The sequence below is a fragment of the Oryctolagus cuniculus genome, chromosome 5 (genome assembly GCF_964237555.1).
Source record: "Oryctolagus cuniculus chromosome 5, mOryCun1.1, whole genome shotgun sequence".
NCBI classification, from domain to species: domain Eukaryota; kingdom Metazoa; phylum Chordata; class Mammalia; order Lagomorpha; family Leporidae; genus Oryctolagus; species Oryctolagus cuniculus.
The window spans coordinates 8,147,956-8,427,343 of NC_091436.1; the positions used below are offsets into that span (position 1 = coordinate 8,147,956).

General features: G+C 54.1%; 8 protein-coding genes and 2 non-coding genes across 16 annotated transcripts; 5 read left to right on the top strand and 5 right to left on the bottom strand.

Annotated features, from left to right (window-relative positions):
* Positions 1-47,022: 47,022 nt before the first annotated feature.
* Positions 47,023-72,429, bottom strand: MAS1 (MAS1 proto-oncogene, G protein-coupled receptor). The gene is made up of 4 exons (XM_051854189.2): positions 72,066-72,429; positions 62,421-62,603; positions 53,957-57,182; positions 47,023-47,555 (listed from the first exon to the last, which is right to left on the bottom strand). Exon 3 carries the CDS (start codon positions 57,144-57,146, stop codon positions 56,169-56,171), a length of 978 nt encoding a protein of 325 aa, XP_051710149.1. The 5' UTR covers positions 57,147-57,182; positions 62,421-62,603; positions 72,066-72,429; the 3' UTR covers positions 47,023-47,555; positions 53,957-56,168.
* A 17,630-nt stretch (positions 72,430-90,059) lies between these two features.
* Positions 90,060-107,454, bottom strand: PNLDC1 (PARN like ribonuclease domain containing exonuclease 1). Of its 2 annotated transcripts, none has more exons than XM_008263748.3 (19): positions 107,300-107,454; positions 106,946-107,003; positions 106,697-106,770; positions 103,205-103,244; positions 102,615-102,738; positions 102,392-102,480; positions 101,002-101,102; positions 98,695-98,771; positions 98,416-98,544; positions 97,863-97,932; positions 97,419-97,504; positions 96,197-96,252; positions 94,187-94,251; positions 93,802-93,855; positions 93,650-93,692; positions 92,504-92,603; positions 91,391-91,566; positions 91,197-91,295; positions 90,060-90,283 (listed from the first exon to the last, which is right to left on the bottom strand). In XM_008263748.3, the coding sequence occupies exons 1-19, from the start codon at positions 107,373-107,375 to the stop codon at positions 90,220-90,222; spliced, it is 1,581 nt and encodes a 526-aa protein (XP_008261970.1). In that variant the 5' UTR covers positions 107,376-107,454; the 3' UTR covers positions 90,060-90,219. The 2 variants fall into 2 exon arrangements, with proteins under 2 accessions (XP_008261970.1, XP_002715010.1); XM_002714964.5 differs by having other exon boundaries at positions 98,401-98,544.
* Positions 107,455-108,908: 1,454 nt separating this feature from the next.
* On the bottom strand, positions 108,909-114,744 carry MRPL18 (mitochondrial ribosomal protein L18). Of its 3 annotated transcripts, none has more exons than XM_017345472.3 (4): positions 114,537-114,744; positions 114,175-114,361; positions 109,826-109,908; positions 108,909-109,307 (listed from the first exon to the last, which is right to left on the bottom strand). In XM_017345472.3, exons 1-4 carry the CDS (start codon positions 114,586-114,588, stop codon positions 109,240-109,242), a joined length of 390 nt encoding a protein of 129 aa, XP_017200961.1. In that variant the 5' UTR covers positions 114,589-114,744; the 3' UTR covers positions 108,909-109,239. The 3 variants fall into 3 exon arrangements, with proteins under 3 accessions (XP_017200961.1, XP_051710162.1, XP_002715030.1); XM_051854202.2 differs by having other exon boundaries at positions 109,677-109,908; positions 114,441-114,735; XM_002714984.5 differs by having other exon boundaries at positions 109,677-109,908; positions 114,537-114,721.
* A 754-nt stretch (positions 114,745-115,498) lies between these two features.
* TCP1 (t-complex 1) lies at positions 115,499-122,654 on the top strand. Its single transcript, NM_001163114.1, is given in 12 exon segments — positions 115,499-115,682; positions 116,151-116,236; positions 116,384-116,512; positions 117,145-117,242; positions 117,930-118,040; positions 118,378-118,559; positions 119,063-119,189; positions 120,645-120,820; positions 121,120-121,243; positions 121,523-121,715; positions 121,858-122,021; positions 122,347-122,654. Coding segments are annotated over 12 exon segments (1,671 nt in total). The 5' UTR covers positions 115,499-115,618; the 3' UTR covers positions 122,564-122,654.
* Positions 117,703-117,841, top strand: LOC127493361 (small nucleolar RNA SNORA29). The gene has a single exon (XR_007923416.1). It is a non-coding gene; the product is annotated as a small nucleolar RNA SNORA29 (small nucleolar RNA).
* Positions 121,295-121,428, top strand: LOC127493352 (small nucleolar RNA SNORA20). Its single transcript, XR_007923408.1, has one exon. It is a non-coding gene; the product is annotated as a small nucleolar RNA SNORA20 (small nucleolar RNA).
* On the bottom strand, positions 122,557-133,445 carry ACAT2 (acetyl-CoA acetyltransferase 2). Its single transcript, XM_002714983.5, has 9 exons — positions 133,288-133,445; positions 132,613-132,747; positions 129,081-129,262; positions 127,953-128,070; positions 125,254-125,397; positions 124,407-124,529; positions 123,805-123,959; positions 123,302-123,412; positions 122,557-122,922 (listed from the first exon to the last, which is right to left on the bottom strand). The coding sequence occupies exons 1-9, from the start codon at positions 133,340-133,342 to the stop codon at positions 122,752-122,754; spliced, it is 1,194 nt and encodes a 397-aa protein (XP_002715029.1). The 5' UTR covers positions 133,343-133,445; the 3' UTR covers positions 122,557-122,751.
* A 4,363-nt stretch (positions 133,446-137,808) lies between these two features.
* WTAP (WT1 associated protein) lies at positions 137,809-177,427 on the bottom strand. Of its 4 annotated transcripts, none has more exons than XM_051854197.2 (8): positions 177,262-177,427; positions 166,732-166,769; positions 163,062-163,117; positions 157,989-158,047; positions 156,265-156,392; positions 146,957-147,135; positions 140,822-140,976; positions 137,809-139,024 (listed from the first exon to the last, which is right to left on the bottom strand). In XM_051854197.2, exons 2-8 carry the CDS (start codon positions 166,759-166,761, stop codon positions 138,441-138,443), a joined length of 1,191 nt encoding a protein of 396 aa, XP_051710157.1. In that variant the 5' UTR covers positions 166,762-166,769; positions 177,262-177,427; the 3' UTR covers positions 137,809-138,440. The 4 variants fall into 4 exon arrangements, with proteins under 4 accessions (XP_051710157.1, XP_051710156.1, XP_069929411.1 ...); XM_051854196.2 differs by lacking the exon at positions 177,262-177,427 and adding an exon at positions 177,049-177,185; XM_070073310.1 differs by lacking the exon at positions 177,262-177,427 and adding an exon at positions 176,257-176,665.
* Positions 177,428-193,202: 15,775 nt separating this feature from the next.
* Positions 193,203-206,937, top strand: SOD2 (superoxide dismutase 2). The gene is made up of 5 exons (XM_051854201.2): positions 193,203-193,360; positions 193,853-194,055; positions 198,478-198,594; positions 201,524-201,703; positions 204,125-206,937. Exons 1-5 carry the CDS (start codon positions 193,338-193,340, stop codon positions 204,268-204,270), a joined length of 669 nt encoding a protein of 222 aa, XP_051710161.2. The 5' UTR covers positions 193,203-193,337; the 3' UTR covers positions 204,271-206,937.
* A 1,744-nt stretch (positions 206,938-208,681) lies between these two features.
* On the top strand, positions 208,682-213,440 carry LOC138843188 (UL16-binding protein 1-like). Its single transcript, XM_070073313.1, has 4 exons — positions 208,682-208,977; positions 211,404-211,661; positions 212,051-212,326; positions 213,168-213,440. The coding sequence occupies exons 1-4, from the start codon at positions 208,890-208,892 to the stop codon at positions 213,290-213,292; spliced, it is 747 nt and encodes a 248-aa protein (XP_069929414.1). The 5' UTR covers positions 208,682-208,889; the 3' UTR covers positions 213,293-213,440.
* The last annotated feature ends 65,948 nt before the right edge of the window (positions 213,441-279,388 follow it).

The window sequence follows — 279,388 nt, forward strand, 5'->3', positions numbered from 1 at the left end:
GCTGTGTTGCCCAAGGGTCACACAGACCGAGAGAGGAAGGGGTGCCAGCGCCTCAGGAGCACTCGGATGTCCCCTGTGGGCTTGTGTTTTGCAACTCCGTCACAGCTGCTGTAGGCCAAGGTCATCAGTGGATTCGAAGCCCAGCAGGTGAAAAGTGATTGTGAACCACGTGTGTGCTGTGTCCCAGTGTCGGTCACAAAGCGCCGTCCTCGCGGTGGAAAGAGTGCCTTCGGTACCCCCGGAGATGAAATCCTGCTAGAGGATAAGAATTAGAGTGTGGTCGTGACTCAGGTGCGGATGTAAAAGGAGCGTGTGTCAAGACATTCGTTAAACGGAGGGCCAGTGACATGTTGCAGCTGGTTCACAGACAGCTCCAGAGAGACCCCAAAACGCAAGCCTATAGCCTCGGATACCCAAAAAGTCTATGGAAAACTGGAATTAAAAGATGTTTATTTTGGTGCGAAACATTTTGTTTAATCCGTGCATAGTTTTTTCATAATACACATTTTCCTGTGGACTTTTTGATGACCCCAGGCAGGCAGGAAAGCAGAAATGAAATTGTGCATTGGATGGAAGACTACTTGGTATCCGTAGGTCAGAAATCAACTGCAGACCCAGTGGACACTGGACACAACTTGCATTTATTTTTTTTTTTTTAAGACTATTTTGAAAGAGTTACAGTAACAGAGAGAGATCCTCCATCTGCTGCCTCACTCCCCAGGCGGCCGGCCGCAATGCCCAGGCCGAAGCCAGAAGCCTCATGAAGGGCTCCCATGTGAGTGGCAGGGGCCCAAACGCTTGGGCCGTTTTCCACTGCTTTTCCCGGGCCATTAGCAGGGAGCAGGGTCCGAAGTGGAACAGTTGGGACTCAAACCGGTGCCCATGTGGAATGCGGGAGTCACGGGTGCCAGCTTTACCTGCCATGCCACAACACCAGCCCCACAGCTTGCATTTCTAAAGACAAAAATCAGATACCGCAATCAGCGTTTTACAGTTTACAGAGTTGCGAAATACCTCCAAGACCACAGAAAGCACTCAGCCCCTGGAGTCAATGCTGTGGTCCCCTGTTCTCTGTGGTTTCATTTTCTGGGGTGCATGTATTGGATGTTGTGTGTCTCCCCAGAAGCTAATGAGTAATGAGGCTTGGTACTCAGTGTGGTGGTGGGAGAGCCCTTAGGAGCATGCACTTGGCAGGGTGATGGGAACCTGGTCTCTGGCTTCCGTTTGGTGGTGTGACCACCTGCGCCCACCCTTGCTGTCTACCGTGCAGCGGCGAACCCAGGGGAGACCCCCCACAAGAGCTGGTACTGCACTGTTTGGACTTCTAGCTTCCAAAATTGGGAGCTAAATAAAACTTTTCTTTATAAATTAGCCTGCTTCCAGTATTTTGTGATAGGAATGCAAAACTGACCAATGTGTGTGGTTTCAGTTCCCTGCAGGCCACTTCAGGCCAGAAAATTAAATGGAAAAATTCAGAAATAATAATCAGGGGCCAGAGTTGTGGTATAGTGGGTTAATTCGATGCCTGTGACACCAGCATCCCATATGGGCATTGGTTCGAGTCCCAGCTGCTCAACTTTCGATCCAGCTCCCTGCTAAGGTGCCTGGGAAGGCAGCAGAAGACGGCCGAGGTGCTTGGGCCCTGCCACCCGAGTGGAAGACCCAGATAGAATTCCAGGTTCAACCTGGCCTAGCCCTGGCCATTGCAGCCATTTGGAGTGTGAACCAGCGGATAGAAGAACTCCATGTCTCTCTCCCTCTCTCTCTCTCTCTTTCTAACTCTGCCTGTCAAATAAAGTAATAAATCTTTTTAAAAATAATTAGTAACTTTCAAATAACTAAAAATAATATTTTGTTGTAATTTTTCTATTATTGTTGTTGGTAACCCCTTGCTGTGCCTAATGTATGAATTAAGTAATGTAATCTTTTTTAAAGGTTTATTTATTTGAAAGAGTTACACAGGGAGAGAAGGGAAGGAGAGGCAGAGAGAGAGGTCTTTCATCTGCTGGTTCACTCCCAAATTGGCCACAACGGCCGGAGCTGAGCCGATCCGGGAGCCAGGAGCTTCCTCCAGGTCTCCTACATGGGGGCAGGGAGCCAAGGATTTGGGCCATCTTCTACTGCTTTCCCAGGCCACAGCAGAGAGCTGGGTCGGAAGTGGAGCAGCCAGGACTCGAACCGGCGCCCATATGGGATGTTGGCACTGCAGGCGGCAGCTTCACCCGCCTCGCCACAGCGCCGGCCCCGGTAGTATCATCCTAATATGCACATACGGGAGACAACGGCATTCATGGTCTGTGCTAGCTGCGGCCCAGGCATTCACGGGAGATCTAAGTTCATCAGTAATATTTTTGATCCACTTCAATGTCATTCACAGTTTTTCCCTACCATGCACAATATCATTTATGTGGCGTTCTTTTTAAAGTTATTTTATTTAAGAGGCAGAGAGAGATGCAGATAAAGGACATCTTCTGTCTGCTGGCTCATTCTGCAAATGTCCAGATGGCTGGGGCTGGGCCAGGCAAAAGCCAGGGACCAGGAACTCCATCTGTGCCTCCCAGGTGGGGGACAGGGACCCAACCGTGTGAACAGCCCTGCTGCCTCCCAGGGTGGGCATATTCAGGAAGGAGTGGAGCCGGGACTCGAACCCAGGCCTCTGACATGGCATGTGGGCATGCCAAGTATCCACCGCACTTGCAGGGCTTATGCCAGAAGTTAAACTTAAATCTAACCAGGTTAGAACAACCCAACTGAGCTGACGTTTGTGGCACAGTGGGCTAAGCTGCTGCGTGCAGCACTGGCCTCCCCATGACGGTGGGTTGGAGTTCTGGCTGCTTCATTTCCAATCCAAATCCCTGCTAATGCACCTGGGAAAGCCGCGAAAGATGGCTCAAGTGCTTGGGCCCCTGCGTCCACATGGGAGACCTGGGTGGAGTTCCTGGCTCCTGGCTTCAGCCTGGCCCAGCCCTGACCATTCCAGTAATTTGAGAAGTGAACCAGTGGATGGAAGGGATATTTTCTCTCTCTCTCTCTCTCTCTGCCTTTTAAATAATTATTTTTTTAAAAAAGCATTCTATAAGAAAACTGGACTAGACAATTTTAAAATGTCAGTGCTCCCGAAAAGACCCCCCCCCCCAAAAGATGCAAGTGATGTCCGGATCAGGGCAGCAAACGATAACCGGCAGGTTCAGGTGGTCAAGGCAGCTCTTTAAAAAAAAAAAAAAAAAAAAAAAAAAGATTTATTTATTTATTTGAAAGGCAGAGTTACAGAGAAGCAGAGAGAGAGAGGGGTTTTCCATCCGCTGGTTCACTCCCCACATGGCTGCAATGGCTGGAGCTGCACCGATCCAAAGCCAGGAGCCAGGAGTCTCTTCCAGGGTCTCCCATGAGGGTGCAGGGGCCCAAGCCTTCGGCCATCTTCTGCTGCTTTCCCAGGCCGTGGCAGAGAAGGCAGCTCTTTTTATAAATAAAGTTTTATTAGAACAAAGCCACACTCATTTGTTTAAGGATTTCTGTGGCAAAGTTGAATAGCTGCCATGGAGACCATAAAGTCCAGAAAGCCTAAAGAGTTTTACCTTCTGGGCCGCTACAGAAAAGCTTGCCAACCAGCTGGTCTCAGATGTGATTCCTAGTCCGGCGGATTGGGCCTCCGTGAGAAATGCCAGTTCAGCGGCCCCAGTCCGACCTAGCGAACCAGAATCTCTGCAGCCAGGCCCCAGGAAACCGTCTTCGGGTGCGCTGCAGGAACCGCTTGGACACGTCGAAGTCTGAGGCCCACTGTCATAAATTAGAGGAGACCCAGAGGCGTGACAACAAAATGCAATGCATGATCCTTAGCTGGAGCCTGGATTCCAAAAAAGGAAGGTCCAGAAACATCTGGAGATGACTGGAAAAAATTAATATAAATTGTTTATTAGAAACGCTACGGTAAAATGGTGCAGGGCATAGTTCCTCTGTATTTCATTTAACTTCTGCAGCAACCCTTTGAGGACACAAAGACCCAGAAATATTAGCCCAAGATCCCTGTTATGGATTGAGCCGTGTCCCCTCCAAAGATTTGTTGAAGTCCTAAAGCCCCGTATGTCAGAATGTGACTGATTTGGAAATAGGATTAGGATGAGATCATCCTGGAATAGAGCGGGCTCCTGACCCAACAGGAGTGGCGTACTTACAGGAAGTGGGGGAGAGACGCCAACGCGCACAAGGAGAACCAGCCCTGTGAGAAGGGCGGAGTGGTCCATCTGCAAGCCTGGGATGGCACGGGTTGTCAGAAACACCAGGACCTGCAAGGAAGGTGTGCAACAGGTTCTCAGCCTAGCGCCTTCAGAGGGAGCATGGCCACTGGACATCTTGACTTTGGACGTCTGGCTTCCAGAACGATGAGACAGTACATGTAGACCGTTTCACGCCACCCTGTGGTGGCTTCTTAGGGGCGCCTTGGAACACAAGCATACACACAACCATCAGGGCAGATGCAAGGCTCGGAACCCAGGCCCTTGGTGTCTGGAGCAATAGCAGAAGCAGCTAAGCCAGCGGCTGACCCCTTTGGAACACAAACCACGAGCCATCAAACTGACGGTATGCAGATCCCTCTTGGAAACCCAGGCAGGCGCTTTTCAAAAAATTCCTGAAACTTTTTGGAACAGCCAGGGAAGAGCATGATCCTACCGGCAGAGTCTCAACACGCGTTCTCATTCCTCTGGGGCGTTCCTTAATTCCTGAGATGACACATAAAACACACTGCCAAAAGCGTCACGTAGTAGATAACGCTGGACCCATGTTCGATTTCGTGGGCCAGAAAATGACAGTGTGATTAGGTGGGAGAACGTCCTTGGTCTCAGGGGACACACGCCAGAGGAGAGGTGTCAGGATGTCGGCAACTTGCAGCTGACTCAGGGAAAATGGATCCATCGGTTGATGCCTCAGTAGATAACGGAGGTTTGAAATATTAACAGTTGCAATCAATATGAACAGTTGTAGATGAAGAGTATATCGGTGCTCTTATACTTTTTTTTTTTTCAACTTTTCTGTAGGTCTGAAGCTTTTCAAAGTGAGAAGTTGTGAAAGAGATGGCATCATGGAAGCTGCTGGTGCAGGGAGCAGCGCGTACAGCGTCGTGGGTAAGAAACACAGAAGCTGCGCTGCCTGGGCTAGGCCTGCCGCCTGAGTGACAGTCACTGGGGAGCAGAGAGAAGAACACTCGTGACCAACACGTCTGCTTAACGCTGAGCCTAGACAGTGTCATCCTTCCTTCCAGGAGCTCAGTTCAGGAGACGGTCGGTGTGCACGCACGTTTGGAAAAGTTTCCTTGTGCTCAGCCCCAGAGCGCCGTAAGTGGCCATCTCGGAAGCCTCAATGGAGCTGGACATGAAATGGGGGCCGTAGCAGCTCACAACGTAATGCACCTGCAAGGTTCGTTCTGTGCTAGGAGCCATTTATTAGGCCACTTCCTCTTCATAGCAATCCTATAAGACGATAATTTTATTATCCTCCTATAAAAGGTGAGAAATTCAGACATTAAACAAATACCTTGCCCAAGGCCGTGCAGTTAGCGACAGAGCTGAGCTTGGACGTGGACCAAGCCCGGGCTTCTAACTCACAAACCGCCTCCTCCTCCTCAGTGTGAGACGGCAGCACGAGGAAGAGACGGTCGCCAGGACGTGCGGGGAAATCCACCTCGAAGCTGCTTCCCCGTGTCAGGCATGCGGGGACCAAACACAGCAGAAAGCCTCTGTCCTCCTCCCAGGACATCCAGTGCCCACTGGCCCCCAGCTGGCTGGGAGCAGAACCCAGGCCCTGTGACGGCCAGAGCTACGCGCCCCAGCCGGAGAGCACACTGGGGCAGGCACCCTGCCCGTCATTGCTGGTGTGATCCTTGCTTCTTCCCAGCCTCTCTGGCAGCCAGAGCAGGGGTACATGACCCAGTCCTGAGAACGGAATGTGGTGAGCTATCTCTAGGAACATCTGCAAGATGTTTTTCCCTCCAACAGAAAGAGGCATATAGGAGGAGGTCCTCTCTCTCTCTCTCTCTCTCTCTCTCTCTGGTTTTTTTGTTGCACACAGCAATGTCTGTATAAGGCACTTGCAACTGCTGTAGCCCCTTAAACTCTGAGGGAATGCACGGCCAGTGCAGCTGGAGCAAGACAGAAAACATCAGAGACCTCTATGCCACGCCAGGCTTCACCCAAGCCCCATGTCTGATCTTTGTCTTTGTGACAGGCAAACACCATCATGGAGCCACGTGTCAGCTCTTAGTGTACTGCCCCTCATGCGGAACACATCCTTCGGGGTATGCCTTGGATAAACAAAGGCATTCCTTCAAGTGGTTCTCCTTTAAGGTGTGCATGCCACGACGCTTCCTCCATACAGGATACTGCAGAGCAACCGCTCAGGTGCTCAGTACCTGCTCCCCGGCCTGCCTGCTGGGGCTGCCCCAGTGCATCTGCAGGCCAGCTCCAGCCCGGTCAAACCAGAGTATCTCTACTCGCTGATGGATCCAACCAGAGCTTCTCCAGTGACAGCTGAACCCATTCCAAACTGCACCTTCCTTGGGTCCTCTCCTTAGCCTGAGGGCACCGTATAGTTTCCTTACATTCTATAGTCACACGCTTATACTAAGTCCCAATTTTTTGTATAAAAACTCCCTTCTGGGGCCAGCATGCTGGGACACTTGCAACACCGTCATCCCATATCAGAGCACCAGTTCAAGTGCTGGCTGGTCTGCTTCCAGTCCAGCTTCCTGCTAATGCAGCCGGGAAGGCAATAGATGACCGGGTACTCGGGTCCCTGTTACCTAGAAGGGACAGCAGGAGTTCCTGGCTCCTGGCCCACCCCTGGCCATTTCAACCATCTGGGAAGTGAGCCAGCAGATGGAAGATCTCTCTCTCTCTCTCTCTCTCTCTCTCTCTCTCTCTCTCTCCTTTCTCTCTATCACTGTTCCTTTCAAATACATAAAAATAAAATTTCCTTGGTATGTGAGATAACGCATATGTCAATTCATTCAATTAACCATTCCACAATGCAAACCTATTTCAAAATGTTATATATGACAAATTTATACCACTTTTAGAAGATTTATTTTTATTTGAAAGGCACAGTGACAGAGAGGCAGAGAAAGAGAGAGAGAGAAGTCTTCTATCTGCTGGTTCACACCCCAAATGGCTACAACTCCTGAGCCCATCTGGAGCCAGGAGCCAGGAGCTTCCTCTGGGTCTCCCACATGGGTACAGGGGCCCAAGGACCTGGGCCATCTTCTACTGCTTTCCCAGGCCACAGCAGAGATCTGGGTCAGAAGTGGAGCAGCTAGGACTTGAACTAATGCCCATATGGGATGCCGGCACTGTAGGCGGCAGCTTTACCCACTTTGCCACAGGGCTGGCATAGTGGGTAAATTTATACCATTTTTATTCACTAGTTTCATGAATAAGTCAATGCCCCCCTATTTCCATCTCCAGATTGGACACACACTGCTCTCTACACATTTTGCTGGGTTTTGTATTATAGTCAAAAGCATACCTCCTGGCCCAATGCAACACTTGACAGAAGATTGGCTGGGATGGGCTAAAGAGATGGCATCAAGGATGACCAGCATCTCTAGACTGGAAAATCAGTTTTGCCGGTAAAAAAAAGAGGGAGAGGAGGAAAAGAAAGGAATTTGGAGAGGAGGGTGCTAGGTGTCTTCCTATGCAATAGGGAGGCGTGTCTGGGGGTGGTGTCCAGTAGGCTACTGGAAACATAAACCAGCCATGGGCAAGACGGGAAGGCACCTGCAAAGACCAGACAGTAAAAGGGCGGACAAGAGGAGTGGCTGGACGGAGCAAGACGAGCGCAGTCGCCCGGCAGAGGGCGGAAGAGAAAGAGGCTCCGGGTGAAGCAGTGACCGGCAGGCACCTGACTGAGGTACGACCCCCACGTCCAGTGGTTACAGTGACCCTCCTTGGGCTTCTGCAGCTCGGAGCGTCAGAGCAGCCCAGTGGGCATGGCCGGCTCTGCTCCCCAACTTCCCCCGCTGGAAGACTCAAAGGCTGCAGAATCATCTGCAGCCTCTTTAATTCTTTGGTTTTTTTTTTTTTTCAAATATTTATTTATTTGAAAGGCAAAGTTGGGGAGGGGAGAGGGAGAGGGAGAGGGAGAGGGAGAGGGAGAGGGAGAGGGAGAGGGAGAGGGAGAGGGAGAGGGAGAGGGAGAGGGAGAGGGAGAGGGAGAGGGAGAGGTCTTCCATTCTCTGGTTCACTCCCCAAATGACCAGAATGGCCTGATCTGGACAGGCCGGACAGGCCGGAACGAGGAACCTGGAACTTCCTCCAGGTCTCTCGTGTGGGTGCGGGGCCCATGCACTTGAGCCATCTTTTGCTGCCTTCCCAGGTGCATGAGCAGGGAGCTGCATTGGAAGTGGAGCAGCCGGTACTCAGACCAGCACTGGTACAGGATGCCAGCATTGCAGCCGGCAGCTTAACCCACGACGCCGCATCACTGGCCCCTGGAGGCTCTCTTGCTCCTGCTCTGATGGTGGCACAGGCTGTCAGCAGAGACCCTCCCTGCAACACCTCAGTGCACCTGCACGTGCAGCCTGGGCTCCTTCAAGCATGGCGCTGGGCCCCAGGTGAAGCTGAAAGAGAGGAGAGTAAGAGGCGGAAGCTGCATCCCAGAGGTCGAGGGCCACTGGTTTTTGCCTTCCACTTTGACCAGTGCAGTCGCCAGCTCTTGCCCAGATTTGAGAAAGGGAACCCAGACCCTGGCTGTCAATGGGGGAGTGCCACTCCCATGGCAAGAAGGCCGTGAAATGGGATAAGCATCAAGGCTGTCTTGGGGAAATAGAATTTGCAACACTTGGGGAGCACGATATTTATGGGGAAGAGAAAGTGAGGCAGAAAATGCACAGAGGCTCAGAGCAAGAACCCAAGGGCGTTCGCAGGAGCCAAGGGGGAGAGCAAGCTTCCATGAGTTCCTCCCAGTGGGAGGCCATGGGAAGAGCCAGTGGCCCTGCGGTGGGAGCGGCACCAGCAATGCTTTTAGGTTGGTGGCTTACCAGAAAAGTCCTCAGGTTAATTGGAAACATGGCTGACGTTCTCCAGTGCAGGGCAAGACAGCCTCGCATATGTGAGGAGATGCAAGACAGACAGGGTGGCCGGCACTGGGGCGCAGTGGCCGCCGGCCTGGCCGGCATCCCATATCTGTGCAGGTTCAAGTCCTAGTTGCTCCGTTTCCAACGCAACTTCCTGCTAATGCACCTGGGAAGGCAGCGGATGATGATCCAAGTAGCCAAAACCCTGCTACCCGTGTGGGAGACTGCAGTACAGCGTCTGGCTCCCAGCTTCAGCATGGCCCAGTCCTGGCGTTGTGAACAGCTGGGGCATGAACCAGTGGATGGAAGATCTCTTTGTGTCTGTCCTTCCTCCTCCTCTCTCTTTGCTGCTTTGCCTTTCCAAAAAATAGATGAGTGCCCACTCTGCAAAACTCACGATCAAAGACAGCAAAGGGCATCCAACAAACACTCGCTGAACTGTTTTCCCACTGATCCTGTGCTGGCAACCAGGAATGCAAAGACAAGAGGCTCAGCCCCTGCTTGGCGGGGAATCGCAGGTTTAAGAGGGACAAGAGCAACCGACTTACAACGCGTGGTGTTAAGTGGGTAATTACCCACAGAGGACTGAGCGAGAGAAAATCCTCCCACGTCCAGCTCAGCCAGCAGGAATCTGAGCAGCTTATTCTCAAAGGGAGGGGCCTTCAGGGGGAAAGGGAATTTGGTTAGAACAAAGCGGGGTGCATGCCTTGCGTCGGGCCTGGGACATATTTTAGGAGTCATCCTCCATTCTGTGTGGCCTAAAATCAAGTGAGGGTGACGCAATGGGGAAGAGCGTGCTGGTGCAGAAAGCGCGGCTGGCGTAGGGAACCTCGTGCTCCACGGAAGGGAAGTGAAACTTGGGAGCCCTCTCGGCTGGGCAGCCGAGTGACTATCACTTTAAGAAAATGACCCTGACCACCGTGAGGAAAGGACGTGGTGGGGTAGATGGGGGGATGCTAGGGGGCATTATTACCCAAAAAGGCACTGAAGTCCGAAGCCCAGTCACTCCGGCCATCCCTGCTGCCTTCCAGGATCCGCGTTAGCAGGAAGCTGGAGTCAGGAGTGGAGCAGGCATCGAACCCAGGCCCAATATGGGATGCCGCATTTTTATTTGTTTGAAAGGCGGAGTGACAGAGAGGGGAGGAGGGACAGAGAGGGAGAGAATTTTCCACCCACTGCTTCACTCCCCAAATGGCAGGAGCCTGGAACTCCATCCGGGTCTCCCACATGGGCACAGGAGCCCAAAGACTTGGGCCATCTTCCACTGCTTTCCCAGACCAGCACCGGAGAGCTGGATAGGAAGTGGAGCAACTGGGACTCGCCCATATGGGATGCCAGCATTGCAGCAGGCGGCTTAACTCTCTTTGCCACAATGCCAGCCAGCATCTTAACTGGCTAAATGGGATACCCACTCGTGTGTCTTCTTTCAATGGTGTCGGACTTTGCCTGGTAGACTCTGAAATACCCCTCCCACTTTCTCACGGCCCTTCTCTATTCCTCTACTTGGTTCGCGTGCAGGATTGCCACCGTAGCCATATTTCTTCCAGCAGCCCTGTTTCAGCATTGCTGTATACAAACTGTGTGGAGTGCTTGCCACAGGGCACGTGCACACACGCAGCCCAGGCGCTCCTGCAGCACCCAGAAGCGCGTGCTCCAGGGATGCAGCTCTGCTGAATCCTTCCACCACCCACCTCGCCAGCCTCGATCAGTCGCTCCCCATGACTGAAGGCAGCGTCGGCGCACGTCACGCAAAGCGCAAGCCTGTCCCGAGAAACTGAGGCAGAGCGGACGGCTCGGAGAGCTTCCGGCGTCCGAGTTAGAATCCAGTCTCTGCCTCTTGCCTGCTCCCAGCCTTTGGGCAGATTGGTTTAATCCAGGCCAAGGCCCCCAGACTTTCTGTAACTACTTTAGACTTCCAGGACCCTGTGCTCTCTGTCCCACAATTCTGCTTTCGGGGCAGAAAAGCAGCCATAAGCAGTACCTGAGCACACTGAGAAGTAAACTTTACTCACAAAAACAGGCAACGGCCAGATTTGGTCAGAGGGCGGTGGTTTGCCAGCCCCTGCAATAAGGCCCCAGACATGGACATCCATAGGGGGTGCTGCGGTCAGCTGCCTGATGGCCGTTACACCCAGGCTGATGAGCCTACGCCAGCCACAGCCGTCCTGCCCACGTCTCTCAGAGTCGCTTAGAAGCAGGTGTGCCTGCGCCGTTCTGCACTGGTGAGGCACCAGGAGAGGACCACTGGCGCCTTCTGGGAAACACTGCTGCAGGGAGCTGGGCTCCGTCTGCCCGGGGCATGGACGAGGACCCTGCCAGGCTGGCTGAGCACCAGCGGCCTCCTCCTCGCCCTGGGAAAGTCTGACCGTGAGGGTGGCAGAGCAGAGTCCTCCCACGGAGTTTCTCTGTGTGAACTTCACAAAATTTCCAACTTCTCTTTATTAACCCTAAGCTGGTGGATCAACGGCTACTTTAGCCAAGGGCACCCAAGGTGAAAATCTCACTCAAGGGGCAGTTTCTGAGAGCTGCCTGGGAAACCCGAGTGTGTGATGTGGCAGGTGAATTACACTCTCAGCAGGATCCGGTAATACCGAGGCAGTCACCCAGGCTGCTCCGCTGAGTCGGCCCCGGGTCTCACCCACACCAGTGTGCACGCAGGACGTGGCCACGCGGTCTGCTGAGAAGGAAAACCCTCCGTCTTCCTTTAATGATATTTTTAATTAAATATTTTTTATTTATTTGGGAGGTAGAGTTACAGACAAAGAGAAGGAGAGACAGAGAGAAGAGTAATGATTTTTTTTTTTTTAATGAGAGACTGTTTCTTCTCTTAACCTGAGACTCCCAACCCACATTACAAAATAAATAAATACAAACCTCAGTGGAGAGAGGGTGTCAGAGCCCTGAAGTGGCAGTGTCCCTGCAGCCACCGCGGGAGGGGGTGAAGGGTCACCCTCTGCAGCTTCTCCTCCTCCTCCCACTCTCTCTCCTCTTTCTCTCTCTTCTCTTCCATCCTCCTCCCTCTCTCCCTCCTCCCATCCTCTCCCCCCCTTTCTTCCTTCCCTCCTGTCCCCCACCTTCTCTCTTTTCTGGAAAACAGCAATGGGGAAAGTTGAACACATGCAGTGGGGGTCGCTAGTCCTAGTAAGTATTCGACAGGTGTGAAGAGGATTCTGTGGTTTCTTATTAAAATTCAGGGTGCCCAGTGCCTTATAAACTCGTTACACAGTCTCATTCTCTTCCTCTCTTTCTGCCCCCTCCCCCAACGCCAGGGAAGCTTAGCAGGGCCAGCCAGATTTGTTTTCTATCTTTTTTAACTTTCCATGGTGACCCAGTTCCTTGATGATTTAAAATTTGAAACAAAGAAATTCATCCAATGTAACATTGGAAGTCTTGCATTGTTTGCAACTACCCTGTATGGGTGGTGTCTGGAGATGGATAGTAAGTAGCAGCTCGGATTGCTCAAGGCCCCAGGGTGCCCTGGGTGTTGGACAGGGTGGCTGACCAGGGAATTTCACAATAGCCCCCAGCGTGTTAATCTGTCATGCCACTGCACGAAGTTGCCAGTCGTGGTTCATGAGAGGTTACAACAACTTGCCTAGGGACATGGGACAAGGAGTTGACCAAGCTGGATCCCAGCCAGGTCTGGGAGACTCGGAGGGCAGGACTTGCATCGGAGACTACAAGCCAGCGGCTGCTAGCTGCCCACGTCTACACAGCGCTGCTGCTGCAGACCTGGGTCTGAGGCTGGATGCATGATGTCACAGGAGCCGTGCAGGACTCAGGGAGGTGCCCCGGACCATGCACAGGCAGGGGACAACATGCACCGAGCCTGTGACACAGGCGACCTTGGGAAGTGACCAGGACCCAGCGCACACCTCTGTGCCCTCACCCAACCGGGCCCTGGCCGAATCCCAGCTTCTGAATCCAGTTCCATCCTGATGTCACTTCCCTTCGATCCCAGCCAGAGCGCTCCTCACCCACCGCCTGCTGGCTGCCGGGCCCTCCCTGGTCTGCACACCTCTGACTCTAGGAAGACAGCCACAGCGTCTCAGCTTCTATGTTTTGGCCGTTTTCCATTTTTGTGCCTTTAGTGTGGTAAGCAAGGACTGCATTTGGTGTTTTTTGTTCTTACGCTGTGTTATTTTGTGTGTGCACCACAAGACCTAGTACAAGGCCGGGCAGATAACACACATCACCTGGCTGCTGATCACCCATGGTAACAGAGATTGCCGGGGGAGCCTCTCTCCCAGGGCCCTTGCATGCACAGCTGTGCTTGTGGGGTGCGCTAGGACTTTGGGGTTACACACCTGGGCTTTCAGGAAAGCATCCAGGAAGTCCCTGCACTCCTACACTAGCTGGGCCAAGCTTCCTTTTAAAAATCATTTGTTTGAGATGCAGAGAGAGAGAAAAAGAGAAAGAAAACCAAACATACACACACACACAGAGAAGGGGGGGAGGGAGAGAGGGAGGGAGAGGAAGGGAGAGAGGGAGGGAGGGAGGGAGAGAGAGAATGCTTCCATATGCCGGCTCACTCCCCAAATGCCTGCATTGGCAGGCACTGAACCAAAACTGGGAGCCAAGTCGGGTCTTCTACATGGGTGGCAGAACTCATTCACTTGAGCCATCCCGTCTGCCTCCCAGGGTCTGCTTAATAGGCAGCTGGAGACAGGAACCAGAGGCAGACATTGAACCCAGAACGCAGACACTCCAATGCGGGCCGTGGCTAAACACCAGCTCTTAACCTCTGTACATCTCGATTTCCTGTTCTGTGAAGTGTGCATAATAACCAGGGATGGAAAGTGCCCGGCTGAACACACACAGGAAGTGTGCATATGCTCTGTCCAGAGGAGGTGCTCAATACGTGTGCACGAGTGGCAGTGAGTACTGGATAAATATCAGGGCCCAGACCGTGGGTGGGACACGTAGTCAAGAGTAGGCCAAGGATTCCTGCAAGTAATAGCAGTCAACCTTGCAGCTCTGTCACCCGGAGCCTGTTCTGGGGGGTGCGTAGGGGTCTTTGAAAAGTTCACGGAAAATGCATGTTGTGAGGAAGCTATACATTTCAAGATGCCTTGCACTATAATAAGCTTACGTTTGATTCTGCCTAGGCACAAACGTTATGAAATACCCTTGTATTTTTTTAAAAAGGAATCCTCATGTGTATGCATTGTGTTGCAACCCGTTCTCAGGGCTGCAGACTTTAAACCAAGCCACGCCCACTGAGTGTCCCCCGTGTGTGGAATCCAGTCATCAAGGATTTCCAGCAGGGACGCAGGACCCATTTTCTCGAAGTGTGGTCCGCATGTTGTGGCACAGCCAACTATGCCACAGCCTGCAACTCCGGCTTCCCACATGGTGCCCGCTCAAGTCCTGGCCGCTCTACTGCTGATCACGCTCCCTGCTAATGCACCTGGGAAAGCAACAGAACATGACCCAAGTACCTGAGCTCCTGCCACCCGCGTGGGAGACCCGGATGAAGCTCCTGGCTCCTGACTTGAGCCTGGCGCAGCCCTGGCCATCGAGGCCGTTTGGGGAGTGAACGAGCAGATGGAAGCGCTGGCTCACTCTCTCTCTCTCTCTCTCCCTCTCTCTCTGTCACTCTGCCTTCCAAATAAATAAATAAACCTTGAGAGAGAGAGAGAGAGTGAGCAGAGAGAGCGGTGCGAAGGAAGCCGCTGGACTTTGTAACTATGTTCTAATGGGTCTGTTTAAAATCCACTTGCTAAAGCAAGCAGGAAACACGCCTCTGCCTCTGCGAGGAAGCAGCCGGCTCCTCTTCCCAGCGCAGCCCCTGAGAGCCAGCTGCTTCTCGCTGCCCCAGCCCTGCGCCTGCTTTTCCGCCTTGAAAGCCGTGCTTTGCTGTGAAGCAGCCTCCCTCCTGGAGCTGGCGAAACAGCCGCGGTGTCTTCACCCGAGAGCGGGGCTCGCGGCGACTTCCTGTTTCCCAAGAGTGTGCTCTAGGGGTAGTGGTTTTCAGAAGTTGGAAAGGGCTGGGGCGGGGATTTAATTACGTTTGCATGATTGCTTCACGCTCTCTGTCCCACGGACTGTGGGCGGACGGGGCGAATGTTCACGAACAGCCGGTAGACTTGCTACCTGAGGGACAGGGCATCCTGGCCAGGGGCACCTGAGCAGTGGGGCCATGCCGCCCGTCCACCTCGGCCTCCCTCCGGCAAAATCTTTCCTCTCGGGTGGCTGAGGAAGACAGAGGTACAGGCCGCCGGGGCGGGTCAGGCTCAGGTTTTCCCAGCACTGAGTCTTGCAGCTGCAGGCTCAAGGGAGAAATGAGACACTTTTTGGAATAAAGCACCTTCCCCTCGGACTGGACAGCTTCCATAACTGTCTGATGGCTTGCAGAGGAGACCCTTCCTGGAGGGCCCCCCCCGGACCTGACTCCTCAGGAGACAAAGCGGATCCTGGGCTCGTTTGCAGAAGAAATCCCCTGGCTTTGTCTGTCTGTCGCCAGTAAGCAAGGTTTACCTGGCACTGGCAGATGACCCTGAAAGGTCGAAGGAGGGGGCTGAGCTGACTTCCTAAACCGCCCAGATTTGCAGAGCTGGTCCCCCCCTGGGGGGGGGGCCTAGAAACACTGAGATGAGGAGCCTGCTGCCGACGCACACGTGGCAATTCAGTCTACGCAGAAGAGAGCGGCCGAGCTGTGGGCTCCAGCAGCTCTGCTTCCTCCCGGTCTCCTGGTCTCCTCCCGCACCTAGGACCACAGGCAGCCACGGGGGGAGTGTTAGACCACCTGATGGCTTTAGGATCCGATTTCAAAGCATCCTGAATTCCCTATTAGCTCTGCCACCCCAGCCCCCACCCCGAAGTCCTACCCTTGGAGCCCAGGGCCTCCCTGCTGCAAGGAGGGCAGGGGTGAGTCATTACTTCAACCAGAGGCTGTGCAAACACTCGGCTGCTGGGTCTGGGAGCCGGGGCTCAGGGCCACTCTCACAGACTCAGGTCTGCAGCTCCCAGAGCGCAGATAAAATCCTGCACTTGAGGAGAGCTGGGAGCTGCTGGGTCAGCTCTGAGAGGAAAGCAGGATTAGGAAAGCACAGAGCGGGGTCAGAAAATGGGGGGAGGGAGACCCGTCTGCAGACGCTGGTCTCCGGCTCCCCCTAGTGGCAGCACTGCCTCTTGCATCTGGCTGCTGCGGGTTGGCCCAGATCTGTGTCTCAGGACAGCCCAGCTGTAACAGTCGTCAAAAAATTGCAACACAAACACCTGTGTCAAGCTCTATCAATAAAATGAGGCCAGGACGTTGTGAAGGAGGGACCCTCACGCATGTGCACGCTAACAGGAACTACCCACGAAAGACTCTGCCCGCACGGTCACTCAGCTCAGTCCCTGTGCCCGGAAAGAGAATGTTCTAGAATAGATGAGCTCTTCCGTCCGCTGTTCTCTTCCCACAAGGCCACAATGCCTAGAGCTGGGCCAGGCTGAAGCCAGGAGCCTGGGACTCCATCGGGATCCCACGTGGGTGGCAGGGGCCCAAGCACTTGGGCCGTCCTCTGCTGCCTTCCCAGACACATTAACAGGGAGCTGGATCAGAAGCAGAGCAGCGGAGACTCTAACTGGCACCCGTACGGGATGCTGAACCCACTGCACCGCAATGCTGGCTCCCACAAAAAATTTCTGCAGGAATCGCTTTCCCACAACTGTTTGGTCAAGCTGGTCTGGCACCGTCCTGGGAGCCAAGGAGTCTGGCTTAAACGTAACTTACAGAACCCTCCTGGGTTTGCTCTCCCAACTTTCCCTGTATGCTATCCCCTCCCCGTACGCTGTGCACATGCCCGCTGCGTTGATTTCCCAGGATAAGCCCACTGGTCGCAGCACAACTGTTCTCTGGCTGTTACCAGATCAGCGCCATCCGTTGTTCCAAGGCCCAAGGTCCTCCTAAATCCCCCTCCCTCCCAGGACAAAGGTCAAAGGTGCTTGCGGGGGGGGGGGGAGTAAAGGCAAGCAGGAGAGAAAGGACAGCCTCTCTTTCCCCAAGGCAGGCTTCGAGGGAACCAGTGCTTGACCCCTGCCTGCTTTGGTCAAAAGTGTGGGATACTCAGATCCTGTAACGCATCCCCCCAGGAAAGGGGTAGCTCTGCCTTCCCAATGGGAAACAGCCTGCAGGTGCGAAAGGAGAAAATGAGGTCGTGCAGGGTGTTGACGCAGGGGGATCCCAGGAAGGGGCCCAGGACCTACCTCCCGGGGGCTGCATCCCAGGTCAGGACAGTGTGGACACCTGATAGGCAAGCCAAGGACCCTGAAGAGCACCTGGCTCTCGGGGTGTTGCTCTGGAGGCCACAAACCCCAAAGAGAACATGTGAGCTGCAGAGGGTACCCCAGGGAGTGGTTAGGGGATGGGCTGCAAAGAAGCAGTGCAGGACAGCGTGGCAAGGAAATGGTTAAAAAGCAGCCAGTGGTCCAGGGGCCCCGAGAGAACTCTCCCGACAAGGAAGATCCACAAAGTTGATCCAAATAGTGGGTGCCCCTCAGGGAGGCCAGTAACAGGAAGATGACCAAGGACCACAAAGCACCCTGCCCCACAGCCTCACCGGCCACCACCCGGGACAAAGGGAGAAAGGAGCAAGGTGGAGAGAACCCTGGCTTCACCCAGTGGTTCCCCCAAAGCCACTCTTATAAGCTGGAGGCCACCAGATCCTGGCCGGACGAATTCTCCTCCAGCAGAGGACGCGAGACACTGACAGTGAACGGAGTGCGGTTTAGAGAGGGCGCTTTGCTGCACACCTGAGTTCTGGATGGCAGAATGCATGCCTTATGGCAATCTCTCACCCAGCTGTTGTAAGAGTTCCCCATTGCACTTGTCAATTAGTCCACCCCCAAGGCAGGCACTGGCTCTGTCCCACGTGTGTCCTGTTGGCGTGAAAAGCAAAGCTGCTGATCTCCCCCCAGCCCCAGCCTCTGTGCACACAGCTTCTCCTGCACTCGCCCTGCCTCCTGTACACAGTCTCTCCCGCGGGGTCGCTCTCCCACACCAGCGGAGCAAAGTGGCTCCCTCCCGGGTGTGGTGGGGCAGCTGCCACGGATCCCCGTCTCAGCCCCGTCTCAGCCCCGTCTCAGCCCCCGTGCAGGCTGCACTGGGCTGTCTCGGCGCTCTTTCTTCTCTCTTCACTTCACACCAGCTCACACGCCCGGGCCTTTGTTTCTTTTGAGTCCCGTGCACTAGCTGATAAGCCAGTGTCTACCGCAAGGCTCTGCCTGATAAGAGGAATTCAGTTGAGGAGTTGGATAAGCCCAGGAATGAGAAAGCCCCTTTCCGGGGAGTAATGCTTTTCTGCTTTTCCTAAACGTGGAGGGGAGAGGGTTGATGAGGGGCAGAGTTTTTAGGGTGGGTGCACGGTAGCTGGCGCTGGCCGGTCAAGGTCGAAGGGCGATCTGCTGTGGCCTGTTGGTTTACGAAGGGAAAGTTCAGGTCAATGCAGGACGTTCTCAGGGAACTTTCTTCTGGCAAGATTCCCTGATCCAGTCCCCCTTCCTACTCCCCAGTGCCCGCCTTTCCCCGTTGTGAATGCCGCAGAAAGGCAGGCGAAGCCCGAGAGGCTCGGCGAGGCTGTGAGAGGGGCCGGGAGCAATGAACCCGAGGTGCAAAGAGCAAAAGGCACTGCCGGCTCCCCTGTATCTGAGGAATGCTGACATCTTCCGCCTCTGCTCGTCTCCAGCCTTCACAGGACCGGTGTTGAGGCGGAACGGGCAAAGCCATTGCCTGTGACACCAGCATCCCATATGGGCACCGATTCACGCCCTGGCTGCTCCACTTCTGACCCAGCTGCCTGCTAATGGCCTGGGAAAGCAGCAGAGGACGGCCTAAGTGCTTGGGTCCCTGCACCCATGTGGGAGACCTGGATGAAGCTGCTGGCTCCTGGCTTCAGCCTGGCCCAGCCCTGGCCATTGTGGCCATCATGGGAGTGAACCAGTGAATGGAAGATCTTTCTCTTCCCTCCCCTCTCTGTAACTCTTCCAAATAAATACATCTTTTTTAAAAAAAATTTTTCATTTTGAGACTCTCTTAGCCCAACTAACACAGGGATGACTTGAACTATCTAAAAATTGGGGCTAGAAACTCTACAACCGGGGGAGGGGGTGTGACGAGGAGGGAAGGTTCTTGGTGAAACCCCAGTGTTATCCGTGACGGAAAACTCAAGGCCGATCCGTCCCACTCACTCCCGGAAGGGTGGCGCTGCACCTGCAGAGTGGGAAGAGCCCCCACTAAGGTCTGCAGACATGCAGGGTCCCATCGAGAGGGGCTCAGTTGCACCCCACCAGGCCCCGCTGGCACCAAACCAGGCGCACTTTCATGTTCTTCTTGTTGGAGAAAGCAGAGACGCTCCTGCAGGCAGCCATGTGGGCAGACTTTTTTTTTTTTTAAGATTTATTTATTTGAAAGGCAGAGTGACAAGAATGGAAAGACACACACACATACACGCACACGCACACGCACATCTTGCATTGCTGATTCACTCCTCCAGAGGACCACAAGAGCCAGGGACTGGGCCAGGCTGAAGCCAGGAACTAGGAAGTCCATCTGGGTCTCCCATGTGAGTGCAGGGGCCCAAGTGCTTGGGCCATCTCCTGCTATTGCCTGGTTGCAGTAACAGGAAGCTGAACCGAAAGTAGAGTAGCCGGATGCTCTGAAGCGAGCTGAGGTCTCACCCACTGCACCACAATTCCCCGGGGACAGGCCCTAAAGGGAGCACAGCCAGGCCCTGCTCGCCAGCAAACCACAGGTGGAGACTTCAGCTGCCACCAGACGCAGCCAGGCTGGTTTCCTACCAGTGCCGTGGGCCACACTTGGAAAGGGTGGGAGCAGTGGGCCCCGGCAGCGCGCTGCTGGGTGTGCGGGGTGAGGGCCCCTAGCTCCCTAGAAGGAATGATCCTATTGGCCCAGGCTGCTGCCACGCCTCCCTTGAGCCTCCCTTGAGCTCTGGGAGCAGCTGGCAAGGGAAGGAGGCCCCCACCAGCAGGAGGGTCAGGAGCAGAGAGGGGGACACTTGCCCCAGGCAGGCCAGCAGGTGCGGCTGGGTATCCCTGCCCAGCTCTGAGGGCAGCAGCCCGGCAAGGCTGGGGGTGGGGCAGCATCTCCCACACCCGGGGAGGAGTGTCTAGCAGTCCAGGTCTCAGGCACTGTCCCTAGGGGTGGGCAAGTGGGCTGGGGGGAGAAACCGCCTGGGGTGCCCCCTCCCACACGGAAGCCCCGAGTCCAAGTCCAAATTTTGCTTCTGATCCAGCTTCCCACCAAGGCGCACCCTGGGAGGCAGCAGATGGTGGCTCAAGCCCTTGGGCCCCCGTCACTCATGTGGGAGAGCCAGACGGAGTTCCAGGCTCCTAGCCTCGGCCAGCCCCATCCCTGGCTCCCTGCCTATTGTGGGCATTTGGGGAGTGAACCAGCAGATGGAAGATGTCTCTGTCCGTCTCTCTGTAGCTCACTCTATCTCTATATCTCTCTCTGTCTTGCCCTGTCTCTCTGGCTTTCAAATAAATTAAAATTTAAAACAAAGTTAAAAACCTAGAAATTGGGGAACACCCCACAAGGTGGCAGAATGTCCTCATCTTCAACAGAACTTGTTCCGCTTTAATTCTCTTTCAGGACAGCACAAGCCTCCCTGGGAAGCTCCTTCCGTCTGCAAAAGAAAATGAACACAGAGCTGCTAGACTGGCCCGCTCTGCACAGTGCCTTCCACACCGGCAGACCCAGCCTCCAGCCCGGAAGCAGAGTGCAGCCCTCGGTGGGGGCCACGGAGGGAGGCTGTCCCTTACTGGTGACTTCTCAGCCCGATGTCTCTCCCAGACCACAGAGAACCAAGTGCAAGGGAGCTTTAGAACCGATGACCCAGCGCCCCACCCCCACCCCGGTCCTTCTCCGTGCCGGTGGGCTCCCTCATCTGGTCACCAAGGCAGATACTTGAATTTGTGGCTCACGGAAGGGAGGACAGAGCTGAACACAGACGGCCAGGGAGTCAGCACTTAGCGTTCAGAGGTTTTCTTTATCTTTTGAAAAGCAGAGACACAGAGAGAAAGGCAGCCAGATAGAGAGAGAGGCAGGTCGAGATCTCCCGTCCCCTGGTTCACTCCCCAGGTGCCTGCAGCATCTGGGGCTTGGCTAGGCGGAAGTCTGAAGCCCAGCCCCCCACCCAGGTCTCCCGCGTGGGAGCCACCTCTGTGCGTTAGCGGGGGGGGGGGGTGCTCAGCAGCCCCCACAAGGACAACACCCCACTGAGCGGGTACACGGAGGGACTTCCAGCCCCCATGGGCCCAATAAACCCTCCCAGGTTAGAAGTGACACCGGGGAATAGCATCGATGATGCGGTGCAGTTTCTGCTTCCCGATGGGCTGACAGCCCAGGAGTGCAGTGGAGGATGGCCCAAGTGCTGGGCCCTGCACGCCATGGGAGACCAGGAGACGTACCTGGCTCCCGCCATCAGATCAACGCAATGCGCCGGCTGCCAGCCGTGGCGGCCATTGGAGGGTGAACCAACGGCAAAGGAAGACCTTTCTCTCTGTCTCTCTCTCACTGTCCACTCTGCCTGTCAAAAAAAAAAAATTAAATTCAGCACCTGAAAAGCAGAAAACAATTCCATTTCTGACTCATTCCCACGAGAACAAAGAAGAGGAAGAAGGCAAGAGAGGGAGGTGCGGTTCTGCTCAGACACCCGAATCCTCCCCGGGCCAGGAAGGGTTAACAGTGCGGCGCCCCCTCCCCCACCCCAGCACAGCAAACTCCAGAGCCCATCCGCAGCCACTGCCCGCCAGGCCTTCGCTGTTGAAGACCCGAGTGCCAAGGCTGCCTTCTCCAGGGTGAGCACGCTTGGGTCAAAGGTGGGGTTCAGGCTCCGGACGTGCCAGCCTGGCTGTCCTCTGTCCTCACACCCTCACCAGTGCCAATACGACTCCCTCTCTTTGCAGCTTTTGGCACTACCTTATCTCTGATTTTGATAAAGGGAGCTTTGCTGAAAAGCTCTTGGCAGAGGTCCAGTGATGGAATTTTTTAAAATCAAAAGGCTTTATTGAGGTATCATTAACATGCAATAAACTGTCCATTTAAGGCGGACAACTTGATGTGTCCTGATGTCTGTCTCCACCAGGAAACGCAGCACAACCAAGAGGGGGTCGTGCCCAGCCCCAGGCAGCTGCCTGAGACCCCTCCTCTGTAATCCACGCACCCTCCCAGCGCCGCACCACCCAACCGGGCTTTGCCTGTCAGTACAGACGAGTTTGCATTCTCTAGTGTTTAACATCAGTGGAATCTGTAGTGCGTACTCCCTTTTGTCTGGATTCTTTCAGGGTAAGTGTTTTGAGATTCATCCGTTGCACGGAACCCACGCATCAGGATGGCCACGCAACATTGCATGATACTGGAATTCCATCATTGGTTCATCCGTTCGCGTGTCTTTGGACCTGTGTCTTCTTTGCTCTTGGTAAACTCCTGGGAGGGGCGGAGCGGGCATACAGGAAGTGCACCTCTGATTCCCTGAACGCTGCTAAACCACGGGCAGAAATGCCCGTAGCGGTGTAAGTTGCCCCCAGCTGTGTCGGACAGCGCCAGTCTTTCTGCACTGTTGGCAGTACTTCTAATTTTGGCAGACTCAAGGTGCGTAGTGGCTTCAGGTTTCCATGCAGCGTTTCCCCAGTGACGAACAATGGTAAGCATCTTTTCATGGGCTTATTTGCCATCCGATGCAATTCCATTTTGTAAAAAGTGATTTATTTGGAAGGGAGAAACAGAGACAGACGGAGAGAAAGGACAATAGAGAGAGCTCACGTCCATTGGTTCACTGTCCCGAATGCCCATGATGGCCAGGGCGGAGCCAGGCCACGGCCAGGAGCTGAGAGCTCAGTTCAGGTCTCCCACGTGTGTGCCAGGAGGCCGACTTCTTGAAGCGTCTCTGCTTCCACCCAGGGTCTGCACTGGCACAACACTGGGGTCCCGAGCTGGAGCTGGACATCAGACCCAGGCACCCCAGCACGGGACCAGGCTGTCTCAACCCCCAGGGCAAACCCCACCCCCACTGGCCCCCTTGAAAGTTGGGCTGTTTCTCTATTGCATGCATTTTGAGAGTTCTTTATAGATCCTGGGTTCAAGTCCCTGTCCAAGTCATCCCTTGTGAGATGTCCACCTATTTATAGCACATCTTTTCCTTTTCTTCACAGAACCTTTTGAGAGATGAATTGTTAATTTTTATGAAATGCAATTCATCAATTTGTTATTTTATAGACGGTGCTTTTGAGGGTACATAGGAGACGTCCTTGCCTAATCCAAGATAACGAAGATTTTCTCTTAGACTTCCTTCTGGGAGTTTTATCGCTTTAAACTTTACAGTTAGGTCCGTGATCTGATGTGAGTTAATTTGGGTGTGTGGTTCAAGATACAGATCCAAGAACCCAAGTTTGCTTGCGTGCAGCTATGTGGTTCTCCCAGCACCTGTGTGGGGAGGTCTGTGGTGCTGCACTGCTTGTGTTCTGCTGTCAAGGCTGGCTGTCCTACACGTGTGAGTCGTGTCTGGGCTCCAGGTCCCCTGATGTGGTTATTTTGATGCAGTGGAGGGATGCAAGTGGGATGAGAAGTTTTGTAAAAGGCCCTGAGGTCCGTTCTGTCCTGAAGAGCCGAGAGTCCCTTTTGCCTTCTTAGGATAAAGGAAACGCCTCCATTCTCTTCCCAGAGGCCAGCGCGGCCCATCGTCTCTGCCCAGGTGGTCTTGGGACTGCAGCCAACAGGTTGCAGCTGAGGACTTTCTGGTGCGCGCACCCCGGGAAGCTCTGCAGGAAATTCAGCTGCTGTTCCCACCTGGCTCCCAGAACAGCCTGGACGGCGCTGAGAGCCGCAGAGGCTCCACGCGGCTGCTCCCACGGCAGGCAGGAGCGCGCTCCTGTGGCAACATCAACCATCGGTGTGGTGTCCACAGCAAGAGGCCGCCCAACCCGACACCTGCCAGCAGGGCATGGGGAGATTTGCAGAAGATTTGGGCTGGAGTTCATCATTATAGGAAAACCCGGGAACGTCAAAGAATTCTCAAAAGTGGGCCCTCGGAAGCATTGATGAGCGCACCGGGCAAGTGCAGCCCTGTTGTGCCATCTGCCCAGTCTCCCTGGAAATCTAGAACTCCTCTGAAATACAGTGATTGCTTTGTAGCCAAAGGAACCACTTAGGAGAAAAGTTAGGGGGAGGGAAGGTGGACTAACAGGGCTGAAAACCAGCACAGTGGTTCTAAGACATGGCTGTCCTCTCTGTTTATTATCCTCCCAACTGAAAAATGACCATTAACCTTCCACCTTCCAGATGCTTCTATTTGACGGGGTGTTTGTTTATCCCTTCAAGCTGTAACAGAAGTGAGTGTGTTTTGGTTTCTCTCCCACCCTCCCATCTGTTCCTCCTCCTCCCCAGCCCTCCTGGTTTCGACAGAGATAAGAACAGAAACCCCCAGTCTCTTCAAAGGGGAAGGGGGCGACTGCTCAGCGCTCAGGGCGGCAGGAAGCAGGGGAGGTGACCCGCGGGACCCCAGGCTGTGACCATGCATCACCCTGCTCTGGCACAACGAAATGGGGGACACGCAAGGTCCACTGAGGGCCAGGGAGCCTGAGCCCTCGGGGACAGAGGCCCCTGCTGTAAAGAGTGCCCCACTCACGGGGTGATCCCACAAGTGGGAGGTGTAGACACCAGGCCACACACTGACGCCGCCAGGGTAACAGCTTTGCCCAGGGGGAAGCTCATTCAGCAAACCTAAGTGGTTTTTTTTTTTTTTTAAGATTCATTTATTTGAAAAAGTGAAAGATAGACAGCAGTGGGGGGGGGGGCAGTGGGTGACGGTTTCCATCTGCGGGTTCACTCCCTCAACGGCCAGGGCTCAGCCAGGAGCCTGGAACTCCATCCATATCTCCCACACGGGGAGCAAAGGCCCAAGGACTTGGATCATTTTCCACTACCTTCCCACAGGCATTAGCTGAAAGCTGCAAGCGGAGTTGCTGGGATGGGCCTAAACCAGGCACACAACGCCGGCCCCAAACCTAAGAGTACCATGAAAGCAAGCGCCCTGGAGCCTGAACCGGATAAGGCTCACACGGAGGAATTCCACGAATCCCAACACTGTCTCGGAGCTTGCCGCGCACAATAAAGTCACAGAGCACTCGAGATGTAGCCACTGCCCAGGACACGCAGGGAGAGCAGAACCAGCCCAGGACGGGGAGGCACTTCCCCAGGGAGCGGGCAGGCATTCCGTGTTGGTTCTCACGTCGGCCAGCCCTCCACACAGAAGGCCGGGGGGAGGGTGGCAGAGACTCAAGGTGACCCCTGTGGAACTCACCGTGGCCTAGGGTTCACAGCCTTGTGAGATCTCTTCTTCTTGAGTGTGGGCAGGGCCTGTGACTTGTTTGTAGCCAGTAGAACGTGGCGGAGATGACGGGATGTCTCTCCACGGTTGGGCTATTGTAGACACGAGACCCTATCTTGTTAGCAGACACAGTGAGCTCCTCTCCCTCCCTGGCCTCGAAGAAACCCCCACAAAGCTGGCCGTGGTGGGGAGGCCCATGGACAAAGCTCTGTAGGCCACGTCCAGTGCAGAGAGCAGTGCTAGCAAGAGACCCACACTTCAGCCTTGCCATAAGTGCTAAACTAATTCTGCCAACGACCTGTAGGAACTTGGGAGTGGATCTTCCCCACTCCTTGGGCCTCTGAAGAGGCTGTGGGCCGGTCCACACCCTGACTACAGCTTGGCCAGATGCTGAAGCAGAGAATCCAGGAACCAGGCTGAGCCAGTAACTATACGCTGTTGCAAGCTGCCAGGTTTGTAGTCATTTGCTATGCAGCGATAGCTGGTAATACGGAGGATCAGACACAGTGGGGCTTCTCTTTGCCGTCTCCTTGGGAGCCACTGTCTTGTGTGGATGCCATGGGTACTGGGTCTCCTTGGGAGCCACAGTCTTGAACAACTGCGTGGATGCCGTGGGTACAGGGTCTCCTTGGGAGCCACAGTCTTGAACAACTGCGTGGATGCCGTGGGTACAGGTCTCCCCTGGGCGCAGGGGCCCCTGCTCCAGGACCAGCAGGAAGAGTTTCCGGTTTCTCGATGCGAAGCGCAAGTGCAGTCCCTTTCCAGGGAGAGCCCTCGGCAGATGGTCTATCCTGGACAGAAGCAAACATAGAAACGGACTGCAGGGAGGAGTTCCAGAGAAAGGGACGCCCCGGGCGGTCACGTCCCCGAGGCCGTAGCTGGCACCTCTCCTACGGACACCGTGGCCCAGCTGACCCAGAGACTGGAGCTGCAGAGACTCAGTGAGGGCTGCCGGAGGGCAAAAAGGCTGAGCAAGTGCCTGGGGAGACGGCAGAGGGGCCGCAGCTCAGGCTCCCAGAACGGCAGCCCCCAAAGCTGGGGGGAACACCAGGCTCACACTCGGACTTCTAAATAAAGGCCCAACTGTTTGAAAAATTGTTTTGTTTACTCGCCATTTTTACACTAAATGTAACAATATTGCTTCTAGTGATGCTTCTTTTTTTCTTGAAGATTTATTTTATTTCTTCGAAAGGCAGAGTTACAGAGAGAGAGGGAGAGGGAGAGACAGGGAGAGAGAGAGGTCTTCCATCTACTGGTTCACTCCCCAAATGGCTACAACAGCCAGAGCTTGGCCCTTCTGAAGCCAGGAGCCAGGAGCTTCCTCTGGGTCTCCCACGTGGGTGCAGGGGCCCAGCCTTTGGACCGTCTTCCACTGCTTTCTCAGGTGCATTAGCAGGGAGCTGGATTGGAAGTGGAGCAGCTGGGTCTCGAACCTGTGCCCATATGGGATGCCAGCACTGCAGACGGTGGCTTTACCTGCTGAGCTACAGGGCCGGCCCCTCTAGTGATGCTCTCATGCTAAGAGGCGCCTTTCCTCCTGCAGCCACAGAGGAAATCTCAAACCTCCAGCTCAGGTGGCGCACCTCCAAAATCAGTGAACGTGGAAGAGGAGTGATACCTCAGAGGGAGCAACACGCCCATTGCCAGAAGACAAAGGACATAGAAAGATGAGCATCCCTGGGGCTGGCATTGTGGTGCATCTGGTTAAGCCACTGCCTATGACACCAGCATTCCATATGAGCACCAGTTCGAGTCCCGGCTGCTCCATTTCCGATCCAGCTCCCTGATAATGCGCCTGAGAAAGCAGTGGAAGATGGCCCAAGTGCTTGGGCCTCTGCACCATTGGGAGACCCGGAGGAAGCTCCTGGCTCCTGGTTTTGGCCTGGCCCAGCTGTCAGCCCTGGCCGTGGAGGCCATCTGGGGAGTGAGCCAATGGATGGAGGATCTCTCTCTCTCTCTCTCTCTCTCTCTCTTCCTCTCCTCTCTCTTACAAATAAATTAGTAATTTATTTTTAAGATTTTATTTATCTGGCCGGCGCCGTGGCTCAATAGGCTAATCCTCTGCCTTGCGGCGCCGGCACACCAGGTTCTAGTCCCGGTCGGGGCGCCGGATTCTGTCCCGGTTGCCCCTCTTCCAGGCCAGCTCTCTGCTGTGGCCAGGGAGTGCAGTGGAGGATGGCCCAAGTGCTTGGGCCCTGCACCCCATGGGAGACCAGGAGAAGTACCTGGCTCTTGCTTTGGATCAGCGCGGTGCGCCGGCCGCAGCGGCCATTGGGGGATGAACCAATGGCAAAGGAAGACCTTTCTCTCTGTCTCTCTCTCTCACTGTCCACTCTGCCTGTCAAAAAACAAACAAACAAACAAAAGATTTTATTTATCTATTTGAGAGGTAGAGTTACAGACAGTGAGAGGGAGAGAGAGAGAGAGAGAGAGAAAGGTCTTCCATCCACTGGACCACTCCCCAAATGGCCGCAACAGCTGGATCTGGGCCGATCCGAAGCCGGGAGTCAGGAGACTCCTCTGGGTCTCCCATGCGGGTGCAGGGGCCCAAGTGCCTGGGCCATTTTCCACTGCTTTCCCAGGCCGCAGCAGAGAGCCGGGTTGGAAGTGGAGCAGTCAGGACTCAAACCGGTGCCCTTATGGGATACCAGCACTGCAGGCAGAGAATTAATTTACTATGCCACAGCACCAGCCCCCAGGAAATCTTTAAAGGAAAACAAAAAGAAAGACGGTGAGCATCCAAAACATAACATCTGCCTGCCTGAGAGCCCAGGCCGGTGCCTGTCACAGAGAGAGCCCAGGCCCAGAGCCGGCCACGCCTCCCACCCTCCCGCGGGGCCAGAGCAAAGCCAGGCTCCTCACCCACAGCCCAGGAGCCTTATCGCTGAGCACCCTGCATGACTAATGCTCTTGGACGATTTTGCTTCTCTGTTCTTTTAACCTATTTAGGAATATTTATTCAGCAAGAAAGCATGAAAATCAAAGCTAAGTAATTAGCGAAGATAAACAGAAGTTTAAAGAAGAAATCCAAGAGTGGAGTCAGACTTGTCCTTTGGAAGAGAAATGCCCATTTGGCTGCATTCTTACACCGTTTCCAACTGGGTTTTGCATTCTTAAGGCTTTGAGTTACTCCCACAATCAGGAACAGAACAGCGAACGTGAACTTATTAACAGAGAAAAAAAAAAGAGCTAAGTTCTTGGCTCCTGGTTCCCTCCCCCCCACGCCCCCCTCCCCCAGTTCTATTTTCTCCTTTCCTACCGAGTGGAAGGCAGCGCCCCTCTCTGGAAGGAGACGCTGGCACTGTGGGATGACTGCTCCCTCCCGCCCTGTCACATAAGTAAGCGAGCAGCTGCAGGTACCGTGGGTGGGGGTCTCCGGCACGCGACCTTCCTCGTGCGGTTTCGGCTAAGCCCACCTGCCACCCAGGAGCCCCTGAGGATGGCAGCAGGGCCTCCAGCGGTCAGCACACAGCTGCCCAGGGACCTGCAGTGGCCCTGCTGTCCACAGAGCGGCTGCGTCGTGGAAGGGAGCCCTGAGGAGTAGCAGGTCTCTGCTCGGGCCCTCAGAAAATGGCCTGGCCTGCGCCTCTTGCCTCGAGGTCGATCTGTCATTAAGAGCGTGGTGCAGCCGCCCGGGGTACTCTGGGGGCGGCCACAGCTGCACGAAGGCCCAGAGGCGCAGCAGGAGAGACTAAGGAAGCACAAGGCCAAGTCTTGGGAATTCTGTCGCCAAGCCGCTCTGAGCCTCGCCTCTCCTGGGTGGAACACAGAACTCACTGCACTGAGGCGTGCGAGGCTGTGACAGAGCCTGGGTCCAGGTGGCACTCACGGTGCTTAGGGAACGTAAGGTGCCCCCGGGGCCAACGCTGCACCCCCAGCCACTTTTCCTCCCCTTGTCTGGAGCCCTGAGTGCCTGGGAGTAACGCTAACGGATACTCACTCTGTACACTCACTGTATACACCTGCTCTGTGAAGGGCTTTGCATAGGGTAACTCATTTACTCTTCAACCTCACGGGAGAGCAACACTGTTACAATCATCCCCACTACCAGACCAGGAAAATGAGATGAAAGAGGTGCCGTGCTCATTCCCAGGGGTACAGTGGGGCACACAGCAGTGACCATAGGAAAAAACTACACAAGGATTTCAAACGTTTTTGCAGCCAAATGCAAATGCAGCCCCACAGGAAGCAGACACGCTGGGGCTGGGGCAGCCGAGGGAGGGGTGCATTACTACAACTCAGGCATCCAGAGGAGGGGCCCCACAGTCCCAGGACCCAGCCTCCGTGGTGTTGGGGTCTCTGAAGTGGGGCCAGAGGATACTGGTGCTGCCTGTGCTGCAGCAGCTGCAAACGCGGATGGAATTCTAACCGCTGCGGTAAAGAGACGTGGCTGGAGAAAGACCCCCAAGGGGAGGGTCTCGGGATCCAGCAGACATGGGCTCTCAGAATGCAAGCAGGAAGGAACATGCTGCCGCCTCCTCCTCCCCCCTTCCTCCCCCCCCCACCTCCTCCTCTTCCTCCTCCATTTCCTCCACCTCCTCTTCCTCCTCTTCCAGCCGGCTCTCCTGGGCCCCAGTTAGCAGGATGTGAAACAGAGCCTGTGGCCAGGTAGACGTGGGAGCAGAGCCCAGCACTGCACAGCGGAGTGGGAGGAGCTGGCTCTGGGGAGACGCTGACTGCACCGTGGGCTCCCAGACCCCTCTGCCACCCAGCCACACCCAACCCACCCGGGCCACAGATCCCGAGCACCTGCTGGGTCTCAGCACTGCTCTAGCTGGGGGAGGGGGCACAGTGTTCACAAGAGGGACACGGTTCCTGCTGGGGCCTTGTGCTCAGTGCTGACTTTTTTTATATTAAGTCGTTTTTTCTCCCGGTCTCCAGTCTCTGGCTACACCTCTGCTGTTGTGCAGCCCTTGTGGTGTTTTTGTTGTTAAATGATTGTGGTGCAATACACATACTATAACATTCAACATCTTAATAATTAATTTTTTAATGGGAGAGGCAGAGAGACAGCACCCATCCATGGTTCATTCCCGCAAATGCTCACAAAAGCCAGGGCTGCGTCAGGCCAAAGCCAGGAGCCGGAGCTCAGTCTGGGTCTCCCACGTGGGTGGCAAGAACCCTGCTGCCTCCCAGGTGCACATTGGCAGGAAACCGGAGTCGGGGCAGGCATCGGACATGGGGTGCAGGTGTCTTAACTGCCAGGACAAATGCCGGCTCCCCAGCAATGCTTCTGCGAGGACGGTTCTGGGCGTTAAGGAAAGCTTGTCACACGCGATCACCACCACCATCCACCTCCAAAACCTTTTCATCTTGAAAACCTGGAGGCCGGCGCCGCGGCTCACTAGGCTAATCCTCCACCTGCGGCGCCGGCACACCAGGTTCTAGTCCCGATCGGGGCACCGGATTCTGTCCTGGTTGCCCCTCTTCCAGGCCAGCCCTCTGCTGTGGCCAGGGAGTGCAGTGGAGGATGGCCCAAGTACTTGGGCCCTGCACCCCATGGGAGACCAGGAGAAGCACCTGGCTCCTGGCTTTGGATCAACACGATGTGCCGGCTGCAGCAGCCATCGGAGGGTGAACCAATGGCAAAGGAAGACCTTTCTCTCTCTCTCTCTCTCTCTCTCTCTCTCTCAGTGTCCATCTGGGAAAGCACCCCCACGCCCCGCCTCTGTGTGGGGCTGTGGTGTCGCCCGGGCTGTTCACAACCTCACGGCAGGCTGGGAAGAAACTGACCACTGTGTCCTCTGCATCAGACCTGTCCCCAAAGTGCCACCAATTTCCTATTTTTTTAAAGGTTTATTCTTATTTATTTGAAAGGCAGAGTTACAGAGAGAGAAGGAGAGGGAGGGGGCAGGGGGTAGGCAAATTGAGAGAGAGAGAGATCTTCTATATGCTGGTTCAGTCTACAAATGGCCGAAGTGGCCAAGGCTGGGCCAGGCCAAAACTAGGAGTAATACGCTTCATCCCGTCTCCCACGTGGGTACAGGGGCCCAAGCACTTGGGCCATCTTCTGCTGCTTTCCCAGGTGCATTAGCAGGGAGCTGGATCAGAAGTGGAGCAGCCGGGACTTGAACTGGTGCCCCTATGGGAAGCCAGCACTGTAAGCAGAGGCTTACCCTGCTGAGCCTTGAACTTCTTATCCCTGATCTAAGGACTTCCTGGGTGGAGGATGTTGGGGGAGGAGAAGCCGGCAGAGCAAGTGGAATTTCGACTTCCGTCTTCTAAGCTTGTCTCCAGCGAGTTTGCGTGCTCGGACCTTCAGTGGCCCCGAGCACTGGAAGGACTGACACCCGTCACCGGCCTTCTATGAATTTTAAAATAAGAACAATAAGAACGAGGCTCAGGCATGAGGCAGAACACAGGAATGCATGCAGGCAGTAAAATAATCTCTGGATTCTCCTCGATGCACACATGCTCAATAAGCTTATTGAAAACCAATGCTTCGGCCGGCGCCGCGGCTCACTAGGTTAATCCTCCGCCTAGCGGCGCCGGCACACCGCGTTCTAGTCCCGGTAGGGGCGCCGGATTCTGTCCCGGTTGCCCCTCTTCCAGGCCAGCTCTCTGCTGTGGCCAGGGAGTGCAGTGGAGGATGGCCCAAGTGCTTGGGCCCTGCACCCCATGGGAGACCAGGAGAAGCACCTGGCTCCCGCCATCGGATCAGTGCGGTGCGCCGGCCGCAGCGCTCTGGCCGCGGAGGCCATTGGAGGGTGAACCAACAGCAAAGGAAGACCTTTCTCTCTGTCTCTCTCTCTCACTGTCCACTCTGCCTGTCAAAAAAAAAAAAAAAAAAAAAAAACAACGCTTCATTTGAAAGTCCTTTGTGTTGCTTTTTGTGTTTGAGCCCCTGGCTCGCAGACATGCAGAGTGCAAAGCAATGCGGTGCCGTGTAGACGCCAGCGTGGTGTGGGATTCAGCATCCCGCGTTGCTTGGGCTTAGCGTAGTGTACAGGGGAGGAGGGGGCCCAGGAAGTCTGTGCTGATTGGACAGACCGGGTCAGGACGGCAGTGAGGGGCTCAGAGCCACACTGAGATCTGAGCTTGTTCAAGCCCGCTTCTTTTTAAACACAAAATGCAGCCCCAGGTGGCTGGCGCTGTGGCAGCAGCGGGTTAACGCCCTGGCCTGAAGCACCAGCATCCCATATGGGCGCCAGTTCGAGACCCGGCTGCTCCACTTCCAATCCAGCTCTCTGCTGTGATGTGGCCTGGGAAAGCAGTAGAAGATGGCCAAGTCCTTGGGCCCCTGCACCCGCGTGGGAGACCAGGAAGCAGCTCCTGGCTCCTGGCTTCAGATCGGCACAGCTCCGGTCATTTGGAGAGTGAACCAGCAGATGGAAGACATCTCTCTCTCTCTCTCTCTCTCTCTCTCTCTCCCTCTCCTCTCTCTGTGTAACTCTGACTTTCAAATAAAAATAAATAAATCTTAAAAAAAAAATGCAGCCCAGGGATAGGCACTTGGTGCGGGAGGTAAGGAGCTGCTTGAGGTGCCCGTGTCCTGTACCAGAGAGCCTGGGTTTGGGTCCCAGTCTCAGCTTCCTGCTCATGGGGGCCCTGAGACGCAGCAGGTGATGGCACCTGGGTCCCTGCCACCTGTGTCGGAGACCTGGGTTGAGCTGCAGGCTCCTGGCTTTGGCCTGGCCCAGCCCTGGCTGTTGGAGGCGTTTGGGGAGTGAACCAGCAGATGGGAGTGCTCTCTCTCCCTCCTCTCTCTCTCTCTCTCCCCCTGTCTTTCAAATAAACACATAAATTTAAAAAAAGAAATAAAGCTCAGATTTCAGTAAAGCCTGTTTTAAAAATATCAAATAGGAAAAAACTTCCTTCTTAACCAAACAGTCAAGATTTCTAAATTTAAATAAGCGCGTCCCCCCCCCCCACTCAGATCCCTACTTGGTAGGAGGAGGCCGCCCTGTTATACAACGCTCTCTGTTGCTGAGACCCAGCGCAAGTTAACTAAAAGGTCAAAGCCGTACACAAAAATATCTTCGATTAGTTTTGAACCACAGGAAGGGTGGAAGGCAGATGACCCTTGGGTGCTCCCGGGCCTGGTTATTTGGTAATTAACGCACATATTTAGAAATGCTCTTTCCTTCACAAAAACACGTTGGAGAGGAACGGCTTGTGTTCCTTGTAACGAGACAGCGGGCAGAACTCGCACACTATTTGCAGCCTCTCGGCAGAAAGCTGAGGACTAATTGACGTGGCTTGTGAAGCTCTGCCTGTCTCCGAAAGCCAACAGAGCTGCAGCGCCACGAGTGCTTAAATGTCAGAACCCCGTGTTTCAGTGTCTTGCTGTCTGCCATCCGCAGAACCGTGCCAACGCCTGCCGAACACACTATTCCCTGAGACGCGGGGCGGCTGGGCTGGCTCTGCCTCAGTTATCTTGCCTGGAGACCAGGGCCTGTTTGGGACTCGTGCTGGGGTGCACACAAGCAGCGGAGTGCGAACCAGAGATAGATCGAAGTCTCCCAAACCGCAGCTCAGCCCAAGCCAGCTCCCTCCTGATTAGATAAAGGAGATCAGACTCGCTCTATCTGCCCAGCCACAGATAACGGCACCAGAGCCGCCAGCGTGTTTGCCCGGGGGCTCTGATCCCCACGGATTGGCCGGCAGGGTTCCATTTCAGTGTTGGCTCCCGGGAGAAGAGGACAAGTGCCCTGTGTCCCCTGCCTGGCTTTGATTCCCGGCTCAGCCTCCTACAGAGGCACACTCCTCAAGGCCGCAGTGACGGCGCCAGTATGTGGGCCCCTGCCACCTGGCCCCTGCCACCCATGTGGGAGACCCGGGTGTTCCCACCTCCTAGCTCTGGCCCGTGGGCATTTGGAAAGTGAACCACAGCCAGGAGTGCGCTCTCTCTCTCTCTCTCTCTCTCTCTCTCTCTCTCTCTCTCTTAAATAATAAATAATTCTAAAAGAAATAATTGGCTTCTTTGTAATCTTATGCATTTTATTTCCTACATTTAAAGATAGAGGCCGGCGCTGTGGCATAGTGAGCTAAGCCTCCGCCTGCAGTGCCGACCCCCCATATGGGCATCGGTTCATGTCCCGGCTGCTCCACGTCTGATCCAGCTTTCTGCTATGGCCTGGGAAGTCACTTGAAGTCCTTGGGCCCCTGCACCTGTGTGGGAGACCCAGAAGAAGTTCCAGGCTCCTGGCTTCGGATTGGCACAGCTCTGGCCATTGTGGCCACTTGGGGAGTGAACCAGCAGATGGAAGATTCTCTCTCTCTGTCTCTCTCTATCTCTGTAACTCTACCTCTCCAATAAGTAAATAAATCTTAACAAAATAAAAATATCCTTTTAAGAGGAGTTCGTGGCGTTCACCAGATTGACAAAGGACCCTGGCACGCATTCCTCATTTTCAACATCCACCATTGAGCCCCAAATGTCCAGGTAGAATCCAGAATAAAAATCGATTGCATTTCTATACACTAGCAACAAACAGAAATAATAACTAAAAGGAAACACAACCCACAGTAGCAACAGAAACTGTGGGGTATCTAGAAACACGTCTGATCCAAATTGTGCCAATACGTTACTCAGCAAGACACGAACACTGCCGAGAGTCGAGTCTTTCTGAAAGACCTTGAAAGACCTGCGCGTGGAAAAGCATTTCCTGCTCACGTCAGAACCGTCTAACGTCACTGGAGCATCACCCCCAAGCTGATCTGCATATTCCCTGATGAATGTCTTCTCTGCTATTCCAAACAAAACCCCAACAGGATTTTTTTTTTTTTTTTGACAGGCAGAGTGGACAGTGAGAGAGAGAGAGAGAGAGACAGAGAGAAAGGTCTTCCTTTGCCATTGGTTCACCCTCCAATGGCCGCCGCGGCTGGCGCGCTGCGGCCGGCGCACCGCGCTGATCCGATGGCAGGAGCCAGGAGCCAGGTGCTTTTCCTGGTCTCCCATGGGGTGCAGGGCCCAAGCACCTGGGCCATCCTCCACTGCACTCCCTGGCCACAGCAGAGAGCTGGCCTGGAAGAGGGGCAACCGGGACAGAATCCGGCGCCCCGACCGGGACTAGAACCCGGTGTGCCGGCGCCGCTAGGTGGAGGATTAGCCTAGTGAGCTGCGGCGCCGGCCCAACAGGATTTTTTTTAAAGATGTATTTATTTATTTGAAAGGCAGAGTTACAGAGGCAGAGGCAGACAGAGAGAGACAGAGAGAGGTCTTCCATCTGCTGGTTCACTCCCCAAATGGCCGCAATGGCTGGACCTGAGCCAATCCAAAGCCAGGAGCCAGGAGCTTCTTCCAGGTCTCCCACGTGGGTGCAGGGGCCCAAGGACCTGGACCATCCTCTACTGCTTTCCCAGGCCACAGCAGAGAGCTGGATCAGAAGTGGAGCAGCAGGACTTGAACTGGCGCCCACATGGGATGCCGGCACTGCAGGTGGTGACTTCACCCACTGCGCCTGCCAGCCCCAGAATTTCTTTTTTTAAAAACTGCTCCAGACAGCTGCATTGAGACATAATTCAGGTATCACAGGATTCACACATCTAAGGCGCACAGTATAGCAGTCCGTGGTGCGCTCCTCCACAGGATTTTCATGTAACCCGCAAAGATATTCTACAATGTCTGTGGAATGCCCGAGTTTTAAAAACGGCTAGTTCCAGGGCCAGCCCTGTGGGAAATTAAGCCTCTGCCTGTGGCACCTGCATCCCACATAGTCACCAGTTCCTGTCCCAGCTGCTCCTCTTCCGATCCAGCTCTCTGCTGTGGCCTGAGAAAGCAGCAGAAGATGGTCCAGGTCCTTGGGCTCCTGCACCCGCATGGGAGACCCGGAAGAAGCTCCTGGCTCCTGGCTTCGGATTGGCGCAGCTCCAGCCATTGCAGCCATCTGGGGGAGTGAACCAGTGGATGGAAGACCTCTCTCTTCATCTCTCCCTCTCTCTGTCTGTAACACTACCTCTCAAATAAATAAATAAAATCCTAAAATGAGAGGGGGGTTTAGTTCCCCAGGGACCCTGACACAGGGATGCACGGGGAAGTGGTTTGCTAGGGAGCAACCCCAGGAGAACTGGCAAAGTGGTGGGGGATGTGAAAGAACCGGAAAGGTGTGGGCAGGGCACCGGCGGCGCTCGCTACATCCCCTCAACACAACAAACACTGCGCTGAGCGAATGGCTCTGCCGATACAAGACTTCTGCAAATCTACAGCACCTAAGGCAATGGGAACTTTCCAGAAAACAAACAAAATGACCAGTGGAAGAAAAGAGAAGGGACCAGCAGAGGTGGGAAGGCACAGGAGGAGAACCCCGCGTGGTATGTTCCTGGCTCCTGGTGGCTGCCACGCTCGCTGGCACTCGTGGGTGGGTAGACGCCACACGGCTCCAAGGTGGATGTGGGCCTTCCCTTCATATCCATCAGTCTTCATGTGGGTCTGGTTTGAGGGCCAGAGGCCCTGGATTTAGGATCCGCCTTAATCCACTAGGATCTCATTGTAATTTAACTAATTACGTCTACAAATAAGGTCACCTTCTGAGGTAGAGGGGCAGCTGGTGCAGGTGTGAGTCGATTAACGTGCACGTCAGGGCTGCCTTGGAATTTTCTGTCTCTTTTTTTTTTTTTAACTTTTATTTAATGAATATAAATTTCCAAAGTACAGCTTATGGATTACAATGGCTTCCCCCCCCATAACGTCCCTCCCACCCGCTACCCTCCCCTTTTCCACTCCCTCTCCCCTTCCATTCACATCAAGATTCATTTTCGATTCTCTTTATATACAGAAGATCAGTTTAGCATACATTAAGTAAAGATTTCAACAGTTTGCTCCCACACAGAAACATAAAGTGAAAAATACTGTTTGAGTACTAGTTATAGCATTAAATCTCAATGTACAGCACACTAAGGACAGAGATCCTACATGAGGAGTAAGTGCACAGTGACTCCTGTTGTTGACTTAACAAATTGACACTCTTGTTTATGGCATCAGTAATCTCCCTATGCTCCAGTCATGAGCTGCCAAGGCTATGGAAGCCCCCTGAGTTCACCGACTCTGATCATATTTAGACAAGGCCATGGTCAAAGAGGAAGTTCTCTCCTCCCTTCAGAGAAAGGTACCTCCTTCTTTGATGACCCGTTCTTTCCACTGGGATCTCACTCGCGGAGATCTTTCATTTAGGTTTCTTTTTTTTTTTTTTTTTTTTTCCCAGAGTGTCTTGGCTTTCCATGCCTGAAATACTCTCATGGACTTTTCAGCCGGATCCGCATGCCTTAAGGGCTGATTCTGAGGCCAGAGTGCTATTTAGGACATCTGCCATTCTATGGGTCTGCTGTGTATCCCGCTTCCCATGTTGGATCGTTCTCTCCCTTTTTTATTCTATCAGCTAGTATTTGCAGACACTATTCTTGTTTATGTGATCCCTTTGGTTCTTAGTCCTATCATTATGATCAATTGTGAACAGAAATTGATCACTGGGACTAGTGAGATGGCATTGGTACATGCCACCTCGATGGGATTGAATTGGAATCCCCTGGTATGTTTCTAACTCTACTGTTTGAGTTAAGTCAGCTTGAGCATGTCCCGAATTGCACATCTCTTCCCTCTCTTATTCCCACTCTTATATTTAACAGTGATCACTTTTCAGTTAAGTTTCAGCACTTCAGAATAATTGTGTATTGATTACAGTATTCAACCAAAAGTATTAAGTAGAACAAGCAAACAAAAATACTAAGAGGGATAACATATTAAGCTGCTCATCAACAGTCAGGGTGAGGGCTGATCAAGTCACCGTTTCTCATAGTGTTCATTTCACTTTAACAGGTTTCCTTTTTGTGCTCAGTTAGTTGTCACCTATCAAGGAGAACAAGTTGTATTTGTCCCTTTGGAATTGGCTTATTTCACTTTGCATAATTGTCTCTTTTTTTAAAGATTCATTTCTTTATTTTAGAAAGTAGAGTGATGAGGGGGAGAGAGGAAGAGAGCATCTTCTGCCTGCTGGTTTATGCCCCAAACGGTCGCAACAACTGGAGCCAAACCAGAACGAAACCAGGAGCCTGAACCTGCATCCAGATCTCTCCCAGGAGTGTCAGGGGCCCACGCATGTGGGCCGTCCTCTGCTACTGCCCCACGCGCACTGGCAGGGAGCTGGATGGGAAGTGGAGCAGCCGGGACTCGAACCTGAGCTCCAACATGGGATGCCGGTGCCGCAGGTAGAGAATTAACCAAGTGAGCCACGGCGCCAGCCCCGGGAGCTTTCAAATGCAGGCACCAAGTGGGGCACACAGAAGGGGAGAAAGTGTGTGTTAATAGTCATTATTAGCCGGCGCCGTGGCTCAATAGGCTAATCCTCCACCTTGCGGCGCCGGCACACCGGGTTCTAGTCCCGGTCGGGGCGCCGGATTCTGTCCCGGTTGCCCCTCTTCCAGGCCAGCTCTCTGCTATGGCCAGGGAGTGCAGTGGAGGATGGCCCAGGTGCTTGGGCCCTGCACCCCATGGGAGACCAGGAAAAGCACCTGGCTCCTGGCTCCTGCCATCGGATCAGCACGGTGCGCCGGCTGCAGCGGCGGCCATTGGAGGGTGAACCAACGGCAAAGGAAGACCTTTCTCTCTCTGTCTCTCTCTCACTGTCCACTCTGCCTGTCAAAAAAAAAAAAAATAGTCATTATTATCACTTTTTAATGTAAAAGCATTCTTCATTTGTCAGCTGCCTGCCACAGAAGAGGCTGTGGACACTTGCTGCCGAGGATAAAGGTGGGGGCGGGCCCAGCCTGGACCAGCCTGAAAAGGAAGGGGCTCCAAAACAGGAGTGGGCGGGGCGCTAAAGCACCCACGCTTGCCCTGCTAATTATCGCCTAACTCCCCCTCACCCGGAATTTGGAGGCGTTCGTTGTGAAGCTCCTCTCATCCGTCTTGTCCTGCCCTGGAGCCCTCTGTTTTCGCAGGCGGCAGCGTCTCCTGCGTCTGCCCGAGGTGCTGAGAGCCCCCTTCCCACCGCCGGCCCAGCTGTCCTCGCTCTCCTGTGCTCTGGGACCCATGTGTCATCTGCTCCCCTCGAGGCGCAGGACCCCGGCCCCGTATTCAGGAGGAACAACCACCCGCTGAGAATGACCCCCCCAAGAGTTTCTAGATCCCCCCCAGAAACAGCGCTGGGCCCCAGGCCAAGTTAGCCACCCCGGGCTCTCCTGCTTGCCCAGCTCAGTGTGCAGAGCCTTTGCGAAGCCTGAAATGAGAACACTGGCGCAGCCCCACTTCCCTTCCTCCTTGAAGCTGAACCACAACACAGCAAGTCGCAGCATCTGGGCTGGAGGAGGGAGGAGCCAGAACTCCGGGACACCGCTTCCCTGGTGGCCAAACTCCGGCTGCTTGAGCCTCTGACGGATACTGAGCCAGGAGCACCTTAGTCTTTCCCCCAGAGTCTTGTCAGCCACATGGAGGCTGGGCTCTGCTTCTCATCCTGAGCCGGTCCTAGGGCATCCATCGATAAGAGGTAGGTAGCACGCACTCACAATGTTGTTATCTGTTAATTTTTAAAGATTGTTTGTTTAGGCCAGCCCCACGGCTCACTAGGCTAATCCTCCGCCTGCAGCGCTGGCACCCCGGGTTCTAGTCCCATTTGGGGTGCCCATCTGTCCCGGTTGCTCCTCTTCCAGTCCAGCTCTCTGCTGTGGCCCGGGAAGGCAGTGGAGGATGGCCCAAGTGCTTGGGCCCTGCACCCCATGGGAGACCAGGAGAAGCACCTGGCTCCTGGCTTCGGATCAGCACAGCGCTCGGGCTGTAGCAGCCATTGGGGGGTGAACCAACAGAAGGAAGACCTCTCTCTCTCTCTCTCTCTCTCTCTCTCTCTCTCATTGTCTAACTCCATCCACTGGTTCACTTCCCAGATGGCTGCAATAGCCAGGAGCTGGAACTTTGTGCTGATCTCCCGCATGGCTGCAGGGGCCCAAGCACTTGGGCCATCCTCCACTGCTTTCCCAGGCGTGTTAGCCAGGAGCTGCATCAGGAGCAGGGCAGCCGGGACTCGAACTGGCGCTTGGATATGGGATGCTGGCATCGCAAGCAGCAACTTGACCGGCGGTGCCCCAACGCTGGGCACCTGGCTGTGGTGTCAGATACGCGTGTGAAGCCCCAGGCACAGTGCAGCAGCCTAGTGGCTAAGATGCCTGTGTCCTGCATCGGGGCCTCTGGGTAACAGGTTTGGAGGGCCCGCTCCACACTAAACCTTAAAGCCCCCCAAGACTGTAAATAGTAAGGATTCTTGTCCCCTTCGAGTCTTGGTAAGTCACGGCCTCGGACAAGTTCAGACAGCCTGCCATTGCATAACACTTTACGCCTTGTCGTCAACTCGTTCCCATACAGATCATGCAAAACCCGTGCCACAGAGCTTCCCTGGGAGGTGTGCAGATGGATGGCCAGCGGAATCCGAACTGGAAGGAAAATGTCTGAATTTTCGTGGACCGATCGCCCAGATGGCGTGAATTTGCTGCTCTGCTGTCTAGTTGTCTATAGAGTTTTCTATTGGGTGGCCCCTCTCTCTTCTAGAGAAGACCCCAGGGCAAGGAAAAGGAGGGAACGTGGTGGGCAATGCACAGACATCCTGGACCTGGTGTGGACGCCATCGCTGGAACCATCTCTCGCTGGGGAGAGGGGGAGAGGGGCAGAGGGGGAGAGGGGAAGAGGGGGAGAGGGCAGCGCCAGGGCCAGCTCTGGGCTGCAGGGATTGTCGCTCCCCCTCTTCATGGAGGAACGACACTAAACCCTGCCTAGGCTTCATATCCGAGTCACGGCACCATTATGTCGCTCCCCGTCTTCGTGGAGGAACGACACAGGACCCTGCGCTGTTCTTTTCGTCTGCTCGGCCCTCCCCGGGTTTGCTGCTGGTTCTTCCCGGGTTGGCTACTGTCCCTTCCACCTCCGTGGAAGGGCGGTTCCCCCTGCCACTTTCCCCACTTCCGCAGGGGAGCGGCACACCGCCGGCTGGCTCTCTCGGGGGCTGCACAGATGTTCCCCTTAGATGTTCCTCTTAGATGTTCCTGGTGCATGCCGTCTCTCTCCTCCTTTATAGTCCTCCTCTGCCAATCCCAACTCGGCTGCCCACACGCCGAGTACGCTGCTCTCCTCCAATCAGGAGCAGGATCAGCTCCTGGAGGTCATCACTCAGGTTGGCAAGAGGCAGCTGCGTAGAAGCTGTTTTCTCCTCTCCCAGCGCCATATTGTGGGAGAGCAGATGCATAGAATAAGTCTTAACTCCAGTAACTTAGTCTAGTCCGGGTTGCTCCCCACAAGGGATGAAGCTGCTGCCTGTGGCACCAGCGTCCCCATCAGAGCACCAGTTCCGGTCCAGCCAGGCCACTTCTTTTTTCCCCTAAAACTCACTTTACTTATTTGGAAGTGAGAGTTACCAAGAGGGGGAGAGTGAGAGAGCAAGAGGTCTTCCTTCAGCTGGTTCACTCCCCTGATGGCCACAGTGGCCAGGGCTGGGCCAGGAGAAAGCCAGGAGCCAGGAGCTTCTTCTGGGTCTCCCACATGGGTGCAGGGGCCCAAGCAGTTGGGCCATCCTCTGCTGCTTTTCCCAGGCCATTAGTAGGGAGCTGGATTGGTAGTAGAGCAGCCAGGACTTGAACCGGTGCCCATATGGGATTTGCAGTCCCAGGCAGCCTCACCCACTATACCTCAGCTTCAGCCCCTGATTTATTTATTGAAAGTCAGAGCCACAGAGAGAGAGAAGTCTTCCATCCTCTGCTTATCCCCAAATGGCTGCAATGGGTGGAGCTATGCCAATCCGCAGCCAGGAGCCTCCTCCCAGTCTCCCACGCAGGTGCAGGGACCAAGCACTCAGGCCATCTTCTACTGCCTTCCCAGGCCCCAGCAGAGAGCTGGATCAGAAGTGGAGCAGCTGGGACCAGAACCACCACCTACACAGGATGGCGACACTGCAGGCAGTGACTTTACCTGCTATGCCACAGCGCCGCCCCCCCCCCATCCACTTTTGATCCAACTCCCCGCTAATGCTCCTGGGAAAGCAGCAGAGTGGCTTAAGTGCTTGGGCTCCTACCACCCATGTAGGAGACCTGACAACTTTGGCCTGGATCAACCCCAGCTGTTGCAGGCATTTGGGGAATAAACCAGCAGATGAAAGATATCTCTCTCTCTCTCTCTCTCTCTCTCTCTCTCTCTCTCTCTGCCTTTCAAGTAAAGAAAATAAATCTTTAAAAAATAAAAAAGAAGCAATACATGAGAAACAGGGAAGTGAGGAAAGGAACATGTGTGGAGGGCTGGGAAGCCATGGCCATGGATCAGAGTGGATACCATCTCTGGTCTGTGGAATATGGGGCCCCACTCCCGCGAGGCGGGAGAAGGGACAGGTGCTCCCTCTCCCAGTCCCGTGGCAGCCAGGATTGCAGTGGTAAAAGCGACATTGCCACCCACGCTGACGCCAAGCACTTTGCATGGACAGAAAGCAACCAGGATGTCGTCCTGGTGGCCACAGCCCAGGCTCCAGGGGCAGCGCGCGCTGTGTCAGCAATGGCAAGTTGGCAAGGCCCTCGCCTCCCCCACCCGTCCCTTTCCTGGGAGAACTCAGGCCAGGTTTAATGGGCAGCCTGGGGTCATCACTTGTGATCAGAGCGATGGCCTGGGTGCTGCTGCCCTACTCCCCCCCGGGGCGAGGCTGGTGTGTGCCGGGCCCAGGGTGCACTGATGTCTCTGCAACCCTCCATGTGGATCCACCTCCACAGGCACTGCCCAGGCGTCTCAGGTCACCCAACCGTGTGACCAGGAAGGAAAATGACTGACAGCCAGTGTCTCCGTCTGTTTGGGCCATTTTTTTTTTTTTATTAGACAGGCAGAGTTAGACAATGAGAGAGAGACAGAGAGAAGGTCTTCCTTCCATTGGTTCACCCCCTAAATGGCTGCCACGGCCAGAACTACACCCATCTGAAGCCAGGAGCCAGGTGCTGCCTCCTGGTCTCCCATGCGGGTGCAGGGCCCAAGCACTTGGGCCATCCTCCACTGCCTTCCTGGGCCACAGCAGAGAGCTGGACTGGAAGAGGAGCAACCGGGACCAGAACCCGGCGCCCATATAGGATGCCAGCGCTGCAGGCAGAGGATTAACCAAGTGAGCCACGGCGCCGGCCCCTGTTATGGCCATTTTAACAGAACACCATCGACAGGAAGAATTTGTTTCTCCCGGTCCCGGAAGCTGGCGAATCAAGACCCAGGAGCCGAGAGCCGCCCCGGGGGGCAGGAGGCACCACTTTTCTGAGGACACTTGCCCCAGTCCTGAGGCTCCCCTCTCCAACCTCGCCGGTTCCCCAAGGGTCCCCTCCTGATGCCATCTCGCTGCGGGGCACAAGCTTCCAGACCCGGCAGTCTGCAGGGCCCACCGGGGAGTGGGGAGGTGGGAGGGCGGCTGCAGTGGGGGTGGGGGTGAGGGTGGGGGTGCAGGGGCTGAGCAGCCCTCCTTCCTCTGGGGCAGTCCCCGGCCCGCCAGACCCACGGACAAGTACTGCAGCTTTTTCTACATCGCACATCTGAACCAAGAGGGCTCCAGGCTGGAGTCAGCTGGGAAAAACCCTAGTCCTCAGTCTGCAGAGGCGAAAGGCAGGATTGCCGGGTGCTAAACCCGCCCTTGTCTTGGCCTTGCTGGCTTCGTGGCCCCGTCACTGAGCCCGGACTCTCTGTCCTTGCCCCTTGGAAGGAGAGAGAGAGAGACAAAGTAGGCTCCCCCCAACCTCTGCTCCTCCAACCGCTTTCAGGCAGAGTGGAGGAGCCTGGGAGACTTTCACCATCTCCGTTACACGCCCCTTCACTCTCAGTGCCTTAGGAGAGCTTTGAGCCTGCGAATCATTGCAAAGGCAAGAAACCGGTGTGAGTGCAACACTTGCAATTGAGCTTCTGAAACCCTGATCGCACAATCGGGGTGCAGCTCCCCAGGACAGCAGGGCAGAGCTTGTAGCTGCTGATCAGACAGTACTAGGGATGCTCCGGGTTTGAGTTCATTCAGTCTGCACGCTATCTTCTTTTGTTGTTGTTGTTGTTGTTTTTTGTTTTGTTTTGTTTTGTTTTTGACAGGCAGAGTGGACAGTGAGAGAGAGAGACAGAGAGAAAGGTCTTCCTTTGCCGTTGGTTCACCCTCCAATGGCCGCCACGGCCGGCGCGCTGTGGCTGGCGCACCGCGCTGATCTGATGGCAGGAGCCAGGAGCCAGGTGCTTTTCCTGGTCTCCCATGGGGTGCAGGGCCCAAGCACCTGGGCCATCCTCCACTGCACTCCCGGGCCACAGCAGAGGGCTGGCCTGGAAGAGGGGCAACCGGGACAGAATCCGGCGCCCCGACTGGGACTAGAACCCGGTGTGCCGGCGCCGCTAGGCGGAGGATTAGCCTAGTGAGCCGCGGCGCCGGCCAAGTCTGCACGCTATCTTCTAAAAACCCAACACAAATTCCTCTGCATGAACATTGCTTCCCCGAGCCCTGAAAAATTCCGGCCACGTCCTCTGAACCCAGAGAACACGGTGTGGTGCGAGTGGACGCAGTGTCCCCGTGTTGTTCTGCAGCCAACTTATCTACCACGGAAAACCTCTCTCCCATTTTCTATGTCACCTGTGATGTACTGAAAACAGAATTTGTCAACCTCGTGCCAAGCTCATTCGTCAGGTTAGAGGCGGGACGCCTGCTGGTCCTATTGCAAAGTGAGATCCGCTGGAACATAATGCGCGTGTGCCACCGCTGAGGCCAGGATTGTCCAGTGCGTGTGCTGTGGACGCCTTGAGGAAAATTCTGGAAAAGCAGTTCCTGAAACATGCCGGGTTAGAGGCAGCGAAGTCGCACAGCCAAGTCTGGCTGCTGCCTGGCTCTGTGCAGCTTGGAAGCCGGCTCTGCTTCACACGTTTAAATGGCTAAAGGAAAGAACATTTTATGACATGCGAAAATTATATGCAATTCAGTGAGTAAGGCCTGGCCGGCGCACAGCCGTCTGCCTTCATCCGGGTACCGCGTGTGGCTGGGTCTCGCAGCAGCCGCCGAGCTGGGTGACGGTGACGCAGGCCGTGTGGCCCGCAGCACTGAGAAGGGCCTCGTGTTTGCCGGCTCGTGGGAGCGGGTGCCTACACGCCGCTTGCTGGAGGGGTGCAGGGAGCTGTCTCCCTTCCTTCTACCACCAGCCTTGCTTGGTGCTGATCGCTGGGCCCGGGGCTGACATGCACCCCGGGAACACGCCTCCTTGCACGCATGATCATTATGTCATCACGGTGAGATGAATGTGACGTAAAGGCTACGGTCTTAACCATTCTAAGTGTACGGTGCAGTAGGGTGAACCCCAGGCACGTCGCTGTGCAAACATCCGTGGAACCTGCCATCTCCCCAGACAGAAACTCTGTACCCAGGGAACACCTGGTCCCCCTCCCGGTCCCCACCCCCTGCCAGCCACCCCTCTACTTCTGGTCGACTCCATGCACCTCATGCTCCTGGAGCCAGATAGTATTTGTCCTTTTGCACCTGGTTTATTTGAATTTGCTTGATATCCTCCAGGAATAATTGAAAAGTTATGTTTTAGTTATTTGAGACAGAGAGGGACAGCGAGAGCTCCCATCCTCTGATCCATCCCACAAACGCCCACAAACACTGGGGCCAAACCAGGAGCCAGGAGCTCAACCCAGCCTCCTCCATGGGTGGCAGGGATCCAGTGAGCGGAGCCACCATGGCCGCCCCCTGGAGTCTGCATTGGCAGGAAGCTGGAGCCGGGAGCTGGGGTTGGCAGCAAAGGCGGGGGCTCTGCCGCAGGACGCGGGCGTCCTAACTGCCAGGCCGAAAACCCGCTCGGCAGAACTCGCTTCTGGCTGACACTCCACAGTTTCCACCCGCGTTATTTGGCACAGCTCCTTTGTTTTTTTTTTTTTTTTTTTAATATTTATTTCCTATTTTTGAAAGGCAGAGACAAAGAGAAACCTCCCATCTGCTGCTTCCTTCACTCCCCAGATGTCATAACAGCCAGGACCAGGCCAGGCTAAGCCAGGAGGCCTTCAGTCCGGCTCTCCCAAGTGAATGGCAGGGCCCCAGCCCTTCCAGGGTTTCCATTAGCAAGAAGCTGGAATCTGAAATGGAGCAGGGACCCGAACCCAGGCACTCAGGTATAGGACGCGGGCATAACCAGTGCACCACACGCCCACCCCTGTGGGGGCCACTTTTGTCACATGGCAGTAGACGCTGTGGGCCACCCTGAAGCCACCCTGAGGTCACCACAGGCGACCACTACTGCCCAAGGCTCTCTGTGTGCTCTGCCTTAAGGTGCCCGGCCTGAAAGAGCTGGAAGCTAACGCCAAGGGGGTGACCCCTCCCGGGGAGGAGCGGGAGGCAAGGGCGCTGCTGGGGTGGGCGCCGCTGGGGGCGCCCGAGCTCCTCTGCTCCCCTTGTGGGCTTCCTGCCTTGCGGGTGCCGGCGCTCTGCCGCCTCCATTCTCCCCTAGACGCCCAGAGAAAGGACTCGCGCCAGGTCTCGGGACCTCCAACGGAGTCTCCAGTCACGCAGGTACGGAGGGGAGCCGAGGCTGCTGCGTGGACGGTCAGGCGGCCACTCCTGCCTCCCGCTGTTCCCCCAGGACGGGCTCTGCCGTTCCAGCCTAGGGCTGGCGAGAGGCACCGTGGAGGGATGTTAGCAGGGAGCTCGCAACTCACCTTCCCTCCAGGAGTGCGGGGGTGGGAGGGGACAGGTGCGTGACCTCAGACTGCTCTGCACAACCACCCGCTCCCAGCAGCGTCCGCTGATGCGCCAGGATGGCCAGGATCAGTAAATTCAGGAGTTACGGGACGTGGAGGCTGGGGGAGCTGGCAATCCAACGAGTGTTGCCTACCTGGGTGATTAGCAGAGTCCGAAACCTAGCCCACCGCCTTTGGGGGCAACGCGTCCACGAACATTGCTGGAGATGACCTGCCAGCCCGAAACTAAGGCCTCACGTAGAGCGGGCGTTCCTGGGAGCGGCATCCTACAAGCCTCGGCACCTTCAGCTCAGAACGCCTCATCCGTGCCTCGCGCTTGTCTCCTGCATTTGGAATCGTTCGCTTTGCGCCGGGTGATTTCGCTAATTCACTTTGAATCCGCTTTGACAACCGCCCTGTGTGTTGTTGTCCACATGTGCACGTTTAAAACAGGGAGAGCGAGAGGGCTCCTTATCCGTGCGTGAGCGGCTTCGGCAAATGGGATCTTAGTAAAGTGAGGTCCAAAGTCTCGTCATAAATCCTGAAAAAAAAGTGAAACTGAGATGGTGGAAAAAGTTCTTCTTGTTCTTTGGCCTTAACCAAAGCTGGTTGTAATTTTAACCCCATGAGAACTCGAGACTTGGTTTTTGGCTTCTTGGATGAGCCTCCTTCTCGGGCATTTCTTCTCCGAACAGTCACCATTGTCCTGGGAAATCCCAGGGACCTGGTAGGGTGACTGAGCCTGCCCCCAGCCATGTTCAAGTGCGGGAAGGAATTGCAAATTTTCTATTCCAGGTCATCGCCTTCTTACTAGAAAAGCATTCTAAGCACAGGCACATAGGAGGTGCGCAAAGTGACAGAGTGCATTTGAAAGGTGAGAAAGTGAACACGCACACACGAGCGCAGGTGAGGAGAAGTGGGGTGGAGAGCAGACCTGGGGGGGGGGGGGGCACCTGCTCAGCAGAGAAAGGGTCTGCCCAGGAAGGGGGCTTTTGATTGACAAGTAGGTGGGCGGTGGCTTGTGGGTACCTCCGGCTCCTAGCTGCCCAGCTCCTGCCTTATCCCAGAGCACTGTGGGTGCTCCATCTTGCTGGACTGCCCAGCCCCCCCCCCCCCCGGGGACGCTGTCAGGGCTGCACGAATGTAGCTGCGCGGGGATCCCAGCAAGTGACGGGCGCAACTCGCCCCGCAGCTTTGAGCGATGGAAATACCTTGTCGATGTTGCTTTTTCTTTTTTTTTTTCAGTAACACAAAATGAGCTTTTATTTAGATTGGCTTGCGATGACACACAAGGGGGAGACCCTGTATCAGGAGACGTCTCAGAGGTGGGGAAAAGAGCTGCAAACCAGACAGCAAAGACAGCAAGGAAACCCGCAGGGGCGAGGGTGGTGGGCGCGGCCCCGGGGGTGGCTGGGAGACTCAGCTCAGCAGCGCAGCCTGGAGGCCGCAGGTGGAAGAACGCTGACGGGCCACCCTGGCTTGGGCCTTTGGTAGCCGCAGTGTCTTATCGCTTGCTGACAAACGTTGGGTGCGATTTTTCTGGGTGTGTAAAGCAAAAAGGCCCCAACTTGCTAATAATTAAAGTTATCAGAGAATTATTGAAAGCCATGACGTGTGTGAAAATGCGTGCTTGGCACTGCTGGACTTCTGAGCCAACTGTCTCAGAGTCCGAATGAACAGCAACGTGAAGGCCAATGCGGGGCCCATCTGTGGCAGCAGGAAGTGGAGCTGCAGGGAACATTGTCTTCAATGGATCACCCAATGCGTTTTGTGTGGAAAATCCTAACGGCTCACTAATATTTATATAAGTCAACTTTGAAAGGTAAGAAAAGAAACATATATGGTTTTGGTGATGTCTGTCCTAATGTTTGACATGGAAACAAAATTTGACCTTGGGGCCAGCACTGTGGCATGCTGGGCTAGGCCTCCACCTGCAGTGCCGGCATCCCACATGGGCACTGGTTTGTGTCCCGGCTGCTCCTCTTCCGACCCAGCTGGCCTGGGAAAGCAGTGGAAGATGGCCCAAGTGCTTGGGCCCCTGTACCCACGTGGGAGACCCAGAAGAAGCTCCTGGCTCCTGGCTCCTGGCTTCAGATCAACCCAGCTCTGGCCATTGTGGCCATTTGGGGAGGATGGAAGGAGGGAGGACCTTTCTCTCTGCCCCCTCCCATGTGTGTGTCACTCTGCTTCTCAAAGAAATAAATAATTTTTTTAAAAAATTAACCTTGATGTATAAAAGTTATATTACTGATCCATTACTTAACTTTCTCATCTGGAGTAGAAATGAGGGCCTGTAAGAAATCCATATATTCTGGGTCCAGTGTTGTGGTGTAGTGGGTAAAGCTACCACCTGCAGTGTCAGCATCCCATATGGGTGCCAGTTTGAGTCCTCGCTGTTCCACTTCCAATTCAGCTCTAGCTATGGCCTGGGAAAGCAGTGGAAGATGGCCCAAGTCTTTGGGCCCCTGCACCCACGTGGGAGACCCGGAAGAAGCTCCTGGCTCCTGGCTTCCGGCTCAGCTCCAACCTTTATGGCCAGCTGGGGAGTGAACCAGCAGATGGAAGACCTCTCTCTCTCTCTCTCTCTCTCTCTCTCCCTCTCTCTGCCTCTCCTTTTCTGTGTGACTCTGACTTTCAAGTAAATAAATAAATCTTTTAAAAAAGAAATCCATATATTCTAAGTCTTTGGAAGGAATTCACTGGGCTGATGGAATGGTTTGTCAGTTTAATAGTTCAGTCAGGGCCAGTGTGTGTGTGCAGGTACTGAACCATATTACAAGTATATTTGCCAACTATTGTGGCATTCAGTAATGTACACTGTACACTGAAACTACTTTTGGCTCTAGGCTGAGTCTGAACTAAACAGATTCATTTTATTTATTTATTTATTATACTTTAAATTCAGAGTAACAGAGAGAGAGAGAGAGAGAGAGAGGGAGGTCTGCCATCTGATTCGCTCCCCAAATGGCCACAATGACTGGGGCAGGGCCAGGCTGATGCCAGGAGCCCAGAACTCCCTCTGGGCTCCCACATGGCTGCAGGGGTCCAAGCACTGGGGCCATCTTCCAGTGCTTTCCCAGGTGCATTAGCAGGGAGATGGGCCAGAAGCAGAGCAGCCGGACTCACACTTGTGTTCCGATGGTAGAAGCCGGTGCTTAGCCCTCTGTACCACAAAGCTGGCCTGGGAACCAATTTTCAAAGTGATGCATATTTGTTAATTAATGCTTCGATATCATGGAAATGTCTTCCCCATACAACCGTGTAATGTTAGAGAGTCAGACGCTGGCTACAAAGAGGAAATACAACATGAGCACTAGGCCTGGTGGTTCAGCCGCTGCCGGTTAGGGCCCCCACATTCACATTGGAGGGCCTGTGTGCGATTCCTGGCCCCAGCTCCTGACTCCAGCCTCCTGCAGTGGCTCCCTGACACCCACATGCGAGACCTGGACTGGTCTCTGGTTCCAGGCTTCAGCCTGGAATCCCTGGCCCCTGTCTCTTTCTCTCCCTCTCCCCGTCTCAAATTAATACGTGGAGCCAAAGAACCAAGTACCTCATCGCTCCCACTTCCTCCTTTCTTCACCCCCACTGCCCACTCCCCACCCAGCCTCAGCAGCCTGGACACCCGCGTATCCTGTCCTCTATGAGAACAAACACGGAAAAATCACATAGGATTTGCTGTGTTACCCGCCGCACCTACGGTTCACGTACAGTTTTAGAAGGGGTCGAGTGAAAAGGCGAAGTTTAACCCAAAGGAATTATTTTTCTGGTAAAATTGCAGGGGCCCCAAAAGTCATGTCCCATAGGCTCCTGAAACAACCCCCCGGAGGCAGCTGACTGCGGCAGCCCCACCTCCGCTGGGCACGGGGGTGGGACGCACTGTGGCTCAGCGCATACGGTGTGGCCTGCAGAGGAACCACAACCCGGGTCAGCGCAGCCTCGTCTAGGCCAGTGACGCTGTCCACCACCCCTCGCCCTCCTGCCTCCGGGAAGTCCGTGCTCGCTCGGCCTGGACTGACGCTGATGGTACAGGATTGGCTGGGGTGGGGGAAGGGCGCCTGGGGAAGTGGGCTGCACTGGGCAGGCCGTGAGGCAGCTGGAGTGGGCTAGCCAGGAGAACAGGAAGTCCCCCTGAGTACAGAGGAGAGGCACTGCCGTGTGGAGCGACGCAGCAGGAGAAAGCGTAGGAGAGAGGGGCAGGCAGTGGCCACCCAGGGACTCAGTCATCGGCGGGCTCTCCCGAGCCAAAGGGGACTTGCTGGATTAAGAAAGGCAAACGCGGTCTGTGCACAGGGGATGGCATAGCTTGGGTGACAGGGGCCCAGGGTGTCATTCGCTGAAAAAGGGCAGTGGTGGGGGAATGAACAGGTTGTACTGGAAGCACTTGCAGGCAGTAGGACAAAAGTGTCACTTGGGGATTGGAGCCCAGCAAGTAGTTCTGCCCCAGACATGTAGACTTGAGGCTGGCGCCGAGCTGCAGGCAGCTATGCACACCCCGGGGAGGGTTCTCGGAGAGCAGAGGCCGGCCACTGGGTCACGGAAGAGATGGCCCTTTGAGGGTGGAGGAGAAGGGATTCCAAACTGTACCCAAGGATATCCCGGGATCTAACACGAGAGCTAGAGGAGAAGCAGCAAACTAGAATCTAAGGAAAGTGCTACCTTGGGAGAAGAATATGGACAACTGTGTCTAATGCCACAAAAGACATAGATAGAAAAAAACCCATTAGATTGAAAAAATCTATTCCTATTTATTTGAAAGGTGGAGAAACAGACAGCTCCTATCCTCTGATTGATTCCCTTAATGTCCACAACAGCTGGGGGCTGGGAACTGGGGACTCCATCCAGGTCTCCCACCTGTCCATCACAGCTACCTCTCTGCACTTGCGGGAAGCTGGGGTCAGGCATTGAACCCCAATATCTGGAGGTGGGACACAGGTGTCGTGACAGCTGGCCAAAGGTCCACCCTCCGCTCATCAGCTTTGACAGAGTAGAAGGCACTGGTATTTCTAGCCAGGCCAGTTTCAGCAGGACGATCCTGCGGCAAATCAGCGGACAGGATGGTGAGCGTTGAACTGCGATGGAGCAAGGCCGGCCCGCGCAGTGGGGCCTTTCTAGGACGTTGTCTGGGTGGGAGGGAGAGAGGTGGGGCCGGAGGCGAGCAGGACCACAGGAGCAGGGAACGGCTTTTGGTCTTGATTGTTTGCTTTAGTGAGATGGTTTCCACGTGGAGCAGACACAGCCCGGAGAGCAGAGCACACGGCGAGCAAGTGCTCTGCTGGGTGCTGAGGCCACAGCACGGAGCAGAGCTGAGCCCCTGTCCCCAGGGAGCTTGTGCCCCAGCGGAAGAGATGAAGGATGAGCGTGTGGACACTTCACCGCTGGGTGCGTATCCAGGGAAACCAGTCCAGCAGAGAGACAGCGCCTGGGAAAGCGACAGAGAATGGCCCAAGTGGTTAGGTCCCTGCCACCCACATGGGAGACCCAGAGGGAGTTGCTGGCTTCCGGCTTTCTCCTAACCAGCTTTGGCCATTATGACCACTTGGGGAACGAACCAGTGCATGGGAGATCTCTCTCTCTCTCTCTCCCCTCTCTCTCTCCTCTCTCTTTCTTTCTCTGTCACTCTGACTTTCAAATAAATAAGCATTTTTAAAAAGAAATAAAACAAAACAAAAAGACGTCGGTTGGTTGTGCAGGAGCCAGGCCCATTCTGGGAGGCTGGTGGGTGGAGGGGGACATCTGATGGGGGGAGGGGGCTGTGGCCTGGGGTCCCTGTGGATGGTGGGCGTCTGCGAGGGGCGTTGCCTCAGGATGGTGGTGTAAAATGCAAGCTCTGAGGAGGTGGCCGTGGGGACCTGTGGGATGAGCGCAAGAGTCTGAGGAGAGAGCTGTCCAAGGTGGATGAAGATGGCCCCGAGGGCCGGGCCCTCCCAGCTCCGTGCATGGTGGGAGCCACTGTCTGGCCAGCGCCCGGCCTGCACTGGAGCCAGCTGGCCCCGGAGGGCAGGACACAACAGGGGGCGAAGGAGCAGAGGACCGTGGTTAGAGGGCGACCAGACCAGGACCGCCAGAGGACAGAGACCAGGAGGAGGCTCATTGACGGAGCGAGCCCAACAGACGGGGCGGGAGGTCTGCGTGCCGCAGCGGTTGGGTCAGTGGGAGTGGGAAAACGAGGGGCGTGAAGGTCAGGAGGCCACAGTTGGGCAGCGGGACCGTGGGGCTGGAGCTTCCAGAAGAGATGGGCATGGAGTCGCCCCAAGACCCAGGGCTCCATCAAGGAGGCAGGGGCTGGAGCACTCGAGTCGACTGCAAGAGGGCGGGGATGAGAGACGACGGCGGCCCCCGAGCAGCCCAGGGTGAGGGCGAGTGTGGCGTGGAGTCCGTGGAGCCCAGGTTCCAGGAACCGGAAAGGGTGTGGGGCCAGGAGACCAGAGACCACAGCAGGGCTGGGGGGTGTTGGTCACTCAGGACAACCGCGTGTCCTGGGGCCATTTCTCCAGCCAACCAGCAGAGGGCACAGCCACTGGATTTGCCCTGTCCCTTCCTACCCTCAAGCCCCACCTCCCTGGAATCCTCCGCCCTCCCTCCTTAGGTCTTTTTTGTTTTTAAATATTTATTTACTTGAAAGGCAGAGTGAGAGAAAAGGTTGGGGTAGGAGAGACAGATAGACACAGGGAGATCTTCCATTTGCTGGTTCACTCCCCAAATGGCCACAATGGCCAGGGCTGGGACTCGCTGAAGCCAGGGGCCCAAAGCTCCATCCAGGACTCACATCTCATAGCCACTCAAGCACTTGGGCCATCTTCTGCTGCCTTCCCAGGTGCACTAGCGAGGAGCGGGATTGGAAGTGGAGCAGCCGGGACTTGAACCAGCACTCATGTGGGAAACCACAGGTGGTGGCTTAACCCACTGCGCCACAATGCCGGCCCCTAGTGTTTGAAATCCTACCTGCCTTCAGGCACCCGAGAGCACGTCCACGAACAAGTCTGCGTGCGGCAGAGGCGGTGGCTTCCTGTGCGTCTCTGTCTCCCCTGACCGGGTTGGGGGTCCTTCTGGTCTCTGCTTGCCTTGTCCACGGCAGCACGTCTTGCAGACAAGGTCGTGTGGGTATCAGGAACGCTACAGGCCCTGCCAGCCTTCACCTCGCCAGTCCCAGAGGACTCTCAGGAAAGCACCGGTGATCCGCCACGACGTGGGCAAACTGTCCAAATGCCCAGGGGGTATCCACTCCCTGCTCGTCTCTCAGCCTTTGCAAATGCACTTGACTCTTCTTGTGGTTTAAACTTGGTTGTTCACTCGGGAACGAGCGTAGGGAAGAGACGGGGGATTCGGTTGTATGGCACGGCCAGACTCTGGGCCCTGCCTCCTCGCAAGGAGTTGTTACTCTCTCAAAGGCCGGCACGACTTTTATGTCCGTCCTCAATTTCCCCACCTTAACTGCAGGAAGGTGCTAAATGTGGCTTCGCCCACTGCTTCCCCTGGGCACAAGCTCCTTGTAGCTGTTAGTCTTTGCCGGCTCGAGTCCCTGTTCTCCTTGGGATGGGAGCAAGTGGGTCCCCTCCCGCCAACCCGAGCGCAGGCAGCGCGCATGGGGCGGGGCGCGGGGCGGGGGGAGTCGTTCTGATCTCCGGGCAGAGTTCTGTTCTTTCCCGGTGGGGGTGCTCCGTTTTCAACCAAAAACAGAATCGCTCTAAATGTCACCGCCCCACACCCCATCTGGGCTCCGAACGCAAGCTGCCTTGTTTTCAAATCATATGTCGTCACCCGCCAAGGAGCGGAGCGAGGCTGGCAGCGGGGCCGGCTCAGCGGGAGACTTGCGCACTTCCCCCATCTCCCCATCTCCCTTGGTTACAGTCACTTCCCTGAGAAAGGAAGAAGAGGCAGGAGCGGCTGCCACGGGGAGCCTTCTCGCCGCTGCTCTGGTCCTCTCGGAGAACACAGTTAAGCACGAGTGGGCTCACGCGTGGCCTTGAACATTTCACGCTCTGCAGAATCCCATGAGGCACAGCCATTCTGTGGGTCCCCTAGAGAGGGCAGAAGGGCATGGACTGGGCAGTGCAGACCACAGGGCAAGACCGGTTCACAGCTGAAACCCGGACAGGGCAGGCGAGGAGGAGGCAGAGCCCAGCCAGGCAAGCGCTGGGGAGCGAAGAATCGGGGTAACATCCTGCTCGCGAGCCCCTCCCGCTCAGCCCCTTCCAGGAGTGACAAAGAGGAATGTCTCAGGAAAAGGAGGCGTGGAGGCGCGCACCTGCCCCAGCCTAACCCACTTCACGGACGGTGGGGGTCTCCACGCGCCCATCACCCGCACGCCTCTGTGAGTTAAGTTCCATGCGTGGAATGAGTATGCAGAGGCTCTCCCAACACGCGCTTCCGCACCGCAGAGGGAGGGGAAGGCGCACGCAGCTCCGGCAGCGGGGCCGAGTTTGTCTTGACAGCCTGAGATGCTGAGGTGCCACGCCACGGGGCGCGCTCGTGCTGCCAGCGAGAGGAGGGCGCCCCTCGATTTATATTCAACATTGGAAAGCGCAGAACAATGTTTGCACATGACAGAGCTGTGTGTGCGTGTGCGTGTGCATGTGCTTTACAAACCAGGAAGCTGTGTTTTGTCTTCATTTAAAGCAGCCAGGAGGGGCTAGAGCTGATTGAGCGTGGACACTGTGCCAGCCTCCTCTTCCCCGTCCTCACAGCCTCATGACAGTCCTAGGGGGCACCGATGAGCCCTGGCACCTCTCGCCTGAGGTCACACAGACAGCAAGGAACGGGGTCTCCCCGACTCAGACCCTTGTCCCTCCCAGCTCCTTGTTCTGCATCCTCAAGGTCCAGCAAACCCGTCCGCAACGTGTTCCTGCGCCCAGCCGTCCCCCTGCCGGCCGGAGCGGTTTCTGTGGTTCGTGGTAAGACGTCGCCAGAAGAGCTGAGAACACAAAGCGCCCGGCCAAGTCCGGACCCGACAGAGGTTCGACACGTGTGTAGGCATTTCCAGAAGGGGCAACCCGGGATCGCGTCCCATCGGTAGTCAGCGTCTCACGGGTACAGTCTAGAACAATCTCATGGTTAATTACCAAGTCATGCATTTGGTACCGCATTTAGGAGGCCCTCAGATCGTGCTCCAAGGAGATCGACAGATTATCCGTGGCCCACAGCTCTCCCCGCAGGCCTACACCACGGTTTCCACGGACACGGCATTGCCCCGGTCCTCCTGGCGCCTGGGCTGCATCTCATCTTTGAAGGCCCTGGTCAGAACAACTTTTAAGGACTCCTTGAACCGCTTCTTCTTGCTGCTGCCCACGAAGAAGTAGATGAACGGGTTGGCACTGCTGTTGATTGTGGAGAACAGGAGAGAAACGTTGTGCAGCGTCCCGAACGTGGACCAGTACTCGTAGTAGAGCAGGTACAGGAGTCTCATGGGCATGGCGAAAATGAGGAAGATGATGATGGTGACCATGATGACGATGTACAGCTTCGAGGAGTGGGACGCCCACGTGTTCTTCCGGATCTTCACCACCAGGACGGTGCTGGACACCAGCATGAGCGGGGTGAACACCAGGAAGCTCAGGACGGCTATGAAGATGATGACCGCCCGGCAGTGGCTGCGGGAGTGGCTCTCTTCCGCCGTGTCTATGCACATGACGTACTCCATGGTGGTCACCAAGCAAGACAGCGCCCACAGCAGGGCACAGACAAACGCCGACTGGTGCTTGGGCCGGTGGCATCGGTACCAGATGGGGTAGAGGACCGACAGGCACCTCTCCACGCTGATGGCCGTCAGCAGGTAGAGGCCTGTGTTGTAGCCAAACAGGAAAGTGACCGACAGCGTGACGATGGTGTAGTGGTGCCCCGAGGAGAGCTCATAGTCCAGGGCGTAGTCGATGGACAGAATGAAGATACAGAAGAGCAGGGAGATGTCGGCGATGGACAGGTGGGTGATGTACACGGTGAAGGGGTTCTTCCGCATCCGGAAGCAGAGAAACCAGAGCAGGATCCCGTTCTCCACAAACCCCAGCGGGGAGACGCTCATGATGACCCAGTGCACGGCCGGGATGTGCGGGCGGGGGGGCTCGCCGGAGCCGTTCCCGCGGGCGGAGGCGTTCAGGGACCCCTCGGCCACCGAGGGGGTCGGGTTTGTCTCCTCCATGAGGAAGCCTGGGCAGGGGGCTCTTCAGGCACCTTTCTGTAGATAAGACAGACAGACAATGAAGTCAGGAAAATGGATGGATTGGAACGAAAAGCTGAGATTCAGCTACGGTTCGCAACCTTTTAAAACCTTTTAAAAAATATGCTGAATGGACTCTACGGGGTGAACCTTTGGTGAATGGTTGACGCCGTGCCCACACGCAGGTCAGAGCGCCCGGGGTTGGCGTCCCAGCTCCTGCGAAGTGCACACTGTGGCAAGCAGCAGGGGGTGGCTCAAGGTCTCGGGCCCCTGTCACCGGTGTGGGAGACCCAGGTGGCGTGTGGGGCCTCTGGCTTCAGCCCGGCCCGGCCCTGACTATTTGCAGGCATTTGGGATGTGAACCCGTGGGTAGAAGAACTCTCTCTCTCTCTCTCTATTATCTCCCTGTCCGTCTCTATGCCTTTCAGATAAACAAATAAAAAATTTAAAAATAGACTATACACGGCTCTCTAACAATGGTAAAATTAGCTATCTCACCAAGAGAGAAGGAACTGAACCACATCTGCCTCCCAGGATCCTTTGTTCCGTGTTGCAACCCACTGCGCTCAGTGCTGAGGTGGATGCGGTGGGCGAGAGGGGCGGAACCCTGACATCTTGAAAGTCACCCCCTCCCCCTTCTCTGCCTCTGCTTTCCTGCCAGAGGGACTGCGCTGTTTGCATTAAAACCCCGTGACAAAGGACGCATCTGGGCAACGTGGCTCTTGTCATTTTTCCATGCACAAAGTGACCTATGCAGTGGTGAGCAGGTGGGAGTGCCAAGGGGAACTGTGGTTAACAGCACGCCAAGGTTTTACACGGCGGCCACCACGAAGTGGCACTTGTTTTACTCGGTCTCAGCACCCACCACAAAGCCATGCACCTGCTCAGACCAGGCGTGCCTGGATGCGCTCACCAGCCCTCGGCGTGGAGGATGGTGAGCCTCCCGGGAGGTGTGGCCCTGCCCGAGCCCCACAGGCCGGCCCGGGGGGAAGCACCTGGCAGACACTCAGCAGGACCGAGTCCCAAGACAAGGAAAACGGTAAATGTTTGAGGCTGTAACACGAAGAGCCCGAAAGTTCCCTTCACACCAGCTAATTGCAGAATGAAGCCCTGCACAGCCCTCGCCTCTGCTGCGACGAAATGAAGGCAGCGACTTCAGGAGCTCGTGGAAACAGGGGCTGAGGAAATCCAGGCTTGCACTTTGCTTCTCTTTTTTGCACAAAAATAAACTTATCTTTTTTAACATTTATTTTATTCATTTGAAAGAAAGAGTTACAGAGGAAGACAGAGGTCTTCCATCTGCTGGTTCACTCCCCAGATGGCCACAACGGCCAGAGCTGGGCCAGTCCAAAGCCAGGAGCCAGGAGCTTCTTCCGGGTCTCCCACGTGGGTGCAGGGGCCCAAGGACTTGGACCGTCTTCTACTACTCTCCCAGCCCATAGCAGGGAGCTGGATTGGAAGTGGAGCAGCCGGGACTAGAACCAGCGCCCACATGGGATGCCGGTGCTTCAGGCCAGGGCTTTAATCTGCTGTGCTACAGCGCCAGCCCCAAATAGACTTATCTTTGATTCCATTCCCCACAAACGTTTTGAAGTCTGCTGATATATGCTAGCCACCCCTACACCCCCCTGAGGAAGGCAGGGGCTCCCCTCGCCCACTGATTCCAACTCTAACCCTCGGCTTTCTTTGGTTTGTTAGTATTCCGTGTGTGTGTGTGAATGTGAGTGTCTGTGTGTGAGTGTCTGTGTGTGAGTGTGAGTGTGTGTGTCTGTGTGTGAATGTGTGTGTGAATGTGTGTGTGTCTGTGTGTGTATGAGTGTGTGTCTGTATGTGTGAGTCTGTGTGTGTCTGTGCCTGTGTGTGTGTCTGTGTCTCTGTGTGTGTGTGTGTGTCTGTGTGTAAGTGTGTGTGAGTATGTGTGTCTGTGTCTGTGTGTGTGCATGTGTGTGAGTGTGTGTCTGTGTGTTTGTGTGTGTGTCTGTGTGTGTCTGTGTATATGTGTGTGAGTGTGTGTGTATGTGTCTGTGTGTGTGTCTGTGTGTGACTGTGTGTGTAAGTGTGTGTCTGTGTGTATGAGTGTGTGTCTGTATGTGTGTGAGTCTGTGTGTGTCTGTGTGTGAGGGTCTGTGTGTGTGTGTGTGTGTATGTGTGTGTGTGTGTCTGTGTCTGTGTGTTTTTGTGTGAGGGTCTGTGTGTAAGTGTGTGTGTGTGTCTGTGTGTGTATGTGTGTCTGTGTGTGTGTGTCTGTGCCTGTGTGTGAGTGTGTGTGTCTGTGTCTCTGTGTGTGTGAGTGTGTGTGTCTGTGTCTGTGTGTAAGTGTGTGTGTGTCTGTGTGTTTGTGTGTGAGGGTCTGTGTGTAAGTGTGTGTGTGTGTGTGTGTGTGTGTCTGTGTGTGTGTGTCTGTGTCTGTGTGTCTCTGTGTGTGTGTGTGTCTGCTTCCTAAACTTTATCCTTGCAGACCAGGTTTTCTACTTATGCATCAAATAATTGACCTGCAGGAAGTTGTATAAAACATTTACCTGTCTATGTACTTGAGAGACAGGAGAACACACATCCACTGGTTCGCTTCCCAAATGCCCATAGTGGCCTGGGCTGAGCCAAGGCAAAGGTGGGAGTGGGGAACTGAACCCAGGTCTCCCACGTGGGTGGCAGGGACCCTGCCCTTGGGCCGTCACCACTGCCTCCCAGGGTCGGGAGTGGGGCCAGGCCTCGAGTCCAGGTGCCGAGACACAGGATGAAGCCATCTTAGCCACTAGGCAGGATGAAGCCATCTTAGCCACTAGGCCAAATGCTCCCCAAAAACCATTCGTGGGTAGATGAATCTTCCTTTTCCACATCAGCTCACCTGTGGCAGAGTGGCGCCAGTGCTCTCACGACCACGCGCGGCTGCACAGAGCTGCCCTGGAGGCCGGGCCTGGTTAGGAGGTCATCGCCCAGGCAGCCCTGGTCCCCCAGACTGGCACTCACTCAGCGCCAACACCGTCCAGAGCCCAGCGGACAGCACTGAGGATAACGGACACGGTGCCGGCCTGCTGGAGTTCAGTGCGGGGCAGGCATCCAGTTGAAGGAGTGACCGCACACAACAAATGAGGCAACTGGGATCATGGAAAGCGCCCTGGAGGACCCAGTGGGAATGGAGGAGAGGGCTCGCTGAGGAGGTCGCGCTTGGCCAGGAGAGGAGGGAAGCGGACCAGGGGCCTTGCAGAGCTGCCCGGCGCAGGCCCCTCTGTGGGAGTGTGCAGCCTCGTGGCCAGCGGGGAGACACTTCCGCCTTTAACTCTCACACTCTCCTGAAGCAGATTGGCCCGTGAGGGGCCGGCGCCGTGGGGTAGTGGGCTAAGCCTCTACCTGCAGTGCCAGCATCCCATATAGTCGCTGATTCGAGTCCCGGCTGCTCTTTTTCTGATCCAGCTCCCTGCTGTGCCCTACGAAAGCAGTAGAAGATGGCCCAAGTCCTTGGGCCCGTGCACCTGCGTGGGAGACCTGGAGGAAGCTCCTGGCTTCAAATCTGCCCAGCTCTGGCCACTGCAGCCATTTGGGGAGTGAACCAGTGGATAGAAGACCTTTCTGCCTCTCCCTCTCTCTGTCTTTAACTCTATCACCCAAATAAATAAATATTTAAAAAATAAATATTTTAGAAAATAAATAAAAATTTTAAAACTGGCAGCAGAACGGCCAGAGCCGAGCAGTGTGGGGAAGGCATAGACTCAGGCAGGTGTGGGAAGGGAGCCGGGCCGCGTCCCCCAGGGTCTGGCTGTTGATGGGACTTTTTCAAAAATTATAATTTATTTACTGGACACAGAGAGAGATCCGTTGTTTGCTCACTCCCCAGATGCCTACAAGGAGTTAGGATAGTACTCCACGTCTCCCACAGGATGGCAGGAACCAAGTCACCTGGGCCATCTCTGCTGTCTCCCAGGAGCCTTCGCAGGGAGCCGGCACCAGGAGCTGGAGCCGGGCCTCGAACCCAAGCATGCTGATGTGGGACATGAGCGTCTCGGCCCACCCCGGGGGGGGAGGTTCTTTTACTTGGAGAGGGATGGGAATCACAGGAGGGTCTAGGAGAAGGAGTGACGTGAGGGCCGCCACAGGGACTCGGCAGCTTCATCGTGGCCTTGAAGTTCAAGTTAGCCTCCAGGAGCCACAGCAGAGAGGCAGGCCAGGCGGGAGGCGTTATACTAGTTCAGACGGAGAGACGACTACAGCCTGGACCAGGTATAGGGAGAGCAGGAGGGCCTGGTGCACCTGGACCAGCTGTGGAGCTAGCAGGAGGGCCTGGTGCACCTGGACCAGGTGTGGGGAGAGCAGGAGGGCCTGGTGCACCTGGACCAGGTATGGGGAGAACAGGAGGGCCTGGTGCACCTGGACCAGCTGTGGAGCTAGCAGGAGGGCCTGGTGCACCTGGACCAGGTGTGGGGAGAGCAGGAGGGCCTGGTGCACCTGGACCAGGTGTGGGCTCGCAGGAGGGCCTGGCGCACCTGGACCAGGTGTGGAGCTAGCGGGGGGGGGGGGGGGGAGCCTGGTGCAGCCCGGATGCAACGTGCTGTGCTGATGGATGAGCGATGTGTTGGGAAGAGGAGTGAGCGGGGTTTACAGGAGGGGGGGCCGGTGCAGGTGGAGCAGGCGAGCAGGGAGTAGGTGGGCTGAAGAAACCCTGAGGCAGGTGGCAGAGGAGGCCAGCAGAGTGTGCGGAGTTTGAGGATTGAAGGACAGGGATCTGGGTGCGGGAGTTGCGTGCAAGCTGGCGGAATTTTAAATCACGCGGCTGGGTGAGCCTGCCTAGGAAGTACGAGTCGCTAACAAGGAAGAGAGATCTGAGAACCCAGCCCTGGGGGCTTCAAAGTTCAGAGGCAGGGGAGGTGAGAAAGAAGAGGCAGAGGGACACAGAACGACCCGCCCGGGGTCGCAGTGACGCAGGCAGGGGGCCGACACTGGCAGGCAGCAGCGCGAGCGGGCCAGCCCCTGCCGACCTGCGCCACAGCCCCGCCCCCGTGACTGACGGCCCAGGTGCTGCTCAAACTGCACGAGCCCCTCCCCTTCCACGTAGTGGAAACCACAAGTTCCGCAGCTTAAACCAGCGCCAGCTGGACACGTCCCACACGACTGTAGGCTGAGTTCCCCCTGACGACCTCTAGCCTTTGCAGGGCTGGAAGGATCAGCAGGGTCACTCTGGCCGCTGGGTCTGCCCGGTGCCGGGACTGCAGGTGCTCTGTCCAGACATTCGTTACAGCGGTATTTGCAGCGATGCGTGTTTACCTGGCACTGGTTCATCCTAACAGTCTCGGTGGCCCGGCTGCGGCCAGCAGCCCAGAGCAGAACCCTCAGTTGGGAGCAGACGCAGAAGGTGCCGCGGAGGTGATGGCACGGTTCCAGGTCAGTGTCACTGGCAGTGTCGCCAAAGCACCTTTCCGGGGCTCTTCCTTCTCCTTGCAGAAGTTCCTGGGGGGAAAGACACAGCTTGGAGGCCAGGGGGCCGTGCGGGCGTTGGAGCCCTGCCTTAGTCTGGTCTTTGCTGCAAGTCACACAACATCACCGGCTGGGTCGGTTCTAAAGAGAAGAAGTCTCCTGTGGGTCAAAGTTCAGGTTCAAGGTCGAGGGGCATCTCTGGGGATGAGCTGTTTGCTGAGTGAGAGAGGCAGGGAGCGGGCCAGGGACTCAGCCAAACTGGCTTTGCTCTGGACCCAGTCTTGGGATAGCCCATTTTAACCTCACGACCCCATTAATCCATTTGTGAAGAGCAAGCCTGAATCGCCCTTGAAGTCCTCCTGTCTCCTGAGGGGATCAAGTGAGTTTCAGAGGGGACACAGGGTGCGCAGACCACAGCCCAACTCCCGGGCAGCTTCAGCTTGCCAGGCTGACAAGGGAGATGTTACTGCCCCTACTTTCTTGGGAGAAAGCTAAGGATTAACTCTGGCCACGCTCTGTGCGCCTGCACTGCACGGCCTTAAAGTTCTGCCCAGTGCTGTGGCTCAGCAGGTTAAATCGTTGCCTGCATCCCATACCGGTTCAAATCCCAGCTGCTCTGCTTCCAAGCCAGCTCCTTGCTAATGCACCTGGGAAAGCAGCAGAGGATGGCCCAAGATTAAAAAATAATAATAATAATAAAAATCCGCATAGTACATTTGCTCTTCTGTGTCTGGGGAGCGGCTTCCTGGGGGGCAGCCAAGCAGGGAAGCCCACAAGGATCCTAACCACGGAGAGAAAACCAAGGCCTCAATTTATTTTTTTTTTTAATTTTTTGACAGGCAGAGTGGACAGTGAGAGAGAGAGACAGAGAGAAAGGTCTTCCTTTGCCGTTGGTTCACTCTCCAATGGCTGCCACGGCCGGCGCACCGCACTGATCCAAAGCCAGGAGCCAGGTGCTTCTCCTGGTCTCCCATGTGGGTGCAGGGCCCAAGCACTTGGGCCATCCTCCACTGCACTCCCTGGCCACAGCAGAGAGCTGGACTGGAAGAGGGGCAACCGGGACAGAATCCGGCGCCCCGACTGGGATTAGAACCCGGTGTGCTGGCGCCGCAAGGTGGAGGATTATCCTAGTGAGCTGTGGTGCCGGCCGAAGGTCTCAATTTCTAACCAAAAGCTGAGCCAGACTCCCACTCAAAAGAAAAAAAAAAGAGAGAAAAACACGAAAAGAAAAGAAAAGAAAAGAAAAGAAAAGAAAAGAAAAGAAAAGAAAAGAAAAGAAAAGAAAAGAAAAGAAAAGAAAAGAAAAGAAAAGAAAAGAAAAGAAAAGAAAAGAAAAGAAAAGAAAAGAAAAGAAAAGAAAAGAAAAGAAAAGAAAAGAAAAGAAAAGAAAAGAAAAGAAAAGAAAAGAAAAGAAAAGAAAAGAAAAGAAAAGAAAAGAAAAGAAAAGAAAAGAAAAGAAAAGAAAAGAAAAGAAAAGAAAAGAAAAGAAAAGAAAAGAAAAGAAAAGAAAAGAAAAGAAAAGATAAGATAAGATAAGATAAGATAAGATGGCCTGGCGAGGACCGGTGCTGTGGCATAGCAAGGTGAAGCCTCTGTCTGCAGTGCCAACATCCGTTATGGGCGCGAGTTCTAGTCCCGGCTGCTCCACTTCCAATCCAGCTCCCTGCTGTGGCCTGGGAAAGCAGTGGAAGATGGCCCAAGTGCTTGGGCCCCTGCACCTGTGTGGGAGACCTGGAAGATACTCCTGGCCTCAGTCTGGCCCAGCCCTGGCCATTGAGGCCATTTGGGAGTGAACCAGTAGATGAAGACCTCTCTCTCTCTCTCGCTGCTTCTCTGTAACTCTGCCTTTCAAATAAATAAATAAATCTTAAAAATAAATACATAAATAAAGGCTGGAGACCTCTGGAAACCCAGTGCCTTCGCCTCACAGATGAGCGAGTGCCGGCCTGGGAGGCTGCGTCATGGGCCAGCGTCTGTGGCCACCTCGGCAGCCGGGAGCACCCACCCCGACTCTCCCATGACCCCCTCTGTGTGTGGGTCTGCAACCACCTGGGCAATGGGAGGCACCCTATTCCCTGACGTCAGAGGGGCTTCCTCCCCCCACACCTCGTTTAACTTCTGTCCTCTCGCCGGGGCAGGACCTGACCCATTGCACGCTCTGTCACAGCTGCAGGCTGCAACACAACCTCTCCTCAAACTTCACCTGGGTCTCCTGGGATGTTTCCTCTTAGTACTTTTATTTTAATATTATTTACAAGTGATACTTTGGTGTTTGTCTCTTTTTTATTTATTTGAAAGGCACAGAGAGAGAGAAGAGAAATGTTCCCTCTTCTGCTTCACTCTCCAAATGGCCAAAAAACAGTCAGAGCTGGGCTGGTCCGAAGCCAGGAGCCAGGAGCCTCTTCCAGGTCTCCCATGCAGGTGCAGGGGCCCAAGCACTCGGGCCGTCTTCTACTGCCTTCCCAGGTGAATTAGCAGGAAGCTGGATAGGAAGAGGAGCAGCTGGGACTCGAATCTGCCTTCTTTCTTTCTTTCTTTCTTTTTTTTTTTTTTTTACAGGCAGAGTTAGACAGTGAGAGAGACAGAGAGAAAGGTCTTCCTTCCATTGGTTCAATCCCCAAATAGCTGCTACGACCGGTGCACCGCGCTGATCCGAAGCCAGGAGCCAGGTGCTTCTCCTGGTCTCCCATGCAGGTGCAGGGCCCGAGGACCTGGGCCATCCTCCACTGCACTCCTGGGCCACAGCAGAGAGCTGGCCTGGAAGAGGGGCAACCAGGACAGAATCTGGCGCCTGACCGGGACTAGAACCTGGGGTGCCAGTGCCGCAGGCGGAGGATTAGCCTAGTGAGCCGCGGTGCCAGCCCAGCCCCAGTACTTTTTAAAAGTTTATTTGTTTATGCTTATTTATTTGACACGTAGAGTAACAGAGAAGGAGAGGGAGAGAGAGATCTTCCACTCACAGGTTCACTCCTCAAATACCCACAGCAGCCAGGGTTGGACCAAGTGCTTGAGCCACCACCTTCTGCCTCCCAGGAAGCAAATTAGCAGGCAGTGGGTTGGAAGGGGAGGAGCCGGGACTTGAACCAGGCACTTGGATTTGGGATACGGGTGCGCCAAGCTGCAGCTTAACCCGCTGCACCAGTGTCTGCCTCCCTTTTAGTCTTTTTTTTTTTTTTTAACGTTTTTCACACACTTTTAAAAATCGCGACTACATCTCATAATCTGTTTTTGTAGGTTGCTTTTTTTTAAAACTTGATATCCTATTGTCAACATTTTCTTATGTCAGTAGAGACTCTAAAAACATGACTTTCGATGGATGATGATTTGTTAACTCATCTCCTAACTTTGCACGTGCTGGTCGCTTCTGATTTTTCTTCATTGTTTTAAAATGCAACGCACCGGGCGAACGTTTGACTCGGTGGTTAAACTGTAGGCTGGGAGAGCCTGAGCCCGAGTCCCAGCTCCACTCTGCGTTCTGCCTTCTGCTCATGTGTGCCCTGGGGGCAGCAGAGATGGCTTAAGTACCGGGTTTAATTGATCAGTTAGGCAAAATAGGAGATCAACAGCAACAATAATAGAAAAGGGCAATTGCTAGCAATATGCTACAATAACAGCCAATTAAAGGGGCCTGTGCTGTGGCGCAGCAGGTTAATGCCCTGGCCTGAAGCGCCGGCATCCCATATGGGCGCCGGTTCGAGACCCGGCTGCTCCACTTCCAACCCAGCTCTCTGCTATGGCCTGGGAAAGCAGTGGAAGATGACCCAGGTCCTTGGGCCCCTGCACCCACGTGGGAGACCCAGAAGAAGCTCCTGGCTTTGGATCAGCGCAGCTCTGGCTGTTGCAGCCATTTGGGGAGTGAACCAGCGGATGGAAGACCTCTCTCTCTCTCTCTCTCTCTCCGTCTCTTTGTAACTCTTTTTCAAATAAATAAAATAAATATTTAACAAATAAAGTGTACTAATCGTTTATTTCTGGAATTTTCTACCTAGTGTTTTCAGACTGAGGTTGACCTCAGCTAACTGAAACCATGAAAAATGAACCCGAGGATGAGGGGCACCAGTGCAGTGACCAGCTCGGAAGAAAATCGTGTGCACGTCTCCAGCTACTTCCCGAGAGCATAGGCGCATCACCACGCGCAGAACCACTGCAGTGGCAACACGGGGCCGGTGTGTGCCACGACCAACCTGCCACCTGTGGCTCGAGTCCCGGCTGCTCCACTTCCAATCCAGCTCACTGCTAACGCACTGGGAAAGCAGCAGAAGCCCCCCCGGGTACCTGGGCCCCTGCCACCCACATGGGAGACCCGGATGGTGCTCCTGGCTCCTGGCTTCAAGCCTGGCCCAGCCCTGGCTGTTGCAGCCATTTGGGGAGTGAACCAGTGGATGGAAGACTTCTCTCTCTCTCTCTCTCTCTCTCTCTCTCTCTCTCCCTCTCTGTCTGTAACTCTACCTCTCAAATAAACAAACTTTTTTTAAAAACTGCTTAAAAAAAAAAAAAAAACAGGAGAGATCTTCCACCTGCTGATTCATTCCCTACATGGCCACAATCTAGGTCTGGACCAGGCCACAGCCAGGAGGCGGCAGCTCCCTCCTGGTCTCCCACGTGGGTGGCAGGGCTCCAGGCACTCGGGTCGTCTTCCACTGCCCTCTCGGGTGCATTAGCAGGGAGCCCGACCCTAAGTGGAGGAGCCAGGACTCCCACAGGCACTCCAACGTGAGAGGCAGCGTTGCGAGAAGTGGCTTAACTGGCTGCAGCACCACGCCAGCCCCACGACTCCTGTTTACTAAAGCACAGAGCTTTATTTACGGAAGCACCATCTGGCCAGTGCCAACCTGTAACAGCAACAGGCAAGGATGAGCTGTTTCCGGAAGTGCCCGGCTGTTTCCGGAAGCGTCCGGTCTCTGCTCCTGCTTTGCCCTGGGAAATGAGAGGCTCAGAGGCATAACCAGCATCCATGAGCAGCACGGGGGTGAGGGGCACCTGTGGGTGAGGGGCACCCATGGGTGAGGGGCACCCGTGGTGAGGGGCACCCATAGTGAGGGGCACCCATGGTGAGGGACACCCGTGGTGAGGGGCACCTGTGGGTGAGGGGCACCCGTGGGTGAGGGGCACCCGTGGGTGAGGGCACCCGTGGTGAGGGGCACCCATAGTGAGGGGCACCCATGGTGAGGGACACCCATGGTGAGGGGCACCTGTGGGTGAGGGGCACCCGTGGGTGAGGGCACCCGTGGTGAGGGGCACCCATAGAGGAAGGGCACCCGTAGGTGAGGGGCACCCATGGGTGAGGGGCACCTGTGGTGAGGGGCACCCGTGGTGAGGGGCACCCGTGGTGAAGGGCACCCGTGGTGAGGGCACCCGTGGGTGAGGGGCACCCATGGTGAGGGGCACCCGTGGTGTGGGGCACCCATGGTGAGGGGCACCCATGGTTGCAGGGCACCCGTGGGTGAGGGGCACCACGCTTCCCCTCGGGGAGGGGGGAGCACCTCATGGCAGGGGCACAGCCACCCGCGTTCATCAGAACAAACAACAGCAGTGAGCCGAGGCCTCCAGGGGGAGCGGATGTCACTCAGTCGCCCTCCCCTGCCCCACACCCGCGTGGCTGTGGAGCCCCCGCCTCACGTCTGCCTCTGGGAGCAGAGCTGGACGCCTCCTCCTCCTGCGGGCCCCCTCCAGCCCCCTCTGCACTTTCTCCATCTCCCTCGCTGGATCTCTTCTCCGATTGCCCTCCGTGTTGTGCTGGGTCCCACCCACGGCCCCTCCCTACTCCACAGTCCCCCCAGCCCCACTGGTCAGCTGTCACCACCCCCAGCTCGGGCTCAGACCCCTCCCCAGCGTGACCAGCAGCCCCGGTATGGGGGCGGGGTACTCACAGCGGCACGCCAGCCCGACCGTCCCTGCTGTTCCACACTTGCCTGCCCATTGAAGACAAAAGCTGGGCACGTCACCAGGCACCCAGGGCTGGCATCCCGCTGGTTCCAATCCCAGCTGCTCTGCCTCCCACCCACCTTCCTCCAGTGGGCCTCGGGGGCAGCAGGTGGCGACCCAAGTACTTGGGCCCCTGCTACCCACGTGGGAGACTCAGATGGAGTTTCCGGTTCCTGGTTTCAGCCTGGCCCAGTCCTGATGACTGTGGTCATTATTTGGGGAGTGAACCAACAAATGGGAGATCTTTCTCTTTCTCCCTCTCTCTCTCTGTCACTCTGCCTTTCAAATAAATCGAGAAATAAATCTTTAAAAATGAAATAAATGTGAGGTATGGTTTCTACTAAATGCATGTTCCTTTTGTGCCATCATAAAGTCAAAAAGTAGTAATTCAGACCATCATATATATATATGAGACACCTGTTGGTATCATACATATATGGATGGGTTTCCTATACATGCAAAACCATGGATTTGCACTCATATCTCCTATTGTGATCCAATACCACTGAATTCATTGACACTCTCTCCATCTTTGTATTGTAACTGCCCCCTCTGATGGTGAGCACATGGCTTCCCCCCTCCTCAGTGCGTTTACTTATGCGATAAGTCCACCTGTGTGTGAACAATCCCACATCCGCTACTGCCACCATGAGGTCCCGGCACACACACTCCTCACCCCGCAGGCGCAGCAGCCCCCAGCCCCAGGTCCCCTCCACCCCCGCGCAGTGCCCCCCCCCCCTGCTCTGCCCGCCCTGCGGGGGCTGACGGCCCCTGCTGTGTCATCACCACCACTGCCCTCCCTGGATGGGCTGCTCGCCTGCTCCACCCCAACACCTCATCCACGCCCCTGCCCACCGTGCTGGCCGCGGGGAGTGGTCTTCAACCCCCACCACAGGCTGGACCCAGAGCGAGTGGAGGCGGTGCCACGTGTGAGGGCGGAGGAGAGATTTGGGAGTGGGGTTTTTGCCAGTGTTGAAATCACAGCAAGGAGGCCACTGTTCTGCAGGTGCCTGAGGCAGCTTGGCCAAGGAGCCGTGCGCTGCATCACATGGACCCCGGCTGCGAGGTCCGCGCCCAGCGGCACAGCCTCTCTGGCCCGCAGCTCCCTCACGTGATTGACATGTCCATGTGTTTCTGGAAGGCAGGGCCTCTCTCGGGTGGTTTCCTGGCTGTTTCAGGGTGCAGGCTCGGCGCACCCGTGCCCTGGCGGGGCCGCTCTCGGGGAAGCGAGAGGAGCAGGTGGACAGTGGTGCTGATGGGAAGAGCAGGGAGAATCAGAGAAGGCAGAGAATTCTAGCGCCGCGCACTCAGGCTTCCGGAAGTTTCCTGTAGATGCCTGAGAAGCAGCAGCCACTTCCAGGATCCTCTTCACTTGAACTCAGTTCTCCCTTACCCTCGGCATCGCAGCCTGCAACATCACTACATCACTGTTGTGTGTGTGTGTGTGTGTGTGTGTGTGAGAGAGAGAGAGAGAGAGAGAGAGTGCAGGAGAGGGGAGGGGAAGAGAGGGGAGATGCGAGGCGAGGCGGGGCGAGGAGGAACGAGGAGAGGAGAGGAGGGGAGAGGAAAGGAGAGGGGAGAAGAGGAGAGGAGAGGAGGAGAGGAGGAGAGGAGAGGAGAGGAGAAGGGAGGGAAGAGGAGGAGAGGAGAAGGGAGGGGAGAGGAAAGGAGAGGAGAGGAGAGGAGAGGAGAAGAGAGAAGAGGAGGAGAGGAGAAGGGAGGGGAGAGGAGGAGAGGAGAAGGGAGGGGAGAGGAGAGGAGAGGAGAAGAGAGGAGAGGAGGAGAGGAGAAGGGAGGGGAGGGGAGAGGAGGAGAGGAGAAGGGAGGGGAGGGGAGGGGAGAGGAGCAGAGGAGAAGGGAGGGGAGGGGAGAGGAGGAGAGGAGAGAAGGAGAGGAGAAGGGAGGGGAGGGGAGAGGAGGAGAGGAGAAGGGAGGGGAGAGGAGGAGAGGAGAAGGGAGGGGAGAGGAGGAGAGGAGAAGGGAGGGGAGAGGAAGAGAGGAGAAGGGAGGGGAGAGGAGGAGAGGAGAGGAGAGGGGAGAGGAGGAGAGGAGAAGGGAGGGGAGAGGATAGGAGAGGAGAGGAGAAGGGAGGGGAGAGGAGAGGAGAAGAGAGGAGAGGAGGAGAGGAGAAGGGAGGGGAGGGGAGAGGAGGAGAGGAGAGGAGAAGGGAGGAGAGGGGAAGAGGAGCAGAGGAGAAGGGAAGGGAGGGGAGAGGAGGAGAGGAGAAGGGAGGGGAGAGGAGGAGAGGAGAAGGGAGGGGAGAGGAGAGGAGAGGAGAGGGGAGAGGAGGAGAGGAGAAGGGAGGGGAGAGGAGAGGAGAGGAGAGGAGAAGGGAGGGGAGGGGAGAGGAGGAGAGGAGAAGGGAGGAGAGGGGAGAGGAGCAGAGGAGAAGGGAGGGGAGGGGAGAGGAGCAGAGGATAGGAGAGAGGGAAAAGCCAACAAAACTAGGGTTTGAGGGGGGCACCCACTGAAACCTCCTCTTGTTCCCAGGCAACCAAAGAGCACCCTGACCCCAGGCTGGACCATCCAGGTGCACAGTTGCGGAGACAAGGGCAAATCCTCCCCGTGTGTGTGTAGCAACCTGGACAAACAGAAATCCATTTGTGAGCTGGAGGTCTCAAGGCTGGGAAGGGAGCCTCCAGGCACGTGCAGGGCAAGGGTGGTGGACTTGGCATTGAACGCATCCTCCCTGTACTCCTGACGCTGGAGCTGTCTGCACGGAGAGGCCTCATGCCCAGAGCGCTGCAGCCGTGAGCTCAAAGGGGCAGGGGGCAGCCGTCTACGGATGTTTAGGTTGAGGGCAGGCTGCCGGCAGCCTCTGGTGGGTAGCGGCCAGCAAAGCTGCCAAACATCCCACAAAACACAGGGCAGCCCCCGACCCCTACAAAAAGCCAACAACCCGGAAGGTGAATGGTGCCACGGCCAAAGCCCCCCACTCCGGAGGCAGGCTCCCTGCTGCCACACAGTGATGGGGCAGCAACAGCCCATGCACTGTGTCCCCAGAGAACCTCACCGCCCTGGCTGGGCAACACTGCTGGGATTCACACGCCGGTGGGCAAGGCTTCCCGCAGACACCTTGACGCCCCGCACAGGACTCCACCAACAGCAAGCGTACGTGTTAATGTCACTGCCCGCTCAGAAAAGGCACGGGGAGCTCCATCGGGCTTTCCTCCGGCCCCACAGCCAGGGCCGAGGAAACCCAAGCCTGGGAGTCCCCAACTCCCTCATCATTCACAGCATCTAACGCAGCCACTTGGGAGACCTCCAAGTCCACGGTCGGATCTGCGCACGGACCCTAAGACCACCGCCCCCCCCAGCCTGGCCCTGGCGTGAGTGCCACAGAAAAGGCAGCCGCACACGCTCCCGCCCCGAGTCTGAGAACCGTGCGCCCGGCAAAGCAGCTAACGTTCGGGAGACAGACGCTTGTGCCGGCACCCGCTGACAGCCACAGCGAACGCTACAAAGCACCGGCACAGAAAGCGCCGCCGGGCGCTGGCTCTCTGAAGAGGAAAAGCTGTCATCCTGGTTAGCAAGGGAGGCCAGACAATGAGAAGCCGGGTGCACACTCACTGGCGTCACTGGCGTCACTGGCGGCGGAAGGCTCAGAGGCGACCGCTGGGACGCTGCCCCCTGGCATCCTGGGGTGCCACTGGCCCGCTGGCCCGCGGGGTCTCCGGTCCCCACATCTCCAGCCACGGCTGCAGCCTGTGTGTCTGCAGGAATCAGAGCTGCTTTCCCACTGCTGAAAATGTTTGCGATGTGCCAAGCAGATGGTCCCACGCTTATCAGCCAAAGCTGCGCTTCAAATGGCATCGTTCAGTGACACACTCGAGTGGAAATCCTCACCCTGACCCAGAGTGGAGACAACTGGCGATGATGTATGGTGGCCGATCGCCACCAAGGCCCACCGGGGCCAGCCAGGGCTAAGGAGGAAGACGGCCGGGAGGAAGGCCACATGGAAGAGCAAACGCACGTGTGTGGGGGGGAGATCTGCGGACCAGCTCGAGTTCCTGGTTCAGCCTGCAACTAGTCACGTGACCCACGGGGAGTTCCTCGAGACTCAGTCTTACCACCTGTAGAATGGAGCTATCGGTCACAGCTCTTTAAAAAGTCGTTGTGATGAAGTGGGCTGGGGGCACCGACCCGGAGGCACATGGTCCAATGATCAGGTCTCTGTGCGCGTCCTGCAGCCCATCTGCAGAGAGCAGCCCGTGCGTTTAACCCAGGCAGCCTGTGACAGGCCAGGGCAGGGAGAGGAAGCCAGGGACCCAGGTTCCAGGACGGAGGATCCCTCTGCAACACCTCAGTGGCCAGACGGCTTTGCAGCCAGGTCCCGGGACTCCTCCTGGGAGCGGCTGTTTCCTTTAGCTACAGATTCCCACCCATGCAGTCGGGAACACGGGATCAAATTACCTCCACCCACCCTCCCCCGCCTTGCTCCCCACTTTCCAGAGAACTCAAGGCAGAGCTAGGCAGGAGACGCCTGGGTCATTCAGCTACCAATCCCTTTGCTGAAGGACCCCCCCCCCATCACAGGGGTTCCTCTTAACACAGGGACCGCCTAGGAGCTACTGCTTCAGAACAGTAAAGGAGCCGGGATCAATTAGATCACAATGGGTGGGGGTCAGCAGTTTCAGATCCTGCGGGAAGCAGACCAGGGGGCCTTGGGTGCGGCTCTCGTCCGCCTGTTGTCAAGGGCAGCCTGTCCTCCCGGGGTGGGGGTAGGGGACAGAAAGGAGAGAGGGGGCCTTCCCTGGACGCCTTCCTGCCGCAGACCCAGGACGGGCAGGGTGGGCGGAGAAAGCAGGTGTGGCCTGGGGAGGCAGGTGTGAGAGCAGGTCGCCGAGCCCGGGAAGCTGGAACCCGTTCTCTTTACCTGGTGCTGATGTCCAAGGGAGGAGCGGCCAGCGAGGGGGGGGTAGAGGCTGCAGAGCGAACAGGGGCTGCCTGCCGAGCAGAGAGAGGGGCAGGGGAAGGAGGTCCGACTCAGAGAGAAAGCGTGCTGGGCTGGGAGGCGTCCGGAGTCCCAAGCCTGAGGGCAGAGGGGCACGGAGAGAACCGGCTGGGCCAGGAGCAACACGGATCCGCCTTAGCAGTTTCAGGTTTGCCGCACAGTTCACCCTGTCCCCACGGCACTGTGACACCCCGAGCGGAGTGACCAACGAGAGGACTCCAACGTCATTATGTAAGTCAACAGAACCGATTTGCTTTTCCCAGTTCCCAACAGAACAGAGACGTCGTCCACTCTGGCTGGGGACGACCAGCAGCCCCACTGGGAAGCCGGTGAGAGGTGAGAGGGGAGGGAGCCACCAGGAGGCTGGGGTGACCAGAGGGCTTCCAGGGAGAAAGGAGACTCCAAAGGGAGCGATGGCCGGGGGCCTGGAAGCCATGGCCCTCGCGCCCCATAGGGGTCAGGTGGCCGGGGGCCGGGGGCGCCCAGCATTTTGTGACGATCGGCAGCACTGACAGGCGGGAGCTGCTGCCGACGGCTGAAGCTGGAGTTTCCGTTGTGGTCATGATTTATACTTAGAGAAAATACAGCAACGCACAGTAAAAATAAAACTGCTTGCACTTAAGCCACAAATAGGTTGGCTATTTCTGCGCTTGGTTTTGTGGGTAATCATCTCCTCTTGCGGGGTGGCGACAGCTGGGGGGAAGTGTGCGGAGAGCGGGTCCCTGAGCCCTCGGAGCCTGGGCGGCCCCAGCTCCCAGTGTGGAAGCTCCGGTTCTCATCACCGCAGCCGACTCACAGCCTCCACGGTCCCCTTGAGAAAGAACGGGTCCCTTCTTCCCACCAAAGGGCAGAGAACCCTGGGGGAGGGGGCGGGGGGAGGGCCCTAAGATCCCCAGGTGGTAGACTGGAAGCTGCAGGTGGAAGCCAGATGGGGGAGGGGGGGTAGAGGCTCATCAGTGCCCCCCCCCAGCCCCCAGCCGGGAAGCTCTTTTCTCTCAGCCGGCAAAGATCACCCTGGGGGCTGGGAGTCTCACATCAGAAATGGAACTCATGGATGCTGGATGCTGAGCCTATGGGGAGACGGTCCAGCCCTGGCTGTGGTGCGAGGCAGCCTGGAGGAGCCAGAGGGGAGGAGGGAGGGCAGACCCCGCAGCGGGCCCCTGACTTCCTGCACACGGGCCAGGTGCGCCATTTGGGAGAACTTCGGGTGTGCTAGAAGTGTGGACTTGGACGGGGGTGATGGGCATCTCTGCAGCCCATTCGTTTGATTGACAAGGTCTGGGAGCAGGGCTAGTCCCGCCCTCTGCCCTCCAGGGCTGCCGGAGTTTTCAGATCTCACTGGCCAGATAGCGCCGAAGATAAAACCCTGAGAACAAAACTCTCCCAGGCTCATGCAGCAGCCTCCGGGAATCCTCTCCCGGCTGCTCCTGCCTGCCCTGCCCCGGGATTGGCTGGGTTTGTCCCAAGCAGTGACCTTGACTTCATCGCAAATCTGAACGAGAGCGGCACCAAACCGTCCCCCATACCACACCACGAGGTTGTTTCCTCCACCCGGACAGGCTCACGGGGCGGGCACAGCAACAGCCCCCACCCCGGACACAGCCTGGGAAGATGGGAGCGGCCCCTGCCCCCCAAGAAAGCGACTCTGCCCGAGCACTGGGAGCAGCAGGGAGGACGCGAAGTGAGCCAGGACCGAGCCCGCAGCCCTCGGCAGAGCCAGCTCTGCGCCTGGGCCCCGGGGCGCCTGCGATGCTGCCCAGAGCAGACAACCAGGACTCGCTGACTGCAGAGCAAACATCTGCAAAAGAAACAGATGCCCAGCTGCCTGCTCTGAGCCCTGTCAATCCACAGGAAGCCAGTCCCACGTGGCACCCCGTGGCATGGGCCACGCGGCTGGCGGGTAGAGGGGAGCCGGCCCCTTCCCACCCCATCCCCCTCCTTCATCTCCCCTCTTGCCAGGACAACGCTGGCCTAAAGGGCCCTGTGGAAAGCCAGAGCCCCGAGCCCAGCTGAGCCTGTGCAGCGCGGACACCCCCAGGGGGAGCCTGCGTGAAACCACGGGGAGCGCGATCATCAGATCCGTTACCAGGCCTGATGCGCCTGTGCGAGCGGCTCCCCCTCCCCTCCCAATTCCTCTTCTCTCCCGGGAGACGCGAGAACATTTGCTAAGGGCTTGGACTTCTCCCCATTTATAGATGAGGCAAGTGAGGCTTGCAGAGTTTAAGCAATTTGACGCAGAAGGGACGAAAAATCCACCCATACCTAAGTCACGGAGTTCGTAAGCTACGCAGCCTCTTCTCCAGTCTGCTGGCCCCTTCCTCTCATGTCCTCTCGTGCCGGGGGTGGGCGTTTGGCTCAGCGGTTAAGACCCCGCTTCTCTCCGTCCGTCCGTCCGTCCGTCGGAAGTCCAATCACCAGGCAAGAGAGTGGAAGCTCTTCCTTTACAGAGCTGGGAAGTAATTGTGGGGGTGGGGTGGGGTGGGGTGTGTGTTAATAGTTAACAAAGCCGAAGCAGGGGACATCGCGGCGTTAACCCACTGCAGGTGAGAATAAGTGGCTTGTAACACACAGTCTGGTGCCTGTCACTTGGAAGTAGAGTGAACGTCCGAGTCTCAGCTCATTAAGGACAATCGCCCTCTCCCCAACTTGTTACAGAGCCGAGGCCATCAGGACAGCGAGGTGTTTTTGTTTTTAAGATTTATTATTTATTTGAAAGTCAGAGTTACACAGATAAAGAGAGAGAGAGGTCTTCTATCCGCTGGTTCACTCCCCAGATGGCCACAATGGCCGGAGTTGCGCCGATCTGAAGCCAGGAGCCAGGAGCTTCCTCCGGGTCTCCCACGTGGGTGCAGGGGCCCAAGGCATTGGGCCATCTTCTACTGCTTTCCCAGGCCATAGCAGAGAGCTGGATTGGAAGTGGAGCAGCTGGGACTTGAACCGGTGCCCATATGGGATGCCAGCACTGCAGGCGGTGGCTTTACCCACTGCACCACAGCGGTGGCCCCAGGACAGTGCGGTTTTAGTAGAATAGACAAATGGACTAACGGAACAGAGTAACAAATACAGTAGCAGGCGCATACATATACAGCTGAGCAACTTTCAAAGAGTGACAAAGCAAAGCCGGCGCCGTGGCTCAATAGGCTAATCCTCCACCTTGCGGCGCCGGCACACCGGGTTCTAGTCCCGGTTGGGGCGCCGGATTCTGTCCCGGTTGCCCCTCTTCCAGGCCAGCTCTCTGCTATGGCCAGGGAGTGCAGTGGAGGATGGCCCAGGTGCTTGGGCCCTGCACCCCATGGGAGACCAGGAAAAGCACCTGGCTCCTGGCTCCTGCCATCGAATCAGCGCGGTGCGCCGGCTGCAGCGGCGGCCATTGGAGGGTGATCCAACGGCAAAAAGGAAGACCTTTCTCTCTGTCTCTCTCTCTCACTGTCCACTCTGCCTGTCAAAAAAAAAAAAAAAAAAAGAGTGACAAAGCAATCAGATAAGGAAAGTGGAGTCTTAGAACATGTGACAGGGGCCGGCACTGTGACATTGAGCGGGGAGGAAGGGAGGGAGTTCTTCCATCGGCTGGTTCACTCCCCAGATAGCCACAGCAGTCCGGGCAGAGCCAGGCTGACGCCAGGAGCCAGGAACACGTGGGTGGCAATGGCTCAAGCACTTGGTCCATCTTCTACTACGTTCCCAGGTGCATTAGCAGGGAGCTGGATCAGAAGCGGAGCAGCCGGGATTTAAATTGGCACTCATATGGTATGCCGGCATCACATGTGGTGGCTTAACCCACTGAGCCACAATGCTGGCCCCTAAAACAATGCTTTTCTTTCTTTCTTTTTTTTATTTAGATTTTTTGAAAGGCAGAGTTACAGAGAGACAGAGAGAGAGAGAGAGGGAGAGAGAGAGAGAGAGAGGGAGAGAGAGAGAGGGAGAGAGAGAGAGATCGTCCATCAGCTGGTTCAGTCCCCCAAATGGCTGCAATGGCCAGGGCTGGGCCAGAGGAGCTTCTTCCCGGTCTCCCACGTGGATACAGGGGCCCAAGCACTCGGGCCGTTTTCCGCCACTTTTCCCAGGTGCATTAGCAAGGAGTTGGGTCAGAAGTGGAGCAGCCAGGTCTCAAACCAGCACCCATATGGGACGTCAGCATCACAGGTGCCGGCTTAACCTGCCACGCAACAATGCCAGGCCCTGAAAACAATTTCTAAGCAAATAACAGACCCGGAGAAAATTCTTGTAACATATATATTAGGACTTATATGCAGAATACATAAAGACTTTCCATGAAAAAAAAAGGACATTTTTTTAGAAATGGGCAAAAGTCTTGAACAAAGGCTTTACTAGAAAACGAAACAAAAGGTAAATAAAGTCAAGAAAATGTGCTGAATATGTTAATATTGAAGGGATGTAAAGTAGAGCCCCAGTGAGATACCATTTCATTCACCCTGAAGTGTGGGTACAGAACTCTCATAGCGAATGTTGTGACGCTGTGGGTGGCTCTGGTTGGAGTTCACAGCCGCTTTGGAAAGCTGTGTGGCAGTTCCTTAGCCAGGAAATATCTGTCTGCCTTAGGCCCCAGACCTTTCTCCGTGAGAAATTAAACCTCATGTGCGGAAAAGCGTTGTGTGGGAATGTTCACAGCCTTTAGATCTGTGAAAAACAGAAACTGAAAACAGCCCGGACATCGTCAGCGGGAAACCGGCCCACAGAACTGAAGTGAATCCACGCAGCCCCCGACGGGGGGCCTGTGCTTGGTTCCTGGCTCTGGCTCCAGCAGCTTCCCGCCAGTGTAGACCCCGGGAGGCACCCTGACAGAACTCTCTCCTAGTGCAGAGGGCACACAGCCAGGCATGGTCCCTGAGCCCTGAGCCCATCTCCCCCTTAGTGGCTATGGAACGTGATTTAGGCTGCACCAAATACGCACGTCAACACACTCCTGCAGAAACGCACCCTGCGTCCCATCACACTGAAACGGCTCTACAGACTTCAAGAAGAAAGCAAAGTTTGCAGCTGCTTCCCCAGGCAATTCAAACAACACGCTCAAGTGTCGTGCCGTCTCCCTGGGCACATTTGCCCTCCCAGCGATCGCTCGGGCAGCCTGGTTGCCTGCTTTGACTCTCTGGGGGCCGTGGATAAGCTGAAAACGTCATCACAAACACAGTGGCTCCGTGTCAGCCGAAAGCATCCTTGCACGGTGGTGCTTTAAGGCGGCGACCCCTTCACCCTTCCCAGAACTGGCCCCGGGTTTCACAGTGCTGGCCCAAATGTACCTTCTAATTCAATTTTCCTTTTTTTAAAAAAAGATTTATTTATTTATTTGAAGGGGATAGTGACAGAGAAACAGAACCAGAAAGAAGAGAAAGAGAGAGAGAGAGAGAGAGAGAGAGAGAGAGAATCTTCCACACGCTTTCCAAATGGCCGCAAAGGCCAGGGTTGGGCTAGGCTGAAGCCAGGAGCTGGAACCAGCACTCAGGACTGGACGCTGGAACAGCAGGTGGGAGCAGAGCTCACAGTGCCGCCTCTTGGGCTTTTTCGAAGTACCCTCCCATGCAAAGAGCTCACCACAACTGATAAGACAAAATACTAAGGCTCTCAGTAGAAAAATGGACAAAGGCCATGGAAAGTATCCAACTTCGTTATTAACCAAAGAAATGGTGAATTTTAAAAACACCTTTATTGGTTTCACCTACAGGGTTGGCAAACATTTTTGAATTAAAATCCTCAGGGCTGGTAAGGGTGCTTTGAAACAAGCGCTCACATTTGTTGTTGCTACACACATCACTCCAGCTTGCTGGTTAGCAGGTGGTGGACTTCCCAGGGCCGCCTCCGGGCCTCAGAGACGTGGCCGTCCACGCCGGCCCAGTTCTGAGCAGGAGCGCGACTTTAACACAGGGGGTGTTCCCTTGAGCGATTCAGCCCCTCCTCCGCCACCCCCCAGATCCCTCACCTAGATTGCAATTGTGTGCCTTCCCTTGGCCAAACGCCAGGAAAAAGAACGGGTTGTGAGAAAGAATATTTTTGGAGAGTTTTGTCTTGGGACAGGCCTCTCTCCGTCCCTCGAGCCGTGCTAAATATTGCCCTGGGTTCAGCCTCGAGTCCCAGGCCGGAGTCTGTAGCCCTCTGTGCAACTGGAACTTCTACGTTTTCCTTTGGAGATGCTAATCAGCTAGCGTTTAGGGTTCCTGCAAAAAAGAGACAGAAAAAGGTGAAAAGTGTGTCTGCTAGCATCTCTCCCACCCAAAGCCCCGCCTTTGACCAGCCTTGCAAATGCACCCCCGGGCTACTGGCTACCGGGAAGCAAAACCTTTGAAACTGCCGACTTACACACACACGTCAAACCTGCGGACCGTTAACTATACACTTGCTGCCCTTCTGCCAGTAAGTGCGAATTTTGGCAAAGCACACTTCTGATGTGAGGCAAACAGTGTAGACACACACGATAGGGTGTGCTTTGTCCCCCCTGCCCACTGTGCCATCCCCAGAGAATGAATTCAGCTACCCTTGCTTCAGCGTATCTGAAGGGGCCAGCAATGTGGTACAGCGGGTTAATCTGCTGCCTGCAGTGCCGGCATCCCATATGGGTGCTGGTTCAAGTCCCGGCTGCACCACTTCCGATCCAGCTCTCTGCTGTGGCCTGGGAAAGCAGAAGTAGATGGCCCAAGTGCTTGGGCCCCTGCACCTGCGTGGGAGGAAACTTCTGGCTCCTGCCTTTGGATCGGCACAGCTCCGGCCGTTGTGGCCATCCAGTGGATGGAAGACCTCTCTCTATATATACCTTTGCCTCTCTATAACTCTGCCTTTCAAATAAATAAATAACGCAGAAGTGTCCTTGTCTGCCTGCGGTTGAAGAGGCTCTGAGTCCACGTGGGCCCCAGTGGGACCTGCTGCCCCTGCTGGGAGCGGCTCCGGGCAGCCCGGCTCGGGTGCACACAGAGGTGGCCTCCAGCCGAGCAGCTGGGCCCTGGACGCTCCCCTGGCTGCAGCTGAGGCTCTGAGAGGCAGATCTGGGGGCCACACGGGGCGGAATCAACCCTGGGGGACAGGCCCGCGGCTCTTCTGGCAGCACAGTCAAGGAAGGGACCTGTCCCCTCCCCGTCACTGGGGCCGCAGCCTCAGGAGCTGTCCCCCTCCACCCACCCCACCCCGGTGCGTCCCCCGCTCTCCCCAGCTTGATGTAAGTGCTTGGTTCTCAGCTGTCAGCCCTGCACGGGGACACGGGGACCTTGTCTGGTCCCCTCCACAACTCCCGTACCCCAGTGCTCCACTGCTCACGCTGCCACCCAACAGTGATGTGCAGGGCGGGCCCGCTCCTCTGGGTTCTGGAATGTTCTGTACTGGCTGCACCTGGGGTCTTAGCTTAGGCAGGAGCCGCGGGGACTCCTAAAGCCTACACTCGCCAGCACCCATGACCCTGTAACCCTAGAAAAACCCGCCCCTGGTCTTCGTCCCGGCTCCTGGCCAGAGCTCCCAAGACAAGTGCAGTTTGCCAAGCGGGTCGAGCCCGAGGGCATCTCTGGTTGTCACGGAGCCGCACAGGGGAAGGAGGCCCCTCCTGGGTGCCTGTTGGGAGGGGGCTGGGGGGGGGGGTGCTGAGGGTGAGGTGCAGCTCCAGGGCCTGGCTGCGGAAAGGGGAGTGGGGCTGGGGGCCACGTGGCCCAAGACAGCATCCACCACACAGGTGTCACGCAGCCTCCCCAGAACCCCAAAGGACAGGGTTGGGAGGGCTTCTGGGAAGGCACCCGCATTGGGGGCTGGAAGCTCCGTGTCCCCTCCCCAGCCTTGCCTGTGCCTTTAGCATAACCGTATGCGCTCCAGCAGAAAGACAAACCCAGGACGCCCCAATTGACAGCCAGGGGCCAGAGGCCAGAGGCCAGGCCCAGCCTCGGCTCCGGGGCGGACACCACCTCCAGGTGTCAGGATGGGATCCCCTGTAGGACACCAGCTTGCCAGGGAAAACGCCCACGCGCGGAGCCCGGCGGGAGAGAGGGGTGGGAGCCCGGGGCCTCCGTGCGCCTGGAAATTCAAGGTTTGTGTCCTGGTTCTTGGGGCCAGGCAGTGCGGCCTCAGAGGGGCCTGGAACACCTGCCCCCGCACTGTGCCTGCATTCCCTGCCCCATCCCGACCCACGTGAGACGCAACAGGCGGGGAGCTGACCTGGACGCGTCTCCAGACCCAGCCTCCTCCCGCCTCCCGCGCCCACGGAGCCCCTCTGGCTTCCTTGGGTTTTGGCGCCACCAAGTGGTGATTTGCGTTTTTTCTCTCAGGTGGAGCTTTTCTGCTTCTTGGATTTTTTTTTTTTTAAGATTTATTTGAAAGGGGGAGAGAGAGAGAGAGAGAGGTCTTCCACAGCCAGGGCTGAGCCTGACCGAAACCAGGATCCAGGAGTTTCTTCCAGGTCTCCCACGCGGGCGTAGCAGCCCAAGCACTTGGGATGTCCTTTGCTGCTTTCTCAGGTTCAGAAGCAGAGAGCTGGATCAGAAGCGGAGCAGCCGGGACTCGAACAGCCGTCTGTAGGGGATGCTGGCACCACAGGCAGCGGCTTTACCCATTATGCCACAACGCCAGCCCCAGCTTCTTTGATTTTTCTTAAAAGACAAATGTTTTCTTTGCAAATGTGTGCAGACAAGACCATGTATCTTTTCCAGAGTGCTTTGGCAAACAGGCAAGGTGCAGTCCCTCCCGCCCACCACCCATCGTCCCTCAACTCGTCCTAAGGAGCCGACTTGGAGCGCTGCCCGTTCTTTCTGGAACGAGGTCTTCACTTTTTTCCAAGGAAAACCTTCCGCTGCAGTCCCAGGGCACTCCTATCCTCAGCCGTGGCGTCCGGGGCATTTTCCGGGATCATTAACAGAGTCCACTCACTGGGCTCATCTGTGGCCCAAGCCGAGTGCCTCATCATAAATCCTCATTAAACTTAGTTCGGCTGCACCAGGAACGTCACCGAACGTGTGTCACCTGTGGGGTTCGGATAGCTCTACCAAAGACCATGCGTCAGAAAGGGCGTCGTTAACAAACGTGACAATGGGGGAAGTCCCCTCCTCTAGGAACCGCTCAGTTAAGGGGAGAAGAAAAATGCTGGGGTGCAAATATTTGGGGGAGGGGCGGGGAGGGAGCTGACACTGCGTGAATACAAAAGGCCCACTAGCCTAGAAGGGTCCATCACAAACACAAGTTTAAGTCACAAACACAAGTTTAGCCTATGAACACGACAAAGTCCCAAATAACTGCAACCTGGCTTTTATAGCCAGCTGGGGCGTGGCTGGCCGACCCTCACATAAACTGCCCCCTGTGGAGCACAGTTTGGAGTCCTGTCCGTCCAGCCTGGCTGTGTTGGAGAGGGAACCTTAACCTGCCTTTCACCAGCTGACAGCAGCGAAGGCGCCCACAGCACACAGCCTCCTGGGCAGACTCCGGCTGGAACCCCAGGCTCACCAGAGCCTGCTTGCGGTTGTGAGAAGCAAGTACTAGAAACCGTGGCCGGGAGAACAAGGCCCCAGCCACCCAGCCCTCGGGCGACGGCGGGTGCCCCTCTGGGTGTCAGGCCACTTCCCAGCGGGGTGGCCAGGAAGCACTGTTTCCTTCTCTTGACCTGGCTCCTGAGAGGGGTAGTAACAGGCTGCGGCTGTGTCCACGGCACCGCTTGCCGGGGAGGAGGGAGCAGGATCAGGATCAGGAAGAAGTGTGGGGGCAGGCGGCGCGGTCCAGTGGGTTAAGTCACCACTTGTGAGGCCGGCATTCCACATCGGAGCACCAGTTCGAGTCCCCGCTGCTCTGCCTCCAGTCCTGCTCCCTGCTAATGCGCCTGGGAAAGCAGCAGAAGATCGTCCATGTGCTTGGGCCCCTGCACCCATGTAAGACAAACCAGATGTGGCTAGCACTGTGGTGTGGCAGGTTTAGCTGCCGCCCGTGGCACCAGCATCCAACATGGGCACTGGTTCAAGTCCCGGCTGCTCCACTTCTGATGCAGCTCCCCACTGACGTGCCTGGGAAAAGCAGTGGAAGATGCCCCGAGTGCTTGGGCCCCTGCACCCATGTGGGAGACCTGGAAGCAGCTCCTGGCTCCAGGCTTCAGGCAGGCCCAGCCCTGGCCACTGTGGCCATCTGGGGAGTGAACCGCAGATGGAAGAGCTCTGTCTCTCCAACTCAGACTTTCAAACAAGTCTTGAAACACACAGACAGACAAAAAACAACGGACTGAGCGTTCTAACCAGGTATTCAAAGATCCAGAAAGCCCCCTCCCCAAGTCCCCTGGCCATAAGAACCGACGTCAGCGTGGACAACCAGCCTTGAGCACCGGTCCTCCCTGACCCCGAATGCCAGGAGCCACTGTCAGGCAGCAGGGCACCGGCTCTGCTTTCAAGAATGGGTGAGTGTTGAGATGACACAGAGGACAGTGGTGACAGAGCCGGGGCCCACACCCCTCCGGGAAGCCTGCCCGGACGTCCCAGAGCTGCGTCGTTAGATATCGGCTTATTTTTTTAGCCTGTTTAAAATTGTACCGCTTATATTCGTGGAAGCAAGGACTATCTACTAAAAATCACAATGACACGGAAACTGCAAAGACCCCTGACCTCCGTGGGCAGTGTGGTGGCGGGAAGGGCTGGCGCTCAGGGTCCCGAGGCCTCGGCCCCAAAGGGCACTGCTTATGGCACTTACCACGACACCCCGGGAGGAGAGCAGCAGCACCGTGACGCCAGCCCCCACAGCTCTGCCATGCACCTGTGTGCTCATGGTCACGCGAGTCCCCGTGTTCCTCTGCTAACCACAGAGGCTTCCTCCCTGCCCCAGGTGCCCCTGCTGGGGCGGGAGGGCGGGCAGGTGCTGGCACAGCAGCCACCCACCAGGACACTTCTGCCCAAGTAAAGGGTCAAAGGTCAGGATCTGGACTGGGGCTGTGGGGGCCACGGCCAGGAAGCCACCACTCACCTTCCCACATGTGGGGCGGGCAGGGCCTGAGGTTTGATTGCCACCCTTAAGAGACTCCAGATGCCCTGTGCTGCAGCCGCTCTGCAGTGGGCGGCCAGCACCCTCCTCCTCCCGAGCTGGACAGCGCTCACCCGGCACTGAATGCTGTTTGACAGGAAACACAGCTGTCGTCTGGTTCTCAACCTTCTGTTTACGACCCTAAGCTTCTGTTTCCTGCTTAGACAGGCCTTCTTCCTCCCAACACTTGCCCCTTTTGCTGGCCCGGCTTGTCTTTTCGTAACCTTAGGATCCATGGTGCAGCTTGCTTCCGGTGTGAGCAGCCGAACTGACTTTATTTTTTACAGGCAGAGTGGACAGTGAGAGAGACACAGAGAGAAAGGTCTTCCTTTGCCGTTGGTTCAACCCTCCAATGGCCGCCGCGGCCAGCGCACTGCGGCCAGCACATCGCGCTGATCTGAAGGCAGGAGCCAGGTGCTTCTCCTGGTCTCCCATGGGGTGCAGGGCCCAAGCACCTGGGCCATCCTCCACTGCACTCCCTGGCCACAGCAGAGAGCTGGCCTGGAAGAGGGGCAACTGGGACAGAATCCGGCGCTCCGACCGGGACTAGAACCCGGTGTGCCGGCGCCACAAGGTGAAGGATTAGCCTAGTGAGCTGCGGCGCCGGCCTCGAATTTACTTTAAATAGCAAATTCATTAAAGCCTTCCAAAGCAGCTCTGCCCCAACTTTAAGATTTATTTATCTGAAAGGCAGAGTTAGAGACAGAGAGAAAGGTCTCCCAGTTGCTGGTTCACTCCCCAAGTGGCTTTTTAAAAAGATTTACTGTTTATTTTATTTGAAAGGTAGTTAGAGAGAGAGAGAGGTCTTCCAGCTGCTGGTTCACTCCCCCAAAGGCCTCAACAGCCAGAGCTGTGCTAATCCGAATTTAGGAGCTTCTTCCAGGTCTCCCACATGGGTGCAGGGGCGCGAGGACTTGGGCCATCTTCCACTGCTTTCCCAGGTCATTAGCAGGGAGTTGGATCGGAAGAGGAGCAGCTGGGACCTGAACCGGCACTGCAGGCAGAGGCTCAGCCCACGTGGCCACAGCGCGGCCCATCTGGCCCAGTTTTAACACGACACGGCTCCTTAGCAACACCCCCGGTGCTCAGCCTGTGTCCAGCCCACCCCACTGCTCTGTGCTACGCTTCGAACGAGACGTGGCTCCTTAACTCCTGCAGGTGCATAATCCCCAAAGCCCTTCATTACAGTCCTGAGAGGGCAGAGCCTGACCCGATGGTGGCGTCCAGGTGGCCTGACGGGAGGCCCTGGGTCACCGGAGTGGGCTGTCATGGAAGCCCAAGGGCGGCCAGCCTCCCTCCTGGCCCGATCTCTCCCCAGCCTGTGCTCCCGCCTCCTGCTCTGGGTGCCCTGAGCCACCAGCAGGAACAGCAGCATCAGGGGCTGGACCGAGGGCCCCCCACCCTCAGACGGCAAGTCTGAGGCCCGGAGCCAGGGGAAGCCGCCTCCCTCACCAGCGGCTGGCCTCGGGGATTTCGCTGTAGCGCCACACAGTGCAAGAGCAGGCCGTGATGCCGTCCTCATCAACCCTGCAACTGCAAGAGGCCCCACTTCCGACACCCCTGGCCGGAGGTGACAGTGGGAGAGGGTCAGCCGGCGGGGCCATCACCTGGGCTCCTGTCCCATTTCCTGTTACCTCTGTTTCCCTAGGTGCTGCGTTTACTGGGGCGAGTCACCACCACCTCACACTACACAGCGCACCCTTGAGGTCTTTGTTGGGATTGCACTGAATCGGCAGACTCCAAGGATGCTGGGCAGGCAGAGCCCTGCCCCCCCCCCCCCTCCGGCAGAGAGGATCCCAAGGCTCACCACCTCTGCCACGTTTCACCGAGGCAAAGTCCCCGCTGCCGTCTCAGCCAGTGTGTCACCAAGTAACAACCCACAGCGTGAACTTCTGTGTCCCTCGGTGGGAGGGGAAGGTACTCACTGTGCACGGAGTGTCTGTGTCCCCCCAGGCTCCTCTGCTGGCACCTTAACCCCCCAGTGGGACAGCACCCAGAGGCTACCAGGCCATGAGTGTGCAGCTCAGTGAGAGCATCGCCCCCAAAGGCAGGGGGAGGCAGGTGGTCCCTCTCTCTGCCAGGTGAGGACGCGGCAAGAAGGCGGCTGCCTGCAAGCCAGGAGGGTGGCACTCGCTGAGCGCCGAGGCACCGCACCGTGTTCTCCAGGACTGCGGGAATCGAAGCCGCTCAGGCTGTGGCGTTTTAGTTAGGGCGGCCCTAAGGTGGGACTTAGAGGGTGCAAAGAGGAACTCCAATGTGACGATGGCCGAGTTGGCCACGCTCATTCTCACACTAGGCATCTCACGTAAGCAGCTTAAACCATGAAGGGACGAGATTCGAGAAGCGAGGGACAGGCACGGAGCCGCATCACTGCCACACAACCAGGACCCCAGGGCCTGCAAGAACACCCAGGCCTGGTCCCCACCCTCTCCTGCAGAGGCAGAACCTTGTTATGCAAAATGACACCATTTTCGGGCCGGCGCCGCGGCTCACTAGGCTAATCCTCCGCCTAGCGGCGCCGGCACACCGGGTTCTAGTCCCGGTCGGGGCGCCGGATTCTGTCCCGGTTGCCCCTCTTCCAGGCCAGCCCTCTGCTGTGGCCAGGGAGTGCAGTGGAGGATGGCCCAGGAGCTTGGGCCCTGCACCCCATGGGAGACCAGGATAAGCACCTGGCTCCTGCCATCGGATCAGCGCCGGCCGCAGCGCGCCGGCCGCGGCGGCCATTGGAGGGTAAACCAACGGCAAAGGAAGACCTTTCTCTCTCTCTCTCTCACTGTCCACTCTGCCTGTCAAAAAAGAAAAAAAAAAAATGACACCATTTTCAAAAAGGCTCACTGAGCAGCCCTGAGGAGCTGGAACCTTCCTTGAAACCACAGCCCAGAGGTGTCAGCCAGGGGCCAGCGCTGGCTGCAGAGGATGCTGGGAAAGCCACCAGGCTCCGCAGAGCGAGACCCGCGAGACACCTGTGCAGGGCCAGGCAGGTGTCAGTCACGCAGGCACCAGGTGACCCAGCCAGGGCGGGATGAGCCCGACAGACCCATGGGGCATTAAAGACCCTGAATCTGGGGGAGCCGTCAACTCAGCATTTGGGATGTGTGGAGCAAGTCAGGTACAGGGGAGAGAGAGACTGCGATCCCACGGACAGACGGCCTGCAGGGGACAGAGAGGTCAGGCCGCCCATCGCCAAGGTCAAGGGCTTGGGGGTTTGGTGCGAAGACTGCAGGCAGGAGAGAGATCTGCCTTCCAGCCCCGCAGGTGTCAGGGCAGCGCCCTGGACGAACAGGGCAGGCTGGACGTGGTCAGCAGCAGCCGGAGGCCTGAGCCGAACGCTCACTGCCTCCACTGGCGGGGGGACCTGGAGAAGACCGTGCACTCTGCCACGCATCAGTGGACAACCCAGAACGGCTCAGCAGTGGAAGTGGGACAGGGGAGTCACCAGCGGGAGCGCAGAGCCCAGCCCAAGGTGGAGCAGTGGTGGCGGGGAGCGGGGGAGCAGGTGGCATGCAGTCTGGCGGAGGGTCGCGCAGGGGCCGTGGGGGACAGATAGCAGGGCAGACCAGACCGCCAGCTCGGCCACGCAGCCGAGGAGGGAGAGCCGCTTGAGCCACAGGCAGAAGCGGACGGAGCCGAGGGAGAAGGCGCGAGCGAGTGGCTTCTGCCACTAACTCGGTTTTATTCACTTAGCGGTGGGCGTGATGCTGCATTAAGAAACAAAAAACCCCACAGAGCCAGAGGCCACGGAGGAAGGAGCAGGACGACGGCCAGACCCTGCACCTGCTGCACACCCAGCGCCCTCCTCCCAGAGGGGTTGGGGCTGCTGGAGAAGAAGACAGCCCCCCCGCAGACCACCGGTCATCTCTGGGTGCTCGCCCAGGTTGCCGACAGCAAGGCAGGCGACGTACACAAAACCCAGCTCGTGGTCACCTCCGAGGGTACAGCAGCTCCCTCTGCCTCCAGCCTCCCCTGCAGGGGGCGGCAGGCACAGCACAGGACCACCGCAGAGGGCTCCAGCCAGCAGCACCAGGCGACACACTCGCTCAGCAGCCAGCAGGCAAGGGCCCACCTAACACAGCCAGGCCCCAAGTTCACCAACAGAGGGGCGAGTTCCCAGCTTGGAGTCAGTCACTGAAACCCCGGAGGGTTTGAGCAGACGGGCAAAGCCGCCCCCCACCACCACCCAAGAGCACGGCCTGGCCCACTGGACCCTGGGCAAGGGGGCTGTCACAGACTTCCAGGAAAACAGCTCCTCCCCTCTCTCCACCTGCACAGCTATCGGCACCACACGTGGTTTTCCCTGCAGATCCCCCAGGTGAGGTTCAAGGCTGAGCCAAGCGCCCAGCTGCCTTAGAACCAGCAGCTCCAAGAACAGCTACAGGGAGCCGCCAAGTGTGGGACACACCACGGGGAACCGGGACACAACACGGCACCCCGAGGCTCCAGGCACAGGCTGGCGTTTGCTTTAAGGTCTGACAACTTTCAAATTAATCTTTAAAAGGTAAAGCATGAGAGAATCTTCCAGATGCCAAGTATTTAAAAGATTTGAAAAGGCATGGCCGGCGCTGTGGCTCACTAGGCTAATCCTCCGCCTGCGGCGCCGGCACACCGGGTTCTAGTCCCAGTTGGAGCACCGGATTCTGTCCCAGTTGCCCCTCTTCCAGGCCAGCTCTCTGCTGTGGCCCGGAAGTGCAGTGGAGGATGGTCCAAGTGCTTGGGCCCTGCACCCCATGGGAGACCAGGAGAAGCACCTGGCTCCTGGCTTTGGGCCAGCGTGAGCAGCCATTTTGGGGGTGAACCAACGGAAAAGGAAGACCTTTCTCTAACTCTGCCTTTCAATTTTTTTTTTTTTTTTTTTGACAGTCACAGAGGAGGAGAGATCAAGATCTTCCATCTGCTACTCACTCCCCAGGCTGAAACCAAGAGCCGGGAGTTTCATCCAGGTCTCCCCGACGTGTGGTGGGGGCTCGTACCTGTACTTGGGCCGTCTTTCGCTGCTCTCCCAGGTGCATTAGCAGGGAGGCGGATCAGAAGTGGAGCAGCCGGGACTTGAATTGGTGCCCACATGGGATGCCAGCATGGCAGGCAGAAGCTTAACCTGCTACGCCACAACACCAGCCCCCTCCCAACGTTGATCTACTCCCCAAATGGCTGCAACAGCCAGACCAGGGCCAGGCGAAGCCACGCACACGGAACTGCACCCAGGGTCTCCCGTGGGGGTGGCAGGGGCTCAAGCACTTGGGCCACCTTCCTCTTACCGGGGAGCTGGATCAGAAGTGGAGGAGCTGGGACTCGAACCAGCACAGCGAAGCGGGATGCCAGCCCGGCAAGTGGTGGCTTGACCTGCCGTGCCACAACGCTGGCCTGGGCGTTTGTTTCTAAAGTGAGACTGACGCCTTGTTTGTGATACTCAAAGGTGTCGCCCGCGTTTGTGACACCAACTCTGCCAGGCTTCAGAGTCTGACCGTACTCGGGCCCTTTTCCAGGCCACATCGCCCCAGCCCTGGGGCCACGGAGCAGTGCAGGCTTCGGTCCCCTCGTTACTACAGCTCCCACCTCCGCTACCTGGGCACCAGCTTAACCCCGGAGGTGGCGGTTTCTCCCCACTCATGGAGAAGGAAAGCTTTAGCCACAGAGACAGGAACTGCATCCAAGGATTTCTTTATCATTGATAGTAGTTACAGAATTCCACATTCAAAAAAGTAACAGGATCTCCAGGGAGGACCACACAGGCCCAGCCGCAAACGGAGCGCAGGAGGGCCTGCCCGAGGGGCTCGGAGACGGGACGGTGGCCACAGGCGGCCCTCAGGGGCTGGGTCTTCCCAGGAAGAATGCCAGCAGGGCCCAGGTGGTGACGATGCCACAGACCCTGCAAGACAAGGCCAGCATCGGCCTGTGAGCCGGGCAGGTGCGAGGGCTGCCCGCACAGGCCGGTCCCTCCTCCAGACTCAGTCCGCCCAATGTTCTTTCTTCTGCCTATTGTCCCCGGGGCCGACCCTGGTGTGCTGGCAGTTCTCCTAATCGGGGGTGGGGGTGGGGGTGGGGGTGGGGGTGGGGGGCGGACACCCCCCACCCTCCAGGGGCAAGGCTGTCTCCAGGGACATCCTCAGCTCCTCCGTCCTAGCTGCTCAGTCCCTAGACCTGCGATGCCCACTTGTTCCTTCCTGCACGTCACCAGCCCTCCTCCCACCCCACCGCCACAGCCACGACGCTGGACCCCGTCACGGCCACACCGCGGCCAGGCTGACCCACCCGCCTCTTCCACCGTCCATCTCCGCCCACGGCAGAGCGGGGCTTTGAAAACCCGAGTCCGACGGAGGCCTCCTCTGCCGAGACCCCAGCGGTGACCAACTTCTCCCGAGTGAAGCCCGCTGCTCCCTCCCCCACCCCGCAGCCAGGGTGGGGCGGGCTCCTCTCCCGTCCCCTCCACACACAGGGCCCCCTGCTGCCTGGACGCCACCCCCGGGTCACTCCCTGCTCTGCTCTCTTCCTCACGGCACCTGGGTCTCCCCCCGGCCTCCTTTGAGGTGTGACACCCAGCCCCCCCCCTTAACGGACACCTGTCTCCCAGAGCACGGCGGAGTTCACCCGCTTGTCCCGTGCGTCACCTCCCACAAGCACGCGAGTACTGAGACAGCCCGCGTTCTGTTTGCATCGCTCACCAAACCCAGGGCCCATGGCAGTGGCCAGCAGCAGAGCAGGTGGTGGGTAGGCCCTGGGGGGTGAGGCCGAGCAGGTGGCCCTCCCCTCCCCGTCACCCAGCCTGCAGCCCGCTCACTCACTGCAGCAGGCACTTGACGTCGGGGGCGTGCCTCCAGTAGCGGTAGAGGGAGACCTGCAGGCTCGGGTGGCCCCTGTATTCCTTGAGGACGTTCCGGGCGCTGCCGAGAGGGGTGGGGGGTGGTGTCAGCTGGCACAGCGGGGGCCCGGCCCGGCCGCGGGGGGCGGAGCGCAGACTTGGGGCCCAGGCACCTACTCCTTAAACTTATTGGTCAGGAGCAAGAACTGGCTTCGCGTGAGTCGCCGGACGTCGAACTTGCAGAGGTTCTGGAACTCACGATAGACCTGCTGCTCGCTGACCCCGGGCCACCGCGCAACGCTGAGGATGAGCACGGGGGGCCGGAAACTGGGGTAGTCCGGGCCAGAGAAGTTCTAGGAACGGGAAGAGAGAAACAGCTTTCCACAGTTCTCACGGACCTCTTGTCCCGTCCAAGAATTCCAGAAGAAACCCGGGGGTGGGCAGCGGGCGCAGCAGGCGAGGCGTCTGCTTGGGATGGCAGCATCCCACGTTGGGGCGCCAGTTCCAGTCCCGGCTACTCTATTTCCAATCCAGCTTCCTGCTGGTGATGAGTGTGGGGTGCCTGCCACCCGTGGGGTACTGGGGTGCCTGCCACCCGTGCGGGAAACCCAGCTGCAGCTCCTGGCTTTGGCCTGCCCCCAGCTGCTGCAGCCATTGGGGGAGTGAACCAGCAGGTAGAAGATCTGACACTTCACTTTTTTTTTTTTTTTTTTTTTTTATTTTTTTTTTTTTTTTGACAGGCAGAGTGGACAGTGAGAGAGAGAGAGACAGAGAGAGAAAGGTCTTCCTTTTTGCCACTGGTTCACCCTCCAATGGCCGCCGCTGCAGCCGGCGCACCGCGCTGATCCTGGCAGGAGCCAGGAGCCAGGTGCTTTTCCTGGTCTCCCATGGGGTGCAGGGCCCAAGCACCTGGGCCATCCTCCACTGCACTCCCTGGCCATAGCAGAGAGCTGGCCTGGAAGAGGGGCAACCGGGACAGAATCCGGCGCCCCAACCGGGACTAGAACCCGGTGTGCCGGCGCCGCAAGGTGGAGGATTAGCCTATTGAGCCACGGTGCCGGCTCTGACACTTCACTTTTTAAAAGATTTCGAAGGCAAACAAAGGAGGCCTTGAAGGGCTCTGTTAGGGGCTGGGAGAGCGCAGACAAGGAAGAAGTCTGCAATGATCGCAGCAGAAACAGGAGGAAGTGAGTGTGCGCACCCTCAGCCCTTCCCTGGGCTGCCACTAGGACCCCGCCCATGGCCCAGAGCGCCTCCCGGGGAGGAACGGAGCAAAGCGCAGTCACTTACAACTTTGGGGACCCCAGCGCGGATGAGATTCACTTGGTTCACGTAGGGGGCCAGCATGTCGAGGTACTGAGGGAACGAGGGCTCGGTAGCAGGGCTGTTGCTACACAGACGAGAAAGTCCAGAGCAGTCAGGCCCACGAGGTTCCTCCCACGTTGGAGGCACAGCCCCGCATCTGTGACAGCACAGGGAGCACGCGCCCCTGACAGCCCCCCACCCGGAGCCCCAGGAACCGTGCGGGTGGCCTCCCCCATGGCCCCGGCAAGAACAGAGGTTGCCTGTGACGGCCACTGCCTGCCCATGACCCTCTGCCAGCAGCCACAGCGACAGACTCAGGGCCGGGGGGAGCCCAGGGCGGCTCGGCGCCACCTCCTGGATTCCACATGGCCTTGTTCCACCAGCCCCACCTCAGTCCTGGGACCACTCAAAAGGAATGCAGGCCCCGAGCCAGCACAGCTGGGGGACAGGGCGCCCGTGATGAAGAGAAACTGCACATGGAGCCGGAGGCCCTGGCACTGAGCTGCCGCACCGCCCAACACAGGCACGATGGAGGCCGGCGGGTGGATTTTAGACGACACAGCGAGGTGTCACAGAGCACACACACGTGCAATTCTCACTACACCAGACACACACAGGTGGCACCCATCACCGGACTCCAGGTCGGAGCACCTCCAGGCTGGTCCCCAAGACCACGCCTGCCCGACCTGCCAAGTCCCACGTGACCGATGCCCACCCCCAGGATGGTGCTCCAGGACACACACACACACACACACACGTCACCTGTGCACTCAGTGCCCCCGTGCCGGGGGCGGCAGGCAACAAGGAAGAAATGCATTCTAGATGCCAACCTGGGGGGTCCTGAACCCCTGCTCAGGGCGCTCTGTTCCAAGTCCCCATCCTTCCGCCCAGCCCGACCCCGCGAATCCCAACCTGTCGAGCTCACTGGGACGAGCGTGGCTGGGACAACACGGATGAAGCCAGCACCCAGCTGGGAAGTGCTGCGGTGAGGACCCAGCGCCTGGGTCTCCCAACCTGCTCGCTGCCCTGGGACCAACCCAGGGGCACAGGGAGCGGTACCCTCCCAGGCAGAGGTGGGGCCGCAGAGGGCCAGGGCTCCCTAAACCCCGCCCACTGCCACAGACCACTCACCTGTGCGCCCTCTGCAGGAGCAGGTGCGCCACTTTCAAAAGAACTGGAGAAAAAAAAGAAAGAAGCCAGAAACTCAACAGGCCTCAGGGCCTCGAGGTCGAGGTCGCACCCAAATGGGTGGGTTTGTCCCCAGAGAAGAGCGAGGCTCCTACCTGACCCACAGAGGAAGGCGTCGTATGCGGCCTCGTGGGGGCACTTGGTGTCCACTGGAGCGCGTTCCCGAAGCAGGAGGGAACCCGGGGCCCCGTTAGCACCCGCGTGTGGAAGGCAGACCCTCCTCCCCCTGCCACTTCAGCATCCAACAGCCCACCGTGTGGGCCCTCCCCCCACCCGCGATCCACCCCCAGCCGGGGCACAGAAGGCAAGACCGGAGCTCCGCCATGAGGGAGGGGCCGGGCCACCCGCTCCCACGGTGGGGTTCACAAGAAGGGAGCCCAGGCATGGTGGCCTCCGGCACCACCAAGGGGCCCAGCGGCGAGCAAGGGCCCAGACCGAGCTCCGCGCTCCTCCGGCTGAGCGCTGCCTCCGGGCACACACCGTATTTTTCACACTTGTTCGCGTGAATGATCTCTGGTCCGGAATTCTTGGTGGGATTCAAGTTACTGTTAGAGAAGGAAAACAGGATGGAGAGTAACTCGTTAACAGTAGTCCCCTCAGTCCGCCCTCGGTCCCCGCACGCACGCACCAGGGCTCGGAGCCTGGCAGCAGACGAGAGACAGGTGCAGGAGGCTCCGGCCACGTCACCCTGGCGTTTCTCAGGGCAGCGGCCAGAGCCCGGCACCAGGGTGCACGCGACGCCGTCCCTGCCCTCCGGCGCGTGACGAGCACAGGTGATCACGCGTGTCCCCCACACCCCCGGGGCCAAAGCCGCCAGACAGGCTTCCCCAAGGACACGAGAGACTCAGCCTGGGCGCCAACGCAGCCCACGGGGAAGCAAGACGGGCCAGTGGAGAGCAGGGCCCGGGCAGGCGCGCCCGAGGAAAGTGGCCGAGCCCCGTGACGGGCGCAGCCCAGAGGGGAGCGGCCCGCACAACACGTGGGAGTGACCAGAAGGACGGCCCAGTCACTGAGGAGATGCTCACCCGATTTGTTTTCCCACAGTAATCTGTGCTTAGCTGCCCTGAACCTTGGTTTCCCCACCTGTAAGATGGGCGTGGCCCCTGGGCCCATGCCCTAAAGTGAGGGTCAGGAACAGGGCCAGCCACACCCAGGGCAGCCGAGACTCCAACAACGCGGACCAAGCGCAGGTGCCCAGTGCTCCCGGGGGCGGACTCAACGGATCCGCCCGACAACCTCGTGGGTTCCACACCGTTACTTTTCATTTCAGATGGTAGAAGTGAGGCACCGAGAGGCTGAGAATTCCCGAGGTTTCTTAGAAGACTAGGGAGTGGCACAGCTGGTATTTCAACCCAGGAAGCTGGCACAGGCATTGGCCCAGCAGGTGAGGTCCACCTGGGATGCCCACACCCCGTATTCAAGTGCCTGGGTTCGCGTCCCTGCTCCGCTTACAACGCGGCTTCCTGGGGATGCGCACCCAGCACTTGATGGCTCAGGTTGCTGGGTACCTGCCACTCACACGGGACACCCAGACCGAGTTCCTGGCTTCTAGCTTCAGTCTGGCCCAGCCCTCAGCTGGTTGTGGATGTCTGCGGAGTGGATGGAGGAGTTCTCTTGGTCTGATTACACCTGTTGCTCTTTCAAATAAGTAAAAAAATCAGGGGCTGGCTTTGTGGTACAGTGGGTCAAGCTGCCTGCATCCCACACAGGCACTGGTTCAAATCCCAGCTGCTCCTCTTCCAATCCAGCTCTCTCTAATGCACCTGGGAAAGCAGAAGACGGCCCGAGTGCTTGGGCTCCTGCACCCATGTGGGAGAAGAGGAAGCTCCTGGCTTCGGATCAGCCCAGCCCTGGCTGTTGGGGCCATTTGGGAAGTGAAACAGCAGATAAAAGACCTCTCTGCCTTTCAAATAAATAAATCTTAAAGAAAAAAAAGGCAGCCCCGGGTCTCAAGGCCACGGTCATGGTGAGCGACACCCAGGGCCACATCTATCCCCAATGCCTCACCTGCATCTTCCCGCCCACCAAGACCAGACAGGTGTGTGCAGGGCGACCCTCCAAGGCCACCGAGGGAATGACACAGAGAGGAGGAGCCAGAGGTCGCCAGGACAGCGCTAGAAATGGGCTGCTCAAGGCAGGGCAGCCAACGCTGACGCCCCGGGAAAAGCCAGGAGTAGCCACACTGGCTCCCCCAGGGCCAGGGTGGGGAGCAGGGGAGTGCGGGGAGCTGGGCCCTTCCTGCCTGGCTTCACGCATGCGAGAACCTCCAGAAAGGCCCCGGTGACTGCCAGAGCCCTGGGGCACCTGGGCAGTGGTGGTGAGGTTTCCGCCTCTGGTCTCACTTCCTTCTAAGAATCAGGGGTCTAAAGGGCCACGTGCACCCAAGACTAGAAAGCACCAGGTTGTGGGGGGTGGGCCCACGGGCGAAGAACCTTCTAGAAGAACCCGAGGGCAGAGGCTGCAGACCATGTCACCAGGCACCCTCCTCACCTGTTCAAGACCTCGTACACTTCCGAAAGATTTGAGACCCTCGGGAAATTCAGTTCCTGCAATTACAGACGACAGATCAGGGCGAGGAAGACGTGTGCTTCGGTTACCTGCTCCGGGTGTCGCCGAGTGGACATTCACGTGGCCTGGGGAATGCCGCCTCCCGCAGCCACCTCCTCCCCCTCCCATGTACACCTGTCTTCACTGCTCGTTCCACGGCAGGGTTCCCGGGAGCCGTGGGTATCCTAGGACAGCTCCAACACGGGCCACAAACCACTGCCCACGAAGTGCACGCCACCCCCGCTATCGAGAGACGTGCTTACGGGATTCTACAGCCAGCCATGCAGGGCACCAGGCCAAGGCCAGGGGCGAGTGGGCAGAGCGCCAGGCATTCTGAGGGCCTCGGGACAAGGCCAGGACCCTCAGGGCCAAGAGCTTGTTACAGCTAGAAACGCATGAGACGGACGACAGCATCTGTGTGCAGCAGACCAAGGAACCCGACCCCGTTTCTGTCACTGCTGCTCCTCGAGTGGTCGCCCCAAGGCTTTCAAGGCTCAAGCCGACTCCCCTCTGTTCAATTTTTAAGCAGCCGGGTCCCCTGCTCCCCACAGGCAGTGCACAACCCCAACTTCATAATGGTCACCGGACAGCTTCCAAACCAGGCTGAGACTTGTCGAGGAGCGAGGGTGTCATCGGGGCGAACCCAGGCCCCCTGGGCTCAGCACACGCCACATGGGGCCCCTACCCTGGTGCTCCCGCAGCCGGCTGCAGGTGTGTACAAGGTGTGTGTGCTACGAATTGTACAGGCCCCAACAGGAACCATCCCATGGTCCCACTTAAGTAAGCACAAAAACTATGTACCCGTCAAGCAAAACGCGGGCACCTAGAGGGAAGGGAAACCACCACACAGAAGCGAACACGCCGACCCGGACGTGCCAACACAACAGGAAACCGAAGGGGCTTTAAGACAGAAAAGGTCCCTGCCGCCCACACCGGAGAGCCGGATGGAGCGCTGGGCTCCCGGCTTCGGCCTGCCCCAGCCCTGGCTGCTGTGGCCACGTGGGAGTGAGCCGGCACACGGGGGTCTCTCCCCCTCTATCGCTCTGCCTTTCAAAGAGCTACGTCTCTTAAAAAATTAAGTAAAAATACAAGAGGGGTCAGGGACCGATTTCCAACACGACGTAAGCAAGCCTGGGGCCGCCGGGACGGACGATGCAGCCGTTACCTTCCAGATGTCCTTCGTCACATTCTTGGTGTCGATGAGAACAGGAAACAGGCTGTGGATATTCTGCTTAAACTGATCGTAGCTTTCTGCAGGGAGAGACGCGGACAGTCGCGGGGAGTCCGCTTGCGGGGAGAGCCGGGAAGGGGCCGTTCTCTAACCCAGCTTGGCTGCCAGCACCGACTGTCAAAGCGGATGAGCAGGGGACAGGACCAGCAGACGGCCCGAGCCCCCGCCGCTGGGGATCCCGCCCTCACATCCAGCCACTGTCACCGCTGTGAGTCCTGCGGCCCAGGGGTTTCCAATCGCCCCGCTGGGTGCCCTCCACTGCTGGGTGCAGGGAAGAACTGGCATTAAAGGGGCTTCCTCGGTGGTCCGACGCCGGCCCAGCGCGCTTGCCGGGCAGCACAGCGGGACGGGAGGGTGTGGTGGCAGGTGCGCCCCTACCTGGGAGGGGCCTGAAGAACTTCTCGTGCAGGTGCAGCAGGTCCATCATCATGTTATGCCCCACCAAGGGCTACTTGGAGCCAATCGCCAGGGGAGAGAAACAGAATTTTAGAAGCAGAGCCAGACACCCGGGGTGAAGCAGGGTTTGTTTTTTTACAAAGGATACAGCCTTAGAAGCTGCTGCAGTTCTGGGCACCTGGCAAGTGCAACCCAACCCTCATTCTGACCAAGAAAGGCAGCGCTCAACTGCTTCAGGGCCAAAAAAAAAAAAAAAAAGGGGGGGAGGGTGCATGAGTTGGAAGCGCTGGAAGCTGAAGCGTGGAGGCCCCCGGCTTCCTCTGCAAGGCCAGGGAGCGGCAGCGTTCGGCAAGCCTAGCCCTCCGCAGCTTCCCCCGGCACGGCCTGGCGAGAGCAAGCCCACCGCCAGGAAGCCAGCCAGCAACGAGGGCGGCTCACTTCTCGGGAGGAAGCTGTCTTCGTTCGAAGGATCCCTCAGTATCTACGGCAGGAATCGGGAAAGATCCGGGGCCTCGCCTACCTTCTGGGCTCTCACCAGCATCTGGAAGAAGACGGAGAAACCCCTGGCCGAGAGCAGAATCTTCTCCTTCCAGCAGCTCGCCCGGTCACAGGACGTGTGCTCCAGGTACCAGCGATGCTGCCTGCTCACCTTCTTCACGACCACCTGCCACGAGGCCGCGGCGCACTCCCTCAACCCGGGGTTCCCACCAGTGAGCCCCAGACGCAGCTCCCCACCCCCAGAGCACACGAGAGCCACTTCCCGAGGCCAGACTCGGCCAAAGGAGACAGACAGCGGGACCGGGCGAGCACGCACCCCCTGCTCTCTCTGCGCTGTCCAGATGTTGGGGAGGGCCTGCCTCAGCACCAGCTGGACTTCGAAGGCCTGGAACCCTACGGCAGGGAGACACGAGCACACCTGGAAATGGCCGCACTCCCAGCAGAAGCCGAGAGGGAGACGAGCCAGGGCACGCAGAGCGGACCGGCAGCTGGTCGGGGCGCACGGCCGTGTGCTCTGTGGAGCACGCACCAACGCTCTGATGACAGGGCTGCCGAAAAGTTGTTCCTGTGGGTTACAGCTATTGGTGTCAGCCATGTTAAAAGAAACAAATTCTCAAAGTAACAAAAACCTCATTGTACGTGAACAAAAATGATGTTTATGGGGGTCAGCGCTGTGGCGTGGCGGGTAAAGCCGCTGCCTCCAGTGCCAACATCCCATATGGGTGCCGGTTCAAGACTCTGCTGCTCCATTTCTAATCCAGCTCTCTGCTGTGGCCTGGGAGTGCAGAAGATTGGGCCCCTGCACCCGTGTGGGAGACCTGGAAGAGGCTCCTGGGTCCGGACTGATACAGCTCAGGCTGTTGCAGCCATTTGGAGAGTGAATCAGCTGATGGAAGACTCACTCTCTCTGCCTCTCCTTCTGTGTAACTCCTTCAAGTGAATAAATAAATCTTTAAAAAAAAAAAAAAAAGTCTTAAACTTACTTGAAAGGCAGAGTTACAAAGAAAAAGTGACAGATACAGACAGAGCTTCTATTTGCTGGTTCACTCCTCAGATGGCCACCAACCACCAGCTGTGGGCCAACCCAAAGCCAGGAGCCAGGAACTGTCTAGGTGTCTCCCATGTGGGTACAGGGCTGCAAGCACTTGGCCTGGGAAAAGCAGAGGACAGCCCATCAGCAGGGAGCTGGGTTGCAGGGGAGCAGCCGGGACAGGAACCGGTGCTCACGTGGAAGCTGGCATCGCAGGTGGCTTAACCCACCGCACAACACCGGCTCCTCGTGAAATTCCTGTTAATTCAATTTTGCACAAACTGACTTGCCCTTGTATCACTATACAATACCAATAAAAGCCAGTATAAATACAGCCACTGATCTCACCAGAAAGGTCTCGTGTTGGGAACCTGTCCGGCTCGTGGGGACAGATGCAAATTCTTCAAAATTTCAGTTTTTGATGGAAAACTTGAATTTCACCATTAGCAAGCACTGTAAGTTTTTTTCCTTGAAACAACTCTTTATGTGATCATTTTCACCAACGAAAAACACCAGGCTGGCGCCGCGGCTCACTAGGCTAATCCTCCACCTGCGGTGCCGGCACCCTGGGTTCTAGTCCAGGTCGGGGCACCGGATTCTGTCCCGGTTGCCCCTCTTCCAGGCCAGCTCTCTGCTGTGGCCCGGGAGGGCAGTGGAGGATGGCTCAAGTGCTTGGGCCCTGTACCCGCATGGGAGACCAGGAAGAAGCACCTGGCTCCTGGCTTTGGATCGGCGCAGCACTGGCCGTAGAGGCCATTTGGGGGGTGAACCAACAGAAGGAAGACCTTTCTCTCGGTCTCTAACTCTGCCTGTCAAAACACACCTAAGTAACCATGGTCAGTGCTTTCCAGTAAAGGATATTCCATAAAAAAGAAAAAAAAGCAGCTAACTCGGCTCTCATCTCGGATGCCCGCGTGTTGTCCCTCGGCACAACCACCGAGCTCTAATGCGCGTGGCGACGGGTAGCAGACACAGCGACGCTCAGAAGGTGAGCAACCAAGGTTACGGCGAGAACAGCACGTGTCCATCAACATCCAGAGGGTTCGGGGACAGCGCTTGTTCTCAGCCAGAGCCCCTGCGAACAGCACGGCGTCTACCTGCACAGCGCGAGGCTCCTGCCACGTGTGCCACGCGCCGGCTGCTCTCCCACCACCGCTGCAGCCCCAGGGCGGGAAATGACATGACAACGGCAAGCGACAGCTGCGGGGTACCCTGAAAGTGGCTGTGAGCCCCGCAGACCCTTGGGCAAGGATGGCCAGGGTCTGAGACCCCGGGGGCCCCAGACCAGGCTCCGAGAGCTGCCGAGCTAGGGCTCCACGCTGCACCGTGCGGGAGAAACCCAGAGGAGCAACTGTCGTAAGAACAGGACACGGAGCTCTCGGGAAAGCCATGAGAAGGACGGGGAGGAACAGAGCCCGACTCCCTGGGCCTGCAGAGCTGTCCGCTCGGAGTTCAGGATGGAGCACAAGGACTGCGCGCCGTCCAAGCGCAGGCTCAGCCGGGAGGCATTTGGGAGTGAGACCCACAGGAGGCGGGGGCCGGGGCGGGGGTTCCCCCTTCTCCTGGGACCTGGCCCGGCGGCCTCTCGCCTACCAGCAATCCCAGGCAGCGTTATCGAGTCGCCTTCCTCGGCCGGGTCCAGCCACCGCGTCACCTCGTCGATCACCACCTTGATCTGGTCTTTATCCAGGGAGCTGAAAACGGGCACATGAGAGGGAGACGCTGGAGCACAGCGGACCAGGACCCCAAGACGCCGCCTGCCTGGCTAACCCGAGAGGGGTGTGTCTGCACATGGCGGCCTCGTGAAGGCCACGGCTCCTGTGGGGCTTCACGCACCAGCAGGCCACAGCCGCTCGGCCTCCGTCTGCCTCCCTGGGCGCCACACGGGGGCCAAGGCACTGGACGCAGCCAGTTCCAAGCACTGGTGCTCTTGGGACCGTCTCCGCCAGCCACCCTTCAGAGGCGACCAAACACATCCTGGGGTGAACCAGGGCAACACAAGGACCAGGCAAGTCCCTCGCCAGCGTTAGAAACACCACAACACTGCCCGAGCAGGGCCCTCTGGAAGGAACACGCGTGTTTATTTCGACATGAAGACATCTGAAATTCACGCACATGAGAGGTCTTCAAAACGCTTATGGAAACACGAGAAAATGACACATGAACTTAAAGATGTTTCCACCAAAACAAGATATTTCCCCCCCAAGTTTTGAGGTGTCCTCACATAGAAACGTGCGATCTGGAATACAGAGCCCCTTCTCCCAGCCCTGGGAGATCACATGCCGAAAATCCTAGTTGTTCTTCCCATACAATTTGTCCAAAAACCAGCACTGAGAATACAAAAGTGAACCACGCCTGTGCAACACGACGCGACGACCCAGACCCGTGACGAGTGTCTAACATACTCCTCTTGCCGACAGGGGCAAGGGGCCGAAAGCCCAAGCAGCCTATGTGACTATCCCAGAACCCACAGGCCCTTGCCAACACCAAGGGGACCCCGGCCCCAGTCAGGTCACCCCACCCCAGCCCCTGATCAAGCAGTCTTAGGTTCCAGAACAAGGACCAACGTGGGGCCCGAGGGAAACAGGCAGGAGTCCACCCGTAGGGGGCACAGCCGAGCCTCAGACACAGCAGTGCTGGGCACACGGGGGCGACATAACCACGCCCAGCTCCTGTCCAACACCAGTGCCCAGCACGGCAGGCACGGCCAAGGGCTGCCCGTGAGTTACCTTTGAAAAGCCCTTGGGGGCGCGTCTCCCGGCAAGTGCAACACAGCCATCTTCCCCTCCCGCTCGCAGTACCAAAGCAAGTGGCGCATTTCTCACTTTCAACACCGGCCGCAGGAGACGCACCAGGGCCACGGCCAGGGCCAGGGCCACGGCCGGGGAACAGCGGGCGCGGGCGGAACCAGGTCAGGGCCCGCCTGCAGGCCGCGCACCCTCCTCCGCCAAGAAGCCCCAGGGCGCGAGCTGGAGGGCTCTACCTGCGCACCCGCCAGTCTCCAGCCAGGATGTTCTGCTTGATTTTCTTCTCCTGTTCTTCATTCATGTACGGGATTCCCTTTTTGAGAAACTGGCGGCGGGGACGGGACAAGGAGACAAGTCAGAGGCCACGGCCCGTGGCGGCAGCATCTGGCTCTCCCGGCTCAGGCAGATGGGGGCAGGGAAGAGGCGGCGAGGCCAGGAGCTCCCCCCACAAGGCCCCACCTTGTTATAGTTGAAGCCATACTGATTCAAAAACTGAACACTGGAGGCCTGGAAAGAGAATTCCGAGTCCAAAATCCCAAATGTTGTAGGAAAGAGGAAGAAGTTGCACGAATGGGCTACGTACCTGCAGGAGAGGAGACCCGTTAGGAGACAAGGTCCCGGCCACTCGCAGCCGGCCTCGCACAGCGGGCGCTTTCCGTTCAGACGCGACGTCGGCTGCGCTTCAGGGACCTCGGCCTGGCCCAGGGGCCAAGGACAAAAGGCTGGGATCTTGCCCTGGGGTCCGCCCCGCAAGCTCAGCCGGGCTGCTGCACAGAGCGGACATTCAGCGCCTCCAACTGTGCGCAGGTGGGCTGTCCTGGACTGGCCGGCGGCCGCCCTCACTTGACCTTGCGTGCCTGGGACCCACTGGGCAGTGTGAACACCGCCCCTACTACAACGCACAGCGCGGAGGCTCAGGGCAGGGGTGGAGCTGGAATCTACAGAGGCCAGAAGCAGGAGGGCACGGGGGTGTCCAGGGCCAAAGGGACGGCCGTGGACAGGCAGGGCGGGAGCCACGTGTGCCGCCCAGGCTCGCTCTTCGTACGTACTTGTTCGACTCCCCTTCGATCGTGGAGAACACGGACAGCCCTAGAAGAACGACAGACGCCATGAATACCAAACGAGAGCTACCTGCCAGGAGCTGGCGAGACCCAGCCTCACCACCAGGCTCCGCGGCCAGACGCCACGTGGGCGGTGGCACAGCAGAGCGTCTCTAAGGAGAAACAGAAGGCAGACAGACCCAAGGCAGAACTAGCAAATTGGAAATAGCCCCCAAATCGGGCAAATGTTACTGGATGGTTCTTCAAACACGGAAGTGAACGCTGCAATACCATTTTCAGTTTTTAAAATTTGAAAGAGTTACACAGAGAGAGGAGAGGCAGAGAGAGAGAGAGAGATCTTCCATCTGATGATCCACTCCCCAATTGGCTGCAATGGCAAGAGCTGTGCCGATCTGAAGCCAGGAGCTTCTTCCAGGTCTCCCACATGGGAGCAGGGGCCCAAGCACTTGGGCCATCTTCTACTGCTTTCCTAGGCCACAGCAGAGAGCCGAATCGGAAGTGGAGCAGCCGGGACTGGAACCGGCGTCCATATGGGATGCTGCACTGCAGGCCAGGGCCTTACCCGCTACGCCACAGCGCCGGCCCCAGCATTTCCAGTTCTAAAACTACCCAGGGGCTGCTGCCGGGGCCCAGCAGGTTAAGCCATTGCTTGGGACACCCACATCCCAGAGCCAAGTGCCTGGGTTTGAGTCCCACACACTCTGCCTCCCATCAGCTTCCTAACGGACACCCTGGGGGAGTGGCAGGTCAGGGCCCACGTACTTGCGGCCTGCTACCTGTTTGAGGCACGGATGGCTGGCTTTTGTGGGCACTTGAGTGACAGAGGAGATGGAAAAACTTCTTTATTTTCATCTATTTGAAAAATGGAGCAACAAACATTTAATAAACAAATACCTGGGGCAGGCATTGTGGCACAGCGGGTAAAGCCACTGCCTGCAGTGCCGGCATCCCATATGGGCACCAGTTCGAGTCCCGGCTGCTTCACTTCCCATCCGGCTCTCTGCTACGGCCTAGAGGGGCAGCAGAAGATGGCCCAAGTCCTGGGGCCCCTGCACCCACATGGGAGACCCAGATAGAGTTCAGGCACCTGGCTTTGGCCAGGCCCAGCCCTGGCTGTGGTGGCCATTTGGGGAATGAACCAGCAGATGGAAGATCTCCCCCTTCCAAGTAAATCTTTTAAAAAATAATACCCTTTAAAAAATAACCAGGGAAAACACCAAATCCATGAACTAGAAGATTTATGAAGTTTACTGCTTTCCAGTGTCTACATGGCTTAAAGATACAAAGAAGACATTTCAAAGAACAGAAACGACACAGAGCCGCAGCCAGGATGGCTGTGTTGGCACAGCAGAGAAGACACGGCTTGGGCAGCCGCACCCGAAACCCTGGCACCGGGCTCAAGTCAGCTCTGCTCCCAATTTCCGCCTCCTGCGAGTGTGCGCCCTAGAGGCAGCGGGCGACGGCCCTTGTGGTTGGGTCCCTGCTTCCCGCGGGAGACCCGGATGGAGCTCCTGGCTCCTGGCTTCAGCCTGGCCCAGCCCAGGCTGCTGTGGGCATCTGGAGAGTGAACCAGCAGATGGATGAACAATCTTGCAAAAGAAAAAAAGACACGCTACTGTTTTCCGTACTTCTCAAAGTGGTCTTATTTAGGAAAAGAACTACAATAGAAGAGCAGCAAAGAACAAGGATAGAGAACACACACACACACACACACACACAGCCACTCAGCACCATTTATAGTAAAAGCAGGATCAATAAAACCTGATCCAGGGGCCGGCGCTGTGGCGCAGTGGGTAAAGCCGCTGCCTGCACTGCTGGCATCCCATATGGCTGCCAGTTTGCGTCCCAGCTGCTCCACTTCCAATCCAGCTCTCATGCTATGGCCTGGGAAACAGCAGATGTCCCAAGTCTATGGGCCCCTGCACCCAGGCGGGAGATCTGGAAGAAGCTCCTGGCTTCGGATCGGCTCAGCTCCAGCCAATGTGGCCAACTGGGAGTGAACCAGGGGATGAAAGACCTCTCTACCTCCCCTTCTAACTCTTTCAAATAATCTTTAAAAAATTTTCAGAAAAAATCCATGGCTTGTTCTTTTATAATTTTACTGAAAGAATCAAGCTCTTGTTAATATATTAACTATCAGTGGTTTTCAGGATTAAGTAGTTGTAACAGAAACCACATTGCCTGCAAAACTTAACATTTACTATTTAGTCTTTTACAGAAAGTCTTTGTTGACTCTTGCATTAAACATGAAATTGGCGGGGCTGGCGCTGTGGTGCAGTGGGTTAACGCCCTGGCCTGAAGCGCCGGCATCCCATATGGGCGCTGGTTCGAGACCCAGCTGCTCCACTTCTGATCCAGCTCTCTGCTGTGGCCTGGGATAACAGAAGATGGCCCAAGTCCTCGGGCCCCTGCACGCACATGGGAGACCCAAAGAGGCTCCTGGCTCTGGATCAGCACAGCTCCGGCCACTGTGGCCAGTCGGGGAGTGAACCATCAGATGGAAGACATTTCTCTCACTCTGCCTCTCCTCTGTGTGAACTGTGGCTTTCAAATAAATAAATAAATCTTTAGAAAAGAAAAAAAAAAAAGAAATTGGCGCCAGCACTGTGGCATAACGGCATCCCATATGGGCACTGGTTGGAGTCTTGGCTGCTCCACTTCCAATCCAGCTCTCTGCTGTGGCCTGCGAAAGCAGAAGATGGCCCAAGTGTTTGGGCCCCTGCACCCGTGTGGGAGACCCAGAAGAAGCTCCTGACTCCTGGCTTCAGATCAGCTCAGCTCTGGCTGTTGCAGCCATTTGGGGAGTGAACCAGCGGCTGGAAGACCTTTCTCTCCATCTCTCCCCTCTGTGTCTGTAACTCTGCCTCTCAAATTAAAAATTAGGGGGAGAAAAAACCCACAAAATCAGAATAATTATTTTTTCCTCTACCAAGCAGGCCAAGCTTAAGGCATTATCAGATACCCAGTGATGGCGAGGGCACCGACGGGCACATTCCGTGTTGGTGCAGCTCGCCACGGTCTCTGGCCGCACACATCACACTGTACTGCACATCACACTGTACCGTCAAAGCACGGACCGACAGGAGAGCAGGTCAGAGGGCACGCCCATCACCTGGAACACCTTGCAATGGTCAGACCTGGGTGTGCTGATCTAGAAAGTTCTCACCAAACCCCACGTGGGGGGAGCAGGAAGGAAACCAAGACGCAGACAAAACACAGTTAAGACCTTGTACGCGTAAGGCTTTAACAAACGGCTCGTTTCTTAAATTTCAAACGTGGAACAGGTACCAGACTGTCCCTCGGGGTGAGCTTATTCAGACAGAAAACACCGCTAACGCTTTGCTCACTCCGAGGTCAACGCTGACCCCACAGGCAAGGCCAAAAGCAGAGCAAGCACACTAGAGCGACACCCAGCTCCGGGAGGACACACGGAGCTGGTGTCCACCAGGAGGAAACACAGACACCGAGGGCGGAACTCACCAATCTGACAGATTGTGAACTGCTGCACACTGCGCCGGGTCTTCAGGTACCACTCGGACGGCAGATCAAAGAGGCTGCGAACGAACGGGGGTCTCACTCCACAGGCCGGGGGGGGGGGGCGGGGGGGCACCGCCAGCACCCAGTGGACTACGGCCAGGCCCCCGCCCCAGCACCGCGCAAATGCCAGCAAGGAGCCGACCGAGCAGGTGAGCCGCCTCCGACTGGCCCCCAAAGCAGCGGCTGCTGTACCTTATCTGATGGGGTTCAGACAGGCTGGACCGAAGGCCGGTGAACTCGATGTCCAGACCTGCCGGGCAGACGAGAGAGTCGACAGTCCACAGGTGGCCGGCGCCCGGGGCTCAGGACGCCAGGCGAGTCCAGTAAGCGAAAACGGAGCAAACCACCTGGCTGTACCCGGGCCACACGGAAGCGCCGGCCGACAAGGTGCGCGCAGAGGCCTCGGGCGCGCTGCTTAACGTCCCTCGCCGGGAGGGTCCGCGAAGCAGCCCGGGTCCGGAGCTCCGTCCGGCCTCCGCCGCCTCCCCGCCCCGGCCTCACCCAGGCGCAGGCCCCGGCGACAAGGCTCGGGACCCGGCCGCTTACCCACGAAGTCGGCGCCCAGGACCAGCTCCTGGAGCAGGGGCAGGTTCTGCTCGAACTCGTCGGCGCCCACGTCCATGGTCGCGCAGCTGGACCGAGGGCGCCGGCGCAGCCACGTGCCGCCCGCACGCTTCCGCCGCTGCACTGGCCTTAAAGGGCTCGCCCCCGCCCCCGGCGGCCGCCCCGCCCCCGCCCGCGCACCTGCCGCGCGGGGCGCTGGATCAGCGACGGTTGCCGGTGACCGAAGCCTGATCACCTGCCTCCCCGGCCAATTCTCTGGGCCCGCAGGTGGTTCAGGGCCCGCAGAGTGGCAGGGGGCCGGGTGGGAGGAGCCCACGAGCAGGAGCAGCGCAGGTCCCGCTCCTCCGGCCTTGGGTGGTCTCCTCCCCTACAGCTCTCGCGTGCCCCGTCCGCCCCACCCCGCCGGCGGGACCCTGGCACCGCACTGGACGCACAAAGCCCCGGACATCGCCCGGTCCCCGCCCCACGAACCGTTCTCATTAGTGCGCGTCTTGCTCACATCCTCTCTTGACTAGCTGCGAGAACTTCCTACACACGGGTTAGGTGCTCATTTTACTTGAAAGGCAGCGAGGTCCTCCATCGGCTGGTTCACTCCCCAGATGCCTGCCATAACCAGGGCTGAGCCAGGCTAAGCCTGCAACCCAGAACTCCACCCAGGTCTCCCCAGTACCTAAGCCGGCACCTGCTGCCTCTCAGAGGGCGCCCCAGCAGGAAGCGGGGCCAGACGGAGCAGGACTGGAACCAGGCACTCCAAGTCCCAAGCAGCACCTCACCTTTGAGTGGGAACTATTAAAGCGACATACTTTTAAGTGTCTCCAGTGAGCTATTTACTGATCAAAAGCGGACCACTGAATCCTTGGATTTTGAAGGGCTCTGTTTGTTTTTAAAGATTTCACTTGTAAACGAGTGGATACATGAAAATAATTAAAACATCTAGAGTGGTGGTGTTACCTGCTGGTGAAGACACCAGTCAGGCCGCCGCGCCCACCTGGGAGGGCCTGGCTCCAGCCTCCTGCCCGGCGGCCCCGGGAGGCTGAGGACGGCTCAGGCAGCTGGGTTCCTCGGCCCACACCTGAGACTGGCTCTTGGCATCAGACCCGGGCCTTGCAGGCGTTCGGGGAACACACCAGCAGGTGGGAGCAATTTCAAGTCTCGCCTTTGTTTTTTGGAAAGCAGCGCTGCTGTAGAGAGACCCTAATGCTTACAGGCCCTTCCTCCTCCCACCTGCCGGCCAGAAAGTTAACCCCGTCGTCTGCCGCATCAGCTGCTGAGGCCGCCCCGCCGCCCCTCCGCCCAGGCTCTCCACCAGCCTGCAGTGCCCTCCACGCGGCAAGCTGTCCCTCCATGGCAGCCGGAGCGCACGCTCCCAGCTCTGAGTGGCACTGCCCTTGTCCTTCAGTTCTGCTTCTCTGGCCGCCAGGAAGCAGAGCCAAGCGAGCTCAGCGCCGGCCTCTTCACCTCTGCCCCCACGGCCCCCACACCACCGCCATCACGCCCCAGGACCTCAGGCTAGTAAGAGTTTTTATGCAAACTTCACGTGTTCCTGCTACGCTGAGCTGGAAGGCAGAGGGAATTCCAAATGACCCGGAAATAGTTAACACACTTTTATTTCGTAGCTTACAAACAACTTTTGTTGCACAAAAGTTAATTACAGTTCTAACTTTTTCTTCATCTCCAGGACAGGGAAGAATGAAGACCCTGATGTAGAAACCAGACGCCGAGGGAGAGGGTGACCTTCAGCAAGGGCATCCACTGCGCAACAGGGGCAGGGCTCCAGCTGGGGGTCCTCCGATGCGGAGAGGGTGACCTTCAGCAAGGGCATCCACTGCGCAACAGGGGCAGGGCTCCAGCTGGGGGTCCTCCGACGCGGCAGCAGCTGGCGGTTCTGGATCCACCCCAAAACCAGCGGTGCTCGGTCTCATTCATAGATCCGCCGAGGTTCCTGCAGCACCACACCACCTTCCGTCATGGCATTCTGCAGGCATTTCAGCTGGTTTTGCAGATCAGGGAAAACAGGAAACCAGTAAGTCAGCGCCACAAACACCCTGGAAATAAATTCACTTCTCGAGAGACAGGGGGGGACTGGCGCTGTGGCGTAGTGGGTACAGCCACTGCCTGCAGTGCCAGCATCCCATATGGACGCGGGTTCGAGCCCCGGCAGCTACACTTCCGATCTGGCTCTCTGCTGGTGGCCTGGGACCAGGATGCAGCTCCCGGCTCGTGCATTTGGCCTGGTCCAGTCCCGGCCTTTGCAGGCGTCTAGGGAGTGAACCAGCAGATGGAAGATCTAACGCTTTCAAATACATAAATTTTGTTTAAAATTACTATCTTTTCAGTAAAAACATGAAAACAAAGATACCGAGTCCGAGGCTGCCTCCCAGGGGGTCGGCTGGTAGACCATGAAGTTAATTCCTGCTTCCAGGCACCTCTGTGCCAGCACCCGTCCGAGACTCTCACAAGCCACCACGTTCCTGGTCCTGTACAGGTGCTTTTTAATAGCCCACTCGCGAGTGGACGCCGAAACCACAACCTGGCCGCTGGGATGTTCCACGAGCGCTTCCACGTGATGCTGGGTTCTTATGACCCGCAACCTGCGGGGGGTGGAGAGAGCCCTGAACAGATCCCCCCAGCCACAACCGCCGGGGCGGAGGCATGCCCACGCAACCACCAGGCGGAGGCACGCCCCCGCAACCGCCCGGCGCCACGGAGGCACGCCCACGCAACCTCGCGGTGTGGACGCACGCCCACGCAGCCGCCCACGCACCCGCCTCGCGGGGACGCACGCCCCCGCATTTCTCAGGCTCCAGCGTCTGCTGACTCACCTCAGCAGACAACGTGGGTTTTACCTGAGAAAGGTGTGTGGCGTCTGCCTTTTCAACATTCTCAATAAGAAACAATTATTTCCACTTAGCCTCAACTTCAAGGAGAAACTGGAGCTCAGGTTTATTCACTTACACATCTACTTCGTAAGAGAACTCGGGCGAGGCAGAGCTAAGCTGCCGACTGAATCTATTTCCAGCTATCACCAGAGTAAGTATAAGAGTATAAGAAGGGACAAAGACTTACATGTGCGAACCTGAGAGGACTAGAAGAAAACACGGGACTTCTGGCGCTTTCTAAGCAGGGTCAGCCTACTTAGATGTACATCAGAGGCTGGTGCCGTGGTACAGGGAGTTAGGCCAGCGTCTGCGGCACCAGCATCCCATCGGGCACTGGTTCACGTCCTGGCTGCTCCACCTCTGATCCAGCTCTCTGCTGTGGCCTGGGAAAGCAGAAGAGGACGACCGAGTGCTTGGGCCTCTGCACCCACTGGGAGACAGATGAAGCTCCTGACTTCAGCCTGGCCCAGTCTTGTCTGTCTTTTGACAGGCAGAGTGGACAGTGAGAGAGAGAGAGAAAGGTCTTCCTTTGCCGTTGGTTCACCCTCCAATGGCCGCCGCGGCCGGTGCACCGCGCTGATCCGAAGGCAGGAGCCAGGTGCTTCTCCTGGTCTTCCACGGTCCACTGTCCTCCCAGGCCACAGCAGAGAGCTGGCCTGGAAGAGGGGCAACCGGGACGGAATCCGGCGCCCCGACCGGGACTAGAACCCGGTGTGCCGGCGCCGCTAGGCGGAGGATTAGCCTAGTGAGCCGCGGCGCCGGCCCGGAAGTCAGTTAACTGAAACCCAAGAGCTGGGCAGGCTCCTGGTCTGGGTCTGGCCCAGCCCTGGCTGTTACGGGCATTTGGGGAATGAAAGAGCAGATGGAAGAGGTCTCTCTCTGCCTTTCAAATAGATTTTTTAAATGAATCTTCTTTTAAATTAAGCTTGAGTTAGAGAAAACATTCAAATTAGAAGACTCTAAGATTTTTAATGCAAAATAGAAAAAGCACTAGATTTAGAAATTTGGGTTCTACTCAGTTTTGCTGGTAGTTCTAGCAAAAAAAAAGAAAAAGAAAAAGAAAAGAAAAAAATCGGTCTCTCCACCTGGGGTCAACCTTTCCTGTAAAGCCGCAGACGGCAGCTGTTTGAGGCTTTGGGACCACAGTCTGTTGGAACTGCTCAAGCCCTGCGGTGCTGCAGCAGCCAGGCGACCTGTCAGACACGGTGAGGAGCACAGCTGTGCTCCAGCAAACGTCCCTCGCAGACAGAGAACTGAATTTCAGTCTATTTGCATGTTACCAAATAGCGTCTAACCGTTTTAAAAGTGCAAAATCATTTTTTAAACAAGATTTCTTTCCTTCTTTATTCTAAAGGCCGAGTGACAGAGAGAGGGATCTTCCATCTGTTGGTTCACTACCCAGATGGCTGCAACAGCCAGAGGTGGGCCAGGCTGAAACCAAGAGCCAGGAACTCCATGCGTGTCTCCCGAAAGGCTGGCAGGGGCCCACAGGCTCAGGTCGTGCTCCGCCGCCGTCCGGCACATCAGCCGGAGCTGGCCCAGAAGCAGGGCAGGCGGGTGTGAAGCCGCACTTGGAGATGGCATGAGGACGCCACAAGGCCTCACCTGCTGTGCCGCACACCAACTCTGAAAACCGTCTTTAACTCGCAAGCCGAAGCCGGCTGCTGCCCAGAGGCCAGTGTGCTGACCCCTGTCTCAAATCATTCGTTCACTGAAGAGGTTAGGAGGCATTATCTCTGAGGTCACTTCCCAAAGTCTCTATGCAATTATAAATAGGGCTGACGGGGTGGGGATGGGGGGCGGAGAGTGGCTACATGTCTAGTCATTTAAACATCCACATAGTGAAGATTTCAAGTTGGGAGTTTCAAAAGATTGAATTTCAGACTTAAGTTCCGAATTATCTCAAAATTGAATTGCCTGTTCCCTTCCACCCCCTCCCAACTCTGTGAAATGTATCACAGCAACTGTAACCATGATCACCCCCGTCCACTATGATGAAACTTAGGGCTTTTGGTGACAAAGATAACTTCTACTGTATCTACCTCCTTCAGCCAGCACAATGCCCAGTAGGTGATATAGGTCCAGTGTTTGTTAAATAAATACAACACACAGCTAGGATTTTTAATTTGTTCTTGTAACTCTGTATACTCGTTAAGAGGGGTTTTATTCTCCCGCCTGCACTGTAGCATAGCGGACAGCGCCTGCAGGGCTGGCATCCACGTGGGTGCCACTTCATGTCCCGGCTGCTCCACTTGGGCCCAAGTGCTTGGGGCCTGCCACTTGCACGGGACACCCAGATGGGGCTCCTGGCTCGGCTCCAGCCTGGCTCAGCCCTGGCCATCGCGGCCACTTGGGGAGTGAGCCACTGATAGACGCGCTCTCTGTCTCTGTAATTTTCATATATATCCTTAAAAAAATCCCATGCTACAGTTTTCCACCAAGCAGGTAGGCAGCAAGTACAGCCTCCGTGCTGCAGCACAGCAGTAGTAACTCAGTGTCCTGGCTGAGGTCAGCAAAAACACGGCTGACTCTCAGCTCTGCCACTCACCAGTCTGTCTCCCTAAGCCTCAAGTTCCCTGCTCCTGTAAACTGGGGAAGACCACTGCATCTGTTTCTTAATGTAGTTTTTTGGTTTGTTTTTTTTGTTTTTTGTTTTTTTTTGACAGGCAGAGTTAGACAGTGAGAGAGAGACAGAAAGGTCTTCCTTCCGTTGATTCACCCCCCCAAAATGGCTGTTACGGCCGGCACAGCCAGGAGCCAGGTGCTTCTCCTGGTCTCCCATGGGGTGCAGGGCCCAAGCACCTGGGCCATCCTCCACTGCACTCCCGGGCCACAGCAGAGAGCTGGCCTGGAAGAGGGGCAACCGGGACAGAATCCGGCACCCCAACCGGTTCTAGAACCCGGTGTGCCGGTGCTGCAGGTGGAGGATTAGCCTAGTGAGCCGCGGTGCCGGCCTCTTAATGTACTTTTAAAGATTAAGTGAGAAAATATGTATAAAGCACTAGCTTAGTTCCTGGCAAACAGAAATTGTTAAACAACTATCTTTTTTTTTTTTAAGATTTATTTATCTGAAAAGCAGAGTCATGGGGGGGGGGGGGGATGTCTCCCAAATGGTGGCCAGGGCTGGGACAGGCCAAAGCCAGGAGCCAGGAGCACCTTATGGGTCTCCCATGTGGGTGACAGGGCTCAAGCACTTGGGCCGTCCTCTGTTGCTTTCCCAGGTGCATTAGCAGGGAGCAGCCAGGACTTGAATCGGCACCCACACTGGATGCTGGCAGTGCAGGCAGCAGTTTTACCTGCTTTGCTATCTAATCAACTCCCTTAGTAACCAAGCATCTCCTGTCTGTAATAATACACTTCTCCTAAGAATTTACTCTCCAGGGGCAGGAGTCTGGCACCGCAGTGAGGATGCTGCTTGGGGCACCTGCACCACACAGAGACTTGGCTGAAGTCCCAGCTCTGGGGCGGCACCTACCACTCAGCTGCAGGCTCCTGGCTCTGGCCTGGCCTACCCCGGGCATTTCAGGGGAACACAGTGAATGGAAGATCTCGGTGTGGGCTGTGGCCGCCTGGTCAGCCGGTTAAGCTACGCCTGTGATGCCGGCATCCCGTGTCGCAACGCTGGTTCGAGCTCCGTCTCTCTGGTGCGCTTATCAAATACATAAACATGATCAACCTGCCGAACACCCAAAGTATCCAGTGCCACACACTAAAAAATCTACTCTCCCTACTGCAGCCAAAATGACGTCACTTAAACTGCAAATATTCAGGCTCGAACTTTAACCCTCAGGGTCCCACTCCCGCCTACCTGCCCCTTTGCAACCGATGGCCCGGCCCACGAGCCCCGGGGCCGAGGCCGATCCGGGCCGCCCCAGAAAGGCCCCGGCGGGCCCCCGTCCGCTCCCCGGACCCCGCCGACTCCTCGCTCGCTCCCACGCCCGCCGCCGAATGCCCGGGCCATCACAGCCCGCGGGCTACCTGTGCCAGAACTCGCGCGAGGGCCACACTGTGCCCCAGCCCCGCTCCTTCCGGGCCACAGCCAGGAGCTCCAGGTTGCGGGGGTTGCGGTTGGTGAACTCCGGGGCCACGGCTTCGTTCTCCTGTGGGTCCGCTTCAGGCTTCGCCGCGGGTGCGGACGCCGTCGAGAGGGCCGCCAGCCCGCACCCTGAGAAACGCAAGCGACCACGCGGCTCAGAAGCGGCAGCCGCCCGGAGCGCCCGCCCCCGGGGTCCTGGACAGCTCACCCCCGGGCCTGCCTGGGTCTTCGGCCACCGCCACCGCCACCGCCGCGCGCTGCCCTGCGGTGGGGACGGAGGGAGAGACGGGGCGACGCGAATTACCGGGGCTCCTGCTAGCCGACACCACCTCCCAGAGCCGCGACCGAAGGGCCATCGCGGAGCGGATCTCGGGCAACGCTGCAGACAACGCAGGCCTCCTTCTCCTCACCGGGACCTCAGCGACTCTCCGGCCGCAGCCATGCTAGCTCAGCTAGGGATGTACGGTCGCCTAGGTCATTGACTCGGCCATGCGAGAGACGCTGCGGACCCGGAACTAACAAGCCCCTGGCCGCTGAGTGGCCAAGGGGGCTGTCTGTTATCCCCGATTGGCCAATCACAGCCTACGTCGGGACGCATGCGGGCCCTAGAGCCCACAGGCAAGGCCCCGGGGGCGGGGCGAGGACGCTGTCACGCTACCTGCTCTGAGCCTCTCAGGTCGCAACGTGGACCCCGGTCGCTGTGGGCTGGGCACATGCGACTGGAAACTGAGAATGGGCACAAGATCGTTTCCTTCTCTAAAGGCTGTTCCCCGAAATGGACATTTTTCTCCGCCGGCCCACAGAAAAACCGTGCCTTTCTCACCCAGGCTCAAGACCCGGATGAAAACCTGGCCGATTTGCCTCATGCTCCGCAAGTATTTACGTAGTAAAAGGACGAAACCGTACGAAGGCGAGACTCGCTCAGAACTCCTGCCCTGAAGGGGCTCGCCCACCTATTACAGCCCCGCCCTCCCGATCACATTTTCTAGAAGGCACTAGAATGTCTAAGTGCGCCTGCGCAACCTTGCCCGGCAAGCAGGTGCAGCCGAGCACTTCCTTTTCCTCCGACAGTCCACGAGCCTGACTTCCGGTCTCCCCTTTCGCGCCCTTCTTACCTGCTCTTTAATTGGACAAAGCTACAGAGCCCGCCCCCTTATGTAACCTCACTTCCGGCGCGCTCGCGTCCCCGTCCCTCTTTCTCCGCCTCTTCCTTGTTTCCCGCCGTGCCTCGCGGCCGGGCCGGGGGCGTTGGGGAGCGGCGAGGCGGTGTTTCCCAGCAGCCCTCGCGGCGTCGCTCGGGCCCTTTGCACGCCGCCGCCCGACATCACTACCGACAGCCCGGTCGTCGGCGGTCTGAGCGAAGTCGACGCGCGCCCTGCCGCGAAGATGGAGGGGCCCTTGTCTGTGTTCGGGGACCGCAGCACCGGGGAGGCGATCCGCTCCCAGAACGGTAAGGCCGGGCGTGGCGCCGGCCCGCGCTGCCCCGCTGCGGTCTCCGCTGCGCCGCGGCCGCCTGCGCCCCCCCGGTCGCTCCAGCCCGCCGGGCGAGGGGCCTGAGAGCGCGGCGCGTCCCGGGGGCGGCTGCCGGGGCGGGCGCCGGACGCGGTCTCGGCGCCGGACACGTGCCCGGCCGCCCTTTTGTTCGGGCCTGGGGCGGCGGCCACCTGCGCGCGCCGCGGATGGGCGGGGGCCGCGCGGGGCTCGGGGTCTCGGCCGGCCAGGCGTCCGCGCGGCGACCCCTCGGCTCGTGGGCCGAAGAGCAGGCGTGCCTTCCGCGGGGAGCGCCGGCGTGGAATCGCGCGGGGCGGGCGTGCTCACCCCGGCCGGCCAGGGAGCGCCGCGGGCACCTGCCTGTCGCTGCTTTGGTTCGGCGGAGGGGTGGGTCTCCTGACCGCACTTGGTTTCCCGTTGGGCACAGTGATGGCTGCGGCTTCGATTGCTAACATTGTGAAAAGCTCGCTTGGTCCGGTGGGCTTGGACAAGATGCTGGTGGACGACATCGGTGTAAGTGCACCTGCCGGTCGGGGCGGGGGGCCGGAGGGGGGGGGTCCTCAGTGTGTGACGCCGCTCTGGTCACCCTCTCGGGAGGGTGCGGGTGGCGGCAGGCGGCAGGGCTGCGGTGGTTGACGGTGTCCCCCGTGGCTTTCCAAGGACGTGACCATCACTAACGACGGGGCCACCATCCTGAAGCTGCTGGAGGTGGAGCATCCCGCAGCCAAGGTGCTTTGTGAGCTGGCCGACCTGCAGGATAAGGAAGTCGGAGACGGGACCACCTCCGTGGTAGGTCGGCGGCCGGTAGCGGCCGTCCTCGGCTCGGGCTTTCACGATGGGGCGATGGGAACGCGCTGACGTGTGATTGCCGAGCTGTGGCGCGCACGGGAGGTAGACAGGTCTTGGTGCGGACGGTGTTAACTCTGACCAGGTCAGGGTGCTGTGCGGGGGAGATGTGTCACTAGGTGGGACGTCAGCCCCGACGGGATGCAGCCCACTTCCCCCGAGCAGCGAGGTGGGCTTTGTCCCAGCAACCTGCTTAATACGACTTTTATTTTTTTTTAAACGATTCTTGGTTTCTCATAAGAATGGTTAAGAACAAAAGGCCAGATGGCCCAAGGTAGCATGAATCCCTGAAATGTAAATGACAGGTTTTTAGTTCCTGCTGAGCACTTGATCTCTGAGGATGATGGGTGCGTCCTGGCTGTGCCCTGCGGGACTCTGGCTCAGCCAGAACCCTGGGCAGCCTCCTCTCTGGTCCAGGCGTTCGCAGTTCTTGTCCAGCTTCTAGGAACCAGCTGTTGGGTTCCCCAGCATTCCCGCCGCCGTCTGGCTGATCCCTGACCATGGCAGTGCTTCTGCATCCGTGGTGGCAGACATCCGACGCGGCGTCGGCAGGGCCCTGTGTGTTTTCTCCGCAGGTCATCATCGCAGCAGAACTGCTGAAGAACGCGGACGAGCTGGTCAAGCAGAAAATCCACCCCACCTCAGTCATCAGTGGCTACCGGCTTGCCTGCAAGTAAGATTGCGTACGCTCAGAGAGGGTGACGTTTTTTAAAATCCTGATTTGGACGGTAGAGTTAGGGAGGGGGGAGAGACAGCCTCCATCCGCTGGTTCACTCCCCGGATAGCTGCAGTGACCAGCGCTGTGCCAGGCCAAAGCCAGGAGCCTGGGTTTTCTTCCAGGTCTCCTGTGTTGGTGCAGGGCCCCAGATACTTGCACCGTCTTCTGCTTTTCCCAGGCACGCCAGCAGGGAGGCGGGTCCACATGAGCACCGGGTCTCCTGCGCCCGTATGCAATGCTAGCATCACACAGGCCCTGGAAAAACGTATTTGATGAACTGATAAACAGGTGTCTGTTAATGTGTTGACTAGTGGCTAATTTTTTTTTCTTTATGACTAAATTTCAGTTTGAAAAAGCTGCATTCTAGCACTTTAGCATTTATGCATGAAGTACACGGTGAAGCCAGTATCTTGCCTTTCCCATTTGACTACCACGTTTTCTCCAATTAGTAGATTTCAGTGGCTATGCTTATGGGATAGATGAAAACTGCCATGATCTGAAGAGGGAGAGGATTTGGTACCCTCCTTCTATATGAAATGGCTGGACAGAAGATGGCCTGTGACAGTTGGATGCTATCCGAAATGTGATAAAACCAAACCCTTGAGTGGTGAATTGATCAGTGTTTCTCCCCACACTAAACAGGGAAGCGGTGCGCTATATCAGTGAAAACCTGATTATCAACACGGATGAACTCGGGAGAGATTGCCTGATTAACGCTGCGAAGACGTCAATGTCTTCCAAAATCATCGGGATGTATCCTTGTGGTTGCCCAATACGGGTCAGCCGGTCTGTGCCCGTCATTGTGGAATAGTGCATATCAGTGCAAAATGAGGTTGCAGCAGAGATGAGCGATGCTGGGAGTTGCCTGTTGCCTTCCCTGAATTTTTACAGTGAAAAGATACATAAAGCGCGTATAAAAGTGATTGAATTGCAGATAGTGATAAGTAATATTGCAGGATTTTGGTGGCAGAAATAATGCTTGTTTGATAAATAAGATTACCAAATGGGGGTCTCCTCACATTACTTTTGATTTTCATGTGTACCCTGTGGTCATTCCAAATTTTGTGGTTACCCTTAACTGTTGGCTTAGAAACGGAGATTTCTTCTCTAATATGGTGGTAGATGCCGTGCTTGCTGTTAAATATACAGACGTACGAGGCCAGCCTCGCTACCCAGTCAACTCCATCAATATTCTGAAAGCCCACGGGAGAAGCCAGACCGAGAGCATGCTCGTCAGTGGCTACGCTCTCAACTGTGTGGTGGGATCTCAGGGTAAGGGGTGGGGTCTGCTCAGAGAATGGGGTGGACTTATCTGAGTGGCAGGAGCGATGGAGATCTCACGTCTGCTGGCTTACTTGCCAGAGCAGAGGCCACAGGAGCCAGGAACTCCATCCGGGTCTCTCACGTGGGTGGTAGGGGCCTAAGAACCAGGGACCATCTTGTGCTGCCTTCCCAGGCGCGCTAGCAGGGAGCTGGCGCTCTGATAGGGAATGCTGGCTTTGCAGGCAGCAGCTTCCCTCCCTGCGCCACAACCCTGGCCCTTAAAACTGGCCCATCTGGGTTGTGCGCGTTGCGTGTTTTGTGGCTTACACACATGTAGCTTGTTAGGATGAGTGCACATGGAAGAAATGCTGCTTGTTTGGTGCCATTGAACTGTTGAGATGAAATGTGAATTAATGCCTTCGTGACTCTTGGGGTCTGGGGTGAATGTGTGGTTGATGAAGCAGCATTGTTATGGTGACTGTAATGGAACTGAATATTCTGTTCAATTACAGGCATGCCCAAGAGAATAGTTAATGCAAAAATTGCTTGCCTAGACTTCAGCCTGCAGAAAACAAAAATGAAGCTCGGTGTACAAGTGGTCATTACAGACCCTGAAAAATTGGACCAAATTAGGCAGAGGTATGTTGAGAGAATATTTTTGGTCTTTGACAAGGATGTTTATAAATTATTGGACTAGGTGACAGTAAACTAAAAGGAGTGCTGTGTCTGAGGTCATGGAGCTGGTTTAAGAACCATTTTTTAGGCAGTAGCATGTGTTGTTGAACTGGAGTTTCTGAGTGTGAATATCTTGAAGGACTTTAACATTTCTAACAAAGTCACACCGTTTTGCATAGTGTTAGATTAAAGTAGTTAATCCGTTGGGCCACAGCACCAGCTCCTAGGTGGTGTAGCCTTAACTTTACACACCTGGACTACATCGTATTTATTTGGGCTCTGATCAACAGAACAGTGCAGAGTTGAGCACGAGGGGAAACAGTAGTCGGCACACGGTGCACGAGCTGCTAGCATGACTCAGAAGTCTGCAGCCAGCAGTAGCAGGCGCCCACCCAGTACTAGGTCCTTCATTACCCTGTTATCCCTGGCAAGCGTGCTTGAATAGCTGGTGGGGAGCAGCGTCCCTCAGCCACTGGACCGACGTGCTGTGCTGCGTTCACAGCTGCTGTGGGCTCACGGCAGTGGGGTGGTCCCAGCTGTTTTCTCTGGTACGGGCCCACTGTTGACCAGAGTGCAGTTATGTAGTGGGCAGCACGCCTCTACTGCCCCAAGTCTTGTAGCTTCTGCACCACACCTGACCTCTTTGCAGACACTTCATGCTGGATTTGACTGATAGGGGGTTTCCTTGAAAATGCTCAGCTTCTCAGCCACCTAACCCATAAAGCTCTTCGTTTTCTAGTCTGATCCGCAGGTCTACCCAGGATCCCTTTCTAGACCTCCTTAGCTGGGTGTATGCCTGTGTCCATCTTCGCATACAACAATAGTTAATACTTGCTGGGGGAATGAACAGTAATTCCTCCCTCCAAGAGATCCTGAGGGCAGGCTCCTTCGTATTTGGGGGAGGGGTATTTCAAAGGCAGAATGATGGCTTCCATCTGCTTGTCCACCTCTTAAACACCTGCAAGAGCCAGAGCTATGCCAGGCTGAAGCCAGGAGCCAGGAACTCCATCTAGACTCCTGCATGGTGACAGGGACCCGAGTGCATGGACCATCATCCTCTGCCTTCCCATGTGCATCCGCAGGGAGCTGGGTCTGGAAGTGGAGCACCCAGAACAATCTCCAATGCGGAGGCTGGGCTCGCAGGCAGCAGCTTGACTGCCCGCTCCACGACACCTGCCCCACTGCCTCTTCCTAACCGCACCTCTAAATCAGGAACTCAGCTAGGGATTGTGGGAAGCAAGTCGTCCTTTCCATTCCTTGAGCTTCCAAAAACTGGACTAATTTAAGTTCTAGATGTAGATGGGAAAGAAGGGTTTCAATTTAATCTAGAGTGATTTTGTGAATGAATACTTAGCGAAAGTTAGAGTTGTATTAAGAAAGAGAAGGTAATTTGGGGCACTAAAGTCCTTTTCTTTGTAGAGAATCAGATATCACCAAGGAGAGAATTCAGAAGATCTTGGCGACTGGTGCCAATGTCATCCTCACCACCGGCGGCATTGATGACATGTGTCTCAAGTATTTTGTGGACGCTGGTGCAATGGCAGTTAGGAGAGTTTTAAAGAGGGATCTTAAGCGGATTGCTAAAGCTTCTGGAGGTAAGTCTTCTGCCAGCCGTCAGGTGGAGTCCCGGTGCCTGCCACGATGGCCTGTTTGTGTCGGGACACTGTGCTGAGCAGCTCCGGGGACACCATCCTTGTAATGGTTGTGCTGCAGACAGGAGTGCCTGCCTGTTCACGAACTGGGGAAGTCTGCAACCCTGGGGATGTATTAGCTTACTCTGTTCATCTCAGTGACACCTTGACCTCACGGTGTCACTTTTATCATAAGTTAATGTTCTGAATTTACGACGAGGTCATCATGAACATTATTTACACCTTTATGACTCTCTTAATAGCAAGTATTCTGTCAACCCTGGCCAACTTGGAAGGTGAAGAGACTTTTGAAGCTGTGATGTTGGGACAAGCGGAGGAGGTGGTACAGGAGAGAATCTGTGATGACGAGCTGATCTTAATCAAAAAGTAAGCTACTTTCCAAGCTAGGGAGCAGTGCAGCTTTTGTTGTAGAATTTCCTTCCCATCTATTTGCTGCTGTAGTCTCTCCATGCTATGAGCAGTTATACGCGTGGGATAAAATAACACTGGGCCATTGTAACTAAATGGAGGTGACGTAACTGAGTCATCTCTGCTCCGTGGTCTAGACATGGCCGCGTGCACCCAGGATTTAATCGGTGGTGCGTGTGGAGTTGCTGTGCGGGTCTTGTGGAAGTGCTGTTAAGAGTCTCACGTGCTCTCTCGCAGCACTAAGGCGCGTACGTCTGCGTCCATCATCCTGCGCGGTGCCAACGACTTCATGTGTGACGAGATGGAGCGCTCCCTGCATGATGCTCTCTGTGTGGTGAAGAGAGTTCTGGAGTCAAAGTCTGTGGTTCCAGGTGGGGGCGCTGTCGAGGCAGCGCTGTCCATATACCTTGAGAACTACGCCACCAGCATGGTAAGAGGAGCTGCTTGCTTCCCACAGTGGGGTGGGCAGCTCTGGCATTTTCATAAATTTAAATAGCACGCCTCGCAGAGAGCTGAGCCGCTGCTGCGGGTTCTCCCTGTCCCCGTGTGAGGAGGAACTGTCTGTCTCTCAGGGCTCGCGGGAGCAGCTGGCTATTGCCGAGTTCGCACGGTCGCTCCTCGTGATCCCTAACACGCTGGCCGTGAACGCTGCCCAGGACTCCACGGATCTGGTCGCAAAGTTGAGAGCTTTTCACAATGAGGCGCAGGTGAACCCAGAACGGAAAAATCTAAAATGGTAAGAACGGGAGTGCCCTTTCTCCCTGACTAGATTTTGTGTGGTAGTTTGGTTCCTAAGTTTGTTATGGCTGACACCTCTTTAGCCATTCCAGGGCCTTGGGAAGACTCCTACCCTGGGTGTTGTCACCTGACCTATGGTTCTACATTGGTTCTCAGGCAGCCTTGTTGGGCTTGTGCATTACCTAACAAGGATGAGAGATGTGTCGGGTGCTGTTACCATGACATCATAAGGTGCACTTAGACAAACCGAGACGGCTGAGACACTGATCTTACATGTAGGCTGCTCCAGAACTTGGGCTGTTTTTTCCCCCTTTTAACCACAGGATTGGCCTTGATCTGATCAATGGCAAGCCTCGAGACAACAAGCAGGCAGGGGTGTTTGAGCCAACCATAGTGAAAGTAAAGAGTCTGAAGTTTGCCACAGAAGCTGCAATCACCATTCTCCGCATTGATGACCTCATCAAGTTACATCCAGAAACTAAAGATGACAAGCATGGAGGCTACGAAGATGCTGTTCATTCTGGAGCCCTTGATGACTGATGGGATTTCTCCTTTATTTATAACAATGTTAAATGCAATTGTCTTGTACCTCAGAAGTTACAATTAAAGTACAGTGAGTTGTCAGCTCGGATTCTTGTGAAGTAGGGAATGGTTTCCATCCTCACTTTGGTCCTTAGTAGTTGGTTAGTGGACACCAGGCCCGGGCGAGTGTGAGCACGGCTCACTGCTCACCCCCTCTGAACACACATCGCTATTCCCATCCCACCCCCGACACAAAGGGCCGCGACGCCGCGCGCTCCTCCGGTCCTCTCCAGCGCGTGCACCAGGGTCACCAGAATGCGGCAGCCGGACGCTCCGAGAGGGTGCCCCAGGGCTATGGCTCCTCCTTGGATGTTGATCTGAGGGAAGGAAAGCTCTGTTAGGCTGCACACCCCAACACGTCTGTTCCCTCTCTGTCCTCTGGCAGGGTGCCCTTTCCAACTGTCCTGGCTGCTAAGGAATAAATTTTTGTTACATCCATTCCCGACTTCCCTTGTCCCTTCATTGAGTTTTAACCTTGTTAGAAGGATTTCTTCTCCCTTGGGAAGCAACAGTGAACTGAGTCCCAGCAGGAACTTCAGCATTTCCTCATGCGCGGGGAGATAACCCTCGCACAGTGCGTGGACAGCCTGGCAGCCACACGGGCAGAGGCTGTGCTGTGAGCTCAGGGGCACGGCCTAGGGACTGCGGCCCACAGAAGCCTGGCTTCAGTCCAGGTTCTTAGCACCTGATCTTTACCTTCTCTGGGTTCAGTCCGAGTTCTTTAGCAACTGCCACTGACAGGGCTGCAAAGGCTTCGTTGATTTCGAATATGTCGACATCCTGCAGCGACCAGCCAGCTTTGGCGACCTGAAGAGAAGGGCAGTGAGCGACAGGGCAGGAACGGGCGAGGGCTGCAGAGAGGCGGCACGCTTATCCGGACGCAGACACCGCGGCTGTGGTGCTTAGAGAGGAGCCCAGTGACGCAAAGTCAAGGGTGTCTTGTAGAGCATCACGTGGAAATTCCAGGCCGGGAGTTGGGGAGCAGAGCTGTGCTCTGGGTCAGGAGACGCGTCACCCCTAGATGGTCCTCCCTGCCCTCAGGTCTGCCGGCTGCTGGCACAGCTGCACGGGTGAGTGCGTGAGGCTTGGGGAAGACCAGTGGAGACCGAGCAGTGCTGACCACGGGAGTGCCCACACCGGCGGCCTCCCAGAGGGCTCACTGCACAGCAGGCGAGGAGGAGGTGGGGAAGACTACTCACGGCTTGCTTGATCGCTGGGATGGGCCCTGTCCCCATGATGGAAGGCTCCACGCCTGCTTGTGCCCAGGACACTATCTGCGCTAGAGGGACAAGCCCGCGACTGGCAGCTTCCGACTTCTTCATCACCACCACCGCGGCCGCGCCGTCGTTCATCCCTGCAAGGTGCAGTGACCAGGTTTCTGTCACAAAGACTTCCGCCATTGCACCCATCTCCACAGCTGACCGCGGGACAGTGGGTAATGACCTTGCACAGGTAGAAGGGCGGGGAGTTGCAAAAGGCAGGCCTCACACAGAGAGGGGCACTTTTGGGCACTGGAGAAGTGGAAACATTTTACGTTTGTGTGACAGCTAAAGGAATTTAAGAAGGTGCAGTGGCTGCTGTGTCCTAGCAGTGTCACTGCAGCTGTGACACCCACATCCCACACGGACACCAGCTCGGGGGACACTGGAAGTCCTGGGGTCCAGCTTTGGCCTGACGGAGCCCCCATGATGGCAGCCATCTGGGGACCGAGCCAGCAGAATGTCCCTCTCTTCCCATCACTCTGCCTTTCAAATGAAAGCTAGAAGATGACGGGACAGCCCCGTGTTCCCGGAAGCCTGACCTGAAGCGTTCGCTGGCGTGACTGTGCCTGTTCCGTCGGTCAGGAAGTACGGCTTCAGCTTGGACACGGCCTCCAAGTTACTGCCGTGGCGAGGGAACTCGTCCACTTTCACTTCGGTAGGCCCTGAAAAGAGGAGACCCAGGCCCCCAGCATCAGCGCAGGGTGGTGCCCGGGAAACGGTGCTTTGCTAGGATGCGGGCAGGGACAGCCTGGGGACAAGAGGAGGGAAAGGACTCTCGGGGTGCGGATCTGCTTAGCCACCGAGACCGGAGTACTGGGTTGCCGGCCTGGCTCCGCTCACGCCAGCCTCCCGATGGGCACACTGGGTGGCGGCAGAGGATGGCTCACAATCATGTGGGTTCCTGCTGTCGCACGGGAGACCGAGATGAGCCCGCAGCTCCTGGCGTCACTGGCCCAAGCCAGCCTGCTGCGGTCATCTGGGGGAGCTCTGTCTCTAACCGTCAAGTTTGTTGATGAGCACTTTCCTCAAGAGACAGATGTCTTCTAAACCCACAGCCCTCTCTGAGGAAAGCAGCTGCAGGCAACGGTCAAGTGCCCCCGAGGACCCGCCCTTGGGAAGTGTGGCTGGAGGGGCACACAGCTGCAGGAAGGAGGGGTCAGCCCGTGCGGGGAGCAGGGCACTGCTGCCTCCCATCACTGGTTTCTGCAACAGCCCCTGTGTACACAGCGTGGGCTGAGAGGTCACTCCCTGTGCACACAGCGTGGGCTGAGAGGTCACGCCCTGTGTACACAGCATGGGCTGAGAGGTCACGCCCTGTGTACACAGCCAGGCCAAGGTAAGCAACCTGAGGAACCTGACCGCGAGGCAGCTTGCAAACCCGCCCACCTTTCCTGGAAGACACCAGGACTGGCACGATCTCTCTGTCGAAGTGGCCAGCCTTCTGCGCGTTCTCCGTCCTGTTCTGGGACAGCACTGCGACCCTGTCCTGGTCCTCTCGACTCACCTGCCATTGTTTGGCTACATTTTCAGCTGGGAAAGGAAAGCAACACAGTGTCACGAAGCAGGCTCAGGGTGGGGGGGCACTGCGGGGCGGGGGCACTGCGGGGCGGGGTCTCGCGGGCCGCAGAGGGGGCCTGGGCACGGCAGGCACGAAGCTGCGCTCTCCCTCCTCTCGGGTGTCACTGAGCGGGCAGACCCCTTTACCAGGCTCCCACGTGCTCGGCAGGCCTGGCTCTGCCTGCTCGCCCCCACCGCCCGGGAGGATTCTTTGACCACCGCAGTGCCGGCCCCGGTCGGGCACGTCCGGCTGCCCCACTTGCTTAGCACTCTTCCCCACTCGACAGAAGGTTGGAGATACAACCCCCGTCCACTCCTACGCCTCAGTACTATCATCGAATCCAAATTTCTCCTGCCCAGTAAAGTCCTCACAGGCCAGGATCCAGTGCGGGGCGGGCGGCGACGGTCGGTTCTGCAGGCGCTGTTCCTGTGGCTTGCGTTTTTGGAAGAGCAAGGGCCAATGCTTTTGTAATTCGCCAGTTTGGCTTTGTCTCAGGGTTTCTCCAGGTGAGAGGTGCTGGAAGCCAGGTGAGTGACCCTCGGGACACCTGGGCTCACTGGGCCAAAGTGGCATCCTCCCGTCTACACTGCCATAAACGCACTGTTTCCCACTCAGAACCACTCAGTACGTTGTGGTGAGTTAGTTGGAGATTCTGGAAGTATCTTAAGGATTTTGCTCAGCAGTGGTAGCCTGCATTCATGACTTCTAGTCCCAACGCGCCTCTGCGTGCATGAATCACACTCAGGCCTCGCTCCTTTTCCTGGGCCTGTCAGAGTGCAGCGCTCGTGGGAACCTGACGCTCTGCCCCACACACGCTTCGGGGCACCCTGAATGACACTGGTGTCTTGTGCAGTCTCGCCCCCGAGTAGCTCTCTCCTTGGGCCTCTTCTACAGCAGCGACCCTGCTTCCTGTCCTCACCTGCTCAACCCAGCATACACACGCGTTCAGAATCTATACCACTGGGAAAAGCAAACCTAACACAGAGTGAAACATGGAAATCCTAGGTGCACAACTGCGGGCTGCCCACGGACACCAGCTCGTGGGACACCTGTCTAGCGCACATATGTAACTCGCACCACTCCAGAGTTCTCGTGCCCGGAGGCTGCGAGTGCACGCGGCTGCGCTGCCTGGCACAGCCCTGGCACTGAGGCCATCTGGGGCGTGAACCAGCGGATGGGAAGAAAATCTGATGTCTCCTTCTTTCAAACTCTGCCTTTCAAATGAATAAATAAGTTTTTTTATAAAAAGGATGGAATTGCAGTAGGACCATAACTTTGTGTGTTCTAAGTGGTTCTCGATGGACTACGATGTGTTCCTATCACATGTTCAGAGCTCCCAAGTCTCCAGCAAGCTTTTAGTCTCCACCCAGTGCAGTTCCCTAGCCCTGGTCACCAGGCCAGGTGGGTGTGGGCTGCACGTGCCCTGCTGTACCTGACCAAGACCTCGGGGGTCTCAGGCAGACTTCCGGAGCTCCTTTTCTTGGTGGCTCCCTCTTCCCCTGTCCCCTGGCCCGCTGACTCCAGACACCCCAGCAGGCCCTGCTTCTCTGGCTGTTTGCACCAGCGTAGCGTGCCCCAGACGGAGAGCTGGTGAGTGGCACAAGCCCGGGCGATCCCTCGCTCAGCGCCTCCTTGGCCTGCGGACGGCCGCCCCCTCGCGGTGTCCTGTGCGTGCTCACGCCTGGCGTCTGTCTCAGCTCCCTCCTCTCACACACACCTTTCAGATCGCACGACAGCCCACCGTCATGGCCTCGCTGTCCACTCTGCGTCCTTAGAGGCCCTGTCTTCAAACACAGTCACGTGCTGAGGGGCTTCCGGTTACGGGTTAACAAGCACATTTTGGTGGCGTCACAGCTTGGACAAGACCGAGGACCTGAATCTACAACCCTTGGTGACGGGAGGCCCGAGTACCACACCTGAGAAACTGACCCGACGCTGTGACAAGACCCTGGCCGGCACGCAGCTCCCAGGGTCTGCCCTGCCCTTCGGCCTGGCCTGCTGCAGCCCTCACCGCCAGGCCCTCCCCTCTCTGCCCGCACTTCCTGCTGACCAAGTCCTGCCCCTCTCAATACCTTTCTCCTGCCTCACACTCACGAGCCAGAGCCAAGCTGCACGCGTCTGGGCAAGGCGCTTCACCTCTCGGGTCTGCTTCTTTAACTCGAAGTCTCACACAGACACGAGTTCTTCTCACGACTTCCCACTTACTTTGCAGGAAACCTAGACCACAGGGCCTTGCACACGGATGACTCGACCCAGTTGTACGGCGCAGATCGCACAGTGAGGGCCCAGCAGTACCGGCTGGCCTCTGCACAGAACCCTCTTTATGGGGGCTGCAGAACTCCAAGGGACCCCCCTTCTAAGTGCTCTGCTGGTCAGGGAGTCACATGGTCACACGGTCAGGGGAGACACTGACTCGCTGCACCGCAGTTCACCAGAGGGACTTCGTCCTACAGCAGGGACAGGATCTGCCCGTGAGGAGCGATGGGGCAGGCGGCGAGCGAGCTCGCGACCCTGTGGGAGTGCTCACCCGTAACACCCATGTGGTAGTTGTGGAAGGCGTCGGTAAGGCCGTCACAGAGTATGCTGTCAGCGAGCGCCGTCTCCCCAACCCGCACTCCTGTCCTCAGGTGAACCAAGTGTGGCGCCTGGGAACGAGAAGCAAACGCGGGCTGAGGCGGGGCGGTGATTACTCCTGTCCTGGGTCAGGCCGCCCCGGCCACACAGGCAGCCCATGAGTGCCACCTTCGTCCTGACTACTCTCTGATCCAGCTCCCTGCTAACGCACCTGGGAAAGCAGGAGATGGCCCACGTGCAAGCCACGTGGGAGACCCAGGTGATGCTCCCGGCTTCAGCCTGGCCCAGCCCTGGCCGCTGTGGCCGTTTGGGGAGTGCAGCAGTGGATGAAAGATCCGTCTCTCTCCCTCTGTCACCAAGGATGGCAGCTGACCAGTAAGTGGGAACCTCCGAAGTGTGTAAAGGGGCAGACACCTGGCCTGGCAGTTAAGGTGCCTGCGTCCCACACGGAGGCCTGGGCTTGAATCCTGCCTGGTGCTCCACTCCAACTTCCTGCTAAAGCAGACACTGGCAGACAGCCTATGCTTTTATGTATTTATTTGAGAGGAGTGTCAGAGAGAGAGGGAGAGAGAGAGAGATCTTCCATCCCCTGGTTCATTCTTCAAATGCCCGCAACAGCTGGGGCTGGGTCAGGCCGAAGCCAGAAACCAGGAACCTCATCTGGGTCTCCAATGTGGGTGGCAAGGACTCGAGTACTTGGGTCATCGTCTGCTGCCTCCTGGGCACATTAGCAGGAAGTTGGATTGTAAGCAGAGCTGCGACTTAATCCCAGGAACACGGGAGGCTGGTGCCACAACTCTGGCGCTTCCATTAACTTCCGGAAGCACCCTCCTGTTGGGGCTTTAATATTACACGCTTCATAAGCACAGCTTAAGAAATGTACACTCGTTCCACTCACACGGGTAGGGAGGATTTTTCCTCAATTAGGATTTCCCAACCAACCTGAAGAATGATTAGCACTGAGGTGGGGGTCAAGGTTGAACCCGTGTTGCTTATTCATTAACTGTGTGGCTCCGGCTCTGACGAGCAGGGACAGGACCCGTCAGTGAGGTCACCGGGGCCGTCCCGTCCGAGGCCGTACCTTGCTCATGTTCTCCATGCCGCCTGCCACCACGATGCTGGAGTCCCCTAGGGCTATCGACTGCGCGGCGAGGCACACGGCTTTCAGGCCCGAACCACAGATCATCTGGCAGCTCCAGGCCGGGACGGAGTAGGGGATGCCTGCACCCACACTGGCTTGTCGGACTGGATTCTGCCCGCAACCTGGAAGCAGCAACACAGAGGCCTTAGGCACTGAGTAGAAAGACTTCGGGGTGAGAGGGTACGCAGCGCTGCCAGCCAGGGCCGGAAGCCCACAGGCTGCCCTCGGCAGCTCTTCTCCTCTTGTCCTTAGTCACCACACTGCGGCGCGCTGGTTACCCAACAAGATGCGCAGGGAATCAGAACCCACAAAGGCCTTCCCTGAGGCCGCGGTGGGGACTGGAAACACGGGTTACGCAGAGCAGCAGCGGAAGGGGTGGAGTCAAGAGTTCCAAATATTCTCAGGCACCGCTGTCTGCCGCCAAAGGGTCTTTATGCCACCTCTCAGATTTGCCCGAACCTAGCACTTCTCCTGCTGACTTCCGGACAACTGAGCGTTCCCTTTGGCGTTCTGCTGGCCTGCTGGCTGGAGAGAGCACTGTTTGGATCAAGAGATGGCGTTCCCCAGGGCTACCAGCTGCTAAAAGTCATCTTGATCACAAGGTTATTAATCTGGGATGTACACATGACTGACCACACACACAGCAGGGGTCTGGCGCTGCCTGTGACGCAGGCATACCATCGCAGCATGGGTTCTTTTTTTTTTTTTTTTTTTTTTTTTGACAGGCAGAGTGGACAGTGAGAGAGAGAGACAGAGAGAGAAAGGTCTTCCTTTGCCGCTGGTTCACCCTCCAATGGCCGCCGCTGCAGCCGGCGCACCGCGCTGATCCTGGCAGGAGCCAGGAGCCAGGTGCTTTTTCCTGGTCTCCCATGGGGTGCAGGGCCCAAGCACCTGGGCCATCCTCCACTGCACTCCCTGGCCATAGCAGAGAGCTGGCCTGGAAGAGGGGCAACCGGGACAGAATCCGGCGCCCCAACCGGGACTAGAACCCGGTGTGCCGGCGCCGCAAGGTGGAGGATTAGCCTATTGAGCCACGGCGCCGGCAAGCAGCATGGGTTCTTGTCCCGGCCACGCCACTTCTGATCCAGCCCCGTGCTAATGCACCTGGGAAAGCAGCGGAAGATGGCCCAAGTGCTCGGGCCACTGCACCCACCAAGGAGACCTGGAAGAAGCTCCTGGCTCGGCCCAGTCCTCAGCTTGTGGACTGGCATCGCAGACACAGATCTGGATTCAAGTGCTGGCTCCACTTCCAACTGTGCCCCTGGTAGTTATGTGATGTCTCAAAGTCTCATGCACTCACCTGTGAAAGAGCTAACTGGATCCAACCGCCTCATGATGAGGGTTAAATGAGGTGACGAAATGGAAGCACTTGGCTCGGTGCCTCAAAGGTCCTGCACCGAGTGAGCCCTCGATAAGCATAATTGTTAGTTTGATTATGGCTGCACAAGATAGCACAGACGGCAGGGAGACAGGGAGACAGGTACCAGAGAAACTGGCAGGGGGGTGCCCCCCGATAGCCGACAAAGTCCAAGTGGGGAACGGAGAGGCAGAGGCGGGAGTGCTCAGAACTCAGCCGGTCTGAGGGTGTTAAGTGTACATTTTTTTTAGCATGGTTCATAAAAGACTTCAAGGCCCATAAAGACAAGTTGAGAAAGGAGAATTAGGCAGAAAAAAAAACCTAAATTATGAATATTTTAAGCATCCTTAAACCAAAAATCTGAAATACCCTTGAATCTGAAAGTTTTCAGCAATGCTGCGAGGCCCAGATGCAGCTCCAGGCTCCTGGCTTCAGCCTGGCCCAGTCCTGGCTACTGCAGCCATTTGGGGAGTGAACCAGCGGATGGAAGATTTTCTGTCTCTCTCTGTCTCCCTCTCTGTCATTCTGCCTTTCAAATAGGTAAAATATATCTTTTTTTAAAGAAAAATATTTATTTATTTGAAAGGCAGAATGACAGAGAGGCAGAGGCAGAAAGAGAGAGAGAGAGAGGTCTTCCATCTGCTGGTTCACTCCCCAATGGCCGCAACGGCCACAGCTGAGCCGATCCGAAGCCAGGAGCCAGGAGCTTCTTCCAGGTCTCCCACGTGGGTGCAGGGGCCCAAGGACTTGGGCCATCTTCTACTGCTTTCCCAGGCCATAGCAGAGAGCTGGATCGGAAGAGGCAGCCAGGACTCGAACCAGCACCCACATGGGATGGCGGCACTGCAGACAGTGGCTTTACCCACTATGCCACAGCGCTGGCTCCGGCTGGGATGCTGGCAGCCCATATGGGCACTGGTTCAGAGGTCCTGGCTGCTCCACTTCCGATCCAGCTCCTTGCTAATGTGCCTGGGAAAGCAGAGGCACACAACATTCAAGTTTATTCATGGTCCCCAAGAGATGCCCGGCACAGCGCCTGCTGCGCAGACAGCATTCAATGCATTTTATTCAGTGTGTGGAGACCCTGCCGGCGATATGCAAACTCTGTTTCCTGCACAAAACACTGCGTGAAAGTATGGTCGGGCTGTGTCTAAGGCGCACAAGGTCCTCCAGAAAGTTCTTGGACAACGGAATGAAGAGGTAAGTTACTTTTGATGCAAAAAACCTTTGAAATCCAGGCCTAGGAGGATCTTCAACAAGTTCAGGGAAATGTGGACTGTGAAAAAACGGCGGCTTTCAAATTTTTTTTTTTTTTTTTTTGACAGGCAGAGTGGACAGTGAGAGAGAGACAGAGAGAGAAAGGTCTTCCTTTGCCGTTGGTTCACCCTCCAATGGCCGCCGCTGCAGCCGGCGCACCGCGCTGATCCTGGCAGGAGCCAGGAGCCAGGTGCTTTTCCTGGTCTCCCATGGGGTGCAGGGCCCAAGCACCTGGGCCATCCTCCACTGCACTCCCGGGCCACAGCAGAGAGCTGGCCTGGAAGAGGGGCAACCGGGACAGAATCCGGCGCCCCAACCGGGACTAGAACCCGGTGTGCCGGCGCCGCAAGGTGGAGGATTAGCCTATTGAGCCACGGCGCCGGCCTAACTTTCAAAATTTCTTGCACCGATAGACTCATCTTCTCATTCCATTTTCCCAGAAACCTTCCGAGGTATGCGTGCATGTGAAACATGAATCATTTTGTGTTGAGACGTTAACCCTGTCCCCTCTGATACTTCAACACGTGTATGTAAATATTCCAAAATCAGAAAAAATCCAACATCTGGAACACTTTGAATCCTGACCGGACACGGAAAAGCAGCGGGTCTTGGTGGCCTGAGGACCGGTGTTGGTCTGAGTCTCCCCAGGGATCCATCCAACCGACGGTAACGTTCAGGGCGGGAGCCTGAAGCTAGTGACCGGCTATGGGGGGGACCCCTGTCCGGTCCCCGCGTGGCCGCAGCCACTCGGCCAGCACCTCGCACAGGGCCTGGGGCACCGGCCGAACGCGGCACACTGATTCAGTGCGCGGCCCCAGAGGGGCCCCGCGCCCTGCCGGCCAGCGCTCCGGGGGTTACCTGCGGCCAGGACGTGTCCAAATATGACCTCGGACACCTCGTCCGGGGCCACCGCGGCCCTCCTCAGGACCTCTCTGATGACAGTGGCGCCCAGGTCGTGGACGGGCACGGTCGACAGGGCGCCATTGAAGGAGCCTGCAACACAAGGGCGGAGAGAGAGGACCCCTGAGCCCCGAGGACCACGCGCCGCCGCGCCGTTCGGACAGACCGCCCAACGTACTGCGGCGGCCCCGAGCTTCCGGACCCCGGCAGCCGGCGGCCCGCGGGAACTCGGCGCGACCACGGGGGCGGAGGCCACAAGCAGCCGTCACCGTCCATCAGCCGCACGACCCCCGCCCAGCGCTCGGGTCGCACCACCGAGCGGCCCAGCCCCTGATGACCGATGGCGCCTCCCGGAGCTGGCCAATCAGGGGTCTCGCGAGAAGACGCCTTTCCGCGCCAGCCAATAGAAGAGCCGGGAGGCACCGTGGTTCTACCACGGACAGCCAATCGGAGCACGAGGGGCGGAGCGGACCCGCCTGGCGAGAGCGGGGAGGGGGCGCCGAGCCGAGCCCCGCGGGCACCAGGCTGCGGGCTCCGGGGGTCCCGGCCGGCCGGTCCGCACGCCGGGCCTCCGCACCACCCTGGTCCCGCCCGCGGCGGCCCTCGCGAGCGCCGCGGCGGCCGGGCACTCACCTATGATGGTCCGCGCCGCCGAGACGATGACCACGGGGTCCGAGCCTGCACTCATCCTGTCGGGACCACCGCGCCTGCCGCTGTGGGCCCGGAGCTGCCGGCGAGTGAGGAGCAGCCCTTCCTCGGACCGCCCCGGCCGCGCCAGGGGGCGGAGCCAGGGCGCGCCCCGCCCTCGCCGCGGCCCTCAGCGCGCAGGCGCGGCCGGGACAGGCGGGCGCGAGGCGGGGGTCCCGGGGTCCGCGCACGGCTCACCCCAGGGTTGGGCTTTCCGTTTGCTCTGAACAGTGACGACGAGGGGGGACCGGATCCCTGTCGCGCTCCGCCCGGGCCTTGAGGAGCCGCTGGCGAGTCCCGCCCGCTGCCGGGGTGCGCTCGTGCGTGTCCCCGTGGGGTGCGCGGGTCTCCTCCCGGGCGCGGAGCCTGTCCCAGCCGGGTCACTGCCGGCCAAGGTTCCAGACCTCCCCGGGTTGTCCAGGACCGTCCGGCCTCGGCTGCGGGGACCGGGTCGGGGTGCGCCCTGGCTTGGGAACCCCGCGCGTGCCCCTCCGGAGGCTGGGGCTCCCAGGCAGGCGCGCCACCCGGGCCACGGGGGGCACAGTGCGGGCAGGCAGCCGGCCGGGGTCCGGGAGCTTCGGGAGGGCCTCCTGCGAGCCCGCGTTAGGGTGAGGATGCGGGGAGTGCAGGCCCCTCCGGGAGGCGCCCGGGGTGCCCCTGCCCGCTCCGCGCTCCGCAGCCCCGGCCGGTAGGCTGCGGCCCTCCCTGGCCCATTCCTCTCCTTGTGGACTCCAACCTCTCATGCACCGCCCGAGGCTCCTGCTGATAGCTCCCTTTACCATTCTGATGTCTAGCCCAGTTGTCTCAGGAGCACACTGGCCCTGTCTAAATGTCCTGCAAGCACATCCGATTTAACGTCGAATCAAGCCGGAACCAGCTCTTCAGCCTTTGCGTCTCCTCTAGTGAAAACCTCCATGAGGTCAGTGGGCGAGGCACCTCTTGGGAAGCCTGCGACCCATCTTGACGTCCCTAGGTCCGAGTCCCGTTTCCAGTAGACAACTAAGGTGTACCCTGGGAGGCAGCAGAACTTGGGTCCCTGGGCCTGCGCTGGGCTTAGCGGCTAAAACCACTGCCCGCGGCACCAGCATCACGTGTGGACACGGGTTCTAGTCCCAGCTGCTCCACTTCGGATCCAGCTCCCTGTTAATGCGCTTGGGAAAGTAGTGGAAGGCGGTCCAAGTCTTCAGGCCCCTGCACCCACGGGGAAGACCCAGAAGCAGCTCCTGGCTCCTGGCTTTGGATGGCTCAGCTCCAGCCATTGCAGCCATTTGGGGAGTGAACCAGCAGATGGACAATCTCTACCTCTGCCTTTCAAATAAATGTACACATTACAACAGACGTTGGGTCCCTGTGGAATGAGTTCCAGGCTCCTGGCTTCTGCCTGGCCCAGCTCAGCTGCTGTGGGCATTTGGGGAGTGAATCAGCAGGCCGCTCTCTGACTTTTAAGTAAAAATAAAAAATAGACACAGCACGCATCTGTGAAATCTGTGAGCCTCTATCTTGTTAGCCAAGCCAGAAATCTGTCTGCCTCTTGAAGTTCACCGACATCACTTCCCCCAGGAAGCCTGGCGCCTCGGCGTCCCAGACCCACTGTGCCCTCCGCCCATGCTGGAGTTCCGCCATCTGTCTCTACAGACTGTAAATTTCACAAGATGACCCTGACTTACTGCTTCGCACCAGCTCCTAGCACACTGAAGGCCCTGGACATGGGAGAGTGCGCATCCATTCCAAATGCATGTTTGAATGAGTGTGAACACTCACTTGTCTTTGACCTCAAGGATTTGTCAGAACCAGCTCTGGAGTACACCTTCGGAAGGTGACAGCTCGTGCAGCCTGGCCACCCTCATCCTAGCTCCTCAGTGTCTGTTCAAAGCTGTGTACGGGCCAGAAGGGAACCAAGAATCAACCCAAGACATAGGCATTGTTTGACTTGCCGAAGGCATTTTGGTCCTCACTGCTGGTTAGACTGAGTCGTTAAGATAAACCAGCCCTTGGCCGGTGCCACGGCTCACTAGGCTAATCCTCACCTTGCGGCGCCGGCACACCGGGTTCTAGTCCCGGTCGGGGCGCCGGATTCTGTCCCGGTTTCCCCTCTTCCAGGCCAGATTTCTGCTGTGGCCCAGGAGTGCAGTGGAGGATGGCCCAAGTGCTTGGGCCCTGCACCTGCATGGGAGACCAGGAGAAGCACCTGGCTCCTGCCATCGGCTCAGCGCAGTGTGCCGGCCGCAGCGCGCCAGCCGTGGCGGCCATTGGAGGGTGAACCAACGGCAAAAGGAAGACCTTTCTCTCTCTGTCCACTCTGCCTGTTAAAAAGAAAAAATGAAAAGATAAACCAGCCCTCTTCTGACTAGCAGAGTCCCCTAGGAAGGTTGGTGCTTCGTGCATTTCAGGGAGCCAAGGACCACCTTCCTCCACAAAACCTCTCCCCTGCTTCCTGCTGGCGATCCACTCTCCCAGCCACCTGCTGCTCCGGGCCTCAATGCTGACGCCTCGTTCCCAAGGCGCTGGCCTCAGGAAGGGGAGCCTTTGGAGGTCACTAGGTCATGAGCCCTCAGATAGATGAGCACCCTCAGCAGCAGCTGGGGGAGGAGGCGGCTAACAAGCAGGCCAGTCCTCTGCAGGCCAGGAGGGCCCTCGGTAGGAGCCACATCAACAGGCTCTGACCTGACCCTCCAACCTCCTCAACTGCGGAGAAAGAACGGGTTTTGTTTACAGCAGCCCAGCTAAGCCCTGCTGCAAGCACTCTACATGTATCACCTGCTTTAGAGCAGAAAACACAGTGAGGCGAAGCGGTGGCCGAAGGCATGCATGAGGGACAGCAGTGCCAGGATTCAAACCTATGAGCCCTGGAAACCAGCCTCTAACTTGAGGATGGATTTGAATCACACCCGCAATGAAGCAGCCAACTCCAGAAGTGAGAAATATTAATTAAATGCCTAAGTTATCCATCAACAGAAATGTGAAAACTCATAATCACACTGACAAACCTGTATTAATGTCAGGTTACACAACTGTATTACTGATGGAACTGGTGCTGTGCCATAGCGGGTAAAGTCGCCGTCTGCATTGCCAGCATCCTGTGTGGGTGCCGGTGGAGTTCCAGGCGCCTGCTTAATGGTCTGGGAAAGGAGGAGTCAGCCCCAGTGCTTGGGCCCCTGTCACCCAACTGGGAGACCTGGAAGAAGTTCCTAGCTTCAGCCTGGCCGTTGCAATCATTTGGAGAGTGAATCAGAGGAAGGGAGATCTAACTCTATTAAAATAAATATATCAATAAAGATAACTGAAGACTAAGAATCAAATCCTTGCAACTGTACTATTGGCTGAAAATTTTCCATTACGTATCAAGAATCACCTAACACCCACAGGACAGAGTTCAAACAAGTTAAAAGATTAAAAGAACATCCATGAACAAAAGCCAGAGTTCACAGAGTTTGATGAATCGATTCAATGTTTAATTATATATATTTATTTTAAAAAGGTAAACATTTAGTCCCTTGAGCAAACTGCATAGTTCAGTAACACTGCAGCACTTTCAATCCACCACTGAGATCAGACATACCCGCGTCAGAGGTCAGCAGCTGTGACCATAGCTCCGCCTCTGAAGTTGCTTGACTGTACAGGTTCTACCCAGCCCAGCTGAGTAGTCTGCTCTTGGCAGAAGTAACAAGTTTCATCCTAACCATATATGGAAAGGCAGATTCTAAAGACATGCAATATCACATAGAGCAAGATCATTAGTTACAAGAGGCAAAAAATGGAGCACTGACAGTCTCACACCTTAAAACCATCTTCCCTACATTCTAATACCTGGTACTGGTATGCTATTAGCAAACACGTGCTGGCCAATGTTTTAAAACAAATTATCAGGGCCACTGCCTACAGTGCTGGCATCCAATATGGGTGTTGGTTCTAGTCCTGCCTGCTCCCCTTCCGATCCAGCTCTCTGCTGTGGCCTGGGAAGGCAGTAGAAGATGGCCCAAGTCCTTGGGCCCCTGCACCCGCATGGGAGACCTGGCTCCTGGCTTCACGTCGGCCCAGCTCCAGCCATTGCGGCCAATTGGGGAGTGAACCAGCAGATGGAAGACCTCTCTCTCTCTCTCTCTGCCTCTCCTTCTCTCTCTGTGTAACTTTCAAATAAATATTTTTTAAAAATTATCAGACTGTATAGAAAACCTAATTGCTTGAAATCAGATCACAACTTAAAATATTTAGATATTTATTGTAGTCTTTGATGTATTTTCCAGCATTTTATAACAGTTACCTTTGTTACTCAGGGGAAAAAATAATTCCTACACTGTGACTTCACTGTACAAGGCAAAAATTAAAAATTATGTCCACAATCAAAATCAATGCATACACTTTAAGTTTCACCTTTGTTATATATTCAAGAATAATGAGCAGAAATTCAGCCAATTCAAGGAAAATAAATGACTACCAAACACATCCAAAATACAACAAGACAACCAATAAAGGAGTTACAATAAAAATCTTTATTTAGGTTTGGTCAGTACAGGTAAGATATACTGGAGTCACAGAGCAATATGCATTAACAGGATACAACAGTTCATAAAAACTGAGTAACTATGCACACACGTTTCTTACACATTCAGTCACCTAAAGAGAAAATGCACAGATGTGTGGTGGGAAAACTGCATCTAACACTGAAACTACTACAGGACTCCATCAGCAAGTCCAACTCTCAGTGATAAAACTAGTGTACTGGGCAACGCGGCAGTCCTAGGTCCACATCTACTCTAACACGTCTGCATGGTGCAACAGCAGGAGGAAGGATGCCTTACAGCTTGGGTTCTAGAGACAGATTTACAGACATCATCGCGGTATACTTTAAGGAAAGATTTCCATTTACAACTTCACATTAACTCATATAAAAATAACTTGACCCTACACAAAAATGTCCTTTTAGCAACATTCAAAGTAATTAACTGCTGTAATTCCAAGGTGGCAGAGGTATTGAAGCAAAAAAACAAAACAACACACACCCACAAAAAGGCAAACTGTGACAAAAGTATGCATTACTTTTCTGGACAGTATCCTCTCCCAAATTAAATGACACTGTATAAAAATTTGCTGGAAAAATATTACAAAACTGAACCCTGTACACTTACACTTGAGTCCAAGCCATTCTGGACGTGGCGGGAACCCACAGTTCGGTTACCTTTCCCACTCACTGCTTTCTCCTCTTGAGGGTCATGATTGGAGTCTGTGTCATTTGAGTGGTGTGTGAGAGAGTTTTCACTGCCCGTGGGAGAGTCTACACTTTCGTACCCCGCACTGAGTTGGTTTGCGTAACTACTACCTCCTCTGCCGGGTCTCTCCTCCGAGCTGCTGGAGGCCTTATTAGCACTCCCTGGAGAAGACGCAAAGTCATCTTCAGTCGCGTCCCCCTCCCTGTGAAATGCAGACCCAGACGTCCTCGGCCGGGAGGAGCTGCCGTTGCTTGGTCCGTTGGCCAGCCGACTGCAGTCTTTACTCGCGGCCTCGCCTTGCTCTGCAGGTTCCGAGGACGCAGTCCTGCTGGTACCCGGCGCGGAGGCCTGAGGCTGCTGCTGCTGGTACTGCGCCAGCTGCTGCCGCGTCTCCTTCAGCTGCTGCTGCAGCACGAGGATGGTGCTCTGCATGCCCTCCACCTCCTCGTCCAGCTGGATGATGAAGTCGTTCAGTTCTGTGCAGAGAGAGTCAGACCCACTTCAGTCTCAGAACTCACTGAACAGCATTTCCTAAGCGCTGCCACAGGGCCACTGCCGAGTGCTTATTAACCACTGATACACTTTAAAATCACAATACTATTTTTTAAAAATGTACTAGAATTTAAAAATAGCCATTCAAGAATTAGAATTCATTCAGAGTAGACTGCGTAAAGGAATATACTGTTAATATGTCTCTCTCTACATACACATATCAAAGCAAGTTAAGTTGATTCAAACCATCTCACCATAAAGAACTGTGACAACCCCCAAAATCTGCCCACGATTACCTGCAGGCCCCCAGAGCCAGTTCCTATCTCCTCACTCTCCTAGCCAGGGTCTTCACTCCACGCAGGTAGGGCCCTTAGGACAGTGTGGTTTTCTACCTTAACACTCCAAGTAAGTTTATGCCCTAACTGAACACTGTTCTCTGCTACAGAGGAAAGCAAAAATCTCAGAACATAACTCCTGTTGACTATGAAAATGCACACGTTCCTAAGTTCTAAGAGGCCTTTGGAAAAAACTCCTTCACTGCTATACAATCTATTTACATGTTCACAGATAACAAAGGCTAAGAGCTATCACTTTTCTTCTTTTTAAGATCTATTTATTCATTGGAAGCTAAAGTCACAGAGAGGCAGAGGCAAAGGGAGATCTTTCATCTGCTGGCCCACTCCGAAGCCAGGAGCCAGGAGCCTCCTTTGAGCCCCCTACGCGGGAGCAGGGGCCCAAGGACCCGGCCATTCTCCACCGCCCTCCCAGGCCACAGCAGTGAGCTGGATCAGAAGCAGAGCAGCTGGGACTCAAACAGGTGCCCACACAAGATGCCAGCACTGCAGATGGCAGCCCCACCCACCACACCACAGCACCAGCCCCGGACTATCACTTTCAAAATGCTGTTTTAGGGGCCAGTGTGCTGGCAAAGCTGGGTAAACACCTGCCTGAGATGCTGGCATCCCATATGGGGTCAGGTTCAAAACCCAGCTGCTCCATTTCTGATCCAATTCCTTGCTAATGCTCCCAGGAAAGCAGCAGAGGATAGCCCAAGTGCTTGGGCCCCCACACTCATGTGGGAGATCTGGAGGAGGCTCTGGGCTCTTGGCTTAGGCCTGGCACAACCCCAGCCATTGTGGCCATTTGGGGAGTGAATCAGCGGATGGAAAATCTGCGTTTCTTCCTAACTCTGCCTTTCAAAAACAGAGAAAAGGTATTACCTGGCTACTGATCTCATTAGCCATCAGATGCACTAATTCTCAACTAAAACTTCCAGTGAGTTTGGATTTTGTTCTAATATTAATCTGCACAGAGGAGAAACAGCACAGATGCTGGTATACCTGCATAAAAAGGCAGAGAGACTACAAGCTTGGTTTGACTCCGCAGCAAATTTGAACATAAAATCTTTTAATTTGGAAATTGCCAAATGTCCCCATGATGTTTTAAACCTAAAGAGAAATGGCTGAAGATACTCCTCCTTTCCAAGTGCTGAATATAAATTTAAATTTGTATATTTTAGTAACAACATGCTTTTTATGTCTCACCAATTCCTATTCCCCTCAAAACAAAACTTCTTAGGAAATTTACACAACAATTATGTGAGTGGGGGGAAAATCGCTAAAATCATTAAATGTGGTCTATTTGTTGACTCAGCTAGAAATGTTTCACTCAATTTTATATAAGGGAGAGATTAACATGTACAGAACCTACGTAACAGCCATGCCTGGCGGCTTAATAAAAAGCCAGTGTGAAGTTAAGCAAACTCCAAAAAATACCCTTACCATCCTGACTGCTTTTAAGCTCCTCACTATATTTCTTCTGTAAAGCCAACTCTGCTTCAAGCTGTGCAATACGCCCCTGGGACAGCTGCCTTCCAAGCTCTTGATTCTCCTGGATAAGCATTCGACACTTCGCCATTAACTTTTTGCCTGTTTGGCTGCAAAGGAAAGAGCCATCCATCACAAAATGAAGACAAAACTATGATCTTCTTCGCTTACAATCGCAACAGTGATAGATGTACCAGGTACAGAACAGAACTACGTCACAGCTGATGCCGCCCTGCAGTTACCGTCTTCGCTGCTCGAACACATCCACCTTCTGCATTGCAGCGCTTTGCCAACCAGCAGCAAAAATAAATCCTGAATAAAACATGCCCAGACTTTTTGTTGTTTGTATTACTCAATAATCAATTCTGAAATCTATTCATTTTTCTCACATTATCATCTGAAATAGCAACAGGTCAGGCAACAAACACACACCTTGGATATACCAATATTAATTAACACTAAAGTGTTGTGATTTCTTAAACAAAAAAGTTATTGAAAAGGTACATGAGGTACTAATCACAAGTGTGTACGTCTTTAAAATACGTAATATAAGACAGTACCTAGAAATGAATAAGAATGTATTTTTTGAGAAAAACACAGTATTCTTTGTACATTTATTTCCCATACCTCTTAATTTATCTATTATATTAAGTGAGGCCTCAAGTTTTAAGACTCTTCCCACTCATCAAGCCCTCAATTATTTAACTTCTTTAGGTACTATATGCTTTTGAGCAGTCAAGCAGGACATAGTTTTTTTTTCCCCATTCCATATCAGTATGTGGTTAACATTTTATTGATACTGCAAAACATCATCTTTGTGACACTAAGGCCTGGGCTACTTATCATAAACAAGGCAAACATGAAAATATCCACCAAATTTGGAAGGCTATACTTTCAACAAACTAGTTTCCAAATGCTAGTGCAACAGACTATAGAAACCACACATGTAGCTCCAGCACGAATGTAATGAAAAGCCCAAATGACAGGTTCTTAATACAACTCTACCGTTTGTCTTCAGCCTCAGTAATAGCAGAAATCACATTTTTTACTGGGATCTAGGGGTCAGCGCAGCAGTGCCTTGGGTTAAGCCACCACCTGCAATGCCAGCATTCCCTAAGAGCATTGGTTTCAGCCTATTGCACTTCCCATCCAGCGCCCAGCTAACAGGCTTGGGGAAGCACCAGAAGGTAAACAAGAACTTAGGCCTACGCAGGAGACCCAGACTGCAGTTCTTGGTTCCTGGCTTCATCCTGGCCCAACCCGAACCAACAGATGGAAGATCTTTCTATTTCATTCTCTCTCTGTAACTCTGCCTTTCAAATAAAATAAATCTTTATAAAAAGGGTTCTACTTTGAAGTAGTAATTTTGATATTATGTCTGAGACTGGGATAGGGATACTTTTACATTCCCATCATTAGGATAAGTCCAGAATGACCTTAATACTCAAAATGTTTTATAAATTTTAGTCTGTCTGTATTGTAATGGCATTCAGGTGCCCGATTCAGGACTGCAGAATCCATCTGATCCTATCAAGCCTTAGAACTTTAAAAATTATAGTTCTCTTTCTTTGAAGCAAACTACAAGGTTCTTTTACCTATACTTGTGTGTTCTAACATAATTCAAGGAAAAAGCTTGTAATTAAGTCTCCTTACAAAAATCTGTGAAAAAGTGAACCCCAAGTTAGTGCATGATAGGGTTTTATTCCTTTCTACGGCAACCATTAGCTGCTGTTTTGTTACTGTAGCTCCAGATTCCCCATCAGCATCTTCAGATTGGCCTACAGTGAGTAAGCACTTAGGAGCCAAACAATGGGGGCTGGCATTGTGGCATGGCAAATAAAGCTGCTGCAGGCCGCCTATGACACTGGCATCCTATATGGGTGCCAATTTAAGTCCTGGCTGCTCCACTTCTGATCCAACTCCCTGCTAATGAGTCTGTGAAAGCAGCGCAGGATGGCCCAGGTACCTGCACCCAGGTGGGAGACCTGGAAGAAGCTACTGGTTTTGGCTTGGCCCAGCCCCAGCTACTGAGGCCATCTGCCATCTGGGGAGTGAACAGACACCTCCATCTCTGTTTCTCTCTTCCTCTCCCTCTCTGTCTTTCAAATAAATAAAGTAAATCTTTAAAAAAAAAAAAACCTAACAAGAAGAAGTCAAATAATGAAGAGACAGACACCTTTTGTCAAAAACAGTGGGCTTTGTTCACTGGACTACCTATGCTCCCACAACTTTGTTTTCTTGCAAGGCACACAGCATTAGTTTTTTCCAGCTACAGCAGAAAATACAAACCCTATAGACAACTATAGAACATATAAACTAGTGACCTGATTTAATCCCCTACAAAAATACCAAACACAAATGCAAAAAATCAATACCTTTTAATAAACAAATGCCATTTTAAGAAATCTTATAACTTGCTAAATAGTGATTAAAATAATCTTACTAAAACCACTGTTCTTGGGGGCCGGTGCCGTGGCACAGTAGGTTAATCCTCCGCCTGCGGTGCTGACATCCCATATGGACACTGGTTCTAGTCCCAGCTGCTCCACTTCCAATCCAGCTCCCTGCTATGGGCTGGCAAAGCAGTAGAAAATGAACCAAGTCCTTGGGCCCCTGCACCCATGTGGGAGACCAGGAAGAAGCGCCTGGCTCTTGGCTTCGGATCAGCACAGCACTGGCCGTTTCAGCCATTTGGGAAGTGAACCAACGGAAGGAAGACCTTTCTGTCTCTACCGCTCTCTGTAACTCTAACTCTCAAATAAAATAAATAAAATCTTAAAAAAAAAAAAAAAAAAAAAAAAAAAAAAAAACTAGGCCGGCGCCGCGGCTCAATAGGCTAATCCTCCGCCTAGCGGTGCCGGCACACTGGGTTCTAGTCCCGGTTGCCCCTCTTCCAGGCCAGCTCTCTGCTGTGGTCAGGGAGTGCAGTGGAGGATGGCCCAGGTGCTTGGGCCCTGCACCCCATGGGAGACCAGGAGAAGCACCTGGCTCCTGCCTTTGGATCAGCGTGGTGCGCCGGCCACGGCAGCCATTGGAGGGTGAACCAACGGCAAAGGAAGACCTTTCTCTCTGTCTCTCTCTCTCTCACTGTCCACTCTGCCTGTCAAAAAAAAAAAAAAAAAAAAAAAAAAACCTGTTAAACTGTTCTTTAAACATTCTGCAATTTTACTTTAACTATGTCATGTAAAATATGTGCCCCACACGACACCAAAAAATGATTTAACTGCCACTGTTTTTGACGTAATTTTTAAAAATTAAAAGCAAAAAATCCAAGCTGTTCTCAAAATCGAATGACTCAAAGAACAAACACAGTGGGAAATACTGCAAGAGAAGAACTTAAGAAAAGCAATGGACGTTGTATGTTGCTCTTGTTATCAAGAGGAAGAGTAGCAGGCTATTCTGGGAAAATGTGTACATAATTAACTAAATGCAAACTGAAACACACCTGTCTAACCACTGTAAAATGCATGCGTTTCACATCAGTGAAATTTTTGAACTAAGGTGAACAAGAAAATTCTGGGGATCTTTCTCCTACACAATTAAAAGTGAGAAAACGGGTAAGTGAAAACACCAGACTCATTCTACGTGAATTTTCCAGAGCGAGCACTGACTACTGTCCCAAATGAATGATATATTTCTTGGTACCTGACATACTCTGACTTATAGCGTAATTTTACAAGACAAGAATCTATTTTAAGTGATTAGGATAAATGACTCATTACTATAATGGAAACAGTATATAACCATTTAAATATAATAATCTAGACATACTAAAATATTTAAAAAAAAATGCCTGAGATAAAGTGAAAAGAAAAAAACCCTGCAGATCATCCGTATGAATGGTATGATCACATTTGCTGTAAGACAAATACACATCAAATGCCCGCATCGCACAGAAATTATCGTGCCAGTATGAAGAGATTAACAGTTACTGCTCCTGAGAGTAAATAGGGAAGGGTCAAGGTCACAGCCAGGGGACACTCTTCATCTCCATCTTTCTCCACTCTGTTTCAACCTCATACAGAAGCATTCCTTGTTTTATCAATCGCAAAGAGAAACGCTTAATAATAAGAAAAAAAAGTCCACAGACTTTAAAAGTGACTGTTAACCTTACACAGCAAGGATGCTGGCTGGATTTTGTACATGGTAATAACATCTTTTATGAATTACTTCTTGACCTACTGAAAAGAGACCGTTTCTACTGAGATCTTCAAGATATATAAAAGCCTGTGACACAGTCAGCCAATTTTGATTCAAACACATTTGGTTACTTACCCTGCAACCCCCAGACAATGAGAATTTTAGAGGTGGACTTCTTGCTGAGTCACACAAACCATGCCTTCAACCCACCCTCTACCCCACAATCAGTTCCCTAAAGCACAAACATACAAGATACTTACAATTGGTTTGAATGATTAAGAGAGAACTTAAGTCACTCATGTTAAAACTGCACTTAAACGTTGGGACAAGCTGGAACATTTATCTTCCACTCATCTCAGACTCCATTATCACCAAGCAAAACATTCGAATTGGTGACTTACACAGTGATCTGACGAAAAAAATTCACCTCCAGGATTGGATGGAAGCATGAAGAAAATAATGCCTCATTTCTCTAAATGAGTGAATGAATTTGCTAGAAATGATCACTCTATCTTTTCCAATTCACAAAAAGTCTCACTTAGGCCGCCCACAGTTCCAAAACATCATCTCCCCAGTCTTCTGGCAGGCACCCTGTGAGGCTGTCCCACAGTAACCCCTCTGCAATATCCTGGGACAACATGTCAAGTAACAAGTGTCGTGTCTCCTTGTCTTTAGGATACAGCTGGAATAAAGTCATCTTTTAAAAATAAGACAGCCTTTCACTTTGAAGGGCACACCAACAATTTTCCAAAATCAATCTGCTCTCCATAGCCCCCCAAAATTAAAATATTTCAGAGTACAACAAAATCATATTATTCCTTGAACTTAAAAAAAAAAAAACCAACTATTTCAAGGCACATTTAATTTAATATCAAGAGTTCAATACAAAAAGTCCAAGTACAATGAAGGAACACTTTCCCCCATTAACACCAACGACAAGGCTCTTTTCACATGTGCCTGTTGAATGGAATGGGGTTTCATAATGTTCACTACTGGAAAAAGTAACGCAGTGAGTCTCTTCACAGCCAATATCCTTATACAATCTAGTTATGAAATGAATGTTTATATGCTTCGAACAGTTTAAACCTGAAGTTTGATACCAGACCTTCATGTTTATACAGTCCTTAGTAAGATTATCTACAGTTTTTGCAACCATTCCAAGAACAAACCATTGATTAAACCACATTGATTTAAGGCTCCATCAAGAAACACAGAGCTCCAAGCTAAATGGTTAAAGGTATGCACTACTTGTACTGACATCTATTGCTTGATTTTCTCATGACTACTCAAAGTTGGTTCTTAACCAAAAAAAACACAAAAAAACAAAAAAACAAAAAAGAAAACAAAAAAAAAACCCTTTTAAAGGCAAAATCACCTCAGTTGAGTTTTGACCCAGAAGTTCAAGAACAATGGTGAAGTCCACAGTCTTATTGGCAAAACTGATATACAGTGTCTCTAAGTCACTATGCTCAAGGTTAAGAGCGATGAATATTCCATTTTTACATTTTACTGGAATTTTACATGTTCAATTCATGATTTAAAGGCTCTAGGTTTTCATTCCTCCAAACTGTCTGCAGACACAGTGTGCCTCAGACTTAAGACTTCTGTTTCTCCCTCTATTTTCTTCAAACAGAAACATTTCTCAAGTGTCTACATGTTTTAGAAGGGGAAGTTTCGGAGGTGGCCACTTCTTCGGAATAGTCCGACGGCATCAGGCCTCTGAAGCAAGGGGAAGGGGAAGAGAGAAAAGCTGAAACACAAGGCTCATCTGTAAGTTTTACATTAACCATTACAGGCTGGACAGTGTAAGAATGTGGTTTGGTTTTTTTTTTTTTTTTTGGCTCAAAAAGTCTGAGTCTTGGTGAGGAAACGAGTACTTGGCTGTCCCACCACAGTTTCTCGTAGTGGGACTGTCAGGGAAGTCTTGACTGGGGAGTATGATTTGTTTACCTATCAGGCGTAAACTTCCAGGCACTCAGTTCATTTTGGGCTTGTTCCAGTTTGTCTTTAGTCTGTTCCAGTTCACCTTTCATTTTTAGGAAAAACAAGTTGATCGCTGGGTCTACCATTGTTGATCTCAGTTGGGCAACACTCGGCTGCTGGACTTGCTTGAGGTACTGGATTTGAGTCTGCGCAAAGCAAAAGAGACAATTACTATCAAATCAAAGGACAGATACTAACTGAATTGTTAAGCTATTCCTCTTAAAACATCGCACAATTAAAACAATTATTTCAGGTTATTGATGTAAGAATAAAGATCACTGGATTGGGGCTGGGACTGGGGCATGGTAGGGTAATCCACCAGCATCTCACAGAGGTGCAAGTTCTAGTCTGGGCTGCTCCACTTCTAGTCCAGCTCTCTGCTGTGGCCTGGGAAAGCAGCAGAAGATGGCCCAAGTCCTTGGGCCCCTGCACCCACATGGGAGACCAGGAAGAAGCTTCTGGCTTTGGATTGTGCAGCTCTGGCCGTTGCAGCCAAGTGGGGAGTAAACCATCGGGTGGAAGACCTCTCTCTTTCTCACTGCCTCTCCTTTGTGTAACTCTTTCAAATAAATAAATCTTTAAATTAAAAAAAAAAAAAAAAAAAGGTTATGTCTTACTTTGCAGCAATCCAATCAATATCAAAACCCAATGTCGGCCGGCGCCGTGGCTCAATAGGCTAATCCTCTGCCTGAGGCGCCGGCACACCGGGTTCTAGTCCCGGTTGGGGCGCCGGATTCTGTCCCGGTCGCCCCTCTTCCAGGCCAACTCTCTGCTATGGCCTGGAAGTGCAGTGGAGGATGGCCCAGGTCCTTGGGCCCTGCACCCCATGGGAGACCAGGAGAAGCACCTGGCTCCTGGCTTCGGATCAGTGCGATGCGCGGGCCACAGCGGCCATTGGAGGGTGAACCAACGGCAAAAGGAAGACCTTTCTCTCTCTCTGTCTCTCTCACTATCCACTCTGCCTGTCAAAAACAAACAAACAAAAACAAACAAACAAACAAAAAAACAAAATAACACAATGTCAGGGACCGGTGTTGTGTGGCACAGCAGGTTAAAGTCACCACTTCTAACATTAGCATCCCATTTAAGCAACAGCTGGAACGCTGGTTGCTCTAGTTCTGATCCAGCTTCCTTCTAATGAGCCTGACAAAGCAGTGGAAGATGGTCCAAGTGCTTGAGCCGGCCCCTACTACGTAGCTACACAAGAGACCTGGATGGAGTTCCAGGCTCCTGGCTTCAGCATGGCCCAGCACCAACCATTACAGCCATTTGGAGAGTGAACCAGCAGACAGGAGATTTCTCTCTCTAATTCAGCCTTTCAAATAAATAAACCTTAAAAGAAAAGCAAAAACAAACGTTGGGGCAGATAGTTGGTGTAGCAGTTAAATGATACACAGTTCACCTGCATCTAAGCAGAGTGGCCTGGGTTTGACTCTGGCTCTGCCCCTCATTACAACTTCCTTCTAATGTGCACCCCGAAGACAGGAAGTGATGGTTCAAGTGGTCAGGTCCTCATCACCCACATGGGAGATCTGGACTGAGGTCCCATCCTAGCTGCTGGATTAAGGCAGGTCCAGCATCATTTTGGACCACCAGAGGGGAAATCTGTTTCTCTCTTTCAGATTAAAAAAAAAAAAAAAAAGCAAAATTTAAAATATTGTGTAGGGGCCAGCACTGTGGCTTAGCGGGTAAAGCATCTGCTGGCGTCCCATATGGGCGCCGGTTTGAGGCCTGGTTGCTCCACTTCCAATCCAGCTCTCTGCTATGGGTGAGAAAGCAGCAGAAGGTGGCCCCAAGGCCTTGGATCCCTACACCCGCGTGGGAGACTTGGAAGAAGCTCTTGGCTCCTGGCTTCGGATCAATGCAGCTCCAGCCATTGTGGCAAATTGGTGAGTGAACCCGCTGATGGAAGACCACCCCCCTTCTCTCTCTCCATCTTCTCTCTCTGTGTAATACCTAACTTGTACAGACCCTCCCTAAAAATATACTCATTCCAAACAAAAAGCTTTAATTGCTCATTCAATGTAAGGTCAGCTAAGGAGTCTCTAAGGAGACTAAAGCATGTCTTACAGTATACTGCAATGTACTGATGTCAATAATTAAAACACAGTCCCTAAAACACTGACTTGAACTCATTTACTATTAAGTTTACAAAGTCCCAATAGTCAATATTTTTAGTCATGAAAGACAGGTAATCTGATGAGACTAAATTTCACGTCCTAGAGAAAAAAAACCTTGAGAATATATTTGAAAAGTCAGTTTTATTCCTAATGCTATTCTGAGTTAACCAGCAAAAGACTAAATGAAAAACAAGAATACCAAAGGAAAGCAAAACAATGTACTGTATTTACAAGCAAACTAGTTAAACAAGTCTTATAAAATCCAATAATAACCACTACTCTGAGTAACTTATGTCCAATATTAACTAAGTAAGTGTACAAAGACTTCATGTAGACAAAGGAAGAATTCCATAACTTAAAAGGTCCAAGAGGGGCCAGTGTTCTGGCACTGTGTGGGTTAGCTGCCTGCTGCACTCTAATTGAGTGCATCTGACCCAGGTCCCTGCTAATCCACCTGGAAAAGCAGCTCAAGTACCTGGGGCTGGCTCCTACCACCAGAGGGAGTTACCGGCTCCTGGCTTCAACCTGGCCCAGCCAAAGCCATTGCAGCCATGTGGGAAATAACCAGCATAAGGAAGGCATCTTTCCCTCTCCTCCCACCCCTTTTCTGTAACTCTTTCAAATAAATCAATTCATGTTTTTTAAAAATCCAATAGATGAGTTAGTACATCAGGCAAACAGATCTATCAGGAAACAGTTAACTCCTGAGGATTCATTTTACCTTTTCTATTGTTTTGTTAATTTCAATCACTGAAGGCAAAAAGGAAAAGCTCTTTTCTGAAATTTTACTTATTTTCATTTTATCTGCAAGGCAGAGAAATACATTCCATCTGCTGTTTCACTCTCTAAATGCTGGCAACAGCCAGAGCTGGCCTAGGCCAAAGCCAATGCTCAGCAACTGAATTCCAATCTCCCACGTGGGTGACACAGACTCAAGTACTTACACTTCCTGCCTTCTAGGGTGTACATCAGCAGAAAGTTGGACTGGCAGCAGAGGACCAGGAAGCAGACCAAGCACTCTGCGATGCGATGCAATGTCCCCAGCAGCCGCAACCGCTGGGCCACAGGCCTGCCCCGAAGCTCTTCTTTTCAGCCCAACCGTTTAACTTGCTCCTCCTGCTTCATCTACCTTACTTCCACCCTTTTTCCCTTTAAATTCCTCATTTTTAAGCCTCACATGAGGCTTAAGATTTTCCTACAGTGCATACATATTCCAAAGTGACTCATCTTTTTTTTCCTTTAAAGATTCACTTATTTATTTAAGAGGCAGAATTACAGAGAAAGGAAGAGACAGAGAAATAGAGATCTTCCACTAGCTGGTTCACTCCGCAAATGGATGCAATGGCCAGGGCTGGGCCAGGCCCAAGCCCGGAACTTCTTCTGGGTCTCCCACATGGGTGTAAGGCCCCAAGTACTTGGGCCATCATTTGCTGCTTTCCCAGGCACGTTAGCAGGCACTGAATCAGAAGTGAAGCCCAGTCTTGAACAAGAACCCATAGGGGATACTGGCACTTCAGACTGAGGTATTAAACTACTACATCATAACAGTGCCCCCCACAAAAGACAACTTCAAACCTTGCCTAATAAGTAATAAAGAACTAGTGTCAACCTCATTAAAAAAACAGTATTGGGGCTGGTGTTGTGGCATAGTGGGCCAAGCTGTACCTGCGACACAGTATCCCACATTGGACTGTCATTTCAAGTCCCAGCTACTCCACTTCTGATCCAGCTCCCTAACATATGTGCCTGGGGACTCAGCAGAAAATGACCTGGATGGAGTTCCAATCTCCTGATTTTAGGTTTGACTCAGCAATGGAAGTTATGGTCATTTGGGGAGTGAATCTGAAGATGGAAGATTTCTCTTTTTCAAATAAACAAAATTTTAAAAAAATTAGCCACATCTCTATTTGATCTATGTCCTATTAAACCACTGAAAATACTGCTTCAGCCTCAACCCTGAAGCTTGAAACGGGCTTCCCTAAAGTGATCATAGTCTCGTGCCAAATCCAACATTTAAGATTAGTTTATTGAGCCTTACTTTTGCCTTTAATACTTTTTTTAAAAAAGATGTATTTATTTACTTGAAAGTCAGAGTTACAGAGAGAGAAGGAGAAGCAGAGAGAGAGAGGTCTTCCACCTGCTGGTTCACTCCCCAGTTGGCTGCAATGGCTGGAGCTGTGTCATTCCGAAGCCAGGAGCCAAGAGCTTCTTCCGGGTCTCCCACAAGGGTGCAGGGACCCATGAACTTAGGCCACCTTCTACTGATTTCCCAGGCCATAGCAGAGCTGGTTCGGAAGAGGAGCAGCCGGGACACGAACCAATGCCAATATGGGATGCCAGCACTGCAGGTGGCAGCTTTACCCGCTATACCATAGCACCATCCCATTGTTTGGCTTTTAAACTTTTTGTATCTTGTTCAAAAGACAGAAACTGATCCATCTTCCATCTGCAGGTTCATCCCCCAAATGCCCACCCCTGGGGGTGAGGCAAGCCAAAGCCAAGAACAGAGAACTCCATAGGGGTCTCCCACATGGATGACAGGGACACATGGAATGAGCCATCACCTGCTACCTACCAGGACTGCATTAGCAGGAAGCTGGATCCAAAGTGGGATGAAACCAGGAACTCTGACAGCAGACACAGTGACCAAGTGGCAGTTTACTCCAGTGTACCCCAATGCCCACCCAAAATCTTTTTTAAAAATGTATTCATCTTTTTTTTTTTGTTGGACAGGCAAAGTGGACAGTGAGACAGAGAGAAAGGTCTTCCTTTTGCCGTTGGTTCACCCTCCAATGGCCGCCACGGCCGGTGCATTGCGCTGATCCAAAGCCAGGAGCCAGGTGCTTCTCCTGGTCTTCCATGGGGTGCAGGTCCCAAGCACTTGGGCCATCCTCCACTGCACTCCCAGGCCACAGCAGAGCTGGCCTGGAAGAGGGGCAACCGGGACAGAATCCGGTGCCGACTGGGACTAGAACCCAGTGTGCTGGCACCGCAGGCGGATGATTGAAATGTATTCATCTTAAAGGCAGAATGATATGGCCAACGCCGCGGCTCACTAGGCTAATCCTCCACCTTGTGGCGCCGGCACACCGGGTTCTAGTCCCAGTCGGGGCACCGGATTCTGTCCTGGTTGCCCCTCTTCCAGGCCAGCTCTCTGCTGTGGCCAGGGAGTGCAGTGGAGGATGGCCCAAGTGCTTGGGCCCTGCACCCGCATGGGAGACCAGGAGAAGCACCTGGCTCCTGCCTTCGGATTAGCGTGGTGCGCCAGCCGCGGCGGCCATTGGAGGGTGAACCAACGGCAAAGGAAGACCTTTTTCTTTCTCTCACTGTCCACTCTGCCTGTTAAAAAAAAAAAAAAAAAAAAGGGCAGAGAGGGTGTGGGGGAATGGAGATCTTCCATCCACTGGTCCCCAAATGGCCACAGTAGTCAGTTCTGGGCCACGCCAGGAGCCAGAAATTCCCTCCTGGTCTCCCATGTGAATGGCAGGGGCCCAAATATGTGAGCCGACTGCTGTTCTCAGGCACTTAACAGGAAGGACTGAAGCGGAGTGGTCAGGACTCAAAATGCCACTCCCGTATGGGATACTGGCAACATAGGCAGCAGCTGAACCACTGTGCTACTGTGTCAGCCTCCCAAATCTTACGCCTTTTGGCATACAAGTATTTCTTTGTATGTTGTTAAAACACTACCTGTTAGAAGACTTTTTGTTTAACCTGCTCAACTCTTTATTCCATGGAATATAAGCATATTTTCCTACAGAGCCACATTATTTCATTGTTAATTTCCCTCACTGTGGTTCACAGGACGACCCAATTTTAGTTTAGTTTAGGACTGTCAGTTTCTGCAGAAAGACTCTGAGCTCGTGCAAGGGAAAGGACAATCATGATAATGAAGCATGACCTAAACCCACTGGCCAACCTTCCAGCGGCTAACGGCAGAAAGGGGCTGGAGGCGCTACCATTCACAGAAACCAATCTCAAGTCTTCTTGGTGTCCTCAATCCAGAATCCTTGATTCAAACAGACTGGAAGGAAATTTCTCTCAACCTCAGGAACGACGAAGGTGTGCAAGTGACAGGGCAGGGGCAACCTCTTCTCCAAGTCTGCAATCAGTCCTCCAGGTTTTAGTCCATCCCACCCTCCTAAGATGTGGGGCTGTGCTTCTAACTCCCAAAACTTCCATTCCCTGGAACCAGTAAACTTGCTTCTTTCGTCTTTGACACTATTCATCATTTTTTTCTTTATTTTTTGGAGGGGAGGGAAAAACTGAATTTCCTGTTTCCTATACACTTTTTCTTGTTAAATCTACCTCGTTTGTAGGTTCTATCCCAGCATCATAATGTATCCAAGTCACACCGAAAGGTAAACTTGAAAGCTACCTGTGACTCCGTCTTGGACTTCCTCATTTCTTTCCCCACCAGGGAATCAAGTCCTACTGATTCTGTCTCCAAAGTATTTACCCTACGTTCCCTGCTTCCCTGTCAGCACTGGCATTATTAACTCATTTGGACATGTTTAAGAGCCTCCCAACTGGTTATTTTAATCCTATTCCTTTTAAGTCCATCTTCCACATTCAAACCAGAGTGATCTGCCTAAAATGCAAATCCGATCAACCACATACACCTCCTCCTTAAAAATTCTTCAGTTGTTCCAAAATCCTAGGCCCTCACTCTAATTCTTTGTTCTTATTTCCACCCCCTGGCTGCATGTAACCTTTTCTTTTCCTTGCTTTTGCTCCTGTTGTCCTGCCTGCAAACCTCACCTTGCAAGAACAGATGGACTGTGTAGGGGAGAACTGTTTGGGGGGAGAGGAGGCTAGAAAAGATTTAGTCCTACTTGAAATAATCTTAAAATCCAGATTTAGGGGCCAGTACGTGGTAGAGTGGGCTGAGCATCCACCTGAGATGCTGGAATTCCATAGGGTGCCAGTTTCGAGTCCTGGCTGCTCCACTTCCCATCTAGTTCTCTGCTATGGTCTGGGAAAGCAGTGGAAGATGGCTCAAATCCATGCCCCCCAGGGGGAGACTCAAATTGAGGTTCTGGCTTTTTGCTTTGGCCCTGATGCAACCCTGGCCTTTGAGGAAGGAATCTGAAGATGGGAGTATAATCTGTGTCATTGTTTACACCTTTCAAGGGAAGGGGAAAAAAAAAGAATCTGAGCTACAATGTCAAGACAGAAAGAATTCAAGACACTTCACTAATACAAGCTACTGCTGCTGCTACTGTCCACTCACAAAACATCTCTCAGGCATCAGCACTGGAAGGTAAGACTAATTATCTGCATAAAAAGTAGATTCATTAAAGCACTCAGTGATGGAGCTGGTGTTGTGGCGTACGGAGTAAAGCCACTGCCTGTAGTTATGGTGTCCCATATGGGCACCAGCAAGTCCCAGCTACTCCACTTCTAATCGAGCTCCCTGCCAATGCACCTGGGGAAGCAGCAGAAGATGGCACAAGTTCTTGGGTCCCTACACTCATGTGGGAGATCCAGAAGAAGCTCCTAGCTCCTGACTTCAGTCTGGCCCAGCCCCAGCCATGGTGGCCATTTGGGGAGTGAACCATGAGACGAAAGACCTCTCTCTATAACTCTGCCTTTCAAATTAATAAAATATTGGTGACAGAAGAAACAGGACTAGATTGTGTTCATACACATAGTGTCTACAGTGACCAGAAATGTGTAACACTGTGGAAGATCTCAATCAATATGTATCAAATGAAAGAACACTATATAATGAGTTGAAGAAACATGTAGATTTTAAAATTAGAAGCAAGATTTGGGGAATGAACCAGCAGAGGAAAATTGTCTTTCTCTGCCTTTCAAGCAAATACATCAAAAAAAAACAAAAAAAAAAAAGAGGACAGGTCTTATGTTATGCGGGTAAAGCCAACACCTATAATGCTGGCATCCCTTACGGCACCAGTTCAAGTTCCCGCCACTCCACTGCCTGTCCAGCTGCCTGCTAATGCACCTGAGAAACCAGTGGAACAGCCCAGCTGCTTGGGCCCCTGCACCCACATGCGACAACCAAAGAAGCTCCTGGCTCCTGGATGTGGATCGGCTGTTGCAGCCATCTGGGGAGTGAAACAACAGATGGAAGATCTCTCTCTCTGTTTCTTCCTCTCTCTCTCTGCAACTCCTGCCTTTCAAATAAAAGAACAAATCTCTATTTTAAACAATTAAGAGAAAGGAGAGAGCTAATTTTTGGTAAATTTCTACATACACACAATAATAAAAGAATAGCTAAGAATATCAAAGATTTAATCTAAATGAAAGCTTGAACAATTAAAAATACAGGAAAGTCGCCACCTGCAGTGCCAGCATCCTATATGGGCACCGGTTTGAGTCCCGGCTGCTCCTCTTCTGATCCAGCTCTCTGCTATGGCCTGGGAAAGCAGTGGAAGATGGCCCAACTCCTTGGGCCTCTGAAACCACATGGGAGACCTAGAAGAAGCTCCAGGCTTCTGACTTCAGCCTGGCCCAGCTCTGGCCATCGAGGGCATTTGGGAAGTGAACCAGCAGATGGAAGACCCCATCCCCACCCCATCTCTGCCTTTCAAATAAATAAAAAAATCTTGAAAGAACAAAAAACACAGAAGTTGCTGACATCAGAATATCGTTCTACACAGAAGGGACAAGACAGCAGAAGATAAAATAATCAGACCGCTAGCCTAGACAGAGGAAGAGACAAGGAGCAAACATTCTTCTATTGGTCATACCATCAGTTATATTTGAAAAATATCCAGGGGCCAGCGCTGTGGCACAGTGGATTAATGCCCTGGCCTGAAGCACCGGTATCCCATATGGGTGCCGGTGTGAGACCTGGCTGTTCCACTTCTAATCCAGCTCTCTGCTATGGCCTAGGAAAGCAACAGAAAATGGCCCAAGCACTTGGGCCCGTGTACCTGTGTGGGAGACCAGGAAGAAGCTCCTGGCTCCTGGCTTTGGATTGGCACAGCTCCGGCCACTGTGGCCAATTGGGGAGTGAACTATCGGATGGAAGACCTCTCTCTCTCTCTGCCTCTGCTTCTCTCTGTGTTAACTCAGACTTTCAAATAAATCAAATCAAATCAAAGAGAAGAAAAGAAAAGAAAAGAAAAGAAGAGAAAAATATCCAGACTCGAAGAGCATGGAAAGTGCAGAGTAACTTATACTTACAGTACACTCTTGCATCTCTTGCTCCTTGGTCGCCAGTCGCATTACAAGGATGTTTTCTCTCCGTGCAGACTCCTGCTGTTGTTGCTTTAGTTTTTCTTCAGACTCCCTTAAGCCAGTTACATCATTAGCTGGATTAAAATTTTAAAAATCCACAACATTACAAAGAATTTCAAGACCAAATTGAACAAACCAATAGAAAGTTCAAATTACCTAATAACAGAGTGGACAAAAAAAAAATCATGTCTTTAGTTTCTACCCTATTTTTATAATAAAGATATATATGTCTGTGACCATGAGATCAACTTCATAAGGCAATGGTATTACAATGCTTCACAACTACCTAAGGGTAGACTGAATCATATAAAATAATCTGTTCTCACTGGAACTTAGAAAATCCCCATTACTTGCTACTTACAAAATCCCAAGTTACCACTTTTAACCTACTCAATAAAAATGCCAGTAACTGTATGAACAAATAGTACTTTAAGTTTCCTTAACGTTCTAAATTTTGATGGTCATGTAATTAAAAATTTAAGGGTGTTAATAAGCTTTCTGGACCTGGAAAACCATACCAGCTTCCTAATTCACAAATAGTATGTCACTCTGAACAGTGACAGACTGAAGTCGTTTAAATTATACAATTGAAGGCCGACGCCGCGGCTCACTAGGCTAATCCTCCGCCTTGCGGCGCCGAAACACCAGGTTCTAGTCCCGGTCGGGGCACCGGATTCTGTCCCGGTTGCCCCTTTTCCAGGCCAGCTCTCTGCTGTGGCCTGGGAGTGCAGTGGAGGATGGCCCAAGTCCTTGGGCCCCTGTACCCCATGGGAGACCGGGAGAAGCACCTGGCTCCTGCCTTCAGATCAGCGTGGTGCGCCGGCTGCAGCGCGCTGGCCACGGCGGCCATTGGAGGGTGAAGCAGCTGCAAAGGAAGACCTTTCTCTCTGTCTCTCTCTGTCCACTCTGCCTGTCAAAAAAAAAAAAAAAAAAAAAAAAAAAATCTACACTTGAGGCCAGCGCTGCGGCACAGCAGGTAAAACCATATGGTGCCAGTTTTGAGTCCTGGCTGCTCCACTTCTGATCCAGCTCTCTACTATGGTCTGAGAAAGCAGTAGAAGATGGCCGAAGTCCATGGCCCCTGGATTGGCCCAGCTCTGGCTGTTGTGGCCATCTGGGGAATGAACCAATGGATGGAAGAGCTACCCTTCTCTCTCCTCCTCTCTTACTCTGACTTTCAAATAAATAAATAAATCTTTTAAAAAATAAATTATACACTTGTATTGTTTTTAGCAGATTCTGGAAAATCTGTAAATATGTATCTATACCCTAAGGTTACAATTTAAGCTCTCAAAAATCTATTGCTGGTTGCTTGGATTTTTTTCCCTGCTGGACTAATAATTCATGTTTAATTCAAATTCTCATGCAGAACATGTTAGGGACACATCAAGAAAAGTTTCAAATAGCTGCATTAACCTACATATACTCTCTCAGAACCTTGCACATGATTTTACTAAAACAGTCATGCCACTATATCATCATGTCTTACCCAAAACAGATGTCTCATTCCATTTTGTTGTACCTAGCACAATGCCTGAACAGTTCTTACTAACAAAACGTTCGAATAAAATGACATTCATCTTAGTACAACCAATTATCATGTGTTCGTAATAATCTACAAGGAGACCATTCATAAACCTAAAATTTAGGAAAACAAAATTCAAACTTACAGTTAAGATCTGTGTACTTGCCCTCCAAAGCTTGGACATAAGCTTCATACTGTTTCCATCTAGTACAAAAAGAAGACCGCATATTACTCGTTACATTGAAACTACTGTGCTAGAAAATCATAGTTATAAAAACACTACAAATTCTGCTGGATGGTTTTTAATTATAAAACTAATCTAGCCAATAAACCAATTGATTTCTTTTTCTTTCTTAATTTATAACAATTTGCAACACTGGCATCCCATGTGGGCACCAGTTTGAGCCTGGCTGCTCCCTAATAATGTGCCTGAGAAAGCAACAGGGGACAGCACAAGTGCTTGGGACCCTGCCACCCACATGGGAGACCTGTAAGATGCTCCTGGCTCCTGGCTCTGGACTGTCCCAGCCCTGGCCACTGCAGCCATTTAGGGAGTGAACCAGCAGATGAAGACCTGTCTGCCCTCTACCCTATAACTCTGCCTTTCAAATAAATTTTTGAAAAGGGGGGGTTGGGCGGGCGGGAGATTAGTATTTTTCAAGACTATATTTTAAAAATTATCTAATTAGCAGGAGCAGCCCACATAAATATCATATGCTATCAGTGTGCTAGAGAATTTTCATCCTTATTATATCCCTCTACTCTATTAGTAGAGAGACCACTAGCTAGTCTTGGCAATTACTACAGATAAACAATATTTTCCCAGCAACTCTTTTTTTTTTTTTTTTTTTTTGACAGGCAGAGTGGACAGTGAGAGAGAGACAGACAGAGAGAAAGGTCTTCCTTTTGCCGTTGCTTCACCCTCCAATGGCCACCGCAGCCGGTGCACTGCAGCCAGCGCACCGCGCTGATCCGATGGCAGGAGCCAGGTACTTATCCTGGTCTCCCATGGGGTGCAGGGCCCAAGCACTTTGGGCCATCCTCCACTGCACTCCCTGGCCACAGCAGAGAGCTGGCCTGGAAGAGGGGCAACCGGGACAGAATCCGGCGCCCCGACTGGGACTAGAACCCGGTGTGCCGGCGCCGCAAGGCAGAGGATTAGCCTAGTGAGCTGTGGTGCCGGCCCCAGCAACTCTTAATGGAGAGACACCTGCCCTGAGTACCTGCTATTCTGCTTAACAGTTATATTTTCTATTTGCTAGTTATGTTATCTAGTTACATATAATTAACACTTAAAATTCAGAAAATTGTTTTATAATTTTTAAAAAAAGATTCATTTTACTTATTTGACGAGCAGTTAGAGAGAGATAGGTAGGGGGTGGGAGAAGGTTCTTCCATCTGCTGGTTCTCTGCAAAAATGGCTGCAATGGCCAGGCTGCAGCCATGAGCCAGTAGCATCTTACTGGTCTCCCACAGGAGTGCAGGGGCCCAAGGACATGGGCCATCTTCTGCATTAGCAGGGAGCTGGATCTGAAGTGGAGCAGCTGGGATTCAAACCAGCAACCATATGGAATACTGATGTTGTAGGCAGCAGTTCAACCTGTTAGGCCACACAGCGCTGGCCCCCTATAACCTTTATTTATTTATTTTTTTATTTTATTTTATTTTATTTTATTTTATTTTATTTTATTTTTTTGACAGGCAGAGTGGACAGTGAGAGAGAGAGACAGAGAGAAAGGTCTTCCTTTGCCGTTGGTTCACCCTCCAATGGCCGCCGCGGCACCGGGCTGATCCGATGGCAGGAGCCAGGAGCCAGGTGCTTCTCCTGGTCTCCCACGGGGTGCAGGGCCCAAGCACCTGGGCCATCCTCCACTGCACTCCCTGGCCACAGCAGAGGGCTGGCCTGGAAGAGGGGCAACCGGGACAGAATCCGGCTCCCCGACCGGGACTAGAACCCGGTGTGCCGGCGCCGCTAGGCGGAGGATTAGCCTAGTGAGCCGCGGCGCCAGCCTATTTTTAAAGATTTATTTAGAGGAACAAATGGGAGTAGCCAGGACTTCAACTGATACTCTAATATGTATGCTGGCACCGCACACAGTAGCTTAAACTGTTGTACAAAGCCAGCTTTGTATTTCATAATCTATAAAATTAGGTATTTCATAAGATTAAAATCAATGTACTGAGTTTCAAAAAAAAAAAATTTTCCTGAGGCCAGTGTTGTGGTATAGCGACTCGGGCCATCGCCTACAGTGCCAGCTTCCCATATGGGCGCTGGTTCAAGACCCAGTTGCTCCACTTCCAATCCAGCTCTCTGTTGTGGCCTGGGAAAGCAGAAGATGGCCCAAGTCCTTGGGCTCCTACGCCCACGTGGGAGACCTGGAAGAAGCTCCTGGCCAGGAGTGAGGCAGAGGATGGAAGACCTCTCTCTCTGCCTCTCCTTTTCACTCTGTAACTCTTGATTTTCAAATAAATAAATCCTCAAAAACAACAACAACAACAACAAAAAAAAAACTTCCTAAGACAAACCTCACTTATCTATTAAAAGACAATTGTAATTGTTCAGCCAAAGCAATACTTATTTTATGGCCTCTAAAACTTGGGACACATCTAGTTCATTAAATGTTTGGGAAAGCATACACAAGGCTCTTTGTGGCAGCTATATAGGAACTATTTCACAGGAGCAAAAAAATATAAAAACTTAAAGCAAGAATATCCACATTAAAAGGATAGAAAGCAGAGACTAGCTAAATAAGTAGCAGCTGATTTTAGATCACCAAGGGCATGAAAGAGAAAAAACACTCACCTAAGAGTTTTAAATGAAGATTCCCTAACCTCAAAAATATAAACCATATATGATGTAGTAACCTTAACAGTAACTTAAAAAAAATTTCTACAGTGATTCTTGAATGTCTCATTTTTTTATTTTTTGTATTTAAAAAATATCACAATGCTGTACTTGATAGTCTACTTTTTTTTTAAAGATTTTATTTGAAAGTCAGAGTTACAGAGAGAGGAGAGGCAGGGAGAGAGATCTTCCACCCACTGGTTCACTCCCCAGATGGCTGCAACGGCTGGAGCTGCGCCAATCCAAAGCCAGGAACCAGGAGCTTCTTCCAGGTTTCCCACATGGGTGCAGTGGCCCAAGGACTTGGGCCATCCTCTACTGCTTTCCCAGGCCACAGCAGAGAGCTGGATCGGAAGAGGAGCAGCCAGGACTAGAACTGGCACCCATATGGGATGCCGCCGCTTCAGGCCAGGGCATTAACCCGCTGCGCCACAGCGCCGGCCCCGATAGTCTACTCTTGTAATACATTCACAAGAGAACCACGGAAATTCAGAACTGGATGTAACCTTTAAAAATAACTCCAGGCAGGCACTGGACACAGCAGTTACGACACCACTCACTGCCCGCACTGGAGCGCCTTCCTTCCAGCTCCAGCTCCTTCTAACGTGTAAGCCACGAAGCAGCAGCCAATGTTCAAAGACATGCTTGGGTCCCTGCCATTCACACGTGAGACCCACATTAAGGTGTAAGCTCTTGGCTTTGGCCTAGGTTCAGTAGTTGTGGGCATCTGGGAAGTTCATCAGCAGATGGAAGATTTCTGTCTCTTTCAAATAAAATGAAAAAAATAAGTAACACTTAAAAAAATTAACTCATTCTCCTCAACTTATAGATGAAAAAGTAAAGAACATAAGTATATGGAGATGGTGAAATTCACGTTTTGAAGAATAACTTCATGTTATTAGCAATGTATTTCTTCTGAAAGCAGAACTAAATTTCTTAGAAGTGCAAATTTTGGGGTGACACTGCGGTTGAGCAGGTAAAGTTGCTGCCTGCAGCACGTGCATCCCAAGTGGGAGCCTGTTCAAGTCCCGCCTGCTCCACTTCCCATCCAGTTCCCTGATGATGTGCCTGGAAAAGCAGCACAAGATAGCTCAAGTGCTTGGGCCCCTGCTACCCACGTGGGAGACTGGTTGAGGCTCCTGACTCCAGCTGTTGATCCATTTGGGAGTGAATTAGCAGAAAAAGATCTGTCTCTCCCTCTCTCTGTAATTATGCCTTTCAAATAAATAAATAAATCTTAAATAAAAAATACAATTTTTAAAATGTTAAACACAAGGAAAAATTAAACAAAATAGCCTGTGTATGAGTTGTCTCCCGAAGAGTTCATGGAAAATGTGCATTACCTTTGTTTTGGTTTCGACAAGCTGGGAGAAATAGGAACTCCCATCACTGGTTCTCCCTCCAAATCCTTAGAACGGCCAGATAGATAAGGATGAGGCTGGGAGCCAGGAACTTAATCCAGGTCTTCCACAGTGGTGACAGGGGTCCAACTACTTACACCATCATCACCTGCTGCCTCCAGAGTGCACATTAGCAGAAACTGGACTCCAGAACAAACGCAGGACTCGAACCCAAGTAAGTCCTGTGATATGGGACATACCTGTTCTAACTGCTATGACAAATGGCAGCCCCCACATTATCTTTTATTTAATTTTTCCATGAATTTTTAAAAATACCCACGTATCTAAAACAGATTTCTGAGATCAGAGTCTTTCCCTATAGCAAGGTACACATTAAGTAAAATGCTTCCCAAGTATCAATCCTTAATACTCTGTCTCTGCAAGAGAAGAAATTCAGATCACTGTTAGTCCAGGAAGTTTCCCCAACTAGTGCTGTAGTTTGTTAAAATGTTCAATTTTCCTCCATACTTATATAATGAAGAACAGGCCACTGGGGCTGGCCCTGTGCACAGCAGGTGAAGCCGCTGCCAGTAACAATGGAATTCCACATGTGTGCCAGGGTTCAAGTCCCAGCTGCTCCACTTCTGAGCCAGCCCTCTGCTAATGCACCTGGGAAAGCAGTGAAGATGGCCCAAGTGCTTTGGTCCCTGCACCCACTTGGGAGGTCCAGAAGAAGCTCCTGGCTTCAGATCAGTTCAGCTCTGACCGTTGCAGCCATTTGGAGAGTGAACTATCAGATATAAGACCTCTTTCTCTCCCCCTCTCTGTAACTCCACCTTTTAAATAAATAAATAAATCTTTAAAAAAAATGGAAAAAAGGCCATTAAGGAATCTGTTCCAATCCGGTATCAGGTGATATGAGCAAATAGTAACATTAAAAATGAAACATATTTGACATAAAGTATAAATACTCAATGTAGTCGAAATATAATATTTTATAGAAAGCTTGTATTTTGGATAAAAGAACATTTACCTTAGAATTAATTCATCTCGTGCCATAACTTTGAAGTCTGTTTCACTTAGTCGAACCTATAAAAAAAATTAAAAGATGAACTGACTGCTATTCCTGAAGACAAAGCTCTACCCAAAAGGGGCCTACAGAACAGCTCTGTACTGTGAAACACAAATGGTTCAGCACATATTATCATTTATTTGAAATCTTGTTTTACTGGGAAGGTGAACTATTTGTAACAATGAGCATCTTCACTTGGGAAATGCAAATTAATTTTCCATGGGACATTACTACACACTGATTAGAATGGCCAAAATAAAAATAATAGCACCAAATGTTGATGACAAACTCACACACTGCTGGGAAGACTGTAAAATGGTACTGCCACTCTAAAAAACTGTTTCAAAGTGAATGGATGACCCAGTAGCTGCCCTCTTAAGCATGTATTTTCACTTATTTTTTAATTTAATAAATGTGAATTTCACAGGTACAGCTTCTGAATTAGTGATTCTTCCCCCCATACCATCCTCCCACCCCCACTCCCATCCTACCTCCTACTCCTTCTGCCATCCCATTCTTGATTAAAATTCATTTTTAATTATCTTTATATATTAAGCATGTATTTTAAAGAAATAAAAATATTCACAGCAGTTGCATTTTTAATGTCCCCAAACTGAAACTACAATAATGCCCTCTCAGAAGTGATTTATTTTTTTGACAGGCAGAGTTAGTGAGAGAGAAAGAGAGAGAGAGAGGGAGGGAGGGAGGGAGGGAGGGAGGGAGGGAGGGAGAAAGGTCTTCCTTCCGTTGGTTCACCCCCCAAATGGCCGCTACGGCTGGCGCACTGAGCCGATCTGTAGCCAGGAGCCAGGTGCTTCCTCCTGGTCTCCCATGCGGGTGCAGGACCCAAGCACTTGGGCCATCCTCCACTGCCTTCCCAGGTCACAGCAAGAGAGCTGGCCTGGAAGAGGGACAACTGGGACAGAACCTGGAGTGCCGGCGCCACAGGCGGAAGACTAGCCTAGTGAGCTGCGGCGCCAACCGAGAAGCGATGTTTAAACTATGATACACTCATAGCATGGAATACTACTTAACGGTAAAGAGTAACAGATCAAGAGATACATGAAACTACCTAGATAAACCTAAAGGAAAGTAGCTGAGTGGAAAAAAATTCTAAAAAGATACATACTACAAGATTTCCTTTATATAACACTGGCAAAATAACAACTATAAAAATGGAGAACAGATTAGGTATTGCCAAGAGTTAGAGAGAGAAAAGGTGGATACGGTTACAAAGGAATAACACTGGGAGTCTTGGGGAGGTAGTTCAGATATGTATCTTCATTGGTGATGGTTACACAAAGCTACGTATGTGATAAAACTGCACAAGCTACACACAGAGTACTTGCTAACTGTAAAATCAGAATCTCTGAGGACTGTGACATTGTCAATTTCCTTGTTTTCATTTTGTTGTTCAAAATGTTTGGAGTCACCCAATACGTTAACACTGGAGGAGGCTGAAGGGAGCAGAGAGTCTCCCTGTACATGTCTCTGCAACTCCAAACTCCCTGTGACTCTGATTATTTGAAAAGAAGTTAAAACGAAGGAGGCACAGGGCTGACGTCGCGGCAGTGGGTTAAGCCACTGCTGTGATGCTGGTATCTCATACCTGATGTGAGTTCAAATTCCAGCTGCTCTGCTTCCCATGCAACTCCCTGCTAATGTGCCTGGAAGGCAGCAGAGGACAGCCCGAGCACCTGAGCTCCTGCTACCCATGTGGGAGGCCTGGATGGAGTTCTTGACTCTAGTTTTGATTCAGCCATGGCTGTTGTGGGGATTTGGAAATGAATCAGCAGATGGAAGGTATCTCTTTCTCCCTTTCTACCACTGATTTTCAAATAAATGTATCTTTAAAAAAAAAAATAAAATCTGATTAGCTTCCCTTCTAAGACACTTAAAAAAATTTCCTTAAAAATACATTTTGGGGACTGGTGGTATGGCAGAGGGTAAAGCCACCACCTGCAACACTGGTATCTCATATGGGTACAGGTTCAAGTCCTGGCTGCTCCACTTCTGATTCAGCTGCCTGCTAACATGCTTAGGAAGGCAGCAGCAGATGACCCAAGTGTTTAGTCCATGCACCCACGTGGGAGACCTAGACAGAGTTCTGGGCTCTTGGCTCCAGCCTGGCCCAGCCCCTGCAGTTGCAGTTATTTGGGGAGTAAACCAGTAGACAGAAGACTTCTGTCTCGCCCTCCCTCTGTAACTGCCTTTCAAATAAATAAATCTTCTAAAAATTTCTTTCAAAGGGCTGTGCTCTGCAATGCTGGCATTCCGTATCAGAGATCCAGTTCCAGTCCAAGCTGCTCTGCTATCCATCAAGCTCCCTGCTAGTGGCAGGGAAGACGGCCCAGGTATACGGGCCCCTGCCACAAATGTGGGAAACCAGGATGCAATTCCTGGATCCTGGCTTTGGCCTGAACCCCTAGTCCTGGCCACTATGGCCAACTAGGGAGTGAACTGGCAGATGAGAAGATATTTGTTTCTCTCTCAATCTGATGCTCTGCCTTTCAAACAAATAAATCTTTGGGAAAAAAAAAAGTTTTAAGCTGTTAACATTAACCAGTAAAATGGCATTATAAAATGTAAGAGTGAGGGGGCATTATACCCAAATAGTGAAAGAGGAGGTACACAGTAATTTCAGATTATTTTTTTTCACTTTTTTTTTTTTTTTTTTTTTGACAGGCAGAGTGGACAGTGAGAGAGAGAGACAGAGAGAGAAAGGTCTTCCTTTGCTGTTGGTTCACCCTCCAATGGCCGCCGCTGCAGCCGGCGCACCGCGCTGATCCGATGGCAGGAGCCAGGATCCAGGTGCTTTTCCTGGTCTCCCATGGGGTGCAGGGCCCAAGCACCTGGGCCATCCTCCACTGCACTCCCTGGCCATAGCAGAGAGCTGGCCTGGAAGAGGGGCAACCGGGACAGAATCCGGCGCCCCGACCAGAACTAGAACCCGGTGTGCCGGCGCCGTAAGGTGGAGGATTAGCCTATTGAGCCACGGCGTCGGCCGTAATTTCAGATTATTTAAGCACAATCCAATTCTTTATTAATGCTCTAAAATGTCAAAAATTTCTGTAAAACATATTATGTAAACTGTTCACTTAAATACTGTTCAGTAAGCACACACCTGCTTTTCTAAATCCAATTACAACTACTACCAGAAACTGTTACTGTTTTTTAATAGTCATTGTATGAATATATAGTAGATATGTTACTCATATGCTATGAGTAAACTCATAGCATAGAGTAAACTCATATAATGGGGAACTTTAGAAGAAAGTTCAGAGAAAGAGATACCTAAGAATTAGCTGTAACCTTTTCTTGAAAAATACATAAATGGTTTTATAGGAATGTATGAAGTTTCTCCTTTTTTGACATGTGTGTATCTGTAGGCAGGAGTATTTATGTAACAAAGACTAAGAACAGACCATGGGAATATCACTTAACAGATGAAAAGCTGAAAGAATCTAAAAATATAGTACATATAAGATACAACATCTGGCACACTGCACAGCCCAAGTGCTATTACTGTTAATAAAGGCAAGAGGGTGAAGAGGCAGCAAAACAATACAGACAGCCCCTTCAGCACTATTATGAAAAAAAATGCTTTAAAGTTGCAAGGAAAAAAAATTACCTTTTTGGGAAGAGGTTCTTCGTTGGTCATCTTGAATCCTAAAAACAGAAAAAACAAACAAAAAAGGAGTGAGGTAGAGGCTCAATTGATTTTCTTCCAGTTAAGGTAGGAACAAAAATTACTGGGTCTTTTATTGTCTAATCATAAGATTATTTTTACTTAAACTTTTTATTTCAGAATAATGAAATTTTAAACATTTTATTTAAGGTATACAAACTTCATGCATCTCACATATACAAATTTAGGAACATAGTGATTTTTCCCATCCTACCCTGCCTCTAGCTGGCACCCCCACCCTTCTACCTCCTCCCTCTCCTATTTTCATTTTTTTTTTTTTTACAAAGATCTGTTTCAGAATAGTTTTAACCTGCAAGAAAAGCAGCAAGATATTATAGAGTTCCTGTACACTCTACAGTCAGCTTCCTTTTTGTTAAGTACATTTTTAAAATCCCTTTGTAAAAGCTGAATCATCTGAAGTTGCCACAAAGGGCCGAGAGATAATTTTTCATTTCAATCTTGCCACTATCCTATGAAAGACAAATTTTGCTACAGAAGTGGTCACTCAATACTGAAGTCAGATACTGAACTCAAGCAGTAACCTAGGCACGCTGCTAGGTTAGTACCAGTTTCTAAACCTTTGGTTTGATAGCATTATGTTATACTAAAAAGGTAAAATCTAACATGGTCATGGAGATTCACTACTCTTCAATAGTGTTATATATAAACACACACACATGGGTGCAAACTGTTGAAATCTTTACTTAACATATGCTAAACTGATCTTCTGTATATAAAGATAACTGAAAATTAATCTTGATGTGAATGGAACGGGAGAGGGAGTGGGAGAGGGGAGTGTTGTGGGTGGGAGGGAAGTTATGAGGGGGAAGCTATTGTAATCCATAAGCTGTACTTTGGAAATTTATGTTCATTAAATAAAATAAAATATAAAAAAATAAGCACACACATACAATTATACCATAATAAAAATATTCCTATGGGGCAGGCAGCATTGTGGCGTTGACACACCCACATTCCACATTGTAGTGCCTAGTTTGAGTCCTGGCTCCTCCACTTCCAATCCAGTTTTCTGCTAATAGATCCTGGGAGACAGTGGATGAGGCCCAGTAATTGGGTTCCTAACAGCCACCAGGATATCCAGGAAGTTCTGAGCTCTGGCTTTAGCTTAGCCCAGGCCTAGCTTTTGTGAAACTTTGCAGAGTGAAGCAGATTAAAGATCCCTCTCCTACGTGTTCTGCATTTCTAATAAACATTTTTAAAAATTCTTCTAATTCTATGCCATGAAAGAATCTATAAAAGTCTTTCAAAATTAGCTTCTTTATATAAAATTCACTTAGCACTGTTGCAAAAGCTAGCTTAATAATTCAAATAGAGGGGCCGGTGCTATGGTGCAGCAGGTTAACGCCCTGGCCTGAAGTGCCAGCATCCCATTTGGGCGCAGGTTCGAGACCTGGCTGCTCTACTTCTGATCCAGCTCTCTGCTATGGCCTGGGAAAGCAGTAAGAGATGGCCCAGGCCTTGGGCCCCTGCACCTGCATGGGAGAGCCAGAAGAAGCTTCTGACTCCTGATGGGTGCAGCTACAGCCATTGAGGCCAACTGGGGAGTGAACCATCAGATGGAAGACCTCTCTTTCTCTCTCTCTCTTTCTCTCCCCCTCTGCCTCTCCTCTGTGTAACTCTTTCAATAAATCGTAAAAAAAATTCAAGTCGAGAACTAATCATGCTAACTCAGAATGAATGCCAACAGCAGTTTCTGTATAAAAATTCTGTGAGCACTGAAACAGTTCAATCAGTTCTGAATAGCAGTATCGGGGTTTTTTATTTTGTTTAAGATTTACACTTCGGTTGGAGCTGGGCCAATCCGAAGCTTCTTCTGGGTCTCCCACGTGGGTGCAGGGGCCCAAGGACTTGGGACATCTTCTACTGCTTTCCTAGGTCACAGCAGAGAGCTAGTTCGGAAGTGGAGCAGCCAGGACCCACACTAGCACCATATGGGATGCTGGCAGCCCCAGCAGTTCTGGTTTTTAAAAGCATCTAAGTTGTGTTTGGAAAAATAATACAAATTAAGAAACTGAATTCTTGTGCTGAAAACACATCTACTACTTCCTTAGGTTCAAATCTGACCAGTAGAAAAGCCAAATTAGGTGTTCCTAGGTATTACTTCTGACAGCATATTCAAGAATGCTCTGTTACCATTTTAAAATATTTCTGGTTTACTTTACTTACTTGTATTTATATAAATTCGAAACTAGTAGAAATCTGACCAAATAATTTTCATATTAAACACGGTATTCTTACTATTTGAGATTCCTCAAAAGAAAGTGATTTACCATTACTATTTTTAAAAATATTTATTTGGTCGGCACCGCGGCTCACTAGGCATTATAATCCTCCGCCTGCGGTGCAGACACTCCGGATTCTAGTCCTGGTTGGGACGCCGGTTCTGTCCCGGTTGCTCCTCTTCCAGTCCAGCTCTCTGCTGTGGCCCGGGAAGGCAGTGGAGGATGGCCCAAGTGCTTGGGCCCTGCACCCACATGGGAGACCAGAAGGAAGCACCTGGCTCCTGACTTCGGATCAGCACAGTGCGCCTGCCGTAGCGGCCATCTGGAGGGTGAACCAACGGCAAAAGGAAGACCTTTCTCTCTGTCTCTCTCTCTCTCACTGTCTAACTCTGCCTGTCAAAAAAAAATTTTTTTTATTTATTTGAGAGCACGCCCCATCTTCTGGTTTATACTCCAAAAGCCTACACTGGCAGAGAACTCAATCCAAGTCTCCCTCACGGGTGGCAAGGTCAACTTCTACCCCTTCCAACAACATTTTTAACAATTTCAACTCTCACCTTATAATCAGATAGTCTAACCACACTTGTACTGTCATAGAATTCTGATTTGGGGGGCACAGCAGTTAAGATGCTGCTGGAACATCCACATCCCATGTCAGAGTATCTGGGTTGCAGTCAGGGCTCTGCTCCCAATTTCGGCGCACTGCTACTGTGTACCCCGGGAGGCAGCAGGTAATGGTTCCAGTAATTGGGTCTCTGCAACCCACCTGGGAGGCCTGGATTGCATTCTGGGATTCTGGGTTCAGCTCACCTCAGTCCCAGCTATTGCTTCACTGACTGCCAATGACTAACACATAGCAGACATGCAAACGTGTTAGAAGTATGAACAAATTTGCTTCAGGTACCAGTACAGTCATAAAGGTGAGGCTACTTAACTCAATCAAGTTTTTTTTTTTCTAGAACCAGCTGAGATAACAATTACATAAAATACTGAGAATAAACATGGATCTTAATACAAGAAGTGTGATAATTTGAAAACAGCCAAATTTACCACTAAGGCTAGACAGTCCATCTTTTATCCAGTTACTAGGCACCCTATCTCCTCAGTGTGTAGAATCTTGGGGCTGGTGTTGTGGTGTAGCGGGTGAAGGCACCACCTGCAGCTCCAGCATCCTCTATGGGTGTTGCTTCAAGTTCCAGCTGCTCCATTTCTGATCTAGCTCCCTGCTAATGTGCCTGGGGAAGCAGTAAAGAAGGACCCAAGTAACTGAGCTACTGCACCCACGTGGGAGACCTAGAACAAGCTCCTGGCTCCTGGCTTCAGTCTGGCCCAGCCCCGGCCATTGCAGCCATTTAGAGAGTGTATCAGTGGATGGAAGACCTCACACACTGTCTCCTCCTCACTCCCTCTCTCTGTAATTCTGCCTTTCAAATAAATAAAACCTTAAAAATTTATTTTGGAAAAAAAAAAACCTAAGCAACTTGAATGTGACTCAATATAGATCATATTCAGTTTAAACTTTATTATATGATTCAACTGACACTTCTCCTAGGTTTACTTGCTTACTCTCTTCTCAACAGGCAGGTATTCAGATCCTTATCCCATTAAAATAAAAGTAACTGCAAGCTTAAGTAGTAATAACTGTTTTTTTTTTAAATTCCTTTAATATTTTTTTATTTATTTTTTATTTTTTTGACAGGCAGAGTGGACAGTGAGAGAGAGAGAGACAGAGAGAGAAAGGTCTTCCTTTGCCGTTGGTTCACCCTCCAATGGCCGCCGCTGCAGCCGGCGCACCGCACTGATCCTATGGCAGGAGCCAGGAGCCAGGTGCTTCTCCTGGTCTCCCATGGGGTGCAGGGCCCAAGCACCTGGGCCATCCTCCACTGCACTCCCTGGCCATAGCAGAGAGCTGGCCTGGAAGAGGGGCAACCGGGATAGAATCCGGCGCCCCGACAGGGACTAGAACCCGGTGTGCCGGCGCCGTAAGGTGGAGGATTAGCCTATTGAGCCACGGCGCCGATCATAACTGTTTTTTTTTTTTTAATGCTTTTATTTATTACAGAGAGTGAGGGAGAGACAGATCTCCCATCCACTAGCTCATTCCTCAAATGGCCATACAGCCAGGGCTGGGCCAGAGCCAGGAGCTTCATCCAGGTCTCCCATGTGGGTGCAGGGGCCCAAGTACTTGGGCCATCTCCCACTGCTTTTCCAGACACATCAGCTGGGAACTGGATAGGAAGGGAGTGGAGTATCAAACCAGTGCCCATACAGGATGCTGCACGGCAGGAGGCAAGTTAACAGGCTACACCACAATGCCAGCGGTAGCAATCTATTTTTAAAGGGCACTTAGAGGACTGGGAGACACTTGAAGGAAGTTTTCTAGAAGGTTTCACCCTTTGAAAATAAAGCAATGGGCCAGCGCTATGGCACAGCAGGTAAAGCGGCTGCCTGCAGTGCCAGCATCTCATATGGGTGCTGGTTCAAGCCCTGGCTGCTCCACTTCTGATCCAGCTCTCTGCTATGGCCTGGGAAAGCAATAGAAGACGGCCCAAGTCCTTGGGCCCCTGCACCCATGTGGGAGACCCAGAAGACGCTCCCAGCTCCTGGCTTTGGATCAGCACAGCACTGGCTGTTGTGGCCAATTGGGTAGTCAACCAGTGGATGGAAGTGTGCACGCACTCTCTCTGCCTCTCCTCTGTGTAACTCTGATTTTCAAATAAATAAATCTTAAAAAAAAAAAAAGTGATCATTAGAATGCTATCACACTGAAAAAAAAAAAGTAAAAAGGAGAAAACTCTGAACTTCAGTTTCACCGTCTCAAAAAAGACTATCACCATTATGGTCCAAAATTACTCTATTTTGAAGACACACTTCAGTATGGTGACCGGCAAAAAATGGGCATTTAATTTCTTTCTCCATGAGAAACAGGGAGAGAGGGAGAGAGGGAGAGGGGAGAGGGAGGGATGGAGGAAAAGGAAAGAAAGAGAAGAAATAAATCAAGAGTTTAAGAAAGGATTTAGTTGGGTCTAGTGCTGTGGCCCAGTAGGCTAAAGCCTCCACCTGTGGCTCCAGCATCCCACACGGGCACCGGTTTGTTGCTCCTCTTCCGACCCAGCCCTCTGGTATGGCCTGGGAAAGCAACAGCAGGTGGCCCAAGTGCTTCGGCCCTGGCTTCTGTAACTCTACCTTTCAAATAAACAAATTCTTAACCTAAAGAAAAAAATTAGTTTATTTATTTGAAATGCATAGTTGGAGAGAGATGGAGAGATCTTCCAACTGCTGGTTCACTACCCAAATGGCCAGTGGGCCAAGCTGAAGCCAAGAGTCTGAAACTCCAGGCAGGTCTTCTATGTGGCTGGCAGAGGGCCAAGTATTTGAGTCATCTTCCACTGCTTTCCCAGGTGCATTAGCAGGGAGCTGGATAGGAAGTGGAGCAGCAAGGGCTTCAACTGGCACACATATGAGATGCCAGCATTGCAGGCAGCAGCTTAACCTGCAACACAATACTGGCCGCAGAAATGAGTTTCTTTAATAACCCTAAGAGAATTCACAGACTGAGGACAACTACCATGATGTCCTCCTGTCTTAGTTTCTAACCACAGAATCCTTGGTGTGCTCCAATTTTTAGAATTCTGAAAGATAATTAAGTTTTCTAACACTGATTTATATTTTCCTTTTCAAAAGTTTGATGTTGGGTAGTATGAATTAAAATGGAGTTTGGAGGACATCAACTTTTCTTTCTTCCTTAATTTGAGAGACAAAAGCTTCCATCCCCAATGCCCTCAGTGGCCAGGACAGGCTGGAGCTGGGAGCTGGGAACTCAATCCAGGTCTCTCCCACGTAGGCAGCAGGAACCCAACTACCTGAGCCATCCCTGCTGCCTCCAGGGTCTGCAATGACAGGACACTGGATGGAAGTAAGAACCAGGGCTGGGAACAGACCCAGGCACTCTAAGATGCATTGTGGGTGACTCAGTCATTAGGCTAAACACAATCCCCCAAAATAAATTTCTGAAGTTGTAATCTAAGTCAGGGGTAAATACAGGTTTTATTCGCATGCATTTTCACAGGTCAGCTCTCGAAAGAGCTGCAGTTCATTCCATGTATGGGGTATTCAGCTTAGGAAACGAGAGCCTCAGAAAATCTGTAACTGATGCAAAGTCCATCTTTCCTTAAGCACTCATGATATGCCACATAAATTCACAGTCAAAGGCAAAGTAGAACTGGTTCAAAACTCTTGTAAGATTTTATTTTTTTGAGAGGTAGAGTTACAGATAGTGAGAGGGACAGACAGAGAGAAAGGTCTTCCATCTGCTGGTTCACTCCCTAAATGGCCACAACGGCTGGCCAGAGCTGGGCCAATCTGAAGCCAGGAGCTTCTTCCAGGTCTCTCAAGAGGGTGCAGGGGCCCAAGCGCCTGGACCATCCGCCACTGCTCCCCCAGACCATAACAAAGAGCTGGATCGGAAGAGGAGTAGCCTTTATGGGATGCTGGTACTGCAAGCAGAGGATTAACCTACTGCACCACAGCGCCAGTCCTAAAAACTTGCGCCATCTTCCACTGCTTTCCCAGGCTATAAGCAGAGAGCTGAATCTGAAGAGGAGCAGCGGGGACAACTGGAGCCCATTTGGGATGCTGGTGCTGCAGTCAGAGGCTTAACCACGGCTTAGGAGGTTGAAAACAAATTAACATACAACATTCAACTACTCAGAACAGAACTCAGTTCTCAATTTTTACCTTCACATTGCATAAACACACCAAGAAATCTATTAATCCCCAAGGTAATTTTTTACAACCTGACAAGCTCAGTCACCATCTACAGTTGATTCTAGGTTCACAAAAAGATTCTTAGAATAATCTTCCACAGGAAAACTAGAAGTACTAAAACACCATTTTAAAAAAAGATTTGTTCATTTGAAAAGCAGTGTGACATAGAGAAAAAGAGATCTTCCATCCAACGGTTCATGTCTCAGATGGTTGCCAAGGCTGGGGCTGAGCCATGTCAATGCCAGGAGCCAGGAACGCCATTTGGGTCTTCCACAGGGGTGGCAGAGGCCCAAGCACTTGGGCCATCTTCCCCTGCCTTGCCAAGCACATTAGCAAGAAGCTGGATTGGAAGTAGAGTAGTGGAGACTTAGACCAGCAATTGGAAGTGGGATGCCAGCATCACTTAGCCTGCTGTGCCACGTCACCCCATAACATCATCTGGAATCATCAGAGTCCTGAACCTTGAAGGTGAAAAATGAAAGCATATACACACAGACACCACACATACACGTTCACTGTCTATGAGTCACATTTATTCAATAATCACAACTTTTCAAAGTCAAAACTAGTCTCCATTTTCCAAGATGAAAATGTGACTCATTAGGTGATCAGCTCAGCGTAAAACAGCTATTAATGAACTAGAGGTTTGGGTCCTAAATCCAGTGTCTCTCAAAAGTTGGTAACTGGGGCCGGCACTGTGGTGCAGTGGGTTAAAGCGCTGGCCTGAAGCGTTGACAACCCATATGGGCGCTGGTTCTAGTCCCGGCTGCTCTTCTGATCCAGCTCTCTGCTGTGGCCTGAGATGGCAGTGGAGGAAGGCCCAAGTCTTTGGGCCCCTGCACCTGCGTGGGAGACTGGGAGGAAGCTCCTGGCTTCGGATTGGCACAGCTCCGGCCGTTGCAGCCATATGGGGAGTGAAGCAGAGGATGGAAGACCTCTCTGTCTCTACCTCTCTAACACTGTCTTTCAAATAAATAAAAAATAAATAAAATAAATCTTCAACCATGGCTGTTGTGGGCATTTGGAGGAGTGAACCAGAGGACGGAAAAATCTGTTTTTTTTTTTTTTTTTTTTTTAATAAAGCAAAAGAGAAAAAATTCAAAAGCAGCTATATTGGCTATTTTTAAGCAAAGTTTAAGATTGATTTTTGGGGCTGGCGTGGGCACCAGTTCTAGTCCCGGCTGCTCCTCTTCTGATCCAGCTCTCTGCTATGGCCTGGGATAGCACCAGAGGATGGCCCAAGTCCTTGGGTCCCTGCAGCTGCGTGGGAAACCCAGAAGAAGCTCCTGGCTCCTGATCGGTGCAGCTCTGGCCATTGCGGCCATCTGGGGAGTTAACCAGTGGATGGAAGACCTCTCTCTGTAACTCTTTCAAGTAAATAAAATAAATCTTAAAAAAAAAATGATGATGATTGATTTTTAAATTATGTAAAGGTTTCAATTATTCTTGTAGATCATCCCGAGATAACGTTAAAATATCAGAATCAACATCTACTCGATGCCTTTTATCACAGGAGAAGCGGCTTAGGAGGTGCCTAGCACCCTACATTCCAGTAGCACCATGATGCTTTATTAGGCAACTCAGTGCTTCTCTGAAGGCGTGTGCTCTAGAGAAACAAATCACAACTGCATTTAAGACTCCATCACCTGATACCACAGTAACCTTTACACTAGAGTAGAAAGAGTACTGCTTAGAAATTCGAGAACCGCCTATTTCTCACACTTGCATTGGTCTTAAGTGTGATCTTCAGCAAGTTACTTAATTCTGTGCTACCGTTTCCAAATTAGCAAAAGGGGGGTACCAATTTTGCAAGCTTAATGAAGTGCTGTAGAAACAAGGATTTTAAAATATGAACATAAAGGACAACTTTAACATGCATTTCGTAAAAATTAAACTCCACCAACATCTTCCAGGTGAACACTTCTTCATAGCACTGAACACCTTTACAGCCTATTCTATCCAATGGAGTATCCTATTACGGGAATATTGAAAAGTTTGTCCTTAATAAGCTAGTAACTATATCAAATAAAAAATATTTGGAGGTAGAAAAGTGGGAGAAGATTTAACAAGTAAAAACAAGAATGGAACCAAAATAGTTAAGCCACTCTGCTAAAGGATCCATCAACATATAGCTCTGACAAACAAGACACAAACAATGTAGGCACATTGTAAAGACGAAAACTAAGACAGTATTTCCAAGGAGACTCTGTACTACACACACCCACGAGACCCAGCAGCTTTAACAATCGTCGTAAATGCGACCGTTACAACTCCTGGCCTATCAAAGGGCTCCTACCCATCTTCCATATCGTACCTACCAGATAATTTGTGACAAATATGCGAAAACATCTTGAACATGGCTCAGAGCGGAATTGGGAAAACTCGCTGTAATGAAGACCCACGAATCTGGGAAGCTGTGGACACCCCAGCGGTGCCCGGATCCCACTCCCATTGTTACCTCCATCCTGCGGGATCTGGCTCTTTGGACAGTTCACCAGTTCTGCCGCCGGCTTAGCTGTCTGCCCAAGACACCGGAAGCCCTGACAGCACTGCACCCTTATCGCCAGCCGCCTGCGGGGCTGCAATCTCCCTCCAACTTGCCCCATCAGATGCTATGGAATGAATGAAGTTAAAATCCAGCCGTCGCGAGAAGATTTTCCCACACCGTGTAAGCGGAGTTTCATACGTCTACACCACGTTCACCTAGCACCGAAAATTTCACGGCCGAAATTTTCACACAAAAAAACGAACGTAATTGGCGGTGACTTCCGAGGGAACAGAATAGCCACACGAGAAAGGCGACCGGAACGTGCCCACGCGGGATCGCTTTTCCACCGGGAAGGGACCCGTGTTTTTTTATTTTTCCCGTCACAGCCTCGGCGCGCCAGGACTTCCCCCAGTGCCCTGGGGATCCACTTCCTCCCGCAGGAGCCTGGGCCGCGCGCGGGGTCCGCGAGCGGCGTGGAGGACCCCCGGCGACGGGCGCGCGCCCTCGTCCCGACATGGAAGCCCACGGAGCCCGCGCCGCGCACCGGGCCCCGCCGCCGCCGCCTTCTCCCCCGCCGGGCCGGGCCCAGACCAGCAGGGCCGCCCCAGCCGGACCTCCGGGCCCCGCGGGCCGAGGCAACATGGCCTCGGGGCGGCGGAAGAGGAAGCGGGTAACGGGCGGCCGGCGCGGCCCGGGCCCGCGTCGCCCCGCAGCTCCCACAGGGGCCCCGCGGCCGCTCTCCCGCCGCCCGCCCGCACCTACCTCTCCGGGCCGGGGCCGCGCGGCCGCCGCCAGTCGCACAGGCCGAGGCCCCGCCGCCGCGCGCCTCCTCCCGTCACAGCCCCGCGCGCCCCTTTATTTGCGGGTCTCGCTGCCACAAAATGGCGCTGAGGGAGGACGCCAGGCCCCGCCCGCCGCCCGGCCCCGCTCCGCCCCGCCTCCCCGCTCCGCCATGTTCGCGTCGGGCCCGCTCACCGTGGAGGCGCCGCCGGCCGCCCGGCCCCGCCACAGGCGAAGAGGCGAGGAGCGCGCGGCCGCCGGCCTAGCCCGAGCGGGACCTGGCGGCGGAGTCTGCAACCCGGAACCAGCGCCGCCGCCGGGGCTCCGCCAGCTCCGGCCGTGTGTGTGTGTGTGGAGGGGCGACGTCGGGCGAGGGGGCGGGTCGCCGGGGTCGGAGGTCAGCCGCGGGGCATGCCGGGAAGGCGGCCCCGGTGGACGCGCTCGCGTGGGCCGCCTGCGGCGACGGCGCCGCCGGGCGGAGGGATCTGCGCGAGGGCGGCGTGCGATTGGACGCGGTGCTTCCGCGCGCCGGCGGGGCGGGGCCGGCCGCCTCCGTGTGCCGCCTCGCGCGTGACGGGCGGCCTCGTGTCCGCGCGGGTCGTTCTGCCGTGGCGTCTCCGGCGGCGAAAGCGAGCAGCCATTGTTCTCGAGCGGAGGGCGGCCCCGGGGCCAGGGGAGGGCGGGCCGTGGACGATGGGGCGAGCCCGGTGGCGTGAATTCCGTCAGTGGAGTGTACTCGGGTGGGCGAGACTGCCTTGCGGACCGCTGGGAAGACGCGACGCGGGGCCGGGGGCGCCCCGGGGGGACCTGCCTTGGGCCTGCTGGACCCCAGCGTGGCCCCCAGGGCAGCCGGCCCGGGCGAGGCGGTGCGGGGAGCCCGGTAGCTCGCCCTGCAGAATGTCCGGCCTGGCCTCGGAGCGCCGGGGTCGGGGAGGAAAGCCGGGGCCGGGTCTCGGGAGAGGCGGCTCGGCTGCGCTCCCGGTGAGCGCACTCGTGAAGTTAGGATAAACGACCCGAGCGCCGAGTAACCGGTGCATTTCTGCTTCTGCCTGTCCCGAGGCAGCGGGTGCACAAGGGTCCCGCCGTGTCCCGGTGCAGGCTCCGTCAGGGCCGCCGCAGCCCAGGGAGGAGCGAGCTGCGGCTTCGTGCGGAGTCCAGGTCGCAGCAGGTGCATACAGAGGAAGTGGCAGATAGTAGGAGCAGGACTTCTCCGACAGAGCTACAGGATGAATCAAGAAGGGAAGCAAAGCCCCGGGTCGAAAGCGATTTGAAAGAAGTGAACTTTAAATCCAGTCGGCAACGAGGAAGATTTACAGAGGAAAGAATTTCCCTGGGGCTTCGCAAGGCCGTAGTTGGTGACGCCCCTGGAGAGAGCCGGCCTCCGCTCCGCGGAACAGGGCTGCGAAGGACTAGGGTTGATGGCTGGCATTTGAAACTACTGTAGGATAACGCAAATAACTTGATGCTATGATGTATGAAGGTTTTCTGTGTGATGGAAAATGAGAAACAAGATCAGAGAGGGTGGGAAAAATTTTACATTGGAAATACCAGTTTGAACGTGATTTTTTTAAAAAGATGTATTTGAATGGGGGGCTCAGAGAGACAGATCCGTCTTCCGTGCAGTGGTTCACTCCCCTAGTGGCTGCAACAGCTGTGGCTGAGCCAGGCTGGAAACCAGGAGCCAGAAGCTTCTTCCAGGTCTCCCGTGTGGGTGGCAGGGGCCCAAGCACTTGGACCATCTTTTGCTGCTTTTCCGGGTGCGTTACAGGGAGCTGGATTGGAAATGCAGCAGTATGGGATGCTGGCACGGCAGGCAGCAGCTTAACGCACTGTGCCACACACCAGCCCCTGAATGCATGACTTTACAGTAAGATTCCTAGTTCCAGGCTCTGAAAGCACCTAGACCTAGTATGGTGACCAGTTGTCCCTGCTCCCCAGAGACCAAGAGGGCCTCCTGGGATCCCTGACTGTCAGGTTAAACTGGGGCAGTCCCCAGCAAACCAGGAAGGTTGGTCCCAGTGAGCTCGGAATCCCATTGCCCACTGAAAGGCTACAGAGCTCCTTGGAGAACTGGCTGGTTGTAGTTCTGGGAAGTGCAAGATGAGGCAGGTATTTTTAGGGCGAGGTCATGTGACCAAGACACAAACTTCCCGGGAGGTGGCCATCACATCAGTTGACCAGGAGAGGAGGAGCAGGGGCCTCAGCTATAAAAATGAGGGAATCTAGAAGGTGAAGCAAATATTCTATTGTGGTTACCCCTTAATCCGCGTTTATGAAAGTACAGCAAGGGGCCAGCACTGTGGTGCAGTGGGTAAAGCCGCCACCTGTGACACTGGCATCCCTTATGGGCGCCAAGTCCCAGCTGCTCCACCTCCATCCAGCCCCCTGTGAATGCGCCTGGGAAAGCAGCGGAAGACAGCCCAAGTGCTTGGGTCCTTACACCTCTGGGAGAGATCTGGGTAAAGCTGCTCGCTCCTGGCTTCGGCTTGGCCCAGCCACAGCCCAGGGCACTGGCCCCAAAGGATGCATTTTTATTGCATGTAAATTATACCTCAGTAAGGAGGAAATAGCCCAGACAAGCTGAATGAAACACACAGTCTGTATTGAGAGCTTGCTGTAGCAAGGGAGTCGGGCGCTGTCCCTTGTGTTTGGCAGGCCCGTGGGCCAGTGGGAAAGGGAGTTTCCAGTGCAGCAAAGGGGGTGGTTCCAGGTTTGCCCTGACGGGAGGCTGCAGGTGGCTCACTGGACGCTGGGCGTCCCATGTGATGCCCTTGGAATGCCCGTTTAACTCGGGTTGATCCAGAGTTGGAAGATGGGATGAAAGCTAGGGAAGGTATCAGCTTGTCAGCCCTGGCCCTTTTGTAAGTTACTGTTCAGTTTCCTGGGTTATTGCTGGAGATAGCAGTCTGACTTCCAGCAGGTTGGCTTCAGGGCTGGCCATTGTTGATAAGCGACTGGTTTCCTGGGTCAGTTACAGGTTTGGGTCAGAATTCTGTTTTACACAGTGTGCAGTCTGGCCATTGTTCACTTGTATATTCAGTCTCTCAAAAGTGAATTTTTGGCGCTGGCATGGCATAGTGGGTTAAGCTACCACCTGCGATGCCGGCATCCCTTGTGGGTGCCAGTTCAAGTCCTGGCTTCTCCACTTCCAACCAGCTCCCTGCTAATGCTCCTGGGAAAACAGCAGAAGATGACCCAAGTTCTTGGGCCCCTGAACCCACGTGTGAGACCCAAATGAAGCTCCTGGCTCCTGGCGTCAGCCTGGCCCAGCCCTGGCTGTTGCAGCCATTTGGGGGTGTGAACCAGTGGATGGAAGATTGCTCTGTCTCTTCCTGTGTCTTTGTAACTCTACCTTTCGAATAAATAAATTTTAAAAAAGGAAGAAAACTTTAAGGTGGGAGTAAGCTTGAAGCATTTCCCACAGTCCAAATTTAGGATAATTTTAGCATTAAAGAAAAATGCATAATTGATTGCAAATGCTATTGAATAAATAGAAATCTTTGACTGCTTGGGTGCAAGGCCCCGCTTCAGCTCTAGCGTCTGACTCCAACTTCCTGCTAATATGGTAGGGAAGCTGGACCACACCTTCTAGCCTACTTTTCTTTCTAGTAGATTGGGGTCAACACTGACTGGTTTTTAAAGATTTATTTATTTATTTGAAAATTAGAGCCGGCGCCGCGGCTCACTAGGCTAATCCTCCGCCTAGCGGCGCCGGCACACCGGGTTCTAGTCCCGGTTGGGGCGCTGGATTCTGTCCCGCTTGCCCCTCTTCCAGGCCAGCTCTCTGCTGTGGCCGGGGAGTGCAGTGGAGGATGGCCCAGGTGCTTGGGCCCTGCACCCCATGGGAGACCAGGAAAAGCACCTGGCTCCTGGCTCCTGCCATCGGATCAGTGCGGTGCGCCGGCCGCAGCGCGCCGGCTGCGGCGGCCATTGGAGGGTGAACCAACGGCAAAGGAAGACCTTTCTCTCTGTCTCTCTCTCTCACTGTCCACTCTGTCAAAAAAAAAAAAAAAAAAGAAAAAGAAAAATTAGAGTTACAGAGAGAAGGAGAGGCAGAGAGAGAGAGGCCTTCATTCCACTGGTTCACTCCCCAGTTGGCTGCAATGGCCGGAGCTGCTCAGATCCAAAGCCAGGAGCCAGGAGCTTCCTCCAGGTCTCCCACGTGGGTGCAGGGGCCCAAGCACTTGGGCCATCTTGTACTGCTTTCCCAGGCCACAACAGAGAACTGGATGGGAATGGAGCAGCCGGGACCCAAACTGGTGCCCATATGGGATGCTGGCACTGCAGGCAGCGGCTTTGCCCCCTATGCCACGGCGCTGGCACTGACTTTCTTAAACGTTTTTCTGTGAATAACAGGCAAACGTGTCCACTCAATTAACCTATTATTTTTTATTTACTTAGCATTTAGATTTTTTTCACCATACTGATAGCTAATAATATTTAGTCTTCACTCTCTTCACAGACTATGAAAAATTATACTAACATTCTAAACTTAATAATTCATTGCTACCATAGTTCCTAGTACTGTTATTACAATGCTATTTTTTCGTACCTATCTCCTTGAACACAGTGCTGAATAATTTTCCAGGCCTTGTGTTTGCATGGTTTTTTTTTTTTTTTTTTTTTGACAGGCAGAGTGGACAGTGAGAGAGAGAGACAGAGAGAGAAAGGTCTTCCTTTTGCCGCTGGTTCACCCTCCAATGGCCGCCGCTGCAGCCGGCGCACCGCGCTGATCCTGGCAGGAGCCAGGAGCCAGGTGCTTTTCCTGGTCTCCCATGGGGTGCAGGGCCCAAGCACCTGGGCCATCCTCCACTGCACTCCCCGGCCATAGCAGAGAGCTGGCCTGGAAGAGGGGCAAGCGGGACAGAATCCGGCGCCCCAACCGGGACTAGAACCCGGTGTGCCGGCGCCGCAAGGTGGAGGATTAGCCTATTGAGCCACGGCGCCGGCTAATTGCATGGTTTTGAATCAATGTATGTGTCACGTCCCCAAGAAAGGGTTACTGCACACCTGCCACACAGCACCAAGCACAGGGTCTGCACGGGCGAGTCCGTCTCCCAGTGACCGCGTGCATCCTTAGGCCGCAGACACCCCGAACTCCTCGGTGGGGGCAAGGAGCAGCCACTCCCTGCACAGATAACAGAGTCTGGGTGACTTAGAGTCAGTTGTTCTTGGAAACAGGCTTGTCCGGTTACTGGGAAATCCCTTCATTAGGGCAAATAAATGCACCCTTTGGAAGTCACCTCCCTATCCTGATCCCTGTCGTCTTTGTCCTGGTCACCTGTTCAGCTTTCTGAAAGGATTCAGTGTGCCAGGACGACTCAGCGTGGCTGTGCTCCGTCCAGCTTTCCCTGGGACGCCCTGGCCCCCACGCTGGGAGCCGTGAGCCTCTTCCCTCCACGCCTGCAGCTGGGTTTGAGTTACATTGTCCTCAACCCACGGGATGAATTGTGGCTGGCATAATCCAGCGTCTCTTTAAAGATTTATTTATTTGAAAAACAAAGTTACACAGAGAGAAAAAGACACACCCACACCCGGAGAGAGAGAGACACAGAGAGAGATTCCATTCACTGGTTCACTTCCCAAATGGCCACAGTGAGCAGGGCGAGGCCTTGCCCAAGCCAGGAAGCTGGAACTGCAGCAGGTCTCCTGGGTGGGTGCAGCGGCCCAGGGACTTGGGCCGTCCTCTGCTGCTTTCCCAGGTACACCAGCAGGGAGCTGCGTCAGAAGTGGAGCAGTGCCGGCGTCACGGCAAGGCAGTGGCTGCACCCACTGTGCTGCAATGCCGTTTCTCCACGAGCATGCTTTTGGTATTTTGGGCAGAGCAAGATAGGCTTTCTGTGTGTGCAGAAGTGCTGTGTGCATTTCAGGACCTCATATGCCGGGGAGGTCTCCCGGGGGCACTCTCCCTCTTACTCATGTAACCACTGAAAACCTCCCAGTGACAGCCCCTGGCCTAGGGCGCGCGTGAGCATTGTCCAGTCTCCCAGTGGACTAGGGCGCGCGTGAGCATCGTCCAGTCTCCCTGTGGACTAGGGCGCGCGTGAGCATTGTCCAGTCTCCCTGTGGACTAGGGCGCGCGTGAGCATTGTCCAGTCTCCCTGTGGACTAGGGCGCGCGTGAGCATTGTCCAGTCTCCCTGTGGACTAGGGCGCGCGTGAGCATTGTCCAGTCTCCCTGTGGACTAGGGCGCGCGTGAGCATTGTCCAGTCTCCCTGTGGACTAGGGCGCGCGTGAGCATTGTCCAGTCTCCCTGCGGGCAGGTGGCCAGCTGGGGGTTCTGGCTGGAAGCAGAGGAAATCTCCTGGGGCTTGGTGATAGCAAAGCACTTTCCTCTCCTTTCTCTTATCAGGGTAGGGGAGGTCTGATGGCTGTGTCTAGGGAAGCCACCTGCCACTATGGGGCAACCAACCGAAAAGTGGCACAGGCTGCTGAGAGCGTGGAGGAGGGAAAGTCCCTGGCACCAGACCCACCCGGGGCTGCTGGCTGCCGGGCTCTGCACCGACTGCACCCCGACGCCCCCACGTTTGCAGCTCCTGCTCATCTGCCTCTCCTTGCACAGCCAGACACATTCTAACTTCCACTTTTGGAGGGCCGCAAGGTGGGGAGGCACCAACCAAGCCAGTGTCTGTGACAATTTCTGGCTGTTTGTACTTCCTGTTAAGATGTCTACAGCCCTCATTGCTTAGAAATACGATACATAAAAAATTTCAAAACTTATTCATTTCCAGAAAACCAAACTTTTATAAGACATACATCTAGCTGCATTAAAATAAGGGGGCTGGCACTGTGGCACAGCTGCCTAAAGCCCTGGCCTGCAGCGCTGCCATCACATATAGGCACCAGTTCAAATCCTGGCTGCTCCACTTCTGATCCAGCTCCTTGCTAAAGTGCCTGAGAAAGCAGCAGAGGACGGCCCGTCTTTGGGCCCCTGCACCTATGTCGGGGACCCAGAAGAAGCTCCTGGCACCTGGCCGTGGATCAGCTCAGTTCCAGCCATTGCAACCATTCGGGGAGTGAACCAGAGGATGGAAGAACTTTATGTCTCCACCTCTCTCTCTGCAACACTGTCTTTCAAATAAATAAAATAAAACTTAAAAAACAAACTTTTCAAAGTACCATTCTATTTGCCTCTGGTGCTTGCTGATTTTGTTTATTTATAAAACAGATAAGACCTTGCTTGATTGAACATTCAGTGAAATATCTTATAATTTCTATTTTTTAGAAGATTTATTTATGGGGCTGGCATTGTGGTGTAGCAGGTAAAACTGCTGCCTGCAATGCTGGCATCCCATATGGGCGCTGGTTCGAGTCTCGGCTGCTCCACTTCTGATCCAGCTCCCTGCTTATGGCCTGCGAAAGCAGTAGAAGATGCCTAAGTGGGTCCCTGCACCATGTGGGAAACCCGGATGAAGCTTCTGGCTCCTGCTTAGGCCTGACTCAGCCCTGCCATTGTGGCCATCTGGGGAGTGAACCAGCAGATGATGTGTGTGTGTGTCTGTCTGTCTGTCTGTGTCTCCCTGTCTCTCTGTCACTGAGATGTTCAAATAAATATTTATTAAAAAAAAAATCTCTTTGAAAGGCAAAGTGATGAGGAGAGAGGGAGGGGGAGATCTGCCATCTGCAGGTTCACTCCCCAGATGGCTGCAACAGCTGATTTCCCACATGGGTGCCGGGGCTGCTGTCCTGGGCACATTGGCAGGAAGCTGGACTGGAAGCGGAGCAGTCGGAACCGAAACTGGCACTCCAGGGCGGGACGCGGGCAGCGCGGTCTGCAGCCTCACCCTCTGCTCCACGATGCTGCCCCGCAGTTCTCTGTTCCCCACAGATTGAAGACCCGCCAGCTCAGGAGAGCACGAGCCTGCTGACTGCAGGTGTGTGCTCCCGCCAGCCAGGCGTCCTGGGAAGCAGGCAGGTGCTCCACCACTGGCCAGGCTGCTGCGGGTATCCGCTGGGTCTGTCGGGCCAGAAAGTGATTCCCCAGAGTCCGGCACTTTGACTTGCTGACCAAGGTTGCTCTGACCTTGTGCCTGCCTCCCTCTTGGGTCCCCCATCTTCCATAGCGCAGTTCCCTCGCCTGCCTAGGCCTGGATCCGCCAAAGAGGAGCAAGGTTGCCTTCAGTCTCACTGCAGTGTCACCACCCAAGGAAGGGTAACTCCTGTCACGGCAGAGACTTGGAGATTAGCACAGTCAGGGCCCAGGGAGCTTTGTCCCAGCCCTCATGTAGCCACGAGGCAGATGCGTTCCTCTGAAGCCCCTCACCAGCCTCTGAAGCTGCCTGTGCCCCCGCTTCCACTCCCCTACGAAGAAGGGTATCCAGGCTTCCACTGTGCGGCTCGAGCCTCGAGGTTTTATGTTTTGTTTTTAAAGATTTGATTTATTTATTTATTTATTTGAGAGGTAGGGTTATAGAGAGAGACAGAGAGGTCTTCTATCCACTGGTCCACTCCCCAAATGGCTGCAACCACCAGAGCTGGGCTGGTCTGAAGCCAGGAGCCAGGAGCTTCTTCCAGGTCTCCTATGCAGGTCTAGGGGCCCAAGCACTTGGGTCATCCTCCACTGTTTTCCCAGGCCATAGCAGAGAGCTGGATTAGAAGAAGAGCAGCCGGGACTCAAACCGGCGCCCATATGGAGGCTGGTGCTGCAGGCCAAGCCTTAGCCCACTACGCCACAGCACTGGTCCCCCTGAGGTTCTGATTTGGTATGACTCCCAGTTGTGCACATTTTCTCTTGTTGACCTGCCTTCTGTGGTAGGGGTCAGCTGCGGCACCATCGTGGGCAGGAAAGGGAGTGCCCCCTTCCCGCCCTCAGGAGCAGGGTTGGCTCACTTCCCTCGCTGTTTTCTGCCTCGCCTAGCCTCGGCAGCATTTTCCCAGGTCCGGAGCACCGTGTTCCAGCGCTGCCGACCGATCGGGTCCACCGGATCTCACGGACAACACATGGCCTCATAAGTCCCCGGCCACCCATGTTTGAGTCCCATCAAAACCTTCCTCCACCCCACAAGCCCCCTGTAAACACAGTTCTGGGAGATGTGCACTCAGTGTTACTCTCACTAAGCAGAAAGCAGAGGAAGATTGATGGGAGGCGAGGGGGGACAAGGGAGCCCGTGGCTAAGGGCCCCAGGACCCAGGGACTGGTGCAGGAGTGAGCTCCGTGGGTTTTCCCGTGGCCCGGTATAGCCCAGGAGTCGGCAGTCTGGAATCTGGAAATGCAAACAAGTACAGGCAAAAGCTGCCCCCAACAAAAGCCTGGTCCTTATCAGCAAGGGGCCTGGAAGGGGGCAGCCCACCCAGAACAGAAAACTTCCGGACACCAACCGCTCTATTTCGGTCAGCGTCAGAGAAACATCTGTGGGCCTCTCCAGGAAAGGCTTCTGACGGGGACACCAGAGACCTGTGCTGTTGTCAACCGGACGGGACGCCGGGTAGGATTATTGCACAACTCTGGTCGCACGGATTGCACCTGATCAGCAAGTGCAGAACAGGAAGCTTCCCAGTCCTGTGCGGAAGAGCGCCACCTGGCGAGGAAACAAGCAAAATACCGAAGTGCCTCGCGAGCAGCCTGCTGGTGGAGCCTGGAGGGAGGAGGCAGGGGGCTGGGGAGCCCAGCTGGGATGTGCCTGTCCGTTCCGGTTCAAAGCCAAGTTCGACTGGGGGAGGGGGGCAGTCAGTGTGACAGGCGTCATCCAGCAGGGGCCTCTCGCAACTCCCGAGCCCTCACGTGCAGCCATCCCGGGGAGTGAGTCCCGTCTGACAGGTGCGTCAGCTGGGGCTCAGGGAGACTGGAGGACAGCACAGACGACAAGTAACGTCTCCGCTTGGATGGAGTCGAGCTGATTTCAAGAGTCCACCCCCTCAGACATGCACGGCAGGTTTCCCAAGGGGACACCGGCACGACAGGAGCCACCGGCAACACAACCACAGCTGCAGAGACGGCACCGCGAGTGTGCCTGGTCTCGTCAGACTGATGCGTGAAAGCTTCTCTTACTTTTTTTTTTTTTTTTTGAAAGATTTATTTATTTACTTGAAAGTCAGAGTTACAGAGAGAGAGAGAGAGAGGTCTTCCATCCGCTGGTTCACTCCTCAGATGGCCACAACGGCCAGGGCTGAGCTGATCTGAAGCCAGGAGCCAGGAGCTTCTTCAGGTCTCCCACGTGGGTGCAGGGGCCCAAGGACATGGGCCATCTTCCACTGCTTTCCCAGGCCACAGCAGAGAGCTGGATCGGAAGAGGAGCAGCCAGGACAGAAACCAATGCCCATATGGGATGCCAGCATCACACGTAAAGGCTTAGTCCACTGCACCACAGCACCGGCCCCAGTGTTTATGTTCATCTACTTGAAAGGCAGATGATCCCACACACACAGAGAGACAGAGACAGAGAGACAGAGAGATTGTTGTCCCCGAGTGAGCGCAGAGGAGCACCCCACATTGATACAATTTGCCAGTCCTTTATTGCCAGTGGTGGAGAGCAGGCTCATGTGCTCCAAAGAACTCTCGACTCCCAAGCTCAAAGCAACAGGGCAAAAACCACAAGGGGGCAGGGGGAACCCATGGTTGCTGGGATTGGGGCACTACGTGGCTGCTAGGGTCAAGCTGACCTAAGGCCTATGCAAAACTAATACCAATAGCAACCTTGACTATAGACAAATTACAGTCTTAACATTAATCCAGGAGCACCTATCTGTTTTAAGCTTGAGTGATCATGCTAGGGAGTTTCTATGCTCTGCCACTGCAGAGAGCTGGACTGGAAGTGGAGCAGCCGGGACTCGAACCAGTGCCCATATGGATGCCGGCACTGCAGGTGGCGGCTTTACCAGCTGTGCCACAGCGCCGGCCCCCAGTGTACTGCTATCATCTACGTTTTAGATCATAGTTTCATGGGCCGGCGCCGTGGCTCAATATGCTAATCCTCCGCCTTGTGGCGCCGGTATACTGGGTTCTAGTCCAGGTCAGGGCGCCGGATTCTGTCCCGGTTGCCCCTCTTCCAGGCCAACTCTCTGCTGTGGCCTGGGAGTGCAGTGGAGGATGGCCCAGGTGCTTGGGCCCTGCACCCCATGGGAGACCAGGAGAAGCACCTGGCTCCTGCCATCGGATCAGTGCAGTGCGCCGGCCGCAGCGCACCAGCCGTGGCGGCCATTGGAGGGTGAACCAACGGCAAAGGAAGACCTTTCTCTCTGTCTCTCTCTCTCTGCCTGTCAAAAAAAAAAAAAAAAAAAAAAAAAAAAAGAGAGAAGAAAAAAGAAAACAGATCATAGTTTCAGGCCAGAGTCTCACAGTAGGGGTGCTTCTTAAGATGGAGTCTCGGGTGCTCTAAAATGATGTCCCTGCTCTCAGGGTGTTACTTCCAAGCATCTTCCATCTGCTGGCTCACTCCCCACATGCCTGCGACAGCCAGGTCTGGGCCAGACTGAAGCCAGGAGCCCAGAACGTCAGCTGGGTCTCCGACATGGATGGTAGGGAGCCATGTATTCGGCCATCACCCTCTGTCTCCCAGGATCCATAACCAGGAAGCTGGATGGAGGCAGAGGAGCCGGGACTCGATCCAGGCACTCTGAGAAGGGATACAGGCGTCCTGAGTGGTAGCGAAATCCACTGTACCACAATGCCCACCCCTGGATTAAATCTTAAACCAGTTTAGCACAAGCCTAAGAGGCCTGCTCAAGGCAGATTGGGATAATCCCAGGTCAGCTGTCCCTCACAGAGAGGGCTCTTCCAACCCACCGTGGGGGCGACTGATTAACCCTGTTTTGAAGTATTCTTTTTTTTTAATTTTTTGACAGGCAGAGTGGACAGTGAGAGAGAGAGACAGAGAGAAAGGTCTTCCTTTGCCGTTGGTTCACCCTCCAATGGCCGCCGTGGATGAGGCGGGCGCTGTGGCACAGTAGGTTAATCCTTTGCCTGCGGCACCGGCTTCCCATATGGGCGCCGGTTGTAATCCTGGCTGCTCCTCTTCCAATCCAGCTCTCTGCTGTGGCCTGGGAAAGCAGCAGAAGATGGCCCAAGTGCTTGGGCCCCGGCACCCACATGGGAGACCAGGAAGAAGCTCCTGGCTCCTGGCTTCAGATCGGTGCCGCTCCGGCCGTTGCAGCCATTTGGAGAGTGAACCAACAGAAGGAAGACCTTTCTCTCTGTCTCTCTCTCTCACGGTCTGTAACTCTACCTCTCAAATAAATAAATAAAAAATGTAAAAAAGAAAAAAAATGGGATGCTGGCATCGCCAGTGGCAGCCTAACCTGCTGCATCACAAGGCTGACTCCTCTCCTTGAGTATTTTGTACCAACCGATAGCTGAACAGTTTGCCAAGCCAAATGTATATCCTTACCGTGAAAGCAGTCTTATTTTCCGTGATTTCCTCCAATTTCTCTCCAAAGGACCAGTGCAGACGTATGCCTGCACTGGGTTAGGGTGACGCGGGCCGGGATGGGAGTTCTGGGCGTGCACGAGATGGACACAGGCTGGACTACGTGCTGGAGTGAACCTCGGAAGTAGGTGAAGCAAAGCCTGCTGGGTACTATTCTGGATCCTTAGAGTGGACCAGTGGTGTGCAGGGCATCCCCTGGACTGTGCTGGCTACAACCAGTGGGATCTGGCTTGGTCATTGTCCTTCGTGGGCTGGGCCAGTCTTCAGTAGCTTGGGTAGATTTGAGAGTCATTCTTAGAACAGTGCCCATGGGGCTGGTGCTGTGGCATAGCAGGTTATGCCGCTGCCTGCGATGCTGGCATCCCATACGGGTGCCAGGTGGAGTCCTGCCTGGCTGCTGCTCCACTTCTGCTCCAGTTATCTGCTAATGTACCCTGGGAAGCAAAGAAATATGTCTAAGTGTATGGACCTCTGCACCCGTATGGGAGACCCCAGTGAGGCTCCTGGCTTCTGGCTTTGGCCTGGTCAGCCCAGCCATCGCAGTCACTGCAGTCACTTGAGGAGTGCACCAGCCCATGGAAGGAGTGTCTCTCCTTTCTGTCTCTGTCACTCTGCCTTTCAAGTAAATAAACACATCTTTAGAAGACAGGATTGCGGAGCTGCATGGGGCCAGCAGGAGGGGTGCTGTTTGGAAACCTGGGCTACAAACAGCAGGGCTGAGCTCAGGTTTGGGGGTGGGGAGGGGCATGTGGGAGGCATGGCAACTGCTTGAAGGCAGAGTTATGTCAGGTTATGGGGCCAGGGCTGTGGCATAGCGGGTAAAGCTGCCGCCTGCAGTGCTGGCATCCCATATGGGCACTGGTTCGAGTCCTGGCTGCTCCACTTCCAATCCAGCTCTCTGCTATGGTCTGGGATAGCAGTGGGAGATGGCCCAAGTCCTTGGGCCCCTACACCCATGCAGGAGACCTAGAAGAAGCTCCTGGCTCCTGACTTCGGATCGACTCAGCTCCAGCCATTGTGGCCATCTAGGGAGTGAACCAGCGGATGCAAGACCTCCCTCTATCTGTCTACCTCTCTCTGTAACTCTGTCTTAAAAAAAAAAAAAAAAAAAAAAAAAAAAGCTGCTTGAAGGCAGAGTTATGTCAGGTTTAACAGAGAGACACTGAACCCCCTCCTGGCGTCTACCATTCTATGTTGACCTCAGCTGGTCAAGATCCTTGTGTAAACAGGAGCACAGCACCTGGCCTGGTCCCTGGTACCATCGAGGGGCTCCACGTGGCTCCCCCGCTCCTTTCCTGGACACAGCCTGCTCCTGCTGCCCCGCACGCATGCCCGCATCACTCGCTTGTCCAGCAGCTCTGTCTGACCCAAGGCCATCTGTTCCTTTTCCAAGCTTGACGTGTTCTTTCTGGAGGCAAATAATTACAGTTTTGCCTGAAGCAGGGGAAAAAGGAAAGCTCACACAGGAACCTCCTTTGGTATTGTTTCTCTGTCCTTGCTGTTAGCCTGGGTCATTCCATTTCAGCAGGTTTTTTTTTTTTTTTTTTTTTTTTAAGACTTATTTATTTATTTGAAAGAGTTACACAGAGAGAGAGAGAGAGAGAGAGAGAGAGAGAGAGAGATCTTCCATCTGCTGGTTCACTCCCCAATTGACTGCAACCGCCGGAGCTGTGCCGATCCGAAGCCAGGAGCCAGGAGCTTCTTCAGGGTCTCCCACACGGGTACAGAGGCCCAAGCACTTGGGCCATCTTCTACTGCTTTCCCAGGCCACAGCAGAGAGCTGGACTGGAAGTGGAGCAGTCAGGACTCAAACCGGCACCCACATGGGATGTTGGCACTGCAGGCAGTGGCTTTACCCGCTACACCACAGTGCCAGCCCCGATTTCAGCAGTTTTAAGTGCTACTCTTGGTCCTATAAACAATGCTAGTCATGTAAAGGGCACACTGGAATAGTAATTCTCACTTAGGTTCCTGCTGGGGGTAATATTCACCCCCCCAAAAAAAAAAAAAAACAAATACAAACAAGTGAATGCAGCAAAGGTCATTTCAGTAGCGATCAGACCTCAGGTACAAAGGAAATAATGCCTTAAAGAAGGATATTTAGGGGCCGGCGCTCTGGCGCAGCGGGTTAACGCCCTGGCTTGAAGCGTCAGCATCCCATACGGGTGCCAGTTCTAGTCCCAGCTGCTCCTCTTCTGATCCAGCTCTCTGCTGTGGCCTGGGAAAGTAGTAGAAGATGGCCCAAGTCCTTGGGCCCCTGCACCCACATGGGAGACCCGTGGCTGCTGGCTCCTGGCTTTGGATTGGCACAGCTCCAGCCGTTGTGGCCATCTGGGGAGTGAACCAGTGGATGCAAGACCTCCCTCTATCTGTCTCTACCTCTCTCTGTAACTGTCTTTCAAATAAATAAAATAAATCTTTAAAAAAAAAAAGGCTATGTAAAAGCTTGGTATTTTCCAAATCACTTACTCATTTTTTCCTGTTAACAAAATTCCCAGTTTTCTTTTTTCAGGCTGAAAATATACACAAGTGGATGACTACATTTTCTAGCCTTTTTGGGCTAGGTGTAGGTTTGTGCCTGAATTTTGACCATTGAGCTGTGAGAGGAATTTGTTGAGTAAATCTACCACGAGGATCCTTAGAAGAGACAAGTGGAGCGAACCCTTTGTTCCTCCTCTTCCCTGGAAAGGAGATAAGATGTCTGGTGCCCTAGCAGCTGTCATGAATCATGAGGCAGCTTTGGGGTCAAAGCCTGTCCCTGGTGGCTTCACCCACTGTCACCCCAGCCGTGACTGCGTACCCCCAGTCGTTTTCCCACGAGGGAATAAACCCTTCTGGGTTTAAGACATGTGGCCGGATCTCTGTTGCTGGAATATGAATACTGGAATCACTGGCGTGGGCCTCGGGACGGCCGGGATGTAGCCTTGGGTAGCTTATCCAAGGGAACCCATATTTATGGTGCTGGATGTAGCGTGGGGCTCCCAGGGCTGCCTGCAGAAACCCGAGACAGATCCCAGGCACCGTCATCCACCTGCTGGGGCCATCTGAACTGCGGTTCCTTGGAGGAACCCCGGACAGATCCCGGGCCACCGTCATCCACCTGCTGGGGCCATCTGAATTGAGGTTCCTCCTAGTGGCCCTGAAAAGGAAAAAACCCCAGGGGTGGCCGACGGGAAGGAGTAGGCGTCTGATGCTTGTCCCGGAGTCAGCCATACCAACCCAGGGTACAGCAAAGGCGAACGCACGCGGATCCCCGCTGCGGGCACGGAGGAGGCCTGGAGGACAGCCCAAGGTCAGTTCACTGGCAGCGCAAGGTCACCGGGGCACCGCGTGCAAACAGCTCCGTGCGCTTCCTAACGCGCTCGCTGGGCCAGCAGCCACGGCCCGTCCTCCCCAAGACCAGCCCCGGGTCGCTCAGGAGCGAGGGCCGCTGCTGGCGGGAGCCCAGGTCCCCTGGAGCGGAGGCCGCACGCCCAGCTCAGCGCCGGCCCCCGGAAGCCGAGGTCGAGGCGCGGCTGCCGCGGGCCCGACCACCTCCGCCCGGCGCCGGCTGGGGGCGGAGTCGCGGCGGGCTGCGGGCCGTACCAACGCCGCCGGGGGGGGGAGAAGCGACCGTCCCTTGGCGACGCCCACCGTAGCACCGCCAGAGGTGCCGGGGCTGCCGCGACTTTCACGTTTTCAGGTTCTCTTCCCGCGTGCCCCAGGCCCAGGCCGCGCAGCGCGGGCGGGACGGCCTCTCCCGCTCCGGGTGCCCCCGGCACTCCCCTTCCCTCCCCGGGTGGGCGCGCCGGGGGCGGGCTCGGGGGGCGGGGCCGCGGCTGCCCTTGCGGCGCGGCCGGGGACGCCGCGCGACCGGACGCTGGTTCGCTGAGGAGGCCCGGGAGTGGCGGCCGCAGCGGTGCGGGCACCATGTTGTGCCGGGCGGCATGCAGGTGCGGGGCGGGCGCCGGCGGCGGGGACGCGGTCACGCCCAAGGGCGAAGGGGCGCGCGGGGTCCACAGTGGCCGTGCCGGGCCTGGTGGGCCCGGGGTGGGCACAGGTGTGTCCAGGGCGCGCGGCTGTGGCGCGTTGGTGGCCGCGCCGGGCCTGGCGGGTCCAGGGGGGCCTGGGGGGGGCGGCAGGTGTGTCCAGGGCTCGCGGTGGTGGCCGCGCCGGGCCTGGCGGGTCCAGGGGGGTCTGGGGGGGGGCGGCAGGTGTGTCCAGGGCTCGCGGTGGTGGCCGCCGGGCCTGGAGGGCCCAGGGAGGCCTGGGGGGGGAGCGGCAGGTGTGTCCAGCACTCGCGGTGGTGGCCGTGCCGGGCCTGGCGGGCCCAGGGAGGCCTGGGGGCCGGCAGATGTGTCCGGGGCGCGCAGTGGTGGGCGCTCCAGGCCTGGCGGGCCCGGGTGGGACCCAGCCTGACCGGCCGGGGGCTCCCTGTCGTGCAGCGCGCGCCGGGGGCTGGCGCCGGGCCTGGCGGCCCTGGGCTCCAGGCAGAAGCACAGCCTCCCCGACCTGCCCTACGACTACGGCGCGCTGGAGCCCCACATCAACGCGCAGATCATGGAGCTGCACCACAGCAAGCACCACGCGGCCTACGTGAACAACCTGAACGCCACGGAGGAGAAGTACCGCGAGGCGCTGGCCAGGGGTGGGTGCGAGCCGCCGCGGGGGGCGTGCGGGGCCATACCGGGAAGCTTGGGCCCGTAAAAAATGAAATAATAAGAAACCACGCCTGTGGGTTTTCGTGCCCCGCTTTTGTTACCCACGAGCCTTCCGGGGTCGGAAACTTTTTTCCTGCCAAGGTCCGTTTGGATGCAAAGTGGTCACTCGGGCCCCTGCAGCCACACGGGAGACCCGGATGCAGCCCCTGACCTCAGCCTGGGCCAGGCCTGGTCCTTGTGGCCATCTGGGGAGTGAACCAGCGGATGGAGGATCTCCCTCTCTCCCCCTCTCCCCTCCCCCCCTTCCCCTCTCCCCCCCTCCCCCCCTCCCCCTCTCCCCTCTCCCCCTCCTCCTCCCCCCTCCCCCTCTCCCCCTCCTCCTCCCCCCTCCCCCTCTCCCCCTCTCCCCCTCTTCCCCCTCTCCCCCCCTCCTCCCCCTCCCCCTCCCCCTCTCCACCTCTCCCCCTCTCCCCCTCCCCCCTTCCCCTCTCCCCCTCTCCACCTCTCCCCCTCTCCCCCCCTTCCCCTCTCCCCCCCTCCCCCTCTCCCCCTCTCCCCCCTCTCCCCCTTCTCCCCCCTCTCCCCTTCTCCCCTTCTCTCCCTCCCTTTCTCTCCCTATCTCCCTCTCTCTTCTCTCTCTCTCTCTCTGTAACTCTAGCTTTCAAATAAATAAATGAATTTTTAAAAAATATATAGCTTGCTTTAGATTGAATTTCAAGGCCGGCCTGCTGTGTCTTGGCAGAGCGAGAGACGTTCTCCGTCCCTGTGAGCGCCAAGCCTTGGAGTAGGATGTGAATTAACCATGTTATCTCCAAAAAAATGAGCTTTTGTGTGTTGGCAGCTGTTTGTGTTGTATAAGGGACCGTTGGCCAAATCAGCGAAATCTGTGGGTCACGTGGAGGAGGGCGGAGAGCGCCTGTCCCCTGGGCCCGCACCAGTGCCCTTGCTGCCAGGGTGTGTGTCTGCCGCCGCGGGCAGCCGCACAGCTCTGCCCTTTGTCACGTGCAGCCCAGCTGTGGCGCCGCAGCCCCAGGCAGCGTTCACACTGACTGTGTGACTGGTTGTGGGCATTGCCACCGTCCTGGGAGCCCGGCCCGGGGCTCGGAGACACGGGTGTCTGGCGCTCCCCGTGTGCAGTGGGCCCTGACCCAGCATTGTGAGGGTCATTACCAAAACGTGCCACAGTGCAGATCCTGTTAGACTTGGCGCTTTTCTGGGCTGCTCTTGGGGGGTCAAAGTTCACAGAGAAAACAGCCATTTTGTGGGAAACTGAAACATGTTTCTGTCTAATCTTGTCAAATATAATCTTGTTAAAATATAAAGCAGAGATAACTGCTGGTTTTTTTTTTTTTGTTTGTTTGTTTTTTTAAAGAGCTCAGCTGATAAGGCTGGTAGCCTGTAGACTTCGTGGGTTTGTGCCTTGGGGGAGTGTGTAAATACTATTTTCCATACAGAACAGTATTTTCCTTTTGATCTGTTAGTCAGTGGTTTATACAAGGAAAGTAATTGGCGGTCATGGTTCCAGGCGCCCTGCTTGGTAAGCTACAGAGAATCATCTTTGCTTTTCCTTCAGTGTGCCTTCATGGCGTGTCAGGCCGGGGAAATTTCAGTAATTTTTAGGTAGTGTCATCTTGCTGACTGGGGGCCTCTAGTGGAAAAATGTAGTATTTCAGCCTGATTGTGAGCTAGTGCCTGGCTAAACAAAACAGGAGGGAGTCAGCGCACTCTGGAGGGTTTCCTGGCAGCAGTCCTGTGCCCTGCGTGTGGGAAAAGGCTCGGATTTAGGAAGCAAATGCGGGAAGGATGTGGCCATGAGGAGGCCTGGGAATGGCCCAGCTGTGAAAGTGTTTGCTGACAACTGGGGACTTCTCTCCAGGTGGTTTTTTTTTTTTTTTTTTTAAGATTTATTTATTTGAAAGGCAGAGAGGTGTTTTTTTTGTTTTTGTTTTTTTTTTTGAGAGAGGGAGAGAGAAGGAGACAGATCCTCCATCTGCGGGTTCACTCCCCAAATAGCCACAACAGCTGGAGCTGGGCGGGTCTGAAGCCAGGAGCCAGGCGCTTCTTTCCGGTCTCCCAGGCAGGTGCAGGGGCCCAAGGACTTGAGCCATTCTCTGTTGCTTTCCCAGGCGCATTAGCGGGTTAGAAGTGGGGCAGCGGGACTGGAACTGGCATCCTTATGGGATGCTGGTGCAGGTGCCACAATGCTGCCCCCTTCAGTATTTTTTTTGACAGGCAGAGTTAGACAGTGAGAGAGAGAGAGACAGAAAGGTCTTCCTTCCGTTGGTTCACCCCCCAAAAACTACCGCCGGCGCGCTGTGCTGATCCAAAGCCAGGAGCCAGGTGCTTCTCCTGGTCTCCCATGGGGTGCAGGGCCCAAGCACTTGGGCCATCCTCCACTGCAGTCCCTGGCCACAGCAGAGAGCTGGCCTGGAAGAGGAGCAACCGGGACTAGAACCCAGAGTACTGGCGCCGCAGGCGGAGGATTAGCCTAGTGAGCCACGGAGCCGGCCCCCCTTCAGTATATTTAAACAGCTTAATTTCAGTCCTTTACATGTTTAATGAAAGCCACCGAAAAAAGGATTTGTTATGTTGTAGTACTGTTTGTCAATAAGTACCTGCAGAGCTTTCTGTTATTTAGAGTTGTATTTAAATATAAAAAGTTAAGTTTTTATGTTTGAAAATGCAGGAAAATGAATATTAAAAACAGCATCATAATCGCATCCCATGTAACTGATAAGTTTTTTAAGTCTGGAAGTCTAAGAGAGAGCAGAGACAGGTCATCCGTCTTCTGGTCCACTCCCCAGATGCCTGCAGCAGCTGGTGCGGGCCGGGCTGGGTCTCCCACGTGGGCGGCAGGGACTTGAGTGCTTGAGCCTCCTGGGATGCACACCGGCAGGAAGCTGGGATCGGAAGTGGAGCCAGGACTCGGTGTGGGCTGTGGCGTTCCAGTGGCCTCGGAACTGCTGTGTGAACGCCTGCTCCCGTAAATACTTGTAACCAAGAATATTTGACTTTCTTTGAGTGTATTTGAGGACAAATATTGAACTGAAGCCAAATAAAATGCTGAGTTTCACAAAAGTGCTTTTAAAAGCAGATGTTAAGCCCTCACCCACAATTATAATTTTAAAGTGACTAAATAAACTTTAAATTGTTGAAATTATTTTTTCCCCCTGCCATTTTTTTTTTTTTTTTGAAAGGCAGAGTTACAGGTGGGCAGGGGAGAGAGAAAAATACATGCGCAAGTGAGCTTGATCTTCCGCCTACTGGTTGAATGCACAAATACTTGGGACTGAACCAGGCTGAAGCCCGGAGGAGGCTGGAGTTCCATCCGGGTCTCCTAAGTGGGTGGCAGAGGCCCAAGCAGGGAAGTCAGGACTTGAGGTGGGAAGTGTCCCGCCAGGGAGGGGGTGCTGGTGTTGTGTGCCAATGGGGAGCAGCAGAGTTAGGAAGAAGGGATTGGATTTTGGTTGAGTGTTAACGGTGGGGCTGGCTTTGCTGATGGATGTGTTGGTGGAGTGAGTATGGGGTGTGACGGGAGAGCATCCATAAAGGGGTAAGCTGCCGCCTGTGACTCCGGCATCCCGTGGGGCGCCAGTTCAACCCCAGCTGCTCTGCTTCCCATCCAGCTCCCTGCAAATGCGCCTGAGAAAGCAGCAGATGGCCCAAGTGTGTGGCCCCCTGCACCCGCTGGGGTGATATGGATGGAGCTCCAAGCTCCTGGCTTGTGGCCATATGGGGAGTGATCCAGCAGACAGATTTTTGTCTGTCTCCCTTTCTGTAACACTCTATCCTTATCTCAAATAAATGAGTCTTTTTTTTTTAAAGGAGTATTTTTTTAAAAAAAAAGGTTACAGAGTGTGTCCTGAAGTACAGAGCTGGTGCTTACCAGGGTGGGGGAGCCCCAGGATGGGTAAGTCTGGGTTTGAACATCAGGAGTTCAGTTTTGAGTATGTTGTTTCTTCCGAATGTAACTTTGAAATATTTCCTAAAAGACAGTCTGTCTTATAAATGCTCTGTGTAGTGTGTATGCTGAGCCGTACAGTTTAGCATTCTGTTACTGTATTTTCGTTGGTTGTTGTCTTTGGTGTTTGATTTGCTGGAATCTTCTGTGAGAACTCCGACCTCGTTGGCACTTGGGAGTGAAGTCTCTGCTAACCTAACGCTGCTGGGTCCTTGGGAGTTGTTCAGCATGTGACTGATGGACTCAGATCCACTGGGAGCAGTAACTTGAGCGGGGCTGTGTGTGTGTGTGTGTGTGTGTGTATGTATAGTGACCGAAATTGCTAGATTTTTAGGAACAATAGGGTTATCATAGGTAAGCTAGTCCAATTATCTGATGTTTTAGAATAGTGAATACAGTGGTTGAAAATCTGCGAGGTTTCACACATGTTTGCATGTTCATGTTTCAGGAGACGTCACAGCCCAGGTGGCTCTGCAGCCTGCCCTGAAGTTCAACGGTGGAGGTCACATCAACCACACCATTTTCTGGACAAACCTGAGCCCTAACGGTGGTGGAGAGCCCAAAGGTCGGTATGCACCGGGGCACTCGTGCCTGCCTTGTGTGCGCAGGAGGAGTGCGCGTTGACCGGACTTCTCCCAGGGGAATCGTAGTGGCATGTGTCTCAGCGCAGGGGGTGCAGCAGAGTTATAACTCACAGGGACGGGAGTGGGAATGGAGAGAACGTTCAGGGAGTTAGGTTGTCTGGCTCTGCGTGTGCCCACACGTGTGCTGTCACACACGGTGCCTTTCTGGTCTGAGTGAGACACATGGTAGGGAAAGAGAGAGACGGGTTTCAGAAAAGGTGACCTTGCGTTCACTGAGCCTGGGACTTGGGGTGTGGCACTTGCCCACCGGGACCTTGCCTTCATCTGGGTGATCCGGGAACGACCGTGGGGCTGTTGGGAGAATTAGGTACATTATAACTTTTAAAGGGCTTAGAATGACACTTTTGGTACTATATTTTTACTTTTCCTGACTGGTAAAAGCCAGTTGTTCCAGTTTGCAGATGATTTTTTCCAAAGCTGCAGGTCGGGAGGGGAGGACAGGGTGAGAGGTCTCGCACAGTTGCCGGTGTAGCTGGCGACCCCGACAGCTTAGTTGTCCTCTTTCCCGTGGGAAGAGAAGGCGGGGCGCACGTCTGAGTCTAGGTGTCCTCCCTGGTTTCTGGGCTCCTTGAAGAGCCCTGAATTCTGAGGGTGTGTTTTAAAGATTTAAAAATTGGTTTATTTATTTGAGAGAAGGTTGGTGGGGGGAACCCAAGACACAGAAAGGTTTTCCGTCCGCTGCGTGACTCCCCAGATGGCCGCACCGGCCAGGGCTGGGCCAGTCCAAAGCCAGGAGACTGGAGCTCCATCCTGGTCTCCCACGTGGGTGGCAGGAGCGCGAGTGCCTGGGCCCTCACCTGCTGTCTCCCGGGACACGCGCCAGGAAGCTGGGAGAAGGTGAGGGAAGTGGACCACTCTTTCCCAGGTTGGTCCTCGTCCCCTAGTGTACCGCTGATGAGCTTGTTCAGGTAGCGGCGTGAGATGACGCCCGTGCTTAGCCGGTGGCGTTGGCGCTTCTGCCGTTCTGTATCATCTGTGCCGCTTGATTCCATCACCTGTGCTTATAAAAGGTGATTGCTTTTTTAAGATCTGCTTTTTTAAGTCAGAATTATAGAAAGAGGGAGAGACAGAGACACAGAGAGAGATCTCCCCAAATGGCCACAGCCAGGAGCTTCTTCCAGGTCTCCAACGTGGGTACAGGGATCCAAGCCATTGGGCTGTGCTCTGCTGCTTTCCCAGGCACAGTAACAGAGCTGGGTCAGAAGTGGGGCAGCTAAGGGGCCGGCGCTGTGGCGCAGCAGTTAACACCCTGGCCTGAAGCGCCGGCATCCCATATGGGCGCCGGTTTGAGACCTGGCTGCTCCACTTCCCATCCAGCTCTCTGCTATGGCCTGGGAGAGCAGTGGAGGATGGCCCAAGTCCTTGGGCCCGCACACCCACGGGGGAGACCTGGAAGAAGCTCCTGGCTTTGGATCAGTGCAGCTCTGGCCATTGCAGCCATTTGGGGAATGAACCATCAGATGGAAGACCTTTTTTCTCTCTCTCTCTATCTGTGTAACTCTAACTTGGGAAATAAATAAATCTTTAAAAAAAGAAAAAGTAGGGCAGCTGGGATTTGAACTGGCGCCAGTAGGGGATGCAGGTGCTGCAGACAGTGGCTTACCCTGCTGTGCTACAGCACTGGCCCCAAGGTGATTGCCTTCAACAGGAAATGACTTTGACCCTGTTGACTTGATTGTTAAGTACAATCTAGAATTGTACATTGCTACAGAATGAAAGGACTATAGTTATTTTTTTTTAAAGTTCTATTTTATTTATTTGAAAGAGTTACAGAGAGAGGTAGAGACAGAGAGAGAGGTCCTCCATCCTCTGGCTCACTTCCCAGATGGCCACAGTGGCCAGAGCTGCACCAATCCAAAGCCAGGAGCCAGAAGCTTCTTCCAGGTCTCCCATGCGGGTGCAGGAGCCCAAGGACTTGGGCCATCTTCCATTGCTATCGTAGGCCATAGCAGAGAGCTGGATGGGAAGTGGAGTAGCCAGGTCTCAAACCGGCGCCCATATGGTATGCCAACACTTTAGGCCAGGGTGTTAACCCTCTGCGCCACAGTGCCGGACCCATGAAAACCACGCTTTTTAAAACGATATAATCGGGCCGGTGCCGCGGCTCACTAGGCTAATCCTCCACCTTGCGGCGCCGGCACACCGGGTTCTAGTCCCGGTTGGGGTGCCGGATTCTGTCCCGGTTGCCCCTCTTCCAGGCCAGCTCTCTGCTGTGGCCCGGGAGTGCAGTGGAGGATGGCCCAAGTGCTTGGGCCCTGCACCCCATGGGAGACCAGGAGAAGCACCTGGCTCCTGCCATCGGATCAGCGCGGTGCGCCGGCCGCGGCAGCCTTTGGAGGGTGAACCAACGGCAAAAGAAAGACCTTTCTCTCTGTCTCTCTCTCTCACTATCCACTCTGCCTGTCAAAAAAAAAAAAAAAAAAAAAAAACAAAAAAAAACAACAAACAAACAAAAAACAAAAAAACACGATATAATCAAGGTTGGAAAATGTAGCTGCCTTGGAGAAGAACCTGATAATAACTGTGATTTTTTTTTTTTTTAAATTCCCAAGCAAGGATGTAGAGTCGTTAGGGCAGAAGTCAAAGTAATAACAAGTAAGCAAATGGAAAATATTTGCTTTCTGACGAAAATCACACGGGGGAAGAAATCCTGAGCCGCTTCCCTGAGATGCCGTGTGGCCGCAGGTTGTGAAGATGCGGCTGCTGGCCCGGGCGGCTCGCACGCTCGGTTCTGCTGCAGCTCCCCGAGGTGTTGCCGCGTGAAGAGTGTCTTAGTCCAGGTAGCATGAAGTGTGGTTTAGTGACTGAAGTCTGCTCATTTTGCGGTGCTTCTTGGAATTTTCTTAACAGGGGAGTTACTGGAAGCCATCAAACGTGACTTTGGGTCCTTTGACAAGTTCAAGGAGAAGCTGACGGCTGTGTCTGTTGGTGTCCAGGGTTCAGGATGGGGTTGGCTCGGCTTCAATAAGGAGCAGGGACACTTGCAGATTGCTGCGTGTGCGAATCAGGATCCGCTGCAAGGAACAACAGGTGAGATTCACAAGTGACACACTTCATCTGGGGACACGGCTCTCTGTGACGCTCTTAGCTAGGAACAGTGCTGTGTTTGGACATGTTAACCTCAGCAAGTCTTCACAGAGACCTGGGTAAGTAAAAACACTGTAGGTCCTGGATTTTTTACTTATTTTTTTACAGCAGATAGTACTTTCATATACACACACACGTGAAACTATTTGGTCATAAAAGCTTCATTCTAGGGCCCGGCGCTGTGGCACAGTGCGTTAAAGCCCTGGCCTGAAGTGCTGGCATCCCATATGGGCGCCGCTTTGTGTCCCAGCTGCTCCTCTTCTGATCCAGCTCTCTGCTGTGGCCTTCACAGATTCTCATGGCATCTCACTTGCCCAAAAGAGCCATTCAGATTCTGGAAAAATCTGAGTTGTGCCCAGGAAGTGAGTGGCGTCAGCAGTTGTCACATGGCGGGCCACCAACGGTCACCCAGCAGGACGGCTGCCCACACCCTCCGCTGATCTTTCCCGAAGAGCTTCCAGATGAGTCGGGAGCCAACAGCCCACAGCCGGAGCCAAACCCCTTCACATACTGGGTCCTAGTCCCAGCTACCCGCAAGCACTCAGCAAAGGGGGTGCAGTCTGAGGCCAGGCTCAGCTTTGTGCTGGCTCCTGCTGCTCCTCTAATCACAGCTGTAACTGTTACTACCTACAGCTGCCTAAGCTGATACTAATTCTCTGTAGAATGAAGCTTTTTTTTTTCTTTTTTGGGAAGTATTTTATTTATTTGAAAGAGTTACAGAGAGAGGTCCTCCATTTTCTGCTGGTTCACTCCCCAAATGACCACAATGGCCAGAGCTGAGCTGATCCGAAGCCAGGAGTTTCTTCTGGGTCTCCCACGGGGGCGCAGGGGCCCAAGCACTTGGGCCACCTTCCACTGCTTTCCCAGGCCACAGCAGAGAGCTGGATGGAAGAGGAGCAACCAGGACACGAGCTGGCACTCATCTCGGATGCCAGTGCTGCAGGCAGAGGCTTAGCCCACTACGCCACAGAGCCCGCCTATGTGGACCTTTTTTAGATAGAATGAAGTTCTTCTTCTTCTTCTTCTTCTTTTTTTTTTTTTTTGACAGGCGGAGTGGACAGTGAGAGAGAGAGAGACAGAGAGAAAGGTCTTCCTTTGCCGTTGGTCCACGCTCCAATGGCCGGTGCGGCCGGCGCGCTGATCCAATGGCAGGAGCCAGGTGCTTCTCCTGGTCTCCCATGGGGTGCAGGGCCCAAGCACTTGGGCCATCCTCCAGTGCACTCCCGGGCCACAGCAGAGAGCTGGCCTGGAAGAGGGGCAACCGGGGCAGAATCCGGTGCCCCAACCAGGACTAGAACCCGGTGTGCCGGCGCCGCTAGGTGGAGGATTAGCTTACTGAGCCGTGGTGCCGGCCAAATGAAGTTCTTCATTTACACTATTTGATTTCTGATTCTTTTCGGTTTTCCCTGTTAACTTAATCTGTTAGTATGTCATAACTGCTGTGTTGCCCTGAGACTAAGATTCGCCTTTGGGAGCAGAGTGGGTTTCTTGTAAACCCTACAAGTGGGAACGACTGCTCGGAGGGCCTCGGCTGCCCCACAGCGCACCCCTCACGTGGCTCCGGAGACCCCTGGGGGAGGCTGGCAGTCGGCCCTGGGATGGCTGCATTGGCATTTGGTTTTGCAAATCTGTGTTCATCATGTTTCCTTCCGAAGAGTAAAGTTTAAAATCTTCTACATCGGGTACCTACAAGGAGGTACCTTTCTCTGAAGGGAGGAGAGAACCTCCACTTTGACTATGACCTTGTCTAAACAAGATAAGAGTCGGAGAACTCAAAAGGCTTCCATAGCCTTGGAATCTCATGACTGGAGCATAGGGAGATTACTGATGCCATAAACAGGAGTGTCAATTGATAAAGTCAACAACAGGAGTCACTGTGCACTTATTCCTCATGTAGGATCTCTGTCCTTAATATGCTGTACATTGAGATTTAATGCTATAACGAGTACTCAAACAGTATATTTCACTTTGTGTTTCTATGGGGGTGCAAACTGTTGAAATCTTTACTTAATGTATGCTAAACTGATCTTCTGTAGATAAAGAGAATCGAAAATGAATCTTGATGTGAATGGAAGGGGAGAGGGAGTGGGAAAGGGGAGGGTTGCGGATGGGAGGGATGGTATGGGGGGAAGCCATTGTAATCCATAAGCCGTACTTTGGAAATTTATATTCATTAAATAAAAGTTAAAAAAAAATCTTCTACATCGGAGTAGTCATTCTTAGGCAGATTTCCTGTTGTGTAAGAAACAGAAGTGGATATGATTGTTTCGGAGAATAACTTTGTGTGAATAGGATGATATATGTTAACTAGAGAAGATGCAGTGTGTCGGAGTGAAATTTATGGCTTTGTTTTCTTTCTGATAGGCCTTATTCCACTGCTGGGGATTGATGTGTGGGAACACGCTTACTACCTGCAATACAAAAACGTCAGACCTGATTATCTGAAAGCTATCTGGAACGTGATCAACTGGGAGAACGTCACTGAGAGATACTTGGCCTGCAGAAAGTGAAGCGCTGTCCTGCTGTCGCGTGTCGTGCTCTCTGGCTGTTGCGTAGCAGTGTGCAGTGTTTAGACTGCTCAGTTGTAGCGTGCGTTATTCATGTCTACTCACGTTTGATAAACAATGTAAGCTAATGAGTGATTTCTTATTTTAGAATTTTGTTACTGAGCAATTGTTTGAAAATAGCAGATACTTGTGTGATTTAGTCTTGATTGAATGTTTTCTTCAGAGCGCTGAATTGCGAGGTAGGTTATCATTGTCATCATAAAGCCATCAGGAAGGCCCCAGGCCCGTCCTTTCCAGGCCTGGCAGGAAGCCTTTCTAATCCTGTTCTGTTGCAGTTCTAGAAAATCCGGTCTTCTGCCCCAGCTGTTTAACAGTAAAATAGAAAACAGAGTGTGTTCTTCTTTGGTTGGAAGTCTTTGTTGCGGTAGATCTCCTGTGCGGAGGCACTGACAGTGGACTCCACCCAGGGGTCGTCACAGGGTCCTTGCTCACCGTTTGATCACTTGAAACGTAGAGCTTGATTGCTGCGTGAGAACTGCTTTGTTCCGTGGATGATTGTGCGTCTGAATTGTTCTGTCCTCAAATGTAGAAACGTCGATTACACAAAAGCCGTCAGATGGACAGATTAGGGCCTAGGTGGTAAAATCGGTGGTGGGGTCAGGCCACAGGTGGTTCTGGCTGGGCCTGGACCAGAAGCGAGTGCAGTTCTGAGATCAGTCGCTTGCCTCCCTCAGAAATAGTCATTTTTCAAAGACATGTTTTTTGTGGGATCTGTCGTTTTTGGTGTATTTCATTTTCTTCTAAGGCTGCAGCCCGGCAGAAGCTCTGCATTGTTTCTGTGGGCGAGGGGAAGCTGCCCGCCGTCCGCAGGGCGGTGAGAGCCGCATCAGTCCCGCTGTGCCGGTCTCCTGGAGCGGGCTTCTCTCTGCGTTTGGCTTCACGTCATCCACTTTCCCGGTGGCTTCTCCTCTTCGCGGTTGTTCCTAAAGGCCCTGTGATATTCTATCAGCTGACTGTTTCCTGGTTTATCTTACAGTTCTGTTGCTCAATATTTCATTTTTTCCTGGTAGTTATTACCAGTAATGCTGTGTTGGGCAGCTCTGCACATGGGTTTTAACTACTGTTAGAATGTTTTTTTTAACACTGGGTTTTTCTTAAGACTATTTAGTTATGTTTTCCCAAGTTTATTTTTTACCCCAACTTTATTTTTCTATTTTTTTCCCATTGGAAAAATGGAGTAACTTAGCAGTTTCAATATTGAAGACTGAAGTTTAATGACAACAACAAAAACTACTTTTCTTTTATAATTCAATTAGAAAAGTAGACGCTCAGAGTTGTCAGCGGTGCTGGTGCGGTCGTTGCTAACTCGGAGTGTGTGTGTGTGTGTGCGCGCGCGCGCGCGCGCGTGTGTGTGTGCATACTTGTAGATAGGAAGGACTTTGGAGCCCACGGTTGCCATTCTTTGTGGACCAAAGAGAAATGAGTTTCCTGGGGTACCCAGTGACCGTCGTGTGAGTGCCGCGTGCTGTTAGAACCCTGGTAGAGAACTCTGTCTAAACAGACCTTTTGAGCACAAGTCACCTGCTGCAGCGTGGTTTATAATAAATTGACAAAGATACACTTGTACAGTAAATGCTCTTTCATTGATTTCCAAACAATTCAATGTTGAAATTTCTATGGGGCTCTATTTTTGCTCTGGCTTTCTGATGACAATGAGAATGAGGAAACTGTCCTACACTAAGTTTGTGTCTCCTGCCCACTGGATGGATTGTTAAGAGACCAGGAGAACTTGCAGAGGCAAGGTTGTCGTCACCAGTGGGATCGTGCCTCTCGGGCTGTGAGAGAACAGGTCCTGTCCGTCTGCACCGGCAGTGCTGTTCCAGCCCCGGCAGGCAGCTTCGGGCGCAGCCCAGGCGTGACCAGAGCCACCGGGAAGCCGGGAGTGACACGGGCACTGTGCCTGGAAGCAGCATCTGTTGCCGCTTGATTGTTGTGTGATAATTAGACTTGGCGTTGACCCACCACCACTTTATTGTATACCTCAGATTCGTAGTCTTAGATTAGGATTTTTATCTAGCACTTTTTAAAATAGGATAACTATTAAATTGGGTTGGCAATGGGACTCAGCGGGTTAAACCTTCACTTGGGCTGTTCACGTCCCACACCGGAGCCGCCGCTCTGCTTCTGGACCGGCCGTCTGCTGGTGCACCCGCGAGGCTGTGGCACATTGCCCACGTACTGAGTCCCTGCCACCCATATGGGAAGCCGGCTATTGCAAGCAGATAGAAGATCCCTCTCTCTCTGTCTTTCTCTCTGTCTCTCTCTCTCTCCCCCCTTCTCTCTGTCACTCTGCCTTTTAAATAAATAGTAAATAAATATTTAAGAAACATAAATTTAAGATTAATGTGCATTGTGAGTCATATATAAAACTTAGGTTATAAATATAAATTTTATTTCCTCGTTGTTAGGTAAGTGTTTTGTTAGTTTCTCATTTCCTAGTGATGCCAGCAGGCTAATATCCTGTCTTCTGAGGTCTATATCAAACCTAGAATATCCTGAAAATAGTATAAGGTCCTGGATAGTTTTCATTTATTCATTAAAGAAACATTTATTTTCCTATCGTGTGAAGTTTTTTTGACTGTTAATAAAAGAATTTGTCAGCCATCAAAAGTCCGCATTATGCACGTGTATCAAAAATTAATAATCCCATAATGCACTATCATTTTTACTGCTTTTCTGTGGGAAAGAAATGATAAATACATTGTTGAACTTTCACTCTGAAAATCTGGAAGGCCTGTGAACTGTGTCTCGCTGTCTCTGTGGTAACATCGTGGTAGCATAAAACCAGCCCTGCACCGTGACACAGCCTTCTCCAGTGGCCGCTGGCTGGTGGTCCTGCAACTCAGCTCTGACATTATCCACCTGGAGTGGGAGTCGGGTCCCGTGGATTGAGGGCTTAGTCCTACAAAACTGCCTCCGAGTCAGGTGCCCGGGGCAGCCCCTGTGATGGCTTGTACTCAGACACCGGCTCTAACCCGGTGTTTCCACGACCCCCACCTTGGGTGTCATTGAATTTTTAGGGCGACACTTAGTTTACCCATTATTGTAAAGGATGTTAAAAGGATGCAGATGAACCGTCACATGGCGGGGTGCCCACGGCAGGTGTGTGGAAGGGGCGCGCAGCTTCCGTGCCCGGCCATGCACCACCCTGCATCAGGCTCCAGGTGCTGCTATCCAGAATCCCATCTCAGCCTCTCCCGTTTCGGTTTTTACAGAGGCCCTGTTCCTATGCATGATTGACTGCATCATTGACCACTGGGGATTATCTCAGCCTTGGGCTCCTCCTCCCTGGACTTGGGGCTGGAGCTCACAGGTCCTGTCTTGGTCTTTCTGGGACCGGCCCTATCCTTTGAAGCCTTCTAGGAGCCACCAACTGATCTCGTTGGCAAACAGGAAATCCGGATTCCAGGGCTTTAGCCAGAAAAGCCGGTAACAGCAAGTGGCTCCTTGTTATTGTGAGTCACGGAATCACAGTGTGTCGTGTAGTTACATACTCAGTTCTAAGGTTCTAATATCTTGACATTAACCAAACAATATTGCCTGAGCTCGTGTCCACTGCTGCCCACGGTGCAGTTTTGGTTCTGTCCTTGTGTACCCCATGAGGTCCCAGGACACATTTGTGTGCCTTTGGTACTGTGCACCCACAACTCAGGGCTGGCCCAGGCTTAAGCAGGAGCATGGAACTTCATCAGGTCTCCCACGTGGGTGCAGGGGCCCAAGCACTTGGGCCATCTTCCACTGACTTCCAGGCCATAGCAGGGAGCTGCATCAGAAGCAGAGCAACTGGGACTCCAACCATTACTCCTAATGGGATGCTGGCATCACATGTGGTGTCAACCCGCTGTGCCACAATGCCAGCCCTTAACTTTATTCATTCATTTATTTTTTAAAAAGATTCATTTACGGCCGGTGCCGCGGCTCACTAGGCTAATAAAGCTGCCTTTCCTTCTGTAGGCAGAGAAAGACACACACACACACACACAAAGACACACACACACACAGGGAGGGAGGGAGGGAGAGTACTGCCACGTGCAGTGTTCGGAGCTTGCAGGTGCTGGACGCTGACTGGCTCTTGGATGGGACAGAAGCGTCCCAAGGGAAAACCCCACCCGCTGCTCCCTTTTAACACCAGGGCCCTTTTAGCACCAGCGCTCAGGGTGGACAGGGCAGGTCAAGTTCACCCTCTAAAGGATTTGGGGGCGGGGGCGAGCTTCTCACAAGCTGCCCCTCTGAAAACTGAAAAAAGAAAAAACTGCTTAAAAAACGCGAGCTAAAAAACCAGAAAAAGAGAAACACACATTTAAATAAAGCAGCAAACTTCAGTCGGGAGAAAATCTTTCCAAAAATAGCGCTAGGAATAAACCTTGAGGAAGACGGGGTCATCCCCCTGCAGACTAGCCTTGGTCCCAACCGCAAAGCCCGCCTGAAACTTGCTGGACAGAAACAGGAATTCCGCCTCAGAGCTGCTCACGACTGCCCACATCCCATCACCTGTGCTCCCGCGACCACGTTTCCTGTCCTTAAACACGCAGTGGGCTCAGAACTGACTCACCCACTCCAGAATGGAGCTGCTGGCCGGGCACCGCTTCTCTTCTCTGCTGCTTCTGCTCCTGCGTCTGCGGGCAGCCGGGCTCGGGGCACTGCTGGCCGGTGAGTGCTTTCAGGGCAGGGGCGCAGGGCCTGGGAGAGAGGGTGGGGACCTCCTCGCGGGCCTGCGCTTCCCTGCGGAGGCTTCTCCCAGAAGTCACAGGAGGACGATGGGAGGGGGCGGTGGAAACTGCTGGAGCCCCAGCCCCATCCTGGGGACAGTGGGCGCTGAGCCAGGGGCACGCGGATGAGTGCGGACCCTGCATGGAGGCGACCGCAGCCACCCCCCGACCCCGCCTGCAACCACACACTCCCCCTCCAACCCACCAGCGTCCACTTGCTGCCACACCACTCACAGCCTCATCCGGACACTGCCCTCTTGAGTCGCTGAGTCCCTGTGAGCCTCTGAGCCAGTCTCAGCACGGGACCACGAACGCCGGGCTTCCAGTCCAATCCGTGCCTTTCTCATCGGGCGGGTCCTGACTTCTCCCCTACCCGATGGCAATGGCGATGGCGCCTCTCCCCTGCCTGAGGCCACCCCAGGCAGGATCCCCACCTGGGATCCACTTCTCCCTTTCCATCCCTCTGGTCTCTCCTGGCCCTGCTCTGTCCTCTGCATCCTGCACTTCCTCCTGGGGCACTTGGGTGGGGCCAACCTCCAACTCCACAGAAATGTAAGAAAGGCCCCGTGCCCAGATCAGTCTTGACAGATCCTTCACCCCACCTGGATGCTCCACTCCGTCCCCTTTGCATCGCCTGGCCCTGATGTCCCTCCACTCCCGCCCTGCCGCTGGGCCTCCAAAGGAGGCCCAGCCCAGGACCCTAAGTCGAAGCGGTGGGGACACCATCCCCCCACCCCCAACCAGTGTTCAGGCACCTTCTCCTGCACTTCCCCTGGAGGCTGGGAGGCAGCACTATAGAACATGAACCTATTTTACACAGGAGCTGGCCAACTGTTGTGTAAAGAGCGACTGTACTGGCTCGGAGTCATTTGTGTTTCCCTAGCTGCTCAACTTTTTGGTTGTGGCAGTGACACCACCAGCCAGTGACAACTTGCAAAGGAGCTAGGGCCCAGATCTGAGCACTGCCGCGTTTGCCCACCCCAGGTTTGTGGCATCGACAGTGCCCCGGCTGCTGGAGCCCCAGCCCACAGGGTGTCCTGCTCCAGCGGAGTCTCGGGTGCCTGGGTGAGAGCAGCAGCAGATTCTGTCCTGCGGCGGCTTCTGGTGGCCGCAGGGAGAGCAGTGGGGTCCTGTGGCTGCAGCGTTACTGCTACTCCTGTGCTGTCCCGCGGGGTCCTGGGTCCACGTGGGGAGACTCCCTGCAGCCGCAGGAGTGAGCTCACCTCGGGGTGAGTGGTGCTGCCTCGCGCTGGGGTCTGGGGACAGGCTCCCTGTTCCTGCAGCCCACCAGGAGTTCCTCACAGGCGAGGGGCACACGTCATCCAGCTCAGGAAACGGAAGTTCTGGGCTTGAGTTCTGCATTTTACCCAGGACCGGCGTCCATGGGATGCGCGTGGAGATCTGAGGTTCCTGGTGGTGGATGCTGGCGCCCTCGTGTGCTCATTCCCCGAGTTACCCAGGCTTTTCTACAACCAGAGTCCTACCTTAAGCCCTGTTGCTGTCTCTCACTGTACACCCGTGACTGCCTTGACCTTTCCCGAGAAAGAGTTTCCTCTCCTCTCACTGGGCCCCGCTCAGCGCTGCTGTTTTCAGTCCTCAGCTGGACAGGTGATCTGGCCTCAGGTGCAGGTAGGGGAGGCTGTCATCGTCCAGCCATTTTGCTCACTGGTTCTGCCAGCTTCTTCCTGGTGTGTGGCATCAGCCCTGGTTGTTCCACATAGGAGCATGTGTGTGTGCACTCAGGTGACAGGTGCACGCCTGTGTGTCCATCTGTCTGTTCACACTCGTCCCTGTAGGACCTCCCAGCTGACTGATCTGCCCTGATCGCCCACTGCCTGCCACACTCTGGAAACCTTGTTTCTCAGTCCCGCCCTCCTATGCACACCTGTCTCTGTCTTCGTCTTGCCTCTTGGAGTCAGTTCTGCCAGAAGCACCCAGAAGACAGTGAGTGCCCAGGGACCACACACACCAGGCTTCCCCTGCTGCTGCCCGGGCCAGCATCGTCTGCGCCAGCTTTCTGGAATGTCCACGTGGTTGCAGTTTCTTATCACGTGGTGTCGGAGTTTCTATTAGATGCGTGTGCGCTTAGGTACTGTGTGTGCTTCCACATGCTCCTGTCACCGGCTCCCTGTGAGTCTCGGGGGCCATGCCGAGGACCCCGTGTACTTGGTCAGAGAACCTGAATGAATTACACGGAGCACAGGAGGCAGGAAGTCAGGAGCCAGTGTGGAGCTGCCAAGGCGGGAAGTGACTTCCTGCGTCCCAGCCCCGCCCTTCAGCTGGGCTCCTTAGTCTCGGAGCTGGGGAAGAGGTGGAGTGTGAGTCCTTCTCTCATCCCCACGCCTCACTTGTGTTTCCCTTCCACAGACGGTCACTCCCTCTGCTACAACATAACTGTCAATCCCAAGGCCGGACCTGGACAGCAACGGTGTGACGTTCAAGGTCACGTGGATGACAGGAGGATTCTGCACTGTGACTGCAGCTTCACTCAGATCAGCTTTTTTGACCCCCTTGGGAGGGACGTGGATGCCATTGAGAACTGGGCAGAGCAGACAGAAGTGCTGCGAGACGTGGTGGACGCCCTCAACCAGCAAGTGGCCGAAATGCAGCATTCCACAAGCAAGGGTGAGCCTGCAAGACCCTGGGCAGAGGGCAGGTTTGTGAACCAGGACTCAGGATTGCCACGTGCAGAACTGGACACTGCCCTTCCTTTGGAGGCCCAGCGGCAGGGCGGGAGTGGAGGGACATCAGGGCCAGGCGATGCAAAGGGGACGGAGTGGAGCATCCAGGTGGGGTGAAGGATCTGTCAAGACTGATCTGGGCACGGGGCCTTTCTTAGGTTTCTGTGGAGTTGCAAGTTGGCCCCACCCAAGTGCCCCAGGAGGAAGTGCAGGATGCAGAGGACAGAGCAGGGCCAGGAGAGACCAGAGGGATGGAAAGGGAGAAGTGGATCCCAGGTGGGGCAGAGGATCTGTCACGGCTGATCTCTGCCGATGTCTTTCCAATGGGGGCAGATCCCCCGAGCCTGCAGGGCAGGATGTGCTGTCGGCGTGGAGCCAGCGGCGGCACGCACGGGTCCTGGCAGTTCAACTTCGATGGACAGATCGGCCTCCTCTTTGCCCCGGACACCAGAAAGTGGACAGAGGTTCATCCTGGGGCCAGCTGGATGAAGACGACCTGGGAGAATGACAGGCAGCTGACTGAGTTCTTGAGGAGGGTGTCCATGGGAGACTGCACAAGGTGGCTGGGGGACTTCTCGTTGTCCTGGGAGGAGATGCCGGAGGCTACAGGTAACTAGGGATAGGGCTGGCGGGCAGGGGTGCTCTCTGGAGAAGAGATGACGCCACAGTGGTGTGTGCAGCACAGTGTGGGTGCTGTGTGCATGTGAGTGTGCTGTACCCGGGTGAGTGTGCATGCGAGGGTATGGGCGCGTGTGCATGTAAGAGTGTGGATGCTGGCGCGTGTGGTGTGAAGTGTGGGTGTGTATGAATTAGAGCGTGTTTAACAGTGTTTGTGTGCTGTGTGAGCCTGTGAGTGTCCTGTGCTGTGTGTGTGTGACAGGGTGTGTGTGCTGTGTGTGTGTGCATGAGGGACTGTGTGACTGAGAAAGCGATCCAGTGTGGTGTGTCCTCCCTCCGACAACAGTGGCATCCACCTCTGTGCCTCCCTCACACCTCTCCTCCTCCTCCTGCTCATCTCTTCCTCACGGCGTGGATTTCAGTCCCCTCACCCTCCCTCCTGCTGGCCTCCACCCTCTGGCCATCACTGTTTCTAGACCTTCTCCCTCGCCATCCCCTCTTCCTAGAATCCCGGTTCTCCCGTTTCCTCTGCTCTCTCTCTGGCGTCCTTCAGAACCACCTCCAGGTCCAGCTCCTGCCTCCCTTCCTGGCTGCCACCCCAGCCTCTCCCGTCGCGGCCCCCCAGGAGGGACAGTTGCATGGTCACCCCGACTTCCTCTCTGGCAGATCTTTCCCATCCTCCCTCCCTGCTACCCCAGGTCTGGTCCCAGCAGCCGCTCAGTACGGGAGCCAGCTGTGTGCACGGCTGCCTTTCCCAGGAGCAGGAGCTGGAAGGCCTGTCCTGGGGTTTGGGGTCTGGACGGGGGCCTCCAGTCTTCTGCTTCCATTTCAGCGTGGCCACCCACAACCTCAGGAGCAGTCCCATCCAAGGCCACGGCCACCATGCCCCTGCCCTGGACCTTTCTCCTGCTCCTCACCGGCTCAGTCCTCCTTGTCGTGCAAGGGGAGCCATTCTGAGTGACAGGTACGGAGGGCAGTACTGGGAAGGAAGCAGAGGGCCGATGGGTGCAGGTGGGACGATGGCAGAGGGAATTCCCCGAGTCCACCCCTGTGCCCTGGACTGCACTGTCTCCTTGTGGAAATGAGACAGGAAAATCAGTCCTCACGTCCCTCGTTAGCATTAACTGGGACCAGCTCAGCCCCGAGTTCTAAGAAATTCTCACTGCCATGATGCAGCCTGGTGGAGGGAGAGGGAGAGGGAGGGGCCCTTTCCTCCACCAGGTTTCAGCAGCTGGTTCATGGCCTGTTGGTTGAAGAAGGCTTAGCCAGCTCAGGATTGTGTAGCCCAGATTCAGGGCCCAGTCACGGGAGACTGGGGCACAGGAACACAGGCACAGGGTCTGTGGGCAGCAAGCTGCATGGACGCTCCACTTGAGGAGTCGTTGTCAGAGATTCCATCCTCCAAGCAAAGAGGAGGCTGAGCCCATCCCAGGATGAGGGGTGGGAAGGCCTTCTGCGACCCAACTCCTATTGCGGAGGGCAGGGCGTTCCTGTTACCCGTGAATGTGTCCAAGGTCTTGATCCCCTGCAGGAAGAGAACTGTGGGATGCACCAAGGTTGAAGTGAACAAGCAAGGTTTGTTGTAAGCAAAGTCCACTCTCAGGATCAGCAGAGTGGGCGGGCAGGGGAACAGCATCTCCTCCAGGATCTGAGGAAGATTACTTCCTTATTGCATCTGATGGGGAGGGGGGGAGTGGAGAATTCCTGAGACAGGAGGATGACTCTAGGAGTAGCCGGGGCTGTCCTGGAGCAGGGCATCGCCTGTCTTTTCTCTAACCATCACCTGTCTTTTCTTTAATCCTAACCCGAACCCAAACCCTAGCCCTAGCCCTAACCCTAACCCTAACCTGAACCCTAGCCCTAGCCCAGACCCTAACCATAACCCTAACCCTAACCTTAGACCTAGCCCTAACCCTAACCCTAACACTAACCCCTAACCCTAACCCTAGCCCTAGCCCTAACCTTAAACCTAACCCTAGCCCTAACCTTAACCTTAACCCTAACCCTAACCCTAACCCCTAACCCTAGCCCGAGCCCTAACCCTAACCGTAGCCCTAGCCCTAGCCCTAGCCCTAACCCTAACCCTAGCCCTAACCTTAACCCTAACCCTAACCCTAGCCCTAGCCCTAACCTTAACCCTAACCCTAACCCTAACCCTAACCCTAGCCCTAGCCCTAGCCCTAACCGTAGCCCTAGCCCTAACCCAACCCTAGCCCTAACCGTAACCCTAACCCTAACCCTAGCCCTTGCCCTAACCCTAACACTAACCCTAACCCTGACCCTAACCCTAGCCCTAACCCTAACCCTATCTGTGACGCTGGAATTGCAACCACAGTGACCACACGGCTGACAGATGCTGCCTATCTGGGACATTCTCCACTGGGTGCCTTGGAGTTGTTGGGCTCTGGAAAGTGCTTGCAGCCGTCTGGGACCTCTGGGCTCCGCTCACGTGGAGCTGTGTGCACTGACGGCTCCCCTACCCAGGGGATCTGGGTCCTTCCTTCTACTGGGAAACAGGACGAGCCTCCGTCTCCTGTGACCTCGTCAGGCTGAGGAAGATGTGGGCACTGCCTAGCCCAGGAGCCCAGATTCCGTGCTGAGTGGCCGAGTGGTCCTTATCTGGAAGCATTCTCTTAAGGGAACAAGGGAAGTCCTGGGAGACTTGGTCTAATAGTCCCTTTTTATTTAGCTTTTTTAAATTGACACCTGGAAGAGACCAGTTAACACCTAAATTCTAAAGAGAAACACGGAATATAAGAAGCAGAGTGACTGCGAGCAGCTGAGCCAGTGAGAGTTTGGATCCAGCCTGCAAGACACTGCCTGTGCCCTCCTTCTCGTGTTAGATTCCTATTCCATTTTGTTTTTATGTGACTTGATTACGTATATGACCATGTCATGAGCTGTATTCCCCTCCCGATGTTGCAGTTTTTGCCTTTATAAGCCATGCTGCTTTGGGCTTTGGGGTCAAGAGTTCTTTGGGGCATGAGCCCCCTCTTGGCCGCTGGCACTAAAGGACCCTAAAACTTCTCAGTGTGTGGTGCTCCTCTCGGCACTCGCTCAGGCACGACAATGCAGGCATCAAACTGTTCGACTTGATAGGAGATTTGTTTCATAAAATGCTGTATGCTTTATTTATGTACTAGTGTCTCTGAGCACGTGCTCCTCGCCATGGAGACAGCAGTGGGCAGCAGAGGGGAAGGGAAGCCCCAGCAAAGGGGGGAAGGGGAGCCCGAGCTGTGCCGCACCCCGCACCCTGGAGTGGGGTTTTAACAAGGCCAGGAACCCAGGACACCTGCCTGCCGGCCTCGCTGCAGCCCGCCCACCTGTCCTTCCTCTGTCTGTTCTCCTTCCCTCCTCCTCCTTCTCCCCACCTCCCTCTGCCTTTCCTTCTGTAGGCAGAGCAAGACACACACACACACACACACACACAGAGCAAGCGCGCTGTCACCTGCAGTGTTCCAGACCGTGCAGGTGCTGGACTCTGCCTGCTCATGGATGGGACAGAAGCTTCCCAATGAGCGACTCCACCCACTGCTTCCTGTGCGGTCTCAGCACCCTTTTAACACCAGGCCCTTAGCATCCAGCACTCATGGTGGACAAGGCAGGACAGGATGTGCTGTAGCGGCCATTTGTGGGGTGAACCAATGGAAGGAAGACCTTTCTCTCTTTCTCTCACTGTCTAACTCTGCCTGTCAAAAAAAAAAAAAGATTTATTTATTTATTTGAAAGGCAGAGGCAGAGGGAGAGAGGGAGAGAGGGAGAGAGGGAGAGGGGGAGAGGGGGAGGGAGAGAGAGAGAGGGGGAGAGAGAGAGAGAGAGAGAGGTCTTTTATCCTCTAGTTCACTCCCCAGATGGCCGCAACGGCTGGAGCTGCACTGATCCAAAGCCAGGAGCCAGAAGCTTTCTCTGGGTCTCCCACGTGGGTGCAGGGGCCCAAGGACTTGTGCCATCTTGTACTGCTTTCCCAGGCCACAGCAGAGAGCTGGATGGGAAGTGGAGCAGCTGGGACTCAAATGGGCGCCCAAATGGGATGCTGGCACTGCAGGATTTATCTCTTATGTCACAGTGCCAGGGACCCCAATTTTTTATTTTATTTTTTTGACAGGCAGAGTGGACAGTGAGAGAGAGAGAGACAGAGAGAAAGGTCTTCCTTTTTGCCATTGGTTCACCCTCCAATGGCCGCTGCAGCCAGCGTACCACGCTGATCCGAAGCCAGGAGCCAGGTGCTTCCCCTGGTCTCCCATGCGGGTGCAGGGCCCAAGTACTTGAGCCATCCTCCACTGCACTCCCTGGCCACAGCAGAGACCTGGCCTGGAAGAGGAGCAACCGGGACAGAATCCGGTGCCCCAACCGGGACTAGAACCCGGTGTGCCGGCGCCGCAGGTGGAGGATTAGCCTAGTGAGCCACGGCGCCGGCCTGACCCCATTTATTTTTAAAATATATTTGAAAGACACATGAGAGAGAGAAAGAGAAATAATCTCCCATCCACTGGGTCTCTCCCCAAGTTCCCACAACAGCCAGGGTTGGGCAGCCAAAGCCAGGAGCCAGGAACTCCATTCTATGTGGGTAGCAGTGGTCTAAGCACTGGGCCGTTATCTCCTGCCTCCCGATTTGTTAGCAGGAAACTGGGTCGGAAGCAGAGGCAGGGGTTCAGCCTCAGGCTCTTGGATGTGGGGTGCATCCTTGTCAGTTCAACCTGCTGCATCACCGTGTGCCCCAGGAGATTAAAAAGAATTTTTTTAAATAGACATTTTTGTAGAGTAGTTTTGGCATCACAGCAGAATCGAGCAGAAAGCACAGAAAGTCCCCAACCTGCTCTCACCTCGTTGGCTTCCCTGAGTGTCGCCTTCCTCCACCGCAGTGGGACGGCGATGACCCTGCACGGCCACGTCACGGTTGAGGTTGGTGTTGCTCGCTCTGTGGGGTGGGGCAGTGTCTGACGTCGTGTGTCACCGTTGTCCCACGCACAAGAGTCTCACTGCCTTGAAGAGGTCCTGGGCTCCGCTCCGTCCACGCCTCCCTCTCGTAGTCCCTGGCAGCCAAACGCACGGCTGGACCAACACACAGGAGCTTAGCTGGCTTTCTCAGCAGCGCGTGCTCGGGTTCTTCTGTGTGTCGTGCCGGCGTCCGGATGGGCCGCGGCTTATTCATCCACTGCCCCACTGCACTGCTGGACTGGCTGGTGAATTTCCAGAAGTAAAAGTTGTTACCCATGTATTTACTTTTAAAAGATTTATTTCTTTATTTGAAACAGTTACACAGAGAGAGGAGAGGCAGAGAGAGAAGTCTTCCATCCACTGGCCCACCCCCCCAATTGGCTGCAATGGCTGGAGCTGCACCGATCCGAAGCCAGGAGCCTCCTCTGTGTCTCCCATGCAGGTGCAGGGGCCCAAAAACTTGGGCATCTTCTACTGCTTTCCCAGGCCATAGCAGAGAGCTGGATCAGAAGAGGAGCAGCCAGGACTAGAACCGGCGCCCAAATGAGTTGCTGGTGCTTCAGGCCAGGGCATTAACCCGCTGTGCCACAGTGTCAGCCCCTCATGTACTTACTTTTAAGAGATTTATTTCTTTATTTGAAAGGTAGAGTTATGGGTCGGGGGGTGGGTGAGAGAGAGAGAGAAGGAGAGATCGATCGATCTGTCTGCTTGTTCACTCCCCAAATGACTGCACCTGCCAGGGCTGGGCCAGGTCAAAGCCAGAAGCCGTGAACCCCATCTGGGTCTCCCACACAGGTGGCAGGGGCCCTAGCACTGGCGCATTCTTTTGCTGCCTTCCCAGGTGCATTAGCAGGAAGCTGGACTGGAAAAGGAGCAGCCGTTGCTGGTACTGATGCCCATATGGGATGCTGGGGCTGCAGGCCAGGGCTTTAACCCACTGTGCCGCAGGGCCGGCCCCTGAACTCTGTTCTCACACCTCCCATTGCCCAATAGGCCTTGGGATGATCCGAACACCAAAGAACCACCTGCCACTTGTCCTGAGACTCGCGGGCACACCTTAAGGTTAATCAGCCTCTGCCTCCCTTCTCTCCAGCAGCCTCTAAAAGCCTGTTCAATAATAATAATAATAATAATAATAATAATAATAATAATAATAATAATAGTCGTTGTCATCATAGTGTCATCTATTTTCCCCTGGGAAAACGTCAGGATTTTTTCCTACTAGCCCAAGTTCATTTGGTCTGTGACCAGTAGGTGGCAGTGTTTCCGCGCGTTTTCTCCCTGGTTGCCCCCAGGCTTGAACACCCTCTGCCTCCTGCCAACAGCACAGTAGGTTCCCCCGGTGGCACCAGCATTAAAGGGGCCCCCCAAAATAAACATTTCCTGGAAAATTTTTGTTTCATTCCTTGAGAAGTGATCACCTTTTGTTTTCATTGTTAAACTTGTTTGTGTTTTTTATTTTGAAACCATCTCAAATTATATACAAGAGGGGCCGGCACTGTGGCGTAGCTGGTAAAGCCGCTACCTGCAGTGCCCGCATCCCATATGGGTGCCAGTTCGAGTCCTGGCTGCTCCACTTCTGATCCAGCTCTCTGCTGTGGCCTGGGAAAGCAGTAGAAGATGGCCCAAGTCCTTGGGTCCCTGCTCCCACCTGGGAGACCTGGAAGAAGCTCCCGGCTCCTGACTTTGGATCTGAGCAGCTCCGGCCATTGCAGCCAACTGGGGAGTGAACCAGCGGAAGGAAGACCCCCCCGCCGCCTTTCTTCTCTCTGTGTGTAACTCTGAGTTTCAAATAAATAATAAATCTTTTAAAAAAATTTACCTACAAGAACCTTGGTTTTTTTCCCAAATCTTTTGGGAGTGAAGTTCTGAGGTGATGCCAGCAAGCAAGGATTAGGAGTCTGACCCTCGGCGATACTGCCCTGGAGACCTCGCAAGCTTCGGGGTGCTGGGCCCCCAATACCCTGCACGCGAAAAGTCGGGTCTAGCCTCGGGGTGCTGTCCCTCTAATACCCTGCATGCAGAAAGTGGGGTCTAGCCTCGGCGTGCTGTCCCCCAATACCCTACATGCAGAAAGTGGGGTCTAGCCTCGGGGTGCTGGGCCCCCAATACCCTGCATGCAGAAAGTGGGGTCTAGCCTCGGCGTGCTGTCCCCCAATACCCTGCACGCGAAAAGTGGGGTCTAGCCTCAGGGTGCTGTCCCCTAATACCCTGCACACAGAAAGTCGGGTCTAGCCTCGGGGTGCTGTCCCCCAATACCCTACATGCAGAAAGTGGGGTCTAGCCTCGGGGTGCTGTCCCTCTAATACCCCGCATACAGAGTGGGGTCTAGCCTCGGGGTGCTGTTCCCCCCAATACCCTGCACGCAGAAAGTGGGGTCTAATCTCAGGGTGCTGTCCCCCAATACCCTGCACAAAGAAAGTGGGGTCTAGCCTCGGGGTGCTGTCCCCTAATACCCTGCACACAGAAAGTGGGGTCTATCCTCGGGGTGCTGTCCCCCAATACCCTGCACACAGAAAGTGGGGTCTAGCCTCGGGGTGCTGTCCCCCAATACCCTGCACACAGAAAGTCGGGTCTAGCCTCGGGGTGCTGTCCCCCTAATACCCTGCACGCGAAAAGTGGGGTCTAGCCTCGGGCAGTGTTCACAGTTGTCATGTTTTCTGTCCTTCCAACCAGATGTGATTGAGCTGTTCCTCGTGGCTGTCGGGGGTCCATGCATCACGCTGCAGCGCACGCCTCGGTGGGGCAGCTGTCAGAGAGCCGGTCACGCGTGTTCGGCAGGGCTGCCACTCTGGCTGTTCGGTGGCGCGTGGTTTCCGTTTCTCCCCTTCCTGGTGGGAGACGTTTGATCTCTGGCTGCAGCGGTGCCTGCCAGCCTTCTCTTTGTAAAGATGTTCTCTTCTCCTCTGCAGCTGAACCACGCTGTTATCACCTCTACTTATTTGTCCATTTATCAGTGTCTGTGCGGACGGATGACTTGCTGTCTTATGTAACGAGTTAACTTATTTTGACGCTAAGGTGGTTCCAGATTTAGTGAGCGGGAACCATTTCAAGTGTCTTCTGCGTCATTTTGATGCTCCATCATTGAGTCCGGAACACGTCTAAGGCTCCATTGTCATGTCCCTGCCCCCACTCAGTTCTTTCTCCCGACTAGTGGTTAGGATGCTGGTCAGGACCCCACATCCCATAGACTGCAGTGCCTGGATCCAGCTCTGGCGCTGCCTCCCAGCTTCCGGTTCATGTGGGCGCTGGGAGGCATGGGGATGGCCTTGAAGTTGGGTCCCTACACCCACAGCGGAGACCTGCAGTGAGTTCCCAGCTTCTGGTTTGGCCTTAGCTCAGCCCCAGCCCTTGTTGGCATTTGGGACTTTGGCAAATGAGGATGTTTATCTTAAACCCCATGCCTATGAGGAGGCTTCAAGAAATTCATGAAAACGTGTACTATGAAGAAACTACACACGGATTTCAATGGTTTATAGATATCAGGCGACTTAAGGTAAAATCAATATATCATTTAATACAAATGAAATTATGAAACTAATGATTTCTTTTTTTAAAGATTTATTTATTTATTTGAGTTACACAGAGAAAAGGAGAGGCAGAGAGAGAAAGAGAGGTCTTCCATCCGCTGGTTCACTCCCCAGATGGCTGCAATGGCTGGAGCTGCGCTGATCCGAGGTCAGGAGCCAGGGGCTTCTTCCAGGTCTCCCAGGCAGGTGCAGGGGCCATCTTCCACTGCTTTCCCAGGCCATGGCAGAGAGCTGGATCAGAAGTGGAGCAGCCGGGACTCAAACCAATGCTCATATGGCATGTTGGCACTGCAGGTGGCGGCTTTACCCACTATGCCACAGTGTCAACCCCAATAAATAAATCTTTAAAAAATATTACTATTGAATAAAATATGAAAATTTAATAATTTGGGTAGAAAACCTAGAATCTCCAAAATATATCTGATGACTAATTTAAAAATGTTAGGCTAGGGGCTGATGCCATGGTGCAGTGGGTTAATCCTCCTCCTGTGGCACCGGCATCCCATATGGGCACTGGGTTCTAGTCCCGGCTGCTCCTCTTCCAGTCCAGCTCTCTGCTGTGGCCTGGGAAAGCAGTGGAGGATGACCCAGGTCCTTGGGCCCCTGCACCCACATTGGAGACCTGGAAGAAGCTCCTGGCTCCAGGCTTCGGATCGGGGCAGCTCTGGCCATTATGGCCATTTGGGGAGTGAACCAACGGATGAAAGACCTTTCTGTCTCTCCCTCTCACTGTCTGTAACTCTACCTCTGAAATAAATAAAATCTTTAAAAAAATGTTAGGCTAAATAGTTACTGCCTATGTATTCAGACCCAAATAATCAATTTAATATTTTTTCTTTTTGTGTGTGCACGTGGTATGTGTGTATGTGGGAGAGAGAGGGAGGGAGAGAGGAGTGTGATTCTTTAAATATAATTGCTTACTTTCAGTCCCAATGGATGTATACTCTCAGAGTGTTTTTTTTTTTTTTGGGAGAATCAGACAATATGTTAGCCTCTGGTTATTTTCAAGATTTTAAACATTGTGTTGGAATCCTTGAGATGAAAGATCGAGTAAACAAATACAAGAATTTGAGAGTGCAAGTCTTGAGGAAATGCCAAGACCATTGCTTTTTATTTTCCACTCAAGTCCAACATTTAAACACTTTGTTTGGAGATGGTGTTTACTGTATTGTTATAGTCTGGGCTGTTCAGTTACCTAAAGCGGACTCCGTTTGCTTAGATGGTCACGAAAAGGTTTTTATTCTGTCCTCAATGTCACAGAGCAGATTTCATTTACAGTTTTGGGTTCCTGGGGGCTGGCTCGTGGGGTGGGGGGCTGAGCTGCTGCCCACATGGGAGAGGCAGGTGCGTCCTGGGAACTCTGCTTCTGACGCAGCGGCGTCCTCGCTCGCTCGCTCGGGAGGCAGCTCAGGTGTCGGCTGCGGCTCCTGCCTCCGGCCTGCCTCGGCCCTGGCTGTTGTGGCCGTTTGGGGAGTGAACCAGTGCATGAACGATCTGTCTGGCTCTCTCGCTCTCTTGCTCTCTCCCTCCCCTTCTTGCTGTCACTCCACCTTGGAAATCAATGATCTTAGACATTTTCGTTTCGAGTTCCTGGAGCAGCATGTGCCTGGTGGTTCAGACGCCCGAGTCCTGCATCTTCCCACTAGTGTGGACCGGGAGAGGCAGCGCCGATGGCGCAGAGAAGTGGGTTCCCGCCACCCCAAGGGAGACCTGGGTCGTGTTCCAGGCTTCCAGCTTTGGCCTGGCCCCACCCTGGCCGTTGTGGGAATTTGAGGAGTGAAACAGCAAGGGGCAGCTCTCTGTGTCTCTTTTTGCCTCTCAAGTAAAACAAAAAATTCCGGGTTATCTTTTCTCTGAGTTTACACAAACGTTTCTGATGTTTCTTGTGAATCCATGGAAAAATACACTCAGAGGATATACGTGTCACTTTAAAAATTTTATAGACAGCTTTATTTCAAAGGCAGAGAGGCAGAGAGTGGGAGACAAAGAAAGATCTCCTATCTGCTGGTTTACTTCTCAGATGCCTGCAAGGGTCGCGGCCAGGCCAGCCTGGAGCTGGGAGCTCAGAACTCAACCTGGGTCTCCCTTGGGTGTCAGGGACTTGAGCCATCATCGCTGCCTCCCAGGATACACACCAGCAGGAAGCCGGAATCAGGAGCGGAGTCAGGACTTGAACCCAGGCCCTCCCATATAGAACGTGGGTTTCCCAAGCATCGGAGTGCAGTGTGGGTTTTTACATTCTCACATCTGGGAGCGCTGTGTTTCAAAATTAGATTGTGAAATCATTGTGGGATCTGCATCTTGGTGTGCAAACAGCAAGATTTAGGTAAGCATGTTGGGAACAAGAACCGGGACTGGGCTCCAGCTCGTGTTTTATGTCCCAGTTCTGGGCTACGGCATGGTTTACGAATAAAGCCTATGAGCGCTTACTTGACAAAATTCACAAGTGTTAAAATTCAGCTTTAGGGGCCGGTGCCGCGGCTCACTAGGTTAATCCTCCGCCTTGCGGCGCCGGCACACCGGGTTCTAGTCCCGGTTGGGGTGCCGGATTCTGTCCCGGTTGCTCCTCTTCCAGTCCAGCTCTCTGCTGTGGCCCGGGAGTGCAGTGGAGGATGGCCCAAGTGCTTGGGCCCTGTACCCCATGGGAGACCAGGAAAAGCACCTGGCTCCTGCCATCGGATCAGCGCAGTGCGCTGGCCGCAGCGCGCCGGCGGCGGCCATTGGAGGGTGAAGCAATGGCAAAAGGAAGACCTTTCTGTCTCTCTCTCACTGTCCACTCTGCCTGTCCAAAAAAAAAAAAAAAAAAAAAAAAAATTCAGCTTTAGGACTCTGACTTCAGTAAAGGAAGGAACTGTGTTATAGTTGGATCAGGGATTGAAAACTTGAACATGGGACATTCTGTTTCACAGGCCGAACCCACGACCGTTTGGAGACACCTGTTATTACCTGACCACTTTCTTCCTTTTTTTTCCCCTAAAGGTCGTTTTATTGTAAAACCATAAATACAACACTGACATGAAATCATTTAAGCAACTGATCCTCTCTAACCGTTAAAAGGATTTTTTTATTTTAATTTTTATTTTTTGCCTTGGCATCAACCAACTGGGAAATAATGTCATAAGAACTCAGGGGACAGGGGGCGGGGGAGGTACTGATTCCTGGGCTGGGGCTTTTGGCGATTTAAGGAACCAAGTGGACTTCACCTCTTCTCAGTGGGAACGCTCCACTTCCGCAGGAGAACAGGTAGAAACAGCAACATTTAAACAGCTCAGTTTTAAATGTTACTACTTTGTAAAAATCTTTTTTTTCTTCTGCTCCTTTCCTCCATTTGACATCCGTCAAAGTTTTAAACATCGGAAAACTGATTTTGGGCTGGTGCCGCAGCTCACTTGGCTAATCCTCTGCCTGCGGCGCTGGCACACCGGGTTCTAGTCCTGGTTGGGACACCGGTTCTGTCCCGGTTGCTCCTCTTCCAGTCCAGCTCTCTGCTGTGGCCCGGGAAGGCAGTGGAGGATGGCCCAAGTGCTTGGGCCCTGCACCCCATGGGAGACCAGGAGGAAGCACCTGGCTCCTGGCTTCGGATCGGCGCAGTGCGCCAGCCGTGGCAGCCATTTGGGGAATGAACCAATGGAGGGAAGACCTTTCTCTCTGTCTCTCTCTTTCTCACTGTCTAACTCTGCCTGTCAAAAAACAAAAAACAAAAAACAAAAAACAAAAAACACTATTTTGGCTGTAAATGGAGAAATGGTACCAAAAACAAAGTCAAAACAAAACAAAAAAGCCCCAAAGACAGAATAGAAAACCCTAAATAAACCCTCAAGTTTGGTCTCGGGGGTTCACACGTCACAAGAAGCGTCAACTCAACCCCCTCCAATGCAGGAGAACCGCGGGGTCCCTTACCGACCACACAGGAGACCAAAGAACATTGTTTGTTTATTAACACCACAAGTGTGACACTAGGTAACTTTTTTTTTTTTTTTTTTTTTTTTTAAGATACAGTACATGGTACACAGAGCCCAACACGGCCCTGGATAAACCCCTTGTGAAGACTTGAGCCAAACACTGGCTGTTTATAAAAATAGTGTTGCTACAAAAGTATAAATTAATGCTACCAGTATTAAGAAATATTAAACACATAAAACTTATAAAGGTTAAGAAAAATGTTCTTTTTCTAAAGATTTATTTATTTGAAAGTCAGAGTTACAAAGAGAGAAAGGAGAGGCAGAGAGAGAGATCTTCCACCCGCTGGTTCACTCCCCAGATGGCCGCAACAGCTGGAGCTGCACCGATCCTAAGCCAGGAGCCAGGAGCTTCTTCCGGGTCTCCCATGCGGGTGCAGGGGCCCAAGGATCTGGGCCATCTTGTACTGCTTTCCCAGGCCACAGCAGAGAGCTGGACTGGAAGAGGAGCAGCCAGGACTAGAACCGGAGCCCATATGGGATACTGGCGCTTCAGGCCAGGGCATTAACCCAATGTGCCACAGCGCTGGCCCGAAGAAAAATATTCATTAATACCTGTAGAAAAACTCTGGCCTAAAAAAATTTTGTGTTTGTTTTTTTGTAATTTTTTTTGTATATTTTTAAGATGACTTAGTTTCTTGCACTTGAAGAGACACAGGTGTGTCCGTGGGATTGCCTAGAACGTCCTTAACTCCCAGATAGGATGCAGGGTGCACACACGTGGTTACTGCGTGGCCAGGTGGGAGGAAGGGCACCGAGGCTTTCTCAAGGTTTACCTGAAGTGAGCGAATCACCGACGTGAAGTTGCGAGGAGAAGAAATAGGTAGGATCAGAAAACAACGAAAAATAATTTACGCTTTTTAAAAACTATCTCTGCATCAGGTGATTTCCTGATGCTAGGGATGGGAACGGCGCCGCGGAGCGACTGGCGCTCTCTCCTGGCGGGGAGGCCCCCCCCACACCTAGGGGAAGCCACCCGCCCCGGGGTGGCCTGGCGGCTGGGTGGGTGGGCTGGCGGGCGGGTCCTGGGCAGAGACCGGCTGGCGCTGGGGTTACAGGAGGAGCCCCTTCTTCCGGCTGGAGTCAGACCCCCACGGCCTGTGCCAAGCGAGATTTGAGCAAGTGCCACGGGAATCCCAGGCCCCTGAGGTTTCGGACAAGGCTGGGCTGTGCCCCGTAAGGAACTTTGGTTCGAAGACTCAAGGTGCCCAGCGGGACGCTGGAGTGGGAAGGACCCTCGTGGGTGCTGATGCTGCCGCCCGACTGTGACCCTGGGAAATCCTGGGTGGGGTGGGGGCGGGGCGTGAGCGTGTCAGTCAACCACCTGAACCTCTTCGCCCTCCTCCAGGTGGGAGCAGGGCTCCCTCCGTGAAAGGCAGGGCTCGCCAGAGCACGGTCCTCAAGCCCAGATGACAGAGGAGGACAAAGAACAGTGACAAGACCCCCAGAAAACCCTGGACTGGGCAACCCCGGGCAGGAAACCTAAGAGAGAAAACACGGCATCATTGGTTCACCGTAACTGGCCCAGCAATTGTGAGCCACAGTGAAGGGCATGGCGGCCTCCTGCCCGGTTCCCCCACTGGCCCAGCTGGACACGGGGGCTGGGCGGGGCTGGCAGGGCCAGGCCTGAGCTTTGCTTGGCCACTGGGTCTTCCCATCTTCCTTTTTTTAAAATAAGAGTTGCATCCTTGCATGCTCAGCCTTTTTTTTTTTTAATATAAAAGATTTATTTTATTTATTTGAAAGAGTTACACAGAGAGAGGAGAGGCAGAGAGAGAGAGAGCGAGAGAGAGAGAGAGAGGGGTCTTCCATCTGCTGGTTCACTCCCCAGATGGCCACAATGGCTGGAGCTGTGCCTATCTGAAACCAAGAGCCAGGAGCTTCCTCCAGGTCTCCCACGTGGGTGCAGGGGCCCAAGGACCTGGGCCATCTTCCATTGCTTTCCCAGGCCACAGCAGAGAGCTGGATGGAAAGAGGAGCAGCTGGGACTAGAACCGGCGCCCATATGAGATGCCGGCACTTCAAGCCAGGGCTTTAACGCACTGCGCCACAGCGCTGGCCCCCTACCTGATTACTTTCACTTTTCAGCCTGATGTCTGGAGCGCTAGACACGGCCACCGGACACGGTTGCTGATTCACGTCGGGAAGCTCCTTGTCCTGCTGGTACCACAGGCTTTGCTGACCTCTCTTACTGAGCTTCTACTGCCTAGTCAGCAGCATCTTAGCTTGGGGGTGGGGGGTGGTGCTCAGTGTCTGGGAGGGATAGTTTATTTGTGTGTGCGTGTGCCTATACTTGCAATTATACACTACTGATTGTAGAGTTCACTAGCTTGATTTTTGTTGTTGTTGTTGTTGACAGGCAGAGTGGACAGTGAGAGAGAGACAGAGAGAAAAGTCTTCCTTTGCCGTTGGTTCACCCTCCAATGGCCGTCACGGCCAGCGCACCACGCTGATCCGATGGCAGGAGCCAGGCAAAAGGAAGACCTTTCTCTCTGTCTCTCTCTCTCACTGTCCACTCTGCCTGACAAAAATAAAAAATAAAAAAAAAAGAAATTGAAGGTTGGTCCATATTGAGGGTGCTTTAATTGCAAAGAAAAAGAATCCCAACTCCAGCTGGCTTCACTAAGGAGGAAGCTGAAGGATTTGCTTAGCAGAAACCCTGGGTGGGCTGGGCTCCAGGACTGGTTTGATCCCGAGGCTTAGTGTGGTCTTTGGTGATCAGGTATCTTCTACCTGTCTGCTCTGCCGTCTGCCGTCTGCCGTCTGCAGCGTAAGCTGGGTGCAGTGGCCAGTTCCCTGAGCAGCTGTCACGTCCTGCTCTCCAGTTCACACCCAGTAGGAGGCAGGCTTTGAGTCCTGCGGGTCTCTGAGAAGCAGTGTCTCAGTCTATCACTGTAACAGGATGCGGCGCGCCGGGAGAGTTCTAAAGAAGACAGCTTCATTTTGGCTCATGGTTCTGGCGGCTGGCATCTCTGCCGCTTCTGGTGAGGGCCTTGTGCTGCTTCCTAACAAGGCAGGAGTCGGATGGCAAACAAGTGCATGTGGAAGACAGAAAGGGGCCCAACCCCACAGTAGCCAAACCATTCCCTTGAGAAAGGCGTTAATCAATTCCTGAGGGCTTGGCCCTGTGACCCAAGCACCTCCCACTTGGCCCCACCTTCCTTCACGGCCACGCTGGGGTTCCAACCTCAGATGAGTCTGGTGGGGGAAAACCGTATTCAGATCACAGCAAGCAGAAACCTGGGAAATCTTGAATGGTTTGAATTGACCCACATGCCTGTTCTTCACCAATCCACTCTCTGATCCTAAGCCAATCTCTGCTAAGAGGGATGGCACACATTTGCTTAGTGTGGACCAGTTAGCATACTGCAGGGGCCCAAGTACTCAGACAATTTCTCACTGCTTTCCCTGGCACATTAACAGGGATCGGAAGTGGAGCAGCCGGGACTCGAACCAGTGCCCATATGGGAAGCCGGCATCATAGCACCAGCTCCACCAAATCTTTTCCCACAATATGCAGAAAGTGTGTATTTTAAAAAAGCTAGTTGAAATTTAAAAGATTTTGGCCCCAGAATGAACTTATACTTTTTAAAAAAGATTTACTTGTTTATTTGAAAGGCAGAGTGACAGAGAGGGAGGGAGAGATCTTCCATTTGCTGCTTCACTCTCCAAATGCCTGCAATCAGCCAGGTCTAGGCCAGGCCAAAGCCAGGACCCAGGAGCTCCATCTGGGTCTCCCACGTGGGTGCAGGGGCCCAAGGACTTGGGTCCTCTTCCACTGCCCTCCCAGGCACATCAGCAAGGAGATGGCTGGGGTGTGCAGCAGCTGGGACTCAAAGCTGCCCTCAGATCTGGGATGCCAGCATTGCAAGCCGCAACTTAACCCCCTGTGCCACAGCGCCAGCCCTCGCTGAGCTGCCTTTAATGTCGACGACTTTCCTGGTATCTCGTGGTCTTGGCCGCTCGTTCGTGTTGAGTAGGGAACTGCAGGTGCAGAGGTTGGAATTCCGCATGCACGGGCAGGACAAGGGGTTCGCTGCAGGGTGAAGGGTGACTTCTCCCTGGGCACACAGCTGTCCGTGCCGGGCTTCCCTCAGGCTGCTGAGTGTCCCCAGAGAGCCCTCCACTGTCCCGAGAGGCATCGGATCCGTGCTGAGATCTGGACCCTTTTGGAGAGTGAACCAGCAGGTGGATGATCTCTCTCTCTCTCTGCCCTTCAAATAAACAAATGAAATGAATCTTAAGAAAAGGCAGCTCAATGAACGAAGGGTAAAGACACAGATGAGACAAAGGAACCCGGAGGGGATGGAGACACTGGATGAGAGAACAGCCGAAAGTCCTCCCTGCCCCCGCCTGGCACTGCCAGCCCAGTGCCTGGTCACCTGGACCCGAGGGCGGAGGCTCCAGCAGGGGGCGTCCTCTTCAGACAAGAGGCAGCGCCTTCCCAGGAAAGATGTCTTCGTCCTTCCATCTTTCTGCTCCTGGGACAGGGACGCGATGCCTGGAGAGACAGCAGCCATGGGCAACCACGTGGATGAAGGCTACCAGCTGAGGATGGCCAAATACGAAGGCAGGAGGGACTCAGTTTCCAAAGACTCTGTGGGGGGCCAGAGCTGTCGTGCAGCAGGTTAAAGCCCTGGCCTGCAGGGCCAGCATCCCATGAGGGTGTCGGTTCAAGTCCTGGCTGCTCCACTTCTGGCCCAGCTCTCTGCTATGGCCTGGGAAAGCAGTGAAAGATGGCCCAAGTGTTTGGGCCCCTGCACCCATGTGGGAGACCCGGAGGAAGCTCCTGGCTCCTTTTGCAGCTCTGGTCATTACAGCCACTTGGAGAGTGAACCAGTGGATGGAAGATCTCTCTCTCTCTCTCTCTCTCTGTTCCTGCCTCTGCCTCTATGTAACTCTGCCTTTCAGTATTATTTGAAAGGCAGAGTTACACAGAGAGAGAAGGAGAGGCAGAGAGAGAGAGGTCTTCTATTCGTTGGTTCACTCCCCCGTTGGCTGCAATGACCGGAGCTGTGCTGATCCGAAGCCAGGAGCCAGGAGCTTCTTCCAGGTCTCCCACGTGGGTGCAGGGGCCCAAGGACTTGGGCCATCTTCCACTGCTTTCCCAGGCCATAGCAGAGAGCTGGACAGGAAGTGGAGCAGCCGGGTCTTGAACCGGCCCCCTTATGGGATGCCGGCGCTTCAGGCCAGGGCTTTAACCCTCTGTGCCACAGCACCAACCCCAGACGTCGCTTTTCACCTCCCTCTGCTCCCTGGGGCACCAACTCACTCAGCGATGGATCAGCTCATTTAGTCAGCATCTGCCCCGCACCAAATGCAAGGTCCAGGGCCCAGTGACATCCTACTCAGCACCTGGACCGGCCCCTGGCACGTGAGAACTGCTATTTTGAATGATAAAAGACAGCTCTCTAGGAGGGGATGGCTTTGCACAGCTAATCACCTGTATCCTTCTCTTTTTTGAAAAAGATTTATTGATTGATTGATTGATTATTTATTTATTTAAAGGGGGAAACAGTTTCTGTCCTTGTGACATATGGTGTTGCTGCATTACTGTTGTTAGACCCTCTGAGTGAGGATGCTAACACGTCGAGAGGCACACCCCAAAGACTCAGACTCCAGACCAGCTGATGCAAAAGCAAGAGGATTTATTCTGCATCTACGCAGACGGGCCTCCTGAACTCGGGAGTCCAGAGAGCGCCCCCAGCACAAGCCACACGGTATATATACCCACAGCAACCAATCAAAAGCACTATAGAGTCCATGCACACAGCAGTCCAATCCGCGAGCTGATCATGTGAAGGGCATGCGTCTTCTGTCCAATCAGCTATGGGATCACATGGGAGGCATGCACCTCATCGCCATTTTGTTGTTTACTTCTTTAGCAGTTCCTTTCCCTGTCAGCGCCATCTTGTTCACCCTGAGGGGGACGACGTCTCGCTCCCTTTGTTCCCCTGGAGGGAGAGCAGTGTCCCGCTTCCCACACTGTTATTTGAGTATTAGGAGGTATACAAACTGGGTTAGGTCTTAGCACAGCCAGGCACAAGTGTCGCAGCTAGCTAAGCATAGGGTCCCTTATTTTTATAGCTGCACCTAATTTTAGCTTTGGGGGAAAAAAGTTTAGGGCTGTAATTTTAAACTTTAATTTTTTATTTGGGGCAAAGGTGACTTCCTGTTTTTAATAGTGTTAGCTTAAGTCATTCCATCTTGGTTTGATTTTTAAGGTTCTTCACTGTATTTAATTTTTGAAAAGATTTGTTTATTAATTTTAAAGGCAGAGTTACAGAGTGAGAGGGAGAGAGAGAGAGCGAGAGAGAAAGAGAGAGAGAGAGAGAGAGAGAGGTCTTCCATCCGCTGGTTCACTCCCCAGTTGGCTGCAATGGCCAAAGCTGAGCTGATCCGAAGCCAGGAGCCAGGAGTTTCATCTAGGTCTCCCACGCAGGTGCAGGGGCCCAAGGACTTGGACCATCTTCTACTGCTATCCCAGGCCACAGCAGAGAGCTAGATCAGAAGTGGAGCAGCTGGGACTCAAACCAGCGCCCATATGGGATGCCGGCACTGCAGGCCAGGGCTTTAAGTCCCTGTACCACAGAGCCGGTTCCGGTTCTTTTGTTTTGGTTTTTGTGTATACAGTTGGCTCTTCATACCTGCATATTCAGCCAATCAGGGACTGAAGAATATTTGTAAGAAAAATAACATTTGCACTGAACATGCACAAACTTCTTACCCTTTCTCCCTAAGCAGTACAACTACGTACCCAGCATTTACGTTGTGTCAGGTACTGGGGTCATCAGAGAGGATCTAAGACACAGGAGAGGCAATACTGGGTTCTACGCAGACCCTACTCCATTCTATAGGAGGGACTGAGCACCGTAGATTTCGTTATTCTCAGGGAACCCATTCCCTCAGTTAAGGGGCGGACAGGTTGTTTCATTGTTTCCTATTTTCCCCGCTGGAAAATTGTAAGAGCTGGAAGTTCCATGCATTTTGGATCAGTAGAGGTGAACACCACAAAAGGGGAAACATGATTTAGGGCCGTTGGAAGAGCCCCAGGAGGCAGAGGCTGGGCGGAGCGGGGCTTGAGGTCAGGGCTGCTTCCCCATCTATGCCGGCGCATCGTGGTTTCTGCCATCCGTGCGCAAGAGCCCGTGAGGTTCGTTGGAACGCAGAGCCATAAACGCCCCGTGGCAGGCTGCTGAAGGACTTGACAATCTGATGATAAATTGCTCCGTGAGCCTTGAGTGGAAAATGTTGCCGCAGGACGGGGAGGCAGTGGAGCGAGGAAAGACCTCCACCTCCCACCTCCGCAGGGATGGCTGTCTCATGCACGTGCATTTCCCAGTCCTCTTGTTTTAACTTGGACGTTGCTTGCTTGCTGTCCGTGGTTCATCCTGCCCATACATGCGAATGGCCGGTGGGGGGAAATATCCCCCCTGGGGAAATAGGAAGCAGGGACTCCTGCGGATGCAGAAGGAGCTGGTGTGTGTGCGAGGGTTTGAGCTGTCCTTGATCCCCAAGGCTGCAGCGCTGGGAGGTGGCACCCCACGGTGGGGAGGTGGGGGAGGGGTGTGCTGCGGGCCTGGGGGCTCTGCCCTTGTGTATGGGGTCTGTGTAGGAGGAGGAGCCTGCCCCTCCCGTCCTTCCCAGCGTTCAACCCTCACCACACCCCACAGCGGGATGGTGGATTTCCCGGACTCTGGGATCGTGAGGGATGAATTTCTTCCGACGAATCCTCCAGAGTGTGGTAGTCTGTCTCAGCAGCACAGGTGCACCGAGAGGGTGTGTCTCTCAGACGTGTGCCTTGTTGATTGAATGGCTGTAAGAAGCTTCCTGAGTTTCTTTGCTGTATCAGGAGTTATAATAGGAGACTTTGGCGGGAGAATTGCTCTCCAGAAGAGCTGCTTCCTTTTGGATCAGATCAGACAGCCCCTCTCACCCGGTCTGTGGGACATGAAGTTGCTGTGAATGTCTTGAGGAGTGCTGGAGAGAGGGCTACCTGGATGGAGGGCTGCAGGGTGCCAGGCAGGGGCTGGGTTTGCAGCCGCCAGCCCCTGGAAGCCCCTGGAAGCCCCTGGAAGCCCCTGGAAGCCCCACCTGCTTCCGGGCCAGGGCTAGACTTTCCCTGTTTTGTTCAGCAGCAGTGGAAGAATTTGGGCAGAGAAACTTGCTCTTCTGGTTAAACGCTGCTTCCCCGCGTTGAACTGGGCGCCCACGAGACATGCAGAAGTCGGCTGCTCAAGGGACAGTCGCTGTGGTCAGAGCTCTTGTAATTTAACAGCAGAGAAGAGTCACTTTCATGTAGAAAGGTAACCAGTCCTGGTTTTAGCCATTTGCAAAGCCCACTGACAAGTGTATCCAAGCAGTAGTATGTTCCCATCCACCCGTGTAACAGCTGTCTTCTCACTTCTTTGCTGGGTGTAACTCGATTAGTCTGAACGTTCTCTCTGGGTTTAAAAAAAGCCCTACCTTTGCCTGAATGCTCTGCCCATACCACGGAGCTGACTATGCCAAATTTAGATCCAATGTTGCATGTCTGTGTATTTCTCTTTAAGAAGAAACCTATACAGGACTAGCTTTTTAAAAAGATTTATTTATTTAGGCCGGCGCCGCGGCTCACTAGGCTAATCCTCTGCCTAGCGGTGCTGGCACACCGGGTTCTAGTCCCGGTTGGGGCGCCGGATTCTGTCCCGGTTGCCCCTCTTCCAGGCCAGCTCTCTGCTGTGGCCAGGGAGTGCAGTGGAGGATGGCCCAGGTGCTTGGGCCCTGCACCCCATGGGAGACCAGGAGAAGCACCTGGCTCCTGCCTTCGGATCAGCGCGGTGCGCCGGTCGCAGCGCGTCGACTGCGGCGGCCATTGGAGGGTGAACCAACGGCAAAGGAAGACCTTTCTCTCTGTCTCTCTCTCTCACTGTCCACTCTGCCTGTCAAAAAAAAAAAAAAGATTTATTTATTTATTTGAAAGTTAGAGTTACAGAGAGAGGCCTTCCATCCACTGGTTCACTCCTCAAATGACCACAATGGCCAGAGCTGGGCGAGGACAAAGCCAGGAGCCAGGAGCTTCATCTGGGTCTTCCATGTGGATGCAGGAAACCGAATACTTGGATCATCTTCTGCTTTTCCCAGGCCATTAGCGGGAGCTGGATTGGAAGTGGAGCAGTTGGGACACGAACCCATATGGGAGGCTTGTGTCATGGGTGCAGGCTTCATCCATTATACCACAACGCTGGCCCCAGCGCTAACATAGTCAAATAGCAAATTCACTAAGTTCTCAGTCTTCCTCCAACATCTGTTTATGCTTTATTTTTACACTTTACACGTAATTATGGTGTACATATATATATTCCATTCATAAATATATACAAAATCTACTTAGCTTATATATATACTATATATGTATATTCACACATACTTATATCTATCTATATATATTCCATGCATATTTATATCTATCTCTATAGTGTATTTATATATATTCCATAAGGTCTTTTCCTCATGTGCATTTTCCATAAATTTTGAAAGCCCCTTGAATACACGGATTTCAAATTTTTTTGCAACAAAATAAATTTATATATTTAAAAAAAAGATTTATTTTATTTCTTTCAAAGACATAGTTACAGGTAGAGACAGAGAGGTCTTCCATCTGCTGGGTCACTCTCCAAATGGCACAATGGCCGGAGCTGAGCCAGTCCGAAGTCAGGAGCCAGGAGCTTCTTCTGGGTCTCCCACGTGGGTGCAGGGGCCCAAGGACTTGAGTTGACCTCTGCTGCTATCCCAGGCACATTAGTAGGGAGCTGGATCAGAAGTGGAGCAGCCGAGACACAAACCAGCGCCCATATGGGATGCTGTAGCTGCAGGCCGGGGCTTTAACCCACTGCACCACAGTGTTGGCCCTATAAATTTATCTTTTAATTTTATTTTCCACAGACTTTCTGAAGAATCTCCCTATGTAGATAAATATATATGTATACATAGATTTTTAAAATAAATTTTTAAAAAGATTTATTTATATATTTGAAAAGCAGAGTTACAGAGAGAGGGAGAGGGATGGGAAGATGGAGGGAGAGAGAGAGAGAGAAAGAGAGAGAGAGAGATCTTCCATCTTCTGGTTCACTCTCCAGACGGGGACAACAGCCAGGGCTGGGCCAGGATGCAGCCAGGAGCCCGGAGCTTCTTCCTGGTCTCCCACGGGGGTGCAGGGGCCCAAGGAGTTGGGCATCTTCTACTGCTTTCCCAGGTGCATTAGCAGGGAGCTGGATCAGAAGTGGAGTACGGTGACAGGAACTGTGCTCATATCGGACGCTGGGGTCGCAGGCAGCAGATTAACCTGCTGTGATACAACATTAACTCCTAAATTATTTTTTAAAGAAGTCTCTCATCACTGTCTAAAAAGAAACTTCATAACCCGAGTCTCTGTTTTTCCCTCCCTCCCTCCCTCCCTCCCTCCTTTGTCTTTCTCTTTCTTTTGTTCCTTGTGCCCCCCTTCCCCCACTGTTACTCGCCAGGAAGGGGAGGGCCACGGGTTCTTTTCCTCAGCTTAGTATAGACATAAAATGCCCGGGAAACAATTTGCAAAGAGGCAGAAACTTTTATTTGATTGGCAGCCGACAGAGAAAGGCGTCTGGTCCGAGAGGAGAGCAGGACGCTGGCTCTGAGCTAGTGTCCCTGGTTTTTAAGGTGCACCATGTGTTCACTGGGTCATTCTGTGGTGTAGGACCCCAAAAGCGGTGTCCTCTTGTGACGACCCCAGAAACACAGACTCCAGACCAGACGATGCAATAGAACAGGAGGTAATTTTATTTCATTTGTACAAATGGGCCCCCTACTGCTGCAAGCAGCAAGCAAGTGAGAGGAGCCCTGAGCAGCTATCTCACACAGCTTTTAAAGGGCAAAACCACAAAATTAACATATTATAGGCTGGTGTAAGTTCATTGGATAATTTTCAGTAGCGGGCCTTGTATGGCAGTCTGAAGTGGTAATGTCGGTGGAAAAGTACTAGGTCAAAGGGATACATTAGGGGAGGGGGTTTCTAGGAGAGAGGAATAGGTTGCTACGTGCCTTGCAGCTTTCTTTGTTAACCTTGAGCAAGCGTAGGGAAGGGGCTTATCTACAAGGCAGGTGTTCTGTGTATCTCTGGTCAGTAGCTGACTGCTTTCTCTGTGAACCGGTTTACTCCCCATTTTCCAAGGCCGTCTCTGGAACGGTTTGTCTCAGGAGCCCCATTTTTTTATGGTGGCTCTTGGCTCCTTTCAGTGGGTCACCCATTGGACGGGGGTTTCACACACGTATGTCAATTGGCTTGGGGCTCAAGGAGATAGCGGGGTCTCCTGTCAGTCTCCTTAGGGGCTCAGCCCCCTCCCTGCCAGCTCTGGGTGGAAGATTGCAACTAACTTGAAGGCGTGGTTTAAAACCACAAGGTCACACAAGATCTCCAGGGTCTCCTGGAGCAGGGGCTCAGCCCCCTCCCCTGAGTGGAAGACGCCACCCACCTGGAGGTGTGATGAACACCGCAAGGTCACACGTGCAGCACCAGAAGCTGTTAGTGGGGAGACGCCTGTTGGTCTGGAGACAGCTCTCCAGCCACAGCCCGCAGCGTGCTTGTGAGGGACCTTCTATCTGAGGGGCCCACAGATCCCAGCCCCCCACCCCTGGCTGGCCTCACTCTCCTTCTTCCTTCTTTGCCTTTTGTTTTGTTCTTTAGAATGTTTCAAGGGAAACTGACCCCTTCCTGTCTGTGCTAGAAGTCCGAGGGCTGCGTGGAAGGCTTATCTTCCCTTTTGGTCCCCGGGTCTCTGAGGCTTGGTTTGTGTTGGTGTTTTTGGAGCCAGCACCGATGGGCCAGTGTGCTCCGTGGGGATGAGACCTGGCCCCACGATTTAAAGTACAAACCAGCCAACACATCCGTCCAGCCAAGCTGAAACCGGACTCGCATCTCTCCGGTAAGTAGCTCAGGCCTTGCTCTGGGTCAAAGCCAGGTAACCCGCTTCCTGGTTTCTCCCACTCCACACACAGAGGGCATCTGCATAGGCTCAGGAAAAGGGGTTTGTGTGGTGCACAGGGCTGGAGGGTCACAATGACCCCCACCCACCCCTGCCTGGGTGCTGAGGAGGGTGTTCTTGCTGCCTGGGGCCGGAGGGTGTGCCTAAAATTCTTACTCTCACAGTATTCATGGGTTCCTATCTCTTTGTTATGTAAAAGTATTTAAAAATTATTCTTTAAAATTCTACCTTTGAAACAGCATTATTTTATTTTTTAAAAAGATTTATTTATTTATTTGAAAGTCATAGTTACACAGAGAGAGGAGAGGCAGAGAGAAAAGCCAGGAGCTTCTTCCAGGTCTCCCACATGGGTGCAGGGGCCCAAGGACTTGGGCCATCTTCTACTGCTTTCCTAGGCCATAGCAGAGAGCTGGATTGGAAGTGGAGCAGCTGGGACTAGAACCGGCGCCCTTATGAGATGCCAGCGCTTCAGGCCAGGGCGTTAACCCGCTGCGCCACAGCACTGGCCCCTGAAACAGCATTAAGGAAGGAGCCAGCTTGTGGAAGTGGGAGCTGTCCTCTTCCTCTGCCCTCGCGGAGGTGTGAGTGGTGAGATGGGAGGACCTTAGGCTGGGGATGAGGGGCCCACAGGACTCTGAGGACTGGGACCGCCCTTGCTGACCTGTCCCCTGAGCTGCATAAATCATGGCGGACCCTGTGCTTTCTGGATGGCCACGGTGGTCTGCCGTAATCCGGTCGCACTGCCTGTCCGAGATGCCCGCGTTCCAGCACGTGAACTTCTCTTGGAAGTTATATTCATGGAACAATACCCAAAAAGGAGTTGAATAGAAATTTCACTGGGAGTCTGGCTAGGTGGTGGATAGGCACGCTGGGAGTCTGGCTAGGTGTGGGTAGGGACGCCAGACAGGGAGTGCTGGCCTCAGTCCAGCTACCTTCAGGGAAGGTGATTGACTTATTTAATGCTTTTGTATGGAGGACCTAGCTGTAACAGAAAACTGCATGCGTGCCTGTTTCTGTTCACACCTTTAGCTCTAGATCCACCCTTCATCGCCCTCTGGTGGTGATGGGACTGGGTGTTGTGCAGCTCTGCCAGCAGGGGGCACTAGACCAACACTGGAAGTGATGACATCACTCCCTGGTTCTGGTATGGTGCTGTTTTTTGTGTTTAAAGATTTGTTTGTTTATTTCGTTTACCTGAGCGAGTGCAAACAGAGGAGCACCACACACTGATAAAATTTGACAGTCCTTTATTGCCAGCGCTGGAGAGTGGGCTCGTGCCCTAAAGAACTCTTGACCCTGAAGCCCAAAGCAACAGGGTTTATAAAGGCAAAAACTGCAAAAAACAGGAGGGGGAATACGTGGTTGCTAGGATCAGGGGGAATACATGGTTATGGGGGTCAAGATGATCCAAAGCCTGTGTGAAGCTAATATCAGTTATAATCTTAACAATACCAGTTACACTCTTAACAATCTCAATTATAATCTTGACATTAACCAGGTGTTGGTCTAAATCATATGTAGGACATAGACCAATTACATTTTTATCATTAACCCCGGGTGCAGCCTATCCACTTCCAAGCTTGAGTGATCATGCTAGGGGGTTCCTATGCTCTGCCAAGTGTGATGCAGGGGACTGCTATTGTCCGCGTGTTTTAGGTCGAGGTTCCAGACCAGAGTCTCACGGTGGGGGGTGTTGTCTCAAGATGGAGTCTCAGGTACTCCAAAATGGAGTCCCTATGTCAAGGTGTTACTTCAATTTGAATGGCAGAGTGATGAGGCAGGGAGAGACATCTTTAACCCATTGGTTCACTCCCCAAATGACCACAACAGCCAGGTCTGTGCCAAGCCAGAACCAGAGGCATTTGGAACTCCATTCTGGTCTCTCCCAAGTGCTTGGGCCATCACCTGCTGCCTCCCAGGGCACAGGAACAGGAATTTGGATCAGAAGCAGAGGAGCCAGGACTTGAACTAAGTCTTTTTTTTTAATTTATTTATGTTTTATTTGAATGTCAGAATTACACAGAGGGAGGAGAGGCAGAGAGAGAGAGAGAGAGAGAGAGAGAGAGAGGTCTTCATCCGCTGGTTCACTCCCCAATTGGCTACAACAGCCGGAGCTGTGCCGATCCGAAGCCAGGAGCCAGGAGCTTCCTCCGAGTCTCCCACACGGGTACAGAGGTCCAAGGACTTGGACCATCTTCTACTGCTTTCCCAGGCCATAGCAGAGATCTGGGTCAGAAGTGAAAGCAGCCGGGTCTTGAACCGGCGCCCATATGGGATGCCAGCACTTCAGGCAAGGGTGTTAACCCACTGCACTACAGAGCAGGCCCCTTGAACTAAGCCTTTGATGTGGGATGCAAGAATCCCAGGTGGCCACTTAGTGTACTGTACCACAGTGCTGGTCCCTTAGTCTGTGTGTTTGGTGTTTTGATCCTACTGCGGCAGCCAGTGGCATGGGCGGGGACATAGGGGCGTCTCCTCTGCTGGGTCTCAGCGCCACCCCCAAAGGCAGATTCTCATGGAGTCCCGTGTGCAGCAGCCTCGTGGTTGGCTTCTCAGCCTCGATGCTCCTGTCCCCGGGCTGAGCGGAGTGGGTATTGCTTTCTGGTTGCCCATCCCAGCTGCATTTCCTTGCCCGAAGCTTGGTCTGTCAGCACCCAGTGGGAGGCTCCCAGGTTGCCAGCCCCAACCACTGCCCTGTGCCTGACTTCTACTGTGGCTCGGGCCTGGCTCAGGGCAGCTCAGGGCAGCTCCCCACCATGCAGTGGGCAGCTGAAGGTCTGGATCCCAGCCTGGGCCAGGACTGCTCTGCTTTTGAAGTTCGTTCTGTCACTGGGTACTCTTCAGACCTCTATGTAGTGAATCCTCTCTCTCTCTCTCTCTCTTTTTTTTTTTTTTTTTGGACAGGCAGAGTGGACAGTGAGAGAGAGACAGAGAGAAAAGTCTTCCTTTGCCATTGGTTCACCCTCCAATTGCCGCTACGGCCGGCGCACCGCGCTGATCCGATGGCAGGAGCCAGGTGCTTCTCCTGGTCTCCCATGGGGTGTAGGGCCCAAGTACTTGGGTCATCCTCCACTGCACTCCCTGGCCACAGCAGAGAGCTTGCCTGGAAGAGGAGCAACCGGGACAGAATCCGGCTCCCCGACCGGGACTAGAACCCGGTGTGCCGGTGCCGCAAGGTGGAGGAGTAGCCTAGTGAGCCGTGGTGCCGGCCAATCCTCTCTTAAAGTTAATAGCCTTTATGCTAAATTTATATTAAAGTTTCCCTATTGTGTGTGTGTGTGTGTGTGTGTGTGTGTTCCATCTCCTAGTTAGAACTTGCCTGATCCAACATGACAGTGCACAGCTGATCCAGGTTTGGCCTTCCTTCCCTCCCCTGTCTCCTTTCCACCGCATTTGAAGCTTGGAGTTCAGACAAGTTCAGGAGCCTGGAAGAGGGTGGAGCTCTCCGTCCTCGTCCTAGCAGATGCAAGCTCTTAGCAGCTGTGAGTTGCCCCACGGGGGACCCGAATCCGGGCACCTGCTCCCCACACTTTCTGAAGATTTGCGCACCTGGCAGCACGTCTGGGAAGGCTGGATGAGAACTGACGGCAGAACAGGAGCCCTGTGCCTGGGTGTCTGACGGCGTGGGAACTCAGAATTAAGCCAAGTTCAAGAAAATAAATAGGACGTGTCCAGTGCACCTGCTTCAATAGCAATTTTACTGTTTGTGTTGACTCTATGAGGGGAAAAATAGAGGCGCCAGTGCTGTGGTGTCATGGGGTAAGTCGCCTCCTGCAGCATGGGCATCATATATAGGTGCCTGTTCCAGTGCTGGCCACTCCAGTTCCAATCCAGCTCCCTGCTGATGCGCCCGAGAAAGCAGCAAAAGATATCCCAAGTTCCTGGGCCCCTGCACCCACATAGGAGACCCGGATGAAGCTCCTGGCTCCTGGCTTCGGATCAGCCCAGCTCCAGCTGTTGCAGCCATTTGGAGAGTGAGAGTGAACCAGCAAATGGAAGGCCTCTCTGTCTCTCTCTTTCTCTGCCTTTCAAATAAATACAAACCTTAAAAAAGAAAAAAAAAAAAAAAAAAGAAAAGAGACAGGCTCAAATCAGTCTTCTGGAAACAGAAGTTATTGGGAATAAAGTGAAAGCTATATGGATTTTGTAATCTTCCACACATGCATGCATTTTGCTATTTGCAAAGCATGTGTGTAGCTTTGGGCACAGTGGCACTCTAGGTACTTATGTAGTCTATAGGCACGGGGATTTTCTGCTTGAAGGCCGTGGCTCCCCCGCTGTGGGCCGGGAGGCGCCCAACTCTGGCAGCCTGAAGCTCTTGCTGTGAGACTGGAAATAGTCCTGGCACACAAGTGCTCATTACCACATAATACGGAGATGACGTCGTCTTTGAACGCTCTCAAGGAAAGAAGCTGCAAGCTGGCATTCATTGCCGGTCTCTGTCCCCACCCTGTGTGTTTTGTCCAGATTTTGAAAGGATAAGCAATCTTTTATTTTATTATTATTATTATTTTTTTTTGCATTGCACTATGAACTGTTCCCAGAGAAGATGTTCGCCTACAGGAAATGCACTGGCCCACCCCAGGCTGATAGAGGGTCTGGTGGTGGCGGTGGCTGCTGGTCGGGGCCGCACCAGGGAGAACAGAGCGCCTGGAGCCTGCTCCCCTCTACTGGCCTGGCCAGCGCCCTCCTATTCACCCTCGCTCCCCTTGTCTTTCCCTCTCTGGACTTAAGGGAAGCCTAGTGCGTCCAGGGCATGATTCTGTTTCTCTCTCTCTCTCTTTTTTTTAAGATTTTTATTTATTTATTTGAAAGTCATAGTTACACAGAGAGAAGGAGAGAGAGAGAGAGAGAGAGAGAGAGAGAGAGAGAAAGAGGTCTTCTGTCATCTGCTAGTTCACTCCCCAGTTGGCTGAGACGGCCGGAGCTGCACCGATCCAAAGCCAGGAGCCAGGAGCTTCTTCCAGGTCTCCCATGTGGGTGCAGGGGCCCAAGGCCTTGGGCCATCTTCCATTGCTTTCCCAGGCCATAGCAGAGAGCTGGATGGGAAGAGGAGCAGCTGGGAATTGAACTGGTGCCCATATGAGATGCTGGCACTGCAGGTAACGGCTTTACCTGCTGTGGCACAGTGCCAGCACCATGATTCCATTCCTCTACCCTTCCACGTGTTAAAAGCAGCATGCTAATATTTATAGGGATCTAATGACTACTTAGAAATCACATTGAGGGGCCGGTGCCGTGGCGCATTAGTTTAATCCTCTACCTGTGGCCCCGGCATCCCATATGGGCGCCGGTTCTAGTCTTGACTGCTGCACTTCCAATCCAGCTCTCTGCTATGGCCTGGGAAGGCAGTAGAAGCTGGTCCAAATCCTTGGGCCTCTGCACCCGTGTGGGAGACCCAGAGGAAGCTCTTGGCTCCTGGCTTCAGATCAGCGTAGCTCCAGCCGTTGTGGCCATCTGGGGAGTGAACCAGCGGATGGAAGACCTCTCTCTGTATATGTCTCTCTGTAACTCTGTCTTTCAAAAACAAAACAAAACAAAAAACAAACAAAAAAAAACAACAAAAAACAAAAAACAAAACTTCCTTCCTCCCCAAGTGGCCGTAACAGCCAGGGTTGGACCAGCCTGAAGCCAGGAGCCAGGAGCTTCTCCCGGGTCTCCCAGGTGGGGGCAGGGCCCCGAGTACGTGGGCCGTCTTCCACTGCCTTCCCGGGAGCATTAGCTGGCAGCTGGGTCAGAAGTGGAGCGCGGGGACCTGAACCAGTGCTCCGGTGTGGGAAGGCCACTGTGCCACAGTGCCGGCCCATATTAACGTTCTGCCATCCGACATCCAAGATCTGGCCTCGTGGCTCTGGTCTAGCTCCAATCCAGAGAACCGGAATCCCAAATAGGAAAACGGAAACCGAGACAGTGAACAGCGCATTAGCTGTAGACGCCTTTCTTTCCGTCAAATCAGGAAATGAAACAGGCTTCCCCAACGCTGCTGTGTAAAACCCGCCACCGTACTTTGTGAAACAGCCCTCCTGGCCGGGAGCTGGGGCCCGCGGTTCGGCTCTTCAGCCCCTCCAGCTCCAGAGAGCAGCTGTCTTGCTCCTTTTCGAGCCTCGTGTTAGGCTCAGCTGGGCTGCGAACTTAATGCCAGCACTGGAAAGACTTTCGTGACCAAGCTCACGTTCAGATCCAGGGCTTGCAGGGTAACTGGAGGCTGGGAGGGCCACGCCCCACCTGCTTCTGCTTTCCTGTGTCACTGAGAGACAAAAGGACAAAATGGGATTTCACATCCTGATGCTTCTTCCCCATGGGCTTCCGCCAAACCCCGCTTCCTAAGCGCCAGTCTTGGTCACCCTACGTGGGGGTGGGGACCGGGTGGAACAGGTGCGGGTGCTCTGTAGCTCAGAGCACACGTCTGCACTGCAGGGGGCGGGCTCAACAGGAGCCAGGATCTCCTCTTTCCTCACTCATCTTTGATGACAGTAACACACACACAACCTTTTTATAATGAATACTTATCATGTATAGAGTTGAATTATTCCAGTTTCCAGTTGCTGGGTTACTTTGCAAATGGCTGCGATGGCCAAGGCTGGGCCGGGCCGAAGCCAGGAGCTGGAAGCTTCACCCGGGTCTCCTACATGGGTGGCAGGGACTCAAGTTCTTTTTTTTTTTTTTTTTTTTTTTGACAGGCAGAGTGGACAGGACAGTGAGAGAGAGAGAGAGAGAGAGAGAGACAGAGAGAAAGGTCTTCCTTTGCTGTTGGTTCACCCTCCAATGGCCATCGTAGTCGGCGTGCTGTGGCCGGTGCATCACGCTGATCCGAAGGCAGGAGCCAGGTGCTTCTCCTGGTCTCCCATGGGGTGCAGGGCCCAAGCACTTGGGCCATCCTCCACTGCCTTCCTGGGCCACAGCAGAGAGCTGGCCTGGAAGAGGAGCAACTGGGACAAAATCCGGCACCCCGACCGGGATTAGAACCCGGTGTGCTGGCGCCACAGGCGGAGGATTAGCCTATTGAGCCACGGTGCCGGCCCAAGACTCAAGTTCTTGAGTCACCCTTCATTACTTTTCCCAGTGCATCAGCAGGGAGCTAGATTGAAGCGGAGCAGCCAGGACACAAGTAAGCACTTCAAAGGGATGCCAGTGTTATGCCCAGTTCGATTGTCCCCACAGACCACCAAGGAGCCGATTCCGCTGTAAAACACACGAGAGTTTTATTACAGGCCTGGGTCTGGACTCTCAAGCATCACCGAAGCAGCGCATCTGAACTTTGAGCCCTGACTCTTCAGTTAACAGGGTTTTTATTCTATACATTATAGCACCATTTAGCAAATCATCTAATTTCACGGGAAATTCAAAGAACATCTCTAAAAAGCTGATCAGTGCATCCAGTGTCGGGAATGGACCTAGTAAAGGTGGTTGGATGGCTTTGGGGTTGATGCCTTTTAAACTGATTGGCTAAAGTGTAGGGTCCGAGCTGCTGGGGTGCACGTGCCAAACCGCAGGGTCTCAGATGCTATCAATCACCTTAGCTGCCTGAAAGGACACCTGGAACTTTAGGTATTTCTCTGCTGTCTGCTGATTGGCTGTTGCTAGGGGAGTTTATCGCAAGGGGAGTTCATTTATTTATTGTTAGGAGCTTCTGGCTCAGGGTTCACGGCCAGGTCAGGCCTGTATTTTAAAATAGTTGCACCTTGATCCAGGCTGAGCTCTCTCACCAGCATTGCAGGTGGGGGCTTAACACGTTGCGCGCCACAACACTGGCTCCTAAGCAGTGGTTTTAAAACATTTAATTGTCAACTTTTCCTTTTAATAACAAATACCCTGGGGGCCGGTGCCCTGGCTCACTTGGTTAATCCTCCGCCTGCAGCACCGGCATCCCATATGGGTGCTGGATTCTGTCCCGGCTGCTCTTCCAGGCCAGCTCTCTGCTGTGGCCCAGGAAGGCAGTGGAGGATGGCCCAGGTGCTTGGGCCCTGCACCCGCATGGGAGACCAGGAGGAGGCACCCGGCTCCTGGCTTCGGATCAGCACGGTGCACCGGCCATAGCGGCCATTTGGGGGGTGAACCAACGGAAGGAAGACCTTTCTGTGACTCTCTCACTGTCTGTAAACTCTACCTCTCAAATAAATAAATAAAAATTCTAAAACAAATAACAAATACTCTGAAAGGTGACATTGAAGCAGATGCAAGCGGAGCTTCTGCAGCTATGGTGGGGACGAGCTCTGACTCGGCTTTGCCTGGTGGAGCAGCCAGGGCTGAGGAATGCCGGGAAATCAGTCCTCTGAAGGGCTCACACTTTGGGGTCCGTCTGGCAAAGCACTCATCCCGCCCCTCCCGGGCCCTTCCAGTGTGCGTCCAGCCCTGCTCCCTGCAATGCCCCCAAGCAGCAATGTAGTCGGCTCTAAACAAGGCTTGGCCAACGTCTCGGAAGAGATGCCCCCTCTGCCCAGGTGGGTGCTCGGAGCAACCGTCTCTCTAAGCCAGCACAGGCAGGGGAAGGAAGCTTTGCTCCCGGCTTTCCTGTTTCCAGGAGAGTAACGGAAACTCGGGAGGCGGTGGAGAGGCCGCTGGCCCCCTGAGACACAACGTGTGGGGCAGATGAAACGTCTGAGGGATTTACTCGCTGGGGCGTGAGCCTGTGGGCGGACACTAACACAGTTTCCTCTCTTTGGGAAAGGCCTGGGTTGGGCCAGCTTGGACGCGATCTCAGAGGACTGGCTGGTGTCACTGAAGAAAGCCCTGGTGTCACCAAGCCAATTTCCCACCATGCCCGTCGTGGTCTCCAAAGCTTCACATTCATTCCAACATAACTGAGAACATGTGCTAAAATAGACGTTTTCTTAGGGTTCAAGATTTCCTTGTGATGCACTTTCCATACCGTTTTGATTTAAAACGCCGGAGCCGGAAAACATGTCTATGCCTCTGTGTGAGAGTTTTAAAGCAAATCTTTGAAAAATAATATTCTAGAGAACGGAGGACTGAGGAGGGAGGCAAGTGAGGAGCCGAGGGCAGTGACTTAAAGCAATGCTTTTCAGTGCGCAATTAGGGGTTTTCTCTTGATAGGTTATGATTTAGTAAAAGTGTTTTGTGCTCTTGTTTCCCTTGGTGGATATTATATTTGTGGCATCCCACAAAGAGCGGGGGAAGAATCTGCCCGTATTTATCCGGCACAGATGTCCATCTGTGACAGAGGTGCAATACGAACTGCCCGTGGAGACCAAGTAGGTAGAGGGATGAAGCCACTGCTGGACAGTGAGTGTCCATTCACGAGTTGCCCCTTAGAGTCGCCCATTGTTGCCTGAAGTCTGATTCTCCAAGGTAAGCTGCAAACAGCATTTTAAGGGTAGAAGGGCCAGGCCTGGCCTAGAGCCACCCGCTTACAACTTGTGGTCTCCAGGGTGTGCTGTTGGCTAAAAAAGGACAGGACAGGGCCTCAGCGAGACCTGGGGGGGAGGGGGAGGGAGTGGGAGTGTGCAGCAGGGTGAGTACCATCTCCAGTTCCCGTGGTCTAAGTGGGAAGGAAAACAGCCAACTTCAAGATGAAGAGAAAGCAGGTAGCAGCCCGATGGTGGGCAGAGCTGGCGAGCAGAGTGAGGGTCCCAGTGGGAGGAGTTAAGTTCTGGAGCCACGGCCACCAGACGGCTGTGTCCATCCGTGAATGACCGCGGAGGAGCTAGGAAGCAGGGGTGACTAATACCAAATTTTATTTATTTACAGAGAGGCAGAGACAGAGAGAGAGAGAGAGAGAGAGAGAGAGAGAGGTCTTCCATTCGCTGGTTCACTCCCCAAATGGCTACAATGGCCAGAGCTGTGCCTATCTGAAACCAGGAGCCAGGAGCTTCTTCCAGGTCTCCCACGTGGGTGCAGGGGCCCAAGGACTTGGGCCGTCTTCTCCTGCTTTCCCAGGCCATAACAGCTGAACGGGAAGTGGGGCACCCGGGATTTGAACCAGCACCCATCTGGAATGCTGGCACTGCAGGCGGTGGCTTTACCCGCTATGTCTCAGCACCTTCATCAACCACATTTACCGTAGACCTGCCACGGGGAGGGCGACTGTGGGCTGCCCCTAGAGGTTTGTAAGGGCTTTCATTTCCACGGTTTTGGGGGATCTGGTGGAGCAGAATGGGGTAATGGCTAAGAGGCAGTCAGAGGAAGACTGGACATTAATAATCTTCAAATGGGCTCTCCCTGGGGCCAGCATTATGGTATAGCAGGCTAAGCCGTTGCCTGGGATACTGGCCTTCCATATGGGCACTGGTTGGTGTCCTGGCTCCTCCACTTCCCATCGAGCTCCCTGCTGCCGGCTTGGGAAAGGCAGTGGAAGATGGCGTAATTGTCTGAGCCCCTGCACCCACGTGGGAGACCTGGATGAAGCTCTGGGCTCCTGGCTTCAGCATGGCTCAGCCCTGGCCGTGTGGTCATCAGGGAGTGAACAGCAGATGGAAGACCTCTCTCTCTGTCTCTGTCTCTCCCTCTCCCTGTCATTCTGCTTCTCAAATAAATAAATAATAATAAATCTTTAAGAGAAAACAAAATAAAACAAAAAGCAAATGAGCTGTCCTGGAACACCCTGCCAGGGTTTTGGCCACATAGTGCTGTCCTGGCCTTGCAGAGCCGTGCGTGTCCGAGCTTAGATTTCCAGCGTGCAACACGTGGGACCCATTGTGGGCAAGCACCTTTCAGAGCTCAGTGAGGACGATTGCACGGTCCAAGCGGTCAGGGAGAAAGCGCCTCCCGTACCCAGGGCTGTGCTGCACGGGGTCCCAGCTGCGTGAAGACCAGCCGACCACTCAGACGCCGCGGTCCTACCCCTTGCCTGCGGTCTGTCGCGCTGTGTGCAGAGACAGGGAAATGCTGGCGTTAGTTTTGCCAAGGCTGGCGTTGAAGTTTTGCGCACCAGCTGCAGTGGTGCGTCCTGGTTCTGAAGGGAGGTGAGGCTTCCAGGGAGCCCTGCGGAGCCTGCAGAGAGGAGGGAAGGTGGTGAGCGGGCAGGGAGGCCCCGGCCAGGCTCAGCGCTGTTGTAAGTCCTGGATCGCACAGTGTGCATCAGAGGCTGACACACGGGCATGCCTGAAGTGCAGCAGCAGCTGCCTCCCAGCACGGAGCTCGGTGCCAACGAGACTTCAGCAGGACAGCCATGCGGGCCGGAGCAAGCTCCCCATCAACCAGGCACACGCACACACACCACACACATGACACACACTGTCGCTCCCCGTCTTCGTGGAGGAACGACACAGGACCCTGCGCTGTTCTTTCGTCTGCTCGGCCCTTCCCGGGTTTGCTGCTGGTTCTTCCCGGGTTGGCTGCCGATGCTTCCACCTCCGTGGAAGGGCGGTTCCCCCTGCCACTTTCCCCACTTCCGCGGGGGAGCGGCACACCGCCGGCCGGCTCTCTCGGGGGCTGCACAGGTGTTCCTTCAGATAGATGTTCCTGGTGCATGTTGTCTCTCTCCTCCTTTATAGTCCTCTTCCACCAATCCCAACTCTGTTACCCACACGCCGAGTACGCTGCTCTCCTCCAATCAGGAGCAGGTCCTACAGCTTGTCAAGTTGGTGAGAGGCAGCTGGGTAGAAGCTGTTGCCTCCTCTCCCAGCGCCATATTGTGGGAGAGCAGATGCATAGAATAAGTCTTAATTCCAATAACTTAGTCTAGTCTGAGTCGCTCCCCACAGATCCCCCTTTCTTTTTATTTTTTGGCGTTGATATGCGCCTGTCTTCGGTGACCTGCAGCGGGTAAGCTGCTAGCCGCCCACAGGTGCTCATCGCCTTACTAATCAGGCAGACCGAATCCAAGCTCTCTCATTGCCATGTTGTGGGGAGGCCTTTTTTTTTTTCTCTATTTCTCTATCTCCGTGCATTCCTATCTCTCCCATTTTACTTCTATCTGCCAGCATTCCTATTTCTCTCATTTTACTTCTAAACTTCTGTTTCTCTTATCCCTGCGGCTTCCCGGCGCCCGCCCCGAGGCTGCTTCTCGGCGGCTTCCCGGCTCTGAGCCGCTTCAGCCCGCTTCTCTCATCTGCGCGGCTTCCCGGCTTCGCGCGCCCGCACCACGGCCTCGCACTAGCCCCACGTTCCCTATCTATTCACGCCCCGTGCTCTCTCTGCACGCGGCGGCTTCCACGAGTCACACAGCACAGCTCACGTTTCCGCTACCGGTATTCAGTCCAAGTTCCTCGGGCTAACCTGGCGAATTCAACCCAGCTCACGTCTGCGCCCTTCGGCTTGGCTTCCCGTCCTTTACTCCCCTGGCTAATCTGACAGATTCCAACCTGGCGGCCCACGTCTCTGCCTCTGGTTCCAGATTTTCGCCTTTTGTTCCCCGGGCTGACTTGAAGAATTCCAAGCTGGCTTACGTCTCCGCCTCGGCCTGCCCCCGCGGCTTCAATTTCCCTAACATTTTTCTCTACCCGGTATGTTTCCCTAACTTTTCTTCCAACAACAATATTCCCCTCTCATTTCTCCCGGTTTCTCCCCACAGTCCGTATCCAAGTCTAAGTTTCTTCTAGGTTTCACTTTCACTTTCAATCTCCTAGCTTCCCCGCCATAGTCCGCATCCGAGTCTATGAAAGCTTTCACTTTCGCTTTCAATCCTAACTTCTTTCCCACAGTCCATATCCGAGTCTATGCCTAGGCTTTCGATAGCTTCTTCCGGCACCTTTTCCGTCCGGCTTTCCCCTAGGCTCTTTGCTAATCTCTCTCTCCGGTATTTTCCCACTTCTTCCCGCTTCTTCTCTCCTAAGTTTCCTATCCGAGTCACGGCACCATTATGTCGCTCCCCCTCTTCATGGAGGAACGACACTAAACCCTGCCTAGGCTTCCTATCCGAGTCACGGCACCATTATGTCACTCCCCGTCTTCGTGGAGGAACGACACAGGACCCTGCGCTGTTCTTTCGTCTGCTCGGCCCTCCCCGGGTTTGCTGCTGGTTCTTCCCGGGTTGGCTACCATCCCTTCCACCTCTGTGGAAGGGCGGTTCCCCCTGCCACATTCCCCACTTCCGCGGGGGAGCGGCACACCGCCGGCCGGCTCTCTCGGGGGCTGCACAGGTGTTCCTTCAGATAGATGTTCCCCTTAGATGTTCCTGGTGCATGTTGTCTCTCTCCTCCTTTATAGTCCTCTTCCACCAATCCCAACTCTGCTACCCACACGCCGAGTACGCTGCTCTCCTCCAATCAGGAGCAGGTCCTACAGCTTGTCAAGTTGGTGAGAGGCAGCTGGGTAGAAGCTGTTGCCTCCTCTCCCAGCGCCATATTGTGGGAGAGCAGATGCATAGAATAAGTCTTAATTCCAGTAACTTAGTCTAGTCCGAGTTGCTCCCCACACATACATGACACGGCACACACCGCACATACATGTCACATACACACCACACCACACACACAGCCTCACACTGCACACACACCACATACGACACAGCACACACATTACACACACGACACACCACACACATACATGTCACACACAACGCACCACGCAACCTCACACTGCACACACACCACACATGACACGGCACACACACTACACACATGACACACCACACACCACACACATACATGTCACACACAACACACAACCTCACACTTCACACATATAGCACACCACACACACACAAAACAACCTCACACTGCACACACATACCACACCACACACACAACACAACCTCACTCTGCACATACACACATACCACACAACCTCACCCTGCACACACACCACACACACATGACGCACACATGACACTGCACACACCACACACACATACACATCACACACACCGCACAACCTCACATTGCACAGCGCACCACACACACGTGACACATACACACATGACATGACCTCACACAACACACACAGGACACAGCCTCACACTGCACACACCATACACACATCACACACAGCACACAACCTCACACTGCACACACACCACACACATGACACACACGACACAACCTCACACTGCACACACCATACACCACACAACCTTACACTGCACATACATCACACACACAAAGCACACACACCACACATACCACACAATATCACACCACACACACAAACACACCACACACACAGCACACCCCTCCCCCACCTCCCATTCATGTGCATATCACAATACAACAGCTCCAGATACTGCACACATACTACACACCACATACATGTACACTCCCACACGTAATAATCACACATCCCACCACATAAACTCCACATGCGTACATACCACACAGCCACACAAACACAAACATACCACACACAGAGCACACATCCCACACATACATACACAGAACATACATCACAACACCCCTCCTCTCTGCAAGCATGCTACACACATGTACACACCACACAAACACACTACACACATGTATGCCACACATCACACATACCTACACACATGCACCCGATGTTCCCACACAGGCCATGTGTGCACCTGCCCCACAGCTGCGGCACCAGCTTCGAGGTGGCACCAGGAACTGATTGAGGAGAAAGGGGTGAGGAATAATCTAGAAAGACGGTGATAATGCAGAACGGATTAAGCTGTTTTATTTTATTGGAGAGACAGAGTCATGCACACAGACACACACAGAGACAGACAGAGCGAGAGCGCGAGGTCTCCCGTGCACCAGTTCACTCCCCAAATGTCCGCACTGGTCAGGGCTGGGCCAGGCCAAAGCTGGGAGCTGACAGCTCCATCCAGGTCTCCCCTGAGGGTGCAGGGACCCGATCACTTGAGCCATTGTGCTGCTTGCCAGGGTCAGCAGTAGCAGGAAGCTGCAACCCAGAGCCGGGGCTGGGAATCCAGTCCGGGGAGCCCACTCTGGGGACGCCGGCATCTTCACCACCAGGCAAACAGCGGCGCCCACATCAACTCTCCAAGCAGAAGGAGGGCTTCTCCCGGGTGGCCTGGCGGACATCTGTCACTCAGGGCTGAGCGCCTTCCCTTGGGAACCACTGACGGGGGAGGGGTGGGGGGGTGCTTTGCACACGCAGCGCAGGTGCTGTTTCTCTTCAAGCTGGGCCCTCCGTCGCCAAGAGGGGACAGACGAGGTCGGGGGACGCGAACTCTGAGAGATCAAGGCCATCGCGCGGGCGAGCAGAGCTGGTGTTCGGCTGCATGTTTGCAGAGGAGAAGCACAGGGTGGAGGAGCGCTCCGCGGGGAGGAGGCAGGGCTCCGTCTGTTTTAGTGATTTCCTGGTGTGACCGAATGCAGCTTAAACACTTGCCTTAGCGGCAGCTTTGAGAGTCTTTGGGTTCATGTTCTGCCCCAGCACAGCCGCTCTCCCGGCTCCTGGCCTCTGTCCCTGACGCGATTCCAAGTCCAGCAGGAAGGACTAGGGATCACGGGCAGCCCGGGCGTGAGCTGGAGACGGTGCCTGGTGCGGGGCTGAATTTGCAGATGGGGCCCGGTCACCCCCCACACCTGCCCCCAGGTGCACCCTGCAGGTGGCCCGGAGGTACCTGGCCGCGGAGGCACAGCCATCTCTCCGGCCGGGCCGCCCCTGCCAAGCCCAGGGTGGGTGGCAACTCTGGTCACTAGTGGTCGGACCACGGTGCCCTGAGTCAGGGCTTTGGGGGGCCTGTGGGGGGGAAGGCTTGGCCCCAGGGTGGGGCTGGGCGAAGCGGGGCAGCGGCCAGCCAGCGTGCGCTCCCCACATGGTTTCCTAGGGAAAGCAGATGTGGCGGCTCGCTAGCCAGCAGCAGAATGTAAAAACCTCCAAGTCTCCTCCTTCAGAGCACGCTGCGCTCCCCCCGGGCCCTCAGGAGCTTGTCTCCTGCCTCAGGAACAGGGAGGAATCCAGGCTTTTCCTGCTCGGTGTCTTGCGGGCTGAAGTCACACGGGCCGGGGGCTCAGCTTGGTCAGTCTCCCTTTGGCACAGAAGGGCTGCGACTCCAAACTGCCCGGCGAGCCTGGTGCTTTGGGCAGCTCCCGTGGACAAATCCCTTCCCCGGGGCCTGGAGGATCGCGTTCCTTCCCAGCCGCCTTGATGCTGCACTGGTGTGAAAGCAGTGGGGTCGACAGGCAAGTGGCGCCCAGGGGCCAGCCCCTGCTCTCCCAGGAGTCCTGGGGGCTCTGACACGCAATGCAGCTGGGACTCGAACCGGCGCCCATGTGGGTGCCAGCGCCGTAGGTGGAGGATCAACCTACTACACCACAGCGCTGGCCCCTTCTTCTTTTTTTTTTTCTTTAATTTATTTTACTTATTTGAAAGGCAGAGTTAGAGAGAGAGAAGGAGAGACACAGAGATCTACCATCTGCTGGGTCACTCCCCAAATGGCTGTGATGGGCCAGGCCAAAGCCAGAAGCCAGGAGCTTCATCTTGGTCTCCCACGTGGGTCCAGGGGTCCAGGCATTTGGGCCCCTCTGCTGCTTTCCCAGGCCATTAGCAGGGAGCTGGGTCAGACGCGGAGCAGCCGGGACTGGAACAGGTGCCCATAAGGGATGCCGGTGTCACAGGCGGTGGCTCCTCCCACTGGACCACAGCGCCAGGGCCCTCAGTGAATTTCTTGGTGACAGTTCCGGAGCTGGCACGGGAGCCTGCCCTTTTGTTCTTTCCTGATAGCCCTGGAAGCTCCCTTATGCCCCCTCAACCCTTCCTTCTGGACCAGCTCGGAGGGTGCGTTTTCTCCTCCTCTTACCTCGAACGCGTCCTCGGACCCAGCCCGTGCCCCACAGCTGTGCTTCCCTGGAGCGGTTTCCTGCAGACGTCCTGCACTGGGTGTAGGATTCTGAGAAGGTTTTACCAGGATGCCCAAGGGTTCAGAGCAGAGACTGCTCGGGGCACAAGGCATGTGCTTTCCAGGGAGTGACGCCGCCGTCTTAGTTTGTTGTTATTAGTAGTTGTGTGTCTGTGTGTGTGTGTGTGGGAGAGAGAGAGACAGAGATAAAGCGGGAGGGGGAGGGGGAGGGGGAGGGGGAGGGGGAGAACTTGCTGCTGGTTCACTTCCCAGATGCTCACAATAGCCAGGGCTGAGACAGGCTGAGCCAGGAGCCCAGAGTCCTATCTAGATTTCTCTGGAACCTTGGAGATTCCTCCAAGAAACTTAGGCACTGTCTGCAGCCTTAGCGGGAAGTCACAACTGGGAGCAGAGCCAGGACTGGACCCAAGCACTCGGGTGTGGGTCTCTGTGTCTTTTATGTATTTTTAATTTTTTATTTCATTATTATATTTTATTTATTAGATAGATAGAGTTGGACAGTGAGAGAGAGACAGAGAGAAAGGTCTTCCTTCCATTGGTTCACTCCCCAGATGGCTGCCATGGCTGGAGCTGTGCCGATCTGAAGCCAGGAGCCAGGTGCTTCTCCTGGTCTCCCATGGGGTGCAGGACCCAAGCACTTGGGCCATCCTCCACTGCCCTCCCTGGCCACAGCAGAGAGCTGGACTGGAAGAGGGGCAACTGGGACTAGAACCCGGTGGAGGATTAACCAAGTGAGCCACGGCGCTGGCCCCTATTTATGTATTTTAAGATTTATTTATTTACTTGAAAGAGTTACACAGAGAGAAGGAGAGGGAGAGAGGGAGAGAGGGAGAGAGAGAGAGAGAGAGGTCTTCCATCTGCTGGTTCACTCCCCAGTTGTCAGCAATGGCTGGAGCTGCGCTGATCTGAAGCCAGGAGCCAGGAGCTGCTTCTCCTGCTTTCCCAGGCCATGGCAGAGAGCTGGACATCCAGACTTTCCTATCAGCTTAGTCAGAGGGGCCCAGAAGGGGAGTGGGGGGGCAGCCTTCAGAGGCATTAAAACATGGAGCGAGGCTCTTTACTGGGGGCTTATTTTGGATTTAGGATCAGTTGTTCAGATACAGAAAAGTGGATGCCAGACAACATTTACCTATCCTCACTGATGACCAAATTCAAGGGTCTGGAAATTCCTGAACAATAGTTGTTTATTTGAGAGGCAGAGTTACAGAGAGAGAAAGGGAGAGACAGAGTAAGAGAGAGAGGTCTTCCATCTGCTGGTTCCCCCCCCAAATGGCTACAATGGTCCGGGCTGGGCTGATCTGAAGCCAGAAGCCAGGGGCTTCTTTCAGGTCTCCCACGTGGGTTCAGGGGCCCAAGCACATGGGCCACCCTCTGCTGCTTTCCCAGGTGCATAAGCAGGGAGCTGGATCACAAGTGGAGCAGCTGGGAATCGAACTGGAGCCCATAGGGATGCCGGCTCAGCAGGAGGCAACTTAACCTGCTACGCCACAGCACCAGCCCATACTGGTGGTTTCTGACTGGTTGAGTCTGAGTTTTGTTTTACAATCTACATTGGACTACACTTTTGTTACACAGGGACTCAAGGCACAGGAGCCATCTCAGCCTACACCTCCAAATTACAGCCACATATGTGTGCATCTATGTGCACACATATCACAGCAACACATACATGTTCATATATGTGGACACAAATTACAGCCACACCTATGTGGGTGTGTTTTCATATGTGTGAACAATCCCCCCTTTTGGTCTCTCTCTATGAGTGATTGACCCAAACGTGGGCACCAGTGCCTGCCCTGGTCTCCGTGGGGGCTGGCTTGTCCTGGCGCAGCCTGCGGCTCCTTTCTTCTGTGTGTCATCTTCTTTCCTTGCTCTCATCACAATGAGCCCGTCTGGCGCTCCACTGATGGCTGCAAACACGCCTTTAAGACCCAACAGTGTGGACTCTAGGGGGGATAACTCCAGGAGACTGGCATATGCCCTTAGCTTGGCCCCACAAATCAAACCAGCTCAGGTGAGCAGAGGGTATAGGGAGAACACACGGCCATCTCATGCTCTGAGAAGCAGGTGAGATTCTGCAGTCGAGGCTTGGTCTGCAGTGTGAGTATCTCCAGCAATGTCGGAGCAGCTCCCAGGCACAGCGCATGGAGACTGCCCGGCTCCGGAAGACCGCGTATGAAAGCCGACAGAGGGAGCCTGCGTATTAGGGTGGGCTCCTCAGGCAACGAGAACTAAACATGGTGACGAAGCCCAGGATTGCAGCCTGACTGGTGAGGACGACCCCTAAAGCTCCTGCCCTCATTTCCCCTCAGCACACCCGAAAAGCACCTGCACAGCATCTGCAGGAAAAATCCCAGCATGCACAGCTGGGGCAGAGCCCGCCCACACCTCCCACTTCAGCCTTTCAGAATCATGCTTTCCCGAGCCTCATTTGCATGCGCATTGGCTGCTTAACATCCTCCCAGCACATTCTTGCTGTAGCCACCCAGTCATACAGCCCACCAGGAGCCCGTGTCTTCACCTGCACCCGACCAGTGGACTGAGACCTGGGGTCAACTAACCTAACTAGATAACTTAACATACCTCATTTGCATAAGCCCGTCAAACCAGACTGACTTTTATTGATTTTTTTAAAAGATTTATTTATTTAAGGCCGGTGTCGTGGCTCACTAGGCTAATCCTCCACCTTGCGGCGCCGGCACACCGGGTTCTAGTCCCGGTCGGGGCGCCGGATTCTATCCCGGTTGTCCCTCTTCCAGGCCAGCTCTCTGCTGTGGCCAGGGAGTGCAGTGGAGGATGGCCCAAGTGCTTGGGCCCTGCACCCCATGGGAGACCAGGAGAAGCACCTGGCTCCTGCCTTTGGATCAGCGCGGTGCACTGGCTGCAGTGTGCCGGCCGCGGCAGCCATTGGAGGGTGAACCAACGGCAAAGGAAGACCTTTCTCTCTCTGTCTCTCTCTCTCTCACTGTCCACTCTGTCTGTCAAAAAAAAAAAAGATTTATTTATTTAGTTGAAAGGCAGAGTTACAGAGAGGCAGAGGCAGAGAGAGAGAGAGAGACACACACACACACACACACACACACAGAGGTCTTCCATCTGTTGGTTCACTCCCCAGATGGCTGCAACGGCCGGACCTGGGCCAATTGGAAGCCAGGAGCCAGGAGCTTCTTCCGGGTCTCCCACGTGGGTGCAGGAGCCCAAACACTCGGGCCATCTTCCACTGCTTTCCCAGGCCACAATAGAGAGCTGGATCAGAAGAGGAGCAGCCAGGACTCGAACCAGAGCCCATCCGGGATGCCGGCACTGCAGGTGGCAGTTTTACCCGCGGTGCCACAGCACCGGTCCCCAGACTGACTTTTTTTTTTTTTTTTTTTTTTACAGGCAGAGTGGACAGTGAGAGAGAGAGAGAGAGAGAGAGAAAGGTCTTCCTTTGCCGTTGGTTCACCCTCCAATGGCCGCCGCGGCCGGCGCGCTGCGGCCGGCGCACCGCGCTGATCCGATGGCAGGAGCCAGGAGCCAGGTGCTTTTCCTGGTCTCCCATGGGGTGCAGGGCCCAAGCACCTGGGCCATCCTCCACTGCACTCCCGGGCCACAGCAGAGGGCTGGCCTGGAAGAGGGGCAACCGGGACAGAATCCGGCGCCCCAACCGGGACTAGAACCCGGTGTGCCGGCGCCGCTAGGCGGAGGATTAGCCTAGTGAGCCGCGGCGCCGGCCCCCAGACTGACTTTTAAGCCATCTCTCTTTAAAAGAGCCGCTGGCTGTGTTCTGTGGAACGTGTTTCCACTGAGAGTGCAGGCCATGTTTCCCCACACCACAGATTATCTTTTCTCTCCGCCCTCTTTTTCCAGCTTCAGCCTGATGAAGATTTCTTTTCGGTCTGCATCTGAATGGCTGGATCTTTGATTTCCATCTGTGGACGCCCCATTTGGCTGCAGCCACCCACTCGCAGGCCCAGTTCCAGGACCACGTGGACAGGTTGGCAGAGAACAGGACCTGGTCAAAGCTCTGGTGAGAATTCTAAATTCCTCAGGAAATTCCTGGGGATTTTCCTTTGCGACAGGAAAACTGATCACGTTTGCTCCGACTCCAGATTTTGACCAAGGGACAACGGTGGTTAATGGAGCACATCCAGTCGATCTAAGAGCCTAATTTTATGGGGTATTTGCTCAACTTTCTATCTGTCTTTGTGAAGGGAAGGTAATTGAGCAAAAAGTTAGGAAGTTCAGAGTAGGCAGAGGTGGATAGAAAGAGGGCATGGCTGGAGTTAAGTCAACCAACGCACAATTTTCTTTTTCTTTTTTTTTTTTTTTAAAGATTTTTATTTATTTATTTGAGAGGTGAGTTACAGACAGTGAGAGGGATAGACAGAAAGAAAGGTCTTCCTTCCACTGGTTCACTCCCCAGATGGCCACAACAGCTGGAGCTGTGCCGATTGGAAGCCAGGAGCCAGGTGCTCCTCCTGGTCTCCCATGCGGGTGCAGGGTCCAAGCACTTGGGCCATCCTCCACTGCCTTCCTGGGCCACAGCAGAGAGCTGGCCTGGAAGAGGAGCAGCCGGGACTAGAACCCCGTGCCCATATGGGATGCCGGCGCCTCCGGCGGAGGATTAACCCAGTGAGCCGCGGCGCCGGCACAACGATTTTGTTTTTCAACAATGAGTTGCTGAAGCTTTCCCTTCACCTTTTGTAAGGAGTGCTTCCCAGAGGCAATTTCTGATTCATTTAGTCTTGTTAACCCAAATAAAAACAAATAATAATAGGAGAGACTAGAGATAGTGCTGTGTATTTGGGTACAGGAAAATACTGTGGTGGGAACACACATGCCATGGGAAGCGACGGTTGACTCAAGGAGATGAAGGCCCAGGCAGGAAACCAGTGAGGACCGTGGCCGGCTTCCCGGAGCGATGCTCCGGGTGATTCACAGCCAGGGTGTGTCGGTCTGAGGCGGCGCAGCCTGTGGCTGAGCAGGTGTCCCTCTGTGCAAGGTGCTGGTGGCCACTGTCTACTCTTGTGGTTCTAGTAGAGTGATGATTTCTGATATTTCTGAGGACAATCTGCCCCTGGGAAGCCCACGAGGTGTTCGAGAGAAACACCCACTGAGACTGAGCTGAGGAGGCGGGCAGAGCTGCCAGTCTTACCTACCAGGTCAGTGTGACGTGGGCGACGTGCCCAGAGCCCCTGCTCTGCCTTCCCCACCTGGAGTAACTCTGATCAACACTTTGTTCTCTACCTCCACATTCCTTGTCGATGCCCGAAGTGCCCTCCTTAGAATGAATTGGTCGCCTTCTCAGTAGTCTCAGTTGAGATGGTACCTCCCTGTCTCTGACGGTGCTGGTAGCAGAACACCTGCTAAGGAGTCCGCGCCAACCAGGAACTTACCTTTCCAGGCCACGCTGATGTGTGCTCGCTGTGAAACACACACACATCCTGGCTGCAGTTAGACCTCTTCGCAGCACGTCCCAAGACTTCGCCGGAGGTCGTTGGGTCTGTGTCTCCTGGGCCTGTGTGACTAACTCATATTCTACCCTGGATAAACCTGGTACTCATCGTTCTACAGAGTCTGCTCGTTTCTGTCGATAGTCACTGTCAGGAAATCCTGTGTCCGAGCCCTGTCTGCCTAACCTCCCTGCTTTGTTTTGGGATTGACAGCTTTTTTTTTTTTTTTTTTTTTTTTTTTGGACAGGCAGAGTTAGACAGTGAGAGAGAGAGAGAGAGAGAGACAGAGAGAAAGGTCTTCCTTCCATTGGTTCACCCCCAAAATGGCCGCTACGGCTGGCGCACTGCACCGATCTGAAGCCAGGAGACAGGTGCTTCCTTCTGGTCTTCCATGCGGGTGCAGGGGCCCAAGCACTTGGGCCATCCTCCACTGCCTTCCCAGGCCAGCAGAGAGCTGGACTGGAAGAGGAGCAACCAGGACAGAACCAGCGCCCCAACCAGGACTAGAACTTGGGGTGCCGGCACTGCAGGTGGAGGATTAGCCAAGTGAGCCACGGCGCTGGCTGGGATTGACAGCTTTCATATTCGCTTCACAGTCTCCTAGAAGCCTCTGCATGCAGATAAAAAAAAGTATCCCACTGTTTCTGAGGCATCTGGGGTCTCTCTCTCCATCTCTCTCTTTCTCCCCCATCTCTCTCTCTCCATCTCTCTCTTTCTCCCCCATCTCTCTCTCTCCATCTCTCTCTCTCTCCCCTCTCTTCATCTCTCTCTCCATTTCTCTCTCTCTCTGTCTCTCTCTCTCTTTGGTGTCCACTGTGCCCTGGAGGTGCACACTCTTGTTTAGGCTAGAACTCCATTGTGTGTGTGGGGAGCATTTGGCACGTGGTTTTACCGTGCTGTTTGTACACCCACCTCCCATGGCAGAGTGCCTGGGTTTGCGTCCCAGCTCTGCTGATACACAGCCTGGGAGCAGCAGGCGATGACCACAGCGCTTGGGTTCTTGCCGCCCGCATGGGACTCAGCTGGAGTTCCGGGCCCAGTTCCACTGCGGTGGACATTCGAGGCGTGAACTATCAGATGGAAGATCCTGCTCCGTCAGTTTCTGTCACTCTGCCCTTCAAATAAAATTGAAAGAAAGAAAGAAAGATAGCGGTTGGCCATTGGAGGGTGAACCAACGGTAAAGGAAGACCTTTCTCTCTGTCTTTGTCTCTCACTGTCCACTCTGCCTGTCAAAAAAAAAAAAAAAAAAAAAAAAAAAAAAAAAAGGGGCTGGCGCTGTGGTGTAGTGGGTAAAGCCGCCGCCTACAGTGCCAGTATCCCATATGGGCGCCGGTTTGAGTCCTGGCTGCTCCACTTCTAATCCAGCTGTCTGCTATGGCCTGGGATAGCAGTAGAAGATGGCCCATGTGCTTGGGCCCCTGCGCCTGTGTGGGAGACCTGGAAGAAACTTTTGGCTCCTGGCTTTGAATCGGCACAGCTCTGGCTGTTCCGGCCATCTGGGGAGTGAACCAGTGGATGGAAGACCCCCCTCTCCCGCCCTGCCTCTCCTTCTCTCTGTGTAACTCTGACTTTCAAGTAAATGAATAGATCTTAAAAGAAAGAAAGAAAGAAAGAAAGGAAGGAAGGAAGGAAGGAAGGAAGGAAGGAAGGAAGGAAGGAAGGAAGGAAGGAAGGAAGGAAGGAAGGAAGGAAGGAAGGAAGGAAGGAAGGAAGGAAGGAAGAAAGAAAGAAAGAAAGAAAGAAAGAAAGAAAGTTAGACTTCCCCACTGTGGTCACTGAAATTCTGAATTACTTTTGGTAGAGCTTACCCATCCCTCTTTAAGAGAGCGGATTCCAGGGTGGGGGAATCCTCGAGAGAGTCCAGGCGGGCAGGCTCCACCTGGGACGCTCTGCGTCTAGAGCTGTGGGAGAATCAGTTTCTGTGGGTGTGGTTTGTGACCGCAGTCCTGAGAAAGTCCTGCAGGCCCTGCGAGCACTGATTCCCCCAGCCACCAGGGGGAGCTCTGCAGACCCCAGTCAGGTCCCGTCCTTACCCGCACTACAATCTCTGCTGGTTGTCCTCTGAATTTAGGATCAGCACTGAGCTCCTCACAAGGCCGTGACGTCCTGCCTCTGCTGCACGCCTGTCTCCCCATGCTCCATCTCCGAGGCCTATTTGTGTCCGCATTGTTACTCGCTGACTCGAGTCTGCTCACCTGCTGCTCCCCGGCCCCCAGGGGAAGCGGCTGGGGTCACCCCCTCCCTGCCGTCACCCTGTGTTCATGTTCTCCACAGTCCCTGCCTCGATCCTGACAATTCTGCTTTACTCTGTTATTTGCCCCCACTTCTTATTCAATAGGTATTTGAATTTACTTTTTCTTTTAAGCATGATCTACTTACTTATTTGAGAGACAGACAGAAAGAGGGAGACAGACAGACAGAACTCCCATCTGCTGGTTCACTCCCCAAATGCCTGCAATGCTGGGACCAGGCCGAGGCCAGAGCCAGGACCAAGAACTCAGTCCGGATCTCCCACACGGGTGGCCAGAGCCCAGTGGCTGAGTCTTCACCACCATCTTCCAGGGTGCACTTTAGAGGGAGCTGGAGCTCTAACCCGGGCCCTGCTGTGCAAGCGGGCGTCCCCATTTGGGGGCTTCCTGCGAGGCTGAAGAACTGCAGCGTCTTCATCGTGCCAGCACCGCCCGGCTTGTGTTCAGCTCTGGCCCCTCCCAGGAAGCTACTGGGCCTCTGGTCTTTTTCTTTCCTTCCTTCCTTCCTTTCTTTCTTTCTTTCTTTCTTTCTTTCTTTCTTTCTTTCTTTCTTTCTTTCTTTCTTTCTTTCTTTCTTTCTTTCTTTCTTTCTTTCTAGATTTATTTATTTGAAAACAGAGTTACAGAGAAAGATAGAGACAGAGAGAAAGGTCTCCCACCCGCTCTTCACTCCCCAGATGGCCACAATGGCTGGAGCTGCGCTGATCTGAAGCCAGGAGCTTCTTCCGGGTCTCCCTCATGGGTGCAGGGGCCCAAGGACGTGGGCTGTCTTTTACTGCTATCCCAGGCCATAGCAGAGAACTGGATCAGAAGAGGAGCAGCTGGGACTAGAACTGGCGCCCATATGGGATGCCGGCGCTTCATGCCAGGGCGTTAACCCACGGCACCACAGCGCTGGCCCCCCTCTGGTCTTTCTGGACAATGAAGCAAAGAGGGAAATCTGGAATTCTCCCAGGTATGAATGGAAGTGCGATATTTCTCTGGGGAGATAAGAAGTGTCACAGAAATTAAGCAATGGTGCATTCCGGGGAAGCTACGGCAGAAGAACCTTGGAAAGACTGATACTAATTTCTCTCAAGGATTTTTGGCTCAAACAGGAAATCTTTGAATAAAAGGAGAGGTACAGTATGGGCAAATTCTTAAGTTGCATCAACTATGATAGAGAGGGCTGAAGCTGGGGGCTGTTATTTGGGGCTTTTCGAATGTCATTAGTTGGTGGCGTATGAAAAGGAGTTGATTTTGTCCATCCCGGTAGATGGCTTTTCCCCTGTTGGTGACAACATGTGACAGCCAGTCCGTGGGATTTGCCTTTCTGGTTGTCTCTGGAATGTGGGGGAATGGACAGAACCTGTCTGCATTGCTGGCGACAAGGTGTTATCGACGTGCAACCTGACCCTGTGGAATTTCTTCTCTTATATCTCCAAGACAGAGAACTTGCACTCAGGGTGGGATGTGTCTTGTCACACAGCATCAAAATTCCTGGAGCTGGTGACCACTTCCGCTAGCGTCTGATGGAATATGCTAAAAATGACCCTCCGGGCAGGCGTTTAGCCCACTGGTTAGGATGTTTGTTGAGGGGCTGGTGCTGGGGCACAGGGGTTGGCTGCTGCCTGCAGTGCCAGCATCTCATGTGGGTGCCAGTTTGAATCCCGGTTGCTCCACTTCTGATCCAGCTCTCTGCTAATGCACCTGGGAAAGCAGTGGAAGATGGCCCAAGTGCTTGGCCCCTGCACCCATGTGGGAGACTGGATGAAGCTCCTGGCTTCTGGCTGTGGCCTGGCCCAGCCCCAGCCACTGTGGCTATTTGGGGAGCGCTTGGAAGCATCAGACGGAAGTGCTCTCTCTTTTTCTCCCTCTCTGCTGTGTAACTCTTCTTTCAAATAAGCAAATACATTTTACAACCCCCCCCCCCCCCCGAAAAAGATGTTGGTTGAGATGCCCGTGTCCCACATCAGAGCACCGGAGTCGCGGCTCCAGCCCTGGCTCTTGACTCCGGCTTCCTGCTGATGCACACTCTGGGAGGCACAGAGATGGCTCAAGTCCTTGGATTTCTGCCACCCGGTGGGAGACCTGGGTTGAATTTCCAGCTCCTGGCTTTGGCCTGGTGGGCGCTGACTATTAAGGTCATTTGAGGAGTGAACCCAAGACTGGATGCTTGCTTGTGCCCTGCCCCCATTCAAATAAATAAACAGAAGTTCCCCTCTGGGGCTGGTGCTGTAGCACAGCAGGTTAACACCCTGGATTGAAGTGCTGGCATTCCATTTGGGTGCTGATTTGAGACCCGGCTGCTCCATTTCCGATCCAGCTCTCTGCTGTGGCCTGGGATAGCAGTAGAAGATGGCCCAAGTGCTTGGATCCCTGCACCCACATGGGAGACCCAGAAGAAGCTCCTGGCTCCTGGCATTGGATCGGCACAGCTCTGGCCATTGTGGCCATCCGGGGAGTGAACTAGCGGATGGAAGACCCCCCCCCCCCCGGTGTGTAACTCTGACTTTCAAATAAATAAATAAATCTTTAAAAAAAAAGAAGTTCCCCTCCTTCTGATATGGGAGAGGCAAGGTGGGGAGGACGAGGAGATAAGGCCTGTGGTGGAATGAGAAGGCCATGCCAAGATGGCCGCTGGCAAGTGAGGGTCAGTTACTCAGGAGTGGCTTTGGAAACCCCCCTGAGAACCTCCCTGGGAAACCATCTGGCAACAGAGCCTGCCTGGCAACAGGCTGTGATTGGTTGGGGCATAGACCGCCCCTTGACTGGATTGGCTGCCTTGGCTATATAAGCTGCTGTACCAACTGAAATAAACGAGTCTGCGGGCTGCTTGCCTCGGGCCGCCTTCACCCGACTCCCGGGGTCTGCGTGGTGACTCCGCGCCTCCTGCCCCCACCACGCTCCTCCTCTCAGAACGAATCCACAACAACAAAGGCCCACAAACACCCAAGCACTCCCATCGCCCTAATCCCAGCATCTCCCCCACTGATCAACATTGCTCATCCTGCATTGAGCAGCTCAGCCTCAACACTGTGGGTTCACAGACCTCTTAGTGCCATGATACCTTCCTGGAGACCACCCTGCGCTCTGTGGCCCCACCCCGAACCCTGTGTGCCTTGGCTCTTCAGTCAGGCCCTGCCCCGGCCACCACCCGCACCCTATAAAAAGCATGGCCACACCTGGGTGAGGGGTTTCCTGGGGTCTCAGTGTGGACCATCCCTTTGTCAGCTGATACGTCGGCTGTTCTGCTCACCTTCTACGCAGGTCTCCTGGTTGCATTCTTGTCATGTGGGAAGACAAGCACCTGGACTAAGCCTCGCTGGAGAGCTGTCCAAGCTTAGCCAGGGCTGTTTGTCCCCACGGTTGGGTTTGGGGACCCCCAAGCTCACAGCACTTTCTGAAGGTCCCCAGCTGTTCCTTGGTGTCCTGCAGGCTGAGCCCTGGGAGCACTGGCATGAGCCATCCCAGCCTTGTCCGAAGGTTGGGGCTGGATGCGGGAGAGGCTGCCGGCACTGCAGGACCGTGCTGCACCGACGTGAGAGAGGCTGCCGGCACTGCAGGACCATGCTGCACCGACGTGAGAGAGGCTGCCGGCTCTCCAGGACCGTGGCTGCACCGACGTGAGAGAGGCTGCCGGCACTGCAGGACCGTGCTGCACCGACGTGAGAGAGGCTGCCGGCTCTCCAGGACCGTGGCTGCACGACCCATGCTTCGCCGGGGTTTCTTCTGAGTAGACTCCTCGTTTTCTCACTGGAAGACCCGTGGCCATTTGCACTCCCTGGTCCCACAGATACGCCAGGGCACGTCTCTCACACGTGAACTTGGGGTGCGTCCACATGGTGCTGATAAACCACTAGAGGGCAGGCTTTCAGACCGGTTCAGAAAGTGGTGCCTGAATCTGCATGGGGAGGGGGCACCGTTCAGCTGACTGGGAGAGGCTCAGAGGGGGTGGGGCTGGGTGGGTGTGCCAGGACACACACGCGGGGTTTGACCTTATAGTTGCCAGTTTGAAATTATTTTTTTTAAATAAATTTTTTTATTTGACAGGTAGAGCTACAGACAGTGAAAGAGAAAGACAGAGAGAAAGGTCTTCCCTCCATTGGTTCGTCCCCCAAATGGCCACCACAGCTGGTGCTCTGCCCTGATCTGAAGCCAGGATCCAGGTGCTTCTTCCTGTTCTCCCACGCGGGTGCCAGGGCCCAAGCACTTGGGTCACCTCCACTGCCCTCCTGGGTCACGGCAGAGAGCTGGACTGGAAGAGGAGTAACCGGGACTAGAACCCGGCGCCCACATGGGATGCCGGCGCCGCAGGCGGAGGATTAGCCAAGTGAGTCATGGCACCAGCCCCCTAGTTTGAAATTCTTAACCATTGTTAAATAAAAACCTCTTCAGAGCCGGGCAACCTCTGAAATAGAAGGGTTATTGAGCCAACACAGGGACCAGGTTTTTGGACAAATTTCTTCAACCCCTAGCAGCAAAGCTGGGGAGTAATGGGAAAAATGTCCACTGGCCAAAGAGCCGAGAGCGATTTTGTAGCAGAAGCTGAGAAGGGGGGTGGGGGGGCTGGCGCTGTGCTACAGCAGGTTAACTTGCTGCCTGCACTGCTGGCATCCCTCACAGGCACCAGTTCAATGCCCCAGCTGCTCCCCTCCTGATCCAGCTCTCTGCTGTGGCCTGGGAAAGCAGGAGAAGATGGCCCATGTGCTTGGGCCCCTGCACCCACGTGGGAGACAGGGAAGAAGCTCCTGGCTCCTGGCTTCAGATCGGCCCAGCCCCAACCATTGTAGCCATTTGGGGGGGTGAACCAGCAGGTGGTCTTTCTGTCTCTCCCTCTCTCTTGTAACTCTGATATTCAAATAAATAAAATAAAAAAGAAATAAGTTGAGAAAGGAAAGCACAAATTGTTTATATGGAAACTACGTTGGCTGCACGTTAGGGGATGGGGGTAACCCAGAGCAGGGTGGGGGTTGTCTGTAAGGACAATGCTTGCTAGCAATCCACGGAGTTCATGTATAGAGAGGGTGTGGTGGCAGGACCAGCGTTGTGGTGTAGCTGGTAAAGCCACCACTTGCAGGCCGGCATCCCATATGGGCGCCGGTTCGAGTTCTGGCTGCTCCACCTCTGATCCAGCTCTGCTGTGGCCTGGGAAAACAGGAGAAGATGGCCCGAGTCCTTGGGCCCCTGCACCTGCATGGGAGACCTGGAAGAAGCTCCTGGCTCCTGGCTTTGGATCTGCCCAGCTCTGGTCATTGCGGCCATCTGGGGAGTGAACCAGCAGGTGGAAGACCTCTCTCTCTCGCACTGTCTCTGCATCTCTGTAACTCTGCCTTTCAAATATATATATATATATATATATATATATATATAAATAGAGGGTGTGCTGGCCCTGGCCGTGAGCCATGATGGGCTGTAAGTCAGCTCCAACATGCGCTCAGGAGGTTAGAGCTGTCTTCCGCTGGTTTTGCATGATGGTGGCACGTTGGGTTGTAGCTGGTGCCAAATGCATATTCCCGGTTATTTGTAAATAGCAGTTCGTCAAGAGCTGGCCAATGGTCTAGATGTATTTGACATTCATAGCAATCCAGAGCTTTCTGGCTGCCTCACCTATCATCTTACCTGCTCCCAACCCCTGCACAGCAGTGGCTTTTGCTGTTTCTGTTTTTCCACCGGGATTGGCTTAACAGCCGTGCCAGGTGAGTGAGCTCTGTGCACTAGTCTAAACAGCTGAGATCAATACTTTCTTGGGCTTGAGCATGTATAAAACTTACAGCCAGAGCCAGAGGGGTTTTAGAAATCTCCCGAGATTACAGGGTCCCTCCCACTGAACACGTTTGCATTCTTTCTTTTTTCAGTTCTTCCTTTAAAGATTTATTTATTTGAAAGTCAGAGAGAAGGAGAGGCAGAGAGAGAGAGAGAGAGAGAGAGAGAGAGAGGTCTTCCATCCCCTGGTTCACTCCCCAATTGGCCGCAATGGCCGGAGCTGTGCTAATCTGAAGCCAGGAGCCAGGAGCTTCTTCCTGGTCTCCCACGTGGGTGCAGGGTCCAAAGGACTTGGGCCATCTTCTACTGCTTTTCCAGGCCACAGCAGAGTGCTGGATCAGAAGTGGAGCAGCCGGGACTTGAACCGGTGTCCATATGGGATGCTGGCACTGCAGGCGGTGGTTTTACCCACTATGCTTCAGAGCTGGCCCCTTTTTCTTATTTTTTAAAATAGTTATTTATTTTTTGAAAGGCAGAGTGACAGAGAGAGGGAGAGACATAGAAAGATTTTCTATCTGTTGGTTAACTCCCCAAATGGCCGCAACAGCTGGGGCTGGGTCAGGCTGAAGCCAGGGAGTCAGGAATCCGTCTGGGTCTCCCACGTGGTGCAAGGGCTCAAGCACGTGGAACATCTTCCACTGCTTTCCCAGGTGCATTAGCAGGGAGCTGGATCAGAAGTGGAGCAGCTGAGACTTGAACCGGTGCCCACAAGGGATGCCAGTGTCTTAGGCGGTGGCTTAACCCACTGCACCACAGCAGTGGCCACTGTAGCAGGGTTTGTGTGCTGAGACAAGACATCCAGGCCTTTTGGCCGAGCCGCGGCTCACTAGGCTAATCCTCCGCCTTGCGGTGCCAGCATACCGAGTTCTAGTCCCGGTCGGGGCGCCGGATTCTGTCCCGGTTGCCCCTCTTCCAGGCCAGCTCTCTGCTGTGGCCCGGGACTGCAGTGGAGGATGGCCCAAGTGCTTGGCCCCTGCACTCCATGGGAGACCAGGAGAAGTACCTGGCTCCTGCCATCGGATCAGCGCAGTGTGCCGGCCACGGCGGCCATTGGAGGGTGAACCAATGGAAAAGGAAGACCTTTCTCTCTGTCTCTTTCTCTCACTGTCCACTCTGCCTGTCAAAAAACAAAACCAACAACAACAACAAAAAACAAAAAAAAGACATTCAGGCCTTTTAACGGGAAGTAGTCTTTTATTATGCCACATAAGGCCCAGGTAGACTCTCTTATCTAAAATCCAGGGCCCAGAACAGAGGTTCTTTCCTTCTGTTTGGTTTTAGGCTCGGTCTCCCTTACGTGGTTACCTGCACACACTTGATTGGATATTCTAACGTTACCTGGCAGCCACAGGATTGGTACAATACTGGGCTTGCGATCGCAGTTACTGATGACGTTTTCCCCACACACAGACTGAGCCATCCGCTGTCTGCAAGCGTAACGTCACGGCTCTGTACCAGCAGGCAGAACCTGAGCTGGGTACACGTGAGCAGGTGGGGACCACCACATCTCCTTCCCAGGGCAGGATCCTCCCTTGGGGGCCTCGACACCACTTAAATCACGTCAGCTAGGAACAAGTCTAATGAAAAGTCAAAGGCCTCTCCCCCATGCTCAGTCAGGTTACGGAACCTACATGTTTTCTTTTGTGCCCAAGTCAGCAGGAAGCTCACAGAGAATTAGAGCACTCCCTTAAAGTAACTGTAGTGACAGGTTTGGTATATTGATTTTCCCCTTTTTGTGTCTTTTTTTTTTTTTTTGACAGGCAGAGTTAGACAGTGAGAGATGAGAGAAAGGTCTTCCTGCCGTTGGTTCACTCCCCAAATGGCCACCACGGCCAGCGCTGCGCCGATCCGAAGCCAGGAGCCAGGTGCTTCTTCCTGGTCTCCCATGAGGGTGCAGGGGTACAAGCACTTGGGCCATCCTCCACTGCCTTCCCGGCCACAGCAGAGAGCTGGACTGGAAGAGGAGCAGCTGGGACTAGAACCAGTGCCCATATGGGATGCTGGCGCCACAGGCGGAGGATTAACCAAGTGAGCCATGGCGCCGGCCCCTGTTTGTGTCTTAAAAGTATTATTATAGTTAGATGTCATTGTGTATCCAGCTCTGAGTTGGATCCATTTTTTAGGAATTTATTTATTTTCAACTGCTTGAAAAGCAGAGAGAGAGAGAGAGAGAGAGAGAGAGAGACATAGGGAGAGGGAGAGGGAGAGACAAAGGGAGAGGGAGAGGGAGAGGGAGAGGGGAGAGAAGGAGAGGGAGAGGGAGAGGGAGAGAGGAGAGAGAGGGAGAGGGAGAGGGAGAGGGAGAGGGAGAGGGAGAGGGAGAGGGAGAGGGAGAGGGAGAGGGAGAGCTAGCAAGTGAGTGAGTGAGCGAGCGAGCGCCCTTCCGTCTGCCGGTTCACTCCCCATGTGCAGAGCAGCCTGAGCCAGGTCCCTCCAGGTCTTCCATGTGAGTGGCAGGGACTAAGTCTTTCAGTCACCATCTGCCGCCTCCCAGGAGCTGGACTGGAAGCTCCACTACCGGACGTGGGCATCCCACGTGGTGGCGGAACTGGCTGTGCTACAGCGCCCTCCCCTGGACACATTTGGAAATGAAGCAGACCTGCTTGGCTGCCTGGCGCCTGGGTAGCCCAGGTGAGGCGGAGCCCTTGCTGCCAAGCTGAGCTGGTGCAGCACCGTGCCAGGCTGGGGCCTCCCAGGCCCTGTGCGCGCATCCCAGAACTCCACACTGCTTCTGGTTCTGATGAGCGACTGAAGCTTGATTTAATTCCTACTGGGCACAATTAGGAGAAACAATTCGCTGGTCTAAGGTGGGAGAAGCAGACTACTGGAATCACGTGTATCTTTTTTCTGGGGTGGTCACAGCCTAAGGGGCCCAGAGTCTCTTAGGTGGAGGGAAGGGGTTACCGCCTGCTCATAGCAGGAGCCCCACCTGGACCCGGGGGGTTCACTCCTGCGCCAGCCCCACAGCTCGTCCTTACCGGCGGGTGTGGACTGGGATATGTTAGTATTCTACTGCAGGGTTATGAGAAGGGAGACAAAGAAAGACTTGTTAACCATGGTTTTCAGCAGAAGTAGCAAGTAATTCTAAGCCCCACAGCCCCTGGTCCACGAGGGGCCACGCATGTCACTTTTAGTCTTCAAGGCCTCATGGGACATTGAAAAATACTTGGTCATAGGGGTCGGCGCTGTGGCATAGGAGGTAAAGCCACTGGCTGCAGTGCCGGTATCCCATATGGGTGCCGGTTCTAGACCCGGCTGCTCCACTTCCAATCCAGCTCTCTGCTATGGCCTGGGAAAGCAGTAGAAGATGCCCAAGTCCCTGGACCCCTGCACCCACGTGGGAGACCTGGAAGAAGCTCCTGGCTCCTGGCTTCGGATCGGTGCAGTTCCAGCCATTTCAGCCAAATGGGGAGTGAACCAGTGGAGGGAAGATCTCTCTCTTTCTCTCTCTCTCTCTGTCTCTCCTTCTCTCTCTCTGTCACTCTGCCTTTCAAATAAATAAATAAATCTTAAAAAAATACTTGATCATAGAGGAAATATTTTTTTAATTTTTTTTATTTTATTTTTTTTTGACAGGCAGAGCGGACAGTGAGAGAGAGAGAGAGAGAGAAAGGTCTTCCTTTGCCGTTGGTTCACCCTCCAATGGATGCCGCGGCCAGCGCGCTGCGGCCGGCGCACCGCACTGATCCGATGGCAGGAGCCAGGAGCCAGGTGCTTTTCCTGGTCTCCCATGGGGTGCAGGGCCCAAGCACCTGGGCCATCCTCCACTGCACTCCCTGGCCACAGCAGAGAGCTGGCCTGGAAGAGGGGCAACCGGGACAGAATCCGGCGCCCCAACCGGGACTAGAACCCGGTGTGCCGGCGCCGCTAGGCGGAGGATTAGCCCAGTAAGCCACGGCGCCGGCCATAGAGGAAATCTTAACTGAAGAGTCGACACCATCAATAACACAAAGTCTGACTAAAATACAGCAAAATTCGAGAACGACAATTCAAAGATAACCAAAAAGTTCATGTTTTAAGAAAAGCATTTTATTTTTTAAAGTTATTTAATCTTTATATTTATTTTTTAATTTGAAAGGTGAAGTTACAGAGAGAGGGAGAAACAGGAAGAGAGATCTCCCATCCGCTGGTTCACTCCCCAAATGGTCACAACGGCCAGGGCTGGGCCAGCCTGAGCCAGGAGCCAGGAGCTTCTTCCAGGTGTCCCACATGGGTGCAGGAGCCCAAGCACTTGGGTCATCCTCTACTGCTTTAGGCCCTACCCAGGAGCCTTAGCCAGGATCGGAAGTGGAGAAGCTGGAACGTGAACTGCACCCCTAGGAGGCGCCAGCGTTGCGGGTGGTGGCTGACACGCTGTGCCCTAGCACCGGTCCCGTTCATGAGTTTTCACAAATTAGACAGGGTGGACACGCAGTGCGGTGGGGCCGCCTGCTGCCGGAGTCCCGGCTCTGCCTCTGGCTCCAGCTTCCTGTGTGCACCTCGGGAGGCAGCAGACGATGCCCGAGCACTTGTGTAACCTGAGAGGCGACAGGTGACACAACCGCTTGGGTCCGTGCCACCCGTGAGGGAGAGCCGGAGAGCCGGGTGGAGTTCCCGGCCCCTGGCAGGGTCTGGCCCAGCCCTGGCTGCTGTGGGTGTTTGTTTGTGGAGTGACTCAGTGGATGGAAGATTTCTGTCTGTCTCTGTCTCTGGGTCTTTCTGCCTTTCAAATAAATAAAAATAATCAATAATGAACAGCAATTATGCATCTAAAAGTGAGACACATACTTCTAAATAGCAAAGAAAATATAAGTGGGAATTAAATATTTTGAACTGAATCACAATAAAAACTATCAAAAATTGTGGGAGTCAGCTAAAGCAATATACTCTTTTTTTAAAAAAGATTTATTTATTTATTTGAAAGTCAGAGTTACACAGAGAGAAGGAGAGGCAGAGAAAGAAAGAGAGAGAGAGGGAGAGAGAGAGAGAGGTCTTCCATCCGATGCTTCATTCCCCAATTGGCTGCAACAGGCAGAGCTGTGCCAATCCGAAGCCAGGAGCCAGGAGCTTCTTCCAGGTCTCCCACACAGGTGCAGGGGCCAAGCACTTGGGCCATCTTCTACTGCTTTCCCAGGCCCCAGCAGAGAGCTGGATTGGAAGTGGAGCAGCCGGGACTCGAACCGAAGCCCACATGGGATGCTGGAACCACAGGCAGCGGCTCTTACCCGCTATGCCACAGCGCCGGCCCCAGTAATATGCTTTCTTAGAGAGACACTTTTGCCTTTAACTGTGCATTAGAAAAAAGCTGAATAAAATAAAAAAAATAAAAAAAAAAAGAAAAAAGCTGACTAACCCGTGGCCTGTTGGCAGTCTGTTGGGTTTGTTTTTCCCGTCGTCCTGAAGTGTCAGCTGGTGGTTTTGTGAACTCTGAACTCACAGGTCTTAAATGTTTTGGGAAAATTTATATTGGACAGTCTCTATCTAGCAAATGAAAGATGTTAACACATTCCTGTTACTGGCATGTGCTTATCTGTGTTATTAGAGGCATTTTATCATTTTCCTGCTTTAAGCAGCAACATCTGTTTATGAATTCTGCTTGTAATTTTTTCATAAGTAATAATCTTAAAAATCAGTGAACTGAGTTTCAACTTAGGAAGGGAAAGACCAACAGAGCAAACTCACAGGGGATAGGACAGAAATAATGATGGCATGAGTGAGAAAAATAAGGCATCTGATTTTTATAAAAGATTCGTTTTATTTATTTGAGAAGCAGAGATAGACAGAGAAGGAGAGACACAGAGAGAGGTATCAATCCAAATGGCCGCAATGGCCAGGGCTGAAGCCAGGAGCTTCTTCCGGGTCTCCCACGTGAGTGCAGGGGCCCAAGCACGTGGGCCATCTTCTACTGCCTTCCTAGGCACAATAGTTGGGAGCTGGATTGGAAGTGGAGCACCCAGGACTTGAACTAGTGTCCTTATGGGATGCCGATGTCGTAGGCGGTGGCTTCAACAGCTGTGCCTCAACACTGGCCCCAGTAAAATGAATCTTAAAAAACAAAACAAAAAATATCACAAGGAAGTAAAGTGACACGGAATTTGCAAACCCTACCTCTTCTCGCTGACTTCCGAGCGACGCTGGGATGCGCCCAGAAGTGTGTCGGTGCAGCAGGCCTGCGGGCTCTCCGTCTGTACTTCATTCATTTCACACTTACGTACCAACGAGCAACTCCGGGGGCGCAGGGCTTCCTGGAGCGGCTGCTCTGTGGGCCATGTGGACATTAGCTAGATAACGGCCCACGTGAGTGCGTGCTGCAGGGCGTGCGTGGCTGAAGCCCTGTGGGGCGCGGTGTGGAGAGATACGAGGCCGTGCGCGTAGGACAGGGTCACACAGGTTCTTGTTTGGATTCTTGCTTTTGATGCGCAGCGGGAGACCACTGCAGCGTTTGAATCAGGGACAGGGGATTGGAAAGAGAAGAGGAACGAGAGGACTCCCTGCAGGGCCAGTGCCCAGTCCAGATGAGACAGGAGACGCTGGTAGAGGGAGAGGCGGGGCGGGGTGCATGGATGTGCCATGGCCGTTCCAGAGACAGAGTCCACGTTCAGGGGTGTGGGTTAGGACGCGATCCCGGCTCCCAGCAGAGAGGATGCTGTGGCCGGGGGCGGCCTCTCTGAGAAACAGATCTGGGACTGACTGACCAGAAAGGGACACCGACACACGATTCCTTTTGTCTTTTGGGTCAAAAGACAGCAAACTGCAGATCCACTGACCACAGCCTAGGTCCGTGCCCCTGGCCTAGGCCCATCCCCTGCGCTTGAGTGACAAGCCGGCTGCTCCATCTTCTGCTCAGTGTGGTTTAATTTTCCTCTTTTTATTATTTTTTCACATTGACGTAATACACCGGAGATCCCGTGTACGTTGTTAACGTTTTAATAAGTCCCATAAATAACAGCCTGCTTGTTGAAAACTTGTGTCATTTAGGATTTGCATTGCTTTGGTAAAAGCAAGACTTACCTTGAAGCTGGCCGCGACAGAGAAACGTGGGCCGCACACGTGTTTTGTCAGAGCCGGTCTGAGTCTGAGTGCTGGTGTGTTAACTCTGGAGGCGTGGGGGAGGGGTGCTTCAGGAACGGTCACTGTTCCTGGGTTCCCACGTGACTTATGCTGCCGGGCTTTCTAGGAAGACAGGGTGGGGAGTCACGCAACCCGGCTCCTCTCTTCCTGGGCACACAGCCCACGCTTTCTGGCCTCCCCTACAGGTGCGATAAGCCCGCGTGCCTGAATTCCGGCCAGTGGGATGGGAGGGACTTCCAGGAAAACCTCCCAGGAGACAGCGCTAGCGTCTCCTCGCTGCAGCTGATCCAGTGTTGATTCCTCGAATGAATGGGTGCCGGCTGCTGAGACGGCAGAGGCTGTGCCCGCCCCGGCCTCTCACAGGCTGCGTGGAGCACGCCCCACGCCAGGCCAACCGGGTGTCACGCAAGTGAGGGGAACATGCACGACGCCAGCCACCGAGATGGGGGCTTTGTCTGCCTGCTGGGTGCAGCTCAAGCCGTGGAGGGGGCCGCTGCGGGAAGCCCTGGAAAGTCTCTGTTAACAGGCGGCTGTCTGCAGAGACCTGCTGGCTCTCACCGCCTGTTCTTCCAGGGTTCAGTGGTTCCATTGCTCTGTTTCCAACAGTCGCAAGGGAGATTGTGGACACTGCGGAGCCCAGGGGTCTCCGGAAGCTGCCTGCGGCTGGGGATCCCAGTTGACGTCACGGTGCATCCAAGGGTTCACCTGGGGCTCCAGGAAGCCCCCCAGCCCCCCGCAGACAGAGCAGCTCCTCCCCTTCTCAGTCTAAGGGGATCTGAGGGGTCCCAGGAGAGGCAGACATGGTTCTGCCTGAACTCTGGCCCGCAACCCAGTGTGTGAGCTGAACCTCCCACTCCGAGGCTGGGGAGGGAGGCTCCGTCCAGGGTCTCAGCCAGCACCGCAAGCCAGAGCCACCGCCGCCTCCTCCTCCTCCTCCTTCTTTTTAAAAAGACATGTTTATTTGAAAGGCAGAGCAACAGATAGAGTGTGTTTATTTATTTATTTATTCAAAAGGCAGAGAGAGAATTTTTTTTTTTTTTTTGACAGGCAGAGTGGACAGTGAGAGAGAGAGACAGAGAGAAAGGTCTTCCTTTTCCGTTGGTTTACCCCCAATGGCTGCTGCGGCCAGCGCACTGCGCCGATCCGAAGGCAGGAGCCAGGTGCTTCTCCTGGTCTCCCATGGGGTGCAGGGGCCAAGCACTTGGGCCATCCTCCACTGCACTCCCGGGCCACAGCAGAGAGCTGGCCTGGAAGAGGAGCAACCGGGACAGAATCCGGCGCCCCGACCGGGACTAGAACCCGGTGTGCTGGCGCCGCAGGCGGAGGATCAGTCTACTGAGCCGTGGCGCCGGCCAAGAGAGAATCTTTCATATCTTCCATCCATGGTTCACTCCCCAAATGGCTGCAATGGTCAGGCTGGGCCAGGCTGAAGCCAGGAGCTTCCTCCGGGTCTCCCACGTGGGGGCGGGGGCCCAAGCACTTGGGGCATCTTCTGCTGCTCTCCCAGGTGCGTTGGCAGGGACGTCAGAGGGGAGCTAGGGCAGCCGGGATTCAAGTTGGTGCCCACGTGGGATGCCAGCGTCGCATGCGGCGGCTTAGCCTGCCACGCCACAACGCTGCCCCTACCTATGCATTTCTGAAAAGGCTGTTTAAAAGTAAAACAAACCAAGACGTTCAGCCAGATTTTACATTCTACTTCATTATGTGTTTATCGTAATGCTTGTATTCATTTTATCTTAATCATAGTTTAATTCAAAATACTTGTAGGGAAGGCTCTCCAAGACTCATTGCCAGTTTAGACAATGACTGGTGTGGAGGAGCGGCTCATTTCTAGATGTGGTCATAGCACGTGGGTAGGGTAAGCCAAGAACCCCTAGAGGCCCTTGGTCTTCCTGAGACACACACTGAAGCATTCAGCTGGAATGAGAGGTGTCCGGGGCCGTCGCGTGGGGCAACTGTTGATGCTGTAATGGGAGCATGTGGCTTCCTTGTGTTACTGTAATTACCGTCGAAATCACACACTGCTACGCCATCGGAATGATATGCTACTATCCATCGACATTATGTGCTATTATACCGTCAACATTCCCCACTTAAAATATTTTAAACTGAAAGCTTCCAGTTTCCATGGCTGCTTTTCTTTCTGTAACACACTTGTATACATGTTATTGATTCTAATTTATTTATTTTCACTTTATTTGAGAGAGAGAGAGAGAAAAGAGAGAGAGATTTCTTTCATCTACTGGCTCGCCAGCCCAGGCTGGGCCAGGCTGAAGCCAGAAGCCAGGAACTCAATCCAGGTCTCCTACAAGGGTGGCCGGGACGCAAGTACTTGAGCTTCACCTGCTGCCTCCCGGGCTGTCTATCAGAAGGAAGCCGGATTGGAAGCAGAGGAGGGAGCGATCCCAGACTCCGACGTGCGATGAGGCTCTCCGAGCAGCATCAAATGCCTCCCCCCCCCAACGGCTATTTTATAGCAGTGATCTACACTGGAATACGTCTCTACTCGTTGTTGTTGGTTTGCTGAGTTGCTAACTCAGATTGCTATGGGAGGTGGGTTGAGTCTGAGGGCGTGCAGTAGCAGGAAGCTGGAGTCTAACCCAGGCACTCCGATGGGGTGGGGGGTGTCTGGTCTGCATCTTGACCTCTAGGCCCAATGCCCACCCGGCTCTGCCCACTCCTCCGTCCTTAGAATGAAGGTGGGACCACAGCTAATGCCCGCTGCCTACAGCGAGACCCCCTGCCCTGATGCGCACCAGGACGCCAGCGCGGTCAGCGGCTCTTGCTGTCTTCTGCCTCAACCCACGCAATCCAGGGGCGCGTGTCCCCCGGGAATTAGCACCGGCCCGGGTGCCTGTGCCGGGAGCGTCAGGAGGCTGGAACGAGCGGAAGCAGTGAGCTCACCAGCGCCGGAGGCTCGAGGCGCTCTCGGTTTGTGTTTCCGTCCGGCGCCTCCCATGGCAGCCGGGGGACCCCTTGTTGAGACACCCCCAAACGGCGGCCTCGCCTGGCGCTGCCCCGGCCGAGGCTGTGACCGGCCGTGGACGGCACCTGCAGAATACCCCGTCAACCGGGAAGCGTCTCTGGTGGGGGGTTGCGCTGGCTGCCGAGTGGGACGGCTCAGCGGGTCACCCACACCTCCCCTGCCAGGCGGTGGCGGCCGGGCTGAGCTGCCCGTGACCCTGGCTGCTGCCACCCCTCGAGGCGCACCTGGGCGCGCTCTGTGAGGTTAGGGGTGGGGCACCGAGCAGCCCCGGCTCAGCGGGTCATTCCCGCCCCTCGCCGCCTCGGCTGCTTCCCTTGGCTTCTCCTGCTCCCCCCACGGCGCTGATTTCCCTTCCTGGCGTTCTGTGGGCTTCTCCTGGACCTCACACACGAGAATCTCGCCTCTGCTCACCGTCCCTCCCGGTGACCTCCTACCAGCTGGTGGCTGTGAACGCCTCTTCTGCGCTGGTCACCCCCAAATCTCGACCTTGGCTCCTCCCCCAGGCCCGCCTCGAAGTGCTGTCCTGGGCTTGGCCATGGGATGACCGATTGGCGTCAGGATCGCTCGAATCCTTGTCTGCTCCAGGGCTGCTCTTGCCGGAGTCGCCCCCCTCACAGGGCCGGCAGCTCCAGTCTTTCACTCCCTCCACTCCTGCATCTCTCGTCCGCCTCTGACACCTGCCAAGCACCAGCGGATCTGCAAACCGCATCCGGCACGGGCAGCCTCTGGCTGTGACCACTCCTCTCCTGCACACAGCCCTGGCCTCCCAGTGGTGGCTAGGAGCCCACCCTTGCCCCGTTTCCATGGAGGGTGAGAGATCACGCATGCACCTCTCACCCCTCCTGGGCCGCCTTCTCTTGCTGGTTCTAAGCCCGCGTCTTTTTTTAAAAATTTTTTTTATTTTTTTTTTAAAGATTTATTTGAAAGGAATAGTGAGGTCTTCCACCCAAAGGTTCACTCCCCAAATGGCCACAGTGGCTGGGACTGAGCCCATCTGAAGCCAGGAGCCAGGAGCTTCTTCCAGGTCTCCCACACAGGTACAGGGGACCAAGGACTTGAGCCATCTTCCACTGCTTTCCCAGGCCACAGCAGAGAGCTGGGTGGGAAGGGGAGCCACTGCGACTCTAACCGATGCCCATATGGGACGCAGGTACTGCGGGTGGCAGCTTTACCCACTGTGCCAGTCCCTGGGCCTGAGTCTCACAGCGGACTGCCGGGTCCTGCCTGGTAGATCCTGGGTCCTGCCTGGTAGCACCCTGGGTCCTGCCTGGTAGATCCCCGGGACCTCCCTGGTAGATCCCTGGGTCCTGCCTGGTAGATCCTGTGTGTTGCCTGGTAGATCCCTGTGTCCTGCCTGGTAGATCCTGGGTCCTGCCTGGTAGATCCCTGGGCCCTGCCTGGTAGATCCTGTGTGTTGCCTGGTAGATTCCTGGGTCCTGCCTGGTAGCACCCCGGGTCCTGCCTGGTAGATCCCCGGGTCCTGCCTGGTAGATCCCTGGGTCCTGCCTGGTAGATCCCTGGGTCCTGCCTGGTAGATCCCTGGGTCCTGCCTGGTAGCACCCCGGGACTTGCCTGGTAGATCCCTGGGTCCTGCCTGATAGATCCCTGGGTCCTTCCTGATAGATCCCTGTGTCCTGCCTGGTAGATCCCTGGGCCCTGCCTGGTAGATCCTGGGTCCTGCCTGGTAGATCCCTGGGTCCTGCCTGGTAGATCCTGGGTCCTGCCTGGTAGATCCCTGGGCCCTGCCTGGTAGATCCCTGCATCTCTGACCTCAGCCTCACGACTTTCCGTTCCCTTCCTTCCTTCGAGGTTCAGCAGGGGCCATGTTCCCAGACTGTCATGTGACATGCCCCTCCCCTCCTGGCCTCCACCCCCCCCCCCCGGGCTAACCAATCCAGCAAGACCTTACCCACTGGCCTTGCCGTCTTTGTTTTCATTGCCCTCGTCATGTTTATGATTTAATAATATTTCATCTATAGCAAAATTTGATTACATGTTGAAATGATAATAGTTTGGCTTTATGGGGTTTAGTGAAACATGATAAAAATCCATGCTTTCTTTTATGTTTTTTTCAATGTGCCCACTATAAAATTGCAAATTACACATGTGGCTTCAGTTTGTGACTCATATTCAGATTTCTCTTGGCAGTGTTGTCTTAGACCAATAACACCGTGTTGTGACCGCGGGAAGGGTGCTGGCTGGTATAAGGCTGGGGCTCCGAAGGCAGTGAAGTGGGGGTGAGGGCGGCTGGCAGCCAGTCCTGTCTGCTGCATGGGACGAGTATCTGGAAGGTGGATTTTGTAGCTGGGCGGGATTTGCCTCCTGGTCCCTCTGCGCATCCGTGGGTGACAGTTCTGAGTTTCTGTCTTTTCATCTGTAAAGTGGGGTAACGGTACCTCCTGCCGTGCCAGGCTAATGTGACAATGCGAGAGGCAACAGACACAGAACTCTTTTAAAAATATTTCTTTTTTAAATTTTAT

Excerpts from the sequence above, each read along its gene's own strand:
- MAS1 (XM_051854189.2), bottom strand. The coding sequence starts at position 57,146 with ATGGAGGAGACAAACCCGACCCCCTCGGTGGCCGAGGGGTCCCTGAAC.
- PNLDC1 (XM_002714964.5), bottom strand. The coding sequence starts at position 107,375 with ATGGACGTGGGCGCCGACGAGTTCGAGCAGAACCTGCCCCTGCTCCAG. Across the intron at positions 102,739-103,204 it reads ATCGAAGGGGAGTCGAACAA|GTACGTAGCCCATTCGTGCA; the intron begins GTACGTACGAAG and ends CCTCTCCTGCAG. Across the intron at positions 93,693-93,801 it reads CGCCTTCCTCTGTGGGTCAG|TTCTTTTGAAAGTGGCGCAC; the intron begins GTAGGAGCCTCG and ends TTTTTTCTCCAG.
- MRPL18 (XM_051854202.2), bottom strand. The coding sequence starts at position 114,588 with ATGGCCCTTCGGTCGCGGCTCTGGGAGGTGGTGTCGGCTAGCAGGAGC. Across the intron at positions 109,909-114,174 it reads TCGCGCGAGTTCTGGCACAG|GTTGCGGGTCATAAGAACCC; the intron begins GTAGCCCGCGGG and ends CACCCCCCGCAG. Across the intron at positions 109,308-109,676 it reads GGGAGGCAGCCTCGGACTCG|CTGAAATGCCTGCAGAATGC; the intron begins GTATCTTTGTTT and ends CTGCAAAACCAG.
- ACAT2 (XM_002714983.5), bottom strand. The coding sequence starts at position 133,342 with ATGAGTGCAGGCTCGGACCCCGTGGTCATCGTCTCGGCGGCGCGGACC. Across the intron at positions 125,398-127,952 it reads CTACCACATGGGTGTTACGG|CTGAAAATGTAGCCAAACAA; the intron begins GTGAGCACTCCC and ends TTCCTTTCCCAG. Across the intron at positions 123,413-123,804 it reads TCCCAGCGATCAAGCAAGCC|GTCGCCAAAGCTGGCTGGTC; the intron begins GTGAGTAGTCTT and ends CCTTCTCTTCAG.
- WTAP (XM_070073310.1), bottom strand. The coding sequence starts at position 176,404 with ATGGGGCAAGTTGGAGGGAGATTGCAGCCCCGCAGGCGGCTGGCGATA. Across the intron at positions 158,048-163,061 it reads CGAGATGAATTAATTCTAAG|ATGGAAACAGTATGAAGCTT; the intron begins GTAAATGTTCTT and ends TTTTTGTACTAG. Across the intron at positions 147,136-156,264 it reads AAGAGATGCAAGAGTGTACT|ACTCAAATCCAGTACCTCAA; the intron begins GTAAGTATAAGT and ends TGCTTTGCGCAG.
- SOD2 (XM_051854201.2), top strand. The coding sequence starts at position 193,338 with ATGTTGTGCCGGGCGGCATGCAG. Across the intron at positions 193,361-193,852 it reads TTGTGCCGGGCGGCATGCAG|CGCGCGCCGGGGGCTGGCGC; the intron begins GTGCGGGGCGGG and ends CCTGTCGTGCAG. Across the intron at positions 201,704-204,124 it reads TCCGCTGCAAGGAACAACAG|GCCTTATTCCACTGCTGGGG; the intron begins GTGAGATTCACA and ends TCTTTCTGATAG.
- LOC138843188 (XM_070073313.1), top strand. The coding sequence starts at position 208,890 with ATGGAGCTGCTGGCCGGGCACCGCTTCTCTTCTCTGCTGCTTCTGCTC. Across the intron at positions 208,978-211,403 it reads GCTCGGGGCACTGCTGGCCG|ACGGTCACTCCCTCTGCTAC; the intron begins GTGAGTGCTTTC and ends TCCCTTCCACAG. Across the intron at positions 211,662-212,050 it reads GCAGCATTCCACAAGCAAGG|ATCCCCCGAGCCTGCAGGGC; the intron begins GTGAGCCTGCAA and ends CAATGGGGGCAG.